Source organism: Schistocerca piceifrons, chromosome 8 (assembly GCF_021461385.2).
Source record: "Schistocerca piceifrons isolate TAMUIC-IGC-003096 chromosome 8, iqSchPice1.1, whole genome shotgun sequence".
Classification (NCBI taxonomy): domain Eukaryota; kingdom Metazoa; phylum Arthropoda; class Insecta; order Orthoptera; family Acrididae; genus Schistocerca; species Schistocerca piceifrons.
Window position 1 is genome coordinate 374854588 of NC_060145.1, and position 288358 is coordinate 375142945.

The following is a 288358-nucleotide window of genomic DNA, read 5'->3' on the forward strand; positions in this document are numbered from 1 at the left end:
GTAATAATAATAATAATAATAATAATAATAATAAACCGACAATATACAAAATATTAACTTCAGTCATTAAACAGAAATTAATGACACATACAACACAAAACAAAATTATAAATGAAGAACAAAAAGGCTGTTGCAAAGGAGCACGAGGATGTAAAGAGCAACTGATAATAGATGCAGAGGTGACATATCAAGCTAAAACTAAACAAAGGTCGCTACACTACGCATACATTGATTACCAAAAAGCTTTTGATAGTGTACCCCACTCATGGTTACTACAAATATTGGAAATATACAAAGTAGATCCTAAATTGATACAGTTCCTAAACATAGTAATGAAAAATTGGAAAACCACACTTAATATCCAAACAAATTCAAATAATATCACATCACAGCCAATACAGATTAAGCGTGGAATATACCAAGGAGACTCATTAAGTCCTTTCTGGTTCTGCCTTGCTCTGAACCCACTATCCAACATGCTAAACAATACAAATTATGGATACAATATTACTGGAACATACCCACACAAAATCACACATTTGCTATACATGGATGATCTAAAACTACTGGCAGCAACAAATCAACAACTCAACCAATTACTAAAGATAACAGAAGGATACAGCAATGATATAAGTATGGCTTTTGGAACAGACAAATGTAAGAAAAATAGCATAGTCAAGGGAAAACATACTAAACAAGAAGATTACATATTGGATAACCACAGCGACTGCATAGAAGCGATGGAAAAAACGGATGCCTATAAATATCTAGGATACAGACAAAAAATAGGAATAGATAATTCAAATATCAAAGAAGAACTAAAAGAAAAATATAGACAAAGACTAACAAAAATACTGAAAACAGAATTGACAGCAAGAAACAAGACAAAAGCTATAAATACCTATGCCATACCAATATTGACCTACTCATTTGGAGTAGTGAAATGGAGTAACACAGACCTAGAAGCACTCAATACACTTACACGATCACAATGCCACAAATATAGAATACATCACATACATTCAGCAACAGAAAGATTCACATTAAGCAGAAAGGAAGGAGGAAGGGGATTTATCGACATAAAAAACCTACATTATGGACAGGTAGACAATTTAAGAAAATTCTTTCTAGAACGAGCAGAAACTAGCAAAATACACAAGGCAATCACTCATATAAATACATCGGCTACACCACTGCAATTTCATAACCACTTCTACAACCCTTTAGATCACATAACATCAACAGACATGAAGAAAGTAAATTGGAAAAAGAAAACACTACATGGCAAGCACCCGTATCATCTAACACAGCCACACATCGATCAAGACGCATCCAACACATGGCTAAGAAAAGGCAATATATACAGTGAGACAGAAGGATTCATGATTGCAATACAGGATCAAACAATAAACACTAGGTATTACAGCAAGCATATTATTAAAGATCCCAATACCACAACGGATAAATGCAGACTTTGTAAACAACAAATAGAAACAGTAGATCACATCACAAGCGGATGTACAATACTAGCAAATACAGAATACCCCAGAAGACATGACAATGTCGCAAAAATAATACATCAACAGCTTGCCTTACAACATAAACTTTTAAAACAACACGTTCCTACATACAAGTATACACCACAAAATGTACTGGAGAATGATGAATACAAATTATACTGGAACAGAACCATTATAACAGATAAAACAACGCCACATAACAAACCTGACATCATACTCACCAATAAAAAGAAGAAATTAACACAACTAATCGAAATATCCATACCCAATACAACAAATATACAAAAGAAAACAGGAGAAAAAATTGAAAAATACATCCAACTGGCTGAGGAAGTCAAAGACATGTGGCATCAGGATAAAGTTGACATCATACCAATTATACTATCAACTACAGGAGTCATACCACACAATATCCACCAGTACATCAATGCAATACAGCTACATCCAAACATATATATACAGCTACAGAAATCCGTAATTATTGATACATGTTCAATTACCCGAAAGTTCCTAAATGCAATATAACATATACCATACAGTTAAAAGGAAGTCACGCTTGATCAAGGTCTGCGTCACTTTCCATTTTTGACCAGACATAACGTCTGAGAAAAGAAAGAAATAATAATAATAATAATAATAATAATAACAATCCAACCTCAGTTCATCTTTTATTAAATTAGAAAAACAGTTGTGATGCCACACTGATAGAAGGCAGTTGTTATGAAGTATTGTAGTCTTCATCCTGACACCTTTGCCACATTTTGCTATCTGTGAACACTCATGTGTGCACTGTGTTTTGTTGTTGTAAATGGCACATTTTCATTGCAACCTACATTTTACATTGTTTTTTTCTCTAATTTTTGTTTTATTGCTGCAGTATTATTCTACAGTAGTAGCTAAAGTAAAATCCTTGATTAGAGTATCAGTTCTTACCAGTTAAAATTACAAAAAATTAACTCAAAACTAAGACAATGAAAAATTCCCAGAATTCTAAAAAATTCCCCAGGTTTTTCCTGGTTGGCCAGGGGTTTATACAACCTGTGAATAGACATTATATTTCAGATGTACAAATAAGCCTACCAACTTCTGTTTATGTCACTGAACTCCTTCTTGGTGTTGCAATTTTTTTCTTTAAGTGTATATGTAAACAATCTTCCATCTAATACACAACAAGCAGAATTAGTTCTTTTTGCAGGTGATAGCAGTATTGTATTCAATACAAGTATACATACATCAACATTAGAAATGATAAACAATGTTCTTAACGGTGCAATTGACTGATTCTCTGCGAGTGTCTCACTCTTAATTTTAAAACTGCGCAACATATTCAGTTCTGCACATCTAAAGGTACTACAAAATAGTAATTGCAAGCCACAGTGAAGAAATAACAAATAGCATGGAAAATTCAAAATTTTTGGGTGTCCTTATTAGTTGGAATTTAAAGTGGAAAAAGCACAAAACAAATAAGTTCAGCCACATTTGCACTTAGGATCATTGCAAATCTCAAGGAGTGACAAATCAGTAAGTTAATGTATTTTGCACATTTTCATATAAAATTTAGCATACTTCAGAATGAATGCTCAATAGTAAACACCCATAGGTCAAGGCTCTTGTCAACATAAAATTATAACAGGAGCCACAGGATAAAATATTTTTATAAGTTACATGTATATAATACCAGAGACAAAGGCCAACTGTTACGAATATACAGGCTCAAGCAACCAGGAACAACTGGGTTGCAGAGGGCACTATACACATGTGCATAAGAACTGTATCTTGCTTGTTCTGAATAACAGAATTTTGCATTAAAGTACGCGTGAAATTTCCTCTACAAGACTACTAAAAATGTAATAGATTTACTAGTATACATTATGTATAAAATTACTAATACATTTGCTGACATGGTAATGCTCTACATAAATTCAGCATGCAGCAGGTAGAGTTATATTTACAAACGATCACTGTTACAAATGCATGAGGGAAGAAGAGCACACATTGGATAAAAAACATCACTAAAAAGAAAAAAACTTCCACTTAACACTATGGAAGCTTAAGCAATAAGGAAAATGAGAAAGCAGTAGGTGCTATATACCTGTGCGTAAGCATTACATCCTGCTGCTGTTAAGTGACATAATTGTACTTTAAAGCAATATGACAATTTCTTATAGAAGGCAACTAATAACTGCAATAATTTTGTAGGTATACATTAAATATAAAATTATCTGTAAGACATTTATGTAGCAAAGCGGTACTGCACATAGCTTTAGTGTGCAAAAGATAACTATTACAAAAAATTACTTCTGTTACCAAAAATGGTGGAGGACAGAATAAATGGATAAAGTTACATCACAACATAAAAATGAGAACCCTCTGCTTAACTGTACTAACATCATTTTTGGAATATCAGCTATGGGAACATGTGTTGATAAGGCCACGAAAAATGAAACCTAGTGATATGAGATGCCATTAGCTCAACAGTAGAGGAAAAATATTTTGAGGAAAATGCCACATTCACCTATATTAGTGGAGATCAGTGAACACGTATTATGTGACTATGAGCAGCGGTTTAAATCCATCAAGAAAGTGCTTACTCGCAAGTTGCAACTCATCATTCAAAATGTTACTATCTCTCTTAGCAAGATGATTATAAATTTCAAGTTCTAATAAATCCAATTTCCACCCTTTTATTTCCTTACATAAAATTACAGTTTCCTCTAAGTCCCTTGGAGCAAGGTCTAAAATAAGTATATGTTCAGCAAGTGAAAAATTATGCACATTTTCCATTTTGTTATTCAACAGATCCTCCTTATATCTGGCTTCAATAGTCCTAACGATCTGCCCTACATAATAGCTAGGGCAATCTTCACAAACAATTTTATAGACACCTGAGTTTGTGATAGAGTCTTGTTCAATGTATGTATTAAATTTTTCTTCAAACTATTGTTCCAAGAGAAGATCACTTTACAACTACTCTTTCTACTTAGAAGACGGCCAGTCCTGTAGGAAACATTACTCAAATTAAACAGAAGTCTATAATAAAATCATGGATTACACCAGGAATAAAGATTTCTTGTAAGACAAAAAGGAAAATGTATCTGTTGACCAAGAATAGCTCCAATGCTGACGCTTTAGCTAAATACAAGGATTACTGTAAAATATTAAAAAAAGTAATTCAGACATCTAAACAAATGCACTACAAGAAGAAGATAGCAATGTCAGGGAACAAAATAAACACAATATGGGATATGGTGAAAGAGGAGACTGGTAGAACCAGAAAGGAACAGGAGCATATAGCACTAAGGGTAGATGACACATTAGTAACTGATGGGCATAGTGTGGCAAATCTATTTAACAAGTACTTTACATCCGTTACTGATAGAATGGGACTGTCAGGATCAGTAAATAATGCCCTTGAATATCTGAAACTAGCCTTTACAAATAGCTTCAGGTACATGAATATGTCACTCACTTCACCAAAAGAAATAACTTCCATAATAAAATCTTTAAAAACAAAGCATTCTAGTGGTTACGATGAATTATCGACAAAGCTAATTAAGGCATGTTCTTGTGAGTTTAGTACAATTCTAAGTTCCTTGTGTAACCAGTCAATTATAACTGGGGCATTTCCTGACTAGCTAAAATATGCAGATGTTAAGCCTCTATTCAAGAAAGGGGATAAAGAGATACCATCAAACTACAGACCGATTTCATTTTTGCCAGCATTCTCAAAAATTTTAGAAAAAGTAATGTACAGGCAGCTTCTCAACCATCTGACCACAAATAACAATTATCAAGAACACAGTTTGGATATCTGAAGGGTTCTGATATCGAGAAGGCTATTTACACCTACAGTGAAAATGTACTTAATTCATTAGGCCGTATTACACTATTTCTTTGTCAAAGATTTGATCAAAGATGTGGTCCAATATTCCGTCCAATATATTTGACAAAGATCTTTGACGTAGCGCTAGAAGGGGCATTACACTGTCATCAAATTTTTCATCAAAGTTCAAGATGGCTGACAACAACTTGTTATTAACCGCAGCAGTTGTACGTACCCCAATTGCATTGTGTGCACATGCGGAAAAGAAGTGGGGGAAAAAATGGAACCATACATACGAGGTTGACAGTCTTAAAAGTCCTGGGATTACAACTTGATAATAAATTCAGTTGGGAGGAGCACGCCACAGAACTGCAGAAAGGCCTTAACAAATCTGTATTTGCAATTCGAATGTTAGCAGACATAGGCAACATAAAAATGAAAGAGCTTGCATACTTTGCCTACTTTCATTCCATAATGTCATATGGGATAATATTTTGGGGTAAATCTTGAAGTCAAACAAAAGTTTTCAGAGTCCAAAAGCGTGTAATGCGTATTATTTGTGGAGTAAATTCACGGACGTCCTGCAGAAACCTCTTCAAAGAACTGGGTATACTAACTACTGCCTCTCAGTATATTTACTTCTTAATGAAATTTGTCGTAAATAATATATCTCTTTTTCCAACAAACAACTCAGTTCATACATACAATACCAGGAACAAAAATGATCTGCACAAGGACTTAAAAGCACTTACTTTAGTTCAAAAAGGGGCCCACTACTCAGGAACACTCATCTTCAATAATTTGCCAGCAAACATAAAAAATTTAGTTAGAAATAAAGATCAGTTTAAAAGGAGCCTGAAAGACTTACTACTGGCCAACTCCTTCTACTCCATTGGCGAAATTTTTAATAGAAACAAATGATGTATTGTATTTATTCATACTACTAGTATTGTTATTTCAGCTTTAAAAATAATAATAATAATAATAATAATATAATAAAATAACATAAAATTGACATGTTCCACATCCACGAGGATCTCCTCAGCATGGATCTACGGAACGAAAAACTAATATAATCTAATCTAAAAACCTAAAAATGGTATCGAAATGAACTTGCCATTTCCCTCTTCATTACTCTTCAGTTTGTTGTCATCTAATGTTGAAAATTTTTTATTTACCATTTTGTTGTTAAGTATCTTGTCAACTACGTCTTGTTTACAACCTTTATTGCTAGCAATAGTCTTACTCAAATTAATTTCTTTCTGAAAATTGTATAGGGAATGAGGCATTGTTAAAGCACAGTGTATTGCTGAATGGAAAAACGCAACTTTATGAGCCTGTGGGTGGGAACAATCTGATAGAATAATATTATCAGAGTAGGTTGTCTTATGATGAATACCAAAAGTGACACTGCCATTCTGTATGCATAATTTCAGATCAAAGAAATTTAAGTCACTTTTCTTGTTTTGATTTTTTTCTTTTTTTTTTTGTTGTTTTATAAATTTAATTTTCTTGTTAAAGGTGTTAAGTAATAAATATAATTCTTGGTCAGCTCCATCAAATGCAAAAATTAAATCATCTACATAACACACATAAAACCATATTTTACTCATTAATTCTGACCTCATTTTGAAGAAGCTATATTCAAGGGAGTTAATGAAAATGTCAGCTAAGGAACTACACATCACGAGGCCAAAGGTTGGATAGTTGGTTTGAGGTATAAAGGGACCAAACAACAGAGTCATCAGTCCAAGTTTCCTGATGCAAGAAAGTACAAAAACACCCAAAGTATGTTTGAGAAAGTAAAAGGGGGAAAAGGAATGGGAAACCACACCTCAAAAGAAATGACTGGAACGAACTAAAAAAATGGGAAAACATACACCACAAGTAGGAGAAGGTATTAAAAACCATAGAGCAGATGGTTTGGGCTGGCTGATCACAATAATAAAAGTGGATGAGCCAGCCACTCTGTAACACATTAAAATGTCCACCCCCAAAAGACAAGGCGAGATGAACACATGTAGGGAAAAAATGACCATTAAGACAAACAAATGCAAAGAAAGTGTGACAGAGTTAAAATGGAGGGAGGGTGGCGGCCTCGGAGAGAAAGCTAAATGCCCACCCTTAGATGGTACGATAAAAACCCCCCCTCACGAATAAAATGTAAAACTAAATCTGCTGTTGAAGTATTGTCACCTAACACCGAAAGTAGGGTGCTGGGAAGATTAAAAGTCCGCCGCAGAGGGCTACAATTGGGCAGTCCTGCAAGATGTGGGTGACAGTCATATGTGACCACAGTGACACGGAGGTGGGTCCTCGTGACAAAGGATGTGTTAGCCACGTATGGCCAATGCGGAGCCAGCAGAAAACCACAGATTCCCTGGAGGAGGCTGGCATGGAGGACTTCCACACATTCATAGTCTCCTTAATGGCACGCAGTTTGCTGTGCGTACTGAGATTATGCCATTCCATCTCCCAAAGCTGAAAAACTTTGCAGCATAATAATGATCGCAGTTCAGTTACAGGGATGCCGATCTTCAGAAGCGGTTTCCGTGTAGCCTGTTTGGCCAGCCTGTCAGCAAGTTCATTTCCTGGGATTACGATGTGGCCTGGGGTCTGCACAAACACCATGGAACGACTGGTCCGTTCCGGGGCATTGATGGACTCCTGGGTGGTTGTTACCAAAGGATGGTGGGGGTAGCTCTTGGTCGATAGCTAGTAGGCTGCTCATGGTCAGCAGAGAAAAGAAATGACTTGCCAGAGCATGAGGGGATGCGCTCCAGAGCATGAGAAATGGCCACCAGCTCTGTAGAGAAATTACTGCAGCCATCTGGCAAGGAGTGGTGTTCAATACATCCTTCATGAACATATGCCAACCCAATGTGCCCATCAGCCATCGAGCTGTTGGTGTAAACCACTTCACTGTCCAGGTACGTGTCAAGAATCGAGAGGCAGTGACAGCGGAGAGCCGCGGGGTTAACTGACTCCTTAGGACCACGTGAAAGGATTCGAACCTGCGACCATAGCGGTCGCGCGGTTCCAGATTGAAGTGCCTAGAACCGCTTGGCCACCAGAAGAAACTGTTAAAAAGAACCAATTTTTCGATGTACTCGGTTAATTTAATGAGCTAAGTTTTAATTATAATTTCTGTAAATTAAACATTGAACAATGTGTAGTTTCAGGGCCTATTATTGTGATGATATATAAGGGCTCAAATTTTTGTCCCGAGACAGTCAGTCCACAGCCGAGTTTCAGACGAGAAACCTGTGTTGATTAGAACAACAACAATGCTTCAACCTAACTGTGAAATAAGTGTTACACAATTAGGCCATGTGTTAAAACAATGACCGCGTCTGTTCCATACATACCTTTCTATTCTTCAAGAACTGTGAATTTTGTGGTTAGGTTTTTACTGCTCGTAGGTATTCAATAGTAAACTATTGTAGCAGTATGTGGATGTTCGCCTGAAAATTATTAATGAGGCTTATCGAAAGTTAAAACAATAATGCATTGGCCATATTAAATGTGTACATGGGGAGTTGCAAAAAGTGGAAGTAAAAGACTGTGAAATGCAATGGTGCACCAATCGGCTGCATTATTTACAGTAGACAGTAGTCACACTTCCAACACCTATTTTTTCAGCCAGTAAGTTGACACTGAGGACAATAAACAAAGAAACAAAGCACGCGAGAGTCATCACAGATTGTGGGAACTATTGACTTGAAAGAGTGGAAACATTGCAAAAAGTCTTTATAATAATTATAATTTATTTGTTATTAACAATCTAACTTTAATTTCAACATAGTAAAATAACATATGTACAATTTATGTAGCACCATCAGTTTCAAGATGAGTTCATTAAAAATCAGAGTCCTAATTTAAAAATTTTACTTCACACATACTATATACAGATGTAAAGCAGAACTCATCCTAAGTGCATGGTTAAAATGCAAGCACTTGTTGTCTGATACAGGTTTACAGTTCTTCACTATAGCTCCGATTGTCATTGTCACTTTCAGCTGAACCATCGTTCTCATCTGGACATTCTTCCTCTTCTGGATCATCCTCATCCCCTTCTGCATCATCATCATCATCACCACCACCATCATCATCATCAGGGTTTGACTGTCCAGCTGCATCATATTCTGCTCCATCTACAGTGCTCTGCAACAATAAACAGAGATAACAATATAAATCAGTTATTGGAAAGTGGTGGAAGAAAAATGAAGTAAACAAAAAATATTGTTTTGGAAGACATTCCCAAAACAGTGAGAAAGTATATATTGCTTGTATGTGTGGTATCATGGCTAACAGTCAATCTATAGTCACGAGGTCCAGTTCTGATCCTCAGCCAGCCCTTGGAGTTTTTCTGTCACTTACCGCTTAGCTCACCTATTAGAATGAGTTTTCACTGTGAAAAGTACTAACATGTATGATGGGTGGGAGTCCACATTAAAGGGTATGTGTTGTAAAGTGTGGTTGGTTTTCTTTTTTTCCCTTGTAGTCATCAGTCTCCTGACTGTGGCTGACATGGCCCGACACAAATTCCTTTCCTGTGCTAATCTGTTTATTTCAGAGCAGTACTTGCAACCTAATTCGACAATTATTTGTTGTACACATTCCAGTCTCAGTCTCCCTATACAGGTTCTACCATCTACAGCTCCCATTAGTACCAAGGACGTCATTCTCTACTGTATTAACACATGTCCTATCATTTTGTCGCTTCTTCTTGTTTGCCGTTTCCCTTATATTCCTTCGTTTGATGGATATTTTAGTTCAAAGGATGGTGGGAGAGAAGAGTATCGAGCATCCAACTTCCAAAAGGATCATGTGTAATAAAGTACTACAGTGTTCAAAACAAGCTTTGGGTTTAGGCCACCTGTAACTTACGGGTCTTATATTCAACTGCAGGATGCAGATGTTTCACAGTGATCAGATGCACAAAAAGAAGAAGCATGAGCTTCCAGACTGATAAAAGTGATGATAAAATTATAATATTCTCAATTTTTCGTAATATTCACTTGAAAACTAGCATAAAACTAGATAATGGAAAGTAATTTAACAAGGATCTGTGGAACTCTCAGGATCACACAAACTGAACAAGGCTACAAAACCACCACAGAGAAATGGAGAATGGTGAAATGTAACTGTTTGGAAAATCTTGAGATTATGTGTGAAGGAACAAGGCTGCATTTTGTATCTGTTCTTAAAATTGGCTGAATTTTTTAATACAGTATTCCCTTTCTCATGTACATTCCCTTTTTGCATATTCATATCTACATGACCAGGTAGAACAGCTAAACTAAAAGAAAAGGATTTCTGTTGTTGATCAAACACATCATGCCTTCTCATCTTCATCTACCATATTCAAATATTTATATTTACAGCAAAATTAAAAATTAATTTTCTGTTAATGTAATAACAGTAAGATGTTTTGTTGATGAAATATGCCTCTGAAATATAACTTTCACAAGCAGCTTTCTGGGAATTAGAGATTGTTATAGACACAAACAGGAAAATAAAGTCACATCATAAATTTTACGATTTAGGCCAGATCGCAAATGAATGGGAAGTCTGAAAAGCAGATACGAACCACCAGTGGCTGACTACTTCTTAACAATATGTATTGAATAACCGAACATCACCATTTGGGAAATTTTGTGAACTCTCAAAGGCTTTTGATTGTGTGAATCATGAAATTCTTCTAGATAAGCTTAAGTATTTTGATATGAGTGGGACAGTGCACAAATGGTTTAATTCATATTTAACTGGAACATTGCAGAAGGTTGAAATTAACAGTACAGGTAGTCTGCAAAAAGCAACAGAGTCCTCTAACTGGGGAGTTATCAAGAATGATGTCCCACAGGGTTCAGTCTTTGGTCCCTTATTGTTCTTATATACACTCCTGGAAATTGAAATAAGAACACCGTGAATTCATTGTCCCAGGAAGGGGAAACTTTATTGACACATTCCTGGGGTCAGATACATCACATGATCACACTGACAGAACCACAGGCACATAGACACAGGCAACAGAGCATGCACAATGTCGGCACTAGTACAGTGAATATCCACCTTTCGCAGCAATGCAGGCTGCTATTCTCCCATGGAGACGATCGTAGAGATGCTGGATGTAGTCCTGTGGAACGGCTTGCCATGCCATTTCCACCTGGCGCCTCAGTTGGACCAGCGTTCGTGCTGGACGTGCAGACCGTGTGAGACGACGCTTCATCCAGTCCCAAACATGCTCAATGGGGGACAGATCCGGAGATCTTGCTGGCCAGGGTAGTTGACTTACACCTTCTAGAGCATGTTGGATGGCACGGGATACATGCGGACGTGCATTGTCCTGTTGGAACAGCAAGTTCCCTTGCCGGTCTAGGAATGGTAGAACGATGGGTTCGATGACAGTTTGGATGTACCGTGCACTATTCAGTGTCCCCTCGACGATCACCAGTGGTGTACGGCCAGTGTAGGAGATCGCTCCCCACACCATGATGCCGGGTGTTGGCCCTGTGTGCCTCGGTCGTATGCAGTCCTGATTGTGGCGCTCACCTGCACGGCGCCAAACACGCATACGACCATCATTGGCACCAAGGCAGAAGCGACTCTCATCGCTGAAGACGACACGTCTCCATTCGTCCCTCCATTCACGCCTGTCGCGACACCACTGGAGGCAGGCTGCACGATGTTGGGGCGTGAGCGGAAGACGGCCTAACGGTGTGCGGGACCGTAGCCCAGCTTCATGGAGACGGTTGCGAATGGTCCTCGCCGATACTCCAGGAGCAACAGTGTCCCTAATTTGCTGGGAAGTGGCGGTGCGGTCCCCTACGGCACTGCGTAGGATCCTACGGTCTTGGCGTGCATCCGTGCGTCACTGCGGTCCGGTCCCAGGTCGACGGGCACGTGCACCTTCCGCCGACCACTGGCGACAACATCGATGTACTGTGGAGACCTCACGCCCCACGTGTTGAGCAATTCGGCGGTACGTCCACCCGGCCTCCCGCATGCCCACTATACGCCCTCGCTCAAAGTCCGTCAACTGCACATACGGTTCACGTCCACGCTGTCGCGGCATGCTACCAGTGTTAAAGACTGCGATGGAGCTCCGTATGCCACGGCAAACTGGCTGACACTGACGGCGGCGGTGCACAAATGCTGCGCAGCTAGCGCCATTCGACGGCCAACACCGCGGTTCCTGGTGTGTCCGCTGTGCCGTGCGTGTGATCATTGCTTGTACAGCCCTCTCGCAGTGTCCGGAGCAAGTATGGTGGGTCTGACACACCGGTGTCAATGTGTTCTTTTTTCCATTTCCAGGAGTGTATATTAATGACTTGCCACTCTATATTCATGAAAATGCAAAGTTAGTTTTCTTTGCTGATGATACTAGTAATCACACCCAAGAAGAAAGAATCAGCTGGGGAAATTACAAATAATGTCTTTCAGAAAATTATTAAGTGGTTCTTTGCAAATGAACTCTCACTAAATTTTGAGAAAACACAGTTTATACAATGCTGTACAGTAAAGGGCATAACACCATTGATAAATATATACTATGAACAGAAGTCTGGAGCTAAGGCAGAATACTCAAAATTTCTGGGTGTGTGCACTGATAAGAAATTAAATTGGGAGAAACACAACGATGACCTGCTGAAACGGTTAGGTTCAGCTACTTATATGGCATCATATTTTGAGGCAATTCGTCATTAAGAGAGAAAGTATTCATAGCACAAAAGTGTGTAATCAAAATAATAGCTGGGGCCCCTATAAGATCATCTTGTAGACATTTATTTAAGGAACTCGGGATATTCACAGTACCTTCGCAATACATATATTCACTTATGAAATTTGTCATTAATAACCCATCCCAATTCAAAAATAATTCTAGCTACAACACTAGAAGAAAGGATGTTATTCACTATTCTGGACTAAATCTCACTTTGGCACAAAAGGGGTAAATGATGCTGCCACAAAAATCTTTGATCATTTGCCAAATAGAATTAAAAGTCTGACAGCCAGCCAACCAACTTCTAAAAGCAAATTAAAACAATTTCTGAATGACAACTCCTTCTACTCAATAGATGAATTTTTAGATATAATGTAGTACCTGTAAAAATAATTAATTAATTATTGTGTGTAAAGAAAACTTATGTTAACCTTATGTCGGGCGCGGTGTTTGTCGCAGCGAGATTGGGCGTGGTGTATCAAATTGATCACACCGTTTATTAAATTCTGTTCACAAAACATATTATAAGTGCCAAATATATTTAAATAAAGACAAAGATGACATATGAGCACAAGTGCAGTACAAATATTCATCATTCAGATTTCGTATCATCAATGTTGGGCTTTAGTAACAAATGATAAAAATGTCGCTCTTTCATTTGCTTCTTATTTCACTAATAAGACACATTACAAATGACAATTATCTTTACAGAAAGGCTATTATGACACTGGATCAGAACAACAATGATATTACAACTCATTCATTTGTTTCATCGTCACTTTTTGACTACTGTGGTAACAAATGCGGAATTTTTACGCATTCAGAGCAAAAGGGTTCAATGTGTATCAAACAGATATGCTTCTGACACATTTTGCAACAATATTTTGTCAGTCTTTTTTTTTCTGTGCAGGTATTACACCTTTTTCTCTTGATCCCAGTCCCTTGTTCTTCGTTTCTGCTTGTGTCTTCTGCTTCTTCTTCACACGTTTTCCTATATTGTTGTAGCCGCAGTTGAAGATCTCTGTGAATTCCTGAGGTGTCCAAGCATCTATGAACCAAGTGAGATAGAACTAACGCATGTGAGAGTTGCTTCAGGAATCCTTTTCTTCGTATAAAATTCTCGTTGTTGCCATAGTAAATTACTTGTGAACTGATTCCACTCATATTGATCATTACAAAAAATATGACCATGGGCCAACGGCACACATTTCTTGCTACATTGTATGAAGCGGTCAACTTATCTGTAGTGTCGACTCCACCTTTGGTGCTATTGTAAAATGTTACAATGGATGGCTTCTGTTTATCTCCATTGTCAGCATCTACTGAATTATCTTCATGCAAACTTGATGCCAAGATAACACACGTCCCCTTTTTAGGAACGTAGGAAACTAGAGTACAGCCTTTCTTGAAGCCAAAAAGTGATCTATGGACAGCCCCGCCTTTACTGGTAGCAAACTCCAGAGGAATCTCACGCTTGTTTTTCTTCACCGTCCCAACAAAAGAAAGATTTTTTCTTCTTAACTCTTCTATCAAACCAATACTAGTAAACCAATTGTCTGCTGTCACATTTCGACCTGACTGATAAATTGGTTCACATAGTCGCAGAACAACATCTGAAGGTTTATTGCTAACGTGGTACAATCCTTCTGGCTGCAGCCCAGCGTATATTTCCAGGTTATAGAGATAAAATACTTGGGAATCCACAAGAGCATATATATAATTCCATATTTGTTTGGTTTGCTAGGTATGTATTGGCGAAAACTGCACCTTCCACGGCATCCTTCAAGTTTCTCATCTCCTGTAACGTTTTCTCCGAGGGTGTAGAATTTCTGGCAATTCTGTACAAACAGAGAAAATATTTCCCGAATCGCTGTTATCTTGTCTTATTTTCTCCTTTCATCGCGAGTCACACGATTGTCAAATCTAAGGCACTGCATGATGAATTTGGAACGTTTTATGTTCATAACGAGATGAAATTTTTCAATTCCATCCCCACCACTTCCCCACAGATCTTCTAAGCTTTGTCTGTTACTTTTGTTAACAGCAGCCAAAAACAGAAGACCTATGATAGCTTTTAATTCAATAATATCTATAGGTTTTATGTCTCTCTCTCACTGAAAAGAAGCTTTGATGTTCTCAATATACTGATTGGTATACAGAATTATAATTGACAAAATGTCGTCATATATGAGGCAATTCCAACATTCCAAAGGCGTTCTAAATGCTTTCGCCGCACCTATAGGACCAGGTAACTTTCGAATAATATTGTGGGCCCTGAAACATACTCTGTGTGTTGGTGGAACTTCATTCCATTTTGTCTCCTTGTTCCTTCAAGTATAATAATGCTGGCTTTCTTCAAGTACTTCCTCGTCGTCTTCACTGTCGTTTTCCTCTGTTTCTGAATCTTCCAGCCGAACTTCAACTGCGTCATCACAATTTGTGTCTACTTCATCTTCAAAATCCTCTTGAACTTCATCATTATCCTCTTCGAACAACATTTTTTGTATTTCTGCAACATGATTTCGGTCAAGGAGGTTGTACGTCTTACTGTAGCCTGCCATGATCAAGTGTCTCACACCTAAAATGATAAAATTGCTATAAAATAACGCAGTCAGGTGCAGAGTATCAATTTGATACCTGATACTCAAACATTCTAAACTGACGATTAAACGGTCCAAAAAGAAAATAAGTGCATTACACATTGTATATTAACATTGTACTACTTACTACGTTATGTTGATAACCAAAGAAATAAATTGTTGAAACGCAACATGAACGGGCGCAGTGTATCAAACTGATCAATCAGCACATATATCGCAGTCATATGGACACTGAAGCACAAAACAATGACAAGCGTTCGGAAAAGGCTAGCTACTTGCGAGTAGGCATCAGTGCTGCCACTTGTTGACAAACAATTTACAGTAAACTTCGAGGTGTATCAAATTGAACAGCCGCGCCAGACGGAAGGTTAAAGTGACACATTCCACATCATTATGAAATGCCATATTCATGATCTATGGAACATGGATTAACATATGTATGTATGTAAGTATGTATGTATGTACATGAAGGTTAACAAGTCACATCAACACTCATCTAGTACCTTGTAACTTACCATCCTAGTACCTTGTAACATACCATCACTGAAAGACATCAGAGCTGTTACACCACAAGCATTCCAAGTAGATGATTTCCCACATCCAAGGAAAACAATGAGTCACAGTTCTTAACCATATTACAGTGACTCCTCATTTGAGTGGACTGAAAGGTACATTACACAAGTACATGGTTGATTCATCCAATTAAGACTTATTTTGTCTAAAGAGTTTTATTTACTGCATACACCAGACACAGTGTCTCCAGGTACTATAGTATACAACAGAAATGTTCCTTTTACTCATTCTCTTCATGTACACTGTCTTCAGAATCGCACTGAACTGTATGAGAAACAGAGTAAATTTATTGTTAGTTGAACAGTCATAAAGACCTCTTTCCTTAGATCCATCAGAGTAAATAAGAGTGATATTTTGATGCTCATATAAATAACGTGAAGCATTTTTATATTATGGAGTGCAACATTCATAAACTACATTAAATTTAAAAGCAACTGATGTCACTGTAACAGTTAGGATAGAAATATCTGCCACATTGAAGTTAATGAGATGTGTCTGCATCACAAGCTGTCCAATTTCTCTTTTGCAATTCAGGAACATGGTTGTGCACATGGATTACAGACTGAATACTGTAGGATTAACTGGACCGTCTATGCACATTACACCATTAGAAGCTACTGCTGGATGGCAATCAGATGCTCACCAGCTTTTGTGCCAATGTTTGGCTACAGACACATTCCAGAATCCATTCTCACCCACTTCAAACTCTTGTTGATGTTGGTACCTAACAGTTTTGAGTATGATGTTCATGATATTTCATAAATAATGATGACACATTTCAGTTGGGACTAGGAAGGTTTTGTACACATTTCTATTGAGGCACTTGACAAAGTCTGTCTGAAAGAAGCTGCATAAATATTCAGTCAGATCTTCATAAGATTTCAAAATGCTGCAAAAACTGGCAACTTGCTTTAAATTTTCAGAAACGTAAAATTGTGCACTTCACAACATGAAAAAAACATATTCTCCTATGTTCATAGTATCAATGAATCACAGCTCCTACAAATACCTGAGTGTAACACTTTGTAGGGATATGAAATTGAATAATTACATACACTCAGTCATAGATAAAGCAGGTGGCTGATTTCTGTTTATTGGTAGATTAATGGGAAAATGTAATCAGTCTACAAAGAAGACTGCTTACAAATCACTCGTGCAACCTGGTCTGGAATATTGCTCAAGTGTTTGGGACCTGCACCAAACAGAACTAAAAGTGAATATTGAACATATATGGTGTAGCACAGCATAAATGGTCACAATTTGTTTGCTTCAAGTGTCACAAAGATGGTGAAGAAGCTGAAAAGGCAGACTCTTGAAGGTGTATACATAAACTATCTCAAGAACCCCTGCTTATAAAGTTTCAAGAAGCGATTCTAAATAATGACTTTAGGAATATACTACAATACCTTGCTTGTCACTTACAGAGGGACCATGAGGACCAGATTAAATTAATTACAGCACATACAGAGGCATTTAAACACTCATTCTTCCCACTGTTGATTGTGCTCACTATAGCAGATGCAGTAACAGCAAGTAGCCAAAATTCACAAAACTGTTGTATATACTACTGCGGAAATTAGTTCTTTGCAAAGTTTATGTCTTTGTGTGAAAAGACGATGTGAGATTTGGAAGAAATACTATCAGTTACACCTCATGAACTAGACCATATTTACAACAGAATAGCCTGTGTTTCTTCAGCATTGCAGAAAACGAGGTGGAAGATACAGACAACCTGCTCTTAGAGATTGTATGTGGAAAAACTAGGGGCGAAAATAACCATGGAGGAATTAACATGAGCCAGTAATTATCATGTTCGCCTCATATCGAAAAAACAGTAGAGATTTTTAACCTCAGGAAGGGGGGGAGGGAGGGGGGTTGAATGAAAAGCTATTTTAGGTGTGGTGGGCAAAATGTCAAGACAGAATGGACCTCATTTTAAGGAATGATTTTTGGTAGTCACAGCCTCGCTGAAGCAGTTAATTAATATAGTCTAGACAAGAACAGCACTGAGTGACAAGAGATGTGCTCCTAAGTTGTGTTTTGAAGGGAGCAGCAGTATCAGGATTGGATGCAATGGCCAGGGAAATCTGCTTCTGAACTAGGCTGGTGTGGGAATTACATCCAATGAATGCTGAGGTGACAATGGTGGTGTATAGCTGTAAACAGTCTGCATCAGAAGAAATATATTTGTCTTGAATGACAAGGCTATATGGGCAGCCTGCAAGTACTTTACTTTCCGTATTTTAGAGGAGGTATTACAGATGAAAAAAAAAGAACTTTCAGGAAACATAGGCTCTAAAATACATACCTTAAAAGCTATGAGCACTTGTTCATCTTTGCTAGTGTGAAGCACACTTCTTCTATTGAACAAATGTTCATAGGTCTTTAAATATACATTTTAGAACCTACATTTACAAAACTTCTTTTTTGTTTTGATCCATACTACCTCCTCCAAAAATATGAAAAGCAAAGAGCTTACAGTTGAAGAGAGGTGTTTCAGAGTACTGAAGATGAAAAACTGCTCATAGCTCTTAAGCTACGCAATTTAGAGCCCATGTGTACTGGACTTTTTTCCTTGTTTTGGCACATTCTACTACTGCTCAAAACAACTGATGCATTTTCTAATACCTTGTATATTATCCAACCTCAAACACAAAGTCTTAAGCATGTTGAATGCTAATGAAGAAAGATGAGTAGAATCAGTTGTCATTGAAAAAAGTCTACAGATACCAAAGTACTTAATTAGTGTGGTCCATAAAACCTCAAAAATCATTGCACTGACATCCTTACAGTGGGAACCGCATTCACTTCATTATCAACCACAAGCACATAATCGTAACAAGATAAATTAACACAGACTTGCCAGCAGACACCCCCCTCCCCAATAATCCTAAGAAGATTCTTTATTTGCAACAACACAAGCACTCTTCCATTGTTGTTGTGGTCTTCAATCTGAGAACTGATTTGATGCACCTCTTTACACTGCTCTATCCTGCACAAGCCTTTTCATCTGAAAATAACTACTGCAACCTACATCAATTTTAATCTGATCTCTGTATTTAACCTTTGGTCTCCATCTGTAATTTTTAACCCCCAGACTGCCTTCCATTACCCAATTAACAGTTCCTTACTGCCTCTGGATGTATCTTATCAACTGATCCCTCCTTTTTGTCAAGATGTGCCATAAAACTCTTTTTCTCTCCAACTCAATTCAGTTCCTCCTCAGTAGTTACTTGATCTACTCATGAAATCTTCAGCATTCTTCTGCAACTCCACATTCCAAAATCTTCTGTTCCCTTCTTGTCTGAACTGCTTGTTGTTCACATTTCACTTCCATACAAGGCTACACTCCAGGCAAATACATTCAGAAAAATACTTCCTAACTCTTACACTTTAATTAACTGTCAACAAATTCCTCTTTCCAGAAATGCTTTTTGTGGTCTAACCAATTTTCCTTTTATATCGTCTCTACTTCAGTCAAATATTAAAACTTGTCTACTACTTTTGGTGGCTCATTCTCTAGTCTAATTCCCTCAGCTTCACTTGATTTAAATTGACTACACTCCATTACTCTTGTTTCACTTTTCTTGATGTCATCTTACAGCCTCTTTTCGAGACCCTCTCAATTTCATTCGACTGCTCTTCCAAGTCCTTTGCCGTCCCTGACAGAATTAGTATGTCACATTCTTAAATGCTATATGTCTAGGTTTGCCTTTCTTTAACCTGTCTTCTTAGTTGCAGGGTTAGTACGGCCTCATGTGCTCCTAAATCACTCCAGAACCCAAACTGATCTTCTCTGAGCTTCTACCAGTTTTTACTTCTTTTGTACGTAGTTCGAGTCAGTATTTTGCAACCAGCCCTTATTAAACTTATGGTTCAGTAATATTCACACGTAGCAACATCTGCCTTATTTGGAATAAAAATTATTACATTCTTCTCAAAGTCTGACGGCATTTCACCTTTCTCATATATCATATTCTTCATTGGAATCCACAAACCACATGGTGCTCAGTTACACTCTTAAAGCTGTAACAACAACAACAACAAATACTGTCTGGAATACAAGCACACTATGAAGTATGATGGCACAAAAATTTTGGCACAGACTGCCAGGTTCTGAGAAAGTATTATAAAAGAGGTAACTGAATGCAAGCTTTGGGTAAACTTAATCAAAAGGCAAGCTAGCTACCAACTCAGCAAGGCATGAGATGCCTCGAGGAAGCACACAGTGAAGAGTCTGTGACCATGAAAATGAAGGTAACACTTCCTTAGTGCATTCTCTGGTGAAGGAGGAGACATTATCACTGGTAATCTAGTGTGTGTCTTAATATAACTCTGAGGAGCTGATTATTTTTATGATGTGCCAATGTTTGTATTCCACCCAGGAGTTTCTAATACTGTACCAGTGGTAGGAAAGTTCATTTCCAGTAAAAGAAACCACAACAATTTACTCTAAATTGCATAGAGAATTAGTAAACAGAATGCATCTGCATATAGAATAAAAGAAATCTTCACTAAGGAGCATATGATTCTCAAACTTCCATAAAAATTGATTCTTTTGCAGCAGCAGTGAAATAGAAGAGAAGATTTCTGAGATAAGTGAGTAGCCAGCTAATGCTCATGAATTCCTGTCACAAGAAATTTACAATATTTAGAGAGGAAAAGAACTTTCTTCATTCTTGATATACTTCTTCATCTAGTTCATTAGTAGTTTAAATCACACAGTTTTTCCAGTATGCTGGTGTAACCCCCCACCCCAGGTCCTCCTTTTCTACACACACACTCCATTTGGATAAGGAACCACTTCTGATGAAATGAAATACTCATTTAAAAACCTCTGCTTGTTTCCTTAAGACTTCTGTAATATTGTCTGAAAAGTGTGACCACTATTTGTACAATTAATTCTGTGAATAACTTGCACACTGAAGAGGAAGCAATTGGCAGCAGTTAGTTTCTGTGTGTATGAAACAATGGTAGAAAAATGCTGCTAAAATATTTACTTGTAACATTTTAACTGGTTATATCCATGTTTTTTTAGTTTCTTTGGACTTTGGCCATCAATCTTTTATTTTTGGAGGATATGACACAGTTATTAACAGTAGTTTTCTATGTAAAAATGGGAAATAGTGTGTGAAACAAAACATAGGACAGTGAGTTTAAAATCAGATTGAACGAAAGAGCAAATTTTAAATAGGAGATGAAAACTGTAGAAATAAAAAGAAATGTTCAGTGATTACCTGTGACGAGATAACTTCTCCTTGCAAATTTCGATTGCGGAGGTTGCCTGCTGTGAAAGCCCCAATGCAACCATTGGCAGCTAGAACACTTTTCACCTGCACTCTCAGCTGTTCCAATGTTAGCCTCAAGCGTGGTACAAATTTTGTTACAGCTACATTCTTTTGTTCCTGGAGAAAAAAAAAACTGTCACTTTACTAATGGGTGTGAAAAGAATAAAGCAACACATACAAAGGAGCCATAAAAAATGTATTCTTAATAGAACACTTGAGCCTGAGCTGGTGAATTCTTTACATATGATACTCAGCATGATTAAACATGGAAACTGTTTGTTGTTGTATGTGCACAATACTGCATAGGTTAGAAATAGCAAAATATTATGTTGGACTGATATAAGCATATGTGAATTCTTGAGGACCTCACAACAAGTAGGTTCATCCTTTGGTCCGAATGACTTGTGCCTCTCCTTCCTAGCTTTCCCCAATATACCCCCCTTTCCTCCCCAGGGAAGGGATAATCATTCTGAAAACTATGTTAGTTTTAATATGTGTATATAGACAATATTGCAATTTTGTCTCCTGGAGGGAAGAATTTGTCTGCCATCCTGTCTCCTTAAATTTTATAGTTTTATCAAGAGAATTTCCTTGATGATATTTGTTTATACAGCTGTGTTTTAATATTAGAACAACCAATTTCGATTGATACATTGAAGCCTCTATCATTATTTGCATTAAAAAGGAGGTAAAATCCCACTTTATATGGCCAAAAGAAAACTGGAGCTGTCACATGTGGAAGCCTGACTTATCAAGCTCTCCCTGATTTATGAAGCTCTCCCAGAATTTATGCCTCCACATAGTATTCCACGCCATATGCAAAAGCAAACATCTGCTATGTGTTTTCTGCATGAAAAAGTTTGTCTTAATTATTATCTGAAACCACACAAGAAAACCAAGTTTTTTTTTGTTTATATATGACAAATTAGGTGGCAGGTCACCATCCACTTTAAGGATGAAAAACTGAGGTGTGCTGATTAATTGTGATAAGATTGGTACTGCTCCATCCATTATACTAAAGCATTGTTGCAGCCTCGGTCTAACGCGTCAGTAGCACGTTAGAAGTGAATATTAAACACGTGTTAACTTGTTAATCATGACTACATTCTTATGACTATCTCTTGTACACAGTTAAAGTAACTTCAAATTATTGAAGAAGCAGAAAATGTTGGAAACCACACAGAGGGAAGAAAGTACTATGTGAATGAGGATTGTATTTGCGACTAGTGAAAAAACAAAATGAGGCTTCAAGAAACAAACTGTAATTGCCCAGTATTTCGTGGTCAAAAAGTGAAGCATCTGGACCTACAAATACAGGCTCTGTGATTACCTAGATGAGAAGCAACAATATGGATATGCAGTGACTAGTGAATTGTGTGAACTCAAAGCACTGGCTTTAGCCAAGAACTAGGAATCACCAGTTTCAATGCTAGTTGGGGCTGGCTATCATGATATTTCAATTGATATGGATTAGGTTTCCAGAGGAAAACTACCATCGCTCAGTGACTCCCAGGTGAATTTTCATCGCTATGTGATAAATTTGCGCCACAAATATTCCTGTATATTATCACAAATTGGTAATACAGATCAAATGCCAGTCTATTTTGAGAATGAACAAAAAAGGGAAATTCAGAATCATGATATGAACTGGGAGGAATGAGAAGCAAAGGTGAACAGTGATGTTGCATGTAGCTGCAGGTGAATGAAAAACTATTCCAAAAATATCACTTAAAGTCATATTGGTCAGAGTGAATCCAAAAAAGAGGATGGTTGTAGTTGACTGGGTGATGCATGTTTGGCAACATCATCCTGGTGCATTACTAAATTTATGTAACATGTTGATCCTGGACACCTTCCCTGAGCATACAGCTGAGGAAGTGAGATACAAGTTACAAAAAGGGAAAACTGACTTGGTCATTATCCATGGAGGCCTAACATCTATCCTGCAGTCACTAGAATGTGCATGGGATTTCTGTCTGTTACCACTGGTGGGATAATCCTTCAAAAATGTGATATCACAAATTTGCTGGATGGAACAGAAGACAACACCCAGAGGGGAGAGGTTGATGACAACAGTGACTCTTCCGCTACTGAAGACAATAAAGGAATGATGAATAAAATCATTATGTCAGAATCATGTTTTTCTTGTAAATAAAACACAAATTACAGCCAATGGTTCATTTTTTCCCCCTACCTTACAATTAGGGTGCAAGGATTATTCAACAGTGAAGGTTATTCAGGTTTATATGGTAACCATGTTTTATATTATATATCCACAAGCTCTGCTCTATTTGTTCTAATGCCTTTTCCCCTTCAACAGCTTCATACTTCTCTGTGCCCCTTGCTTCTGTTAAGTTTACAGGCCTATGTACTCTCCTCCACATGTTTAATAAGTGGTAACATGCAACTACACCTGCCTACACTTGGGTGAGCTCTCACTGCCACTGTATTCCTATCATCTTTCCTCCTCCTGTCTTTGCCTCACAATAGCACTCGCCTCTACCTGTCTCTTACTTCTTCCATATTTACACCACAAGAAAAGGAGGAAATGATGAGATGCTGTCAAGAACAGACTGTATCTAATTTGTTTTACAATGACTGTAAGGTAGAAATGATTTAAAGATGTAATAGACTTACTTCTAAAATTAAACTGAAGCTTTAGCCATGGGAAGTGACCTCCAAGTTCTGTCTGCTACTGTGAGGCGATATGCAAATGAACTATGTGCTGAACTCAAAATTCTATTATAAATTCCCCCAATGAGATTCTTATGCGCTTAGTGCATCTGCCTATGGAATCCCGGCCTCTGTTGAAGAATTGGATTAGGTGAGGTTGCTTGCCTCATAGAAAGTAGTTATGCATGTAAATTATTAACATCAAGTTAACCCCACCAATATGTTTGACTTGGTTTTAGGAAAGGGTTGATTTCACAATATATGTGTAGTCTGAAATGTCAGGAAAGATAATCAGAATTATTCCATTTGAAAATTACATATACTAACAAATTGAATAATTGAGGTGATGCCTCTTGTGTGGACAGATAAAGAGAAAGGAGTATAGCACGAATCTATAATTATAAAGCCTAGCAATGTGGATTGGCACTTCTCCTTAACTAAATGAGATCCTTAACCGAATGAGAGCACAAGATTCTACTTCGCGTTCTTTCCATCAGTATCAAATCACAGAAATAACACGAGAATGTGCTGCCATGCTCAATGGATATCAAATAACTTGAAACTGCAGTGATAATTTTGTCTGGTTTTTTGTAGTGTTAAGAATACAAATTCTTTAAAATTGTTGAAGAAGGGCATGGGAGCTAAAAATGTTACATTACAGTCAATAAGGAAGACTTAGCTGAAGAGAAAGAGAATGCTTGAAGTTACATCAAGGACATGCAGAGACTCAGTCTAAATGTTCAGATATTAAGAAGGGAAACAAGAGAAGTGGGTGGGCATTTTACATGTGGGGGCTTAATATTAAAGATTTAATAATGTTCTTATTGAGATCAAGCAACATGTTAGTCAGTACGTTGGCCAAAAATGGACTTCCACATCCACATCATACTCCGCAAGCCATCTGACTGTGTGTGGCGGAGGGTACTTTTGATATCACTACCTGAGGCCCTCTTCCCCTGTTCCCCTCGCAAACGCCAGATGGGACTATGTGGTGACAGAGGCAGAGATCGCCTCACACTTTGGTTTGAATCTGCAATATCATTGCAGCTAACGAAGGCAAATCAATAAACATTTATCATGTTCTGCATTGGGGGGAAAAAAAGGAACATGTGCAATATTAATTTCCTTATAGTCACACTTATTATCTGGCTTACACAAATGGTATGCTTAACACTAAAGATCACAACACAAAGAATACTTAAAACTGAGGAAATTAAATGCCTCAATTTGTTACTGCTTGCTTCTGTGGATGTAAACTAGATATAATTCAAATTATTTGCTCTGTGCAATGAGTACTAAAATTTATCTCTCAGCATTCACAGGTTAGTTTTATTTACTTCAATGTGACTTCTGTTTACAGCCACTGAAAAAATGTTTGCTGTTTAATCCTATTATAACAATTTTTGAATGCGATATACATCAATTACCAATCTGAAAAACACTGTTTCTCCAAATTTTGCATGCTTTGCAATTATTTACTATGCTTACCTTTGTATAGAAACAGAGATTATGCAAAAACCGATTATATTTTTGCAAATCTTTCAGCAGCAATATGACTTCCTCTCGTTTGTCTCTGAGAAAAGCATCCATCAGTCTGATACCACTGTTAAGAAACAGTTTTAGCAGTTGCTGAGACATCTGCAGCGAAATTACTTGTAAGTTGCAAAATCATAATACAATTTGACTCTACAATACCATAATTATTATTAGTATAACCTAAATAATGAACTTAGATTGGAATAAATTACCCTAATTACAGCACTCAAAGTTCCTCCACTATGAATTTTAACAATGGCCTCAAATTCTGGCAAGAAGTCAACTATAAGCCTCCAAACTTTGAACTGCTTTTCACTGCTGGACATACTATTAAAAGCATCTTCAGCTCCCTCCAGCAGGCATTTGAATAGCTGAACAAAGAGAACACTGAAGTTTGATCTGGAAAAGAATAATAATAATAATAATAATAATAATAATAATAATAATGATAATAATAATAACCTATTTTACTACTTGAATAATAATGTCAATGAATATAATATGAAACTGAACTTATATCGAAACTTCTTAGGAGGTTAAAACTGTGTGTTGGACCACAACTTGACCCCAGAACATTGTCGTATGAGAGCAATTCTATCAGCTGAAGAACCGAGTCACTACTCATGACCCAACCTCACATCTTTGCTATTGCTAGTATCTCTCTCCTACTTTCCTAACTTCACACAAATTCTACTACATACCTTGTGGCTCTAGCACTCCTGGAAGAGAGGAACAGCAGAGTCAAACATTCGTTTTGTGAACAATGACTTAGGCTGTGGCTATGCCATTTCTCTGCAACTCCTTTCTTCCAAGAGAGCTAGTGCCACAAAGTATGCAGGAGAACTTCTGTGAAGTCTGAAAAAACAGGAGAGACGTAATATCAGAAATGAAGCTGTAAGGATGGATTATGAGCTGCACCTGGATTGCTCAGCCTGTAAGAGCACTGCTGGCAAAAGGCCAGTTTCCAGGCTCAAGCAACAGTCCAGCATACAGTTTTGATCTGCTTGGAAGTTTCAAAACAGTGCACACTCCCCTGCAAACTGAAAGATTTATTCTGTGAACTAAGATTTTTTATAAGTAAACAATTAATTGTTTGAGCATTGTGTCAACATAGTACATAAGTTAAGTATCAACACATCTAATTTGTAACTGGTTATAAATGCATGTTTAAGAAAACGTGAAATGTGAATGAGAATAAACTGATATTCATGAAACTGATATGGTGTTAAGCAGCAGACAGGCATATAAAAAGGTGGAGAACTGGTTATCTTTTAGACTACACCTCCGTAACAGCTAACAAACACACATACTGCAACTATCATCTCCCTAATTTGCTATTTGAGATCAGGTGTCAATGTCACGAGACAACAATGAATTGGCATAAGAATCATTTTAGCAACGATACAGGCTGCAAGCAGGAAAATTCAGTTACATAAGTGTTTTTGAAAATGCACAGCTAATTATGAGCCGGTAACAGAGAACAAGCATCTCAGATATGGTAAAGGTGATTGGCTGTTCATATGCTATGTTGTGAGTTGTAGAAAGTGGATGAAGGCTGGGAAAACCATGAGCAGACAACAAGGTGTCAGATGTCCACACCACATCACAAGACGCAGAGATCAGAGGCTTGCCTCCTCAGTAAAGCAGGATTAGGCAATTATATATGGCAGATCCGATGACAAACTACAATGCTGGTTCAGGCAAAAGTGTTTTGGAGAACACTGGTCAATGCACTTTGGGGTTCCACAGCAGATAACCACCATGTGTTTCCATGTTGACCCAGTGACGTCCATTACGATTGCAGTCAGCATCAGATCATAAAGGTTGGACAATTGATCAATGGAAATGCTGCCTCATCATATGCATCACATTTCTTGTCCAGATGTGCCATCATACAGGAAAAGATTGCTCAAAAGGAGAAGAGTTGCTCAAAAGAAGCACCATACCATGGACACAGGCAGCTCATGGTGGTATTTTGCTACGGGGTACGTTCACCTGGACACCCATGAGACCTATGGTAGTAATCACGGGCACCACGACACGTATGGAACACTACTGGGTGCCAGCTCTGTGCCCACAAGGATTGTATTTTATGGGAACTGGGCAATCTGTGCATACATATCTGGTGTTACTTATCTTGGAAAGCAACCAAGGATGTACCGAATCCCTACCACACATATCTGCTGCTGTACTGTGTTCCGAAAGCAGACCAACATGCTGTTAAGCAGGTGGTCATAATGTTGGGTAAATAACCTTCAGACTGAAAGATGCAACAGTTTGTTGGCCTACCCTGAGCATAACTCAGGCCACACCACTGTTTGCAAAAGACCGTGCCCAAGTACAGCTTGGGCTGCAGTTTTCTCAATGCATGAGCCAACCATCATTTGAAAACTAGACTCATTTAGTATGAGAACAATGTACGAACATCTTGCTATGGGGCCCTTGAGAGGCTCTGCCTCCTGTTGTCAATTTCTAAAATTTTTTCAAAAGAAACATTAGTTAACGTAACAGCTGCTGCCACAAATGGCTGAGCAGAAATTCTGTGTGTGTGTGTGTGTGTGTGTGTGTGTGTGTGTGTGTGTGCTTGTCAGGTTTTGCAGTTTGCAGTAATTCTGCTACAAATATGTCATGTTTGTTGAGGGAGCAAGAAACTTTGGAAGCTCAAGAGGACGAAATTGCTCAATAACTCACCTTACAGCATGATAAGTATAGTTTCTTTCTTTATTATTTTAAAATTTTTAATCTACCAAAGAAATAAAGCAAATATGCAAAATAAATCTGAACCTTGGTTCACTTTCATCTACATATTACTCTTCAAGATGGACTGCAGACGCATGTGCAAGTTGCGTTTGCGTGAGTATGCGTGAGTGTGTGTGTGTGTGTGTGTGTGTGTGTGTGTGTGTCTACTGCTGACAAAGGCCTTAATGGCCGAAACCTATAATTGTGTGAATCTTTTTGTTGTGCTTATCGCGACTCAGCATCTCCACTATATGGTGAGTAGCAACTTTCATTCTCTGGTATTGTTTAAGATACATTAATTACATTTGTCAGAACCGCTTTCAATAATAGGATTTTGGGCAGGTTTTCTCAGCCCGGAGGCCTCCTAAAGTGGCTGGCCTTCAAAAGGTTAAACCCTTCTGCTCAAAGAAAAGGGGGTGAGCAATTTGAACTGTAGAGATATTCCACACACTATTATGTAATTCCTTTTCATTTCCATAATTGTTTCTTTGAAGTATAGGTTGAACAGTAGAGGATGAAGTCTCACTGCCTTACACCATTTTTAATACAAGTGCTTTGTTATCGTTCCCTCTCAGTTCCTGTCAACACTGTAAATGACCTACCTTATGATATAAATGATTAATGGAAAATCTCATATGAGAAGTATTTGTTTCCTACCTTATGATATAGCTGATGCCTATTGTTCTGGGGATATCAAATATCTTGCACAATTTGATACTGTCAAACATTTTTCCAAGACCACAGAACCCTATGAAAGTGCTGTGACTTTTCTTAAGTCTTGCCTCTATTATTGAGTGCAATGCCAGAACTGTCTCGCTGCCATCTTATACTTTATTAAAGCCAAACAGATCATTATCTAACAGAATCTCAATTTCCTTTTCCATTCTTTTGTATATTATTCTTGTCAGCCATTTTGATCCATGAGTTGGAAATAGTGTGCAATAGTTACTGCATTCATCTGCTTTTGTGATCTTCAGGGTTGCGTGGTTCATATTTTGAGTAGGTACATGAAAAAGAAGCTTAACATTTATTCCCAGCTCCTGAACTTGAGTCCATTTTCAGCACACACAGATATTGTGTAGAGATACAATCTCTAAACACTGACACTCGACTAGAAGCACTACAAGAGATGTACTGATCATCTGTGTGGCATACCTGTATGTTCTGAAAGAAAGGACCCCAAGTTTGAAAGCTGAAGCTATAACGTGCAATTTCTCATTTACTTGTGTATCTACTGCTCAATGCATCCTTTGTTGGAGAGTGGCTGCCTTTACTCACACCACTGTTTGTATTCCATCCATGATTATCCTCACCACACAAGACAATCATATTAGCTAATTATTTATGGCTCTGACAAAATTCTGCCAGTTTTCTTACGAAATTTAACTGTAATGAAGGGTTGAGGGCTCACCCTTACTGCATGGGGTTCATCTATAATGCTAACATATATTTGACAATAACAATTGTAACTCTCAACAATTTTTTTCTGAAGTGTACCTACTTATTAACAGTGGGAAAAACTCGTAGGCTCCAGTTGTTATTTCCATTGTTAGTATGCTGCTCAATTTCTTCTCTTACTTCTGACAGGGTATCTCTGAGGAACTGAAGTTTATCTGAGGAACATGAAATGTAGCTACTGAGGAGGATGCGTAAGCCACGCCCACATGCTGCTCCTGTCTCAGGACTTCCTGTCTCTGTAAACCACGGCCTGTTCAGGAATGCACGGCATACCTCCGCTGTAAATGTAAAGCAAAATTAAAAAAATAGTTTTGTGCATCTGACTTTTCACAGTTTTGTTCATTTGGTTTCTTTATTCATTTCTTTACTGTAATTTGAGCAATGTCATCTATACTACTATATAAAGACAAGTCGTTGTTAATATATAAAGATAAAACGTCATTTAATGTTGTTTCCAAATATCTCAAAAAGTTATCGAACAGTTCACTTCAGATTTTTACACAACTCTAATCAACATTCAGATGGACACAGGCTGTATATCTTTTAAATTTATATAAATATCTCATACAAAGGGGAAACATTGTTGGTAAAATTCTTCAAAATTATTGACCGATTTACTTCAAATTTTTACACAATATGCTAATAAACATTTGGACTGCCATAGGCTACATATTTTTTTCAAACAACAATGTCCAAGCTTGCTGTTAAAACTGATTGTGAAAAAGAAAATTCTGTGCTGAGCTGTGCTGTGACAAGGTGTGGTTTCATGTTCTTTCTCGTAGCCAGTTTTAACTACTATAGCAGGGCATATAAACCATTAGACAAATTGTTTCTTGTAAATTTATTCTTTCTCCTTATTTGTAGTTTTAAACAAAAATTGTGTACACAACAATATGATTTTCTGTTTTCTTCCACACAGTCAGTTTTACAGAAAAGAGGAAGTTCTATATGTGATTTATCAACTGATGATTAGAATACTACTACAGAATCTGAACTGTCTGGAAGTTTATAATCCTATCCATATGAAGAAGTGATTTCAATTCCCAATCTAGTACTTATTGGCAATAACAATAAATAAGGCTCAAGGTCAGAGAGGAGAGAAGAGGAGATGGACAGAGAGAGGGGGGAGGAGGAGAAAATATTGGCATTAATACATCCACTACATAAAAAAGGAAAGAAAATTGATCCTAACAATTACAGAGGGAATTATCTCTTGCCAGTGACAAATAAGGAAGAGCCAATGTAACTGGTACACCTGCCTAATATCATGTAGACCCTCCGCGAACACGCAGAAGTGCTGCAACACAATGTGGCATAGACTCGACTAATGTCTGAAGTAGTGCCAGAGGGAACTGACACCATGACTCCTGCAGGGCGGTCCATAAATATGCAAGAGAATGAGGGGGTGGATATTTCTTCTGCAAGCACCATGCAAGGCATCCCAGATATGCTCAATAATGTTCATGTCTGGGGAGTTTGGTGGCCAGCGGAAGTGTTTACACTCAAAGTGTGTTCCTGGAGCCACTCTGTAGCAATTCTGGACATGTGGAGTGTCGTATTGTCCTGCTGGAATTGCCCAAGTCCGGCAGAATGCACAATGGATGTGAATGGATGCAGGTGGTACGACAAGACGCATACATGCAGGTCACCTGTCAAGAGTCATAGTTAGAAGTATCAGGTGCCCTGTATCACTCCAACTGCACACACCACACACCATTACAGAGCCTACACCATTACAGAGCCTCCACTAGCTTGACTAGCCCCCTGCTGACATGCAGAGTCCATGGATTCATGAGGTTGTCTCCATACCCATACACACACATCTACTCGATACAGTTTGAAACAAGACTCGTCCAACCAGACTACATGTTTCCGGTCATTAACAGTCCAACGTCAGTGTTGACAGGCCCAGGAAAGGCGTAGAGTTTTGTGTCATGAAGCCATCAAGGGTACAAGAATGGGCCTTCGGCTCTGAAAACCTACATCGATGATTGTTTGCACACTGCACTTATTGATGGCCCAGCATTGAAACCTGCAGTAATTTGTGGAAGGGCTGCACATGTGTCATGTTGAACAATTCTCTTCAGTCATCGTTGGTCCTGTTCTTGCAGGATCTTCTTCTGGCTGCAGCGATGTCAGAGATTTGATGTTTTACCTGATTCCTGATATTAACAGTACACTCGTGAGATGGTCATACAGGAAAATCCCCACTTCACTGCAACTTAGGAGATGCTGTGTCCCATCGTTCATTCAAACTCACTTAAAACTTGACAACTTGCCATTACCGCAGCAGTAACCGATCTACCGTATTTTGTAATCCAAAAAACCGCCTGCGGCTTAGAATCGAGTGCAAAGTAAGCGGAAGTTCTGAAAAATGTTGGTAGGTGCCGCCACAACTAACTTCTGCCATTGAATAAACGTAGCGCTACACAGGCATGCTTTGCAGGCACAAAGATAAATACTGGCGCCAAAACCTCTGCGTCAGTAAAGAAATTAAAAAAAAAAAAAAAGGGTGGAAGACGAGCTTTTTTCTCCACCCCGAGTTTTGACCACTTCATTTTCATACATTATCCAATTAAGTAAATACAAATTCCGTATTGTTAATCTTCGAATGTAGCAGCATTTCAATGTACTATGAAAATCCGACTGGCAAGACTGTTTGGGATGTTTGTCAATATGGCCAACTCTATGTTCTGAATTTTTTCCTACCTGTGAGAAGAGATGGTTGCTAATAGGAACTTTATGAATTGTGAATCACACGCAGTACTCTCTTCACCATAAGAATAATAAGAATATAAACATTTTGCCATGTATTCTTTTGTGTTTGCTGCTATCTCACTTAAATCCTGTCTGCCCAATAAACTACAAAACTAGAGTGAGACAACAGCAAACGCGGAAGAATATACATATCACGTCATGTTTATATTCGTATTATTCTTATGCCTAATAGTGATACAGTCAGAATTGAAGCACGGCAATCGACTAGATTTTTAAATCTAAGATGACTAATTTCTGTCCAGAATATAATGTACTAAAGAGGCGTCTGCAAAGATTTTCAAATAGAGAAAAGTTTTCGCTAAACTCTCGTTCAGAACATCTTCCATCATATGCAGCCTATTATTTGGTTCTGGTTGATCATTATCAAAGAAAGCAGCAGTGTAAGTAACAACAAATAGCAGTCTCTTGCCATTGTTTCGCTAATGAGACGATTCCTCTCTCTTCTTTTTTTAAAAACTGTAAGCGGCGGTAGCGTGCACAAAAGCAACCCATGCCGCGAGCGGCGACAGGCCGTAAACACTCATTATGAGAATGCGACGAACAGTGCTTGACCCAGTACAGTAATGCATTTTCAGCTTAGAGTGACGTAAACACCTATAACAAAGGGAATGGCACTTATCAGATCAAAGAAAAATAAGCAATCAATTCAAACCAGACGAAGCACGTGAAAAAGGAAGGGTACCCTTATAAATACGGACAGAGCACCTGACGCATAGCAATGACTACCTGGTAAAGCTTAACTGCTAAGCTTACGACTCGAACCAAACTACTGCAGCTGTATCGTCATTTATTCGACCTAAATTTTGTCTCATATTACTATGGACCAACTTTGTTTCGATTTGGAGGTGTGACCTAAAACTTTTCTCTCCGCTTGAATTTTGAGTCCCAAACTTCAGGTGCTACTTAGATTCGGAAAAATTTTTTCCCTTGATTTCGAGCCTCATTTTTCAGGTGCGGATTAGATTCGAGTGCGGCTTAGATTCGAGTAAATACGGTAACAAAAATCTCTGTATTTGAATATGTATGCCTATACCAGTTTTCTTGGCACCTCAATGGATAAGATCCTGTCCATGGCAATTTTAAAGAGGGCTGAAGGAATACTCAACCTGCAATTATGAGATTATCAAGCAGGATTTAGAAAAGGAAGGTCTTGTGCAGGGGAAATACAAAATCAAAAGAATCGGTCATAGAGACATGGAAAATCAGCAATTTGAAATATCCGATAACTTTTGTAGATTTAGAAATTCAGATGACTCAACTGATAGAAATGCACTAATAAACACTGAAAAGAAAATCAGACTCAACAATAATAATTAAAGAAACTTTAACAAACACAACGTCAAAAGTAAATTTTATGGGGAACTGTTAAAACCTTTTGAAATAAAAATCAGGAGTAAGACAGGGAGATGGTTTATGACCCCTACTTTCACCATAGATTGCCTAGCTTTTGCAGATCACATGGCATTAATTACTGACACACTGGATAGAGCCAAAGAACAAATCACAGAGCTACAGAAAAAATAAGACAAAATAGGACTAAATATATTTGAAAAAAACAGAAAGGGCATTCTAGATGACAAAAACATTTATAACAAAAGAACTTTGTCCTGGAACACAAAACTAAGACACTGTCAAACAGGGGTAAGGCCTGAAACAATGTAAGCAGCAGAAATAGTTAAACTAACAAGATTTGGGGATCTTGAAAAACTGAAACAAGTTGAAAGAAGAATTGCAAGGAAAATCCTAGAAGTAATAGTAATACTAAATTCAAATAATGATCAAACAAATAGCTCTATTTGTAAATGGAAAATCTAACTGATGTAATGAGGACAATAAGACTAGAGTTTTATGGACACACATATAGGATGGATAACAACAGACTAACCCAGCAGATCTTCTACTTACTAAATAGCTACAATCTTTTTAGAGAGACAACACAAAATGCAGGGTATAAAAACAAAAGGTGGGACTAGGAAGAAAACGAATGAAAGTCTGGAAGGATGGAGGAAGTCTGGGAGCAATGAAAATTACATTGTATTTTATACTCTGCAGATCTGAGAAATTTTTCAGTTAGAGATTTCTCATTATACATGAAGAGGAACTTGGTAGCATTATTAGTGGTAAAGGACACAGTGATGTATTTTTTGACACAAATTAGCTATACAACAGGAAATGTCATCTAGAAATGGAATCGTTATGCGTTTCTTACACAGTAAGACCAACTTCACTGAGTATACTGGAATTTTTATTCTTGTTGGTTTTATCATTATAAAGTTTTTGTACAAGATTTGCTTGATATCTGTTTCTGACTGCTATATACTTTTAAGTTATTAAGTTCTGTACCAATACCAAAAGGGGTTAGGGGCACCTCAATAATACAGTCAATCATAGTACGAAAGAATGCCAATTTTTGCTTAATTGGGTGATGAGAAGAGGCATGAATGAGGTTGAAACTTCCTGGCAGATTAAAAGTGTGTGCTGGACTGAGATTCGAAATCAGGTCCTGAGTTTGAATCTCAGTCCAGCACACAGTTTTAATCTGCCAGGAGGTTTCATATCAGTGCACACTCTGCTGCAGAGGGAAAATCTCATTCTATGAATGAGGTTATCTGTTAGTGGTGAGTTTCCTGTGACTACCAAAGTTAATTTTACCATCTAGTAAACACATGTTTCAGGTCCAGAAAACTCAGTTCATTATGTTGATTATGTATCTCACATGTAAATTTTTATTTTAGGAGGGAAGCAGTTCAGTGACTCACAAAGTTATTTGACATCCTCCACAATTTTTAAAACAATGATAGTATCATCAACATTTCATCTGTAGAAAGAAATGTTATTGGCTAATGTGGGGTAGGAATTAATGTAAGTATTTCAACATTATTAATGAAGATGTCAGATACAAATCCAGCAGGGCAATTCCTCATAGCAAGGCCTTCATCTTTTTGATATACACTATGTGATCAAAAGTATCCGGACACCCCCAGAAAACAAACGTTTTTCATGTTAGGTGCTTTGTGCTGCCACCTACTGCAGCGTACTCCATATCAGCAATCTCAGTCATCATTAGACATCATGAGAAAGGAGAATGGGGCACTCCACAGAATTCACGGACTTGGAATGTGGTCAGGTGATTGGCCGTCAATTGTGTGATACGTCTATACGCGAGATTTCCATACTACTAAACATCCCTAGGTCCACTGCTCCCGATGTGATAGTAGAGTGGAAACATGAAGGGACAAGTACAGGAAAAAAGCGTACAGGCCGACCTCGTCTGTTGACTGACAGAGACTGCTGACAGTTGAAGAGGGTCGTAACTTGTAATAGGCGAACATCTATTCATACCATCACACAGGAATTCGAAACTGCATCAGGATCCAATGCAAGTACTATGACAGTTGTGTGGGAGGCGAGAAAACTTGGATTCCATGGTCGAGCGGCTGTTCATAAGCCACACATCACGGCAGTAAATGCCAAATGATGTCTCGCTTGATGTAAGGAATGTAAACATTGGACAATTGAACAGTGGAAAAATGTTGTGTGGAGTGACGAATCACGGTACACAATGTGATCCAGTAGCAGGATGTGGGTGTTGGCGAATGCCTGGTGAACGTCACCTGCCAGGGTGTGTAGTGCCAACAGTAAAATTCGGAGGCGGTGGTGTTATAGTGTGGTCATGTTTTTCATGGAGGGGGCTTGCACCGCTTCTTGTTTTGTGTGGCACTATCACATAACAGGACTACATTGATGCACTGAGTCCTGACCTGAGAGTGTGGAAGCTGTCATGGCTAAGGGAGGGCGAACACCATATTGAATTCCAGTGTTACCGACTAAGTTGTTTTCAGCCAGGTGTTCGGATACTTCTGATCACATAGTTTAGCTGACCACTGACACTGTAGTAACCGTACTTTAGGATGATTCTCAAAAATTATAAATTCTTTAATTTCATTTGAATTCAATATCTCATACTTAGTGAAACTGTCTTCAGTAATATGGATTGTTCTGTCTAGAGGAATGTTAGTGCAGAGATTTGTAATATCGAAAGACACGAGTATATGGCTAGAAGAAAAAGTGACATTTTTTAAAGAGAGTTAATAATCTGTTTTCTGTTTTTCACATAGAATGATACTGTATATGTATAGTATTTCTTGAGAAGAACTTGTAACTTCTTAGAAAGGAAATATCCAGGGCTGCCAATTTAATAAATGACTGGATGAATAGGGCATTTATATTTATGAATCTTAACTTGCGAACGTCAAGTTGGAGTCTCAGGATTCACTCTTAATAATCTAGCAGGGTCTTTGGGAAAAAAAACAGGGAGTTACTGGCATCAAAGGTCTTTTTAAGCTCTTTAGTGAAGTTAGTAAATGTAAAACCTGTTTTATTTATCTCATAACGTACACAATTTCAGAACATATGTCTGATGTACAGGATACATGTCAGTTACAATTTGCCTATTTAAAATTTTGTCACACTTAAAATAATACTTTGTGGAGAATTTACTAACTTGAAATTTGACAAACTTACAGTATTTACATCTACTATAACTATCATAAATTTTTATTCCATTTTAAGGATCCAGCTCAAAGTATCACTCTGTCCTTCATGAAATCTTCCACAGAGTAGTAGCACCATTCAATTAGAAAATCAGGTAACTTTCTTTTTAAAATATTTATCTTCATATTCATTATGTCACACCCTTTTATTGTGTTGTGAATTTTCATGGCTATATACTGAGGGGCCTGAGCGCGCAGTTTTAAGCAATGAGAGGTGAGCATAAAGTTTTCTTTGGGTCTTGTGTCATATGAGTGTTCAAAATTTTTTTTTTTAATAGATCAGCTCTGCTGTACAGGAAAAGAACCACCTCAAAGATGTATAAAGAGGGGACAGTTGGCCCTTGCTAATGTTATGGATGTTGTTATCACAAAAGAATTCTAATGTTTTATTTACATAGTCATTTTTATACAAGATAACAGAAGAATTGCCTTTATCTGATTTCATGATGAGAGCATTGGTTCTTTGAGCTTCTTATTAAAGCGCTTCACTGTGAAAAGAGAAAATTTTTCTTTTTATTTCTATGTCTGCTGTTATTAGTTTCTTTTGTAATAAGCTCATTAACTTTGGAACATATTTTAGCTTGTTTGCATCTGTCGAGTTTGGAAATATCCATAGCAATTTTCACATCAACAATTAATTCCGTAACAGTAGTCTGATCTACAGAAGTTTCATTGTTATATTTAAGACCTTTATTTAAAGTGTTAAATTCTGATGTATCATAGGCTATGTTGGTGTTGTTAATAATCTTCTTGCAGAAAGAAAAGTGAAGATGATTATAAACTGGTTTCTATTAAACCAATAGGCTTTTTGAGCATATTAAAGGGCTAAGATTTTTTTGTGGTGTCGCTGAATGATCAATTCTCGCTCTACAATTAACCACTCATGAATGGATTTTGAAATGATGTCAAATTGTATGGCACATAATAATTTACTTAATTCTAAATGTAACAGATGAGCCTTACAGTTAAGAGAGTCTTTCTTGTGATATAGTCTGCATACCTCATTATTAATCAAGAAAGACATAAATTCCTTCATAACTACAGAACGAGTACAAGTATTCTAAATTTTCATAAATGGGGACACACATTTAGGAATAAGATTCTGTACAAGGCACTGTTTGTTAAAGAAAACATGTTGGCCGGTTTTCAGGATTCTTAGCTTTATGCTCCTACATATGACAACAGCTTTACTATTTTATTTAACATTGTGATTTTCAGTAACTGTATTACATATTTCTGAACAAAATTCCTGTGTCAGAAGTAAATATATTTTAGCAGTTTCAACAAATTAATTTGTCGTCTTCCGAAGCCTACAAAATTAGGGATATTATAAACCTTTGGATTTGAGCTATACATTTATGTGAAGTACAGAAAGCATATTACAGAAATGTACTTAGTATTAGTTTAACAGATGTCAGTATCTTTCTCACGGAAGCATAATGCCATGATATGTCCAGAAATGTACATATTGTATGTGATTATTGTACATGCAGATTGACAGTTTCCAGTAACTGATTCACATCTATGCATACGTCAAGCTGTTGTGCTAGGAACAAAGAACATATATAAAAGAATATAGAAAATAACCAAGATATATAAAGAAGTTACATATAACACACTTGAAACAACACGGCACATGGTTCCAATATATAAAAGGAATTAGCCAATTTTCAAATTTTGTAAAAGATTATATGCAATATTTTTTTAAAACAAGTTGATCATTCAACAAATCTTTTGAGTTCAGGCAGGGTTCCAGAATGAAATTTTTGCTCTACAGCAAATGTGCACTGATTTGACACATTCCGACAGATTAAACCTGTGTGCCTGACCAAGACTTGAACTCTGCCTTTCAGGGGAAAATGTTCCATCGAGTGATTGCCCATGAAAGGCAAATGTCCCGAGTTCGAGTTTTGGTCTGGCACAGACTTTTAATCTGCCAGGAAGTTCCATATAGGGTGGGAATGTTTATATATTTCAAGTTCTTCTAAAAAGTTCATTTTGTAGCTCTTGTCAACTCTAGACAAATTTCCACTTTAAGCAAGTATAAAGGAGGAAAAGCGTGTTTCACTACTTCAAAATGTTCTGCAAAAGTTGACTTATATGAATTTTCACTGTGTTTGTTGAGCAAGTGCTCATGTGTTGTTGTGGTCTTCAGTCCAGAAACTGGTCTAATGAAGCTCTCCATTCTGCTCTATCCTGTGCAAGCCTCTCCATGTTTGAGTAACTACTGCAACCTACACCTTTCTGAATCTGCTTAGTGTATTCATCTCTTGGTCTTCGTCTACGATTTTTATCCTCCACACTTCCCTGCAATACTAAATTGGTGATCCCTTGATGCCTCAGAACGTGTTCTACCAACCAATCACTTCTTCTAGTAAAGTTGTGCCATAAATTCCTCTTCTCCCCAATTGTATTCAATACTTCCTCATTAGTTACATGATCTACCCATCTAATCTCCATCATTTTTCTGTAGCACTACATTTCAAAAGCTTCTATTCTCTTCTTGTCTACACTGTTTATCATCCACGTTTCACTTGCATACATGGCTACACTCCATACAAATACTTTCAGAAACGATTTCCTGACACTTAAATCTATACTCGATGTTAACAAATTTCTCTTCTTCAGGAACGCTTTCCTTGTCATAGCCAGTCTATATTTTATACCCTCTCTACTTTGACCATCATCAGCTATTTTGCTCTCCAAATAGGAAATCTCATTTACTACTTTAAGTGTCTCATTGCCTAATCTAATGCCCTCAGCATCACCTGATTTAATTAGAGTGCATTCCATTACCCTCATTTTGCTTTTGTTGATGTACATCTTATATCCTTCTTTCAAGACACTGTTAATTCAAGTCAGTTGCTCTTCCGTGTCCTTTGCTGTCTCTAACAGAATTACAATGTCGTCAGCAAACCTCAAAGTTTTTATTTCTTCTCCATCGATTTTAATTCCTACTCAAATTTCTCTTTTGTTTCCTTTACTGCTTGCTCAGTATACAGATTAAATAACATCAGTGATAGGCTACAGCCCTGTCTCACTCCTTTCTCATTCACTGCTTCCATTTTATGTCACTTGCCTCTTATAACTGCCATCTGGTTTCTGTACAAGCTGTAAACAGTCTTTCGCTCCCTGTATTTTACCTCTGCCATCTTCAGAGTTTGAAAGGGAGTATTTCAGTCAACACTGTCAAAAGCTTTCTCTAAGTCTACAAATTCTAGGAACGTGAGTTTGCCTTTCCTTAACCTATCTTCTAAAACAAGTCGTAGGGTCAGTATTGTCTCACATGTTCCAGCATTTCTACAGAATCCAAACTGATCTTTCCCAATGTCAGCTTCTACCAGTTTTTCCATTCATCTGTAAAGAATTCATGTTAGTCTTTTGCACCTGTGACTTATTAAACTATTAGTTTGGTAGTTTTCACATATGTCAGCACCTGCTTTCTTTAGGATCGTTATTATGTTCTTCTTGAAGTCTGAGGGTATTTCGCATGTTTCATACATCTTGCTCACCAGATGGAAGAGTTTTGTCATGGACGGCTCTCCCAAGGCTATCACCAGTTCTACTAAAATGTTGTCTACTCCCGGGACCTTGTTTCGACTTAGGTCTTTCAGTGCTCTGTCAAATTCTTCACGCAGTATCATAACTCCCATTTCATCTTCATCTACACCCTCAAGTACATCACCTACATATAGACCCTCTAAATAGTCATTCCACCTTTCTGTTTTCCCTTCTTTGCTTAGGACTCGTTTTCCATCCGAGCTCTTGATATTCATACAGGTGGTTCTCTTTTCTCCGAAGGTCTCCTTAAATTTTCCTGTAGGCAGTATCTATCTTACTCCCTAGTGATACATGCTTCTACATCCTTACATTTGTCTTCAAGCCATCCCTGCTTAGCAATTTTGCACTACCTGTCGATCTCATTTTTAAGACATTTGTATTCCTTTTCGCCTGCTTCATTTACTGCCTTTTTATATTTTCTCCTTTCATCAATTAAATTCAACATCTCTTCTGTTACCCATGGATTTCTACTAGCCTTCATCTTTTTACCTACTTGATCCTCTGCTGCTTTCACTATTTCATCTCTCAAAGCTCCCCATTCTTCTTCTACTGTATCTCTTTCCCCTATTCTTGTAAATTGTCCCCTAACGCTCTCTCTGAAAGTCTCTATAGCCTCTGTTTCTTTCTTTCAGTTTATCCAGATCCAATCTCCTTAAATTCCTAGCTTTTTGCAGTTTCTTCAGTTTTAGTCTACAGTTCATAATCAATAAATTACGGTCAGAGTCGATATCTGCCCCTGAAAATGGCTTACAATTTAAAACCCGGTTCCTAAATCTCTGTCTTAGCATTATATATTCTACCTGGAACTTTCCAGTGTTTCCAGGCCTTTTCCAAGTGCTCTTGAAATACATAACGAGAAACCTCCAGCTGAGAAATTTCTCAAATCTGGAGTACATGAAATACAATGTGTAATACATAAGACAGACAGGGAGGGCATTTAAGACCAACTTTCATGAGGACCTGCTCAACAAAGATGGCGAGAATTCATGTAAGTCAATTTTTGCAGAACATCTGAAAACACAGAAACAAACTTTTCCTCCTCCATTCTTTCCTCGCATGGAAATTCTGCACAAATTTAGTTGATAAGGTGTACAAAATGAACATTTTAGAGGAATATGAAATATATAAACATTCCCAACTAAATTCAAAAGATTTGTGGAATTATAAACTTACATTAAAAATAAACACTATTTTGATTGCAAATCATTTCTTATAAAATGTGAAAATTAGCCCCTTCCTTTTCTACATTAGAGCCATGTGCCATGCTTCTTCAAATTTGTTATAATTTCTTCATATACCTTGTATATGTTTTATGTGTGTTCCTTGCTGTTGACACAACAGTTTGACACACATATAGATGTGATTCAGTTACTATAAATTGTCAAACTGTATTTACAATACTCATATACAATAAGTACATTTCTGGATATATCATGACATTATATTTCTATGAAGAAGTACTACGTAGTTTCTGTAATATATTTCCTATACTTCACGTAACTGCATAGCCAAGGCCCAAAGATTTTTTGTAGGCTCCTGAAGACGACAAATTAACTTGCTGAAACTGATAAAGCTCAATAAAAATATAGTTGCAACTGACAGCTGAATTTTAATCTGGAAAAAAGCCCTGTAGTTTATGCAGGATTAGATACTAAAAGGTACTGAAACTTGAAAAAGATTAAACAAAAACTACTCACCAAGGTTTTTACGTAGTGCTGGTTTACTCTCATGTGAAAATGTGGTAATTCGCTGAAGAAGAGTAACAAGACTGCAAGCAGCTGAGAGTTGCAGTGTACATTTAGCATAGCTGCGGAAATACTTGAAGTTCGCCCGTACCAGACTATCTACTGAGGCATCCGTGTTTTCAGTACCAGCATAGCGCCCACACACCTTAAGTGCAGCTGCAAGAAAATGTCAGTATTGAGTAATAAGGGTAGAGGTTTAATTAACTTTTTCAGATTGCATTTATTATAACAACAGTTTTTCATTTAGTACGAGATTAGTAGTTCATATTGCAGAATTTGTTTTTATTTTATTTTTTTATTTTTTTATATGAAATAGCGCACTAGCTGGAGTGAAAGAATTTTGCATTTTGTCTGTAAATGTAATTGAAAATGGACATTACCTTCACTCACCATACAAATCTTCGGGGCTGTTGTTCTCTGATACGTTGACAAAAAATAGCCATTATACCACTTTAACTTGCATTTTAACACCAGTAGCTGATATGTTGTTTTGATCCAGTTCCAAAGCTACAATAGTGTAGCACAGTACAAGATTCCTGTCAGACTGAATTTTCAACATAAACCTAAATTCCAGTTATAGCAACAGGACTGAAACTTTCAGTCTGCTTCACATAGTGTTGTATTTTTATTGTTTTATGAGAATCTGAACCTGACAAGGGATTTTGTGTGTTAAGTACATAGGAAAAACTTGTTGATGTTGCCTATAAACAAGTTGGCTCAAGGTGGTGCCATGAAGATACCACAGTACTTCCACAAATGATAAATAATTATGGATCAGAATGTGGTTAGCCAACAGTATAAGGAACAAAATCATGGGGTTGGTATCGTGAGGGTCATACATATCTACTCACCACCTATTATTACTCTCCGGTTGCAGTCACTCCAATCTTATAAAAGGTGAAGCAGCCACATAATTTACCAGTTGTGCTGCAATTATTCTGCAGCATTCTATTTGGGAATTATACAAGTTGTTTACCCACATGAATGACCACTGTCAAACTATGGCTGATCATAAACTTGACTACACATTCGGTGAAGATACTGCACATCACAACACCAATGAGTTCAGTGGCTGGTTCAGCACCTGTGTCATTTCGATTATTTTCCCAGCACCAGCTCCTCTAAAGCTGGACATGGGAACAATCCCTTTAGCACCTGCTCCTTTCATGTGATCCCCCTGGCCTTAATCTGAATTAGTCCCTTTCCCCTTCCATACCCATGACCTCACTTCACCTTCACTCTTCAAACCTTGTACTTACTTTTCCCTGACACCCACCCACAGTCTGTTTTGTGGATGTCAACTTATCAATCCTTGTTTTAATTAATGAAAAGATACTCCAGCTTCTTATAAGAACTTTATTAAGCCCATGACTGGTTTGGGTCCTTATATAACTTTTTATTAGCAACTGGAATGGATTTTCACTAAATGAAGATACAGTTGCAGAATCAGCACCCTCTCAACACGGAGAAACTAATAATCCTCATTTTATTGCTTCCTTTGAGAGGCTCCTATATCCTCCCCCTACCTATCCCACACATCTTACTTCCTCCTGGTTGTCATACACTTTTCCTTTGCTCCCACTCTTGTCAGCTTGAGGAACGACACACAAAAATTAAGAGTTGCTATAGCCAACATTGGATGCATTTGGTTGTCTATTTGATTGTGTGTGAGTGTACATCCAACAGACAAAGAGCAACAGGTGGACTGCTATTGTGGACGTGCCACACATGAATCAACTGTAAATGAGTTGAAATACATTTGTATTGTTCCCGTCATGAAATTTCGGTTATTGTGGAATGCTAATTTAGTTTTAAATGGACAATTGCAGTAAAAAATTGCCCCACTACATGACCATTAGCTTGGATGGCAACTGTAGATCCTTCTCCACTAGCAGTTTGGTGGATGGCGTTAAGGCGACGAATTCTTTCCCACAGCAATACACAGCTAGTATATTTGTTTACATCAGAAGTACTTTTCATCGCTTCATACCCAAAAGGATGATATTTAAATTGATACTCACTATGGCACTCTATGAACTTACAACAGGTTTTTACCATTTCTTGAAATTTTCTTTGTGGTTGCCCTGAGGAAGTCAAAGGATAAGTGTATGCCAAACTCATGAGGCACTGACAAAACTTCTGCACTGCAGAAAACCACGTAACTGGGAACATAACTGAACTGAATTTCATTTGATCATCTAGGATCACAGTGTGCACAGCAAAAAAATCTATTTTCCATCACACAGTCTTTGAGTTTCTTTGGAAAGTTAGTGTCACGTATATTATCTAATAGGTTTCTACAGAGACTTCTTAGTAACTAGAAACCGAAGTACTGAGGTTATTTTTCATTGATTGTCAGTGGGGTATGTTTCGTATCTCAATCTACCTCCACATGTTATGGATGTGTACACTAGCATTTCTAATGATTTTGAACTATCTTTAGTGATGTATATTATTGTTTTATATACCGGGTGATCAAAAAGTCAGTATAAATTTGAAAACTGAATAAACCACGGAATAATGTAGACAGAGAGGTAAAAATTGACACACATGCTTGGAATGACATGGGGTAGAGAGGGGGGAAGAGGTATTGCTAGACGCATGAAAGATCTGCGCGCGTCGTTTCGTGATGTTTGTGTGCTCAGCCGCCATTTTCGTCATGCTTGGCCTCCCAGGTCCCCAGACCTCAGTCCGTCCAATTATTGGCTTTGGGGTTACCTGAAGTCGCAAGTGTATCGTGATCGACCGACATTTCTAGGGGTGCTGAAACACAACATCCGACGCCAATGTCTCACCATAACTCCAGACATGCTTTACAGTGCTGTTCACAACACTATTCCTCGACTACAGCTATTGTCAAGGAATGATGGTGGACATACTGAGCATTTCCTGTAAAGAACATCATCTTTGCTTTGTCTTACTTTTTTATGCTAATTATTGCTATTCTGATCAGATGAAGCACCATCTGTCGAACATTTTGTGAACTTTTGTATTTTTTTGGTTCTAATAAAACCCCAGGACATTCCAAGCATGTGTGTCAATTTGTACCTCTCTATCTACATTATTCCGTGATTTATTCAGTTTTCAAATTTATACTGACTTTTTGATCACCCAGTATATACAAAGGAGTACGCTTTTCAAGCAGTTTCTCCATATTTCAAAAGTCCTTCTTAAAATGATTCTACTTGCTCTATTTCGTCATACAAATGCTCTCTTTCCCTACACGGTCACTCCATACTGTAAGCACTTCGGAGAGAGCCAGAAACATTGCAGATACAACTGTTTTTATCTAACAACTGTATAATGAATTTTAAAAATGGAAAGTATACACTGCTACTCATCACAAAGATGACATGAGTTGCAGACTGTCATGGTTACAAGACTGTTACATATGAGCTGATTCTGGTCAGCACAGCTGGAATAGTGGTCATGAGTTCATGGGTTGTGCCTGCTTGATCCTGTGTGTCTGTTTTCGTCTTTTATGAAGAAAGCTTTGGCCAATAGCTCATATGTAATAGTCATCTTGTCTGCAACTCATTGTGTCATTGTTACAGTGAGTAGCAATCTATACTCTTCATAATACTGTTTAACAAAATACGAGGGACATTTCATAAATAATTCATTTTTTTTTTTTTTACTTACACACTTTTTAATTTATTTTTCAATATCTCTATACAGTCCTTCAGTACAGTCTCCATGCTTCTCTATGATTGAGTCCCATCATCTTGGAAGCTCTATTATTCCATGCAGGACAGCATTTCTGTTCATGCGTCAAATGGCACAGGTAATGGTGGTGGAAAGCTCTTCCAGAGAAAGGTAATGACGTCCATGCATAGGTTTTTTCAACTTCAGCTACCCAAGCACGACTTGCAACCCATCCTCACAGCCTTACTTCCACAAGTACCTTGTCTCCTACATTTCAAGCTTCACAGAAGCTCTCCTGCAAACCTTGCAACACTAGCAGTTCTGGAAGAAAGGATATTGCAAAGACATGGTTTAGCCACAGCCAGGGGGATGTTTCCAGTTTGAAATTTTCACTCTGCAGCAGAATGTGTGCCGATATGAAACTTTCTGGCAGATATATCCTTTCTTCCAGAAGCGCTAGTCTTGCAAGGTTCACAGACCTTCAGTGAAGTTGAACATAGGAGATGAGGTACTGGTGGAAGTGAGGCTGTGTGGATGGGTCACGATTCATGTTTGGGTAGTGTAGTGATTTGAGAATTTCTGCGGCCTTACACTGTCTCGAACACATGATATTTTAGATGCGAGTGGGAAAAAGGAAGCCTCAAACACATAATATTTTCGATGTGAGTGGGGAAAAAGGAACCCTATCTACTGTGCATCATCTGTCTGTGTGTGCAGGTCTGAAGCTTGTTGTGAGAAGACTGTAGACATGGCGGTCGAATGGCACCGACAAGTACTTGTCGGTCGATTGATGGAAGCACTCGGAAGAACCAAGGAACTTCTGTGTTATTCTGTGCTGTTTTGTAATTGTGACAATTGTTAGTGACAAAAGAACAGTTGAGTTGAGAAAGACTTAAGTAACTCTTAACACAGACTTGCTAGAGGCAACATATGTTTATGATTTCTGTGGTTGTTAAACCAACTCTGTTGTGAATGTATCTTAATTGTGTCTAATCTGAGACGACATGGATGACTTACAAGAAGTCAAATATTTATGTGAGAAGTAATAATTCTGTTCTTTGTGGAAGTTGAAATATACCGAGAGAGAACTAAAAGTATTCTTTGAGTACCTACTTATTTCACGAGTAGAGAAAGTCTTATATGTTCCTTTAACTAGCATCATTCTTCGGAGAATGCCCTCTACAGACATCAGGTCTCAATGTTATTGTGGCTTCATGATCTACTTTCGATAGAAAGGTGCTTGATCGCTATCTAGCTCCAACATTGTTACCTGAACTTGTAACAGTTTTGCAGGAAGAATGGTATAAAATTTCCTTAAAAAACCACACAGGACCTGTATTTATCCATTCCGGGGTAACTGGAAGTTGTTTCGAATGCCAACAGTTTTCCTACATCATGGTTGGCATGGCTAAGTGTCGTGTTTCTGGTGTTTCCATACTTTTATCCACCCCCTGTATTTGTCACTCATTGACCTTCTTTTTGCGATTCCGCTAAGTATGAACTTGGAGCCCACACAAGACACTTATTGCTGAACAAATCATGTTTCACGTCTGTTGCTTATTTATGAATTTTTTCCACAGTGTACAAAGTGTTCCATAATTAGGTTTGTGTTCCACATCTGGTTCTGCAGTGGCTTGTTTTCATTTTCCCACATTATTAAAATCATTGTTGAGTTGTTGTATTCTAATTGCAAGTTGTGCATTGACATTCTAGTTTGGGACAGTGACATTTTTCAACAGAAAGTCATCTTCTATTAGACATACATTTTTGTTGCCTTGCGTAGCTGTGGTCTTGTCTTTTTCTTTTACTGCGTTATATCATTCTCATTGATTTTAACATAAAAAGTAGATTTTACCATGGACTTCAACCAAGGAAAAAAACAAACTGTTTAGTTTTTGTCTTTTTGATGAGACCACAGTGTCACTACACTTTTCTATCAGTGCCACCTTGCTGTAAAGTGAAGATGGTAAAAATCTTGCCTGTAAGTAATGTGTAACAAGATACACGTGATGATATATATATAAAAACAAAGATGATGTGACTTACCAAATGAAAGTGCTGGCAAGTCGACAGACACACAAACAAACACAAACATACACACAAGATTCAAGCTTTCGCAACAAACTGTTGCCTCATCAGGAAAGAGGGAAGGAGAGGAAAAGACGAAAGGATGTGGGTTTTAAGGGAGAGGGTAAGGAGTCATTCCAATCCCGGGAGCGGAAAGACTTACCTTAGGGGGGAAAGAAGGAAAAAAGGACGGGTATACACTCGCACACACACACATATCCATCCACACATATACAGACACAAGCAGACGTATTGGTCTTTAAATACGTCTGCTTGTGTCTGTATATGTGTGGATGGATATGTGTGTGTGTGCGAGTGTATACCCGTCCTTTTTTCCTTTTTCCCCCCTAAGGTAAGTCTTTCCGCTCCCGGGATTGGAATGACTCCTTACCCTCTCCCTTAAAACCCACATCCTTTCGTCTTTCCCTCTCCTTCCCTCTTTCCTGATGAGGCAACAGTTTGTTGCGAAAGCTTGAATTTTGTGTGTATGTTTGTGTTTGTTTGTGTGCCTGTCGACCTGCCAGCACTTTCATTTGGTAAGTCACTACATCTTTGTTTTTAGATATATTTTTCCTACGTGGAATGTTTCCCTCTAATATATATATATATATATATATATATATATATATATATATATATATATATATATATATATATATATATATATATATATATATATATATATATCTCTCTCCTACGTGGAATGTTTCCCTCTATTATAACTAATATATATATTTCGATTTCTGAATAAGTCCTTTGCCTCTAGTTTATTGTAGAATGGAAGGCAATCAATAAGGCATGTTTTGTGCAGGATGAAAATACTCCCCGCTCAAAGAATGACACTGTGCAACAAAAAAAAAAAAAAAATACATATTTCCATACAACTAGTTTTGGTGAGTGATCATTTTCAAATAATGTAGTAACAAAACTTCTAGACTAAGTATGGTTCACTGTCATAAAAATGTATAAGTGCATTTCAGCTGCAGCATTTGTTATAGGCACTTGTGCCTTTTATCTCATGTTTTCCAGCTGTCATCAAGTGTAAAAATTGGCAGTCTTTTAGAGTATTTAGTATACTGACTCACCAGTCAAACTATAAATTGACGATATAATTGTGGGCATTCAGCAGTGGGGTACTCAGCTCAGAGATGAAATGTCTTGGTGAAACATTAAGGTAGAATGGACTGGATATGACCACAAAAGATACTCCTCAAATACAACATTCCTCACAAACACACGACTGCTAATGGAACAGTTTCCAGTTAAGAACTGGTGATTAATATTTCCCCAGTATCACATTCACCAACCCCACTTTGCTATATTTTTGGCTGCCACATTAAAACCCACTCTCAATAACTTGCATAAGATCCACTGATATAGGAAACTTCAGTAGTCAAAGCTGAATGGAACACCACACAACTGTTTAAAAACCATTACTTTTCTGGCAGAAATTCATTGCAATAGCTTGGGACTTAACACAGGTAACAAGTATGTGATAAAAGTTTAGAGAAGGGTACCATGCAAAAGAATATAAACTGCATGGTGTTCATCTCCAAGGCATTTACCCACGACATTCACCTAATTTTTTAAATGGTTAATTTACCTTTTAGAAAATACAAAACAAATAATAGTATTCAGTTTTGCACAACAATTGGTGAAGACTTGTAATTCGAATATAAGAGACTTAATAGCAATTTTATCATTTTAGTAAGAACATACAACAGATTCGCATTGCTGCACCTAGAATTCACAATCTCAAAAGAAGGAGTACCAAATGCAATTTTTACCTTTCAATCTGTCAAGATTTTCTGGAGACTCAAAGCCATGCCAAGAGTAAAAAATTGCCAAAGACTGTAAGATAAGCCGAAAGCACTGTTTCCTTTCCACTGAACCTGCTTCAGACATGTTTGGGGCATCTGGGATGCCATCACTTGCTTCCAAAAGACCCTGAAATAGTGTACCAGTATTTGTATATATATGCAGATCAGCAGAAAACACGAAAGACAGTACATAAGAGTAGCAATAAAATATGCAAATATTAGAAATGTTCTTGTATGAGGCAACTTCTACACCCATCCACCAATGTGTCCCTCCACAACAATAAAAAAATTAAATCACATAAGAAAAACTATGCCTCAGCAGAATGGTGCTGATATGTGCCATAAGAATGGCTCAAAACTCACAGCAGTGTACAGTGTGGGTTATGCATAGAAAACTGATTGTTGATATATAACTGAATTCGTTTTAGGATGTACGCTCAGCACAGCTACATTATATCCAATATTTGGCAGTGTATGGCAGTGATGGCTATCACTGATTTAGGGAAGGACAGAATGTAGGTTCGGGTTTTTAACATCACAGCAATGGTGTAATTATTGGAGAGTGAGCACTCATTCTGTTGTAGAAGGGTTTTGATGAAAATCTATGATGGCCTCTTTAGGAGAACCATCCTGGCATTCACCTGAAGTGATTTTCAGAAAGCTCAAGTAAGCTAAATCTGGATAGCTGAACAGCTATTCCCCTTAAGTAGTAGCATGACGCACTGAAATACAAACACTCACATCAGTTCTATTTCATCCGAAACTAAAACACACAGAAGATCAAAGTACTCCATTACTGAATGAGATACTTTTTTTTTTAAATACATTTTTGTTTCCTTTTTCAATGACAGTAACAATTTCAGTGATATTTTGATCATGGAGTTTAAGCAAACTTCTAAAATTTTAAATGTTACATGGTATAAAATGTTCACTCTTTGTCATCTTCACAGGACGTACAGATAACCTCACTGTGCTTTTTTAATACATGTTTGTAACAAATCAAATACACTGTTTAAAGCTTGCTGTTATTTGTTCTTGGATATATATAGCAACTTCTCCTTGACTAGGCAGTGATAACCGGCTCTGTCCTTCACATCCTTGCAAACTGGCACCAATTCGTTCACTGCTAAATAAAGTTACACTCTTTGTTGTGGATTTCAATGTGTATAACAACTGATTATCCTTTGGACAACAGTAAGTCAGTTTGTAAATCCATAGCCATTTTCTTCAGAAATTCTAATCTTGCAACTTTATTACCAGAGCTTAATTTGTAAAGGATATACAAATACAGAGCAGACATACAAAAACACACTGCTAATGGCCATCTTTTCATTCTCCTTTTAGTGCTGTAATTACTACATAATTTACCACAATTGTCTACTCTAGTTTTTGTATGATTGTACAATATTATAACTTCTGGACTTCTCTGAGTGCCTGTATTTTCATCAATCTCTCCATCATAACATATCATGGAGAATAGTAAAAACGGACCATAATTTGGCTGGTAACTTTGAAACCATTGACATATTTTTTACAAAATTAAACGGGCTTGAAGCTACACTTCTACATTTATTAGGCAAAAATTGTGGCGGAGTATCTGGTTTGTTCTTTCTTTCGTAATGTTCCAACTAATGTCAAACTTTTTTGACAATAAGATTCCTGCAAGAGGCATGGTGGTTTGTCAGTAGTTAAATTTCTGTCAGTACCAACCAGAGGAACAATGAGGCATTGCATTATTTCTGAAGGCATGTTTACCATGTTGAAAGATCACCCTAACTGTGCACCTATGTATATTTCAAAGATCATAACACAAAATGTTCTGAGTCTACCAAAGCAAATATCTTTATGCTGTACTTCTTTGGAGTTTGGGAGATAGTGCTGCAAGGAAAATAGTCAGCAAAGTGGAATGAGTTGCTCATCAATTGGCACCTGGCTTCCACGATTATACAACTTCAAATACTTACTTTGCAATAGTGTGATAAATTCACACACATCAGCTAACTCGCCAATCTTTTCCTCTCATCTCCTGTGTTATCATCATCAATACGTATACAGTGAAGAAAAACATGAATATCCCATATAGCATGTTGTTCTTGCTGTAGTCTTCAGCTGGAAGACTGGTTTGATGCAGCTCTCATTGCTAGTCTATCCTGTGCAAGCCTCTTCACCTCTGCATTACTACTGCACCCTATATCCATTTTAATATGTTTTTCTGCATTCAAGCTCTAGTCTCCCTCTACAATTTTTAACCCCCCCCCCCCCCCCAATTTCCTTCCATTACGAAACTGACAGTCTTGATGTCTCAGAATGTGTCCTGTAAACCGAAGCCTTCTTTTAGTCAAGGTATGCCATAAATTTCTTTTCCCCCTGATTCAGTTCAGTACCTCCCCATTTGGTATTCGATCTAACAATCTAATCTTTAGCATCAGCACCACATTTCAATAGCTTCTATTCTCTTCTGGGCTGAATTGCCTATTGTCCACCTTTCACTTCCATATAAGGCTACACCCTAGACATATATCTCCAAAAAAACTTACTACCACTTAAATTTAAATTACATGTTAATAAATCCCTCTTTTCAACAAACGCTTCACTTGCTACTGCAGTTTATATTTTCCCATTTTAGCCACCATCAGTTATTTTGCTGCAGAACAGCAAAACTTACCTAATACTTTTAGTGTGTCATTTCCTAATTTAATTCCCTCAGCACTGCTTTATTTAACTCAACTACATTCTGTTACCCTTGTTTTACTTTTACTGGTGTTCATCTTATAATCTCTTTCCAAAACAGTATCTATTCCATCCTACTGCTCCTACAAGTCCATAGCAGTCTCTGGCAGAATTACGATGTCACTGTCAAACTGAAAATATTTTTGTTTCTTAGTCCTGACCTTTAATTCCCTTTCCAAAGTTCCCAATGGTTTCCTTAACAGCTTACTCAATGTACAAAGTGAAAAACATCAAGGACAGGCTACAACCTTTTCTCGCTTCCTTCTCAACCACTGCTTCCCTTTCATTTCCTTCCACTTTTACAACAGTTTGGTTTCTGAACAAGTTTTAAATTACTTTGTTCTCCCTGTATTTTATCCATGCTACCTTCAAAATTCCAAAGAGTAAAGGCCAGCCCACACTGTCAAAAGGTATCTCTAAATCTATAAATGCTACAATGTAGGTTTAACGTAACAGTTTGGTTTCTGAACAAGTTTTAAATTACTTTGATCTCCCTGTATTTTATCCACACTAACTTCAAAATTCCAAAGAGTATAGGTAAGCCCACACTGTCAAAAGGTTTCTCTAAATCTATCGATGCTACAATATAGGTTTGTCTTTCTTCAACCTATCTTGTAAGATAAGTTGTAGTAAGATCAGTATTGCCTCACATGTTCCTGTAGGTCTTTGAAACTCAGAATAATCTTCCCCAAGGTCAATCTCTGCCAATTTTTTCCATTCTTCTGTAAATAATTTGTGTCAATATTTTGCAACCACGACTTATTAAGCTGATGGTTTGGTAGTATTCGCTCCTGTCAACATCTGCCTTCTTTGAAAATGGAGTTACTACATTCCTCCTGAAGATTTAGTTTATTTTGGCTGTCTCATACATCTTGTAATAATTTTGTCACGCCTGACTCACCCAAGGATCTTAATAATTCTGAGAGAATGTCTACTCCTGAGGCCTTGTTCCCAATTAGGTCTTTCAGTGCTCTGTCAAATTCTTCTCACAGTATCATATCTCCCACTTATCATCACTTCCTTCCTCTTCAAGCTTATCCCCCTTATACATACCCTATATTTATTCCTTCCACCTTCTTTGCTCAGTACTGGTTTGCCATCTGAGCTCCTGATATTTACAAAGATGCTTCTCTTTTCTCCAAAGACTTCTTTAGTTTAGTATAGTTAGCATTTATCTTTCCCCACATTAGGCATGCTGCTACAGACTTTCAATTGTCCTCTATCCACTCCTGTTTAGCTATTTTGCATTTTCTATCACTCTCATTTTTTAGATGTCTGTATTGACTTTTGCTTTGTATATTTGCTGCTATTTTTATGCTTTCACCTTTTGTCAATCAAACTGAATATCTCCAAAGTTATCCCCCTTATGCCTTATCTCTTTACATATATTTGTCTCCTGCCACCTTTCTTAATTCATCTCTCAAAGCTATCTTGCTTGAGCATTAACTCTTGAAATGTTAAAAATGGCATACAATGACAACGCTATGGGGAAAACACAAGTGTTTGAGTGGTTTTCCCATTCCAAAACGGTGAAATGTCAACTACTGACAAACCTCATTCTGATCAGCCTTCCATGATCCAAACACATGAAAATGTTGAAAACATTCTTGCTATAATCACTATCATTAATGAGGATTGACAACAGACCACTGAGGAAATTGTAGAGCTGTTGGGAGTGACTTGGAGTTCAGTATACTGAATTGTGACAGAAGATTTGGGAATGAAAATGGTGGCTGCCAAACTTGTGCCACAGCTGCTCACTGCTCATCAAAAACAAGGTTGCATGGAAGAATGCTATGCTTTGAAATAAAAGTCCTGAAATGATCCAAACTTTTTTTCAAAAATTATCACACGCACCAAAACTTGGTGCTATGCTTACAATCCTGAATCCAAGCAACAATCAAGCCAGTGGAAGACTTTTAAGTTTGCCCCACCCCAAGAAAACTCGCCAGGTGAAATCAAACATTAAGACAATGCTGATTTGCTTCTTCAATGTGAGTCTAGTTGACAATTCAGAGTTTGTACTGCAGGGTCAGACAGTTAACCAGGCTTTCTACTTGAAAGATTTGAAAAGGCAGCGCAACAGTGTGCAGCAGAAGCGGCCTGATTTGTGGCAGCCGTTTTTCCATAGTGACAATACCACTGCTCATGCAGTATTGTCTGTATGACAATTCTTGACCAAAAATGGTATGACACCTGTCCCTCATCCTGCATACTCACCCAACCATGAAGAGACATATGAAAGGAAAGCATTTAGGTGAGTTGATGAGGTGAAAAAAAAAAAAAATAATAAATAAATAAATAAATAAAAATTAAAAAAAATAAAAAAATAAAATAAAATGGAGGTGCTGTCAAGCGTCACAAAAGATGAATTTAAACAATGTTTAAAAAGATTAGACGAGTGCATTAGTACAAGTGGAGAGAACTTTGAAAGGGATTGCAGGTTTGTGCTTAAACTGTGAATAAATACATTTAAAAAGTATTTTTTCTTTTGGGTACCCTGTTGTACATCAGGCCTACATATATCTCACAGATCATAATCCATCAGAGCATCATCAAAATAAAGAGAAATGATGTCCATTGGAGTCTTTGCTGCTGTAGCCAGGGCTAAGGTGTCTGGCCTATGAAATGATGTTATGGCTTTTAGGTCTTCCCATATGGCTAATTAGTTTTATGGGCCATTTAATTTGCCCATCTTTACACACATAGCAATCTCCAGTAACTAACGAATTTGAAGGCTGATCACTTCAAAAGGCAAAAACACCTGAATTATGTTCACTTATTTCAACATTTTCCTCACCAACTACTGTACTTTTATCAGACAGACTGTTCATCATCATTTCACAGCAGCTCTGACATAATTTCCTCATCTACCCAGATCTTTAACAAACTTGGAAATTTTCTGAAAAGATGAGAGGAAAAAAGGTTAACACTTCCTAAAATACATAACTGATCAGAAAAGTTATAATGACAAATTTACAATTTACATACAAGTTGACATATATTAAACACAATATCAAACAATGGAAAATCCAGGGGAATGTAACAATATTATGAAAAGGATAGTTGCTATTCACCATATAGCAAAAATGCTGAGTTGCAGATAGGCACAACAAAAAGATTGTCACAAAATAAGCTTTTCGCCAACAAGGCTTTTGTCAAAAACAACAAAACACACGCGCGCGCTCGCGCGCGTGTGTGAGTGTGAGTGTGTGTGTGTGTGTGTGTGTGTGTGTGTGTGTGTGTGTGAGTGAGTTGCAGTTGCCTGATAAAGGCCTTGTTGGCCAAAAACTTGTTTTGTGACAGTCTTTCTATTGTGCCTATCTGCGAATCAGCATCTTCAATATTTGGTGAGTAGCAAACACCCTTTTCATAATATTATTTAACATAATATGGTGATTGCATCAGGTCACTTCATTGAAATATGGAATTGCATTGGAGCAAAATACGCAGTACGAGGAAACAATGAGAGTGACAATGGTTTTAAATAGAGCTCAAGAGACAACACCACAATGGAGGAATTTACAAGGAAACCTTTGTTCCTTATCTTATCAGAAATAAGATAAAGAAGAAAAACCACTAAGGTCATTTTGACCTGATAAGAGTAAAGAGTTAATCTCACCCCTATTGAAAACAGATCCAGGGCCTAACCACTCCATCATATTGTTTATTGTGTCCTTTAAGTGGTTTGCTGCTATTCTTCAATTTTTACTCTTTATTCTTGACTGCTTGCTACACTATAGTTACATGCTTATTAGACTTCTTTTATAATTTTTGTGAGGTACACGGCAAATCAGTTGAGAAACGAATGACACACTTTTCCTGGAAATATTATGAGTGGAAATTTTGCAGCTAAACAACATGAAACAGTTTTAAAATTATATTACAGAACATAATTTCAATCAACAGTCTTGAAAATTTTTATACAGCCATAAACACCAAAAAGAGAGGAATTTCTTTAGTAGCAAGAAATTAAGCCTTTACACAGCATTTCCCTGTAGTCATTACACACTGTATGTCAGTAACAAATCTACAGGTTATTATGAAATTTTAGCCATTTAATAATAAGATCTTAAATATCTATAAGGGGCAGTCGAATGAAAATGAGACGGATAGGAAAAAAGTAAATAAACTGTTTATTGTTTGAAAAGTAATCCCCATAACTGTTAATATATTTATCCCACTGTGAGACAATATTTTCTGTTGCCTACAAAACTATGATTGTACCCAGGCATGCAACTCTTTGTCTGATGCAAATCAACAGCCACAAATTTCATTCAAAAATTGAAATTGCGTGGGAGGATGATAAAGACTGTATGGAGGATGGGTAAGATTTTCCCAGCCCACATGTTGCCAAGGTTGTTTCAATCATGTGGCACACTTTTTGTTGGGAAGCCCTTATGCACCCCCATGCAGCCCCAATCTGTCCTCATGTTATTTCTACATTTTCGATGCCCTCAAGAAAGACTTTCATCACCATCAGTTTACTTTGGATGAAGAGGCGCACACCTCAGTACAATCATGGTTCTGTAAGCAACCACAAACATTTTTCCATGAAGGCATTGACTATCTTGTGTTACAGTGATGTAAAGGTGTTAAAAGTTATGGCAATTACTTTTGAAAAAGAAAACAGACTACTTACTTTTTTTCCATCTCCCTCATTTTCATCTCACTGCTCCTTATACATGGATTTCTTCCTGATGAATTTCTCTGTCTTGCAAAAGCAGTAGTCAGTTATTCATGGCTTCACTTTCATATTGATTAACATGTGATTTACTGTTTTGGGGCAACCTTCCATTATACCCAAAAATTTTATTAGTATCCAGAAAAGCTATATCGCCCCAATACATAACACTGTAATTTAATACATGGCAGACAAAAGCAAATACTTTTCAGATGATGATGATTATGTGGTGGTGGTGCTGGTGGTGGTGGAGTGGACTGAGAGGAGGCGACGACAGAGGAAGTGGAAACTATTAAGTAGTGGTATGGTGGGTTTAGTGGAGATTTAGGCCAGGAGGATTATGGGACAGAAGAATATCTTGCAAGGGTAACTCCCGTCTTCATATTTAAGAAAAGCTCGTATTATGGTAACAATCCATGATGCAGGCATTGATCTCAAAGATGTTGGGCTCAGCAGCCTGTACTGTCACTGGGAGGTCAACTCTGCTCTTGCTCACAGTTTGGCAGCAGCCATTTGTTCTGATGGATAACTGGCTGGTGGTCATATCCACTTAAAATGCTCTGCAAAATTACAGCAGAGTAGTTATATGAGCTGGCTGCTTTCACAGTTGGCTCTACCTGTGATGGTATAGGGTAAGCCTGTGACAGGATTACAGTAGGTTGTGCTGGACAAGGAATCGGGCAAGTTTCATACCTGGGTCTTCTACAGAGATATGACCCACGTTGCAAGGCTTTGGGAGTGGGACTGGATAAGGGTGGATCAGGAAATTATGTACATAGGGTGGACAGTGGCATACCAGTTTAGAAGGGATTGGATAATGGGTAGGATGCCCTCATTTCCAGGTGTGATAGATAATCAATGCTCTAGCAAAGGAAACGGTCCATTTGCTCCAGTCTAGGATGATACTGGGTGATGAGGAGGTGCACCTTTGCAGCTGGTTCTTGGGGTGGTGAGAGGATTAGGAATGTATGAGGCTATAATAAGGAGAATATGTATATGGACTAGGTTTGAGGAATAGCTTCTGTCTGTGAAGGCCTCTCTTGAGACCCTCAGGAAACTACACATGGGAATTCTAATCACTGCAGACTTGCCATCTAGGGTTGGCCAAGCTAAATGGAAGTGATTCTTTGATGTGAATTGGGGGGGATGTCAAAATGCAGGTGCTGTTTGTGGTTAATGGGCCTCATATGGAGAGAGGTACAGATGGAGCCATCAGGGAATGGAGCCCAGCATCCAGGAGTTATCACACTGGGTTGAGGAGGAACAGGTGAAGATGTTGAGGCTGTGGAAGAGTGAGTATAGGGTGTCTTGAATCTGAATCCAGATCATGAAGATATCATCAACGAACCTGAACTAGACAAGCGGTTCGAGGTTTTGGAAGGCTAACAGTATTTCCTTTAGATGGCCCATAAAAAGACTGGCATAGGAAGGTGCCATGAAGATATCCATGACCATGCTGTGAATTTATTTGTACCTCTTCCCTTCAAAGGAGAAACAGTTGTGTGTGAGGACGTAATCGAGTGGCTGTAAAAGGAATGAGACAGTGGGTTTGTACTGAAGACATTAGTAGAGTTAATGTTCAATAACAGCAAGAATCATGTTAGAATCTTTTTCCGGACTGCATCTTCCTCCTCAACACTCCAACACATCCTATTCTAGTCCTGCCACAGGCTTATCCTATCCCAGCAAGAGACAGAACCACCCATGAAAGCCATCAGCTACCCTTCCAGAACCCTTCAATTCCTGCCACTTTCTCCCACTACTCATTGTACCCTGAACAACACTTCACCTCAGTCTATCTGCCAGGGTGTGTGTGTGTGTGTGTGTGCGCACGTGTGTGTGCGCACGTGTGTGCGCGCACGTGTGTGTGTGTGTGTGTGTGTGTGTGTGTGTGTGTGTCCACATACTAGCTCACTGAACATTTTGTCCAAAAGCTATTACACATTTTCATTCTTTTTTCTGTGCCTGCTGATGACTCAGTGTCCCTTAATATCTGGTGAGCTGTCTCCGTCAGTCAAAGCAGTCACGGGTGCTTGTGTGAAAGTGAGTGTTTGTTTTCTATTTCAGAAGATGAAGCTCATCCAAAGCTTAATATTTTAGCAGTCTCCCTTTCTTCTACACAATATCTTTTCTGAGTTAACTCCTGACAGAGTGCAAATTTCTCCCTAGGGTCAATTCATTCTCAGCATCATCATATGTACTTTTCAGCCAGATTATAATATGATGCTAATCTCTCTCGCTTGATACAAAAATTTGAAATGAAAACACACTTAAGGAAAATAATGACATATTCCTGGATCTCACAGAAAATCCACATAGCATTCTCTTGGATTAAGTGAGAGCAAGAAATGTATCATTCCAGTTGGCATCACATCCACACAAAAAACTGTATGCTGCAGCTAAGTGACACCAATAAATATGTTACTGTGGCTTGTATCATATGAACTACAAATAACTCTGTTCTCACACACATGACTGACTGCAAATAACTGCAATACATACTCTTTCCTCAAATATACATAAGGGATGGAAACCATTAACAAAAATAGGAAAGGCAATCATTCATTCTTAGCTGACTGGTGTTGTAACATAGCATTACTGAGCTTATCGAGATGAGGATTTGGAGGAAAAATTCAGAGTTTAATTGGAGTACATATGTTATTTCCTTTCGAGTCTGTCCTTATACATGGTTCTTTTGTGGATTCAAGAAATTGACTCATAGTAATCCAAGAGTTGACACCTGGCAACCACTACAATTATGCTTTGGCCTCAAGGAGCTTCTAATATAATTTCTTCTATTGCACAGTCATGTAAATGATTGTATTGGAGCCAAGGTTTAATTAAAATAAACATATTAAGCAGTTAATATTCCAACAAGTGGATTGTAAAGAATTGTCAATAAATATTGCAACTTATCTTTTGTATTATTGTTGTCTAGGGGTTTTGCCCAAGAGGTCAAGGTCATATTTTCAGAACTAGGAGAATGAAACAATGCCTCATAATGCTTTAAAACTGACTTACTTCTTTCTGGGTAATGCTGATGTATTTCCATCCTTGACCTTGAACTGGCTCTTATAAAACATTGAAACAATACATTCCTTTAAGATGGATAATTAGAAGACATGTGTTTACCAAATTATAATTAGAAATCATGTTTTCACAAAAGGTTGAGTGTGTCAATAAATTTTACAGATAAAAATTAAGGATTTAATATTCTTTGTTTATTCATGTTAATTTTTGCTATCTACAAAATTTCATAAAAATTTTTATAGCATACAATTTTTTAAAAGTATTTTGTTCTTTTCATTATGAACATTTTTGATTGAGCAAGTTACTGAGTACATTTTATTGTTGATTAGTAATTACTCATTGCATTTTCATGTTGACTTTCTGGATATTTATAAGGGATAAATTTCATAGAACAAGCAGCATGACCAAAATTTATTATTTAAATTTGGCAGCCTTGTTTTAACTGAATACAAACTTGTACCTACATTATTCTTACTTATTACCAATCACGATTTTGATGGATGACATGAAGTGTTTAGTGTCAATACACAGGCAATCTTCAAGTGTTCCAAATAATATTAAATTCTGAATGATACATGTGGAAAGAGTTAGTAAAAATGTAATAATATAATAACATACTTCATGATACAGTGTATCAGATAATACATGAAAGCTGTGCATCATATACTCCTAATTTAAAGTCTAGGGGTATTATATAGCAAGCTAATGGTGACCATATTTACCTGATTATAAGATGATATAATGTAATTAGATAGGTAAAAATTCTACTCACAAAGCAGCGGCATGAGAACACAGACATTAAAAAAAAGTTTTGCTTATGCAAGCTTTCAAAGTTAGTGGCTCCTTCTTCTGGCAGAAAGGTTGAAGGGGAAGTAAGATGGGTGAAGGGAAAGGAACTGGAAAGATTTAGGAAAAGGGACAGAGTTCAGAAAAATCACCCAGAACCATGGGTCAGGGGAGGCTTACCGGGCAGGATGAGAAGGAAAGACGGAAATACTGACTGTTGGTGACTTTTCTGATCTCTACTTCTTTTCCTAAACCTCTCCAGTTCCTTTCCCTTAACCCCTCTTCTTCCCCTTCAACCCTTCTGCCACACTTTTTAAATGTGTGTGTGTGTTATTCTACCGCCGCTTGGTGAGTAGATTTTTTATCTATACAATTACATTACACTGTCAGAAATTGATTATTTTTGATTATAGATGACACTTTCCCCCAAATTTGTCATTCGAAGAATGATGCAGGCTATCTCATATTGTCAGATTAAACAATTGCTGCTAAGGGTCAACCTTTTCAACATTGTTTAATAGATCAATATAGGGGTATGTTACATTTGAAGATGAAGATTTGACTTTTGAGGTTTCGTGCAAATTTATTTTGAATAATCCTGAAGGAAAGGGCATATCAACCAATACTTCCAACTGAATAGGGTTGATTTTTCCCAATACGCTGAAAGTGCTCGATGCAGTATCGACCTTGCTCAAAGAATCACGTGACATTTGACTCACGATGATAGTGCAAGGGATATGGGAGAAACTATGAACTAGCCACTACAAAATCTATTGCTCTGGTTAATAACTGACAACTTTAAGAAACACAGGAGGAAATAACATTAAATTCTATCATTTAACAAACTTTTGTTGCATTTGAACAAGTTAGTAATAAAAGTTCTCATACATCTATGTATACCATATATGTATATTTATGCAGCTTTTTATGTAAAGATAATATTAAAAGCGGAAATCTTGTCCTTCAAAAACCATTACTTGATTCTGAAATGAAGCCAACATTTTATTTGGTTGTGAGACACTAATGGTTTACTAAGTGGTTTGCAAATGAGAAATTTAGTTACTGTACACATATCAGAATACTGGAGAAAGTTATTACCAGCTTTTAATCAGCTTTAGAACAAGATGATGACATGCAGATGAAACAAGAAGGAAGATTAATCAAGAATGAAATGTCTAACAAACAAAATCAATCACATTAAATTGACTGTAATTGTTGTTGCAAGAGTAAATTACATCGGAAAGACTCCATGTGGAGATAGTACAAATACATGTCACTAGATCGCAGGATGATCAAAGTTCGACAATTGGACGGAATAGTGATTGTGATCTCTTATTTATTTGTCACTACTATTACATGTGACTGCAGCCTACAAAATATTGCCATGTTTCACTGTTGCTCAAGCACAGCACTACCAAAAGTTGGAGGGAGAACAGTGACCCAGCTTGGCTGAGAACTATGATGAGTGTGGGAGGGGAGTGTTCAGTAGGCACAGACTTCATTGCGCAGTCAACCATGGGAATGTATAGAGTGTACACTGGCTTTTTATGGACATTTACCTTGTTTTAACTGCAGTCTGCCTGACCTCAGAATTGAATTGACATTTAAAATTGGACAAATATGCAACAGTGGCATACATTTCCTCAGGAGACACTACAAGTCTAGATGGGGGCCACTGGCATACTTGCGTGTGTTGTGCAGCTATGTTGTCGATGCTCACCGTGACATGTGATGGGAACGATTGGGAGTGTGTCAGCTGCTAGTTCTACACAGTCAATGAGAGAGCGGTGGGCAGATGAGTGTAGAAGCAAAAGCTGCTACGTGTTTGGAAACAAACGCTATGTTCTCAGATCCCGTAGTAACCACAACCTCAGAAACTGAAACATATTCAGAAGAAACAGCCAAATGTTTGTGACAAAAGAGGTACAAGTTTCACAACTTTCGTGTTAGGATGATGATGATGATGATGGTTTAAAATAGTGGTATCACAAAAAATTTCTCTTTGTGTACTTTAACTCTCCTTGTACTATCAAAATATAGACAATCAGAAAATGGCATAAATTTGGGGAAGGTGTAATGTTAACTTTTTAGACAGATCCCTTACATCAACAAAAGTTTGTAATTTTGATTAGTCAGAATATGTTAAAAATAAATTTTGCTCAAAGAGCCTCTTAAAAAGGAAGAGCTCGTCTCACACTCTAGTACCACCCCCCCACCCCACCCCACCCCGTTAAAGTAAAGTGTGCTTTCACAGAAATGGACAGATGCTGAGAGTTTTTATCAATGCTTATTAGGATGGCTGGCCGGCTTAAGTGACCACTGTCTTTTCCTCTTCTTCGAAGATCCCCCCTCCTTCCACCATTTTTTTTTTTTTTTTAAATACATATTAGCACATTTAAAGTTGGAAATGAACTTGACTGGTAGGAAGCAACACTTTTCAGAGGAATACTATTAGCACAAGAAAGGGGTAACCAGTGGGAATGTTAAAATGATTTGGGAAGTTGCTGGGAGCTTGAAGAACCTAGGAATGGCTGGAAGTCCTCCCAAGTACAGGTGGAACTTACTGATCCATAGTGATCAAAGAACAATTTCTTGCAGCACAGAAGGCTTACAAGAATTTGCAAGTGGTGAGGGAATGGGAATATATGTGTGTGTGTGTGTGTGTGTGTGTGTGTGTGTGTGTGTGTGTGTGTGTGTGTGGGTGGGTCGGTGGGTGGGTGTGCGTGCGTGCGAGCGTTTGAAAATCTGAACAGTCCCTCTGGTGTCTGTAGGCACATGTTCCAGATTTGTGGTGCACATGATTGATCGACAGACCTCCCATTAGAATACTGAGCTTTCAGCTAGCTGGAGGTAGTGTTTGATGGAAGACTGACTTGGTGTCAAATAAATTAGATCTGGTTCTCTGAAAGCATGAAATATTTTGATTCTGGTGTAGCTCTCGATCTAAATAAGTTTTAATAGCTAGCCTGCTCAGCATTTTTTGAGATTTCTGTGGCAGTTTCATTAAAACAGTTGCAGGCAGTGTACTGCCTGTTAGCAGTGCATGCTGTCTAGTTCAGCAGTGGAGTCTAGAAATCTTTCAGAACGTGGTTGAACTGCTACAGGGTATTTATCTTCTTGATGTTGCACTATTGTTAATTTTAACCCTGCCTTGGGGGTCCAAGCAGGGCTGGCGATCCTTATTACTGAAGACAGTTTTATAAAGTGTACAGGTGCCGATAACTGACCAGTGTCCACTGATAAACATTTCCTGGCTAACCAGTGGTCCTAAATGTCACATATTTTTTCTAGAGTGCCATCCATCACAAGGAGATTTAGGATTCTGACCATGGCTGTGTGTACGAGTTTCCGCAGAGATATAAGTAGCTTCTGAGCTACCACTCTTTTTCTTGTGCAGGTAAACTCTTTCTCTCTCACTCACTCACTCTCTCTCTCTCTCTCTCTCTCTCTCTCTCTCTTTCTCTCACTCACACACACACACACACACACACACACACAACCACACACAAAACTGCAGAATCATTCAAACTAACAAAACTGCAGTCTCTGTGCCCTACATCAGAAACAGTTGACACTTTCCTTTCCTCATTTTTGTCTACTGTTCACATTCAGGAATGAACACTTTCATTGCAATGCTTCCAACAAAACACTAAAGATCTAATCATCACATGTCTAAGCAAGTCAGTATCCATGTTTGTTTGTCAAGTTCTAATCAACACTAAACTTACTTGCTGGTGTGGAAGTGATTAAGTTTATACAGGGTAACATAAAAATGGGAAATATTTTTTTGAAAACTAAGAAAATCAAAGAAATCGTACAAAAACTTTTATTTCAGAAACTATACCATTACAACTTTTCCTTTATGAAATGGTTATGTAAATTATCAATTTTCAGTAAATGTGTTCTACTGATGCAACATCTCAACTAAAAAACCATAAATTTAATCTTCAGTTGATGTTTTAATTCATTCAAAGTCCTCAACCAAAACGTAAAAATTTAATGTTTGAGACAGCCCAACAACAAGAAAGTCATAATTTGGCTGGAAGCCACAGAATGTCATTCAACCATATTATACTATGGTTACTGCACAATTTCTTGTCCAGCAAATGGATCAACTTGATTCAGGTTCCACATCTGTAGTATAGGTTTTGAATGAAATGTATGAAAAAAAATCATCACTGAATATGTAAAGTAAGGGAAAGGCAACATCACCTACGGAAGATTGATGAGTGGAGCACAGAAGCATGTAACACAGAACAGCATTCACACTAGCTTTCGAGCACTAACTAGTGCTAATGCTGTTTTCTGTTCAATGTTTATGTGCTCAGATGAGTGCATGCCTTTCTGTTTTTTACATCCTGCTCAATTCAAGGATTTCCATCATTGTTAAACACCAGTGGATAAATAACCCTGGAGGCTGAAACCAGCTGTTGTTTTTTAAATAAAAAGAAAAGAGCAGCTGGTGCTGGCATTTTATTCCAAATTATAGCACAGCTGCCATCAATTACTTTACAGTGTACAAAGTCAAACCATCCTGTTGAAACCATGCACTGAGCAGTTGAGGAATCACAAATAAGTCAGCTACAACAAAATACTGCAACATCTCAACATACCAATCTGGAACCTCACTCAATGTCAGTCTATGAGCCTTTTAAAAAAGGGGGGAGGGGTCATTCAGTGACATAATGTGATGTAACTGCATACCACGTCTTCACTTTGCAGCTGTCTAAAGAGTATTCATTAAAGGCAGTAATAATAGTTCTGCTGGTTCACATAATCTGAGAGATGAAAATGAGCCTTATCTGACAACCACACATTTTAAAGAAACTGATTTGAGAATCATAACTGGGGATTGTTCCATTTCAGTTCTGGCATTCTCAGCAACTTCTATTAATGGAAGAGGACATGGAAAATTAAGTGAATGTTCCCAAGACAGTTTGATCGCAGTACCTTGTTTATGAACTGAATGCCATGGGCTCTGTCCCAATGACAAGCCTAAAGACTTTATATTCTGGAGCATATACGTTCTTTTGGCACCCTATTGGTTTCCTTCTCAGAGTTGATCTAGTGACTTCCGAGTTTTGAATCAACATTTCACAGCATGTGTCAACACTAAAGGACACATCAAATTCCCCTTTTTTGCCTTCACACTATTGTTGTGAAAGTGTGCTTTTCACCATTCTGCTGCTCTGTGATTACTACATGGTTAGATTACCTGCAGACCATACTGCCTGTTGAGAGTGTTACCATCTGTTTTGGACTGCCAAGATAGATTCCAAATTTCTTACTTTTTTGTGATGTATTTCAATCACTAGTAACTGAAGGGATTCAACAGTGGAAAGATCAAGCGTTAAGCTCTGGATGTTAACTGCATTTTATTTGTTAGTGAAATGGATGCAAGATTCCGTGTCAAATGGTCTAGGTGTCCCTATTTGACCATTTCAGATTTCATACAAAATTTTTTTGTAGGTTAGCAAAAAGACCAAAGATATACAAATTTCTAGCAAGCAAACATCAAAATGCCCACAACAATGCAACTTTTATAACTGTCACAAATGTTTTGTAAATACAATGATCCCTTTTCAAACAATGTCTACACAATTCAAACACACTATTACTAAAGCACAATAGCCTGGAGCTGAAAACACATATGCCACAACACAGTCTTCATTAGTCAGGAGTATAACAGACAGTTGGTGAATGATGCCACCTGTTACATCATTAACAGCCGCAGAGTTCACAAGATTCAACATAGATAAAATAACATCACAGGTAGTATTTGGTTTGTTGAGTATTAATACCTTAAAAAATGTGTCTGAGAGACAACTCTGATAAAAAAAAGATTTGGAAAGTTGCACAACTTATGTAGGTAATGTCTGGTGGCATCATGCAGCTAGCACAGAAAGATTTAACAGAAAAATTTAATGTTTACGACAAGCAACTATTAAAATTTAAAAGAAAAACACAAAGATTGTACACTCTAATGCAACAGTTATTAACAGCCCAGCCGAACAGAATTTTTTGGCACACTAACCTGGAAGTACTCAGCAAATGTCTCCAGCTTTGTACAAAGCTTTTGCATGACTTTGATAGCACTTGGTAGAAACTCTTGGGAGGAATGTCGACATGCATTGGTAAAACCCACAGGGAGACTCATTGTTTCAGCTGGCTTCATTGGCCAAGTTTTTACTCCACCACCATATAAATGTTCCAATTTTCCCACATAGTCATGCAGGAGAAATAGCAGTGTCCTGACATCAAGATGGTCCTTCTGTGAATAGAAAATGCTGTTTTCACTTACCACAAATGAGACATATTTTAATATAAACAAAATCATATAATCATACGAAAAAGTGTGGATGTTTTTGATAACTTTGAAGTAATACAGACATATTAATATTTTTATTGAGAGTAAACAAGAGGTGCTAGTTATTTTTTATGGTTCTGTGCCTCAACCTATACAAACAGAACCCTTTAGGATCACTTTGTTGCCTGTCTGACTGTTAAGAACCCTTTACATCAGGAACGGAAACCTTTTTCTCGGGAATGGGTACACATTGTTGTTGTTGTGGTCTTCAGTCCTGAGACTGGTTTGATGCAGCTCTCCATGCTACTCTATCCTGTGCAAGCTTTTTCATCTCCCAATACCTACAGCAACCTACATCCTTCTGAATCTGCTTAGTGTATTCATCTCTTGGTCTCCCCCTACGATTTTTACCCTCCACGCTGCCCTCCAATACTAAATTGGTGATCCCTTGATGCCTCAGAACATGTCCTACCAACCGATCCCTTCTTCTGGTCAAGTTGTGCCACAAACTTCTCTTCTCCCCAATCCTATTCAATACTTCCTCATTAGTTATGTGATCTACCCATCTAATCTTCAGCATTCTTCTGTAGCACCACATTTCGAAAGCTTCTATTCTCTTCTTGTCCAAACTATTTATCGTCCATGTTTCACTTCCATACATGGCTACACTCCATACGAATACTTTCAGAAATGACTTCCTGACACTTAAATCAATACTGGATGTTAACAAATTTCTCTTCTTCAGAAACGCTTTCCTTGCCATTGCCAGCCTACATTTTATATCCTCTCTACTTCGACCATCATCAGTTATTTTGCTCCCCAAATAGCAAAACTCCTTTACTACTTTAAGTGCCTCATTTCCTAATCTAATTCCCCCAGCATCACCCGACTTAATTAGACTACATTCCATTATCCTTGTTTTGCTTTTGTTGATGTTCATCTTATATCCTCCTTTCAAGACACTGTCCATTCCATTCAACTGCTCTTCCAAGTCCTTTGCCGTCTCTGACAGAATTACAATGTCATCGGCGAACCTCAAAGTTTTTATTTCTTCTCCATGAATTTTAATACCTACTCCGAATTTTTCTTTTGTTTCCTTTACTGCTTGCTCAATATACAGATTGAACAACATCGGGGACAGGCTACAACCCTGTCTTACTCCCTTCCCAACCACTGCTTCCCTTTCATGTCCCTCGACTCTTATAACTGCCATCTGGTTTCTGTACAAATTGTAAATAGCCTTTCGCTCCCTGTATTTTACCCCTGCCACCTTTAGAATTTGAAAGAGAGTATTCCAGTCAACATTGTCAAAAGCTTTCTCTAAGTCTACAAATGCTAGAAACGTAGGTTTGCCTTTCCTTAATCTTTCTTCTAAGATAAGTCGTAAGGTCAGTATTGCCTCACGTGTTCCAGTGTTTCTACGGAATCCAAACTGATCTTCCCCGAGGTTGGCTTCTACTAGTTTTTCCATTCGTCTGTAAAGAATTCGTGTTAGTATTTTGCAGCTGTGACTTATTAAGCTGATAGTTCGGTAATTTTCACATCTGTCAACACCTGCTTTCTTTGGGATTGGAATTATTATATTCTTCTTGAAGTCTGAGGGTATTTCGCCTGTTTCATACATCTTGCTCACCAGATGGTAGAGTTTTGTCAGGACTGGCTCTCCCACGGCCGTCAGTAGTTCCAATGGAATATTGTCTACTCCGGAGGCCTTGTTTCGACTCAGGTCTTTCAGTGCTCTGTCAAACTCTTCACGCAGTATCGTATCTCCAATTTCATCTTCATCTACATCCTTTTCCATTTCCATAATATTGTCCTCAAGTACATCGCCCTTGTATAGACCCTCTATATACTCCTTCCACCTTTCTGCTTTCCCTTCTTTGCTTAGAACTGGGTTTCCATCTGAACTCTTGATATTCATACAAGTCGTTCTCTTATCTCCAAAGCTCTCTTTAATTTTCCTGTAGGCGGTATCTATCTTACCCCTAGTGAGATAGGCCTCTACATCCTTACATTTGTCCTCTAGCCATTCCTGCTTAGCCATTTTGCACTTCCTGTCGATCTCATTTTTGAGACGTTTGTATTCCTTTTTGCCTGTTTCACTTACTGCATTTTTATATTTTCTCCTTTCATCAATTAAATTCAATATTTCTTCTGTTACCCAAGGATTTCTACTAGCCCTCGTCTTTATACCTACTTGATCCTCTGCTGCCTTCACTACTTCATCCCTCAAAGCTACCCATTCTTCTTCTACTGTATTTATTTCCCCCATTCCTGTCAATTGCTCCCTTATGCTCTCCCTGAATCTCTGTACAACCTCTGGTTCTTTTAGTTTATCCAGGTCCCATCTCCTTAAATTCCCACCTTTTTGCAGTTTCTTCAGTTTTAATCTACAGGTCATAACCAATAGATTGTGGTCAGAGTCCATATCTGCCCCTGGAAATGTCTTACAATTTAAAACCTGGTTCCTAAATCTCTGTCTTACCATTATATAATCTATCTGATACCTTTTAGTATCTCCAGGGTTCTTCCATGTATACAACCTTCTTTCATGATTCTTAAACCAAGTGTTAATGGGTACACATATCAAGATTAAATTTATGTCACATATTAAGGTCTAGAGAAACTTTGTGTTAAAAAATTTTGAGATGCTACCTAAAATCAAGAATACAGTAACCAGAATTGTGGCATGGCCAGGAGATGCTGGCCAGCTTGCCAAGGGCGTCAATGGTGAGTCACCAAAAACCACAAAGGACAACTACAGCAACAGATGAACAACAGGAGAACATGACAGAATGACAAATCCAGAATGGAACCCAAATCAGGACCCTTAAAAGTAGCAATATTAAGAACCAAGCAACACTGCGTATAATGAACAAACAAGAGTGCAGACAGAACACAACTGAGATCTTGGGCCCTGCACTGTAAGCTTTATTTCTCGGCCACGTGTGCCGATAGGCTGTCATGTGGGGTGTGGCTCACACCCAACACTGAGGCAGTGACAGCAGTCCTCACAAATATTAGGAGTGCCAGCTAGTGGCTGTCATCTGTGTCCATGTGTTCAGGTGGCCTCTTGAAAGGTCCTTGTGTTCAGGCGGTCTTTTGAACTCATTGGGCTGGTATAGCAGAATGAACTTTGACAAGAAGCAAGGTTTCACATACATGTAAAGGAAAAAAAATCTGAAAATTGTTAATTTGTAATTATATCACATGAAAAAATATATTTTTTGTCATTTTTTATCTGTAGGTCTGTCTGTCTGTTTTTCTTTCTTTCTTTCAAGACCCCCTTTGTCTGGAACAGGTTGGCATATCCAGTTCAAATTTATGGCACATACTGAAGTCTACAGTCCCTCGGCAGTGTAAAAAATTTAGCTTCTGTTAATGCAATAAAAATATTCAGCCACTTGTCACGCAGTTTGTTACTCACAAACTCATTCGTCAAAACCTACACATTTACATCTACGTGATTACTCTGCTATTCACAATAAAGTGCCTGGCAGAGGGTTCAATGAACCAACTTCAAGCTATCTCTCTACCGTTCCACTCTTGAACGGTGTGTGGGAAAAACGAGCACTTAAATTTTTCTGTGTGAACCCTGATTTCTCTTATTTTATCATGAAGATTCTTTCTCCCTATGTGGGTGAGTGCCGACAGAATGTTTTCGCAATTGGAGGAGAAAATTGGTAATTGAAATTTCATGAGAAGATCCCGTCGCAACAAAAAATGCTTTTGTTTTCATGATTACCATTCCGATTCAAGTATCATGTCTGTGACACTATCTCCCCTATTTCGCAATAATACAAAATGAGCTGCCCTTCTTTGAACTTTTTCAGTGACATTTGTCAGTCCCACCTGATGTGGATCCCACAGCGCACAGCAATAGTCCAGAGTAGGGCGGACAAGCATGGTGTAAGAGTCTCTTTAGTACACCTGTTGCACCTTCTAAGTGTTCTTCAGGGACAGATGAACTTAATAAAACTGTTAGATCCTGGGGTTCTAAGCTAGGCCACAAAAGAGAGAAACTGGAAGAATACTGTAGTGGTAAGATTCAACGTGTGAAGGTTTATGATAGGATGGAGCTTCAAGTAGCTTGGATGGCCTACGATGACTATACTCCTAATACTGTGCTGCTGTTTGATAGATTTTTACTGGTTGCAAGTATAGTTGCTCCATGAGTTACTTCTTTTCAGGTATCCTTTGCACTTAAGACAACAATGAACTGACAATTCATGCTTAAATTACTATTAGTATAATGTTTCTGTCGTTGTCTTATAGGATAGGGATTGGTAGGTAATGGTTAGTTCAGTATGATCTTTGCACAGTAAAACCACACTGTGTGAAGGTGAAAGATGATAACGATGAGAATGTAAAATTGGATAAGAAGGAAAGCAGGGATATTATCTTCTTTTAATGATGCTAAGGAGGGAGTAAGTCAGCAATTTTGATACCCAGGAGGCCACCGAGAAGATTCCTGGAACAATATATTTAACTAGCACAGTCAGGGACCTTAGCTCTTGTTGCATTGATTCATGAGAGTACATATTGTGCATAGGTAGGATGTAATTCAGTGGCAATGGAATGAAGTGACAGACCAGAAAAGCAAAGCTAGGGCTGTAGCGTAAGTGATATTTGATGTGTAGGCTACTATGGAAGATTGGTAACAGATCATGAGCAGGGTAACGGAAACTTGGCCTAACAATTTGCCTTTCACCTATCGGGCAGCTCTGAAAAAAGCAGATCATGTTTTTCTTTCTTCTAGAAACTATATTTAATAGGCTTTGTCTTTCTACTGCTTTGGTGAACCTGAATTAATCACTACTACATTTTAGAACATTAATTATCTAACATACGATTGCTTCTGAATTTTGCATAGTAATCTAAATGAGAAGGGATATTTCAGGAGTCTTATTTATGTAACAGCAGTAGTTATGAAATAGTTATCATGTTGTCTATGTATGTACTGTAGTAAAAAGACATTAAATGTTGTGTGTTATGTTTTTCACTCAATTTGTTTGAGAAACATTTCTGAGGATCTGAGTAAAGTGAAGTGCTGATAAAAATGTCAAGTGTTAGCTTGTAGCTGAACTTGGATGTATGGCATATTTAAGCTCTAAAAGGAAAACTAACTCACATGGATTAAGACTAAACTGTATGTTGTAGGATTTGACTTGTTAAACATCACCTATGTGGAATTTGTAGCAAACAATTATGTAGTATGAGTTGATGTAGTGAAGAGTTGACTTGTACTGCCAAAGAACATGATTTCTGAAATGAAATCGTCTACTGAAGATGCAACCAGACAGTTACAGCAAACACTAAAGTTTTTTCAAGGATGTTCTTCACCAGAAAGGGATCATTTCCAGGCTTATTTTACAGTAAACGTTAAATGAATATTGTAGGGATAGCAACTGATGTGTGAATGAACTCAATGACTACGATTTCACTCCAAACAGAAAAATGTGGAAAAACTGTAAATAACAAAATTAAAAGATTACAGGACACACTGGTAAGGACATTTCTAAAATATGGTTATGTTTAAGACTGATTCTGTTGATATTTATTATTCTTTGTTTTCTTTTACTGTTTGCCAGTCAATTTTTGAGGAATCCATTGAGAGGAGATTGTCATCTGAATCCATTTGAGTGTAATTATTGTCATCTGTAGCCATCTGATTGTAATTACTTGTATGGATATGTATGTTTTTATGTATGTAAAAGTAGAGTGAGTCTGGTCATGAGGTTTTCTATGAGTCATTGGAATGGAATCATTGCAAATTCCTCCCTTAAACAATGGCATTAATTTTGTTTTCTCTTCTCTCTAACAGATTTTGGTTTATGAAAGTTTCATTATCAAGAGAGTCATTACTGCAGAGCCAAGGATTTGCAAAGGAACTAGCCTCATCTATTCAAATGCTAATTATAAGTTTCTCCAGAATGAAATTTTCGCTCTAAGTGGAGTTTGCACTGATATGAAATTTCCTGGCAGATTAAAAATGTGTGCCAGACTGAGACTTGAACCAAGACTTTCATCTTTCATGGGCAAGTGCTCTACCGACTTATCTGCCATGGATACGTTTTTATAGCAATGTTGGTAATCTTTAGGTGCTTCATCTGGAGATGCAGCAGACAATTTATTCTCACTTATTGTTAGAAAAGATCAGCTTCAGGAACTAATACAATTTGTGTTTTGTTTGGTTCTCAATCAATGTGCTCACACTGATGAAACTGAGAGTGGCTGGATGGATTTGGGGGGGGGGGGGGGGGGGGCCAAATGTAGTATATCACATTTTGTTCACTTCCAGTTAAGAAAAGAGACTAATAATGGCAAGGTCACCAGATTAAACAACAACTGAAAATACTTTCTATAACTCATGAACACAATTGTTATTTAAATGAGTTAAATTTGTATAATTTGCAATTCAATGATATAGTGTACAATGGAAATTTCTTATTTATTCAAAACCTCCAACTGTGAAGAGACAAATATCTGTCAATGGTGGTACCACCTGAGTAGTCAAAGCAGAGAGCTTTCATTTTGGCAGAAAACCAGAGCATCACAGATGTTCATAGGCACTTGCAGAATACCTAGGGAGACCTGGCAATGAACAAAAGCATGGTGAGTCATTGGGCAAGACATCTGTCATCACTGCAACAAGGTCCAAAAACATGTCCAATCTCCCGCGTGCAGACCGGCCACACACAGCTGTGACTTCCGCAATGTTGGAACATGCAGACAATCTCATTCGGGGTGACTGACAGATCACAATCAAACACCTCACTGCACAATTACATGTCTCTGATGGCAGTGCTGGTATACTCGTCCACTTGTTGGGGTTCTCAAAGGTGTGTGTGCACTGGCTTCCTCACTGCCTAAACAGAAGGTCATAAAGAGCAATGAATGACCACCTGTGCAAAACTACTTGTTTGTTGATAATCATCACAGGTGATGAAACATGGGCTCATCACTTCAAACCAGAAACAAAACAGCAATCCACACCACCTCTCCTCTGAAGAAAAACTTCAAAGCTGAACTCTCAGCTGGTAAAGTCAGGCAATGGTCTTCCTGGACTCTGAAAGGGTTATACTGTTTGGTGGCCTCCCTCATGGTACAATAATCAACACTGAAATATGTTGTGCCACCCTTAGAAACCTGAAGAAATGTCTTCAGCGTGTTCGTCACCACAAAAATGCAAACAAACTTCTCCTTCTTCTTGAAAACACAAGACATCATACAAGTCAGCGCATGCAGGAGAAGCTCAGAAAACTTCAATGGACTGTTCTTCCTTGTCCCCCGTACAGCCCGGATGTCCAGCCTTCCGACTTACATCTTTTTGGCACAATGAAGGATGCACTCCATAGGACGCAATGCATGGGTAATGGGGGAGGTTACTGATGTTGAGTAGATGAGGGGTACAATGGGGGAAAATTGACTCTTCCGGTCAGGTGGCATAAATTCGGCACTTTTAAAGGAGATTATGTTGAAAAATAAGATTCTGCAGCCAAAAGAGTGGGGAATAATATGGTTTATTAGAATCCTCAATAAAACTAACCTGATTTTAGAAAAAAAAAGTGTTTCGTTACGTATTGAGTGCCCCTCATAATATCAGCCTCTGTCTCACCGAGTCATCTAGTATGAACAGAAAAATGGCAGTTATATATGTATAATGAAGTGAGTAAGATATCCTTCAATACAATGAAGCAAACTATGGCTAAATGTAAAACTAATTTGGTACACAAGCAAAATGAAACCGAATGTAATATACAAACAAGTTACACCCAACTGACTTACTGATGTAGTCTCATCTGAATTTAGAGGTCGACACAGCAAAACAAGAACATCAACATCTAGTTCTCGCAGGAAGTGATGCCTCATATCGACTGACAGTGTACCCGAAGAAGTGATGTTTGATGCAGCAGCTGGGGCTACTTCTTCTTCCACTTCTGGTTCATCCTCCTCCTCTGCTGCCTCTTTGCTTTTCTTTGAGGCTTTACGCTTTCTGCCTCTCTTCCCAGGTGGTTTTTTCCTACATATGTACAAAAGATTAAAACGTTAATGTGTATTTGAAACACATAAGCCTGTACAGAAATCACAACACATAAATATGGAAAGCATAGATCGATACCCAGCAAACTCAGAAGGTGTTGAATCACAGACTGGCACAATGAAAACGAAAGCTAGAAATATTCAGCTATCTGAGTAAATCTTTCATCAAACCTAGAAAACTCACACACATTCACAATTCACAAACACATGCCTTAGCAACTGGAGATGACAGTGGCCATGTGCATGTGAGTTTTCCTTGCATGAATCTGCGCGAGTTTTCTATGTCTGAAGAAGAAATTAATCTAAACAAGCAATGTAAAATCCAGGATGGAATGTAACAATATTATGAAAAGGAAAGTTGCTACTCACCATACAGCAGAGATGCTGAGTTGCAGATAGGCACAACAAAAAAGACTGTCACAAATAAAGCTTTTGGCCAATAAGGCCTTCGTCTAAAATACACACACACACACACACACACACACACACACACACACAACTGCAGTCTCAGGCAACTGTAGCCATACTGCGAGCAGCAGCACCAATGCTCGCTGGGAGTGGCAACTGGGTGGAGGTAAGGAGTCTGGGGCAAGGAGGGGGAGGGATAGTAGGGTAGGGATGGCGGAGAGTGCAGTGCTGCTGGGGAGCATGCAGGGATGAGGTGGAGAGAGGGTAGGGCAGCTATGTGCAGTTGAGAGGTTAGACAGAGGGCAGGGGAGAGATATGAGGAAAAGGAGAGAAGTAAAAGATGAGGTGGGTGGTGGAATGACGGTTGTGTAGTGCTGGAATGGGAACAGGGAAGGGGCTGGATGGGTGAGGACAATGATTATTGAAGGTTGAGGCAAGGAGGGTTATGGGAACGTAGGATATACTGCAGGTAAAGTTCACACCTGCGCAGTTCGAAAATGCTGGTGTTGGTGGGAAGGATCCATATGGTACAGGCTGTGAAGCAGTCATTGAAATGAAGGATGTCATGTTTGGCAGCAAGCTCAGCAATAGAGTGGTCATCTTGTTGGTTGTCATGCCCACATAGAACGCAGCACTGTGGTTGCAGCATAGCTTGTAGATCACATGACTGCTTTCACAGCATGATGAGAGGTAGTCGACTACCTCTCATTGTGCCCTGAAATAAGAAATGTCCTGCCCACTATCCTTCCCAGCCTTCTCACTGTGGTATTCCACCATCCACTGAATGTACACAATACACTCATCCATCCCTACACAACCCCTGCTCCCAAACCCTTACCCCATGGCTCATACTCCTGTAACAGACCTAGATGCAACATCTGTCCTACCACCACCACCACCACCACCACCACCACCACCACCTACACCAGTCCGGTCACTAACATCACCTATCCCGTCAAAAGCAGGTCTACCAGTGAATCCAGTCATGTGACTACAAGTTAAGCTGCAACCACTATGCTGCATTCTGTGTGGGCGCGGCAACTAGTAAGCTGTCTGTTCACATGAACAGCCACTGACAAACTGTAACCAAGAAACAAATGGACCACCCTGTTGCTGAGCATGCTGCCAAACATGACATCCTTTGTTGCAGCTACTGCTTCACAGCTTGTGCCATATGGATCCTTCCCACCAACACCAGCTTTTCTGAATTGCACAGGTGGGAACTTTTCCTGCAATGTATCATACATTCTCATAACCCTCCTGGCCCCAACCTTCCCCCCCTCCTCACCTCTCCCCTTCCCTCCGTCTAACCTCCCGACTGCACACAGCTGCCCTACCCCCTCTCCACCCCATCCCTGCAGATCCCCAGCAGCATTGCACTCTCCGCCACCACTTCCCTACTATTTGTCCCCTTCCCCACCCCAGTCTCCTCCTTACAGCCAACACATCACCACTCCCATCATGCACTGGTGCTGCTGCTCCCAGTGTGGCTACAGTTGCCTGAGACTGCAGTCGTGTGTGTGTGTGTGTGTGTGTGTGTGTGTGTGTAGTCCATTTTAGACGAAGGCCTTACTGGCCAAAAGCTTTATTTGTGACAGTACTTTTGTTGCATCTATCTGTGACTCAGCATCTCCACTATATGAAGGAATTAATCTAGGATTTTCCACTGTTTGTCTGTATAAATATTTTATGATTAGAATATTACTATATTTACCTGATTATAAGACGAGGTTTTTTCCCAAATCCATAATTTGAAAAATACAGGTAATTTTATATTCACAGAGTAAACTATTGCTGCTGACATTAACACTTTAACATTGTTTGATGGAGTACATAGGCATTGTCTTTATGTTTATAGATGAAGCTTTGGCTATTAAGGTCACATGTAGATTTATTTTGAAGAATTCGGAAGGGCAAGGCTGGGTAAGTGATATTCGTTTACGAACAGGCTCAAGACTTCCCAGTATGCTGAAATGCTCATACAGTACTGATACTGAACAATCACATGACATTTGACTTGCATGGTGCTACTGCAAGGGACACAAGGAACTATACACTAGCCACTACAACAATCTATTGCTCTGCTTGAAATGTGACAGGTTTGTGAAGCACTTGATTCAATAATTTATTTGATTTTAAGAAACTGTAATGATTTACTAAGTAGGTTGAAAGCGAGGAATTTGGTTGCTGTTCAAGTACCAGAAAACTGGATAAAAATTTTACCAGTTTTTAATCAGCTTTACAACATGATCGTGAAATTCAAATGAAATAAGAAGAAAAATTAATCCACTATAAAATGTCTAACAAACAAAATAAATCATATTAAACTATAATTGTTATCATGAGAATAAATTACAGCAGCAAGAGCCATCGTGGAGATACTGCCAACAGACATCATTAGATGGTGGGACGAGCAAAGTTTGAGAATTAGAATGAATTGAGATTGCGATCTTTTATTACCATATTAGTTTCTTTTGTTACAAACGACTTGCACACTAGAAGATATTGCAATGCGTGTTTTACAGCTGCTGAAGCACAGCACTACAGAGGGGAAACAGTGACACCAAGCTGGTTGAGGACTATGTGAGTGCAAAGATTGGAGTAATGAACAAGCAGCAAATTATGTCATGTTGCCAACCAAGGGAATCTATATCACATACTTTGGCTTTTTAGGAACTTCTACCACATTTAAACTGTAGTTTGCCTGAATCCATTTGTAGCTGAAATTGAAATTACTAAAAATGGGCAAATATTCAACTATAATACTCAATTCTGCAGCAGACAGTAAAAGTCTACATAGGGGCCAGTGGTGTATTTATGTGTTTCATGCTGCAATGTTGTTGATGCTCACTGAGACATGATGGGAATGAAAGGAGGTGTGTCAGCTGCTAGTCCTATGCAGTCAATGATACAGTGGGTTACAGATGATATGTTTGAAAGCAAGAGACATTGTTACATTCTCATGTCAGCATAGAAATGCAATCCAATATGCATCCAGATAAAAACAGCTGTTTCTCCAGTCCCACGATAACCACAACCTCAGAAATTGCAACATACTCAGAAGAAACAGCCAAATATTTATGACAATGAAGATATAAATTTCACTTACCTGCTATTAGGATTATGATTAAAAATAGTGATACTTCAGACAAGACAACATTAGTAAGTGAACAACATACAAAAGAAAACTGTGCACAAATTAATGCAAACCATTTCTTTTCATATATTTTATTAATCCTTGTATTATCAAAATGTAGACAATCAATAAATGGCATAATTTAAAATAAGTATAATGTTAACTTTTTTGGCATATATTTCAACTCAGTAAAACAATTGGTAATTTTGCTTGGTCAGAATATGTTAAAAATAAATTTTTCTCAAGAAGCCTCTTGAAAAAAAAAAAAGGGGTGTTGTCTGATAATTAGGGTCATCTTATACTCGAGTAAATACGGTAATCTTTATGTAACACTAACTTATTTTTTCTGCAAACTTTTTGTCAAAGCACACTATCTAATGTTCCTAACAAGCAAATTCGTGCATTTGTCACTGAAGAGGGTGTTAAGAAAAGGATGCCACAAAACAATTCAGAATACAATTAAAATATTACCCATCACGAGCTGGCTTTTTGCTCATTTGAGCAACAGACTGTGTGGCATAGAACTGGCATGGCGGAGGTTCATAGCCCTCTGGAGCTCTTAACATCAGCACAGCCAAGCGATGTTCCAGATCAACCACCTGACGCAAGCGCACCATGACCTGTTGTAGACAAACTGATTTCAGAGCAATAATTATTCCTGCATTATTTCTAATGACACTATTTTTGTAATATAACATTGGGAAATCCAGGATGGAATAATGACAATATTATGATTTATGCTCACAGTCCTTCCTTGGCAGCCAGACGGTGCTCTGGTGTGTGTGTGTCTGTGTGTGTGTGTGTGTGTGTGTGTGTGTGTGTGTGTGTAAGAAGGCCTTTTTGGCCAGAAGCTGCTACTCACACCCAAACCTCCAGATGTCAGACACTCAGATCAGTACCAAACGTTGTATGTTGATGGAGTCTCAACCAAACCACCGATTTAATTCCTGTTGTGTGCTGAACATGCGTAAATGGTAATTAAAAGGAACACCAGAACTACGGAGAATACGAAAAGCGTATCTGTGAGCAACTGATTTGATCTCGCATAGGTGAGTTGATTCAACATCAGATCATCGTACCAAAGGTTCTGTGTTCAAACCCCACTGATTACAATTTTTATAAACTGTTTACACATGAAACTGTTACATGGGAGAAAATTTTCCTGACATGTAAAAGGATTTTTCAGAGTTTGTAGTAGTGTTATTATGGCAGTCTGCTTTCGCTTCATTACTTTAAAGTAGGAAACCTATGGAGTATATTTTTTATATATCTGTCCAACTGAACACCACACCTATCCATACAAATGTACCTACAAGTTTTCTATTTTTAACTAATGAAAGCACACTGCCAAAGGAACACTGCTGCAAACTACAAAAAGTTCTTTCACATGTCAGGAATATGTTCTCCCATATAACAGTTTCATGCATGAACAATTAAAAAAAAATTTAATCAGTGGCATTTGAACACGGGACCTTTGGTACAATGCTCTGATGCTCTACCAAGTCACCTACGCAAGATCTTCAAGTCAATTGCTCACAAATACGCTTTTCCTATGCTTCGTAGTTCTGATGTTACTTTAGATTACTGTTTAGGCATGTTCTACTGGATGACAGCAGACAACATGAATTAAATCTGTGTTTTGGTTGATACTATATCTACATACAACATCTGGTACCGATCTGTGTGTCTGACATCTGGAGGTTTGGGTGTCAGCATTTCTGCTATATGGTGAGTAGCAATCCTCCCTTTTCATAATATTGTCATTATTCTGCCCTGGATTTTCCATTATTTTGTTTTTGTGATGTATATTGACGCTGCAGGGTTCAATTTTAGCACTCCAGAGTAAAAGGCATCACAAAACCAGTTAAACGCAAAATCTGCAAAATTTACACATTTATTCATTCATATTTATGTATATAAACTGACTTCCAGTATTTCTTTTGTGTCAGAGTAAAATCACATGATCAGATGAATTCACATCAAAAACTTAGGCTCAAAACCTTATGTAAAATTTAAACATGCTTTACGTGTTGATTGTACATAAACTAGTGCACGAATCATGATGCATTTCTGAAGGCCAAGTGCTGCAGTTAAAAAAAAAAGTATTTTGTGCTGTTATGTTACACTTTTAGCAGCCATATCCCCATTCAAAGAATCATTCACCCTTAATTTCAGTGTATGTCAATGTGAATTAATGTACATTTCTGAGAATTTTCAGAAGTTAAGCTTTTGTTTCCCTTTCAGCAGGAGTGTATATGTCTGCATTTATCATAAATTAGAGTTATTTTTAAGTTTGTTATCAAATATTACATCAAAAAAGTTTCAGCACATTAATAAGTTTTAGCTTAAGTTTTTTTTGTTGTCTTAATAGAAATTTCATTTTGTGTATTAACTGCTTCAGCTCTTAAAGGTAATTAGTAATACTTTAAGCTTAACAGGTTCAGAAATGCAAAGAGATCAGCATGCTTATTTTATAGTTACTTGTTTGCCGTTCAGTAAATCACTGCACCATTCACAATGCAGCCCCATTAAATTCTGTTGTCAAATATGGGATGAGTTAGTTGACAATCATAAGCTGCTGGATATAACCCTGACTACTGTCAAATGATTAGAGGCTGCAGTGAATGCATGTCTCGGGAGATTTCCCTTGTGTGGTGTACCAGAGATACCAAAGGACATCAAATACTATCCGTTCTTGTGGATCCTGTCTCCCCCACAAGAAGTATGATACCTATCAATACTTCCACACTTGATTTTGAGTTATATGCTAGACGTAGAACTAGGTGTCCTGTACAAAGGCGACAGGCACCAGAGAAAACTTAGGGTATTATACCCATTCCTCTAACCGACAAGTTTGAGGTCCTGTCTTTCAGTAAAAACGAAACTGAGCCAGTTGGAAAACACGCTGTGTCCCATGTCAAGGGGAAGTAAACACAAAAGAGTCTGTGTCTGTATGGGTTAAAGGTGCACTGAATTGTGCCAAGATTAAAGTTGTTGGTGATGTGACACATTACCATAGAAACTGAAATAAAGAACCTATCCTTTCCTTGAGAAAATAAAAAAAAAATAATAATAATAATAAATATTACATGACAGCAAAAAAGAAACATATTTGGTCATGGTAAATGACCCATCCCAAGTCATCCAGATACTGATTCACCAACAGACACTGACATCTAACAGGAGGGAACCATGGCTATGGGGGGAGCTGTGCTCCAATCTTTGATGCCCCTTATAGAAATGGCAGCAAGGAATGGGAAGAAATGCCAGCAGCATTCAGTGTATAAGCCTGGGGACCTCATTCAAAATGTTGAAGAGGCTATTGTGACAACTGCCAAGGGAACAGGGTGTAACCAACTGTAGTTTGTGGCACAGATTGGAACAAATGATGCCTATGGTTTGGGCTCTGAGGTAATGCTTGGATCATTTCAGTGACTGGCAGAGAAGGTTGAGAAGACTAGCCTTGTTCATGAAGTCTCAACGGGGTTCACAATGTGCAGCGTTGTCCCCAGATCAATCATGGTCCTCTGGTTCTGTGTCAAGTGGAAGGCTTAAGGCAGAGACTTCAAAGATTATGTGACAAGCTAGGCCGTGACTTACTAGACTTGCACCATAGGGTTGAGCGCTATAGAGTCCCCCTAAATGGATCTACACATATCAATGGCTGCTACCCAGGTAGCTGACTGAGTGTGGGGTGCACACAAGGGTGCTTTAGAGTAGGCGACTCCCCATCCCGTCTAGATAACAATAGCTGTAGGGGACATGGAAGTGTCAAAGCATTCACGACAAAGTGCCGGAGTTCAAATTGCTCCTACAGAACTGGTTACAAGTGAGAATTTTGAGGAACATTTAAGCATATCAAAAAAAAAAAAAAAAAAAAAAAAAAAAAAAAAAAAAAAAAAAAACACAGGCTAATGGTAAATGGAGGTAGTGTGTAGAAGATAGTAATTCATACGCACTGAGATAGAAATTGAAACTGCATGCAGGACTATCTGAACAAGACTAGATATCAAGGGTGGGTGGGGGGTGGGGGGTGGCAGAGGGGTGTCATAAACTTATGATCATATACTTATATTCATCACCACATTTACCTCCAGATGTAACTGAAAACTTTAGACAAAACATAAGTTCACTAGCACATAGTCATCAGAGGAGATTTTAATCACCCAACAATCAATTGGGAAAATTACAGTTTTGTAAGTGGTAGGCATCACAAGATGTTCCGTGAAACATTACTAAATGCTTTCTCAGAAAATTACCTAGAACAGATTGTTTAGGAGCCCATCCATAATGGAAATCTGTTAGATCTGATAGCAACGAATAGACCTCACCTTTTTGATGATGTCCACATAAAATCTGGTATAAGCAGGGACCTGAAAAATTCCCATTCCGTGATAAATGCCACTATAGATGTGAATCCTGCCTCAAAATGTGAAAACCTGAAATTATCTAACAGACACTATTTCACAGCAAACTGTATCCAGATAAACTATTTTATCAGAATGTTTGTAACAGCTTTACTTTCAGCACATAACTCTTGAAAACATAACCAACTTTTGGTTACCAGTATTGCACAAATCATCTAAAGAAGCCAATTTGGAAAAATAATGTGTTAAGAACAGGTTTGCAAAATAAAAAGGGCAGCATGCAATGATGTATCAGTGTGCTCGATGTTCTGGTGCCACGCTAATTATGGGCGGTTGAATGGCCTGTGTAAAATACATGCAACACAGTACTTAGTCATGGGACCTAGCACCTTAGAACAAAGAAACACATATGTTCATCTGCTCTAAAGTTTAAAAAAAATTGGCATAATGCAGACACATTTAACATGGCAGTTGGGCCAGGATGACCTTGTTTACGACACTGCCAATCTCAACAAGTATTTGCATAGTAGCTGTTACCAAATGCTTTCTTCTGCGTGACACTCATTGTCTTCTTTTCTTATTTTGAAATGAACGAAGATATTAATCCTGCTGCATCACGGAGTTCAATTACAACCTTCACAACACCAGAAGGAATCAGTGATCATCCCTGTGGCCTTGTGCCAGTGCTGCTTTCAAAGAAAAACAGAACCAGTGTGAAGACCAGCTGCCCTACGAGATGGAGGCAGCACTTTGTTTCCCCACACCACTCCTCAACTACCTGATGAGCATAGTTTCAGTTTGTTTACAATTGGGACTGACTGCCAGTTTATAGTGTCTGCACTACAGCGACTTGAAAACAAAACCTTTCAATGTATTTTGACTGTGCCAAAATTCTTCCCCTAATGTGAAAATAGTTATTTTCAGTTCTATTTCTATATGAAATGCCTTGTCAGTGCTATCAGTGTCATTGTCAAAAAATTGGACCACACAGCTATGAATCTCCACAGAAAGGTTGAAATTAATATTCTGCGGATATTTTAATTGTCAAATTGGATGGGAAGAGAAAAATAATGTCACGAAACAGTGCCAGAGGAAGAAAACAGGCCAAGATCATTTTGGGAAAAACTACAGAAGTTTTTGAAAAAGAAAACATTCCAGTCAAAAAGCTCATCTATCACCAGAAAGTTATTTCAACATATTAAGTCTTTGCCTGAAGGCAAATAGTGTGAGAACCTTATAAATTTGTTCATGTAACCATTTACAAAGAAAAATATATCTAAAAACAAAGATGATGTGACTTACCAAATGAAAGTGCTGGCAGGTCGACAGACACACAAACAAACACAAACATACACACAAAATTCCAGCTTTCGCAACAAACTGTTGCCTCATCAGGAAAGAGGGAAGGAGAGGGAAAGACGAAAGGATGTGGGTTTTAAGGGAGAGGGTAAGGAGTCATTCCAATCCCGGGAGCGGAAAGACTTACCTTAGGGGGAAAAAAGGATGGGTATACACTCGCACACACACACATATCCATCCACACATATACAGACACAAGCAGACATATTTAAATATGTGTCTGTGTCTGTATATGTGTGGATGGATATGTGTGTGTGTGCGAGTGTATACCCGTCCTTTTTTCCCCCTAAGGTAAGTCTTTCCGCTCCCGGGATTGGAATGACTCCTTACCCTCTCCCTTGCAACCCACATCCTTTCGTCTTTCCCTCTCCTTCCCTCTTTCCTGATGAGGCAACAGTTTGTTGCAAAAGCTGGAATTTTGTGTGTATGTTTGTGTTTGTTTGTGTGTCTGTCGACCTGCCAGCACTTTCATTTGGTAAGTCACATCATCTTTGTTTTTAGATATATTTTTCCTACGTGGAATGTTTCCCTCTATTATAACCATTTACAAAGAAACATACAGATACGATTTTAGCCAACAATAGATGTGAATTTTGCAAAAATAAATGCTACATTTTCAGCTCTCTAGGTATCAGTGACCGTAAGATTTTTTCAGCACCAATTATTAGCAAAGCACAAGGGGTCACTAAAACAAGTAGAAGGATTTATACATTCAGCAAATTAGATAGAAGCAGTAGTGTTGAATTTCAATAAGGAACTCAAAACATTTAGCTCTTGGGAGGAGTATGTAGTACTATGGCTCAGTGCTAGAAGACTCATTCACCAAGCACTCAATAGAAAGGTACCTAATAAAACAGTTCATGACAGGAAGGACTCTTCACAGTATACAATCACTGTAATCAAACTTCTAAAAAAAATGTAGACTAATGCATAATAAGTGTAAAACAAAACATAGTACTGTAGCTAGGGAGATGCTTAATGAAACACATTTGGTTGTCATGAGGGCAATGCATGAGGCCATCAGTGACTATATTAACACAATATTGTCATAGGATCTATCACAAAACCCATAGGAAGTCTGGTCATATTTAATGGCTGTTAATGGTATCTAAGTTAGTGACCAGACACTCATGGCTGAGATACGAAATGAAACTGAAGAAAGCAAAGCAAAACCAGAAATGGTGAACTCCGTTTTCAAATGTCCCCCTACAAAAGAAAACCCTGGAGTATTTCCCCAATTTAGTCCTCGTACAACTGAGAAGATGAGGGAAATAAGTATTAGTGTCAGCAGTATTGAGAAGCACCTGAAATCACTGACATGAACGAAGGTCCAGGGCCTGTTGGAACCCCTATTATATTCTATACTCAATTTACGGATGAGTTAGCCTTCTTTTAACTGTAATTTACCCACAAAAAAAAAAAAAAAAGTGTCAAGTAGTTGGGAGGGAGCACAAGTCACACCCACCCAGGAAAAGGATAGCAGAATGATCCACAGAACTACCATCCAGTACCCTTGACATCCATTTGTTGTAGAACCTTAGAAAATATTCTAACCTCTTAGCAACAAATAATCCTGAGTTAATAACGAGCATCAAAATGGATAAAGGTATTAGTGAGCACAGGGTTGTCGTAGTGAGATTGAATATTGTAACCCCCCAAAACCTCCAAAAATAAATGAAAAATATACCTATTCAAAAAAGCAGGTAAAAATTCACTTGACGCCTTCCTGAGAGACAATTTCCATTTCTTCCAAATTAACAACATAAGCATAGACCAGATGTGGCTTGAATTCATAGAAATAGTATTGGCAGCAATCGAGAGATTTATACCAAATAAATTAGCAAATGACGGAGCTGATCCTCCTTGGTACACAAAACAGGTTAGAACATTGTTGCAGAAACAATGAAACAACCATGACAAATTAAAACAGATGCAAAATCCCAAAGATTGGCGATCTTTTACAGAAGCTCGAAATTTAGCATGGACTTCAATGTGAGATGCTTCAAACAGTTTCCACAACAAAACTTTGTCTCCAAACCTGGCAGCAAATCCAAAGAGATTCTGGGCGTATGTAAAGTATGCTAGCAGCAAGACACAATCAACACCCTCTCTGCGCGATTGTAGTGGAGATATTATCGAAGACAGTGCTGCCAAAGCAGAGTTACTAAACACAGCCTTTCGGAATGCCTTTACAAAAGAAAACTAAGTAAATATTCCAGAATTCGAATCAAGAACTGCTGCCAACATGAGTAACATAAAAGTAAATATCCTCGGAGTAGTGAAGCAACTTAAATCACTTAATAAAAACAAGTCTCCTAGTCCAGACTGTATACCAATTAGATTCCATTCAGAGTATGCTGATGCAATAACTCCATACTTAACAATCATATACAACCATTCGCTCAACGAAAGATCCATCCCAAAGACTGGAAAGTTGCACAGGTCACACCAATATTCAAGAAAGGTAGTAGGAGTAATCCACTAAATGACAGGCCCATATCATTACCACCGATATGCAGCAGGATTTTAGAACATATATTTTGTTCAAACATTATGAATTACCTCGAAGAAAATAGTCTACTGACACACAGTCAACATGAATATAGAAAACATCATTCTTGTGAAACTCAACTAGCTCTTTACTCGCATGAAGTGTTGAGTGCTATTGACAAGGGATTTAAAATTGATTCCATGTTTATGGATTTCGGAAGGCTTTTGACACTGTACCACACAAGCAGCTTGTAGTGAAATTGTGTGCTCATGGAATATTGTCTCAGTTATGCGACTGAATTTATGATTTTCTGTCAGAGAGGTCACAGTTCACAGTAACTGACGGAAAGTCATCAAGTAAAACAAAACTGATTTCTGGCATTCCCCAAGGTAGTGTTCCTTATATATATATGAACAATTTGGGGGACAACCTGAGCAGCCCTCTTAGGTTGTTTGCAGATGATCAAAACAAATTGCAAAATGATTTAGAAAAGTATCTATATAGTGCGAAACTGGAAACTCACCCTAAATAACGAAAAGTGTGAGGTAATCCACATGAGTGCTAAAAAGAATCCATTAAACTGCAGTTACACAATAAATCAGTCAAATCCTAAGGCCACAAATTCAACTAAATACCTAGGAATTACAGTTACGAACAACTTTAACTGAAAGGCATTCATAGAAAATTTTGTGGGGAAGGCTAACGAAAGACTGCATTTTATTGACAGGACACATGTAAAAGATCCACTAAGGAGACTGCCTACACTATGCCTGCCTGTCCTCTTTCAGAATACTGTTGCACAGTGTTGGAGCCTTACCTGACAGGATTGACGGAGTACATCAAAAAGTTCAAAGTAGTGCACAATGTTTTGTATTATTGCGAAATTGGGGAGAGAGAATCACTCAAATGATACAGGATTTGGAATGGACAGCATTAAAACAAAGGTGTTTTTAGCTGCGGCAGAACTTTCTCACGAAATTCCAATCACCAGCTTTCTCCTCCGAATGTGAAAATATTTTATTGACACAGATCGACATACGGAGAAATGACCATCGTGATAAAATAAGGGAAATCAGAGCTCATATGGAAAGATATAGGTGTTCAGTCTTTCCCTGCCCTATTTGAGACTGTAACAATAGAGAATTGTGAAGGTGGTTCGATGAACACACTGCCAGGCACTTAAAGGTGATTTGCACAGTACCAACATAGATGTAAAGTATCTCGTCAACCTGAATGTATTCTGAAGATATCGAATATGTGAAATGCAACCCTCATGTAACGTCTCCAAATGCTGCGTCTGGCAGTCTCTAGTCCCTGTACGCCCCACCAGTGCTCTTCTCCCCCCCCCCCCCTCCCCCACACATACCCTGCACTATCCCTTCCCCTCTCCTGCCCCACTCCATACTGCTATTCATGCAACAGTTGCATTCTATCAGAGTTGCCAGTGGTAGTAATTTTGTGTGTGTGTGTGTGTGTGTGTGTGTGTGTGAGCGCGTGCACATGAGCAAGTTTGCTTAAGAAGGCTTTGGCCAAAAAATTATAATGTTTAACAGACTACTCATTGTGTCTGCCTGCAACTCAATGGGTCATCTTTACAGTGAGCAGCACTCTGTCCTTTTCCTAATACTGTTGATATTCCAACTCAAGCTTCTCTCTCACAACATCCTAAAAAACATGGATCAAGGAAGTCAGATAGACGCAGCATTTCTTGATTTCCTAAACGCATTTGACTCAGTCCAATACCTTCACTTATTGTCAAAAGTGTGATGGAATGGGGTAACAAGGAAAATTTTTGACTGGATAGAGGATTTCTTGATAGGGAGGATGCAGCATGTTATCTTGGATGGAGAGTCCCTGACAGATCTAGTATTAATTTCAGGTGTGCCCCAAGGAAGCATGTTTGGACCCTGGCTTGCAGACAATATTAATAGCAATCTCAGACTTTTCATAGATGATGCATTTCACAAAATGAAAAACAAAAACAAATATGTATATCCTTTGACTAAATTATCAATGAGTCACATTTGGAATTGGTCAACTCATACAAATACAAATGGTTCAAATGCCTCTGAGCACTATGGGACTTAACATCTGTGGTCATCAGTCCCCTAGAACTTAGAACTACTTAAACCTAACTAACCTAAGGACATCACACACATCCGTGCCTGAGGCAGGATTCGAACCTGCGACCATAGTGGTCACGCGGTTCCAGACTGAAGCGCCTAGAACAGCATGGCCACACCGGCCAGCCATACGAATACATGAATGTAACAGTTTTTTTGGAATATGAAATGGAATAATTGCATTGGATCAGTTGTCAATAAAGCAGGTGACAGACTTTGGCTCATTGGTTGAATATAAGGAAATTCAATTAGTATACAAAGAAGATTGCTTACAGAATGCTAGTGCAACCCATCCTAGATACTGCTCAAGTATGTGGGACCAATACTAAATAGGACTAATGGGGGATACAGAGAAGGGCAGCATAAATGGTCACAGGTTAGGTGTGAGCAAATGTCACAGTGACACAGCAGAAATTGCACTGGCAGACATCTGAGGATGTGAAGCAAACTATCTGAAGAAAGCCTACTTACGAAGTTTCATGAACCAGCCTTAAATAATGAATGTAGCAATATACAACTAACCAAACAATGGAAAACACAGGATGGAATAATGAAAATACTATAAAAGGGTATATTGGTACTCACCACATAGTGGAGATGTGGAGTCGCAGACAGGCATGACAAACAGACTGCTAAACAAATAGGCTTTTGGCCACAAGGCCTTCTTAAGAAGTACACGAAACAAACATAAACACACACACACACACACACACACACACACACACACACACACACACACACATTGTCTCTGGCTGCTGAGGCCAGATGTTGGCAGCCAAGGACGAGTCTTGTGCGTATGAGCTGTGTTTGCGTGAATGCATGAGTGTGTGTTGTCTACTTCGGAAGAAGTCGTTTTGGCTGAAACCTTACTTGTTTAGCAGTCTTTCTGTTGTGCAGTGTCTGTGACTCAACATCTTCCCAGTACAGAAAACAACATGCCCTCACCCCCCTTTTGTAGCATGCACATTTCTCACAAATTTTACAATTAAATACAGATGTGATGTGATAACCTGGTGTGTGGCCTATAATATTGAAACTCATAAACCTTATGATGACTGACAGATAACAACCAAACGATTGCATAGTGCTAGCTTCTATGAAATTCCATTAAGCGTAAATGTGTAACAGACTCTACATCTGTCTGAAGAGGCTGAAGAAAGCTTGAATGTTAACTCTGAATTTACATTACAAACATGTTAATACGTAACAAAATTTCTCAATGACTTACCTTCTCTTTCAAAAGAGCACTCTTTTGAAGCACAAAAGCATTTATCAGCTCCCTAAACCAATTAATACAGTAGAAAAGAGAATCGAGTATCACTTGCTTCTGATCAGGTTCCATGTACCTGAAATCATCCTCATCTTCATATTCTGGCATGACGACACCACACACAAGCAAAGCATCAATTTCATCCAGTACACCTGAGCAAGTCAGCATCTTGATGAGCCGTAAGAGTCGTAGATATGAATTTAAGATTACCAGATTCCTTAAGACAAGAAAGTTATTATCACTTTTAATAAAGCTATGCCACAGACAGAATTAAAATATCATGAAATTTATCAACGAGAATGCTATCACACTATACAATGTGCATTACATCTAGTTACACATTCAGTGGTTCACATACACATGCATCTGTATGCGCAGATAATGAGACAGGTTGCCAGTCGTCTTCAATATTGTGTAATAAAGCCTGGTTGTAATAATTTCAATGAAAGCTGTAAAAATCATGTTTAATATACTTTAAAACTAGTCAGTTTTGTCTTGCAACAGATGTAATTACAAGCATTTGCCATTATGCAATATATTCAGAACAGGTTGGTGTGAGAATTAACAGGGTGACAACTTTACTTCATCAAAAGATTTCCCTGAGAGCACAAGTTTTTCCAGGTTGAAATTTTAAATCTCCCTGAACCAATTTTGTTGTATGTGAGAACAAATTACAGTTTACTAATTCTTATGGCCACAAATTGAGTTGCATGTCACTTATTAACGATAATTCCAAATTCAGCTGAGACCAAAGAAATTTATTTACATAACTGATGATTTTGTTGTTGTTTAAGCAATAATGTTAAACTGTAATACCTTGTAACATATAAGCTTCATTCACACACAGAAAACTCAGGCTACATCTACAGGCTGTTTGACTGCTACAGAAGAGTGGGGTGAGCAGAGGATAATGAAAGGAGCAGTTAATGGTAATGAAACATAGGCACACAAACTGATGTTTTCCCCAATTCGGTGTATTACAACCAGAGGATCCCAACTCCAAATAGGCACTTGAGAATAAACACTTTAAAACAAGTGTTCCACACACTCACAATTTATGTGAAGGTTTCTGTATGTCTCCTTATTGATACCTGTAAATGTTCAAAAACTCCAGATGTGTTCTGAAAGCACTGAAATCTATTCACAATGCATTCCCAGAGCTCATCAATACTATCAACAACATAGCAAAGGTTTTAAATAATCATACACAGGAAAATCCAATGGATTCAAATCAGGGGATGTGAGAGGCCACAGTATTGGCAAGACATAACAGATACACTTGTTGTGAAATACGAAACTTTCCCAGCATACAGACTGTTCTATGTATAAAATTTCAGAACTGCCGAATGTCTGTAACTGGCACTTGCATGCATTGCTTGAGCGCACGTCCTTTTGCGATAAGTCTATGCACTGCTCTGCATTCCCTCCATGGTGAAAGCTCACCTCTTTGATACCAAAATGAATATCTTCACATAGTAAGATTGCAGGATGACACTGGTTTCGCAAAGCATGAAGTTTTTCTGTAACTGGGTCTCATGCGGAATTTAACTGGAAACCACAATTTTGATTCATAAGGGATTCAGATAGTCATATTTCCAGTCATTCATTGATGACTGAGCTCAAAAAGTTTGACGTATGGGCTAGCATTTTTTTATTACATGTCCCTGAATGACCAACAAAACTACAGTGATCATCAACAGTGGACTTATTTGCTTAGAGAAGGTAAGTACGCAATCCTGCACAGTAAGCATTGTTTGCCCTATATAAGATTTGGCACATGCACATGGAATTCTGTAAACATTTGCTCTGAGCAATTCTAAGTCGTCTTTAACAGATCCCAAAAGCACTGACATTTTGGAAGGAAGCTGAAACATTACTTTAACTTTATGTCTTCTTAATTCTCTGCCTATTTTAGTGGAAACATACCTAATATATGGTAGACAAGCAATTGTTTTGTAGGCCTCATCCTCTTGTTATGTTGTTTGTACATCTGTAGCGGCCTCTGCACTTGTTGAGATGAATACCTGTTATTCAGGAAAATAGGCTGCAGGTGTCCCAGTTCCATTTGCTGGCTATCAGCATCTGAGATGGTATAGGCTTGGTGGATCAAGGTCTTCAGAACGCCAATCATTTGTACAGGATGATGGCAACAAGTAGATTGTAAATAAAGGTCAGTACAAGTAGCCTTTCAATACACTGAATACCCAATTGTGCCCTCGCAATTTACTACTGAGGTGGAGAAAGACGGCTGCTTGTGGTTTTCAGACATCTTGGCGAACAGGTCTCGCGCAGGTGCTGATGGGAACACTCTGCTTTTTTGTTTTCTTCTATAGGAAAACTTTCCATGATTCAATCGTGCTGCCTCCCATGTACTGTCATTGGTATGCCCAAACCTGAACTGTATATTGGCCATTTCTTCATCTGAAAATGTATGTGGAGCCATGCCAACCACCTCAAATGTTAATCATGCACACAGCATTTGCTGTTCACTGTGGGAACTGGTACTTAGAACATACGGCTGTTTATGCTGCTCAAATACTGATGGCTTCAAAGGTCACTCTTCCTATCAGACCAATGAACGTAACATACTCAACTAACTGACAGCAATGTGCCAAGAGTGAACTTGCAACATACACGTAGCCTTCGATATTAACAGTTTTGTAACGTGGGTGTGATTGCACTCATGCATATGTTTATTATGATTATTTGCTTGTTTCATTGTCCTCTGCTCACTTCTTTGATTTGTACCTACATTAGTCACACACCTAGTATAACGTACTCTATTTCTTCATTTGGGCTTGTTAAACTTTGTCTAGTGTCAATACAAAATCTGGTATTGACTCTTTGAGGTACCCACAAATAAGGGTGTCTGCAAAAATTTATCAAGGAGGAGGAAACATTCGTAATTGCAATTCATAAGAATGATACAGTTTCTGAAAACACATCTGTTCCGAGAACTAAATATGGCAAGAAGTACACAAAACCTTTCGTATTCTAAATGACTGGTAGTTAACCAAACAACACATTTTGAAAGTAGATTACATTGATACCTAAAAGATAGGCAAATTTCAATAGCATATTCAAAGTACGTCCTTTTATTTTAGTGACACGATTATTGACGGCGTTTCTTTTGAGTTAATGAAATGTCACACACTCATATGATTAACTCAAGCATATCCAAAAAGTTAGGAATTAAAGCTACTAAATATCCTGTTCACATGTCGATAATATTAGGTTGCCAATGAAAATTAAACATTGCATTAGCTGAAAGAGTCAGAGTGACAGACAAAATGTTACTGGATGAAGAAAAAGGTCATTAACACTCTTAAAAGTAGAAAAATAAGAAATAAACTTTAAAGAGATTATTTACGAAACTCTGATGCCACCTATAACACTTTGTTTACTTAGAAGACTTTACATTTGATTAAACAATGGAAACTCCAAGTTGGAATATCTACAATGCAGGAAAAGAATTATTGCTAGTTACTTTAAAGATGACACGTTAAGTTGCAAACGGGCACAATTAAAAGACACTTACACACGTGCTTTCATCCACTGCCCTCATCAGAAAAAGAGGAGCATATACCGCTCATTCACACAAGCAAGCAAACCTCACAAACACGACCGCCATCTCCAGCACCTCGGGCCAGAATGCAACTGGCACGTGGGATGGAAGCAGCAATCTGGAGGGGGTGAGGAAGGAGAAGGAATAGTAGTGTACAGGTGAAGGGAGAGAGGAGTGCTGTCGAAGTGTGCAGGGACTACAATGCCAACAGGCACAGTGTCAGGCGGTTGTGGGGCAGGAGGTGGGGAACACAAGAGCAAAATACAAGTGGAGCGGGGAAAGATAGACAGGTGCATTGGCAGAGGGAAGCAAACAAAGAGGGTGGGAGACGAGAATGAGGAGGAGGTGATATGATATATGGGGTGGAAACTGTTGGGTGGAAGATGTGGGGACAGAATGTTACTGTAGGTTGCGTAATTACAAGAGTGGAGTATGTGTTGTAAGGATAACTCCCACCTGCACATTTCAGAAAAGCTGGTGCTGGAGGGGAGGATGCAAATGGCCCGGGTAGTCAAGCAGCTGTTGAAATCGAGCACGTTATGTTCAGCAGCCACAGAGTGGTCTACTTTCCTCTTGCCCACAATTTCGCAGTGGCTGTTTGTCCTGATGGACAGCTTGTTGGTAGTCGTACCAATATAAAAAAGTGTGCACTGATTGCAGGAGAGCTGGTAAATGACATGACTGCTTTCACAGGTGGCACGGCCCCAATGTGGTGGCTGTGAGGCTGTAGGGCAGGGGATGTGGTAAATGGAGCAAAAAATGAGAGGAGTGGGAAAGGATTGGCGAGTGCATCGGCAGAGGGCACCAACAAATGTGATGGGAGACAAGAATGGGGAGGAGCTGATACAGCAGAGGGGGTGGAAACTGTTGGGTGGCACGTGTGGGGACAGTTTGTTACTGTAGGTTGAGACTGGGATAATTACGAGTGTGGAGAATGTGTTATAAGGGTAACTCCCATCTACGCATTTCAGCATGTTATGTTCAGCAGCATGTTTTGCAAAAGGGTGATCTACTTTCCTCTTAGCCACAGTTTGGCAGTGGCTGTTCATCCTCGTGGACAATGGTTGGTAGACATACCAATATAACAAGGTGTGCAATGACTGCAGCAAAGCTGGTAAATGACATGGCTGCTTTCACTGGTGGCCCAGTCCCTGATGAGGTAGGATAAACCTGTGATAGGACTGGAACAGGTTGGTGGATTGGGCAGGTCTTATACCTGGGTCTTCCACAGAGATATGATTCTTGTGGCATGGGGTTGGGATTGAGAGTGGTGTGGAAATGGACCAGGATGTTGTGGAGGTCGGGTGGGAGATGGAACACTATTTTAGGAGGGAGTAGGAAGGATCTCAGGTAAGAAGTCTCTCATTTCAGGGCATGATGATGGGTAATCAAAGCCCTGACAAATGATGGTGTTCAGTTGTTCCAGTCCAGGGTGGTATTTGGTGATGAATGGGGCACTCCTTTGTGGCTGGTTCTTGGAGCAGTAGGATGTCACTATCCAACACCCATCCAACCCACAGTGTTATTCCTTGTCCACCTCTCACAGCATCTGAACTCTGCTTCACTGACTTTTTCAATTTGCACATGTTCATACCAATACTCCACCACACCAGAGCAGAACCATATCTGTAACATTGTTGTTAACCATTCCACAAAAACCCTCAGCTCCACAGAAGTTTCAGGCCTTTCCAAGAACCTCACCTTTAGCACTACACTCAAATTTAACCATTCTGGACTTGTCAAAGATCTACTCTCCTTCTCTCAATCCTTGCAATGGAAACAATTCTTTGCCACCAATCACTCCAACCAAAGCCAACCTAATTCCAAGACTCAACCCTGTCTCTCCCCATTCAAACCACCATCCAACCTTGATCTCCCCCTCCCCCTCCCACATAACCACCTGCTGATCTTCCAGGAATTCATTACCTCCAACTTGACCGCACCATCCTTCCCCAGGTTCCTTCCTCACAATACCAACCTTTCAGCTGAAGAAAGAATAGCCATACACAACCTTAAAACAAATCCTGACCTAATCATCTTACCTGCAGACAAAGGTTCCACCACTTTAGTTATGATTGCAGTGACAACCTGGCAGAAGGCCTCCACCAATTATCTGACTCCTCCACCTATAAACTCTGCCACAGTGACCCCATCTGTGAAATCCAACACAACCACCAATCCCTGCTTAGAGTCTTAGGCCCTTCCCAGAACCTCTCCCCTGAATTCATGTCCCTCCTCACCCCTAAGACACCCTGCACACCCACCTTCTACATGGTCCCCAAAATCCACAAACCCAACAACCCTGGATGCCCCATTGCGGCAGATTATTGAGCCCACTGAAAGAATTTCGGCCCTATTGAGCAACACCTCCAACCAATTGCTCATAATCTAACCTCCCACACCAAAGATGCCAAGTACTTCACTGGTGAGGGAGAAGATAAGTGTTGTGAGATTTTGTTGCAGTCTCTTCACACCAGGATTTGGATAGGTCCAGAGAAAAGCCAAGGACTACTTTGTGAAGGTTCACAACAGCCCTCAGTGCAAGAGAGCACAAAAACTGCTGTTGGACCAAGTAAATAAGTAAACTTAAGTTACATAATAATTTGCTAATGCCACATTATTTCCTGAAAAAATTGGCAATGCTAAATTTAGGATACATTAAAATAGCTGACATTTACGTCTAGAAATGCTTGTGAATTCTGCACTGAATTAAGCCTGCAGCCCAAATTATAGGAGAGCACAGCCACTGACAATAAATTTATGGCTGAATAACTCTGCTAACTCTATAGCAGAAGAAACCAAAACAAATATTCTTGTCAAAGAAAAACTTCTGTCCCCTTTTCTCCAAAACAAGAGGTAAATAAAATACCAAATGAAATATTTAAAAAATTCTAGAGCAAATAATAATAATCACTTGGAAACTTGCAGCGACAATGGAAACAAAGCCGCACAAGATATGTTTGACAAAATAACTTTCCCAGTCTGACCAAGGAAACTAATGACATTACAGTACTAGGACAGAATGACTATGACACAGTAGGGAGAGCTTATTAGGTACATCAGCAGCTAGACATCAAAATGGTGAAAATGAAACAATAGTTTATTTACACTTCTATCAACAATTCTGCAAGTTATAAGCTCTTATCATTCCCTGAGATTGTGTGTCATTGTGCAATAACTTCTAGCATAAGAACATCATTGTAGAAGCATACTTTTGAACAGTTGTCACTGGAATGCAACATCAATAGACTCTGACAGTAGCAATGCACCATGTTTCAAACTGAATGCTCTTTACTCTGTGATCACTGTCATCTTGAAGCAAGACACTGTGAGAAAGTCAATAAAGTACTACTATGCACTGAAATAAGTAAAAAAGAACTGAAGCCTGAAATTTCAATGCTGACTGCAAAACAAGTTTGCTCAAGTATGGATCCATATTTATATTATAAATATTATTGTTATTTTTCTCTCCTTTCTCAGACGTTATGTCTGGTTAAAAATGGAAAGTGACGTGGACCTTGATCAAGCGTGACTTCCTTTTAACTATATGGTATATGTTACATTGCATTTAGGAACTTTCGGGTAATTGAACATGTATCAATAATTACAGATTTCTGTAGTTGTATATATACGTTTGGATGTAGCTGTATTGCGTTGAGGTACTGGTGGATATTGTGTGGTATGACTCCTGTAGTTGATAGTACAATTGGTATAATGTCAACTTTATCCTGATGCCACATGTCCTTGACTTCCTCAGCCAGTTGGATGTATTTTTCAATTTTTTCTCCTGTTTCCTTCTGTATATTTGTTGTATTGAGTATGGATATTTCGATTAGTTGTGTTAGTTTCTTCTTTTTATTGGAGTGTATGATTTCAGGTTTGTTATGTGATGTTGTTTTACCTGTTATAATGGTTCTGTTCCAGTATAATTTGTATTCATCATTCTCCAGTACATTTTGTGGTGCATACTTGTATGTGGAAATGTGCTGTTTTATTAGTTTATGTTGTATGGCAAGCTGTTGATGTATTATTTTTGCTACATAGTCATGTCTTCTGGTGTATTCTGTATTTGCTAGTGTTGTACATCCGCTTGTGATGTGATCTACTGTTTCTATTTGTTGTTTGCAAAGTCTGCATTTATCTGTTGTGGTATTCGGATCTTCAATAATATGCTTGCTGTAATATCTGGTGTTTATTGTTTGATCCTGTATTACAATCATAAACCCATCCGTCTCACTGTATATATTGCCTTTTCTTAGCCATGTGTTGGATGCATCTTGATCAATGTGTGGCTGTGTTAGATGATACGGGTGCTTGCCATGTAGTGTTTTCTTTTTCCAATTTACTTTCTTTGTATCTGTTGATGTTAAGTGATCTAAAGGGTTGTAGAAGTGGTTATGAAATTGCAATGGTGTAGCCGATGTATTTATATGAGTGATTGCTTTGTGTATTTTGCTAGTTTCTTCTCGTTCTATAAAGAACTTTCTTAAATTGTCTACCTGTCCATAATGTAGGTTTTTTATGTCGATAAATCCACTTCCTCCCTCCTTTCTGCTTAATGTGAATCTTTCTGTTGCTGAATGTATCTGATGTATTCTATATTTGTGGCATTGTGATCGTGTAAGTGTGTTGAGTGCTTCTAGGTCTGTGTTACTCCATTTCACTACTGCAAATGAGTAGGTCAATACTGGTATAGCATAAGTATTTATAGCTTTTGTCTTGTTTCTTGCTGTCAATTCTGTTTTCAGTATTTTTGTTAGTCTCTGTCTATATTTTTCTTTTAGTTCTTCTTTAATATCTGTATTATCTATTCCTATTTTTTGTCTGTATCCTAAATATTTATAAGTATCTGTTTTTTCCATTGCTTCTATGCAGTCGCTGTGGTTATCCAATATGTAATCTTCTTGTTTAGTGTGTTTTCCCTTGACTATGCTATTTTTCATACATTTGTCTGTTTCAAAAGCCATATTTATATCACTGCTGGATACTTCTGTTATCTTTAGTAATTGGTTGAGTTGTTCATTTGTTGCTGCCAGTAGTTTTAAATCATCCATGTATAGCAAATGTGTGATTTTGTGTTGGTATGTTCCAGTAATATTTATCCATAATTTGTATTGTTTAGCATGTTGGATAGTGGGTTCAGAGCAAGGCAGAACCAGAAAGGACTTAATGAGTCTCCTTGGTATATTCCACACTTAATCTGTATTGGCTATGATGTGATATTATTTGAATTTGTTAGGATATTAAGTGTGGTTTTCCAATTTTTCATTACTCTGTTTAGGAACTGTATCAATTTAGGATGTACTTTGTATATTTCCCCAATATTTGTAGTAACCATGAGTGGGGTACACTATCAAAAGCTTTTTGGTAATCAATGTATGCGTAGTGTAGCGAGCTTTGTTTAGTTTTAACTTGATATGTCACCTCTGTATCTATTATCAGTTGCTCTTTACATCCTCGTGCTCCTTTGCAACAGCCTTCTTGTTCTTCATTTATAATTTTGTTCTGTGTTGTGTGTCATTAATTTCTGTGTAATGACTGAAGTTAATATTTTGTATATTGTTGGTAGGCATGTTATGGGGCGATATTTTGCTGGGTTTGCTGTGTCTGCTTGGTCTTTAGGTTTCAGGTAAGTTATTCCATGTGCAAGTGTATCAGGGAATGTGTATGGGTCTGCAATGTAACTGTTAAATAATTTATAATAGAGGGAAACATTCCATGTGGGAAAAATATATCTAAAAACAAAGATGATGTAACTTACCAAACGAAAGCGTTGGTATGTTGATAGACACACAAAAATAAACACAAACACACACACAAAATTCAAGCTTTTGCAACCCACGGTTGCTTCATCAGGGAAGAGGGAAGGAGAGGGAAAGATGAAAGGATGTGGGTTTTAAGGGAGAGGGTAAGGAGTCATTCCAATCCTGGGAGCGGAAAGACTTACCTTAGAGGGGAAAAAAGGGACAGGTATACACTCGCACACACACACACACACACACACACATATCCATCCGCACATATGCAGACACAAGCAGACATTTGAACTGCAGCAACCGTGGGTTGCGAAAGCTTGAATTTTGTGTGTGTGTGTTAGTGTTTATTTTTGTGTGTCTATCAACATACCAACACTTTCGTTTGGTAAGTTACATCATCTTTGTTTTTAGATATGTTAAATAATTTAGTTAGATGTGAATGTGTTGAGGTGAACTTCTTTAGCCAGAAATTTGCTATTTTATCTTTTCCAGGGGCTTTCCAATTGTGCGTAGAATTAATTGCTCGGGTGACTTCATGTTGCAAAATTATCACTTCAGGCATTTGTGGTATCACCTTGTATGTGTCTGTTTCTGCTTGTATCCACCGTGCATGTCTGTCATGTTGTACTGGGTTTGACCATATGTTGCTCCAGAAGTGTTCCATGTCTGTTATGTTTGGTGGATTGTCTATTTTAATGTGTGTGTTATCTATTGTCTGGTAAAATCTCTTTTTGTTTGTGTTGAAAGTTTGGTTTTGTTTCCTTCTATTTTCACTTTTTTTGTATCTTCTTAGGCATTTGGCCAATGCTTGTTATTTCTGCTTCTTTTCATCTAATTGCTCTATCACTTCTTGTTGTGAGATTTTACCTAACCTTTTTTCGTTTTTTGTCTGATATTTCATTTCTTATAAATTGTGTTAGCTGTCTGATGTCTTTTCTCAGTTTTTCTATTCTGATCTGTAGCCTGTGTTGCCATGCTGGTTTTGTGGGTTTCTTCTGTGTGTTGGTTGGTTCTGATCTCTGCCTAGTGTGTATATTTAGTGTAGTGAGTGCTCCTATATAAACCAGTAGTTGTAACTCTTCCATAGTTGTATTTTCATTTATTTTGTTGTGTATGATTGTGTTGATAGTTGTTATTATTGTTTCGACTTGTGGGTTATTGGGTGGTCTATGCAAGAAAGGTCTAATGTCTGTATTTGTGTTTTTGTATTCTATGTATGTCAGCTGAAATTTTTCTTCTATATCTAACATGTGTGTCACCTCGTGTTCTATTTGTGCTTGTTCTGGTGGCTGTCTTAAGATTTCGTTTTCCTCTGATTCTTTAATTTATGCGTGTTGTTCTTGGTTTGTTTGCTCTGGGATGTTTGAGTCCATTACTGTATTTTCTTCTTCTTCTGATTGCGCATTATTTTGTTCCAGTATTTGTTGTACTTGTTGTTTGATGTTTTCTAATTCTGACTGGGGTGTCCTGTTATTTTTGATTATGACACGGATATGATACTAAAAGGTATCAGATAGATTATATAATGGTAAGACAGAGATTTAGGAACCAGGTTTTAAATTGTAAGACATTTCCAGGGGCAGATGCGGACTCTGACCGCAATCTATTGGTTATGACCTGTAGATTAAAACTGAAGAAACTGCAAAAAGGTGGGAATTTAAAGAGATGGGACCTGGATAAACTGAAAGAACCAGAGGTTGTACAGATTTTCAGGGAAAGCATAAGGGAACAATTGACAGGAATGGGGGAAAGAAATACAGTAGAAGAAGAATGGGTAGCTTTGAGGGATGAAGTAGTGAAGGCAGCAGAGGATCAAGTAGGTAAAAAGACAAGGGCTAGTAGAAATCCTTGGGTAACAGACGAAATATTGAATTTAATTGATGAAAGGAGAAAATATAAAAATGCAGTAAATGAAGCAGGCAAAAAGGAATACAAACGTCTCAAAAATGAGATCGACAGGAAGTGCAAAATGGCTAAGCAGGGATGGCTAGAGGACAAATGTAAGGATGTAGAGGCTTATCTCACTAAGGGTAAGATAGATACTGCCTACAGGAAAATTAAAGAGACCTTTGGAGATAAGAGAACCACTTGTATGAACATCAAGAGCTCAGATGGAAACCCAGTTCTAAGCAAAGAAGGGAAAGCAAAAAGGTGGAATGAGTATATAGAGGGTCTATACAAGGGCGATATACTTGAGGACAATATTATGGAAATGGAAGAGGATGTAGATGAAGATGAAATGGGAGATACGATACTGCGTGAAGAGTTTGACAGAGCACTGAAAGACCTGAGTCGAAACAAGGCCCCCGGAGTAGACAACATTCCATTGGAACTACTGACGGCCTTGGGAGAGCCAGTCCTGACAAAACTCTACCATCTGGTGAGCAAGATGTATGAAACAGGCGAAATACCCTCAGACTTCAAGAAGAATATAATAATTCCAATCCCAAAGAAAGCAGGTGTTGACAGATGTGAAAATTACCGAACAATCAGTTTAATAAGCCACAGCTGCAAAATATTAACACGAATTCTTTACAGACGAATGAAAAAACTAGTAGAAGCCGACCTCGGAGAAGATCAGTTTGGATTCCGTAGAAGTACTGGAACACGTGAGGCAATACTGACCTTACAACTTATCTTAGAAGAAAGATTAAGGAAAGGCAAACCTACGTTTCTAGCATTTGTAGACTTAGAGAAAGCTTTTGACAATGTTGACTGGAATACTCTCTTTCAAATTCTAAAGGTGGCAGGGGTAAAACACAGGGAGCGAAAGGCTATTTACAATTTGTACAGAAACCAGATGGTAGTTATAAGAGTCGAGGGACATGAAAGGGAAGCAGTGGTTGGGAAGGGAGTAAGACAGGGTTGTAGCCTGTCCCCGATGTTATTCAATCTGTATATTGAGCAAGCAGTGAAGGAAACAAAAGAAAAATTTGGAGTAGGTATTAAAATCCATGGAGAAGAAATAAAAACTTTGAGGTTCGCCGATGACATTGTAATTCTGTCAGAGACAGCAAAGGACTTGGAAGAGCAGTTGAACGGAATGGATGGTGTCTTGAAGGGAGAATATAAGATGAACATCAACAAAAGCAAATCGAGGATAATGGAATGTAGTCGAATTAAGTCAGGTGATGTTGAGGGTATTAGATTAGGAAATGAGACACTTAAAGTCATAAAGGAGTTTTGCTATTTGGGGAGCAAAATAACTGATGATGGTCGAAGTAGAGAGGATATAAAATGTAGTCTGGCAATGGCAAGGAAAGCGTTTCTGAAGAAGAGAAATTTGTTAACATCGAGTATTGATTTAAATGTCAGGAAGTCGTTTCTGAAAGTATTTGTATGGAGTGTAGCCATGTATGGAAGTGAAACATGGACGGTAAATAGTTTGGACAAGAAGAGAATAGAAGCTTTCGAAATGTGGTGCTACAGAAGAATGCTGAAGATTAGATGGGTAGATCACATAACTAATGAGGAGGTACTGAATAGGATTGGGGAGAAGAGGAGTTTGTGGCACAACTTGACCAGAAGAAGGGATCGGTTGGTAGGACATGTTCTGAGGCATCAAGGGATCACCAATTTAGTATTGGAGGGCAGCGTGGAGGGTAAAAATCGTAGGGGGAGACCAAGAGATGAATACACTAAGCAGATTCAGAAGGATGTAGGTTGCAGTAGGTACTGGGAGATGAAGAAGCTTGCACAGGATAGAGTAGCATGGAGAGCTGCATCAAACCAGTCTCAGGACTGAAGACCACAACAACAACAACAACAACACATGATCAGCTAGTCGTTGTTCTGTTAAAAATTTTAATTCTGGGTATCTGGTAATAAATGTTGTGTATACTTGTGATCTGTATCCAGTTGTGTTGATTCCTAAGTTTGTTGCTTGGTAATAACAGAACATGAGGTGTCGGTTAACTTCATCTGACCATCTCATCCTCTTTCTCTGTTTTCCTTCTAGGGTGATTGCAGGAAGCATATCCTGCAAAGCACCTGCATTTGGATTAAAATCATTTTCCGTGTGGCTAGCAGTGTCGTTACCATTGTGGACGGGCATAGGGTTCAAGCGTCGTCCCCAACCATGACAGCGCATGTCCGAGCCTTCATTAGTTCTGTCTTGAACCAACTAGTCACACTAAAAGGGGGGTTAGCCCTATTAGTGGTTTGTTCTTTTCGTCGCCTTTTACGACTGGCAGAACATACCGGAGGCCTATTCTTTTCCTGGGTCTCCATGGGGTTTATTATTATTATTATTATTATTATTATTATTATTTGCAAATGATGAATGATTTGCAAATGATGAATTGTTATTATTATTATTATTATTATTTGCAAATGATGAATTCACAGCTATGTAAGAAATTCTCATGGTCACATTACATCCCATCCCACTCACAATCATACAATGGGAAATTTACCTGAAGCTTGAGAACCTAAGGACAGAGATGAAGTCATATCCCTCAAGTCAAGCCCTGAAATGAGATCATCCCTTGACAATATTCTCTCCACACCACCCAGAGTTGCCTTTCGTCACCCCCCTAACCTCCGTAACATCCTTGTCAAACCCTACAATATTCCCAGACCACCGTCTCGACCCAGCAGTTCCTACCACTGTAACCAACCCCACTGCAAAACCTGCCCCATGCATCCCCCCAGAACCACCTACTTCAGCCCCGCTACTGGTAAAACATACACAATCCAAGGCAGGGCCACATGTGAAACGACACGTCATTAACCATCTGACATGCCTGCACTGCACAGCCTTAACATTGGTATGACGACAACTAAACTGGCTGAGCGCATGAACGGGCACAGACGAACTGTTTGCCTAGGAGATGTCCAATACCCAGTAGCAGAGCATGCCCTCCAGCATAATTCTAGGGACCTAGGAACCTGCTACACCGTACGTGTTATTTGGCTTCTCCCACCCAACACCAGTCCTCAGAACTGCGGATATGGGAACTTGCACTCCAACACATCCTTTCATCCCGCCATCCTCCTGGACTGAACCTACACTAACCAACCTCACTCCAATTTACTCTTCAGTCTTCTCCTCTTTCCCTTTCCTCTTTAGCCATTCATCCTACATAGTTGTGTTTATCTTTATACTATATACCTCTTTGCTTATGTATGCATCCTCTTTGGTTTGAAGCTGGCACAGTACTTACAGTAGAATATCTTTGGCTTCCCTCTGACACCCATGCCTTCATCTTCGCTACCCTCCCTGTTTACCTTTCCCCTGTTGCTTCGTAACCTGGGTTGTGAGTAACTGAATCCACTTTCCCTTCTTTCCCTTCTTCCCCCTCTCTCCTCCCTGATGAAGGAACAAAGTTCCTAAAGCTAGGATACGTAAATTTTCTATTCTGTTTTGTGTATCTATCAGCTGTACTGAGCTGAGGTAAGTACTGGCCAGCCCCTCTATCTCTTTGTTAATATTGTTTCACATCTTTATATGAGATTTTCCATTAGTCATTTAAATCTCTTATATGTGGCTCCCATGGGCATTAGTATGACAAGATTACTTAATTACAGCACATACAGAGGCATTTAAGCAATCATTCCTCCTGCATATCAATGGAACAGCAGAAAGCCCTAATAACTGGAACCATGGGAGGTACCTTCTGCCATGCACTTCAGATCTGTGTGCAGAGTATCGATATAGATAACACAACTGCTGCCCTTTATTTACAAGGTGTGTTGTAAATTACATAAATGTACATGGTAGTTATATAAAATAACAAATTTTTATACATAAATAGAACCTAGTATCAAACTAGTTTAATGTGATGCAATTACAAGAACACATTATTTTCTTATTATCTATCGTGGTGAAAGTTGTTTATTGCTGACTTAGCATTCAGCTGCTGGAAAACATGTCAGTGGTCACTAACGACCAAAGATGTTTTCTGTCAACTCCATATCCTGTTGCTTGGAAGCATGTCACTAGCTTTAGTTTACTACATGGTCTTATCTCTCTATGACATGGATATGTAAACTTTTAAGTCATTTAAAATACCAAATGATTATAACTCTAGTGCAGCTACTCACACAGGTCCAGTGTGGGCTGTAATTAACATATGGCCTGGTAGATATTCTAGTGCGTTAATATAGGACCGATTTACATAGTAAAAAAAAAGATTAGATCCAATTTCTGCCTCCAGGTGCAAATCTGGCGCTTTGAAAGCAAGGCAGACATATAAAAATGTTTACATATATAATGAATTGGGAATGGGACACGGCAGAAAAGTCAAGCAAGTGAGAAAGGCATAATGTTAATTTTATTATTAACTGCCATTTACACAATTTGTCCAATATGGGCACCAGAAATGTCGACGAGATGCTGCATCTGTAAAACAATATGATAAACAGTTGCTTGCAGCAGTTCCAGTGGAAATTGAGCAATGTTTTTCTGAATACGGGCCTTCAGATCAGGTAGAAACTGAAAGTGTCCCTGGCAAATGTGTTTTTTTAAATGTCCCCAGGGCCAAAAGCCACATGGATTCCAATCAGGTGATCTTGTAGGCCATGCATCTGGAAAATCTCTGGAGATAACACATTCGTGGAAGGTCGCATTACTCAGATCTTTCACTGGGTGAGTGACATGAGGTGCTGCCTCACCTTGCATGAAAACAGTGGTTTCCATACAGTTGTGCTCTTCCATGCTGTACAAGGAGGTCCCAATAATGTGCAAACATCATGGTACACCTAACTGGCATTATGGATATATTCTCATCAAAGAAGAATAGACCAAGAATAAAGATGCTTGTGAATCATATACAGTGACTGCAATTGCTCTTTGCGCACAACCCCAAATTCAACACTTCTGTGTATTCAGTCCGCTCTGTAGTGTGAAATGTGTCTTGTCACTCTACAGAATACTGCTCAGCCACATGTTGTCAACTTCAATCTATGCCAGATAGCGAAGAGCAAATTCAGAACATTGCTGCAGATCATGGGGTTTCATTTGCTGCATGACCTGGATCTTGTATGGGTTGCATCACCTGGATCTTGTATGGGTACCAGTGTAAGATAGACTGCAAAACTTTTGGTAATGTTGACCATGTGGTGGACAATTCTCATGACACTGCATGAGCACTGCACAAGCTACATGGTAGTCACAACAACAGCAATCACATCAACAACTTCCACCACGGCACGACGCCTTCCTCTTCCACGTGCCACACGAAGCTCACCAATGTTAGGACAGAATGCCTTCCTCTTACAGGTGCCACATGAAGCTCACCCATGTTTCTGAATTTCATTGTCATCTACTTTACATGATTTAATGACATAGGGCCTCTCCTCAGACCGTTGGGTCAGTGATATTCTCTCAATGCAACACTGCACTTCCTACTATTCACATGAAACAGTCTCAACAAAGGCTCACAGTCTCTCTCCTAAATAGCCATACTGTTCACTTACATTGTGGCTTTTTAAATGCCGGTGTGGAAGTCCTATTGTCATACAAGCAGTTTGTTGTTGTTGTGGTCTTCAGTTCTGAGACTGGTTTGATGCAGCTCTCCATGCTACTCTATCCTGTGCAAGCTTCTTTGTCTCCCAGTACTTACTGCAACCTACATCCTTCTGAATCTGCTTAGTGTATTCATCTCTTGGTCTCCCTCTACGTTTTTTACCCTCCACGCTGCCCTCCAATGCTAAATTGCTGATCCCTTGATGCCTCAGAACATGTCCTACCAACCGATCCCTTCTTCTAGTCAAGTTGTGCCACAAACTTCTCCTCAATCCTATTCAATACCTCCTCATTAGTTATGCGATCTACCCATCTAATCTTCAGCACTCTTCTGTAGCACCACACTTCAAAAGCTTCTATTCTCTTCTTGTCCAAACTATTTATCGTCCATGTTTCACTTCCATACATGGCTACACTCCATACAAATACTTTGAGAAACGACTTCCTGACACTTAAATCTATACTTGATGTTAACAAATTTCTCTTCTTCAGAAACGCTTTCCTTGCCATTGCCAGTCTACATTTTATATCCTCTCTACTTCGACCATCATCAGTTATTTTGCTCCCCAAATAGCAAAACTCCTTTATGACTTTAAGTGTCTCATTTCCTAATCTAATACCCTCAGCATCACCTGACTTAATTTGACTACATTCCATTATCCTCGTTTTGCTTTTGTTGATGTTCATCTTATATCCTCCTTTCAAGACACTATCCATTCCGTTCAACTGCTCTTCCAAGTCCTTTGCTGTCTCTGACAGAATTAGAATGTCGTCGGCGAACCTCAAAGTTTTTATTTCTTCTCCATGGATTTTAATACCTACTCCAAATTTTTCTTTTGTTTCCTTCACTGCTTGCTCAATATACAGATTGAATAACATCAGGGAGAGGCTACAACCCTGTCTCACTCCCTTCCCAACCACTGCTTCCCTTTCATGTCCCTCGACTTTTATAACTGCCATCTGGTTTCTGTACAAATTGTAAATAGCCTTTCGCTTCCTGTATTTTACCCCTGCCACCTTCAGAATTTGAAAGAGAGTATTCCAGTCAACATTGTCAAAAGGTTTCTCAAAGTCTACAAATGCTAGAAACGTAGATTTGCCTTTTCTTAATTTGGCTTCTAAGAGAAGTCATAGGGTCAGTATTTCCTCACGTGTTCCAATATTTCTACGGAATCCTAACTGATCTTCCCTGAGGTCGGATTCTACTACTTTTTCCAATCATCTGTAAAGAAATCGTGTTAGTATTTTGCAGCTGTGACTTATGAAACTGATAGTTCGGTAATTTTCACATCTGTCAACACCTGCTTTCTTTGGGATTGGAATTATTATATTCTTCTTGAAGCCTGAGGGTATTTCGCCTGTTCTATACATCTTGCTCACCAGATGGTAGAGTTTTGTCAGGACTGGCTCTCCCAAGGCCGTCAGTAGTTCCAATGGAATGTTGTCTACTCCGGGGGCCTTGTTTCGACTCAGGTCTTTCAGTGCTCTGTCAAACTCTTCACGCAGTATCGTATCTCCCATTTCATCTTCATCTACATCCTCTTCCATTTCCATAATATTGTCCTCAAGTACATCGCCCTTGTATAGACCCTCTATATACTCCTTCCACCTTTCTGCTTTCCCTTCTTTGCTTAGAACTGGGTTTCCATCTGAGCTCTTGATATTCATACAAGTCGTTCTCTTATCTCCAAAGGTCTCTTTAATTTTCCTGTAGGCAGTATCTATCTTACCCCTAGTGAGATAGGCCTCTACATCCTTACATTTGTCCTCTAGCCATCCCTGCTTAGCCATTTTGCACTTCCTGTCGATCTCATTTTTGAGACGTTTGTATTCCTTTTTGCCTGCTACATTTACCGCAATTTTGTATTTGCTCCTTTCATCAATTAAGTTCAATATTTCTTCTGTTACCCAAGGATTTCTACTAGCCCTCATCTTTTTACCTACTTTATCCTCTGCTGCCTTCACTACTTCATCCCTCAAAGCTACCCATTCTTCTTCTACTGTATTTCTTTCCCCCATTCATGTCAGTTGTTTCCTCATGCTCTCCCTGAAACTCTGTACAATCTCTGGTTTAGTCAGTTTATCCACGTCCCATCTCCTTAAATTCCCACCTTTTTTCAGTTTCTTCAGTTTTAATCTACAGTTCATAACCAATAGATTGTGGTCGGAGTCCACATCTGCCCCTGGAAATGTCTAACAATTTAACACCTCGTTCCTAAATCTCTGTCTCACCATTATATAATCTATATGAAACCTGTCAGTTTATAATGCCATATTTTCAACTAATTTGTTTTCCAGTGTAGATTGGTTCCACATTAACACATGTGAACAGCTGCACTTTAATTATGTCCACCCGGTATATATTGGAGAAAATAACATTGATTGCATTTTAAATGTTAACTTGTAAAAGATTACAATCAGCTGTTATTTTCTACAACTATTTTCTGTAAGTGGCAATTTTATGATTATGGATTAGACATTAATTTAGCACCTAATATATAAAAGATGTGAGACATATCTCCAATTTTCTACACTGATGGCACAAATTTAAGATAGACTGTTATACATTTGTAATTTAACTTGCAGTCTCCATGGTACGATTTTAGTTGTAATATCTGATTATGAAATATAAGGCTTCCTGAAGATGTTATGTGATTGAAACTGGTAACACCTCGTAATACAGACTGGGTGGTTACCGACTGAATATTTGATTACAACAACTGGCATGAGCCCTAATGCTACACAGTGCCTAATATGGTTAAAATAAACATCACACAGTGGATCAAAAAAAGGAGAAAGCAATATAAATGTATCTCAGTTATCTGTACTGTCTAGTTACACTTGCTAAGTAGAACATACCTTTTCCCTGGAATGGCCTGTTGCTTCTCAAAAACCATCTGAGCTAATGGTAAGCATATTTCACTTTCACCATTGTTTTCTTCAAATTTGATTGCAAAGCCTTTTCTGGAATGCAGTTAAAACCATGTGACTTTCTTATTATGAGACAAAACATACAGAGACAGTTTTTATGATTATATATACATTAGAAGACTTACTCTAATCGCAATTCGGACACATCCGCAATATACTGGTCTTCAAAATCGGTAAGCAATTTCTCGTTAATCCAAGCCTGAAGCAAACAAGTAATTTTCAAGACAGAATAAGGGCAGTTTGTAATTGTTCATTTGACAGAAACAATAAAAGGAAATGATTTTTAAAATTAATTTTTTTAAATTAATTTTGACAGAAGATGGGTGAAAAGTTGGAGAATAGAACAAGTGGGGCAATTTTGATGGAACCACAAATAAACAACAGCAATTGAAATTTTAACTTTAGGACCCTGAAGTATTCCTTCTTCAGCTGATGTGGATGCATAGAAAAATATGGGATGTGAAAAATGGAAAGAGAGGTAAAATAATACTTAAAATACAGACATTTTAATCATTTTACCTTTCTGCCTCCCTCTTGGGTCCCATTTCACTGTAGTTCTTTGTCATTTATCTGTCTTTGCGTTCTGCAACTTCTTTCAAGATTTATTTTTGAGGTATTGATTGCCATTGATTAATTTCACTGATACAATGACTGGCAAAAAGTTAAGCACTCAAAGGGCATAGTGAGATGTCAATGTAACTTCATTCATGTATACACGATTGGTACGCATGTAAATGATTAGAGTTGCGACTGTCTGTGTCTGGTGGAATAGGCACCAGAGCACATTAGTGCTGTTACCAGGCGTGTTAGTTTACATAAGGGGTGTGAACGTCAGATGCTGAGTGATCACTGCGACAGAAATGGAGATGTCTTGTGAAACAGTATTAACAATGCCTGACAGAATTTGAAATGAGTCTCATTGTAGGTCTGTATTTGGCCAGCGTGTCAAAGCATGCAACAAACAGATTTATGGGACATTCAGATGTGAAAGTGGCTTGACGTTACACTCCATGGGAACATGAGGCCAAGTATAGTTGGCATCAAGATTCCAGTCAATAACATGCGGCGATCACAAGGGAGGTTTCTTGTATTGTGCACTGAGCACATCGTAACCACTTCAAATCTGGGATTGCCATCCAAAAACAAGTAATGGTCTCCCTATAACATTCCGTGTCATCCTATATCATTGGTTGGAGACCACAAGCTTCCAGACAAGGGAATTACTGTCCCAGAGTAGGCTGCCATTAACACTGCAACACAAATGGCTGCGTTTGGCAAGTGGTCATGACCAGGAAGCATGGACTGCTAATGAATAGCACTTCACTGTGGTCAGCAATGAATCGCTGTTCTGGACTACCCCAGATGACCGTCATTGACAAGTAAGGCAATGACCTGAGGAGAGGTCCCAATGTTTTGTAGAGGCACAGTGATATTACTCCTTGCATCACTGTGTGTGAAGAGCCATCCGATATTAGTTCAGGTCACGACTGAAAATGATTGAGGGAATTCTGACAGCACAACAGCACACATCATGGAATCCTGCATCCTCATGTGTTACCTGTTGTGCGACCATCTCGTGATGCCAATTTTCAACAGGACAATGCTCATCCACAATGGCACATGACACAAATGTCTCTGTGATGTTGAGGTACAACCATCGCCAGCAAGATCTCCTGATTTGTCCCTGCTTAGGACATGTGTGGTAGAAGCTCAGATAGTAACTCCATCCCAGTACCAGTATCCAACACATCACGTACACCTACATCTACATGCATACTTCGCAAGCCAACACATGGAAATCGCAAAGGGTACCTAGTACCATTACATGTCATTTCCTTTCCCATACCATTTGCAAAAAGAGTGAGGGAAAAACAACTGCTCCTATGCCTTCACATCAGCCCTAATCTCTGTAATCATACCTTTGTGGTACTTATGCAAAATGTGCATTGATAGAAGCATAATTATCCTGCTGTAAGCTTCAAATGCAAGTTCTCTACATTTTCTCAATAGTGTTTCTCAAACAGAACATCACCTTCCCTCCAGGCATTTCCATTTGAGTACCATAAGCATTTCCGTAACTGTGTGTTGATCGAACCTACCAATAACAAACCTAGCAGCCTGCCTCTGAAATGCTTTAATGTCTTCCTTTAATCTGACTGAGTGGGGACCTCCAACACTCCAGCAGCATTGAAGAATGGTCACACTAGTGTCCTATACGCAGTCTCTTTTACAGATCAACCACATTTTCCTAAAATTCTGACCAAAAAAATAAAAACAACTTGAAGCCAAGCATTCGCCTTCCTAGTACAATTCTTACAAGCTCGATTCATTTCATACTGCTCTGAATTTGTTATGCCTAGATATTTAATTGACATGACTTGTGTCAAGCAGCACAGCAATAAAAGATTAATTCGAACATTAAGCGAATAACTAACTGCCATTTAATACACCAAATAGAAATTTTGTCTACATCTTCTTGTATCCTCCTACAGTCACTCAATGATGACACCTTCCTGTACAACACAGCATTATTATCAGCCAACAGCTTCAGATTGCTACTCACCCTCTCTGTCAGATCATTTATGCATACAGAGAATTGGTCAACCTATGCTTGGGAGTCCCTAGGGTACCCCTCAGGATACCCTTGTCTCTGATGAACACTCGCCACTGAGGATAATGCATTGGGTTGTTTGTATTACTTAAGAAGTCTTTGAGCCACTCAAAAGCCTGCGAACCTAAATCTGCATCTGCATCAGCCTCTTTTTACTCGAATCTAAGCCGCACTCAAATCTAAGCCACACCTGAAAAATGAGACTCGAAATCAAGGAAAAAAAAAAAAATTTCCCGAATCTAAGCCGCACCTGAAATTTGAGACTCGAAATTCAAGGGGAGAGAAAAGTTTTAGGCCGCATCTCCAAATCGATACAACGTTGGTCCATTGTAATATGAGACACAATTTAGGTTGAATGAATGACGATACAGCTATAGTTGTTTGGTTCGAGTCATAAGCTTAACAGTTAAGCTTTACCAGGTAGCCATTGCTATGCGTCAGGCGTGCTTCGTCTGGTTTGAATGGGTTGCTTATTTTTCTCTGATCTGATAAGTGCCGTTCTCTTTGTTATAGGTGTTTACGTCACTCTAGGCTGAAAATGCATTATTGTACTGTGTCATGCATTGAGTGTTTACGACCTGTCGCCGCTCGCGGCATGGCTTGCTTTTGTGCGCGCTACAGCTGCTTACAATTAAAAAACAAAGAAGAGAGGAATAATCTCATTAGCGAAACAATGGCAAGAGACCGCTATTTGTTGTTACTTACACTGCTGCTTTCTTTGATAATGATCAACAAGAACCAAATAATAGACTAAATATGATAGAAGATGTTCTGAACAAGAGTTTAGCGAAAATTTTTCTCCGTTTGAAAATCTTTGCAGGCGCCTCTTTAGTACATTACATTCTGCACAGAAATTAGAGTCATCTTAGATTTAAAAATCTAGTCAATTGCTGTGCTTCATTTCTGACTGTATCACTATTAGGCATAAGAATAATACGAATATAAACATGACATGACACGTATATTCTTCCACATTTGCTGTTGTCTCACTCTAGTTTCGTAGTTTATTAGGCAGACAGGATTTAAATGAGATAGCAGCAAACACGAAACAATACATGGCAAAATGTTTACATTCGTATTATTCTTATGGTGAAGAGAATACTGCATGTGATTCACAATTCATAAAAGTTCCTATTAGCAACCATCTCTTCTCACAGGCAGGAAAAAAATCAGAATGTAGAGTTGGCCATATTTACAAACATTCCAAACAGTCTTGCCAGTCGGATTTTCATAGTACATTGAAATGCTGCTACATTCGAAGATGAACAATACGGAATTTGTATTTACTTCGTTGGGTAATGTATGAAAATGAAGTGGTTGAAACTCGAGGCGGAGAAAAAAGCTCGTGTTCTACCTTTTCTTTTTTTTTTAAATTTATTTACTGATGCAGAGGTTTTGGTGCCAGTATTTATCTTTGAGCCTACACAGCATGCCTGTGTAGCGCTCTACATATATTCGACGGCAGAAGTTAATTGTGGCGGCACCCACCAGCATTTTTCAAAACTTCTGCTTGCTTTGCACTCAATTCTAAGCCGCAGGCAGATTTTTGGATTACAAAAACCGGAAATAAAAGTGCGGCTTAGATTCGAGTAAATACGGTAATTTCTCATATCTTATCTTTGTGGTCCTTAAGCACAATGTATTTTGGCAGCAGTAGAATTGTTTGTCAGTCAGCTTCAAATGCTGGTTCTCTAAATTTTCTCCATATTGTTTCCTGAAAAAAAGTTGCCTTCCCCGCAAGGAGTCCCACTGGAGTCCCCGAAGGATTTCCATAACACTTACATGTTGTTCAAACCTAAGGGTAACAAATCTAGCAGCCCAACTCTCAACTGCTTTGATGGCTTCCTTCAATCTGACCTGGTACGGATCCCAAACACTTGAGCAGCACTCAAGATTAGGCCACACCAGCATCTGCAATCTCCTTTACAGGTGAACCTATTCTGAATGCTCATTCCTTCGTCAACGGTCTGCAGTGGAGCACATTGTAAAATGATTTTCGGAAATTGAGCAATATGGAATATGCCTGTTGCCCTTCATCCACAGTTTGCAGGACATCATGTGAGAAAAAGGCAAGCTGAGTTTCGCACTATCAATGCATTCTAAAACCATGTCGACTGGTAGGCAGATGCTTTTCTGTCTCCAGGAAATTTATTGTAATCCAAAAGAGAATATGATAGAGATATCTGCAGCAAACTGCCATTAATGATATTGCTGTGTAATTTTGTGGGTCTTTTCTTTAACCCTTCTCATATATAGAAGGCACCTGCGCTTTTTCCAGTCACTTGGGTCTCTGCACTGAGTGACAGATTCACAAAATATGCAAGCTAAGTAAGGTGCCAATGCCACAGAGTACTCTTTGTAAAACCGAACTGGAATTTTGTTTGGATCTGGAGACTAATTTCTTTTCAACTCTTTCATTTGTTCCTGTACGCCAAGGATGCCTATTAGTATGTTCTCCACACTGGAGTTCGTACATTGGCCAAATGATGGTAAATTTGTACTTCTCGGCAAGATGTTCTGAAAAGATATGATAGTGGTAGTTATTATATACTTAGTACATTGATCTTTTTATGGATGCTTGAATCCCTACTAACTTTCGCCTGTTGACATTTGTGCGTTCTCTTTTGACCCAAGAGTGTAACTGTCTTTGCTTCCTCAGCATCTTCCAAATTTTGTTACTAAATCATGGCGGGTCTTCTGCATCCTTAATCCAGTTACTAGGCACACAAATCTTAAGTGTGTGATTAACAGTATGTTTAAATTCTGCCCGTAATTCCTCTATGCCCATAGTACTGGAACTAAATGATATCCATACAATATCTAAGTGGGATGTTAACAACTGCTTATCTGCTCTTTCTAGCAAAAATGCCCTCCTCGCCTTCTTGACTGAGTTATTAAATTTAGTAATACATCGCTATGATGACATCATGGTCACTAATCCCTGTATCTATAGCAGCACTGTTGGTGGTCATGCCATTTTGTAGCTACAAGTTCTAAAACATTTCCATTGTGTGAGGGCTGTCGAGCTAGCTGCTCAAGACACTTGTCGGAAAACTTGTTCAACAGTAATTTGCGAGACTGTCTGGCCGTACCCCTCTGCAATGGATCCATAGATGTCCCCGTCTATACTCGTAGGTTAAAGTTGCCTCCAACTAATACTGTATGATCTGGGTATTTCCACACTACTGACATGTAGACTTTCTTTGAATGACTCTAAAAACAGTCTCAGTGGAATTGCGTGGCCAGTAAAAACATCCAACAACTAACTTGATGTGACACAGAGCTCTTATATGTGTCCAGATAAATACTAAAATTAGACATAAATAGAGACAAAATTTTTGTTAACTGCAATGAACACTTCCCCTCATATAGCATCTAATCTGTCTTTCCAATATATGTTCCATGACTTACTAGATATCTCAGAGCTTTCCAATTTGGGTTTCATCCAACTCTTGGTTACAAAAAATGAGTACAGGAAGTTTCCTGGAGGGCAATAAATTTAGGAATTTTGTAATGAATACTTCGACAATGTACCAATGAAATTTTGACAGTCAAAGTGTCTTTGCCTTGATCGCTATCTGATTTCACTACATCAAGGACCAGCTGTGGGCCAGGTTGCCTCTGGAGAGGATACAATGCCTTTATGGCACCTTTCCAAACTGACCCAGTGATTTATCCAGCCCATAGGGTGTGCAACATCATACTGTAAGTAGTCTCCTACGGCCAAGTTCTTTGCAAACTTGACTTGATTTTGTAATCACTATAATAACATGACATCAGCTCTCAACCTATGAAGTTTCATTTCATTTCCTAATCCCGTTCTAGTTGCTACACTTTTTTGCCAGGCAGGGCATTATGGATTTTGCACCGCATTGTTGGTAACTTCTTTCTTGAATACTATTTTTCCCAAATCTAAGATTGGGAGAAACTTTTGCTTATGTGTGCAGTGGGGCAGGTTTGTGAGTTTAGTTGGCCAAGTGGGCAGTGATTGCCAGTAGTTTCACTATATTGACTGTCACTCTGATCTTCCTCTTAGTGGTAAGTGGCTAGCTAGTAATTCATTGCTACCTTTCTAGCTTCCAATAAAAAAAGAATTTTTTTCTTCCCATATCGTAGAACCCCTCTAATCCGTCACCTTCGGGACTGGGACCATGGTCGGAACGAAAAAAAGGTCGGATTATCCGAAAAATCTAATATTCATTGCAAAAAATATAAAAGGATATTTAGTACAAAAAAATTAAACGATTTAAGAACTAAGAGATGTCTACAGTAATATAAAAAGATGTTTTTACACAGTGTTAAACAACATATTAACTAAAAAAGTCTACACACACTGTAATATGTATTGGTTTTAAAAGGAAAAACGACAAACAAATTACAGTACTGTACTGTACTTAATAACATATAAACGATATATACTGTAAACTAAAAATGTTTATACCACTGTATATAAAAAAGAAATTTTTTACAAAGAAATAAACTACTGTATGTATAAATTAAGAAGTGATTATACTGTATGCATTGTTTTTTACAGTAAAAACGAAAACAAATTACTTGGAAAAAAAGTCAGTGATACATTTTTGTTTAGCAGATGTTATTCTAGATTTATCTTCAGTGTCCCTCCATTTTTTTATCCGCAAAACGTCCATTGGAGTTGGATTCTGCTCGATGTATTGAAGGGCGATGTCAAAAGCATTTATAGCATCGTTGTGTGAAAATCGGGTGGGGGGTTTGTCTTCGCCGTCTGATCCTCATTCACAGTTTCCTGGCTAACAGCGGCAACAATCTGCTCGTCATTGAGCTCTTCAAAAGTGTCACAGTCTTTGTCACATTCGTTGATCCACTCTTCAACTTCATTGGCAGGGACGTTCGGCTCCAGAGTTTGTAGATCTTTAACGGTTTCCAGTGCGTCATTGTTTTGCTCATCTTCGGTATGCTCATTTTCAGTCATAACTTGTGGCCAAAGCATACGCCACGATTTCCACAGTGTGTCATGTTTTAGTTCATCCCATGCTGCAGCGATTGTGTAGATAGTATCTTTGATGTTCAGGGATTTCATTGCCTCAAATAAGTTATGACCTCCTTCAGATTTTTCCAACATTGGGCTGATATACTTTCTGCAATATCGCCTTTTTAACCATTCGATAACGCCCTGATCCATTGGTTGGATGAGTTTGGCCACATTAGGAGGCAGAAAGAGAGCCTTTGTGTCCCCTTTCACCAAATATTCCTCAGATGTATGTAATGGTGGGTTATCCAACAGCAGTGGAGCACGAACAGGCAGATTTTTTTGCTTCAAGTCTTTTTCGACCGATGGCACAAACTTGTTGAAAAACCAAGATTTAAAAAGGTTGCAGTCCATCCAAGCAGATTTTTGATTGCGGAAATAAACCGGCAAGGAAGATAAGTTTATATTTTTGAATGCCCTTGGCTTCTTAGATTTGCCAATGACGAACAAGGGGAGCTTGTGGGTACCATCTGCATTGCTACAAGGAATGACTGTTATTCTATCTTTTATAAGTTTCATTCCTACTACGGATTCATTTGAAGCTGCGAGCGTTTTTGTTGGCAACATTTTAAAGTTCAGCCCCATCTCGTCGATGTTATACACTTGGCAGGGTAACAGTTCATTTTCTTCTACAATTTCTGGAAACTTAACAGAAAACTCCTTAGCAGCTGCGGCATTAGCAGTTAGTTTTTCACTGAAAATAGAAACAAATCGGACACCATGACGAGTTTTACAATGATCAACCCAGCCTTTACTGGCAGCAAATTTACTTTCGGCTTCCAGTTTTTTGTGCAAAACTATCACTTTTTCTTTGAGAATTGGCCTGGATATTGGAGTTCCTTTCCTTCTTTCTTGACAAAACCACATCCACAATGCGTTATCAGGCAGTTCAAGTTCAGGATTTTTTAATGTTTAGCGATTCTTCAGAGTGTTTTCACCATCAATCGTAACTTATTAGGATTCAATGTCTTTCCAATTCTTCCCCCAATCCTTAATTGTCAAAACACCTACATTCAGTTCCTTTGCAATTTTTTGGAGCGATTCTCCTTCGTCCAGTCTATGAAGCACTGCTAATTTTTCATTTAGTGAAAGAGTTATGTGTTTACGTTTGAATCCAGACATGTTGAAAAACACACAATGAATCTACAGTAACAAGTACTGTAGAGAACACAGAATAAAGCAAACAACGACGTTTTTTAAACCCAACAAAGGATAAAACTGCACAATAACGTACAGTATAACAATATGTACAGCGATAGGCACCGCAACAATGGCCCGACAGGCGTCCAGTCAGTGACAAGTCGGCACAGGCTCGCGAGCCTGAGCGTGGTCAAACTAACCAGAGTGACGGACCATCCAAGGTCAGATTAGAGGGATTCTACTGTATTATGAAAATTACAGTAATAACAAATTAATTTTCTAACATCGGTATACAGGGTGGAAAGTAAAATTATCAAAATGCATGTCCATTTTGTTGCATATCCTTTCCATTTTATCAGATGAAAACCTAATGCCAACTTCTGATACTGCATTTCCTTTGTCTAAACTCTTTTCACTCTAGCCAGGCAGCTCATTCATCCTGCACTCCACACTTCATATGACCACTCCCTCCACAATGGTTTTTCCCCTGCCTCCCTGCGCAAGACCCATCCCTTCTGGAGTTATACGACAGAAGTGCAGGAGTAAGTCTATTCGTTTATATTTAAACTGTGCATAATGTCGAATCTGAGTGGTATTAGGTGATAGTTTAAGCACACTGTGTAAAAGTGCATAATTTTCTCAAAATTGCCAAGAAAAGATTTGTGGTTTTTTCAGAGCTACACAAAAAATAACTGCAGGTCTCCATAAGAAGAGTGCAACACATATGTGAGGAAGCCAATAAAAGTGTAATCAAAATTGAAGATGAGCCTTGGCCAAGCTTTTCCTCTCCAACAAACAACACTACAGGCCAAAAACCTGTCACAGGATTAGATGGTTTCCAGAACGATGTAACCCACTGGTCAGTTCAGGAATTTTATGATAATGGTGAATACCTAACACTTAAGAAAATTTAAAGCTGTTTTAAAAGCTAAAATAAACTATGCAGGAGATATCATTTCATTGCATAGAATTTTTAAAAAAACTTGGCTTTAGATATCGAAAAGCTAATGATGGTAAGAGATTTTAGATGTAAAGAAAAGTCATTTTTTAAGAAGAATGCACAAGGTAAGGAATGAAGATGATGCTTGTCCTATTATTCACATCGATGAAACTTCAGTGAATCAAAACTACTCTGAAAGTTCCATCCGACATGTAGCATGGTGTAAAACAAAGTTCAGTAAAGCATAAGGAATTAGTTCTAAAAATCAACAATGCTTATTATTGTTGGTACCTTGTTTAAGCGGCAACAGCTTTTAACTGTGCAGTGTGCTTGCAAGAAAGTAGGGGGGGAGTGTGCACGATGAGAAAAAAGTGATGTGACCTTGAGCCACTTGGCCAGAGTGAAAAAGTATGGTACTTTTATCCACTAGTACATACTCACCCATTACCACTTACTCCAACCCCATCACTGGTAAATCAAGCAAAATCAAAGGCAGAGCAACAGGTATTACCTTCTTTTACATCTTTCTAACACTAGTTTGTTGTTTTAACTATAATGTCACAAAATTTCTACTGTATTCTCTAGTAGTAAGTGATTTTAATTTATTTTCTGCCACCCCTTACATTTTACTTTGAGTGTGCAATTTCTTTTTGGTGGTAGTTGGTACTGCAATGCAACTAAGTTACTTTGATATCACCCTGTGGTCCCTGGTTTTACCTATGTGCATTGTCATCTTGAGCGGTTCTGAAATACTGAATTTGTTATCACCAATTCTTTTGCTATGCAAAAGTCAAGACGCATTTGTCGTCTCCCATCATATGTCACTTCTGTCATGTCTTAAATGAAGCTGGCACAGTGCTCACCAATGTACTCTCTTTGACCTGCTGTTTCCGACTGTTTCTCCTTACCTTTTGTCTTCTCTCAACACCACTACAGGCTATCTTTCTCATCCCCCCTCCCAGGGTGTATACGTGGACAAGGAAAAAAAATTGCCGGATTTTTCCCAAATTTCCCGGTTAAAAATACACTTTCTCCCGGATGAAGACACTTTTTCCGTGTTATTAAGTGACAATATATTTTCCCTCGGAACTGTAAAACTTATCAATCCTTTGAATGGTTATGCTTTTATGCATGGGCGTAGAATTTCCCGGCACTTTAGAAAAGGAAAGTGAGGGAAGGAAACTCCATTTGGAAAGATTTTTGATGTGCAGTAACATGTACACTGCATATTTTCGTATTACGAAAGTATAAATTCGAATTCCATCAAATACCGCTTGTTACTTTCTGAACCACTGTAATCGAGATTGCGATGCGCTTTTGTAAGCCGCTCATGTCACGTGATCCCGCCAGCCGATGACAGCGGATATTAAAAAAAAAAATTGTTCAAATGACTCTGAGCACTATGGGACTTAACATCTGAGGTCATCAGTCCCCTAGAACTTAGAACTACTTAAACCTAACTAACCTAAGGACATCACACACATCCATGCCCGAGGCAGGATTCGAACCTGCAACCGCAGCGGTGTCGCGGTTCCAGACTGTAGCGCCTATAACCGCTCGGCCACAGCGGATATTCAGACCCCAGGACACGTGATGTAGTCAGCTAATAGAGACATCATTGTTAAGTAGCGCGGATACTCAAACAGGAAAAGTTAATGTTTCAAATTATATACATAGTGTTGCGACAAGAAAAGCAAAGCATTCACATATAATAATGGTCTCTAAGGTTCAAGAGAAGCTAAGCTTTCACATATAATGTTGATATTTTTTGCGCGTGCTACACTTTAGGATACATCACACAAATGTGCGAGTTAAATTTTTAGCAGAGTCCAGTGACTTGCCCTCAAAGTTTTCCACAAATAAATTAGCTACCGCAAAGGAGAGAGAGCTTCCCGTAGCATTACATCAATTTGCTCATAATAACGACATGAATGTCTGATCTTCTGGGCTCGAAATACTTCTAAATGGCTCGTCGTCAAAGAGTTGATTTTTAAATGAGAGTCGAACGCTCTGTGATTTACAAAATTCATCGTACATTCTCGCACATAGTTCAATTTGAGTAAAAGGAAATTTACTTTTAGAGTACCGCTTTTCAAACCACCATTCGCATTATTTTCCCTTGGCCTGTTAGAAATAGGTTAATTTCAGTAGTCGTTAGACAGCGCCAGGTAAAAGGCGCCACCGTGCTTTGGCAGCTGCTGTAACACAGGAAGCCCGTATGTTCGTACGTGTAAAACATTAAAAGATCTCACATTATGTCATAAAAGAAGAAAGATATCAGAGGATACACCAAAAGCGTCGGAATTTCGTGAGCCATACTAAAATGGCACATTTAAGGTGTATACTTAAAGGGCACATTCGTATGTCCGGATTGCCAACGGAGTAGGCGTAGACCTGATATTAAGCTTTTCGGTGTGGGTTTTGGGATGTAAATTTTCTTGGAGTACAAGTACTGTATTAACTCATTTTTTATTCTTTCTTATGACATAATGCCACACATGCTAGAAGATGAAAATGTGCAATAAGATGTTTAAAAACGTGCACCTGAAATGCAGCGAGCAATTGAAATTAGCCAATAGTGTGGAACTAAACACTTTGTTTCAAACACATTGACTGCCTCAGCTTAAAAGACCTAATTTCTTTAGCAAACCGACAAAAATAACTTCATTGTTCTACAAGCGATTAATGCATGGCTGTCAGAAAAGCGGAAATAAAATAAAATCTGAAACTAATAACGTATATTAGCTTTCTGTAATTATGTGAATGTATTTTAATTCACTTGATAGCTCCCGGCCACAGAAATCCATTTTGTTTTCATTTGACGTGAGAGCAGTAAACGAAGAGGAAACTGCAAAATCACTAAATGTAAACACAGGTCACGTGGAGACTACATACTTGGCCACTATAACTCAGACTGCTCTGCGCATCAGCCTCGGATCTATGATATTTCCGAACCGAGATAATACTAAGATAGCGCCGCCCCTCCTCCCCCTCCCACCCCCCTCCTTCGAGCGTTTGAGATACGACGCCAAAAATTTAAAAAAATTGAATTTTCGAAAATATGTTCATTTTGTAGAGCCCAGCTTTATGAAGAGTCTGATACATAAAACATATATGTTCGAGGAAATGTAAGACATGTTATTTGGTCTTAAGCGTGCAAGTGTGCGAGTGTGCAGTGCCACCCCTCTTCACACAGCATTCTTCGATCGCACGTCACTGTATTTCGCTCCGTGGAATTGAAACGTGTATATTTTGTATTGGGTGCCATCAAACTGTATTCAGGACAGTGGAAATTAAAATGTCCTGTGGTGCCTCTCCTGCTTACAGTCGGTCGGTTTGACATCCTGCCCCTCTTAATAAATCTCGCAATTAATATTGGATGGGACTATTTGTAATCTGGAGAACAAGAACTCTTCAGAAAATTTGCATTCTGTATTGCCTGTTAGCTAATACCTTTCTGTTTTGGGTGAAATAAAATTAAATATAGGATACATAAAACCAGTAAAGACAAGAGACAAGCAATACAGTACACATTTCTTCAATTCTTAGCGCCTAGCATTGTTTTCTCTCTAATCCTGCGACAGCTTTACATGGTGTGCTTTCCTTTCTGCAAAAGAATCAGTTACCTCATCAAAGTTCGTCAAATGTTTTGCTACATCAAAAATCGAAATATCGTTGTCTAACATTGTGTAAGCTGTTAACACAAATACTACCCAAGACTGGTGTGGTTTCTCGATCTGATTACGTCTATTTGTCACTGCCTGCTAGGTAAAACAAAATAGGCCTTTCTAACACTGCAGAAATTGTAACACACGCCAAATAAACGAGACTGTTTTGGCATAAATAGTCATTTTTACAACACGACAGTATGTAATTCACGAAGATCAATATAAAATGCCTATTAGGCCTACTACAAGCAAAAAGCTCTATGTTAGGAAACAGTTTCACATTTCATTCATACGCTCCAGTTTCTTGAGCACGAGATCAAAAAGTAATAGTACGAGATTTTTATATAAATTTGTGATCGTCATATTCTTTCCTAATTTGTGTGATGTCCCCGTTTCTTCTCCTTCTTCGTTCTAACAATCAATCTCATCATGACTAATTCTTCAACTATTCCTACCTTTGTCAAAACATACTCGCCGGTCAACTTCCCTAATCCAGCCAGAATCACTGGTTTAGTTATCACTGATTATTATCCAGTTAAGTGTTGTTATGTTCGCACAAACCATTTTCCGCGCTACTTCCAGAATAGAGCTTAAGCGGCTGCTAGACGGGGACCCTTACTAGTGAAGCGATCTGGCGAAAAATTTTCTGACAAAATTTCATTTTGCTGGATACACTGAGAAGATAATACGTAATCTTTCTTACCTGTTCTTGCTGTTAGTCGTTTATTTCCACTCTGGTAGTCTGATTCTATGGATTTCCCTAGTAATTATAACAACGCTGATCATTCGCAAACCCAAACAACAACATAATCAGACAGAAATTGGCGTTCACTCATTCAGTTTTACTCCGCTCAGATTGAATGGCCCGGTCCCCTTTTGCCAGCAGGAAACTTTATTTCTAGATGTGGCGAGGATTCCCCTGACAGAGACATCACACACACTATGCACGCATTCAAAAAACGACTTATAATTTTTTTTCACTATGGGACCAAACTGCTGATGTCATTGGAACCTAGGCTTACACACTACTTAATCTAACTTAAACTAACTTACGCTAAGAACAACACATACACCCATGCCCGAGGGAGGATTCGAACCTCCGACGGAGGGAGCCATGACAAGTCACCTCAGACTGCACGGCTACCCAGCGCGGCTTATGATTCATTCAGAAATCAACTTACAGAGTGTGTTCGAAAACCAACAGGGATGCGAATCAAATGGGTAATCAATAGACCAACGTGCGCTGGATGCTAGGCGCTTCGTGAAACAAGGTTTTTTCTCCTGAAGAATATGAATTTGGCACTTCCCCCCTCCTCCCTCATAGATCCGGGCGCGAAAGCGTGAATCTGGCAGCTTGGGCGCGGCAGTAAAATTTTCCCCCGTTTCATCTAGCTGCTTGCTGCAACTACTTACACAGCCAACAGCCACATTTATGTAGCCAGAAACGGGAGAAGGTACCACTCATACGCCACTCAACTCCGCATGCGCATGAGCCCGTTAGTAACTGCTAAAACGAATCTAATGTAAACAGTTGTGATGTCACGCTCATCGGAGGCAATTTGTTGTTATGAAGCATTGCATAGTCTTCCTAAAGCCTTTGACACATTTTGCTGTTGGCAAAAGCTTGTATGATCACTGTGTTTTGTTGTTGTATATGGCACATTTCCTTGGCAATTTATGTTTTATTTTCCTTTTTTTCTCGTTCATGTTTTATTGTTGCAGTATTATTCTGCAGTAGCAGGATAAATTAATATCCTTTGTTAGAGTATCGATTCTTACCAGTCAAAATTACAAAAATTTAACTGAAAACTAGAACAACGAAAAATTCCCAGAATCCTAAAAAACTCACGGGTTTTTCCCGGATGAAAAAATTCCCAAGTTTTTCCCGGATCTCCCAGGTCGTATACCACCCTGCCCCCCCCCCCCCCCCCAAAATCACCCCTCACCCTCTGGACTTTCCCAACCAATCTCTTTTTCCTCCCTAATGAAGGGACATACACATTCTGAAATCCAGAATTAGTATTTTCTATTTTAAGTTTTTCTACGCGCAACTTTAGGTTTAATTTGCTAAATGACGATTTCATGCAGGAAATATCCTCTTTTCAAATTTGTGATGAGTAGGATCGAATCTAAATATTTCGATATTATTCACATCTGTTGCCTTATACTTTACATAAAGATAGTTGGGTTTCATTATATTTGGAAGAATATCAAGATTGTATGAGCCACAAAATTAAAAGGTTTAGGTGTACTACCTTAGTGGCAATCTCAGATATTGCACATATGTTTAAACCAGTGACAGGTCATAATGACAGATGTTGTCAGTAAAGTTTTTTGTGTTACTCATACAAACATTCTCACTGGTCATGTATCTTGATAGTGGATACCTATCGGACCAATAGAATAATTATAACGGAACTGCCAGCCTTGGTGGAACAAGCAGCTTATGATTCAGCAACTACAGGATGCAGAGCTTAAATCCAGACAGATTTCAATTTGAATTTCCTGCCATATCGTAGTTCTGCCAGAGGTCATGACTGGCGTTCTTGAAAGCCATAGGTATCTAGTAAACAGTCAGAACCACAAAATGGCTGAGATGCTACAGACAAGTGCGGAGTGCAACCGAAGAGCCGCAATTATCGAAAGCCTTCACGCTGGGCCTTCTACCACTGAAATAGTTCGATTCTTCAGCTACCTGAGATCATGAAGTTTTAAACATATTTATTGGCTGAGATCCAGCAACTGTACGTTGTTTAGTTACAGGACATGTGTATAGCCACCTCAGTTGCACAAAAACCGAGGTGGCTGTACATACATCCCGTAACTACCCAAGATCAACTGTTTACAATATTGTGGCCAAGTATAATGCTTCAGAGACATCTGGGGAAGGTTATGCTAACCCCGTGACGGAACCTCATTCGAGGAAACGCACATCACAAACTGCGGCAATCATCAAAAAGGCTCAGGCACTGATGTCGGAGGGCATGGGGCAATTGCTGAGGAAATTGGCATCAGTATTGAACATCACTGAGTGAACAATTCGTCACATGGCAGAGGAGGACCTCATACAAGCCATTAGTCCAAAACTGGCTCTCAGATAATGTTGACAGGTTCTAGTCAAAGGAGTTCTTGACCCAGAATAGCCTGGATTTGAACCCCCTCAATTACTATGTTTGGAGTGCAGTCGAAAGAGTTACCAATAAGAAGAGGCATCCTAATGTCGCACCTCTATGCACTGTTACCAACGCAGAAGTTGCAAACATGGACAGCGCTATTTTAAAGAGTATATGCGATCGCTTCAGGACAAGATTGGAGGTGGTCATTGCGGCTGAAGAGAGGTTACATTGAGTAATGTTACTCTTTTGACAGATACAACTAGTTAAATGTAAAAGGATTTTCATTTACATTTGTATTTTGTTTGTATAAATTTGCTTAAAAAAAAAAAGTTTTATTTGTCTGGATTTAAGTGCTGCACCCTGTATGAAAATACTGGAGGCTACTGAGAAAATATGATGAGCCAAGTTAGATGGTAGACATTGAGAAAATTACCTGTAGCACTCCCAGCCACAAACATCACTAATCACCACTGGCGCTATCTCATCCAACTTACATTTGCCATGTAGTTGACTATCTGTTGATGAAAATTCAGAGACAGATGGGCTGCTCAGAACTTGTGTTCACAAAATGGATCTCCCATTGAAGCCGACAGAAATACACAAAAATAAATAACGGCACCACGCCTAGCTTTTGGAACCACAAACCTTCTTCAGATTCCATTTTCCTATAGCAAACTTTAAAAATTAAACAATGGAAAATACAGGATGGAATAATGACAATCTTATGAACAGAACAGTTGCTACTCACCATACAGTGGAGTTGTTGAGCTGCAGATGGGCATAATAAATATGTTTGAGTCTTTTTGTTGTGCCTATCTGCAACTCAGCAACTCTGCTACATGGCGAGTAGCAGCTACCCTTTTCATAATACTATCATGTATTAAAAATTCATGTTTTACAACTAGGACAACAAATTATTGTCCCAAGTTTGGTCACTGCAGAGTATGAAACATTAAAAGTCATTAAGGACATGTATGAAAAACTATCAGCGTCAACCAATACAAAATGTGTTTTTACAAGTCTGCTGATTAATTAAGATAACCTATCAGTTCAGTTCACCTTTTTCATGACTGGAGTTTAAACAGACATAATATGTAGTTAATTCTTACTACAGTTACCACATACATTTTTGAGGATATTTTTCACCAACTAAATGCTGCAAGTGTTATGCTGTCTTGTTCATATTCTGTAAGACATCCAACCATTTCTGTTGAACTGTGCATCCTGTACTCCAAGATTTAAAGGAAAGTCATTAAGTGCCTGCCACTGCATGAAGCCACTATGCGATTTAAACTACTTTTCTCTCTTCTACAATGACATATACTCACAATAAAACTCTCGCCCAAGTTAGGAGTTTTAGCAGCTATCAATGACATTTCATCAAAGAATAGCCCTTGAGCCTCTGGATAGGTCTTGGTGCCAGCCATTACAAGATCTAAAAAGAAAAGAACCCTATTAGATACCACACATAAAGAACAGAAAGCCATCAAAGGTAAAACATTGAAATTCTGTTACGAACAGGACTCAGATAGCAATAACACAAAAAAATTAGTATCTAGCAAAAGATAGTTTTTGCACAATGTAAATACAATAACAATGCACAATTTCTTTTGAAGTTAGAAAATACACACACACACACACACACACACACACACACACACACACACACACACACACACGTTATGTATATTCCATCAACATCATCAAAGTCAGAAAAATAACAGTAGCTCAATTGGAATGATGAGGGAGGCAAACAGCCATGAACTCATTGAAGAAACCATTCCACCATCAAACGTAAACAATTTCAAGAAACTCTGGAAAATCTGAATTGGGGTGGTTGGATGTAGATTTGAAATCTTAACCACTGTGCAATCTTGTTGTCTTTTGCACGTAAAGGTCAACAGTAAGAAAAAAATATGACATATTTTGGAGTACACTAAATGAGGCACAAAACTAAAATTGTAAGAAAATTACTGAAAGAAAGGAAAAAAAGGAATGAAAAAATATGAAGAATAGTAACATTCAGCTAACACTATGAATAGCAAATGATAAGATACGCCCATCAGTGGTGGTCAAGGACACATTGGACAGGATGGGTTTAGTTTCCATTATGTCAACTGATAAGGAATGAATTTAGATTTTAAAAAATGTATTCTTGTAACTCCTCTAGCATTATGAGACATTTTACTTCTTAATGTAAGTTCCAGCAGCACAGTAAAACTTAATGCAGGTAACTGATATGAGGGAGGACAAAGTAATTCAGACAAGTGCTCAATTGCCAAGCACGTGTGTTTATCAAGGGAATGCTGTGTTTGAAGAAAGATGTGTATGGTTGGGGTCACTAAGAAAATGGGAGAGCAGATGTCTGTAAATACCCAGAACAATTCTCCATAAGACGACTCAGTTTAATCAAGTGAGATGCCATTCTACAATTTTTAAACAACGGTTCACTATGCGGAGGGAGTGTTGAGCAGTTACTACATGAATATAAAAGGAATTATCATTGTATTGCAAGCAGGGCTCTCCATGTCACTGGTTCATGTAATATCTGAGCAATCAATACACTATCTGTTAGGTGGGAATCTATGACACAGCAAGTTGGAACTACTTCATCTGTTATGACTTCAAAGCCCTCAATAACTAACTTTTTACTGATTTTTGCAATGTTCTCAGTACAGTTATTTACATAATGATTTACATATACTTGAATATGTCAAAATTCAAATAATGGAAAATCCAGGATGCAATGTAACAATATTATGAAAAGGAAAGTTGCCAATCACCTTATAGCAGAGATACTTAGTCACAGATAGGCAAAAAAAACTGTCACAAATAAGCCTTTGTTGTGCCTAAATGCGACTCAGCATCTCCGCTATATGGTGAGTGGCAACTTTCCTTTTCATAATACTGAATATGTCAAAGTGTTATATAACCTGCATTCCACTCATATTTATTATTTAGTTGGTTATATTGAACATGCTGATTTAATGATGTAATTAGTTTTGCTGAAAGTTCTATTTGCATGAACCATGGACCTTGCCGTTGGTGGGGAGGCTTGAGTGCCTCAGCGATACAGATAGCCGTACCGTAGGTGCAACCACAACGGAGGGGTATCTGTTGAGAGGCCAGACAAACGTGTGGTTCCTGAAGAGGGGCAGCAGCCTTTTCAGTAGTTGCAATGGCAACAGTCTGGATGATTGACTGATCTGGCCTTGTAACAATAACCAAAACGGCCTTGCTGTGCTGGTACTGCGAACGGCTGAAAGCAAGGGGAAACTACAGCCGTAATTTTTCCTGAGGGCATGCAGCTTTACTGTATGATTAAATGATGATGGCGTCCTCTTGGGTAAAACATTCCGGAGGTAAAATAGTCCCCCATTCGGATCTCCGGGCGGGGACTACTCAAGAGGATGTCGTTATCAGGAGAAAGAAAACTGGCGTTCTACGGATCGGAGCGTGGAATGTCAGATCCCTTAATCGGGCAGGTAGGCTAGAAAATTTAAAAAGGGAAATGGATAGGTTGAAGTTAGATACAGTGGGAATTAGTGAAGTTCGGTGGCAGGAGGAACAAGACTTCTGGTCAGGTGACTACAGGGTTATAAACACAAAATCAAATAGGGGTAATGCAGGAGTAGGTTTAATAATGAATAGGAAAATAGGAATGCAGGTAAGCTACTACAAACAGCATAGTGAACGCATTATTGTGGCCAAGATAGATACGAAGCCCATACCTACTACAGTAGTACAAGTTTATATGCCAACTAGCTCTGCAGATGACGAAGAAATTGAAGAAATGTATGATGAAATAAAAGAAATTATTAAGATTGTGAAGGGAGAAGAAAATTTAATAGTCATGGGTGACTGGAATTCGAGTGTAGGAAAAGGGAGAGAAGGAAACATAGTAGGTGAATATGGATTGGGGCTAAGAAATGAAAGAGGAAGCCGCCTCGTAGAATTTTGCACAGAGCACAACATAATCATGACTAACACTTGGTTTACGAATCATGAAAGAAGGTTGTATACATGGAAGAATCCTGGAGATACTAAAAGGTATCAGATAGATTATATAATGGTAAGACAGAGATTTAGGAACCAGGTTTTAAATTGTAAGACATTTCCAGGGGCAGATGTGGATTCTGACCACAATCTATTGGTTATGACCTGTAGATTAAAATGGAATAAACTGCAAAAAGGTGGGAATTTAAGGAGATGGGACCTGGATAAACTGAAAGAACCAGAGGTTGTACAGATTTTCAGGGAGAGCATAAAGGAACAATTGACAGGAATGGGGGAAAGGAATACAGTAGAAGAAGAATGGGTAGCTTTGAGGGACGAAGTAGCGAAGGCAGCAGAGGATCGAGTAGGTAAAAAGACGAGGGCTAGTAGAAATCCTTGGGTAACAGAAGAAATATTGAATTTAATTGATGAAAGGAGAAAATATAAAAATGCAGTAAATGAAGCAGGCAAAAAGGAATACAAACGTCTCAAAAATGAGATCGACAGGAAGTGCAAAATGGCTAAGCAGGGATGGCTAGAGGACAAATGTAAGGATGTAGAGGCCTATCTCACTAGGGGTAAAATAGATACTGCCTACAGGAAAATTAAAGAGACCTTTGGAGATAAGAGAACGACTTGTATAAATATCAAGAGCTCAGATGGAAACCCAGTTCTAAGCAAAGAAGGGAAAGCAGAAAGGTGGAAGGAGTATATAGAGGGTCTATACAAGGGCGATGTACTTGAGGACAATATTATGGAAATGGAAGAGGATGTAGATGAAGATGAAATGGGAGATATGATACTGCGTGAAGAGTTTGACAGAGCACTGAAAGACCTGAGTCGAAACAAGGCCCCCGGAGTAGACAACATTCCATTGGAACTACTGACAGCCTTGGGAGAGCCAGTCCTGACAAAACTCTACCATCTGGTGAGCAAGATGTATAGAACAGGCGAAATACCCTCAGGCTTCAAGAAGAATATAATAATTCCAATCCCAAAGAAAGCAGGTGTTGACAGATGTGAAAATGACCGAACTATCAGTTTAATAAGTCACAGCTGCAAAATACTAACACGAATTCTTTACAGACGAATGGAAAAACTAGTAGAAGCCAACCTCGGGGAAGATCAGTTTGGATTCCGTAGAAACACTGGAACACGTGAGGCCAATCCACGCCGCCTCCTGTATGTTTCGGATAGCCCAAAGCAATCACACAATCATCGAAAAATTCATTCAGGAAATTAAAGACGTCGGCCGTGCGATGTGGCCGGGCAGCATCTTGCATAAACCACGAGATGTTCGCAGTGTCGTCTAAGGCAGTTTGTACCGCCACAAATTCACGAAGAATGTCCAGATAGCGTAATGCAGTAATCGTTTCGGATCTGAAAAATGGACCAATGATTCCTTTGGAAAAAATGGCGGCCCAGACCAGTACTTTTTGAGGATGCAGGGACGATGGGACTGCAACATGGAGCTTTTCGGTTCCCCATATGCGCCAGTTCTGTTTATTGACGAAGCCATCCAGATAAAAATAAGCTTCGTCAGTAAACCAAATGCTGCCCACATGCATATCGCCGTCATCAATCCTGTGCACTATATCGTTAGCGAATGTCTCTCGTGCAGCAATGGTAGCGGTGCTGAGGGGTTGCCGCGTTTGAATTTTGTATGGATAGAGGTGTAAACTCTGGCGCATGAGACGATACGTGGACGTTGGCGTCATTTGGACCGCAGCTGCAACACGGCGAACGGAAACCCGAGGCTGCTGTTGGAGCACCTGCTGCACTAGCTGCGCGTTGCCCTCTGTGGTTGCCGTACGCAGTCGCCGTACCTATCCAGCACATTCATCCGTCACGTTCCCAGTCCGTTGAAATTTTTCAAACAGATCCTTTATTGTATCGCTTTTCGGTCCTTTGGTTACATTAAACCTCCGTTGAAAACTTCGTCTTGTTGCAACAACACTGTGTTCTAGGTGGTGGAATTCCAACACCAGAAAAATCCTCTGTTCTAAGGAATAAACCATGTTGTCTACAGCACACTTGCACGTTGTGAACAGCACACGCTTACAGCAGAAAGACGACGTACAGAATGGCGCACCCACAGACTGCGTTGTCTTCTATATCTTTCACATCACTTGCAGCGCCATCTGTTGTTGAAAATTGTAACTACTGTAATTTCGAAAGTTTGTCTGCCTGAAAATGTACTGTTGTCCCAAGCATATTGCAACAAACGGTGTATTTCTATCGCTGCTCGTTTAGTTTTTATTGCCGTTTCAAATATACCGGTCATTTTTGAAACACCCTGTAAAAATAAAATTACAGCGTGCACTTCCCAACTAGTGGGAGCAAGATTTTCAGAGGTCTTGTTGTTTGCTTTCACCCACAGTCAAATTACTGAATCAAAACAATGACTTTGTGGTATCATAAACAATCAACAGTTGGAGCTCCATTAGGGCCACATTGATCTGAACTGTCAACATTTAAATATAAGCAAATAGTATTTACTTTTCAGATATACCTCTCAGATGATATAGCTTTCAGAGAAGAATATAGCTGTCTACATAGTGGAAAAATTAAAAACCTTTTCAAAATGTTATTGTTTACGAAAATTTACATCCTCAGGTCCAATCTTCTGACAAATTATAGGAGTAGCCAACAAGGTATTCTGTTACTTTGTTGAATAGCCACAGATTTTCAGTTTCCAGTCTGATGTTTTCTGATAACCCGTTATAGACTTTTCCATTAGAATACGCAGTAAAATCCCATTCTGAACTCCAAACAGGAATACACAATGTGTGAGGGTAAGTCAATTATTATCCACAATTTAGTTATATTTTTGTTTATTTTGGTAGTACTGTCATTTTATGTTGGTGACGCATGCTTTATTTATTTGTTGTCATATCTTCGCAGTTTTCAAGCTGCTAGGTTAGTTTCGTTATCGCTGCTGTGCTGTTAACCATGGCTGCTCTGCTGTCTATTTGCACCAAAGAAGAACAATGTCCAGTGATCCATTTTTTGTAGTCGGAAGGCGTATCAGAGGCTGAAATACACGGAAGACCTTCGATATAGTACGGGAACAGTATTTTGCCACAATGGAGTGTGTACGAATGGATTGAAAAATTCTGAAATGGGCGCACAAATGTTACGCACGATGAAGGAGCCGGTCAACCATTTACCACTACAAATTAAGAAACCATTGAGCGTTCACGTGAAATTATTCTTTTAGAAAGACTATTAACTACTGACAAAGTGACACATCGTCTACAAATTATGTCATGGTTCTGCCTACGAAATTATCCACAACAGACTTGGGTTTCACAAAGTTTGTGCAAGATGGGTTCCAGAACAACTCTAGACAGTTGCATGAACAAACGCTCTTGGACATCTGCAAAAAACATTTGGATCGCTATGGTAATGAAGGGGACAACTTGCAACTTCTTAGACAGGGTCATTACTGGTGACGACACATGGATCCATCATTACGAGCCGGAGAGTAAACAGTGGAATATGGAATGGAAACATCCAAATTAGCCGTGCAAGAAAAAGTTCAAGACCCAACCGTCCACAGGAAAACTGATGCTAACCGATTTTTGGGACACACAAGGTCCAGTACTGGAACATTATGGGGACGGGGGCACAACAATACACAGTGCACATTAGAGTGAGATGCTTACTGCCAGGCTAAAGCCTGCAATTTGAAGCAAACACCAAGGAATACTGTCAAAAGGTGTTGTGTTGTTGCACAACAATGCCCGTCTACATACTGCTGCCCACACTGCTGGAATGCTCCAGAAACTCAAATTTGAAGTATTGGGTAATCCTCCATGTCATCCCGATCTTGCCTCTTCTGACTATCACTTGTTTGATTCACTCAAACAGGCACTAAGGGGCCATCGATTTGCCTCAGACGAAGCAGCGAAAGAAGCGGTGCATTCCTGGCTTGCTGCTTAACAGAGAATCTTCTTTTATGAGGGCATCAGGAAGCTTGTACAACGATGGACCAAGTGCATTGAAACGCAAGGAGACTAAGTCAAAAAATGATGTTCTTGTAAGTTTCCTATTTGACAACAATAAAATTTTCTAACTACCTTGTAGATAACAATTAACTTTCCCTCGTATATTGTACTGTATCTCCTGGGGTGGTCATGAATTTGAAATTTATACGTTCCATGTAGTGATAATTATTGTATGAATAGCTGGCGATAATGCAAAGAATTAAACAAATGCATTGTGTTGCAATATATTCCACGGACATTCGAGCTTCTGTGACTGAACTATTTTTTTGGTGTTCTTCTGTTCTTGGACTTCGAGAGGAAAGAATGATTGTCTGAGGTTCATCTTGCTGTAACAGTCTATGTAAGTTGTAAACAAAACTGAAATATAGTTGTTCATGACTTGAAATTTGTGTACAGTATGCAATAATTTGTAAGCTTTGTAAATCTAAACTTTGCTTGTCCTGAGTAGATGTGGCCTTAACGGAACATTGGCCATTGTTAGGTGCCATATAAGAAAATAATTAGTAATTTTCTTTCAGCTCATCTTTGACATGTGCCACAGGTTAGGACACTAAACTTTCTTTCCGATTCCACGAGCTATGCGGCCGCTACGAATAATTTAATATATTTTACTTTCAGATTTTCTGAATGTTTTGTGATAACCTCCCAGGCAGGAAGGAAGGCTGGTCATATGATCCTAATTCTTGTATAATATTTCATCAGCAAAGGATTATGCTTGTTATACTGCTATTTGAGACAAAACCACAATCTGAAGTTACAGGTTTTATTACTTCACATTGAACTGACTTACAAAATACTGTCTGGTGCTTTAAGCACATCAGTTTTAACTATACTTTTGATATATATTGAGGAATATCTGTGATGATTCAAGAGAGAGACAATTAATTATTTATAATCCCGTAACCAACTTGAGTACTGAGTTAGTTTGCTGACTGCTGATCCGCATTGGGCTAAATTAAATTACATTACATTGTTCATAGTATTATTAAAGATATTTCTCTTTTTTTTGACATCACATTATTAAAAGCTATCAAAGCATATATAAATTTTTATTAAATTACATTACACTGGTGTCGAACATGGGGCCAGGCCAAATTAAATTACATTACAATATGTAAATTACGAACTTCACAATTTGCCCTAAATTCACTCTTATTATTAACCAAAAATACCATTAGGGAGTATATATAGTGGCATGTTAATGTAAGAATCCATGGTCTCTAAGAGGCCTCTGTAAAATGTTCAGTTATTAAATTTACTTAATGTTCTTACTGCACATTTCTGTAGAATACATTCTTTTTTATCTTAACTGTATCAGCATGTTAACTACTGAACTGGCAGTGATTAAATTAAATAATTGTCCTAGTTAGCATTGTCAGCTGAGAAATTCGTTGGTGTGTGTTTAAGCTGCCCAATCAAACAGGGTGTTCTTCCCCAGTGCACACTGGCTCCTTTCCTCGTGAATATGGTAGGTGTGTCATATGTGTACTTGCAGAGTGTAGGTGAGTGTAATGCATACATGTATAGTGTAGTATTATGTTCCAGCTGAATGACGTTTATGAGAGCACAGACAGGGTGAAACCTGATGCCAGCACATAGCCTACTCCTATCGAATAATCAAAACGGCCGCAGAGCTTAGTGTCCCCACCCAACTGATGGATTTCCCTCACTTCATGAGACAATGTGAAACACTTTAGAATTCAGTTCAGGACATTGGAACAAAGACCGTGATCAGAAACTTTACACCATCACTTCTCCTCCCCCTGTTACCCAAATAGTGACAGCAAAAATTTCATCCATCACCAGGATTAGAACCAACTTATCTCCGAGTCATGCACCACACAATACAGGCAACCTCAGTTGCAGAGGCAGGTACCATCAGTGATGATAAATGGAGGCAAGAGACTTTACTGGCACCAACCATGACTCTATTGCAGTGCATTCTCCATAACTAAATGCTTTAGTTTAGTGCTCAGCTGACTATTTTGATTCTTCCTTCCAGCACTAATATCTCAGAATACTGTTTATGCAAGTTTGTTTCACAATTCATAATTAGTCTTCACTACGCTGCAAGCTGTAATTACAACTTATCACAATTATCTCTGTCTTATCACTTCATTTATGTTTTTATTTCCTAATTTCAATTCATTTGCAAATTGTGGTTTTTGCGGACTTTTCTTTCATTTTTTGCTTCTTCTCTATCAAACTCTTCTTGTCCATTTTTGCCTCACCTGTGTTTCTAGTTCAATCAGTCCTACTCTTGGTTTTCACCAGTTTAATAACCTCTGTAACTTCTCAGGCTTTCAAATAACACCTTTTGCAAAGGTTTAAGGTTTAACTGTGGGTTTGCCTCTTGCCCTGACCTCAAGTTTTCTCTTGATCTGATGTTCTGGGTAACTTTCTTACTTAATTACTGAGTAATGTTCTCATTATCTTCCATTTCTTGCATTTTTTTGAGGCACTGCGTATCATAAAGTAGTGTTTGTCTTATCTTTGTTTGTACTTATGACTGCTGCAATCTTGAAAGTGCAAGGATTTTCACTATTACTATTCGGATGCAGTTTCATTCGTATCGTTGTGTAGTTTTTCTACTGAAGACACATTAAAAATTAAATATTACCCATCAATTCAATGGCGTTTCTCATTGTCCCTTGGCTTAAATCATCTGATGAAAGGGATGAAGAGTTCTGACTAATATTAGTAGTTCGACTTGCTATAGCCTTCGCTGCCATCACAGCACCAATAACACCTTTCTTCTTATCCCTTTTAACATAAAAAACATGAATCAACATACCAGCTACAGTCAACAAATAAGAATACAATACACATCACTCAATGATAACATTACAGGAACACTACATGGGTAAAAGTAACGTGTACCATTTTAAATAGTTCAATAAAAATTGTAATGGAACTTATAATGAGTGCATTAGACTGAAAATTACATTCAAATTCACCAAACTTCGCTGAAGCAGACTGATGACATACTAAAAAAACATAATTAACAGATTACAAGCGGGCAGTGGAAAATAATAATTTGTATCTGTTGAGTGAGTATGCCATGTCACTACATATAACTTACAATAACCACTGTTGGAAATGCAAAAGGTACTAAATTATTTTGCTAACGAGTCACCTACTTGGAGCAAATGATGGTCAGCTACATCAGATAATGGTGGAAATTCCATAACTTAGTTTTAAAATGTAATTAATCACTAAATTACAACTGACTACACATGATACAAAAGTAATTGTTCAAGATAGTTCATATTTTTACAGACATACGCAATCTGATCAAAAGTATTCAAACACCCCTTTGTAATGTGGAATTGGTCACTAGACATCATGAGTCGCAGACCTACCAGTATAAATGGAAGTGGGGGGTGTCTTGTTGTCAGTAGAGAAGCAGTCATGACATATGTGTCAGTCAGCAGTCATGACAGGTGTGTCAGGTGTGTCAGTCAGGAGAGCAACGTTTGAATGTGGGCTAGTTACTGGATGTCACCCGAGTAACAAGTCCATCTGGGACATACGAACCTCCTTAAGCTGCCAAAGTCAACTGTTAGTGAGGCGGATAGTGAAGCAGAAATTCGAAGAAACAATCAAAGCTAAAATAGGGCCCACAGGCTTCATATACTGACGGACATGGATACTCAAGAATTGTGGAGAATGGTTGTAAAAAATCACATTAAATTAACAATCACTCTTTAAGTTCCTAAGTGCTACCTGTGATCCAGCTTGCACAGCAGCTGTGTGTGCGGGGTTAAAAAGCATGCCGTAGAATGGTCAAGAAGCTCCTTACAAGCCATACATTTATGTAGTCAGCGGTAACAGATGGTTGAGATGGTGTAAAGACCAATGCCACTAGACAGTGGATGAATGGAAATAAGTAAGTTCGAGTTATGATTTATGCTACACTCTGTCACAATATGATGAAGGATATGATTTCGGCTTATGCCTGGAGAACAATACCTGTAGTGCCAACTGTGAAGCACGAAGGAGGGGGTGTTATGGTAACAAAGTGTTTTTGTGGTTAGAGCGTGACCCTCTGATTGTGCTTATGAAAATGCTAAATGCAAAAGGATAGGAACACATTTTACAGCAGTGTGTACTGCGTTCTGTAGAGGAACAGTTCAGAGATGATGAGTGGTTTTACCAGCTTGACAATGGACCCAGTCATAAAACAGCACCTGTGAGGCAATGATTTGTGTACAACATTCCTGAAATAGACTGACCTGCCCAGAGTCTGAAGCTGAACCCAGTGGAAGACTTTTGGAATGAGTTAGAACACTTACATAGCTCCAGATCGCAATGACCAACATTACTACCTTCGCTGGTTAAATGTCTATAGGAAGAACAGGTTGCCATTCCTTCATGAACATTCACATACCTAGCTAAAAGTGTCCCCATCATAGTTCAAGTTCTCATAAAGAAGAAGGGTCTGAGGAGAACATATTTACGTCCACTAACAGGCATCTGGATAATTTTGATCAGATAGCCTAAGTACTGCCAAAAGAAAGACATGTTACATTTCTGAAAAGATGACATGCAACCATGCAAATAAATATAACTGCTTACAATATTGTGGAGCTGGACACCTTCTTACAAATGACCATATGAATCTCATCTTGAAAGAGATCATTGCCATCTTGCTGTGGGTTATAGGCAAGCTGACATAAAACATCCATAACTTGTTCAACCTGTCCCAAGTCAAATTTCGTCAATTTGTGGAGAAGATTCTGTGGGAAAAAAGTTAATTACAACAGTGACATTTTACCTTCTTTTTGCTTAAAAATATATTGGCAACAGTTTCACAATGAAGACCTCTGGGAGATGAAAATTGTGATACAAAAATGTTTTTTCCTTATCACTAAAAATATATATATAAGAATACTGGCAACAAACTTACTGCAGCAGTGACAATCAGTATTTTGACTGTTGTATGTCTCTTAGAACACCACCAAAATGAAACAACCTGATTCACAGAGAAGTGAACTATATGATACTAAATAGATCATTTGAAACGCCACTTGTACAGCAGGCACTTCCTTATGCACCTCAAAAGTCTCTTCTCTACAGTCCTATCAAGGGTGAGTAGCATATCTATATTGATGAAAAAACCTTCCAGCACACTGAAACCATTGTGAGGGTCTTAACGAGCAGGCACTACATTCTGAATGTAGTCCACAATCAGACCTCTCTTGCTATCCCCTACTATGAAGCTTATAAAATACACCTGAAAACCAGCCAGAAAGTCTTGTTTTACACCACAATCCTGAACTGGGAAAAAACTGACCAAAACCCTTTGACAGGATTTCATTTACCTTTCTTTAAGGCCTGAAATAATAAATATTTTCCCCAGAAGCCTTTCTACCTTTCACAAAGGAGCACTATTTCACTTATCAATTGTACCAATCCACCTTTATCCCACATGGGTCTTCAGATTACGTCCAAGAAGTGTCCCACAAAACAACACATCACATTATATTGCAATGCTATTACAAACAGGGTGTAAGCAGAAATGTCATTTGTCAGCTCCCCTGGAACTCTTTATTTGCCTTGTCTAATGCTCAATACTTCCTCAGATCTGTGAGGTGTTGCCTTTCTTCATACTGTTACCACGGAACTTCGATTTTACAGTCTCCGGATTTTACATTTTTCGTGAGTCTATGCCACAGATTTGTAGCCCCTGTGAAAAACCCACAAGATCAAGCTAGAAATTCCCGAATTTTACGTTTCTTCCTAGTGAGGTTTACCTCGATACCACATTCATACTCGACATCCCACTTAACTTAATCCATTTTCTTGCTACTGACATCTGATGTGGCTAAACGAATTATAAGTGGCAGACGGTTTGCACTGCGGGCGGTGGCAGAGTTAAAGGGATATTTTACCTTTGCAGAGAGAGGAGATGTGAGAGTAGAAATGCTGACATAATCCACGCAATCAACAATTGGCACTGCCAACACAACTTGCAACGTTTAGCTTCATCACGCAATTATGATACAACTACTGTCAGGTTGTGGCAGCAATGGAGAAACAAGATAGTCAACACAAAGTGTTCTGGACCTTTACAATGTACAGTATTCAACAACAATATCGATCATCAGCCTTTTAAATTCAAACACCGAGTCTCGAAGAATATGCTTGGTCAGAATCAACGAAACATCAGCCATTTCCGGCTAGTGAGCTCTTATTGGCTGGTGACTTGTTATGTCACCCAACAGCCAGCACAGCCATCACACCGCACTAACACACATAAAATGAGCTCGCCACTTTGTTAAGCTCATGACGTAACAAGATTACTTACCTTGGCCTACGAGACATCCAAAATTCCTGAAGTACTGATTTATAAAGTATGAACAAGCACAGAAGCTATAAATCAAAGTCAGTGCAAAAATTTCATTCTTCTAGGTTGCAATTTTACAAACACTCAGAACATCAACTGATACAACCAAATTGCAAATCCGTAAACAAAACAAGAAAGAAATTTCAAAATTTTACATCATATAATAGACCTATTAGGAAAAGACTAATGATGTATGAGGTAATTGAGCCATTTACCAACACACTACAGCAAAAAATTATACTTTAAAGCAGTTTTGAGGGTTCTTTCATTATATGTTCACCTCAAAAACAGCAAAAATTCATCTCTGCTGTTTATAACATCTCAGATGTTTTTTACCACCTGCAGTCAATAGCTGTATAGCATGGTGACGTCACACTAATGGAGTGGCTTCTAGCATATAAAACAATAAACAGCAAGCTTACTTGGTGGCTTGTTCCGAAGTATGACTGACGTGATTGGTGTATAGAAAATGGAGTGATCACAACTTCTATTTAGGTTAAATTTATATAGTTATGCCTCGTATGCCCTTCACTACCATGCATTAATTTTACTTACAGTAGATCTCCTCGGAGCCTGTTGATAGAATCTGTTACATATTGTTACATATTGTGTCTCTACTGACTGCAGCCAACATAGGCTACTCCATTTGTTATGTGTGGCACCTTAGTTAATAGGACATGTTCAGTGGGCAGTTGTGCGTAACATCACGACTGCAAAAATAGTGTTCGTCTTTATTGCAGTCTTCAATGACGTTTAAATGCATTATGATGGCTGACACATTGTTATAAATGTAACAGATTGCTGGGAGAGAGAAATGCTGAAGACACAGCAAGCTTATCCCTATTTCATATTCAGTGGTATAAAGAAGTACCACATATGACGGAAAACGTACGTGTATATACATGCTTTCACAAAAACTGGTGTGTTTACACTACAGCATGTGGTGAATTTGAAGAGCAAATGGTGTGCGTTGGAAATACAGCAGAATGCTCCACTTCCACCACTCACAGTAGAGTCGAGTAGACTTCACACCATTTTTGCAGTCGTGATGTTACTAGTGGGCTTTCAAATATCGATTTTTGGAGCATGTGTGAACAACCCCAGTGTGGGCAGTTTGCATTTCAATTATTCATTTCTTCTGTAGTGTGCATGCCGCAGTATGCCATTTCAAAGCAGAGGCGCATTGAGAATATCTAACAAAAACATCACCCTTATCATTAAAATGCTTAATCTGTAGCATAGTGAATAACATCATGATTTACAGAGTTGGAGGTGTTATGTTCGAATCAAGCTACATGCTAAAAAAATTTCCATCTCTGAATTTTCAACAGATCCTGGGACTTTTTATGAATATAATACTAGTATGTTCTGCAATACTCGATCTTATTTAACAATTCTGTCTGGTTAGAGAACAAAGGACGAAATAAATATCTGCCTGTTCATTTCCGAATACATGGTGATTTCCGAGTGTGTGGTTAGGCAGGAAGCTCAGAGGACAGCTTATATTGCTTAGAGAATAACAAGTAGCAATCAAATTCATATTCTTCCTTTGTCACAAATACTTCACTGTTTGTTTCTGAATATGTGACTATTTCCAAGAGTGTGGCTAGGCAGGAATCTAAGACGACAGTTTTTAACTGCTCCAAGTGGAACACTGAGCAATTATGTTCATTTCTTCCTTCTCGGAAGTATTTTGCAAGTTGCACAATCACGAACACATTCTTGTAAAGTGTTTCTCACTACACTGAGATTCTACTGTCACTAACACATCCATAAACATATGAACTTGGTGCTATAGCAATTGATAAATAGATGGACTCATTCCTGGTCATCTTCACAGTGCCATTATGTCACGATTACGTCAATTCCTGCAAAAAGTAGTGTGAAATGTACTTGATCCTTCAGCACAATGAACAAGGAAAATCTTGCAAGCAATAGACTAGAAGTCACTGCACTCATGTCATCAGAGTATGCTGCACAGGCATTAACTACAGAACAAACATCCCCACATCTTAGATTCCAACCCTTTCACTGTACTTTGCAGTTTTTGGTTTAATTCACCATGTTAATCAATTTTGCTTTTATTCTGGGTGAGCATAAAGGAAAGATCTCTTACAAATGCTTGTTTTAATGTACAATGTGTTTTTGTAGTTCACAGCATTTCAGAAAATTGCTCTATTACCTTGTACCTTGATACCAATTTCGGTTTTTTGGCGAGTTTTTACCGGCTGTTACACATCTGTGATTTTTTAAGAACTGTTAAAATTCATTACCACGAATTATTGTACAAACATTGTATTGTACAATTAATTTCCTTCACTTGTACAGATTTTATAAAACATATTGTAGAGGATTATGATTTTTAATCGTATAAGCCAATTACACGTTTTTGCTCATGTTTAGGGGGTTTTAATGCTTTCCTTGATTCTGCATTTTCCTCAGTTTTGCGTTTTTTAAGTCTGGAGCACATGAAAATGTAAAATAGAGGTTTCTCTGTATTTGTATTCAACCCAGAAATTCACAATATAATATTTAATTCTATTTCAACTATAATTAATTCTTGAGTTATTGAGATGTCCACCACTGGCCCTGCTTTGTGTATATGAAATGTCTGTCTGTATTCTGTATCAAGCTGTGCATCCATCTACATCTACAACTAGCTGGTTAAACCTGTTCATAGGTCAGAGGAAGGAAAGAATACACCACCTACAAAATGAAGAAGAAGAAGAAGGAATCATAATGTTCCACTAAGGATGAAGCCATTAGGTATATCACAAGCTATGACTGGAAGAGGTAGGGTAGAAAATCAGCTGTATGCTTTTGAAAGGAAGCATTCTGGTATTTTCCTTAATGGTTTAGGGAAACCATAAGATACCTCAATTTAGATGATCAGAGAAGTGTATCTGCATGTCAATCCTTTCAAATAAGAATCAGTGAGGTAATCACTGAGCCATTTACTTCAGTATTTCCCACAGTATCATGCTTTGTACAGCACTGGAAGTTGAAATGAACCTTCATGCTGATGACCATTTTACATATTTAGAGTAAATATGCTTCATTACATCAGAATCAGCATTGTTTATTTGTTACATTGATTTTAACTGTTGTTAACTCACAACATGAATCAGCAGAACTATTGTGTAGAACAATTAATGGAAGTACAATTAGGCTGCCAATTAATGGAAGTACAGGGCTATTACAAATGATTGAAGCGATTTCATAAATTCACTGTAGCTCCATTCATTGACATATGGCCACGACACACAACAGATACATAGAAAAACTCATAAAGTTTTGTTCGGCTGAAGCTGCACTTCAGGTTTCTGTCGCCAGAGCGCTCGAGAGCGCAGTGAGACAAAATGGCGACAGGAGCCGAGAAAGCGTATGCCGTGCTTGAAATGCACTCACATCAGTCAGTCATAACAGTGCAACGACACTTCAGGACGAAGTTAAACAAAGATCCACCAACTGCTAACTCCATTCGGCGATGGTATGCGCAGTTTAAAGCTTCTGGATGCCTCTGTAAGGGGAAATCAACGGGTCAGCCTGCAGTGAGTGGAGAAACGGTTGAACGCGTGCGGGCAAGTTTCACGCGTAGCCCGCGGAAGTCGACGAATAAAGCAAGCAGGGAGCTAAACGTACCACAGCCGACGGTTTGGAAAATCTTACGGAAAAGGCTAAAGCAGAAGCCTTACCGTTTACAATTGCTACAAGCCCTGACACCCGATGACAAAGTCAAACGCTTTGAATATTCGGCGCGGTTGCAACATCTCATGGAAGGGGATGTGTTCAGTGCGAAACTTGCTTTCAGTGATGAAGCAACATTTTTTCTTAATGGTGAAGTGAACAGACACAATGTGCGAATCTGGGCGGTAGAGAATCCTCACGCATTCGTGCAGCAAATTCGCAATTCACCAAAAGTTAATGTGTTTTGTGCAATCTCACGGTTTAAAGTTTACGGCCCCTTTTTCTTCTGCGAAAAAAACGTTACAGGACACATGTATCTGGACATGCTGGAGAATTGGCTCATGCCACAACTGGAGACCGACAGCGCCGACTTCATCTTTCAACAGGATGGTGCTCCACCGCACTTCCATCATGATGTTCGGCATTTCTTAAACAGGAGATTGGAAAACCGATAGATCGATCGTGGTAGATCATGGTCAGCAATTCATGTCATGACCTCCATGCTCTCCCGACTTAACCCCATGCGATTTCTTTCTGTGGAGTTATGTGAAAGATTCAGTGTTTAAAGCTCCTCTACCAAGAAACGTGCCAGAACTGCGAGCTCGCATCAACGATGCATTCGAACTCATTGATGGGGACATGCTGCGCTGAGTGTGGGAGGAACTTGATTATCGGCTTGATGTCTGCCGAATCACTAAAGGGGCACATATCGAACATTTGTGAATGCCTAAAAAAACTTTTTGAGTTTTTGTATGTGTGTGCAAAGCATTGCGAAAATATCTCAAATAATAAAGTTATTGTAGAGCTGTGAAATCGCTTCAATCATTTGTAATAACCCTCTACAATTAGGCTGCCTTGGTTACTTGATGTCAGTCATTTCATTTTTAAGGAAATTTAGATAACTGCCATTTGAAGCCGACTGCAGAACGATCCTATGGCCACCAATGTATATTTTGCTTAAGGACCATGAACATAAGGTAACAGAAATTAAGTCTCCTACAGAGGCATGCAGACTGTCATTTTTGCTCTGTTTGCACATGGAACACAAAGGGAAGTGACTAGTAGTGGTAAAATGTACCCTCCACCACACACCATGAAGTGGCTTGCGGAGCATGTATGTAAATTCTTCTATAAATATAAATATAGATATTTAAATATTCTTATAATAGAGGGAAACATTCCACGTAGGAAAAATATATCTAAAAACAAAGATGATGTGACTTACCAAACGAAAGTGCTGGCAGGTCGACAGACACACAAACAAACACAAACATACACACAAAATTCAAGCTTTCGCAACAAACTGTTGCCTCATCAGGAAAGAGGGAAGGAGAGGGAAAGACGAAATGATGTGGGTTTTAAGGGAGAGGGTAGTAAGTCTTTCCGCTCCCGGGATTGGAATGACTGCTTACCTCCCCTTAAAACCCACATCCTTTCGTCTTTCCCTCTCCTTCCCTCTTTCCTGATGAGGCAACAGTTTGTTGCGAAAGCTTGAATTTTGTGTGTATGTTTGTGTTTGTTTGTGTGTCTGTCGACCTGCCAGAACTTTCATTTGGTAAGTCACATCATCTTTGTTTTTAGATATATTTAAATATTCTTTTATAAATATAATTTTCTATCAAAGAAACAAAGGAAATTTAGAAAAAAGGGAAAAATGATGGATACATACCAACAACAGCAATCGGTTTGGCAGAAGACATTCAGCACAGTCACGAACTAATGATGACAGCACATCAAGACCCAGGCGAGAACTTGTTCTGTTGTCTGCACAAGTGAGTATCATTAACTTTAGTACAGTTTCCTGAGCAAAGTGTCCACCGAAATGAAGCAAGAGAAGCCTGTCGGGCAGAATGGAATGCAATTACAGGTTTCACTATGTTAAACACAAACATTCAAGTCATTATATAATTAGTACAAAGGAAATACAGTTACAATTATTTAATAATGTAAGATTCTAGTACAGAGTATCTGCTTTCTCTCTCTCTCTCTCTCTCTCTCTCTCTCTCTCTCTCTCCCTCTCTCTCTCTCTCTCTCTCTCTCCCTCTCTCTCTCAAGTACAGTAGTTAATCTAACAGTTCCTTCAAAATCTCTGTATGAGTGATATGTACATGTCTATATGGCATTGCAGCATCTTCATTGAAAACTGTACACTGACATTTTCTAAATGTGTTTTCTTAAGAATATTTTATCCATCTGCAGTGTAGGCTGTTCTGCAATAAACTACCTTTAAGTTGTTGTTACTGTTGTGGTGGTGGTGGTGGCGGTCATTATTTCAGAGACTGGTTTCACACACCTCTCCATGCTAGTCTATCCTGCTCAAGTCCGTTCATCTCTGCATAGCTACCGAAACCTACATCCCTTTGAAGTTGCTTACTGTATTCATCCCTCGGTCTCCATTCATTACTAAATTGACAACTCCTTGATGCCTCAGAATGAGTCCTATCAACCAGTCCCTTCTTTTAGTAAAATTGTTGCATAAATTTCTTTCTTTCGAAATTCAATTCAGTATCTCCACATTTGTTATTCAAATTTCTTTCTTCCATAATTCAATTCAATACCTCCACATTTGTCATTCATCAATCAATTTAATTTTCAGTATTCTTTTATAGCTCCTCATTAAAAAGCTTCTATTCTCTTATTATCTGAACTGCTTATCATCCACATTTCACTTACCTACAAATACAAAACACTTCAGGCAAATACTTTCAAAAAAGGCTTTCCTGACAATTGAACAATGGGAAATCCAGGATGGAATAACAACAATATTATGAAAGGGATAGGTTGCTACTCACCATACAGACGAGACATGGAGTAGCCAACAGTCTCAACTAACATACTGCTATACATTTTAGCATTCGTCTGATGTAGAAAAGTACAATTCACTCACATATAGCCTCTGTCTCTAGCCACTGTGGCCAGACTAAGTCGTGAGTGCAGCTGATGGGAGCAGCAACCCAGTGGTGAGGATAAGGAGGGGCATGAAGCAGGGAGAGGAGGAGATAACAGGGAGGGGGGAGGTGTAGTGCTACTTGTGGGGGCATGGAGGGACGTCTTGGGGATAGAGTAGGGCTGCCTGGTGCAATCAGGAGTTATTGGGGGAGAGAGGGTGCGGAAAGAGAGGAGAAGAAAAGGGGAAAAGGATTAGCACATGTATCGGTAAAATTGAGCTGAATTCGGTGCAGAAAGGTGTGGAAAGGGATAGCTCAGTAGAGGGCAGGGACTGCTGAAAGTTGAGGCCAAGGGGTTATTGGAACATAGAATATATTGCAGGGAGAGTTCCCACATGCACAGTTCAGAAAAGCCCTTGTCAGTAGGAAGGATGCAGAGGGCACAGGCTGTGAAGTAGTCATTGAAGCGAAACACATTTTGTTGGGCAGCATGTTCAGCTACTGAATGGTCCAGCTAGCTCTTGGGCATAGTTTGTCATCAGCCATTCATGCGGACAGGAAACTTGTTAGTCAGCATGCCCATGTAGAAGTCAGCACAGAGGTTGCAGCCTAGTCTGTAGATCACACGACTGCTTTCACAGGTAACCCTGTCTTTGATAGGATAGGAGATGCCTGTAACAGTACAGGAGTAGGTTGTTGTGGGAGGATGAATGGGACAGGTCTTGCATGTAGGTCTATCACGGAGATGTGAGCCATGAGGTAAGGTATTGGGAACAGGGGTGAAATAGAGATGGACAAGGATAATATGTAGGTTTGGTGGATGGCAGAATACCACTGTAGGAAGGTTCGGCAGAATAGCTGGTAGGATATTTCTCGTTTCGGAGCATGTTGAGAGTTAGTCCAAACCCTCCTGGTGGAGAATGCGATTCAGTTGCTCCAATCCTGGGTGGTACCGAGTCATGAGTGGTATGCTCCTTTGTAGTCAGACAGTGGCTATGTGGGAGATGGTAGGTGACTGGTGAGACAAGGCGTAAGAGGAAGAGGAGGAGATTAGTGTTTAATGTCCCATCGACAACGAGGTCATTAGAGACAGAGCACAAGCTCAGATTAGGGAAGGAAATCGGCTGTGCCCTTCTGGCTGGAGATGGGTTTGAACTGTCATCCTCCTGAGTGTGAGTCCATTGTGCTAACCACTGAGCCATCTCGTTTGGTCAAGGCGTAAGAGATATCTTTCTGGACACAGCAGAAAAGGTAATTTTGGTCTGTGAAGGCCTCTGTGAGATCCTTAGTATATTTGGAAAAAGGCTGCTTATCAGAGGAGACACGATGACAATGGGCAACTGGGCTGTATGGAAGGAACTACTTGATTTGGAATGGGTGCCAGCTGTCAAAGTCAAGGTACTGGTATATCTGATATGGACGTAGGTACTGATGTAGACATCCTTGAGGTGGAAGTCAACATTAATGAAGGTGGCTTGTTCAGTTGAGGAGGACCAGGTGAAACAAATGGGGGAAAAGATGTTGAGCTTCTTAAGGAATGTTGACAGGGTATGGTCATCCTCAGTCCAGATCACGATGTCATCAATGAACATGCACCAGGTGAGTGGTTTGGGATTCTCAGTAGTTAGGAATAATACCTGTAGATGGCCCATGAATATGTTGGCATAGGATGGCACCGTGATGGTACTCGGTGTACCATGGATTTTTTTGTAGGTGATACTGTCAAAGGATAATTAACTGTGGGTGAGGATACAGCTGGTTATGGCGACCAGGAAGGAGGTTGTAGGTTTGGAGCCATTCACGTGCTGGGAAAGAGAGTGTTCAATAGCGGCATAGCCAAGAGCACTGGGGATGAAAGTGCAGAGGGAGGTGGAGTCAACAGTTACGAGAAGGGTGAAGTAACAGGAATTGCAACGAATGAGTGGAGGAAATAATCAGTATTTTTTTTATATAGGAGGGTAGGTTACAGGCAGTAGAATGAATGTGTTGGTCCACTAGTGCAGAGATTCTCTCAGTGGGGGCACAATAACCTGTCACAGGCATCTCCTATCACATGAAAGGCAGCACTACCTGTGAAAGTAGTCATGTGATACACAAACTAAGCTGCAACCACTGTGCTGATTTCTACAAGCTGCCTGTCTGCATGAAAAGCTGCTGACAAACTGTGGCCAAGAGTCAGCTGGACCACCCAGCAGTTAAACGTAGTGCCCAAGTGAATGTGCTTCACTTCAATGAATACTTCAGTGCCTGTGCATCTGGATCCTCCCATACCAACACCAGCTTTTCTGAACTGTGCAGGTGGGAACTCACTCTGTAATACATCCAACATTCCCAACCCCCCCCCCCCCCCCGGCCTCAATCTTCATTAGACCCCATCATCCACTTACCTATTCCCTTTCCTGCTCCCAACATACCCTTCTATTCCACCAATGCACTCACTCAGCCTGTTCTTTCCTACATCTATTCCGCTCCCCCTCCCCACTAAACCTCCCAACTACACATAGCAACCCTACCCTGTCCCCATCACGTCCCTGCACACTCTCACAAGCAGCACTACACCCTAATCCCCCCCCCCCTCCCCAATCCATACCTCCTCCTTACCTCCACAACCGGACTGCTGCTCCCATCAGGTCCAATGTCGACTCAGTCTGGCCACAGCGGCTGGACACAGTGATCTTGTGAGTTTGCTTATGTGAATGTGTGTGGGTTTTCTAGGACAGAAGATGGCTTTTCGGCTCAAAACTAAAATGTATAACAATTTTTTCACTGTGTCTCTCTATGAACCAACATCTCTCAACACTTAAATTTATACTTCTGTAACAAAGTTCCTCCTTTTCAGAAACAGTTTTTTTGCTACTGCCAGTCTGCATTTTACATCCCCTCTACTTAGGCCCCCACCAGTTATTTTGCTTCCCAAACAGAAAAACTCATCAACCACTTTTAGCATCACATCTCCTAATCCTAGTTCCTTCAGCGCTGCCTGATTTAATTTAGCAACATTCCATTACCCCTGTTCTACTTTTGTGCCAATTCATATTATAATCTCTTTCCAAGACAAAATGCATTCCATTCAATTGCTCTTGCAAGTGTTTGGCTGTCTCTGACAGAATTACAATGTCATCAACAAACATCCCTGAAACTTTAATTCGCTTTCTAAATTTTTCCATTGTCTTCTTCACAGTTTGCTCAATGTACACACTGAATAACATTAGGGATAGGTTACAACAATGTCTCATTCGTTTCTCAACCATGGCTTTCCTTTTATATCCTTCAAATCTTATAATTGCTGTCTGGTTTCTGTACAAGCTCAATGTAACCTTTCACTTCCTGTACTTTACGCCTTCTATCTTCAAACTTTCAATTAGTTTCGTCCACTCAACAATGTCCAAAGCTTTCTCTAAATTTACTAAAATTATTAACATAAGTTTACCTGTCTTCAACTTATCTTCTAGGCTGTCATAGGGTCAGTATTGCCAGGCACATTCCTACATTTCTATGGAACCCGAAATGATCCTCCTCAAGGTTGATTCTGCCAGTTTTTTATTTTATTTTTTTTATTAAATAATTTGTGTCAATATTTTATAACCATTACTTTTTAAACTGTTGGCTCAGTAGCATTCACTCTTGTTGGCACCTGTGTTCTATGGAATTATTATATTCTTCCTGAAATCTGATGACATTTCACCAGCCTCGTGTCTCTTGCACAACAGGTGGAATAATTTTGTCAGGGCACACTCATCCAAGGACCTTAATAATTCTGAGGGACTGTCTTACTCCAGGGACCTTGCTCTTACTTATGCCTTTCCGTGCTCTGACAAATTCTCCTTGCAATATCATATCTCCCATCTCCTCTTTACCTACTACCTCTTCTCTTTCAACAACATTGTTCTCTAGTTTGTTTTCCTTCCATCTTTCAGCCTTCCCGTCTTTGCTGAGTACTGGCTTGCAATCTAACCTCTTGATATTCATAAAGCTGCTTCTCTTTTTTCCAAACATATTTTTAATATTCCTAGTGCAGCATCTATCTTTCACCTAGTTATGTATGCTTCTACAGCACTGCATGGTGCCATTCCTGCTTTAGCATCTTGTACTATCTGTCAACCTTATTTTTTCTAGTCCGTATCCCCTTTTGCCTGCCTCATTTGTGGCATTTTTACATTTCTCCTTTCATCAGTTAAATTCGATACATCCTGTATTATCCACAGATTTATATTAGGAGATATCTTTTTACCTGTGTGAGCCTCTGTGCCCTTCACTGTTTCATCTCTCAAAGCTACCCATTTGGTTTTTATTTTGTATTCCTTTCCCCCATTTCAGTTAATCATTGTCTAATGCTCTCCTTGGAACTCTTCCACGTTATCCAACAAACCCTCAAAATGTGCATTGAGAATCTGTTCAGAAATAAAATGATCATGCAAACCCTGTCCAGATGAAAGCTGTTTGGACAGTGCTTCAGGAAATGTAAAGTGATGTAAGGAATGCTGTCTTGTTTAAAGAAAAAATATTTCTGAGAATTCTAACACAAATCACAATTTGCAAGTTGATTATCCAGTATGCCACTGTATACCCTCTGACAGGAACATCTCCAAGCATCTAAATAATTACTTCCACCCATGGGCCAACACTTCTCAAAATAAAAATACTGAAGGCATTATTAAATTGACTATAATACTTTTCATTCTCCTGTATATATGCCCAATTAATAAGTAATTATGTGCCACACATTTTTAAACCATATTTGTATAACAGCCTCCACAAATGGCAATTCACTACGCATGCTCCTTACAATCATAATTGGCTCCTCTTAAATATTACTTAAAGCTACATTACTTGGTATGCAGAGATGTGGGTTGTCATTTTCTAATTACAATATCTTGTGCTTTTAGAGCTGAAAGAAACAAAAATAGTGGATAAAATTATTAGTGAACCAGATACCGTGTTTAGTGGATAGCCAAAATCATCTCTTCTAATCTGTCACTTACTGAAAGGAGAGGCAACCTAGCTATGAACGAAAGCCAAAGGAGGAAAATATTACATAGTAAACTGTAGACAATGTGTTCATTACAGACTAAACACAAGCTTACAATGGACAAGAATGGGGAAGGAAGGTGGCCATGTTCCCTTAAAAGGAACCATCACAGCATCTGCCTCAAGAAATTTACAAAAAGGGAGCACAACCTAAATCATGATAGCGGGGAGGGATTTGAATGCTATTTCTCCAGAATGTAAGTTCTGTATGCTAACTGCCTTGATACCTCACACAGTTCACTGGAAGAGGAAAAAAAAGACTTGCGACACAGGAAAAAGGAAGACGTACAGTTTGAGGGAGAATGGAGTACTGACTCCAAAACATGAAAAAGGAGAGGCAAAATTTTAGATAAGGAAGCAGAAGAAATAACAATCTGCAACAGTTGGAATTCAAAGTGTAGAGCATTAACAGTCATTTGCAGGTTAGTGATATGCCAAAGCACATTATATACCTTTGGATACTCCCTGTGCAGATCTTTAGGAGTCCATGCTACAACGACATAAACCAGGTGTTGATGAAGAAATGTTAAGAAACTGAAAGTTTCCAATAAGACATACATAAAAATGGTTTCCTTCAAACAAACAAAAAAACACACACACACACACACACACACACACACAGAGAGAGAGAGAGAGAGAGAGAGAGAGAGAGAGAGAGAGAGAGAGCGAGAGAGAGAGAGAGAGAGTTCACATAGAAAGGCAAGAAAAGTCATAACAACCAAACTGGTTGAAATTTGCATATGCCGCTTTGGGATAACACAGTGAGACATCTAGGGATGTGAATGTAGTGTCCAGTGCGTTTGTGCACACGCGTGGGCATATGACACAGGAGAGCAGCGGGCAGTTGTGTGTTCTGTCCATCTGACATACCAATACATATGAGAACATCATGGCGTTCAGATTGCAAAATTCAACAATTAAGGAGCAGAACATGTTATCAGATTTCTGACTGTGGAAGGGATTAAACTGACCATCACTGAAATGGTGGCCTTATACAGGGGAGATTGTGTGTCCAATAAATCTGTGATAAAGTGGAGTGCCTGTTCTTGTGAAGGCTGGGAGTGTCGGTGATGACCCAAGACCAGGCCAGGCAAATATGGTAATCATAATCACAGTTAAACTCATCAACAAGGTGGATAAACTGATCATCTATCACAATGATGGGACAATTCTGCATGACAGGTTGGGTTACCAGAAGAGTGGGTTCTAAAGAAGCTCAGCAAGCCTCAAAATGAACTGTGTACACAGCTAGCACTGCAGCACCTGTTCCAGACTCATGAAGACTCCGCTTTCCTGGAGCAGATTGCCAATGGTGACGAGAGCCGGTGCCATCACTTTGAGTCAGAAATAAAGGGGACAGCAAACGATGGAACCATGCATTGTCACCTGCACCTAAAAAATTCAAAACTGTGCCCTCTGCAGCCAAGGTGATATTCACTGTCTTTTTCGACATCTGAGGTCTGATACTTATCAAATTCCATGAGCACAGAGAAACCATTAACACTGACTTGTATTGTAAGGCACTCCATAGCGCCTATTTGGTAAGCTGTTTTCAACATTAAAACAATTTCAGGGGCATTTTTACCAAGTAGAAAACAAAATTTCACAGGTTAAACTTGCCATGATAAAAAATGAAACAAAAACAAAAAAACACTACCAAAAACAATCACTGCAGATGAACAGACCAAGTCAGGTTAACACAGGTGACACTGAACTGGATATGAGTTGCACTATACACAGCTAGTGGCACAAACGCACACTAAACAAGCTCTGCTCATGACAATGTTATTCCAGTTTTTTTTTTTTTTGTTCCAAAACATCGTTTTTTTATATCTACTGCCACATAGTAAATGTACTTTTTCAAAAATGCATTTAAATATAGACAGTTAACCTCCAGACAATAAATCCATTAATATTCACAATGGTTTTTCTAAAGAAAGAAACACTGAGATAATGAACTGTATTGTGCAACCATCACCTGAACCAATAAGAAGCATGACTTGATGCAGCACTATCAGCTGTCTGGAGCAGTGTTGATGCAATGGTCAGTAGGGAGTCATGGAAGTTTCTCAAAACCTGCAAAATAAATAAATAAATAAATAAATAACACACACACACACACACACACACACACACACACACACACACACACACACACACACACACACACACACACACACACACACACACAGACACGGGATGTCCCAGATATGTGGAGACGAACTTCTAGGAGGGGTACGGCACATCATAAGGACAGAGACTTGCTTAGCAACCCATGGTCCCATGTATCAGGGGTAAGTGGTAGCAAAGGTTGAAGGTCGGAAAGAAATGCGGGAGAAATTTATTTCAAACATTTACTAAACATAATGAGTACACATGGTGTATGGCATGAATAGAGCTCTTATGTTAGAACAGACACTCGAAGTGTGCACCATCAGACACCACACATGCCAGACATCAACGAAGCGTTGACTGCCGGACACGCTCTAACACTTCAAGAGTTTCTTTGACTGTAGCAGCTGCGCAGATGATTCTTGCAAGGAGATCCATTTCAGACTGCGCAAGGTTGTGAGACCCGAAATATTTCATGGCTCCCCACAAAAGAAATCAAGGCTCGATAAATATGGTGTAAGTGGGGGCCAGTGAATTCATTAATGTGGGAATGACCTTTTCAAATGCCTACGAACATCCAGTCCAAAATAAACAGGCATAATGCTGGAACCACACCCTGTCCCTCACATTTGCTGGAACATCTTCACGTAAGCGGGGAAGAACCTGTTCCAGAAAAGCCTGATAATTCATGGCAATTACGCAGAGTGGCAACTATGCAGTCACCGACCAAATCTGCCCACACTTAAACCATAAACCAATGTTTTGCCATGTGATTCCGCACACTGTAGAGGTTTACTGATCCATGCAAATCTTCACTGTGGCAACTGAATACACCATCCCCACTGAATGTAGCCTCATCAGTGAACAGCACATGAGGGAGGACATGCACATCTTGCCCAGTTTGTTGCAGAAACCACTGTGCAAAACACACACATGCATAATGGTCATCAAGGTGCAGTAACTGCACCTTTTGAGATGAAAGGCATTAGGCGTTCAAAACACACTGACATTGCTACGAGACATTTTTTTAGTTCAAGATAACGGCAGGTATTGTGGTGCTTGGATTTGTCTTCAAGACATCCAACACACTTTCTTCCATAATGAATGAACATGCCAATCGTGATCTGCCCTCACTAGCCCTGTCGCTTCTTCATGACCCGTACTCACACAACTCTTGATGCATAGGCACTAACAAACTGTGGTGCTGTTGATGTCTGTCCGGGAAGTGTTCTTGACAAATGTCCAGCGGCTCATCACTGGCACTCAGCTATTCAATAAGTCAGATTCATGTTTGCAAGCTCACCGTTTGTATACAACTCCATGCTCCTCGTATGCTGGTTAGTGCTTCAATGAGTCACATACTTTTCATAAATAATGTAGCAAGAAGCTTCTGATAAAGTAAGTATTTACATTTATATTTACAGTGCACAAGGTGCTGGTCTATGTATGACAGAAAGAAAGGGTACAAAATGTCAGAATGGTTTATCTACGTTCATACATTATCCAGGACTTCTCGCTCACTCTTTCTGTGTATGTGTTGGAGGCGGAGCAGTAGATATCACTTTGCTTACTCCATTCCATAAAAGAATTCCTACAGTTAAGTCATCACGAGGAGTAAGATTTGTGTTACTTGATGGCTTCCAAGCCTGTGCTGTTGGCTGTTCGGCTATTCACCTGCAGCTTTGCTGTTGATAGCTCTAGTGCTATTTCCTGCAAGATTATTTGAATGGTATCTTCTCTGACTAACCAGGACATCTGCTGGTGCTGAAGTCACATGCTGCAAGCCAGGGCTATACCAGGGACGCTCAACCTCACAGTGTCTTGCAGTCATCGCGGCTGGCTTACAGTGGAGTAAAGAGAGCATTATTGCATTAATTGACGCATACAGGGAAATACTGTGCATATATAACGAGAAAAATCACTGTTATTAAAGTAAATATCTGCAACAGACATTTTGCTGCCAGACAACTTTCTGCAAACCTTACACTATCTGACAGATTCACCAGACAAGCCAGCTATCCCCCCACCCTGCCAGCCAACAGTCTCATGGTAAAACCTGCTCCATGTGGGAAGGGTTTTAGGGCTCCATACACCAGAAGTAGTGGCATTGTTGAAGATTAAACACCTTTTTTTGTAAGGTGTACCTTGACAGCTTACTTGATAATGCGTGTAGACATAAATTTTGTGGACTCAAATCAAATGGTACTGGCAGCTCTACAATTTTTCTGCATCTTATTGCACCTTTCAACCATTGATAGTGCATACAACAGTGCATTAGTAAGTTTGATAAAAGCACAGGAAATAATTTTTTTGTGAAAACAAACATTTATATCTTACAATGTTCATTAAGCTTGATAACAACTTCGTTTGCTAATCTGCATCATATTTGTTCACAGCATAGGTGAACTCTTCATTTGACTAACATTTCTTCCCCCCCAAGAAGGGATGGAAGGGAAAACATTTTGAGGCCCCAAATTGAGACCCTTTCACAACCTAACAGCAGATGAGTGAGCAGGTTTCACAGCATTTTTCTGTGCAATAATCTATTTGATGTGTCCTTCAATTCACTGTTCAAACAATCCAACAAAAGTTTGTAATAAGAGCCAATCACTGTTTTATAGTTTTCCAAATAACCAATCATGATGTCTTGTAAGTCTCAAGAAAACCAATTGTCTCACTAACAAAATAATTTGGTTTTCCCAACGCATTCTCATCTTTGCCATCTTTGCCATTGACTATAGTATCGTATCCAGGACACGATACTTAATTCATGTTTTATCAACAGGCATGTAATGGTACAGTAAGCGATTCAAATATAGTTTTAGAATCATTCTCATTAACATGATTTTCATCTATAGTTAACAAACACAGTATCTATTGTGTACGCAGCTTCTTCATATATAGGTACAAAAAAAGGCATTTTGTATGAGTTTCTTGCTCTTTTCTAAGTTTGGAAGGAATATAGCCTCTGGAAAGTTGGCACTTTTGGTTATTTTGAAACTCATGGCTGTGATACTTAATTGGTAGAGCACTGACAACAAAAGGCAGATATCTGAGTTTAAGTCCCAGTCCAGTACAAAGCCATACCTTGTCACAAATGATTAAAATATTTTATTTACGTGTCCGTAAGTGGACAGTATGGACTCATATAACATGTTGCTTAGCCTGTAAACTGACTCATTAAACATCATTATTATATGCTGGGGAAAAGCTCTGGAGAATGTAACGTTTGGGCCATCGTATCGTAAGTTGCTCCTACAGCCATTCCATGTCAACTCACTTATGTCTCCCTAATCAACCACCTCGGATTTCATTGACATTCACACATGTCCCCGATGAACACTGGTACAGTTTAATGTTCGTCGATGCAATACTGGCTGAGATACAGTCACTTGTTTGACTCCATGTGCGACTTTGTGCACAGTGAGTGTGAACTTCTGACATCTCTGAGCTGCTAAATCTGAGGCAATATTTTGTTGAACAAAGTGAAATTTGGTCATCTTGTACAACTTCATGCATTTTCTTAAAAACATTAATGAAAAGAATTTTACGACCCATCTTCAGTCCAAAAATTTTGGACAAAATCCCACAAAAGAAAATCAGCACCCAAAAAAGTTTCAAAGTTTGTATTCAGAGAAAAAAGGTAAGACGAATGTGAAACTCAGCACACAGTAACCTAACAACAAAGAGTTCTTAAAAGTAATCTTTCATTTATGCATCACTTTCCAAAACCAAATAAAATAACTACGAAGATAAACATCTTGTAAAAAGGTCAAAAATGCAGTACTATTTTTCAACAGTCTACATATTTGTTGATAAGATGACAATTTTTGTAAAAATAGGCTATATTCCACACTTATGTTACAAATACCATTTTATGTTAAAGCCTCAAAACCAGTTTAATTCAAAACAACATATTTTAAGCCTCCCCCCCCCCCCTCCACCCCAGGAAAAGTGGGTTTAATTTCCAACATGTGCTAGCAATGCTACATAAATTTTGGCAAAGTAGCGAGAAAAATCACACTGTGAATAAGGTTCTAGCTCTGGCTTCTTATATCTCATTGATAAAAAGCATGATCAACAGGAAACTTTGGACACAATTACATACCGACACAAGGTTTTCCAATATAAAATATCATTCACATACTGCTTTCTATTCAGTTTACTTTTAGAAAATGTTTTTCATAACTAATTGCAAACTAATCACAATTGAAAGTGCATGTTTTCAAGCATTCAGATAGTTATGTTTGATTTTCCATGTCCACCAACAACACCAGAAAATGATGGAAAAATTGGAGGGAATGTACCACAGCAACAAGCTACATGGCAGCAGTCTGTTGTCTTTAGTGTCATTGCATATGGTTGTTATTTTTAACTGATACATAATATCTCACTATATTGTGTAGATCCATGGTGATATTGTCACTACAAGTTCAAGAAGATGAACCAGCATCCCCATTGCAATAGAGGTCATGACCAATAGGTGTGCAGCGCCACCAGGATCCCAAGTCTGTAATCTGGTTTCTTAATTTAGTTAGATGCCCTGTGGTAATAACTGTCTGCTTACAAAGCTGAATTACACTATCTCCAATTCTCAAATCTGTAGGAATATCTCACATAGATGGCAAGCATGAAATACACACATCAAAAACTGTTTTGGATCATCCCGGTTCCCAGAACGCCTGAAGATAAACGTTGACTGGGGTATTGTATCACAGACACAGTCCCTTTGACTGTTCAGAGATGTCACTAAACCCGCCCAAAGATTTAAACAAACATGCATGAGTAGCACCTACTAGACAGAGGGGGTCCGATAGCTGACCAGTTCAAGTCATTCCACCAGGAAGGAGTTACACGGCTTGTGTTGTCTGTAGTTCAACCATGCCTAGACGGTCAATACCGCACTTCAATCACGTCTGCATTGTTACTTTGTACCAAGGAGGGCTCTCAACAAGGGAAGGCATCTCGTATTGAACCAAAGTGGTGTTGTTCGGAAATGGAGGAGATACCGAGAGACAGGAATTGTCGATCACATGCCTCGCTCAGGGCACCTAAGGTCTACTAGTGCAGTGTATGACCACTACCTACGGATTTTGGCTCAGAGGAAACCTAACAGCAATGCCACCATGTTGAATAATACTTTTCGTGCAGCCACAGGACATTGTGTTATGACTCAAAGCATGCACAATAGGCTGCGTGATGCACAACTTGACTCCCGACGTCCATGGCGAGGTCCATCTTTGCAACCACGACACGACGCAGCGCGGTACAGATGGGCCCATCAACATGCCGAATGGACCGCTCAGGATTGGCATCACTTTCTCTTCACTGATGAGTGTTGCATATGCTCTCATCCAGCCAACCGTTGGAGACATGTCTGAAGGCAACCCGGTCAGGATGAACACCTTAGACACACTGTCCAGCGAGTACAGCAAAATGGAGGTTCCCTGATGTTTTGGAGTGGCATTATGTGGGGCCAAAGTATGCCGCTGGTGGTCAGGGAAGGTGCCATAACAGCTGCATGATATGTGAATGCCATCCTCCGACCGATAGTGCGACCATATAGGCAGCATATTGGCAAGGCATTTGTCTTCATGGACGACAATTTGTGCCCCCATCGTGCACAGCTTGTGAATGACTTCCTTCAGGATAATGACATTGTTCAACTAGAGAGACCAGCCTGTTCTCCAGACATGAACCCTATCGAACATGCCTGGGTTAGATTGAAAACGGCTGTTTATGGACGACATGACCCACCAACCATTCTGAGGGATGTATGTCGAATCGCTGTTGAGGAGTGGGACCATCTGGCCCAACAGTGCCTTGATGAACTTGTGGATGGTATGCTACGATGATTACAGGCATGCATCAGTGCAAGAGGATGTGCTACTGCATATTAGAGGTACCGGTGTGAACATCAATCTGGACCACCACCTTTGAAGGTCTCGCTGTATGGTGGTACAACATGCAATGTGTGATTTTCATTAGGAATAAAAAGAGTGGAAATGTTGTTTATGTTGATCTCTACTCCAATTTTCTGTACAGGTTCTGGAACTCTCGGAACTGAGGTGATGCAAAACTGTTTTTGATGTGTGTAATTACAATTTTGATTTTAAACTTCTCGACATTCGGTTTGTATTTTTTAAAATTTTTCAGCCATTTTCTGCAGTTCATTTTATGCAAACTGATACTGTTGGCCAGATGATGACCTTGAGAAAACCGAAAGCATGGAAATGAGGTAGTGTTCTGGTACGTAACAAGCATCCTGTCTTTCAAGCCAATAAAGTGAATGAGCTGGGCTTTGAGGACATACAAATTTTATCAGAGCATCATTTTGTTCTGTTGATATGTCAATAACTTTCCCGATCCCTCCAACCGATTATCATACATACAGGCAATGTAACAGCCAGGTGAGAACTACGTGGTTGAGTCTGTGTTTGTTGCTGTGAGACTACTGATTATCTACATCAGCCATTTCTGCAGTAGGACGCGTGCAAGATACTATCATGGCGTAAACTGTAAACAATTTCACTACGGACCAATGCAAAATGATGAGCTATTAAATGCCAATATACAAACAAAAAAATTCAAGCGACAAAACACAGTCAACAGGTTGTTCAAATGTAACCTGTTGCCATGGTACATTACCTCAAATTTGTCCATCATTTTCAGGTATTATTAGTGCACAATGAAAAATCGAACACGATTTTCTGTGCTTGAAAACATGTTCTTCCCAACTGTGATTAATTTGAAATCAGCTACGGAAAACAGATTTTCTAAAAGCAGACTGAATGTGATCTATTTTACTAATTTTTATGAATATGAAGTTGAACTGATTTTGTAGAAATTTAGAAAACAGTACACTGGAAAACCTTATGTTGCTAAATAGTTGTGTCCAAAGTTTCACGCTGATCAAGCTTTTAATCGACAAGATGCAAGACGCTAAATTTAAAACTTTATTCTCAGTGCAATTTTTCCAGCCACTTTACCTCAATTTATGTAGCATTGGTAGCACATGTTGGAAAGTAAACTCACCCTTTAGGGCTGGGGAGGCTTAAAATGCACTGTTTTGAACGAGACTGGTTTTGAAACTTTAGTAGAAAATGGTATTTTTAAAAGGAGTGTAAAATATACCCTATTTTCACAAAAAGTTTTTATCATCTTATCGACAAATTTGTAGACTGTTGGAAAATGGTAGGAGAATGACATTTTGTATTCCACATCCTTGTGCTACCAAGCTATTGCATATTAAGTTTCATGTTCAGCATGCGTTTACTCTAAGAGATGTAAGAATTCATGGTTTACATTTTTTTGTGCTGTGATTTCTGCACGCAACCTTGCTTCATATTATCTAGCATCCTTAGCCCACATTGAATAATCAAATACACCTACTTTGTAATTAAAAAAATGGTCCTTCTAATGAGCCCAGCTTGGAAAGTGGCCTTATTACGGGTATACAATGAAAATGGGGATGGGGACATATACACAGATTTACCAAAGTCTTTATTTGCAAGTTCTCCTATATGATAGGTACGGTAGGCTATAATGTCTCTGTCTACAAAACTTTCAAGGCCAGGTACGTCGGGAACCCCTGTACCACCTCGTACAATGGCTACTGTAAGCCATCCATTACCATGTGTAAAAGAATCATTAATGTCAATGCTAAAGTTCAGTCTACATCCACAAAACACACATGGTCCGTCGACGAGTGCAATGGCAGCAGTGTTCTTCACAGTATTCTTCTTCTTGTCAGCAGCAGATGTTGTGAATTCTATGTTCTCTATCGTCTTGTAGACAGTATTCCTTGTGCGTCGACGGTACATCGGCATCATGGCGGCGTTCAATGCAGTTGCCTGTGCAGCAGCCGTAGCGCGACTGAGCGCCTGCGCATGCACAGTGCGTCAGCGCGGGGACTTAGATTATTTTCACAGTGCCAGCAGAGCATTATCCCGGACGGGAGCACTAGCCGTACTAGGTGCTCCCGTCCGCTGCTGGCGCGCCGCCAGGCAAGTGACCATATCTCAGCCAGTATTGCTTCAACAAATGTTGGGGACGTTTGCAAGTGTGCACACAAAATTTCATTGAAATCTGTGATGGCTGAGCAGGAAAGCGTTCTGAAATTAGCCGACTGCATTCTGAAATTAGCTGACTTGACATGGAATCAGCCACTGCATAAAATATCATATCCCTGTATGCTGCAATCATTTTACTACAGTTCAATGCAGTTGACAACAGTGAGCCAGCAGAATAAGTGTAAAGAGTGTCACAACTCAAAATAAATGTTTTTACGTGTACAGTCTGCATAATGAACTGTTTCGTGTTCTGCAGTAGAACTGCCTAATCCTTCAAGTCCAGAGCATAGTATGTACCTTAGTAATACAACAAAATAGCAGTAGTTGGTATTTTCTGTGACCTATCTAGGGTCTTTGTGTAAATCACAATGTTCTCCTAGATAAACTGAAGTTTTATGAGACTGATGTACAACCAACCAATGGATAATATCACATCTAACCAAAAGAATACAGGAAGATGCGCTTAGTATTCAACCAATATCATCCAGGGACATAATTTTGACTGACGAGAAATTTCATATGGGGTTCCCAAGGCCTCAATCGTATGTCCACCATTGTTCCTTGTACATGTAAATGATCTTCTATCTAATATACAACATGCAGAATCAGAACACTAGTATTTTAATCAGTCCAAGCACATATACAGAAGCACAAGGAACAGTAAACAATATTCTTAAACGTATCATTGACTGTTTTTTTGTGAATGGTCTCACCCAAAATTAAAAAAAAAAAAAAAAAAAAAAAAAAAAAGCACACACACAGCATATTAAGTTCTGCACATCTAAAGGTACTAGACCAATGATACATGTAACACAGGGTAAGGAAATAATGAAAGGGTGGGAACTTCAAAATTCTTAGGTGTCCATATTGATGAGCTTTTAAACTGGAAAAGGCACATATTAGAACTCCTAAAACAATTTTGTTCAGCCACATTTGCACTTTGAATCATAGCAAATCTTGGAGAGAGACAAATCAGTAAATTGACATATTTTGCATATTTTGATTCAATAATGTCATATGGAATAATGTTCTGGGGTAACTCATCTTTAAGAAAGAAAGTCTTCATTGCTCAAAAACATGCTGTAAGAATAATATGTGGTGCTCATCCATGATCATCTTGTAGACATCTCTTTTAAGGATATGGGCATTCTGACTACTGCTTCACAGTATATGTGTCATAAATAAACCACTACAGTTCAAAAGGAACAATAATGTACATATTTACTACACTAGAAGGAAAAGTAACATTCATTACTTCATACTGATATCGTATTTTAGCACAAAAAGGGATGCTGCAACTAAAATTTTTGGTCACTTGCCCAGTGCCATAAAACGTCTGACACATAGCAAAATAAAATTAGAAAACTAACCGAAAAAATTTCTCCTTAACGACACCTCCTGTTCCAGAGAACAGTTACCATCATTGCAATGTGTAAAAGGTGGTGGGTGGCAATTGTTAACTCACATCTGTATGTTAAAAATAAATACATAAAAAACAAAAACAAAATGTATAACTGTCCAACTTGTAGCCACATTTACAAATTAAATTGCAATGGGAATGTAAAATAATTTGTTCCACATAATTACGAAATCGCGCAGAATGATCCATGGAATATGTAACTTACTACTTGTTGCGATAGGTGATATTACTACTTTGAGTTGTAACAGAGAAGTCTATTGTCCCAAACAGGGGATATCTCTGCCAATAAAAAAGGAAATATTCATGTGGCACTGTTGGCTGGAAGACACCACATGGTATGTTCAGTTATTATTCCTCTGCACACAATGGTCCCTTTTCACGTGATGTATGACAGTTCTATGTTTCTCCTGAGCAGAAGTGACTGTTACGAATGTGGATCAAGTGGTCTCCGAGGAGTCCAGATCTGACATCACGCGACAATTCCTTCTAGGTAATAACTACGCAACATGTCACAAAACAATACCAGACACTGAAGTAAGCTGTTAGGAAGGCATTCACGGAAATCACACTGCCTATGCTTCGGAAAATTTCACCATTGCCTCATTTTGTGCCATGACAATAATGGTGCCAATACTGATGTTCTGTATCACTAAACAAGCCAGAACATAAAGTACCAATGTTTTGTCGCACATCTGCTATGACACGTTTGAAGTAAACAAACACTCATCATGACCAAAAAAAGGGCAGGTAACAGGGCTTTTGGAGCAGACTATACGATGATGAGTGAAGGGAGAGGGTGAAACCAGGAACCAGCATACTCCTCTCACAAGGAGACGGCACGACGGTGGGGTCGGGGATTTGTCCGAAATTTTGTATGGTGAAGGAGGACCCCTACCACCTCACTTGGTTAAAATATTAGGACGCACTACCCGGAAAATCCCGGGAAAAATCGATCCAAAGTTTCTTAGGTGCCGTATGAGTATAAAATGTTCGTGAATTGCCGAGGCACCGTCTGGCCTAGATGTTTAGGGCTCGGACTCTTATGCCGGAGGTCTCGGGTTCGATTCCTCCTCTGGCACTTTTTTTTCCCTTTTGTTTCGTTTTCTTTTGTTATTTCACCAATTATTCAGAAAGTTTCCCAAACCTACATTATCATTAACAAATTAGTTACATTATTGAATAAAAATTATTTTCTTTTCGTCCAACAACACAATTTGTGGTGGTGGGTTTTCCATTTTTCATTGTAAAGTATATGAGGAGAAACATTGGGTTTTTAATCAGAATAGCAAAGTCGATTGGGAAACATTCAATTTTTATACATATAATAATTATAAACAAGAACCGCAGTGGTAATTATCGTAAAAACAAACAAAGCAATAGTTTTTGCAATATCTTGCACAACATATGAAAGCGGATTTTTTACAATCACAGGGTGTTTGCAATAAATCTGTACAAAAACATGCCCCATTAACATTTATGGAAATGTTTTGAGTTTCTCATAATTTTGAGGCAAACCAGGAATATTTAATCATGTCTCGGAATATTGATGACGATAATTGATGGTGAATTATAGAATGAATTTTTATACAATCTTCCCGGGAATTAATTTGACAATTCTCCTGTAACCATGCGTTGCAATTTTGCAAGCAACTATAGAAAAAAAATGCACGGGAAGAGGAATCGAACCAGAGATCTCTGTCATAAAGGACAGAACGCTAATCATGTAGGCCAAACGGCGACTCGGCAAGGAACTAACATTTTATACTCATACGGTACCTAAGAAACTTTGGATTGGTTTTTCTCGGGATTTTCCGAGTAGTGCGTCCTAATATTTTAACCACGTGAGGTGTTAGGGGTCCTCTTTCACCACACAAAATTGCGGACAAATCCCCAACCCCACGGTCGTGCTGTCTCCTTGTCAGATAGCGCCAAGAGGGCTGCAAAGCTTAATAGCCGCACTTGATCAACAGGTCACCACTGACAGTATCACTTGACCTCACTCCATGTGACACGTAGTGAAGAAAACTGGAATTTAATGTGGGACGGTGCTAAGTCTGGGAACCAAGAATTTCATGTCACCATATCTTCTCTTCTTAACAGTCAAATACTGAAAATGAAAATTTATTCCATCACTACAGTTCAATCCCACTATCTCTGGGTTGAGCACAATAGTACAAATGTGTTTGTGACCTCAACTGCGAATATGGGTCTTTATCAGAAAGATACAGTGTCACAATAAAACAGCTGTTGTATCTTTCAGTATGAACAGTTCAAATGTTGTCAAAAGCGAAATTTTCATTGACATCATGTTAGAGAAAATGACACACTGGCCATGATGAAGAAACACTGGACACCAATGGTTATACTCAGCTGCAAGAGATTTTTATATGGTGATACAGCTGAACTTCACATATTTTTTGGGTTGAAAAGGCTAGTGGGTATCCCAAAAATTATATTTTGCTAAATATTCATTTTTAAACGTGCCATTTTGTCTCAGAAGACTGATGAATACCTCAGTTCACTAAGTATGTACTGATTTCCAGCAAGAGAGAAGGTAAGGGAAGAATCCTAAATCTCAAGTTTCTTCTGGTAATACAACTACTTAAAACACTGTTACGGGTAGGCTGTTGCTTCATCTCGATACAGGTGGGTCTTCAAAATTATCTATATGAAATAGATCATAAACAGGCAATTAACACAGGATTTCACACACAGAAAATAAGAATGAACCCACAAAATGTAAGGTAAAAGAGAAAAAAAGTTAGGCCTACATCATTCTGTTGTAAAAAAATTTAGTGTAGTAGCAAAACATCTTCAATGCAGGATATACCACACAGAAAGAACATTTTAAATGACCTTGCACTTGTCAAATGAATAAAAACTAATTAATAGCTATTATTAGAATACAATTTGGATATACGGCTCTTCTGCTGGAACAGTTCACCATTAAACCTTAGAGTTGTTTACTAACCAATATGTGAGACACAATGAAGAAATGTTCAGCTTGAGTGTTCATGTCAAATTTGGTATTTGCAAAAGCACAAAAATGATGCTATCCTCACTCCATGTTGTGCACCTGACAGAAAACAAGCACTCACATTCACAGTAACACAAGATGATTGTGATTATTACATTGTCATATGGCAAAACAAAGGTGCATATATATACAGGGTGTCGGAAAAGTCTTTCCCTGATTACGTAAATTGATAACTCAGGCTAGAAGTAAGATACAAATGTGAAACTTGTGTCGAATTGTTTACCACTATCAAAGTTTTTTTTTCTGTTTTAGGTTCACAGTACGTAAGTAGTGGATAAGGTGCAGTGCCCAAGAAGCCATGTTAACCAATCAGGAAAAGGCACAGTGTGTCCTCTGGTACCATGAGACACAATCACCAATCACAGTGCAGAGACTCACCAACCACAGTGCAGAGACACTTCCAGACAACATTTGGAAGGAATCCACCTGATGTCAAGAGCATTAAAGCCTGGTATGAGAGGTTCAAGAACACAGGATCGGTTGCTGACCTTCCGAGCTCTGGTCGACCAAGAAACTCAGCAGACAGGGTGGAAGCTGTAAGGCAGTCTTTTCTGCGAAGTCCGAAGAAATCGGTGCACAGTGCCTCACATGAATTACAGATGCCAAAAAGCTCTCTCCATGACATTTTACACAAACGTTTATTGTTTCATGCATACAATGTGAAAATCGTTCAGGCCTTGTTGCCCAATGACAGTACACATTGATATGACTTTGCGGTCAAAATGCTATCACGTATTGAGGATGATGATGGTTATCTCAGACGAATTGTCTTTTCCGATGGATCGACCTTTTTTGTCAGTGGAGTAGTGAATCACCATAATGTGTGCATTTGGGGTTCACAACCCACTGGCGAGGTCATGGAAAACACCAGAGGCAGTCCAAAGGTGAATGTTTGGTGCACGCAATTGCACTATCGATTTATCGGGCCATTCCTCTTCGCTGAGGCTACCATCACATCTGCAGTGTACCTGGACATGTTGCAACTGTATGCTGTTCCTCAGCAAGACGGTGCACCGCTTCATTGGGGTTTGGACATCCGTGTCTATCTCGATATGGATTGGTCGTGATGGGCCAACGGTTTGGCCTCCACGCTCTCCTGACATAACCCCATTAGACTTCTTTTTATGGGGTTATGCCAAGGACGAGGTCTACCGAACACGTGTACCAGATCTTGAAACCCTGCGGCAACGGATAACCACAGTCGTTGAATCGATCCCTCCAGTGATGTTGGCTAATGTGTGGACGGAAAATGAATATCTCCTAGATGTGCTACGTGCTACCAAGGGTGCTCATGTGGAAGTTACTGATGTGTGAAAAAAAAAAAAAAAAACTTTGATAGTTTGTAAACAATTAGACACCACTTTCAGTGGTTAGCACGCTGGACTCGCATTCTGGAGGACGTAGGTTCAATCCCGCGTCCGGCCATCCTGATTTAGGTTTTCCACGATTTCCCTAAATCGCTCCAGACAAATGCCGGGATAGTTCCTTTGAAAGGGCACGGCCGACTTCCTTCCCTAATCTGATGAGACCGATGACCTCGCAGTTTGGTCTCTTCCCCCAAACAACCCAACCCAACACCAGTTTCATATTTGTATCTTCCTTCTAGCCTGAGTTATCAATTTATGTAATCAGGGAAAGACTTTTCGGACACCCTGTATAACTATGCAATCACAATGAGTATCTGAAATACGTCCAGAGTTATACTTGTACGCAATATATTTCATCTAAACCAACAGAAACAAGAGAGACAATCCTTATGTTTCCAATGAGAGTAAACTCATACTGAAGCTGTATCATTGTAACACATTAGTGCTGTACATGTAATGAATATGCTTGTTTGTAATTATTTCTACTGATAATCTAAGCATTCATTAAAAAATGTTGCTTGTTTGTAATTATTTCTATCTGATAATCTAAGCACTCAGTAATAAAGGGTAATAGAATGTCTTTTGGGGAATATAAATAACTTAAGGAATAAAACTAACAATAAATTGAACGGTTGAGGTATATGTCAAAAGGCATACAAAGAAGACAGTGAACACTGTTATTTTTCGCAAGAATCTTTGTTCTAGCTGACAGCTCAGAGGAAGGCAGTGCAGTAGGAACAACAGAGGGACAGGCAACATATGCTTAGGATAGAGATTGTTCTGACTGCAGACAGGCGGAGTTGTGCACAGCACAGAATGGGTGGGGGAGACAGAACAGACAAAGGGATAGACTGTGGAATAGAGGGTGTGGGTGCAGCATGAGTTAAATTACAGTCATGAAGCTGCGGTGGAAGAGCATGTGGGGCAGGGTCTAAAGAAGATCACAGCTATGAGATTTATGGAATCAAAGCATGTGCTGCAAGGACAATTCCCACCTACATAATTCATAACTCAGAGAAGCTGTTGTTGTGTAGGAAGGATCCAGATGGCAGGTTGTGAAGCAGTCACTGAAATCACTGAAGTCAAGCATGTTCTGCTCTTAGTAGTTCTGGGGCTAGTGGAAAACTGGCCACAGTTTGGTGGTGGTTCCATGAGTAAGTAGCCTTAAACCGCGTGGGGTTTCTGTGGTGTGGACTATGTAGATCCCCAAATCTCGTTGGACCAAGATGTACACGACTGACAAAAATAATTAAAAACAAACTGAGGGGCGATCTGAGACCTCAGACACCCAAACATCGGAGTCAGAATTGATGGCACTTCCATTAATGAATTAGAGTCTAGACCTGAGCAAGAAGTGGGAATTGTAACTGAGAAGTTGGACCAGATCAAGATTAAAGCCTTGTGCCTGGGGCCCAGAGGAGGAAATGTCTCAGGGAACAGAAGCAAAAGGAAGGAAAAGAAAGGCTTCCCAAACAAAAGTGGAGGGAATTAAAAGGCATTGAGCCCAAGATCCTCAAGAAAAAACTGTCTCAGGTTGAAGGGGATACGCAGACCGCCACAACGCCGAAGACAGATAACAAGACGATAAGGGAGGAATCTAAGACTCCCTCCTCTCAGCTAAGCAAGCCCAGAAAAAGCTGAGGCAAGAAATAGGGAAACAGACCTATAGTACTGTAGTCACGGTTTTTAAGATGGCAATTATCCAAGAAGGCTATTCACTGGTAGGCATCACCTTGCTGCAGGAGCAGCTCGTACGCATGTCCCTCTTTGAAATGATTTGGGGGGTGGGGGTGGGGGTGGGGTGGGGGGGGGGGTGGAAGGGCGACGCTGGTCCAGGACCCACATTCAGGAGGGTGTATCTAGATCACGGTGCCTTCATTTTTGACTTGCGAAGGGGTGCATACAGTGTAATGGCTCAAGAACAAGGTGCCCATGATATCCCTGTGGGAAGATGTGAAGTTACTAGTCAAGATGGCAACTGAGCTTCTTAAGACCGCAAAGGTATCAATATGAGTGCCAAATGTCCTTAAGGATGTCTCTCGAAAGACTCTGTTCGAGAAAAGATGGGTTCAGAACCCAAAAGTCTTGACAGAGGATTGGAGAGTAATCAACCAGAAGCTGTACCAGAAGAACGAACCCTGGTGATGGAGGTTGGAGAGAAGTCCCTGAGGGCGATGCGAGAGCAAGACATGAAATTGTTTTTAGGGTTCTCGCAGGTTGCTGTCAGGGTAATCAAAGACTTCAAAGGCAATGATGGAAGCAAGACGGAGTACAGTAAAGGGACCACTGCTGCCCTAAGCCATCACCTGGGGAGACAGGAAGTGAATGTGGCCCTGATACAAGAACCCTACTTATATAAAGGGGGTGTTATCAGGCCTTGGTTGCACTGGAGGTAAGCTGATTTATGCTAGAAATCTAAGAAACTCCACAACATGCATCTACGTAAGAAATGGAATTTCTTTCATGCCAATGATGGATTTCTGTTCAGGGACCAGGTGACCATCAGGATGCAGCAACGTCAGGAAGGTATGACGGGGGAAATTGTTTTGGCGTCAGCATACCTTCCTTATGAAGACAGTTCTCCTCCTTCCAAATGTTGGTTGGATGTGATGCCAAAGTCCACAACCTAGTGTGGGGTAGCAAGGATACCAACAGTAGAAGTGAGTATCTTCTTGAATTTCTCTTGTCTAACAACCTGGAGGTCTTGAATAGGGGTGACGAACCTACATTCAGGAATAGCAGAAGGGAAGAAGTAACTGACATAACCTTCGGTTCCACGATGATGGGCAGCTATGTCAAACAATGGCATGTGGCTTTTGAACCATCCTCATCGGACCACACCTATATTAAATTCAAGGTTGAAATGGGAATCAGACGGACCAGGGTCTATAGGAATCCTAGGAAAACAGACTGGGAGACATATAGGAGGGACCTTGGCTTACGCTTATCAGAAATTAAAACCTCTATAAGGAATCCAGTACAATTTGAGGAAGTAGCAGAGGCTGTAACCTCAGACAGACATAGTGACCTCATTCCAGGACAACTGTTCAATCACCATGAAATGCACAAATAGGAGTGTGCCTTGGTGTAACAATAACTTGGAAATGCAAAGGAAACAGGTACGAAGACTGTTTAACTTTGCGAGACTTGTAGGACAATGGGCAAAATATCGCGAGGCCCTTGTCATCTACAACCTTGCAATTAGACAAGCAAGGGAGGCATCCTGGAAGGCATTCTGTGAGGAAATGGAGGGCACAGCTGCTCACGCCAGACTTCATAAAATCCTCACTAGAGTACCAACTAATCCAGAAGGTATGTTGAGGAAGGAGGATGGGAATTATACAAAGACAGCACGTGAGATGCTGGAACTGCTCCTCAAAACTCACTTTCCTCAATATGCTTTGGTGGATAACATAGACCAGAATGCGATCTCTGAGAGACACTGGTTCTCAGGCACATGAAGAGAAAACTGTGAATCGGCCAAGGGGTGTGTCGACTTCAGTAAAATCCAATGGGCGGTGGGAACATTCCAACTGTTCAAGTCACCTAGCCCAGATGGAATCTCTCCAGCTCTCCTGCAACAAGCAGGAGAGAATCTTATAAGAGTCCAATGCAGGTTATTCACAGTTAGTCTAGCAGCAGGAATCATTTCCACTCCCTGGAAAGCAGTGAAGGTTGTCTTTATTCCAAAGCCAGGGAGAATTGATACCAAGGCCAAGGATAGCTTCCTCGACATCGAGGGGCTTTTAATAACACAACCTACGATTCCTTGGTAAGAGCAGCAGAGGTGCATGACCTAGGGACCACTATATGTAGGTGGACTAGGGCCATGCTTAGTGGGAGGAAGGTAGAGGCCACCATGATGAATGAAAAGATGGTAATTAAAACCACTAGAGGTTGTCCACAAGGAGGAGTTTTGTCCCTTTTATTGTGGAATCTAGCGGTGAACAAACTCATTGAGGAACTAAATTCCAGACAATGCTTTTGCCAAGGATACGGAGATGACCTCGTCTTAGTAGTACTTGGCAAATTTACTGACACAGGAAGGTGGCACAAGGCATGCTGGACATTGTGCAAGACTGGTGCATTAAACAGGATCTGAGAGTTAATCCTAAGAAGACTGTTGTGGTACCTTTCACGAAGAAACATATCCAACACTTAAGTTGGAATCTAAAGCTTTTCAATGAAACTCTACCTGTGAAAGGGATAGTGAAATATCTAGGGGTAACCTTAGATGAGAAACTAACATGGGCCATCACATTAAGAGCATTTGCTCCAAGGCGAAAGGTATTCTAGTGAGCACCAGAAAGGCTTGTTGCAAAAACTGGGGCCTAAAACCCAAAGGTATGCACTGGATATACACCACGGTGGTTAGACCTAGGATCTCCTATGGGGTCCTAGCATGGTGGAAGAAGGTGTGTGGTGGAAGAAGGTAGAACAGCAGGTTGCAGCTAAGGAGCTTGCTAAGGTGCAGAGACTGGCCCGCTTAGCCATAACAGGTGGAACTAGCAGCACACCAACCACTGGGATGGAAGCCATGCTGGTCATGCCTCCACTTCACCTTTGGGTCAAGATGAAGGCAGCAGCTGGCACATACAGACTCAAAACTGGCAAAAACTGGATCACATTGGGATATCCACACACTAAAATAGTGAGTGAGGTAAATATAGGAATGGCTGGGGAATTGCCAGCTGACTATATAATTGTTGTGTACATAGTTCCGCGTAGTCAGCGCGTACACAACAACAGCAAAGGCGCAGCGCTCGTCTGTCTCCGCACTACAAGATGGCGCTGCCTTAGAGACGGACCAAATTCTGCTTCCGCTGATCCGCGTATTAATATGTAACGCAGCCAATGAGATTGCTGCTAACGTAGAACCTTTTCTCCTCACGGATCACACTCACGCAGTGATACCTGAACGCGCGAGGTATTATAACGAGTGTATAGACCTCCAATTAGTCAGTCTGCATTTGTCTGCACCAGTCTGCATTAGTCTGTACCAGTCTATAGTCAAGTTTCAGTCTGCACCTAAGAAGATTATCATATTCCTGTACATAGCCATGAAGATAAATGTATAGACACTTTGTCAAGTATCAGAGATATGTGAGAATAAGATTAATGTACCAAGACCAAAGGAACTTCAGATTGTCAATTGTAAATAGCATCCAGAATCAAGTTACGTAATATTTATGCTGTTATTATTTTAAAAAATGAGTGTGAAAATTAATCAAGTTCTGTTTAAAGATGGTCACCGTCAATCTGCTACTCTAAGCATGCAAGCAGCATTTCTATTGTCTGACCTAACGGCAGGAGATAAACGATAAGACCACGAGACATATTGCTGACACTCGCCTATTTCGTTAGAGCGACGAGTCAAATAATCTGATGGTATGTGTACCGAAGGTCTTACAGTACACACACCACAATAATAATTCCCAACTGCTTCAACAAGCCTTACAATATAATAATTGGAAGAAGGGAGCAGTGAGAAAAAGCAGTTCGACACCATACGGGGGACATTGTCTGACTCACTGATGGGTCAAAATCAGATCAAGGTGCTGGAGCCGGGGTGTAAGGGGTTCAGCCAAGACTAGATGGCATTATCTCTCTAGGAAAACTGGCCTCAGTATTCCAAGCTGAAATCACTGCAATTAGGGCTTGTGTGGGGAACAATGTGCGTAGGTGCTACGAAGACCATAGCATCTACATCTATTCAGACAGTCAGGCAGCCCTGAAATCATTGGCAGCTCCTGCAACAAGATCTAAGACTGTTGCAGAATGTCACAAGGCTCTGGTGGAGCTAGGGGGGAGCAATAGGGTAAACTTAGTGTGGGTCCCTGGCCACTCACAGATTGGTGGCAATGAACAAGCCGATAGATTGGCCACGATGGGGGCAAAGACTCCATTCATTGGACCAGAACCTGTCCTGACAATCACCAAGTCTATGATCAAACTAGAGCTACGGAACTGGCTTCAAAGACAGCACATAGAATACTGGACCAAGGTCTATAAACAAAATCATGGTAAGGTAATGATGCCAAAGCCATGTTTCAAAAGAAGTTGTGTAATCCTGGGCTTGAACAGGACAGAGATTAAACTCATGGTTCAACTGATGACCGACCATGGAAATTTCAAAAATCACCTACATACAATGGGTATAACGGAAGAAGATCCTAAATGTAAGGTCTGTGATGAGAGTGAAGAAACTGCATCACACCTAATCTTCGAATGCACGACATTGGAGAGCAAGAGACACAGAATTTTCGGGACAACTAAACCTGAAGGAATTGTGTCTAACAAAGAACTGGTAAAGGGACTCGCACTATTTAAGTGCATTGGTTGGCTTTACTAGATATACAGGGAGCAATACCGCACAGTAAACTCAGTTTCGGTGCAGGCAGTGGCAGGTTAGACCAAAGCTGTTTTAGCTTCCCTGCCAAAATCAAATCAAATCAGCGGTGTCGGAAGAGCGCACAACTCGAGTTAACAACTGGGTTGGTTGGATGGTTTTGGGGAAGGAGATCAGACAGCGTGGTCATCGGTCTCATCGGATTAGGGAAGGATGGGGAAGGAAGTCGGCCGTGCCCTTTCAGAGGAACCATCCCGGCATTTGCCTGGAGTGATTTAGGGAAATCACGGAAAACCTAAATCAGGATGGCCGGACGCGGGATTGAACCGTCGTCCTTCCGAATGCAAGCCCAGTGTGTAACCACTGCGCCACCTCACTCGGTAACAACTGGGGAGACTGTAGTGCCTGAGCAGCAGCTTCGGTGCAACAGCTCGACTGACTTGGTTAGCAGCACTCTTCAAGTAAATATCGCCGGTGACAATGGAAGTCATAAGAGGCTGCTCATCAGGCAGTGAGATGTTGACATCATTTGCTGTGCTGACGGCCGCTGAGAATTGTTCTCTTGGGGTCAGTACCAATTTGAGGGAGAAAGCATTACAGACAAGTGGATTTGCGAATCTTATGCTCCCAAACAATTTTGAGCATTGGTTCAAAGGTAAATGGTCATTAACATCCCCTGTTCTTTCATCCAATAGTTAATCATTTATGACCCCACTGGTTGTATAGTTTTGGTGTGCTGCTAGACCTATGGGCTGTGTCTGGGGTAGATACTATCGCAGCTAAGGAAAAGTGGAGAAAAATATTGTGGTCATGGCTGGTTAGACATGTAATTTAGGGCTTGTGTGCAGGCAAGCAGCCGCTGACGAGTTCAAGTCTATGTGTGGAGCTGCTGCTGTTCTGAGCTGAAGGGCAGTGAGAGCTGAACATATCTTGTTAATTTACAGCATGCCTTGCCTGCCCCCCCCCCCCCCACCCCCCTCATCCCCTTGTTCCTTGTTCCCTAATAGTAATTGACCAATTTTTTTGTTTATTGTGGGGCAGTTGTATCTCTACTTTGTTCCTTGTCACTGCACACTCTAGGCACATTCAATCATGTGCCATTTACTCTTGTAACACGGGGGTAATTGTTAGCCAAGTAAAGCGCCAACTGGTAGTGGTTTGAGACTGGGGTGTTGTTCAAATAATAACTGAAGCTGGAGTCCGAACAGTGCTTCTGCCTTTGAATTAAATCTGAACTTCTATTTGAGAATTTCAGTATGTACCTTAAAGCACCATTCAAGTAATAACTGAAGCCAGAGATTGACCAGCATCTGGCCCAGTGGGCAAGTGTTGTGAGTGTTGAGACTGCACATTGTGTGTGACTGGGGAGTTTCGAATTAATTTTTATTAATAGAGTTACTACCAAGTTACAAGGGTGGGAAGGGTTGGGAGCAGGTGTGGCATAAGGATGCACTAGAATATTTTGCTGATCCAGCGGGTGGCAGAATACTAGTTTCGGAGAGGTGGGTGGGATTGTGTGTAAGGTGGTTGGGATTGTTTGTAGAATGTTCCACATTTCTGGAATTAATAATAAGTAGTCGAAGCCATAGGAAAGGACATGGTTAAATCATTCCCGTCTTGGATAATATTACGTGATGAGAAAGGTACTTCTTTGCAGCTAACCCCTCAGGTTGGTCAGAGGATTATAGTCCGTGAGACGAGTGATTGGTGCTGACAGTTCCGGCGGGCAGATGGCGCTGTTGCCGAACGTGGCTCACAGCACGCGGCGCCCTGTCTGCTACACGCATTCTCTAGCAGCAGAAATAAAAGCGAGACAAAATACAAGTCGTATTGGTACGCGTGAATTTATTTAAAGTTGATGCTTGAAATATATTAACTCGAAAACTGATGAGAGCTATTTAGTACAAGTATCTAAGATGCTGAAACATAATAAAGTTATTTGTTAGACTTCACAACTGAAATGAAAACTATTTTCGCAAGTTGTTGAACATTAGCAGTTTTGGTTTCCATTGTTAAGTATTAGCATTATTAATTTGTTCTACTACAAGCTACAGAATAATTGGTCAGTGTATTAAGAGTTATAATCTGAAGAAAGTACTCACAATATGATGATCTGGTTGTAGATCGATAGCAAACTCCCTCCTTACATTCCTGAATACGTTGCAGTTACTGTAATGGAAAAACACCACTCACATCACTGTCAGAATCTGATTTGACATTGTCTTCCTCAGCACTACTCGAACTATCACTGCTCTCTCCCAGATGTATAATTAAATTTTTGATGCATTCTTCCACAACCCCTTCGGTTTTGGCCGCCTCTCTGATGGCACTTGCAGTGCTGTTTACAATTTTAGCCCACGTCTCGCTTGTCACTTTATTGATAGCTGCTGGAAGGAGAGTTTCCACTTCAGAGATCGTGAATTTTTTATTGTTTGCAGCAATGTAATTTTTTATCTGCGCCCACACTCCTTCAATTGCATTGAAGTGACAGTGGTATGGAGGAAGCCGAACGATTTCATGCCCGTGCCTTTTAGCAATCTCGTCAATTACATATGTTGGAAATTGGGGTTTCTTTTGTACCACAATTTCGAGCAGTTCCGCCTTCCTTAAATCTTCTCTGAAATCTACTTTTCGCCGTTTCAACCACTGAATGATATCGTCTTTTTTTCTTGCAAAGGTTGGTGCCTTATCGTGAACAACGGAATGATAAGGCGCATTGTCCATAACAATCACTGATGGACTTGTCAGATTCGTCATAAGCGATGTCTCGAACCATTCTTGAAATACTACACTGTTCATTTCTTCATGGTAATCTCCCGTCTTTTTTGACCGAAACATTTTCAAGCAGTTTGGCACAAAACCTTTCGATGTTCCTGCATGTAAGACAGTAATACGCCCCCCTTTTCCAACAGGCACTGCCATTGTCCCCTCAGGCGTTCCATCATTCCAGCCTCTACGTAAAGAATGGCTGGCATTGACCCAAGTTTCATCTAATCACACCAGACTTTCGAATTCCACACCCATGATCCTGCGCAGAAATCTGCACCACCATGCAACTACATCTGTCCTTTGCATCAATATTTTGCATCCGTTAAACAGTGAATAGCTGAAGCCTATGTCTTTCAACACTGTACGCAATGAAAATTTGTTCCCTTTAAAAAGATCGTCTTTCTGAAGCGACACCTGTAATTTAGATAGAGTGGGATGTTCCCTTCTCTTATAATAGCTGTATATATGACGACGAATAGCGTCTTTCTGAAAATCGTCCAAAGCTGTCACCCGCTTATTTCTCGGTCGCTTCTTTCCTGGTGTGTGCAGCTTTGTTGTGCCACTCTCGTCACACTCTACACTATACTGTTCTTTCCCTATCTTTACAACAGTGTTCTTACTTATTTTCAATGCTGCTGCAGTTCTCTTCACAACCTGAACAACAGGAATTAAGGGCCCACCTTTGTCCTTTTCTTTCTCAAAGTAATCCCTCACAGAGCACACGAATTCACGGGCCTGGGTGTGTAGCACACTTTTCTTCCTCCGTTTCACTTCTTGTGGTGGGCTGGTACTACCCGCCACACTAGACATTGTTTACAATGAAACATAAACAAAGAAACATTAAAAACAACAAAAACGAAATAAACTGCGAATTCAACTTCAGACAAACGACGAACGACCGCACCACCTGCACGCGAGACACTGGTAAGTTTCAATAAGCGCGCGCGACCGGGTTTCAGAGCGGCAACGTGGCCCTTGCTACCCGCTCAAAGTCAGGCCGTCATTGGCTGCCTGCCTGCGGTCGTTAGGCAACGGAAAGACGCTACCGAGCTGTCAATACCAAAGACTCGTCTCCCAGACTATAGAGAAGCGTGGATATGGCACAAGAAATCTGTCTAAAGACTAGGTTTGGAGGGTAATGCATGCCTGGAAACACCTTACTAAGACATCAACAGACAAACAAGGGATTGCTTGTAACTGCTGAGGCTCAATCCAACAGTGGCCAGACTATATGGGAAAGACTTTTTGGTGTAGAAGGGAAGGCAGCAACCAGTTTTAATGGAACCATCAGGGAGATAAAGCTGAACATCCAGGAATGTGGTGTGATGGGCTGAGAAGGACCAGTCAAAGTGGATGGTTGTGGTGTTGGGCTGTGGAGGAATGGGACAGAGTATCTGGGCCCTGTATCCAATTAATGAGGATATCATGATATCATCAATGAACCTGAACCAGGCAATGATTTTCAAACTTCCGGGGGCTAGGAATATTTCCCATATGCAGGGTGGCAGAGGAGAAGGCTGCCAAATAGGCGAGAATGATCATGCAGCCCTCAAAAGAGAAGTAATTACATGTGAGGATGTCGCTAGGTGAATAACGAATGGATTTGTGGGTTTGGAGTCAAAAGTATATTGTAGTGGTAGTGTTTAAAAGCGGCAAGGCCACGAATGTGGGTGGTGATGGTGAATACCGAGGTGGCATCAATAGTGATGAGTGAGGATTTAGGCAGTAATGGAGAAGAAATGGTTTACAATTGGTGTAGGAAGCGGGTCATGCTTCTGAAATGGGAAGCTAGGCTGCAGGAAATTGGTTGCAGGTGTTTTTCAATATCTGCCTAGATTATTGGTCAGAGCACAGCAAGCAGCTACAATGGAGCATGCACAAATGTCAGGTTTATTGACTTTGGGAAGCATTAGAAAATGTGTGTGTGTGGGGAGGGGTGGGGCGAGGGGGGGGAGGGGGGGGGCGGTTAGTTGCAGTGATGAGGGTGATGGATTAAGAGGAGAGATTCTGGGATGGGCCTAAAAAGTAAAATTTGGTTCAAAACACTAAAACAAAGGATTGCCTAAGGGAGCTCTCTCTTCTAAAACCTATCATAGAGAAGATAATGTTGAATAAGACAATGCTGACTATTATTAAAACATTACATACCGTATTCATGGTTGTGAATGTCTTTTTAAGCAGAGCCTCGCTGAAGACGCCCGATTTGATCTTAGATCGAACGCGCAGCTCCACAAGTCTCTGACGTGAAGGCAAGGCAGCATGAATGACTACCAACACAACGATGTCCAATGGAACAGGATCCAATGCTGACTCTATAACTTTTAACCATCCATCAGCCACAACTTTTGACAGGAGAAATGCATCTCGCAAAGCTGTCACTGTTAATACTTTAGCACTCTCAGCAGCTTCAGTGTCACCATGCAGAGGAGTAAAATCCAGTCCTTTACGAAGCCCTGAAACTATCTGCAATTTAAACAAAGGACAATAAATTCTTTTGCTATTGAGTGAATCCTGTAATCCATTAAAATTAATTGGTAAATCACAATACATCAGCCACAACAGAAATTTATGAAGTGGGAATGGATGGTGGTGAAGGGAAGGAGAGGGAGAGTTTTTTTCCTTTTTTTATTACACAAGGAAACTTCAAAAATGTAAAATTCATTGGCAAATTACAGTATGTCATCAATATGAGAAGCAGGGAGAAGAGATAGGAAAGGTGGAAGGGGTTATTAATCAGGAAGGAATGTTATTAAAATAATAATAATAATAATAATAATAATAATCACTTTATCTACAGTAACATTTTTCAATTTTTAACTGTTTTAAACCATGTGTCTTTCCTGTGTTTCATGCTCTGTCTTCATTTAGATTTGTGTTGAAATTTTATGCATTGTCAGAATGCAGAAGAGTTTCATGAGGTGAAATCTGTCCACTGAAATGCAGAATACTTATTTCAATGCAGATGCCAATGCGGTAATAGGGCTTCATGTATTAAGATAGAACAAAGGAACTATATATATATGCACTATTATGAGCATTTTGCAATACTGTAAAAGAACTGTCTGTTTAAACTACTTATTTTCATTGTACCTACAAAAGACTTAATCTGAAATTTCTTTTAGTCGGAGAAAAATCTTTTAGTTCCCTGAGACTAAACACAGTATATATGAAACAAGCAAGAGTACACAGAACAGTTTATTAAGATGTTAAATCAGGAAATATAAGCGAAAAAGTAACAGTTGAAAAACAGGCAAAAGATGTTATGCATACAGGGAAGACAAATGCATCAATCTTACTGTCCTATGTGTACACAATCGAAATAATATACCTAAGTTGTTATCAAAAGAATATCCTTAATCAAATAAAGCAAGATGAATATAATTTTATGATTTCAAGAATCGAATCATTCTGCAAAGGTACTTTATGCTGCAATAACCCATCAAGAGTGAAAATCTCAGTGTTGATAGAAAATTCAAAAGTTCTCTGCTCTTCACAATACATAATGTTTCACATTGGGGACAACGGAATGGCTCTAATCCTAAGCAACAAAGAGTTCTTGAGTATTGGTTTGGTGAGATGTTGTAAACAACTAGCCAATGGCCTTGCCGCAGTAGTAACACCGGTTCCTGTCAGATCATCGAAGTTAAGCGCTGTTGGGTTAGGCTAGCACTTGGTTAGGTGACCATCCAGTCTGCCGAGCGCTGTTGGTAAGCAAGATGCACTCAGCCCTTGTGAGGCTAACTGAGGAGCTGCTTGATTGAGAAGTAGTGGTTCCAGACTCGGAAACTGACATATGGCTGGGAGAGTGGTGTGCTGACCACATGCCCCTCCATATCCGCATCCAGCCTCCTATGACCTCAGGATGACATGGCGGCCAGTCAGGAGTAGTTTTAGCCAACATTTTATTAAACAGAAGGGTAGAATTTTGTAGGGAGGCCTTCCATAGCCAAAAGCTTTAACAGTGGCAACATTCGTCACATATCATGAGTTTATCTCAATTCAAATCATGGGAATAAGTACTGACAGTATTTTCAATGTCTCATCTTTGAAGAAAACATGGATTTTCTGAAAAGTTTACTTACTGAAATTGATGAAAAATTTGTTAACACCAATGGCTGCAATGTTGATGATAATAGGTTTGTTAGCAGTGTTGTGGAGCAGAGGACAGATTTGATAAATTAACTGAACTTTTATTCAAATGAAGTGGCAGATGGGAAGGCATATGAAGTTAGTTCCTAATTATCAAGAAAGCAAGAGATTATTCACTTAATGCATCACAAATCTTATGTTTGTTATGTCTTCACCTCAGCATCAAACATCTGCCATTACATTTTGCAATGAATCCCATTAGCTTGACGGAGACTGAGACCACAGCTTAAGGTTATATTCCAATCTTCTCCAACCTATCTCTCTCCATTCCCTCAGAAAGGAAGTAGCAGTACCAAAACTTTAGGTTTTCTTATGTGAGTATCAGCAGTATTTAGAACTTTAGCTCTTAGTGTAAACAATTGCCAAACATCCCGTCTCCTTGTAATTGAGGGAAAGATAAAGCACGTTACACTCCTATTCATGAATGATGATGGTTTGCACAGTCTGACACACAGATGGCGACTGCAGTGTTGCTGGTTTAAGCAACAGTTGTGGTTTGCGCATACATGTGCATTGCGCTTGAAGAAAGCCTGTATCTGGCAAATTCTCTCTCATGGTTGCGTATGTAGAATTTGTTGCTTCCCATCCTTATCAGTGATGAATCTCATAATAAAGGGAATAACTCGTTATTATGACTTTTAATGCATGCGTTGGCTCTGATATTCACAGCAGAGAACTGAGAACACTACTGAACGCTCACTGGCTGTCGTAGAATGCATGACGTAGGCGCAGAACAATCCTAAACCCTAACTTTATTGACATGACATAACAGAAATGATTGTTCCTTTATTTTTCAACAACAATAGGTTTACCAGTTCACAAACTTGTGGATATGTCTACAACAATATGTCCATCCATTCAAAAGTTTGTGGATGTCCAAAACTTCTTATCCTATAAACATTCTTTCATGGACATAAAAAGGTGCACATATGAAGGTGACAACACTGGGTTTATAGTGCGTCTTTCAAATACCTCAAATTTTGGACCCCATAGTGAATCCACAGTATGTAGATTTCTACGGTAGCATGCACTGCCGTGCAGCAAAAGTACTTCTGGTGAGAGAAATGCCTGGCATTTACAACTTCAACTGCCTTACAAACACATTGCTAACATAAATACTAGTCATAATACTTCAGATGCAGAACATTTCAAGTGTTTGTGAGATACTGTGATGTGTACTTATTGGACAGCCCACTTGGCAGCCACCAGTTCTACACTCCGTCGTCACACACACTCCCACAGTCGAATACATAATGAATGGAATTATACGACAACCCTCAACCCACATTGAATTTTGCAGTGATTGCATAAGTACAATGGGATGTCTGTTTTGCTAGATGATCTACCATATATAGTTTAATATGTCATGGTCATAAAATGCTGACTCGGATGATTTGCAAAAGAATGAAAAGACTGGTAGAAGCTGACCTCAGGGAAAATCTGTTTGGGTTCTGGAAAAACGTAGAAGTGTGAGGCATATACAATTTATCTCAGCAAACAGACTGACAACAGGCAATCTTATCTTTATAGATCTGGAGAAACGTTTTGACAGTACTGACTGTAACACACTCTTTGAAATTCTGAAAAAGCAGAGATGAAATGTTATCTACAAATTGTTCAGAAAAAAAGACTGCAATTATTTTACTCAAACATCATGAAAGGGAAGTAATAATTGAAAAAAAACAAAAAAACAAAAAACAAAAAAAAAACAGTGGGTCTTGTCCCTCATATTATTCAATCTGTACATTGAGCAAACAATAAAGGGGCCATAGAGAAATTATGAAAGAAAATTATGGTTCAGGGAGAAGAAATAGAAACTGTGCGGTTTGCCAGTGACTTTGTAATTCCATCAGACAGGCAAAGAATTTGGAAGATTTATTGAATCGAAAGGATCATCTCAGGAAAACAGTCAGTAAGATGAACAACAACAAAAATGAAACACAGGTAATACAGGGCACACAAATTAAAGCAGATTAACCTCGGGGAATTACATTAGAAAATAGGGTACTAAAAGTACTAGACAAGTTTGGCTGTTTCGACAGCAAAATAACTGACAAAGGTGAAATAACATGGGTATAAAATGCAATATGATGGTGGCAATAACAAAAAAGGCATATCTTAAGAGAGAAATATTCTAACATTAATATAAATTTAAATGTAAGGAAGTCTTTTCTGAAAGTGTATGAGTGATGCCATCGTGCCAAATAAAAACAAACTACATGTAGGACAAACTGCATGTAGGGGCAGACATGGTCCCCAAGGATAGATGCATACTTGTTTGATCCACTGCGCCTTCCAGAATGAAGGAGCACACACAAAATGCCACAAAAACATTCTGCAGACCATAACATTCCCTCCTCCAGCCAGGATATTTGTTTTCAGATGTTTCATGTCATACACTCCTGTCCAATGAAGTATAAATTGCAATTCATCTGAAATGGTCATCTATCACCACTAAAGGAGATCTAGTTGCAGTATTGGTGTGCAAATTCCAGCCTTCATCACTCATGAACAGCACCTGCTGCGGAGGCCCATATACAACAACTTTTGCTGAACCGTTGTTGGTAGCCCCTTGGTTCATCTGGGTGGTCAGTTGCCCAACTGTTGCATGTCTGTTCCCTCATACACATCTCCACAGGCATCGTCCACCCCCACCATCTATGGCCTACGGTGCACCACAGTTGCCTCAGCGCCAGTTTTGGATAGTGCCATTCCACTATGCACAGTATACTTTAACAATGGTGGCAAGCAGACAGTATACAAACTTTCAAAATGCTTTCACTCTTGGCATGAAAGCCAATGATCGTGCCCTTTGGGCATCAGATAAATCACTCTGTTACCGCATTATGACAATGACTTCATTGTTTCTTGTATCCCCCTACAAGCTTTATAGACCCTCCGCTGTTAGGGTCCTCTGTGAGTGGTTATTGCATATTGACATCACGTACAGGACAGGGGGTCACATTAAGGTGTCTCTTCTAGCCCCTCCTGCTTTACCACATTCGACTTTCTGTCAATCTCAATTTTCAGGCATCTGTATTCCTATTTGTCTAGTTTATTTGCTTCATTTTTATATTTCCTCCTTCAATCAATTAAGTGCAATATCTTATGTGCTGTCTGGGGATTTCTATTGAGTCTTGTCTTTCTGCATACTTAATTCTCTGCTGCCTTCATTATTTCATCTCTCATAGCAAACTTTTGTCTTCCATTATATTCCTCTCTCCTGTTTCAATCAATAGTTGCCCGATGCTCCCTTTTACACTCTCGTCCAAGGACCTCTTGTTCCTTGAACTTATCTTGTTCCACTTTCCTCATTTCCTATCTTTCTGCAATTTCTCCGGTTTCAATCTGCTGTTCGTAACTAATAAATTATGGACAGCCTCCACATCAGCCTGTGGATACGTTTTCCAGCTTTACATTTGATTCCTGCATCTCTGCCTTATCAGTGTATAATCTGTCAGATACCTTCCAGTGTTTCCATGTATAAAACCACCTTTCATTATTCTCAACCAAGTATTTATAATGATTAAATTGCTTTCAGCTTCTTCTTTCATGTAAATATATGTTCTTCTCATATTTTTGTTTCCTTTATTTTGCAACTGATGAATTCCTGTCACCCTTTGCAATTAAATTTTCATCTACATCTACATTTATACTCTGCAAGCCACCCAACGGTGTGTGGTGGAGGGCCCTTAACGTGCCACTGTCATTACCTCCCTTTCCTGTTTCAGTTGAGTATGGTTCGCAGGAAGAACAACTGCCGGAAAGCCTCCGTGCATGCTCGAATCTCTCTAATTTTACATTTGTGATCTCCTCGGGAGGTATAAGTAGGGGGAAGCAATATATTCGATACCTCATCGAGAAACGCACCCTCTCGAAAATTGGACAGCAAGCTACACCACGATGTAGAGTACCTCTCCTGCAGAGTCTGCCACTTGAGTTTGCTAAACATCTCCGTAATGCTATCACACTTACCAAATAACCCTGTGACGAAAAGTGCCGCTCTTCTTTGGATCTTCTCTATCTCCTCTGTCAATCCGACCTGGTACAGGTCCCACACTGATGAGCAATACTCAAGTATAGGTCAAACGAGTGTTATGTAAGCCACCTCCTTTGTTGATGGACTACATTTTCTAAGGACTCTCCCATTGAAACTCAACCTGGCACCTGCCTTATCAACAATATGAAACTGAATAATTTCTTTTTAATTCAACATACATTCTATCAATCTCCCCATCATCGTTGAGTTAGTAGGTATATATTCTTCTGCTACTATGGTGTGTCTTGGTTTTGTGTCTATCTTGGTTACAATAATGTGTTTACTATGTTATTCATAATACTTCACTGCATTCTTTTTTTTCTTATTCATCGTTAATCCTTCTCTTGTGTTATAACCACTTGATTGTTTTCCTTGAAAACTCTGTACTCATCAGACCACAGAAATCTGCATCTTCTTGTCACCACACTTCACCAATCACCACTGTTCCTAATCAGCAATGGTGTGGACATACTGCACACAATACTGTATAAGAGCATATAAATCAGTCATAACAGTAAATATATCTAAAAACAAAGATGATGAGACTTACCAAACAAAAGCGCTGGCAGGTCGATAGACACACAAACAAACACAAACATACAACAGTAACTTTGTTGTCTGTTGTTAAGACACCAATATTGGTATTATAACAGAATATTTTGTTGTCCATACACCTCTATGAAAGTTATAATAAAATTTCTGTTATTTAATTACTTAAACCATATTTAGAGCACAAAAGGCATGAACAATATTCATCAAAAGTGAAATAATTATACACCTCGCTTCACCACCGAAGTGACGGTTAGCATTATAGAAGCTTCTATAAACAACTGTTTCCTTCAAAGGATAAATGAAAGATATTACGCAGATGTACCACACCTATTTCAATTTAAATATGTTGCTGACAAAATTAATATGAAATCTTTATGTGCTATCTTCCATAATTCACTAGGCGCAGTTGTACATATTGCTAATGGCCACAAGTGTTATCAATCTACTGACCATTTCAAGACTTCTACAAATGTGTTAACTGCTGATGAAACAGATTCTTAAGAGTCTACCATTTTTCACTGTACTCTGATCAACAATATACCAGTCAATCAGATTTATCACTTCCTGCCAGAAATGTTTTAAAGTAATTAATATTCACCAGTATCAAAGGAAGACAAACTCACCTGTGGCAAATCAGTAGCTGAAGCATCTACATGGAGAAACTTAACTACATTGGGGAAGAATTCTGTAGGGGCGGTACGCAGAACTGTCAGAACTTGGTCAACCACCTCGGCTCTTATATCTGGAGCCACAGAGAGGCAGCTCAAAGCATCCAGTATAACAGGAGTGAGTTCTGATTTCTCCACTAGAAGTGCGCTATAACAGGATAATGTTAAATACAATACAAACTGCATTTATATACATTCACAATAAAGTGTATAATGAAATAGTAATATCTAAAACAAAACTGAGGCTGACGCTAAGCACGAATCACAGAGACTAATTGGACAATATGTTTGTATATCTGTAGTATTGAAGGACCTTTAAAATTTATGCACTGGAAGAAAAAGAATTATACTAAAGAGGAAAATAAGGATAGATAGGGGCTGGGTGAGTTGTTTCGGATCTTGGTTAAGAGAAACACAGTGTATTGAAAGTGAAAGTACTTTCTACAGCAGGGGTCAAACGCAGATTCTAATCTTTTGCCAGCAGCATTCCTTCAACTGAGTCATCCAGCCATGCCTCACATAGTTATTCAAATACATGTTACATTGTGTGATCAAGCTGTTCTCCAGGCAACATAATTTCTTAATGGATGTCCACTGCTGAAGTAGTGCACATTTCCTCATTCCTTAAAATGCACAAAGTAGCACAAACAAAGCAAACTGAAAATTTGACAGTTTTTTTAGGTGCAGCGCAAAACATACATCAGTACTACATGTGCAGGAGGCAAGCTTCCATGGCATCGAATATTAAAATGAAATGAGCAATTATTGCTTTCTCTGGGTGGGCCACTGCAATGTATGGCATAACAGCAAACTAAACAGAAAGAAGAAAACGGTCATCATGGGTGAAAAAAATGGATGAGCAAACATGGCATAAAGGGTAGCTTGACACTTCATTGAAAATAACTTCTTTTAGAGGACTGGTTTCAAAATTAATTGAAGATGGGCAAGTATAACTATTGATACATACCAGACACAAGCAACAGACATTAACAAAACAGGACACTGTGATGAGAAAAGCAATTACTTTTCCCAAGAAGTTATTGGCTACTCTAAGATTCCATACCAAATGGTGAATTGAAGTCAGTCAGAAAATTACACCTTCTTGGTACACAAACATCCTCCTTGCTAGTACCACTTCTCTTTGTGGTCTCAATGACATGTATTTCTTGGCAGTGCAGTGAATGCAGAGTTTTTATTTTCCTTTAATTTCCTCAACTGTTGTCTGTGGCCTACACTCTTTTAATGTACAGGCATATTTTGTTTAACACTGTTTCATGTTTGTTTGTTTCTGCTTTGATAATCTTGATATCAAAAAGACAAAACTTCAGTTCATATTGTCAATTAAAACACTCGTGTTCTTTGCACCAAATTACCATATTCTACATTTTCCCTTCTCGAAATCACTTTGTCAGTTTGCCACAGGAGATGTGAAATGCACTGTAGCAGAAGTATTCACTGCTTGAAGGCATATGCTTGATTACATGCTTTATCTTCTGTTGCCAGCAATCATATAACATTGTATGCACTTTCAAGCATGGATACAGATTCATCTTTAGTTCCATGCAGTATGCAGCAGCGTGGGGTATTGAGTTTAGGCATTCTGTGCAACTCCATAGACTCTTGTTGTAGGCTAAAAGGAACATGTAAACAGACACTAATAATGTCTGTGAAGACTGAAAGAAAAGAAATGAGGCTATCAGTTGCTGAGCTAGGTATGGCTGAACTGGAATGGTAGAGACTTGTTCAGTTGCTGGTATAGCAACTATCAGTCATCAATGTTCAATCCATTATATTAACAACCAGTTGTTACATGATGCACTGCCTACCACAGTACACCACTACACTATAGAATCACAAACAAAATTAAGTGAAAGTTAATTTTCCATACTGCCAGCTGCTGCAAAAAGCAAAGTCAATGCCTGTTGCTGACATCATGCTTTTCCACTACTGATTTTCAGGTGTATGGGATTTCTAGAGCAGGGGATATATAAGGGGATCATTACACTGTTTGTTAGTGAGAGACAATGACAGATGTTCCAGATGCTTTATTTCATCGCATGCAAAGATCCAACACAAAATAATACCTTCTATACCTGCTTGAACAGAATATGGTCACTCACAGGTCACAACCACAGCAGGAGATGAAGCACTACCTTAGACTTCTCAAACTAGGATCAACATCTGGTTTCCATGAGACAAAAAAATGCTGGGGAGCCATCTTGATTGATGACCAACCAACCATCACCCACATATCACAGAGGTGTATTAGAGCTGGATTCAAAAACAAACATTGTATTTGATAGCATCCAACATAGGATTAAGAGGTCAGATGATTTGAGATTCAACATCAGCACTCACATATCCATGAAGTGTTACTCAACATGTCCTGACACAATTCAGGAAAAATGGGGTGGTGCGCTGTCTTGCTGGAGGTACAGTTCTCAGCAGGGTGCTGCAGGTGAAAAAAAAAATTATGTTCATGATCAGAGAAGGAGAGACAATGACAGATGTACAAGTACTGTGTTTCATCCCACGTAAAGATCCAGCACAAAATAATACCTTCTCTATCTGCTTGAACAGATGCAAATAAGAGGCATTAGACCCACCTCAAGTGGTTTTCAATCTGCTCATACAATGTCATCAGCATGTGCCAATGTGTACCACAACTTATCCGCCACGGCGAACTTTCTTCACGCTCATGAGTGCCTAAACCCAGCGTTTCTGCAACTTGTTAATCGGTGAGGCATCTTATTCAGAGAAGGAATAGAGTTCAGTCACAGTGTAATATATGTAGTCACGACAAAATGATGTGAAAGTTTGTACCATTTAAGCTGAGAACATGCTAGTGCCCATAGTGGCAAGAAAACCATTCATTGCTTCACTTGTTTGTGCCACAAGATTAGGTTTGTTTTTAATTATTTTTCATTTATGAAAAAGTTATTATGTTTTTGTGACCCAAGCCTTCGTAAAATATCAAGTTGCCTGAATAATGATAAAATAAATGTGAATAGAGCCATAACCCATCAACAAAATGACATAAGCTACAATGTGCAATTTAAATTATGGACAACCACAAGGATCCATACTGGCTCCACTATTTTTCAATTTACATGTTGCCGATTTGTGAAATACGAAAGCAAGAACATTTATCTATGCTGACGCCTTAGCCTTGCTGACACAGTCTAATGATTTTACAATTTTAGAAATGGCTCTCACTCAGGATTTGTGAAGTCTAGATGAAATTTTTAATCTATGGCAACTCAAAGTAAACAAAACTAAATCTTCCACCTTACATCTGAATAACAGACATGCTAAGTATAAACAGCAAACTGCAATCAGAAATTAGTTGCTGTCATATAACTCATTATAAAAATATCTTGATGTGACCCTGGATCGCCCCCTAACAAACAAAAAATGACCTAACTGGTACAGCGACAAAAATGAGCTACAATACCTCCACGAAGAAATGTTCTCAAAATTTAATATAACTGCAATTTGTCCCACTGAAACCAAGAGAATATAAACAAAGTATTTCATCCATATGAAGCATATATTTCTATTTCTGACTGTTTTTGTGATTGGTGCTTTCTTTGACACATCAGTTCTGCATGAAGTCTAAGTATTTGCTCAATGTTGCACTTCACTGGACTTCCCAATTCACAAATTTAATTTAGTTATTCCTCCTTCAAAAGACGACTGCTTTGAAAAATTCTGATGTTTGTGGCACCATTGTAGAAACAATTGATGAATTGGTTTCTTTTGAGTTGGGAAACAGTTCTGTTGATTTTGTTGTTTTATTATCATGCCTGTGTGGTACTATTCTCTCCAGGTACAGTTATGGTGGCTTATCTGGTACATTAAATATGTAGATACTCCATTTCACACAAGTTCCCTGTTTTATGGCTTCATGAACTGGACAAAATGTCGTGTTATTATGTAGATATACAAGGTCTTCCTGCAAATCATCATGTCTTCTGCTCTTCTATCCATTTCTTGTTCTTAAAAAGAAATGTTATTCTTCTGCAAATGCCTGTAGCTTAAAAGAAAACTGTAATTAAACAGTCCTTTACAGCGCTGTTTTATACCTCTTACTATAAAATGACCAACTTGGTGTGTCTATTTTGTTACTGCAACATTTTAAAGCACTATTTTACGGCCATCCATTACGGTCCAAGCTGCCAGAGATAGCGCTCATTCATGCGTGAGTTGTGCTTGCTTGTGTGAATGAATGCATGTGTGTTTCCTTTTCTGATGGAGGTGTTATAACTTCAAGCTGAACAAATATATTTCAAGGAAGACGCAATACATGAAATTCATCAAGTAAACAGAGTAAGACGTGTGTACACTTTAACAGTCAAATCATAACTGAGTCCAAGTCTAGCGGCCGCTGGCTGGCTGGCCGCTTAGGTGGCGCTGCTGCTGCTGCATGGCTGGCAGACAGCACCGCATGCAGAGGATGCGCGTAACTGCGCGGCGGCACTTTGAAAGAACGGCGAGGCACAACAGGAGGCTTTGGTCGAAAACTAATGTGTAAGTGTCTTTTTGCTGTGCCTGCTTGCAACTCAGTGTGTCATCTTGATATTTCAATGTGGAGTTTTTCATTGTTAAACTGTGGTATAATTGAGTAAGATTGGAAAGATGAGGGTTCACTGAGACCATAAGTTGAAAGGAATCGATCTGTTGAGAGCAAGAAGGGAGGCAAAGACTAAGGAAAAGATGTCAGGGAAGAAAAAGAATGGTGGCCCTGCTGTGTGTTATTAGTGACAGCAGTGACAAGTTGCTGCGATTTATAACCAGAAAATCTTAAATCTCCAAATGATCTAAAAAAATAAAAATACTACTGTACACTTATGATTTTATTAGCAACATCTGGATGACTGCTGAAATTTCTATTAAGTTTCTTTAAGGTCTAGATGCCTAGATGGGTGCAGCAAGAGGAAAGATCATTCTTATTATAAACAGACAACCTGCGCAACCAAAGGAAGCACATTCCTCAGGAATGTTGATATGTCTTTCTTGCTAACTATACAAGTCTCCTTTAGACCTGAGCATAATTTATCCTGTGAAAGCTAAATACAAAGTGGCCATTGTGCAGAGGTCCATTTCATTCCTTGAAAGAAAGGATGTAGCAAGACTGAATATTTTAGAGCAGGGTCGGCCACAGTGTGCAAAGTTTCACACGTGCACACAATGCTCCACACGTGTAGTCCAGAGCTCAGCCTGTTTGGAACTACTTGGTACAGTGTGACACTTCATTTAGTAGTGCAATGTGATACTTTTTCTTCAGACATTTCATGTGGCATTTTTCGGTTGGCATGATTTTCTACAGTTTGGCAGAATCACAGTGGCAGTGCCATTTATTCTTTGCTATTTGTACATGATGTAAAAGACGCATAACAAGTCTTTAAAAATTATAGGAAATACAGTCTTTTTTTGATGACAAGGATGAAAATTCTCAACATCTATTTTGCAGTCGTACAATCAATAAGTGTCACAAATCAGTTACAGAATGGCATTGCAATACCATGCATAAATAATTTAATAATTATTTTATGATAAAAGAATACAAAATTACAATGATCAACAGGCAATTTGTATGGGATTCATAGCTTTTTACATGTAGAAGCACACTATGCTAAATATGAAGACATGGAACATGTGATGAAACTGGTCATACTAATAGTAAATTTTGTGAAGTCACATGCCTTATTACAGTCAGTTTCAACAGTTCTTGGTGCAACTGAACAAAGAGAATTCAAACATTTTATATTATTGGGAAGTAGGGTGCTTAAGTTGAGGGGTATGTTTCGAACGATATTTCAATTTAAGATCTACTATTGTTGGATTTCTGAAGGAAGAGGGAAAGCAGGAATCAAAATTAGAAGATCCTGAATGGCCTGCGGCCCTCACATTTTTGTGAAATTGACTGCATGAGTCTTTTAAAAAGAAAATAATGTTGTGGAAGGGACAATTTCTGATAAAGAACACCACCCATTTATCTAATCTCCCTGGCTTTATGGTAAACAAGAAATATGAAGAATATTTGTGGCATTGATAGAATTACAGGAACTGTTTTTTAAATATTTTTAAGTCACTAAGAATCTAACATCTGTTTTTGAGCTGTTTTCGAAGCCCTTTGTCGTGTCAGTTGAGGGCACCCCTGTACAAGTACAGATGGAACTAATCAATCTCCAATTTCATTCCTGAGTACAAGATACATTATTTTACATTAAAACTGTCCAGGACTTCAACAACCTTTTCCTCGGGAAGCATTTCCATATCTTTACAATGAGGCTGAAATCTATCGATCAAAATGTGTCGGTGTGAAACATTTCTTTATTTTTAAATTATGAAACTAAATACATCACAATTAATCTATGAAATTGTCTGCTACTGTCCATTTATCTAAAGTTTGTGCCACATATAAAAGCAAACCGCCAGTAACTAAATAATAGTGAAATTTTGTTTTGTTTGTGATCTATATTGTTGAAATACAAGAAATATGAAACAAGCCATAACAAAACATTTGACATCCTTGCATGACTGAACTGTTGCCTAATGTGATGTGCTGCAGTTCCCCCAACCAAGACAGCATAGTGTGGCAGTGGGAGAAGTATACATTCAAATGAGAGAGACCCATATGCACACAGAAATCTTGTTTTCCCTGTTTTATAGGTTATGTACATGTTTGTTGCTGGCAGGAATGCTGTAATTCAAAGGACTGTGTTAATCCCTGCAGGCTGTGTGTTAGTATCAGTTGCAGGAGAAGAGGATGGTGATTATTCCCCTCAATGCTGTCACAGGTATTCCAGTAAGTATGATATTTCAAAACTGTGTTGTGATGATAATATCCTGAGTTTGCATAGCAGATAGATGTAACTAACTGTGTGATGCTTTAATAAAGGACCAAGCACAGCAAGTAGAGGTAGGGAGGGGGAGTTGAATGATAATGATGATGACGATGATGATGATGATGATGGGGAGGAAGAAGAGAAGGATTCAACTGCACTAAGTTTCGCTGAAACTATTACAAACTATTTAACCTCATTTAGTGTAGGTGAGTCAGTTCCAGCCAGTATCCACAATCCTGAGTGACAACACTTCGCTTCACAGTATGCTCCGCCAGCAGATGAGGGGGGTGGGGAGGTAGGGGGGGGGGTGGAGAAAACTACACTTTTCGATTTCTTTAAATATTCAGGAAATAAAGGATAATATGTAAGGATTTCTCCTTGCGTGTAATCGTATTTATCAGTGCCTTAGATGAGTAAAATAACTGTTGAAGATAAACAAATTCTTCTTCATTCTGGGTGTTGCCTTCAAATTAAGACATCAGCTAACAATTTTAATGTGACATTAAAATAAATGACTACTGAATTAATGAAACATGTATGGCACTGATATAGATTTTATGATTTGTTAGGTTGTTTGTCACTACGTATGCAAGCTTTTGGAGCCAGAGGCTCCTTCTCCTGGCAGAAGGATTGAAGGCGAAGGAAGATGGGTGAAGCAAATGGACTGGAGAGGTTTAGGAAATGTGGAGGAATTCAAAAAATTCACCCAGAACCCCAGGTCACGGGAGGCTTACCCGACAGGAAGAGAAGAAAAGATTGAATCAGTCTTTCCTTCTCATCCTGTCCAGTATGTCTCCTCAGACCTGGGATTCTAATTGTCTTTCCTGAGCTCTAACCCTTTTCCTAAACCTCTCCAGTCCTTTTCCTTCACCTTTCTTCCTTCCTCTTCAACCCTTCTACCAGGGGAAAGAGCCTCTGATTCCAAAAGCTTGCATACGGAAAACTTTTTTATATGGGCATACTCCTGCCGCCGCTTGGTGAGAAGATTCCAATTACGTTATATTGTCAAAAATTGTTTATTTTCATTCTTGTGTCTAAGAAAAACCTATTTCGATCCACATAGACTCATTAAAAAGGGGTGTTACTGAATTTGCCATTATTTGGTGACTTGCATTGTAGTACCTACTTAAATAGTGCTGACAAACTGTACTTAAATGTGGTGTTCTATACTTCACAAGATCCTGCGTAATGGGCCAAGAAAGTCTTTGTGATTCATATCATTACTATTTGTTACCATGTCACATTACTGCTCATCAACACAAAAGCACCACAATTAATTTAGAACGGCACTATTCATACTACGAGTGAAGCAGTAAACTCAATTCAAGAGAAGAAAATAAAATGGAGGACAAAGTTACCAACCTCAGCTTCTGTGCAATTTCATCGTGCTGTTCATCACAGATGATGTCCGGAAGGCAGAATATAACTTCTCTTTGGACCTGAAAATTTAAAAACAGAGTTATAGAAAGTTTGTACAACAAAGTAATATAGCCAAAAACACTTTTCAAAATTGTGTGTTATGAAAACTCTAAAAGTGATTAGGTTTTTGGTGTTGCAATTTTCCACAGTTAAGTTTGTGAGCTGTGTTTGCGCACATGTGTGTGTGTGTGTGTGTGTGTGTGTGTGTGTGTGTGTGTGTGTGAGAGAGAGAGAGAGAGAGATTTAATACTGATGAAGGCGTGTTAGGCCAAAAGCTTTGTTTGACAGTATTTTGTTGTGCCTCTCTGAGACTCAGCATCTCTGCTGTATGGTGTGTAGCAACTATCCTTTTCATAAAATTACGTAATGGTTTCAGTATGGATAACACAAAAATAGGAATTAGATCATGTATATATTTCAGCTGAGGTGTCGCTTGATTCTCTTTCCTTCAAATATATTCAGTTATTCAAATGTGATACTGTAGTAGTCTACAAAACTGTCTCTTATGAAAAGGCAACACAGCTTGCTCTGCACTTAACTGCATTATGAGACACTAGAATGTATGTCTCTGTGACTATGACAGACTCAACCTGTTAAGTATTTGCACATATCAGATAACTTTTTGAGCAGTTGTGCGAAACATTCCAAAATTTTAACACACACTCTCTTTCCTGTCATGAGAACGGCAGAATGTTCTACCAGAACTAAAAATGTCACTGTTCGGCCCTTTTTTTGTTTTAGTTGCCAGATACGTGGAAAAACACCACTTACAACAAAATAAATGTTAAATAAACTGTTGTAGTCGTCAAAGTATTTTTACCATTCTTGCCCAACTGTTATGGTTAACTTTACATCGCATGGTATTGGATACAAATATCTGTTTGATGACTCTTTGGTTAGATCTAGGACATAGTTAAACTGGGCAACATTGAACCTGAAGAACTCACAGAGCTTTATCTTCATTTAATAAATGACTAGTGACAAATGTCATAAAAAACTTGTCAAGCTTTGTCCAAATTATGGGATGTGTTTCAGCTTTTTTGTCATGTTACTGTTGGTGCATAATGCCTTCTTTATCATCATTTTCTTGCAGTGGTAAGTACAACAATAACGAATGATCATTAATCTGAAAAACGTGTGTCTATTTCCAAGAACTGTTCATGACTAAGCTATGAGCTACTTGCACATGGCAAGCTCAGACAGCATGTTCAGTACTAGCACACTCAAATAAAGTACTTTAACTTTTCTTTTCTCTATACTATAGTTTCCCTCCAACTTTAAAATCGATTTTGATATGTTAGCAACCTTTAGTACGCAAAAATGAATCACCTAAAATGAACCAAACGTAAAATAGCCAGTGACCACAATTTTCACTACAGCTCATTCAAATTTTATGCTACAGACTAGGTGTATTTGGAAATTAAATGTTACAATAAATATGACCAATATCAAGAAAATAGACGCTTCAACACCAAGCTGTGGTATGAAACTATAAGGTATGAAACATGTCAGTTTTGTGTGCCAATGTCCTCAGAATAAGATAAGAACTATCATACAGTGAAGAAAACACGCAAATCTGAAACAAGTCATTTTAATTTTTTAAGGGGAAGGGAGATCCTTTTCCAAAAATAAAAAAAAAAATAAAAAAAAAATAAAAAAAAAAAAAAAAACACTCCAGGAATTGATGCAGGTTTGCTTCCTTTACATGCAGCATTTTTCTCACACATTTCCATCAACTTCGTAGGAACTAGACATTAATTCCCACTGTGGTGTCTCTTGCTTCTGAAAGTTGTAGCCATTGGCCATGGCATGAGCCTCGCCACCAGGCTGTGTTCTGCCTGGCCAGCTGTCAGGCCCAGGGAGTTTCATTTAACAAAATACACTAATATAAGTATCATAATAAGATGAAATGATGGAAAATCAGGGATGGAATACAAAAAAATGAAATAGGATGGATTGTTACTCACAACATACAGGTGCCTCTTCTCAATAAGAGTTATTTATCTTTCAATCTCTGCACAGTCTACTTGGTTTTATTTCACTATACATATGTTGACAAAAACGAGAGACAGATGACATTACAAAGAAACTATTATTCATTGTGTATAAGTGGCTAACTGTGAAGTATGCTTTCCCGGCGTATACAGCTGGCGAAGAGTTCTCGGGCTTCCAGCCGGGTGGCGGTACCTTCAAACTGCGACGTTTCGACGAGTGACATACTCGTCATCTTCTGGCTAACTGTTTCACAACCCTGTGATGAGTTACATCAAAACCAATGAACTCAGTGACAGTGAATGACCAGTTGACATCAGACAAGTTTTTGCACTCTGGTATGTGGAAAAAATGTGAAGACCCTACATGAGCTCACAGTCAATGACATGCACAACTCTGAGGAGTGCAAGGAACCAATTGAGACACATATGAATTCAAATGGGTCCGACAGTAATTGACGTAATTGGTAAGTTTATATGGCAACAGACATGTAAACAGCATTTTTCAGAGAAAAGCAAGAACAAATTTACGGCAAACAGCTTGTCACTGTCGTTAGGTTGATTTAAGTTGAAACTTGTGGCAGCTGAAGGACACAGTTCATTTACTAATACAGCATGACAAATGTAGCAATGTGAACAGTTTCTACTTTTTCATTCAATTTGTGTCATATCTCATATTTAAATGAAAATTCAGTTATCAAGAGCCCCTGTCATCAGCAGCCCCATCAGAGAAACCGGACAAAAGCATTGATTTCTCATTCAAGAAATATTTTGTCTTTTTATTCATATTTTGCACACTGAAATTAAATTGAGCTTTACACCAATGACTATAGAAATTAGACATTTCATTTTATATAAATACAATCAAGAGATTATTAGAAGTAATTTACCGCAGTCTGTGCAGCATCCAGAACCTCAGCAAGTTGTGTGCTAAGGAATTTTGGGTCCACTATGTTGTCTAAGAAACGCATCTGACGCAAAATAAGACGTGCCCAGGGAAACTCATCTTCATTGGAGGCACTGGGGAAAAAATATGATTATATAAAAATGGTACACATCAGTACCCCAAGAGGGAAGTTTACTAAATGCTCAAAAATAAGAAGAGAAAAAAAAGACAAGGTATAGCAACATAGCTCAAAAAAGAGAAATAAATTGTAATTTGTATTTCAATCCCATTTATCTGACACAGAGCATCTTCTACAGTAAATAAGCTAGATGTCAATTAACAAAATTAATTTACTAACAAACAATCCAGAAATTCAGATAGAAGCACATCTTAATACAGATGTGCATACTTTTACCACTAAATGACATATGGTGTAAATGAGATCAAGGATGGAATAATGACAATATTATGAAAAGGACAGATTGCTATTCATCATATATTTGAAATGCTGAGTCACAGATAGCCACAACAAAAATATTGTCAAAAAAATAAGCTTTTGGCAAAAATGGCCTTCACGGGAATTAGACAAAACACACACACCGTCATGTGGTCGTGTGTGTGTGTGTGTGTGTGTGTGTGTGTGTGTGTGTGTGTGTGTGTGTGCGTGTGAAATGTATTTGCATGAGTGTGTATGTGTATGTTGTCTTATTCTGAAGAATGCCTTTCTTGGCCAAAAGTTTACTTGTTTGACAGTCTTTTTGTTGTGCCTATCTGCAACTCAGCATCTTCACACTATGATGAGATGCCGTAAATGATAATCTACAGAAAGCATAACTTCTAACATTATACTTGCAAAAGATGTTAAGTATAATTTATTTATTTTTGGAGAGAGGGAAATAAGGAGGGAGGGGGGAGGGGGGGGAGAGGAAGAGAGGGGGGGAGGGCGGGAGGGAAATAACAGATCAAATGTGGTGATGAGAAAACAAATTAGTGAAAATCTTTATAAAATTAAATTGGGGGTGGCAGTAGCAATCAGAAATATGAGAAGGCAAAATGCTATATATTCAGATCAATTAATTAGTAAATAAACTAAATACTTCACTTAACCAAAATTGAAGGAAGGCTATTGTTCACCCACAGCTGACTATTGGACAGTTCATGAACACATACAGAATCACTGAAAATTTCACTATCTTCCAAGCAAGGTGTCAGTCTAAAACTTCCTGATAGATAAGACTGCCTGGTACACTCATAAGAACCAAGGCAACGCTGTTTAATGAATGGTTGCTCAAAAAGAGTTGTGTGGGAGGAAAGGAAATGTATCACACAATGGAAGAAGGAAAAGGTGGAAGCACGAAGATTGGAGTTCCCATACCGTGAGGTCTCCGCCCAACAGAGATAGCTTAGACACTGGAAACCAGAGTTAGGAGCTGGGTGCCATTACCACCACCATCATCCACCATGGCGGCTGCATGGATAGCAATAGAAGTTGAATGATCGAGGGGTAACGGCCAGCTTATAAAGGATAGTGACAGATGTCAAGCAGCAGTCATCAGGGACCACCTGAAGACGGCAACAAATATGTTTGCCAAAATAGTGTGGAGTAATTACAATGTTACCCAGCTGGACACCTGAGAATTCTACAAGATAGAAATATGCCAGGAAAACATCAGATCACATATAAGAGTTGGTAGTCTAATTTGACAATACAACCCTGTATGTTTCAGTGTTTCTTTCACTTCTCCCTGAGGTATTCATCCCTTCGTAATCCTCAAAAGATTACTAATTTAATCACCAAAAAGTTATTTTCCAGCAGTAATGTAGCAGCCTTCACTGTTAGCTTGGAATATAGGTAATGTTTTAACTGGCAATGTTAGATTTACTAGTATCTTTATGCAACGAAGTGTACCAAAAATGATGCAATTTGGAGAGAACTTTAACGTGGTGCATCATTTAAACTGAATATTTTTGTAGCACACAAGTATAAATGTGAAAAATCGTTGAGAGGTCATGTGGTGTTATTTCAGAGATTACAAACTCGAGTCAAATTTACAAAGACCTTCACAGTGTAAGTCCACTTATCAGTATAACATTGCACCATCCGATGCAGAGCAGCTGGAGATTTGTTGCCTTACTTCATTTTTGTTTATTGTTTCTAGGCTGTCTCATCCTTTACTTCCTTTCGATTAGAAATTTTTGTCTCCTTTAGATTCTGCAGTTACTTTGCTTTCTTCCATTTCTTTTGATTATTTGTACCTCATCACTTGTTTCTTTGCTTCTTACTTTATTTTCCTTTGTTTGTTGCTTGTTTTTGTCTCAACTATGCTTCCTGATTGTCTCTGCATACATCATGTCTAAACTATCAACTGCTCTCTCTCTCAAACAAATTTTCTAGTCTATACTGTTACTAGACTTCCATTATTGTTCTCTTCTCCTTCTGTCCTACTCTCACTCCAAAGAAATGAAGTCACTTTCCAATGTAATACACTACCTGACAAAAAAAGGGAAGCACCCAGAACGGGAGGAAGAAATGAAATGAAACTTCACAGGGTGAGAGTATATTTGATGTTTTGCAGTGATTACAAAACTGGGTCAAATTTACAAAGTACTCAGCAGTATGATCTAACTTATCACTATGATGATGCACCTCCTTTGGCCCAAGTGCAGGCACTGATTCGGTTGGGAATAGTGTCTTGAAACTGTTGTATCCTATCCTGGGGCATGCTAGCCCACAACTGGGTTACTATAAACCCATTGTATCCTCTTCTGAAGCAAGCTGACCCACAACTGTTGTTAACTAATCACACATCCTGGCAGTAGGATACAGTTGACATCCAAGCTGGTCCCACACATTATCAGGATAGGTATGGGGATCTCGCTGGCCATGGGAGTATTTCAGCAACATGTAGACAGTCCAGAGACATATGCCATGTGTTGATGAGCATTGTCCTGTTGAAAAATTGCACCCCTGTACAGTCATGCGGTAACACCTGAGGCTGCAGGATGTCCATCGCGTCCATCACATGTCCCTCAATCACTACTATCTATGACCTGGAGTCATACTCAATGGCAACCCACACCACGACACCAGGAGACTACTGCTGCGCCTCTCCAAAACATTGGAAGAATAAGACCTCTCCTGAGGTCGCCGTCATTCTCACCAATGATGGCTAAGATGACACAGAGTGTTATAGGGTGTCCATTACTTGTTCTTGGATGGAGAGGGCAGATGTGAAGGGGTTATGATGTGCACAATACAGACACGGTCGGCCAGAACCTTGATGGCGAGTATAGTTGCCCTCAGATTCCCACGCAGACAACAACATGCCACCATCACATCTTACTGTCCCACAAATCTGGATACTGAAGATTTAAGCAGTCGGCAAAATAGAGAACCACAATAAGGCCTCTTTCACACTCTGTCAGGTGCCAATAGCGACTATGTGGCACCTCTGTGTCCTTTACAGTGATTACACAACAGTAGACACTGTTCATGTCCCTTATATGTCCTTTTTGGCCTTGTAACAACACTAAACATGAACAACACTAATGTACTCTGGTGGCAACTCTACCTGTCACAGAAAATTGTAACTCCAATAATTTGCACACTCACTAATGGTGTGTGTGTGTGTGTGTGTGTGTGTGTGTGTGTGTGTGTGTGTGTATAAAATTACATTGACATCCAACCACATTTTCTGTAGTGCTTCATTTTTTTGTCAGGCGGTATACATTTCCAATTTTTTAAACACTGAGGAAAGTTCCATAAAATTATTTTCTCACTATTTTTTGTGCATATTTTCTATTATCTTAAATGCGCTTTTTTATCCTTATCAGATTGACTGTTGTATTTCTATCCCTAATTTTCGAATACAAACTCCTTTACACTGAGAATAGCACATATATTCTCCACAAGTCAACAAATTTCACTGATTAAGAAATAGGTGATGGTGGGAAGGGAAAGTAAATCGAAATTCACAACTGACTGAGTTTTATGACACACAAAATTATTCATTTATCCATAACATTTGTAGACGAGTTACAAGGCTGAGGAGTTAATCACTTGAGGAAATAATAGCAACCGATAAGTACAAAATGATTTTTTGTGATAGGGGACTGTTAAAAATTGCAAGGTTTTTAATAATGATTCGCTTGGATGTGCAGCACACACTTCTGACAACTTGTTTTCGGATCTTCAGTATGTGCAATGTATTGCAAGAACTTCCCCAGAAAACATTGTCATACCTAATAACTGACAAAAATATCTGCGGTATTTAATTTTCCTTGTATCCATACCAGTGGTTCCAGGTAAGGTTTCTACAGTAAATGAAAAGATATATTATTTACCTGTAAGATATTCAACACGCAAATTCCAACTTAAATTCCTATCTAGATTTAGTTGTAGAAATTTGATACATTTCACTTCTGCTAAGTCATTATCTTTATAACTTATTTTTAGTTTCCTGACATTTTGACTGATGTGTCTTGAACTGTGCCATAGATGACTTTGAGAAGTTCCGAGATTATGTGCATAGTTTGAACCATTTTTCTAAGCTACAAGTGTATTAATGACACAGTTAGGGATTTTTTTCTGCTTCACAATTTTCAGTTAATGCAGATGTATCATCTGCAAACAGAATAAGTGGAGTGTTGCCATCGATGGGCAAGTTATGCACATAGAACAAGACTGAGACTGCAGCCACCAGGGATACCTTATGTCACTGTTCATTTTGAAGAGTAATTTGCTGTGTTTGAGGAGATGATTACTCTCTGCCTTCTGTTACATGGGTATGGTGTAATCCACTGCCTCACACTTTCCCTAATTCAACACTTATCTAGTTTGCGGATCAGTGACACATTTTACATGGTTGAAGGCTTTTGTGAGGTAACAGCAGTTATTTCTTGCTGGAAGCCAAACTGGTTTTCAAAATAATCTGCTGCATTACAATAGAATTTCATATTTAGTTAGTGGTTACTTTGCCGAACTTATTTGATACGGCAGAAATAAGAGAGATACAGTGATAATTTACACATGTTCTTAAACACTTCCTTAATGAGTAGCTTCATTTCTGTATGCTTTAATACATGTGAGAGACAATCTCCTTCAAAAAATGTATTTATTAATGTAGCTAGCAAACGATTTACCATTTAGGGTATCCCTTCCCAGCCTGCAAATAACCTTTGTAATAACATCAAACCCAAAGGGATTTACTTTTTTCTGGCAAACGGCTATACTGACATCACCTGGTTTCAGAATATTTATGAAACATTCAGCAAAACACTCCGACATTTGTGCAGGGTTCACAGTGATATAATTTTCAAGTTTAATTTTAGAAATTTCGGAGTTTCAGACTATAATGACCAATTCAGGTTTAACAATGGACCACACTGCTTTTCATTTATTTATATGCCTTAAATTTAGCCTACTGTTTGATATCTGATTTGCTGCTTTCACAACATTCTTAAATGCAATTTTAAAATAGTTAACATATTCAGTGAATGCAATATCTTTGTTATACTTTATTTTATTACATAGCTGCTTTTGTCAAGCACTATATATTTTTATGCATTTAGTGATCCATTCTAATTTACTTGTCACTTTGCTACAGGAGGTTTTAGGTGAAAAGTTTTCATTGAACACCTCTAGAAAATTGCTTAGGAATGTACCAAAAGTTGCACTAATTGAAATATTATTGTCACAGAGCAATTCCATATTCTTTAACCTGTCATGAAACATGTTTAAATTTATTTTCCTGGAGGCTCAGCGATCATCACGTGTGTAAAGTATGTGTGAATTTGTATGAAAGCTACTGACACTTTACCTATTACATAAAAATAAAAATAGTTTGTAATTATCACAGTCAAGCTTTTACAAGTGCTTGGAAGACATCCCAGGAATTTTCCCTGTCAAATGTGGCTACAATATGAAGTGCCTGCCTACTGAACTTTACGCTAGAAATTGACATAATTGAAATCCGTCCATTAAGATTACTGGGATTCTGAAACAAGTCTAAAAACGGATCACATTCATTGGTAGCTAACCTTTCTCTTTATTCTTGGTTATGTCCCTCTGGACAGCGATACATACATGCATTTTCTTCCTTGTCAATACACTTGTTGACACTACACGACTACACAGCAAGTATACAAGAGTTGAATTTAGCCTTTTCTTTAAATTAATGTGGTTCAGGGTCTTGTGTCACCATTTCAGTTTTACCCCACTTCAGCAGCTTACATGCTGTGTGTCTTCAACTTAACTATTGAGTATGGACCACTGTAATCAACACATGTGGACTGTAGGGTAGTGGTTGTATTTTACAACACTGAAGAGAATGGCAAAAAGTAAAATCCAGCACTAACACACAATCTAACAGCACTATCTTGTCAACTCTGTGATAATTATGCACTGACTCCATAACAACTGCAGAGAGATTTGGAACCAAACCCGCAATACTGGTACACAAAGTCTGGTAATTAGGAATCATAGTCCATAACATCGTCGCCTCTTTTGGCCACATACTAGCAATGAAAATTTCTTCCACGGCTAGGATTCATGTGGGATATCTAATTCTGGGTGCCACAAATTGGGAATCACTGGTCCAATGGATGGAATTCTGAAGGCATTACCAATTTGAGATAACAATTTATCACTATTAATTCACAACAGATATTACTGAAAATTCCCAAAATGTTGTCACTGGTGATTGTTACACTTACCTTTCAGCAGCAAATGAAAATTCTAATAGTTTTTCAAACAGAAGTTTCATCACACGTGCCTGGATGCAATCAACTGTCAGCAACAGTTGTAGCAGACTAGCTTGAACATTTCCTCTTGTGGTTTCACAGTCCTCCGTAGTCTTAAAACAAAACAAAAAAGAGAAAGAAACATTTCACTATTAGAATTGTCAGTCTTTATAACAAACAGCAGCACCTAGTTACCAGAAACAAAAATTGGAACATCTGAGAGATGGTAGACTGACACAAATTTAAAAGTATAGCTGCAATAACACAAATTTAAAACTATTGCTTCATGAAACTTCCTGTCACCCACCAAGCAGTAATTTGAGTGCAGTTTTTAAACATCAATAATATGGAATAATGTTCATATAATTAACACACTCTCAAATAGTAAGTATTTTAATATTTGTGATTCATAAAACTCAATAAAATTAAATTTTAATGCAATGTTAAAACCACAGAATTCCCTGAGATTTTATGAAATTTCTGAAACTCTCTAAGAGTTCCCTGATTTTCAAGGTTCAGTGTAATTTCTGAGAATTCCATGTTTTCCAGAAGAATCGTCGCCTGGTGATGATGGAACTTCATATTCTACATAAAGTTCCAAAGCTTGTCACAAACTGTTTAAATCTCTGTGACATTCAATCAGCTCCAGCTGTTCTTGTTTGGGCATCTAGTGAATAGGCATTATTCTTTTGTCATCAATATAGTTAGCATTTTTTCATTTTACTTTGTTTTGTGTAACAACTGTAACAAATAAGTGACATAACATAAGAGAAAGTTACATAACAAAGGCAGTATTTCTCTAGAATTCTGAAACACAGAATGGATGTATACTTCACATTTCAGGATAAATCTCTCATACTTTGACATCAGTAATGAGAAAACTACAATAACAAAAATATTACTGTATTTTCATTTGCTCAGTTAATTATTTACGCCCAGCATATGTATAATTATAAAAATAGAAATGCCAATGTTTTGGAATGTAGTATCAATGTGACGGCATAATGCACATCAGTTGTTTTGAAACCGTCTTTTTTATTAATTTTTCTTCAGTTTTGTGGTACCTTACATAAAGAAACTACTCAGTCACAGAAAAAATCACTACATAATTCATAAAATGATGACAGTTAAATTTAGAAACTGAAACATTAAGAAAACACAAGATCTGCAGCAGCATATACAAACAAATAACACAGCAAAAGATGCCAAACTACTGTGAAGATCTTTTGCGCACAATAAAAGAGTGCCACAAGGAAGCATTTCAATTTAAATTTGAAAATCTTTGGAATCTCTCATATTTTTCAGAAGTGGAGATGAAACGATGAAAATGAAATCTGCAGAATAGTGCTCACTGTTTTGTACTATAGTTGATAAAATGTTACAGGACTGCAAATTGATTGATTTTCTGGCAAGTGTTCGCTCAGAGAATGTAGCAGTTGATGTTGAATGAGTCTGTATCATTAGCCACAAATACCATGATGGAGTATACATACAGGGACAGAAGAGCTAGTATTCTAGGTTACTTGAATAATGACCTGCACAAAGATAGTGAACTGACATCACCGACTGTTCTGGCCATCAGTTTTTGGGCTAAGAATATTTTTTGTGAATGCATGTAGTTGCCCCAACCACATAAGATAATAGAATAAAAATAGACAAGCGTTAGAGCTACAGCAGAGACACCAACATTCAGTGTCTACACAAAATCATAAATGTGATATGATCAAGAGAGTTTTTTGCCTATCTCATAGCCTATGAATTTAAAATGTTTTACTACACAGGTTATTTGAAAGTACTGACATTTATATAAGTATTAAGCGAAGAACTCAGATTGTTTTCAGTACACATATATTTAGTAGTGCCGTATCTACTCAGTAAATTAAACATTTTAAGTTATACCTATTTTTTTCAAAATGCATAAAGTCAATATCACGCATACACAATCTTATGCCTAATTTTTTGGGTACAGAAGTGCAACACACTAATATATTAATAGTATACATGTACATTTGTGTTCCACATGACTTTAGTGACTCTTGTGATGTATAGTTAACAGAATATTACTGCTATTGCCTAGATAAATTTAATTAAAATATTGAAAACAACTGTGAGCAAGAAGTGTTTGAACTACAGTAGGAAAGTTAGTTCTTGGGTTCTATGCAGCTATTGTGAGACGGTTGCATCGGGGGAATATAGTTACATGGGAATTGGGGAAGTAAATGGGTCTCTTCCATGGTATTGCAGAGTAAGTTTTAGGGATAGGAAAATAGCTGAACACAAAGGGAAGATTAGAGCCCTTAAGGCTAAACTGGTTAGTGCTACATAGATACTGATGAGATTAAGGGGAGAGAAGGATGAAGGCACGAGGGGAGCGGTAACAGGGAACAGGGGTCCACAGAAAGAGAACAGTATCTGACAGTTTCATCATTGGAAAGAACAACAAATTTGCCTTGCTACATCAGTTAACTAAGGAAGAAGTTCAAGGAGATGTAAGTGTAGTCAGTACTCAACAAACTTTCACCAGGAAACCAACTGTTTCATGAAAAGTAGAAAGTAGGAGGAAAGTTCAGTTGCTAGGTAGTAGCCATGGAAGAGGTGTGGGCCATATATTGTGCAAAAAATTTGGTGACAGGTAGCAGGTCAAGCCCAGTGCATGTATTAGCCAAATGATAGAGGATGAAGGATCATTGCGCACGGGTTTTACTAATCAAGACCATGTTCTGATAGTGAGTGGAATGGGAAACAGTACTGATAGGTATCAGGGCTACAATATTTGAGTGTGATCTTGTAAAAACAGCATCTGCAACAAACTATGCAAACGCTGGCTTGGTTCCTGTTTTCATGTGGTATGATTGATCCCAAATGAACAGCTCTGTCGGGAGGGTCAATATGGAGGTAGATCAGCTGCTTTGTAAGGCATAGGTTTGGTTCCTGTTGATGGTATTGGTATCTGGGACTTCGCAAGACATGACCTGCATCTCAATACGAAACGGAAGGGTAAATTGGCTAGGATCATAGTAAAATCTTTAAGGGGAGGCACTGAAACTCATGGGAGTAGCTCTTTTTTGGCTAAGATCAGTGTCCAATGATTCAATATTGAATGAATTTAAGCTTAATGAGAAGCTCAGGCAGACAGGTACTAGAGATGTTAAAATATCACAAGATTTTTTAAAAATTACAGTGAAAAATGATATTAGTACATCACAAGATTCTAATAAAAGCAGAGTGAAAAATAATGGTGGTATATTGCATCAGAATATCAGGGGATTAAAAAACAAAGTAGGTGAGCTTATTTTTTGTTTAGAAGGTTTAGAAACTGAGTGTGGAATAGATGTACTATGCCTTCTGAACATCATATAGTCAAGAGATTTGGAAAAGATAAATGTAGGTGGATATAAGATTTCAGCACATGTAAGTACAGGCAGTGTGGAGAGAGGAGTAGTTGTCATATATGTTAAAATTTATCATAGTGTGAAAAATTTACAAACTAAACAATTGCATGTGGAGCAACATACAGAAGCATGCATGTGTGAGCTTAAACCAAATAATAGTACTTTTACAATAGTAGCTGATTATAGGTCCCCACTGGTACATTTTCAGCTATTTTTGAAAAACTTCGATTCTTTGTTGTTCTATTCACCATACAGGGGGAAGAAATTATTGTTTGTGGGGATTTCAATGAAGATTTTCTGAAAAAGTCCAATAGAAAGCTTGGCCTTGAAGTATTACCTGGCTCTTTCAATCTGACGTCAGTCAATTATTTTCCTACTCGGATGGTACAGGAAAGCAGCACACTGATAGATGATGTATATTATAGATCAAGATAAATTTAAGCAAATATAAACTTTTCCTGTTAAGGATGGTCTGTCTGCTCATGATGCACAGCTAGTTAACAGTATATGACATAGTGCCATAGACAATGCAAAACAGTCCTCCAAAATAGTGCACTCAATTAATGACTGAACAAGTGTAGATTTAAGGAAAGTCTGCAACAGTTAGACTGGGATGAGATGTACACGAAACCTGATGCTGATTTAAAATTTAACCAATTTCATGATACCTTTGTGAGTTTATTTGAAAACAGTTTTCCTATGAAAGCAGTGAAATTTAATTACAAGAATCAATCTAAAAAGCCTTGGCGTACTAAAGGGATAAAAATGTCTTGTAAACAGAAAAGGGAAATGAATATCATAGCTAGAAAAAATAATGATCCAGAAACAGTGAAACATCTTAAAAACTACTGCACTGTATTAAGAAAAGTTATTAAAAATTCCAGAAGTACGTGCATTATGTTTGAAATTAACACCTCTGATGATAAAATTAAAACAATTTGGAATATTGTTAAAAGGGTATTTCCCTGCAACCAACAGCACAGGAAGATTATATTTTTATCAAACTCAATGAAAAGTGTGTAAACAAAAAGTCAGAGGTAGAAAATATTTTTTGATAGGCTAATCATTTTGTAAGTGTTGTAGAAATGCAAGGCAGTACATAGAAGAGGCAATACCTATGGAACTTCATAAAATTGAAATTCAAGCCACCTCTCCTACTGAAATTAGGAAAATAACAAATTCACACAAAAGTAATAGCTTGCACGGAATTGATGGCATCTACAACAGAGTGCTAAAAGCTTGTTCCTAACAGATAAGTATGATTCTCAGCCATACATGTAGCAGCTCACTGAAACAGGGCATTTTTCCAGATGGACTGAAATATGCTACTGTTAAACTATTGCATAGAAAAGGGGATATGTCTGATGCTAACAACTACTGCCCAATCTCACTTCTGACAGGTTTATTCAACATTCTTGAAAAAGTAATGTATTCAAGAGTAGCATCACATATTTGTAAAAATAAAGTACTAACAAAACGTCAATTTGAATTTCAGAAAGGTTTTTCAATATAAAACGCTATATATGCTTTCACTGACTACATGTTAATGCCCTGAATAACTGAACATCACCCATTGGGATATTTTGTAATCTGTCAAAGGCTTTTGACTGTGTGAATCATGAAATTGTTCTAGACAAGCTTAAGTATTGTGGTACGAGTGTAAAGGTGCACAAAAGGTTCAATTCATATTTAACTGGGAAAATGTAGAAAGTTGAATTTAACAGAACAGATAGTCTGCAAAAATCAACAGAGTCCTCTAACTGGGTAGGTACCAAGAATGGTGTCCCACAGGGTTCAGTACTGGGTCCCTCATTGTTCTTAATATATATTAATGACTTGCCACTCTATATTCATTAAGATGCAAAACAAGTTCTTTTTGATGATGTTACAAGTATAGTAATCATATCCAATAAACAAGAATCAGGTGAGGAAATTGCAAATAATGTCTTTCGGAAAATTATTATGTGGTTCTCTGAAAATGGACTCTCAATAAACTTTGAAAAAACACAGTACATACAATTCTGTATAGTAAATGCCAAAACACCACTGATAAATATAGACTTTGAATAGAAGTCTGTCACTAAGGCAGAATATTCAAAATGTCGGGGTATGTGCACTAATGAAAAATTGAATTAGAAGAAACACACTGATGATCTGCTGAAATGGTTATGTTCAGCTACTTATGCCTTTAGGGTTATTGCAAACTCGTTTCTTATGTCTTCCAATGGATTCTGTAGCTCATCCATATCTTCATTGATTTCTGTAATGCAATTAATGTTGCACTTACTATTCCACAATTGTTCTATTATTCTCCTGATGATCCTGTTCTCTGGTGTTCTGATTAGATGTCCAAAAAATGAAATGTGTTTCTTACTAATTGTACTCATTATCGGTTCTATTTCCTTGTAGACATTTTCATTTGTAGCTACTCTCCAGTGTCCATCTTTCTGGTACGATTTGTTGATGCACGTTCTGATGATTTTTCTCTCTGTTTTGAGTATTTTGTCTATTTGTGCAATGTTAGTTGTTTTGAAGATGGTTTCACTTGCATATGTTATTTCTGGTCGAGTGACTGTTTTGTAGTGTTTTAATTTTGTTGCTATTGATAGGCTCTTTTTGTTGTAGGTGTTCTTGGTGATATATTGTGCTCTACTCAATTTGTTTATTCTGTTATGCCATGTTGGCTTTTCATTGAGGTTATATGTTATGATTTCTCCCAGATGTATATTGTATCAAGAAATCTTATGTTGAACTGACACGTTCCACATCATTACAAAATGTTGTACTCATGATCTATGGAACAGGTATTAATGTGCTATAATGTCTATCTGGAAACTGACAAAGTGGAACACTTACATATGGTGCAGTGATCATCACAATGTTACTTGACTTATCATCACATTCACATAAAGCTTCACTCTATGATTTATAATAGTTGACTAAATTTCCTCCTTGCTTAATTCCTACTACAGATGGACAGTGTGGTTGTTGCGGTGGTGGTGGTGGCAAGTTTACAGCAATGAACATCAATGTTTTAGCAGCCTTGCTAAAAATACATGAAGATAAATATTGATGTATTTTGTGTATGTGGTGCTCTACAGCTTCTAAGGAAGATGTGGCTGAGAGGAAGCTTTACTCAATGATTAGTTTCAATAACACTAACATGATCTGAGAGGGCATTATTGAGTCATTTTGTCTATATATGGAGAGCATTTTGCCAACCAGTGGATACTAGCTAGTCGCCAATGTGGTGTCAAGTGATTAGTGTATGCTGGAACACCAGCACAACATGTATGTTTCAATTGAGTGGTATATTATTTGTAACATTCTTGTGTTCCTTGTCACTTTTTATAACAATTTAACGTAACATCACTATGTGACTTTCAGTGTTGTAAAGAGCATTTACATCTAATAATGTTACAATTTCTGACGTTGACAGCATAGTTCTGTCGAAACTGATAATAATATTGATATTATACACTGACGATGTCGTGACATGTAAATTGTTAAGCTTAACGCTGTTGGAAACCAACAAGTGCACTACAAGATAGGAAATCAAAGACACAGTGCCGAGAATAGGCAAAAGTTGTAGTGCTTAGGTTACTGGATGTCAAAAGTACCGCTAGAGCTCTGTGAATTGCTCACATTCTGGATAGCTGTCACAGGGGAGAAGTTTCACTTCAGAGAATTACCTGGTAACTCCATCCACTGTCTACACACTGTTGTAAGTTATCACAGTAGAAGATGGTCACAAAAAGGCACATCTTAGCAGATACAGCAATGTCAGTAGGTTTACACTGGTTAGAGAGCTATAACAGTGGTCCCCATTCACAAAAGGCCTCTGGCTGGAGCCAAATGAAGTAAAACACTTGTTACTGGCCATACGATAAAGGGAGTGATGTTTAGCTTTCAGCTGAATGCTGCTGCTACCAAATTCTGAGTTTGTTAATGTTAAGTCCAAATACATCCCTACCCTTCAAGTATTAGGAAGGGAGAAATCTGTATGTGGTTGGGCAGAGGCACCCTGGATGTGCAGAGCCACTCATCAGATTTACTGAAGCCTGCAAAGTGTTGGTGGATAGGTGGGTCAACTGTAGGAAGGGAGAAGTGGTGTGGCATTACAATACTTTTTTTTAATATTCAGACAGAGTTCTCAGTCAGATCGTTGGGATGCCAACTCTGTGTGATTCGCTGCCAGCCTCGGTAAGCAATTGGGGTGCTGTTCTCAAAATTTCTACTTAAAATGCTGCTAGTGTTCGCTGATACTGTCAATGCTCCGTCCAAGAGCACAGGTACTGACTTCTGGTGCGCAACTAGTTGCACCCTTAGCTTTTTCTAATGTTTAGAATTAGCTGTCAGTATAGTCATTGGTTTGATTGCAAATAAACATTTTTAATCAGACCCTTGAGTATGCTTCAGTCTCCTACTGCGAGCATCCTATCAAGTCTTAAATTCCGCGCCTCTCATAACAGGTACCTTGTGACAGTGCTTGGCACTACTCAATCAACCAATCTGCCTTCACTGGAAGTTTTGCCTTTCTACATTTGCTCTTGACCACTTGGAAATTGTAGACTGACCTGTAACCCTGTCTTCCCTTTATCATGTGTTAGGACACAATAATAAAAAGATTACTGACGCTATGACATCAGTGGTACATAGTGATGCTCAAAAAATCACGTTGCAGGTGGCACAATGCTGCCACATGCAAAAGGAGTGGAATGAGCTCCTCTATCCCAGCTCAAAGTCTCACCTAAGAGCAGCTACATATACAGGATAAAGCATATGTAGTATTGGGAGACAAGCAGTTTTCCACGAATAATTCAAGCAAATCACCAAAAACTCCTGGTAAGAAACGATTAGTGTCCACTCTAGATATTTTGTTAGAAAACACTTTGAATCAGTTGCCTATCTGGGCCAAATTACTTTATATCACTGTTCTATTACTGCTTCAGATCTTTGTATGGAAACACCAATGGTTACTGCATTATTTCAAAATACGTTCATACTACAGAACAGTACTATTTTCTAATAAACATATTAACTGTAGAACTCATTTTGTAATAGGCCTAAACCCTCTTTCCTCATTAACTTATGGCAGGAAATGGGAAAATGTGCATAATGATTAATAAAAGAGTAGGTGGTCTGTTGTAGGATCTATTGTCCTTTATTAAAATCATGCTATTAGCTAATTTTAACCATGAGCCATTATGAAGCACATTTGCTGTGTCATGTGTTACGACATATCGATATCTAATAATAACATGGCAAATATGCTCGATAATGGGTAACAGCTGAAATTACCTGATAGCACAAGTAAATATAGCCTAAAATGGGCAATTTATTCATTTATTAAACACTTAGAAGCTGTGGATCCCCACAGAAGCAAAATCTACATAATGATTGATGATTTCAACCAACATGTTAACTGAAGTCCAAAGGCCAATGTAAAAAAAAGATTATGCAGAGTATGCAAAGGCTTTTCTGTGCTGGATGGAGGAGTATTGTCTCTTGGAAGAATGTACTGATGGGCCTACTACGGGCTTCAAGAAGTGTAACTAACTAGGCCTAGCTACTTGCTAACTTTTTCTGGTTGAGAACTAGAGAGCCAGCAGGTTAAAAAGTTGTGATCAGTATAAAAAAATTTTAACAAGATATTTAAGGAGGAGACTCTTCCTTTCAGTTTTCGTTTGTTAAGGCATTAACAGTGACTATAAAATGACATGGCTTTTTATTGAAGTTGGAATCTTTAGGTAAACGCAGAACTGAAAGCAAAATTACCAAATTATAACTGATTATCAAACATTACGAAACAAAACATATGTTGCACTGTTAAGTGAAAGACAGTTCAATTATTAAAGTTTAAAAACTGCATTCTTATCTTTCAGACGAATGATGCTCTGTCGTCCTCTGCCTAATTTCACAGAGGAACTGCTAAAATTAAATCAGTTCTAACCTCAGTATCTGTTAAAGCTTTCTTCAAGTCTGCCTCATTGTTAATGAAGGTTTCCAAATTTTCCACGAATTCATCAATGTTGCTTGGGAATGAATGATGTTGTTGAAGTTTGTTCTTCAGTTTGTACGCAAAGACAGCTTGATCACATGCTGAAACAGACAATTACTGACTGTCACAAAAAAAGTATCAGCTTGGAGGCTATACAAGAACAATACTGTTAATTAAATGTCATTCTTGAACCACGGCTATTACAAACATCGCATACTTTGAGCTTGATAAAATATGCAACAAAATGATGTTAGGCGACGGGGCATTCAGTCTAAACTGTTGTCAGGGCATTAAACGTACCATTTTTTCTGAAAGTTTGGTTAAAACACAGGTATCAGTAACTGTTAACATGGTATCAAGGTCATTTCGTTGCAGCTGTTAACAACTGTTTAAAACAATAAATATTGCTTCTGTGATCGTCCACGATGTTAGGCATATTATGTCCACATTACGTACCTAAGCCGTTTGGTTTGTTTCCCACGCCAAATACGAAACCACACGATGACACTGTATCATCAAAATATGACTTAATTTGTTTTGACTTCTCCACAACAACTGAGGCTTGTTTGGGTAGAGGAGAACTCGAAGAATCTGACGACACGGTCCTTCGTTTTCTAGATTTGTACATTGTGATTACACAACAATCACACCATCAAATTCGATACTAGTCAACCAAACTTTACCGCCAAAAAGTCAAAACAATAACAAAACGAAACAGGCGCCACCAGAGATAGACTATCCCAAATCTCCAAAGTATAGTCACAGACTGTGGTATAGTCCTGGCGCGAAAGGTAATACAATGTGTAGCTGTGATCGTGGAGTGTGTTAGTAATGTTAAATACCATTTGCGAATTGTAAAATAGGAAAATAACTATTAATAAATTAGTTGAACAACAATGGTACAGTGACACTACGCTAATAATTTCCTCAGTTTGTTCGAACTACTTCATGTTTAGTGTCATGTAACAGTATTTGCACAGTATTTCAACGAGCTAATCTTTCTGTGGGTTTCACTTGTTGCATTTCGCCCTTTCTTTCAACGCATTGTCCCTCACTAATTTTGCAGGAACGTATTGGCTCGTATCACATGGCACAAGGGAGTTGCATGAAAATAAATTTAAAATGGTGGTGGAGAAATGGCTGAAAGAGAGAGCATTCTATAGTACAAGTAAATTCATACATAATAACAAAATTTTATGCTCTTTTATACAATGAGAAATATGATACTCTTTTATATGACAAAAAACGAACGTGATTGTGAACTAACAAAATTGTGATTGTGAACTAACAACATTTAAACTTATGACATACAACAAAATTTGTCTGTACTACCGGTGTAACTAATTGCGGATGACTACAAGATATGCAATATTCATGTAATAGTATCTATATATGTTAACCTTTTTTATAATCATTTGTATAACCATCTGTAGAATTATGTATCTACCTTTTGCATCATTTTTGTAACCAACTGTATAATTATGTAACAAATGACGATGCCTTATACAACAAAACAGTTGTCCACAGGAAAATAAATCCAATTCGATTTAATTCAACTTAAATTATCGGCAAGGAAACTTGACGTAAATCCTGCGATATCTTTGCCGAATGGTGAGCGAAAAAGGCTTGTAGAACCAAACAAAGTTTTTTGAGGAATTAGATGAGTGAAACCGTCAGTTCTATCAAGGTATGATCGGCGTACCTGATGTGAATGCCTCCAACGTATCACAGTATTACCAAAGTGGCCCAAATGTTTGCAGAGTACCAAGGGCATCGACTTATAAAAAATATATGTTGGGGCCCATACTCGGGTCTTGCCCCAGGAAATTTTCTAAATTTTAGATGAAAAATAGTGAGCTTTAAAGTTTTTTAAGCATTTTAGAGTCATATGATCAACATTACAACACTGAAAACTGGGATCTCGATAACCCAGCACTCCAGGATACTCGACAAGCCTGACACATTTTTTGGCTTTGAAAAAAGAAACGAAACATAAACAAGCACAGTACTTTCGTAAAAAGCTAATTTAATTTACAGTAATAATCATGCTTATAGACAATTACAGAGCAGTGAATATATTGCTCTGAAAGGACTGAAATTATATTTAAATAAATCGTAAACTTTCATTAAAAGAAAGTAATTTGATTTATAAGTGAAATAACTAATTGAAGCTTACTTTCAATAAGGCCCAGGGCTCATTAAATAGAAACAATATCTCAAAGTTAATGCTTTAATACAGTTAATAAAGTTAATACAGTATGCCTAATATTTTCAGTCAAAAAAATGTAAATAGCGGGTTTTAATTGGGTCTTACACGCTAAAAATGTTTAGGTATTTGAAAATAACTACTACAATACTATACTAATATAGTAATACAGTACTAAACTAGTATTAACAGTTCGAAATTGAAAATTTAACATTATGTATGTATTTAATTCTCTATTTTACAAAGATTTTTAATATTACTCTAAATGCCATTATTAGGGCTAGAGTGTCTTTAGAAAGGTGCAAAGTCGACCGTCTGACTAAATTACTGAATATGATGTCGTTGATGACTGGTCAGATATCCAATTCATTCAAAACATCTCATTGGGCAGGACAAAGGCCAAGTTGTTCAATCGTTTCTGTCCCATAGTTGATTGAAGATATGACTTCGGATGTCTAAGGGCGCTAAATGACTGTTCTGCTATTGCTCTCCTGATTGGAACTCCTCCAAGAAGCTTAATGCACTTCACTACTTCACATAACATTTCTCAAAACGCAGGCTCTTGTGTAATGTACTTTCTTACAACATGCATGTTTTTTAAGACCACTTGTTTTTTATTAGCGATCTCGGCTAATGTATTCAAGTGTAAGCCCAGTCTCTCGATGTCTAGGTCCTGTTTACTAAAAGCAAGCAGTCTTGTTCAACTGCAATGACCTATGTGAGTCCAGTGAAACAAACCGCTAAGTAATGCAAGATTACACTATTTCACAAACTTCAATGTAAATAGCTTTCTAGTATTCCTTTGGGGTTTTGAAAGTGTGTGGTGAGCTGGCTTCTTTGTTTTCATACTTTTTCGGTATACTTCGATTTCGAGGAAGTGTAGGATCAACTTGTGGAGGTTTTCCTTTTAAACACATTTCCCAAATGTATTCAACACTACCACACCTTCCATTCAATATACAAATCAAGCCTTTATATATTTTTTCCAGATCAGCAACAATTAGATGGGGCATTGAATTTTGTCATTGACATCCTCCACTGGGATCATTGCATGGCAATAAAGATATAAAAAGAAATAAGTCTTGAATTGTAACATTGACTTGAGGTAGCCTGCACATCTCTAACCCATCTCTGTTTTGTCCCATGCAGAAAACGTTTCAAAAAACTAAAAGTTCTTCAAAGTTTTTCAATATTCTCAAGATGCTAGAAGCTTGCATAGTCGATTGAGTTGGGCAAATGGGTTGTAGACCAGCTTGGTCGTTGGTGCTCTCACAGGGTATCTTACTGAAAAGTCCCATCCTTGTGCTGGATTCCCTTACAGTGTTTATTAAGTCCTTTGCTAAAGCAATAATATGTCTCAGATGTGAGATGGCAGAGACTGTATACAACTGCCAAGACTAAATTGTGAGCTGTGCAGTGCACATAGTGTGTTTTTGTCTGTATATCCAAAACTAACTCTTTTAGTCCTTTAAACTTACCTCTCACATTCAAGATACCATCATAGCACTGTCCTCTTAAGTTATCCATTGACGAATCAAGACGAGCAAAAAGGCTTTTAAAATACTAAATATAGTTTTTGATTCAGTATTGGAGTCTCGTATAAGCCAATAAAGTCTTTCTTGATGATTAAGGAATCATCCACAGTACGAATTCAAAATGACACTTGTTCGTAATTGAAGAATCACTTGTTTCATCAATCATAATAGAAAAATGTTCAGTCTTATTGTTTGAAACCAATACTTTCTCAACACAGATATTCCTAGTAGTTCAATGATCTCGTTTTTAATATTATGGGGCGTCCACTTATACCCCAAACGCCCTAATAAATCTTTAAATTCAGGTATTTCATTCTTTTGGAGTTCCAACAATTGAAAAAAATTTGAGTTTACATCTTTGCGCCCTCTAATTGCTAGTCCTTGTTCCCATAGAAATTGCACAGTAGTTAAAAATTGTTTCAAGAGTTAAATGGCCTTTCTTCATATCACAATCTAACTGTTCATTCAGTTGGGAGGCCACACTTCGGTTAGTGACAGAATTTAGTTTCAGAACACCTTCTTTATGAGTACACTTTTTAGGTAGATGCTTCATATTCTAGCCATGTATATCGATCAACCAAGATTTCTGAAATGATCTCCCCTTACTAGATTGTCCAGGTTTTGTCTGTGAACAGTTCTTGCCTGAATACAATGAAGCAATTGACGACACAATAGTTGTTGGAGGTTGACTTGCAGTATCATCAACTTCCAAGCACGCCTATTTGGCAACAAATTTAGCCATTGCAAACTTAATTCACAATACACTAAAAGGCTAAATCAAACGAATAAAATATAGTCACATAAAACAGTCCATTAGACACTAAAGTCAGAACACTCTACACGTCTGCAGCATGGGCTGAACGAGACTATACACACTGAATGACTTCGACAGCAGGGTGGGCTTTATATATCCGTGGCATCGTAATGTCTCGAAGCATCAAGGTGATGTGAGGCGGAGGGTTCCAGGCGCTACTGCTCCAATCCTTTTGAAATCACCTCTGCCGCAGCACTGGCCCACTAGCGACGGACCTTACCCGAAGGTTTGCACACTGGGAAAAATTCTAAGTTTTCCCACAACACCGTAACACTATCATGATTCACACGACTAGTTTTCAGTTAACCTGCTTACTTCTGTAATAATTATTTGTTTTAACTCATTACTGAATGTATTTTAAAAGGTAACTATCGTCAAACAAGGAAAATAAAAAAAATTCCAGCAAAATTTTGTGATTTTACAAAGCTTAATATAATTAATAATTTTCTTAAATTATTGGGAGGCTCCACCGCCCAAACGAATTTTTGATGGGGCTCGGGCCCCCTCAGGCCCCTATGCTTTCATCGATAGGATGTCTACTTATAACAGTAAAAAGCAGTAACACAATATATATTGCAGGATTGTTTTGCAGCCATTTGGCAAAACTGATTTGTGGTGAAATCAACATGTTCTGCATCACCACTTAAAGATTTCCAAGTAATATTTATTACTATGTAATTTATTTTCTAGAACAGTACCATTTTCATTCATCCCCACAACCCCAATATGATATTGCACATGAAATTATATAAATACAGGGTGCCCTCCTATGAGTTGCCAGGCACACTTTCTGTGGTGTTTCAGCTGATATTTACATTTCTTTTTTATAGTGAGTTGCTGCAGTTAGTCTAAACAGATAGGCTACTCACATCAAGTGTATCAGGCGACGCCCAGTGTTGACGGAAAGCGTAGATTTGTTTCCTGCCACAAACAAAAGTATTTTTAAAGCTGTACTTTGCGAGCCCATGTGATAGAGTGGTCCCTAGTTAGTCAACTGCAATAGCCATTTTATCTATATGGATTAACATATACAGTGAAAGGTGAAGGATAACAAGTACTGCAGCAGCAGCTGAGCAGCATTACTGCATGAGGTTAGCAGTCAATGTGGACTAGAGAGTACTGGTTATTCTTTGTGTCTTGCTGTCCCAGTTAAGATACATCGATAAAACGAATATTGCAGTAGACTAATTTGTGACCACTCTATCGAATGGAAACACAAAATTCCGCTTTATAAATAATTTTGTTTGTAATGGAAAACATAACTATACTTTCTGCTGACACTAAGTGTCGTGTGAAAGATGTGATGAGCTGTATTTGTTTGGGCTGACTCCAGCTAAACCTCACAAAAATGAAATTTCAAATATCTGCCAAAATATCAGAGAAAATACGCCTGACGACGCTTAGGAGGGATAGCTGTTATATAGGTGTAAAAGGTGAGGAAAAAAGTAAATTTCTGATGGTGTGCCACTGCCAAGTAACATAGGTATATGAAACTTGCACCAACACTGAAAAAATACATAATGAGTCGAACAGAAATTATGCTTTTATTCAAAGATAATAACTACCCTGACATCATTGTGAGTTATGATGGTCCACTGAACATTACAAAAAGTGGTACATGATTCTTAATACGGCAGGTTATCACCATGGACAGTAATACATATGTCCCACAATGTGCTTCCATGTCGGTTTTAAGATTGGTTAGGAGTTCTTGTGGTAGGGCATACCATTCCTCCTCCAGTGTGACTGACAACTGCTGGGTGATCGTTAGTGGATGTGGACATGCTCTGATATGTCTCCCCACTGCATCCCACACATGCTCAATGGGTATTAAGTCGGGAAGGAGGAGGGAGGGGGGAACTGCACTGTTCGATATGTTCGCACGTTCTCATCCATAAAAATGAAGTAAGAGCCGAACACCCACAAGAAACGTTGGACTTTGGGAAGGAGTACAGTGTCTCAGTGATGTAGATCAACAAGTGTACCATGTTCAAAGATTTGGAGGTCAGTATGCCCATGCAAAGGTATGCTTTTCATACCTTAATACCTAGACTACCAAAATGGTCTTGTCCAACAAGGTTACTGGTTCCATCACGAATTCCCACATCTCACCATATGAGGATATGTCCAGAATGATCACTCACACTGAATGTGGTGTCATCTGTGAAGAGCACATGATCTCACTCCTTACTGATTGAATCACTATGTTCTAGGCACCATTGCAAATGCTGCTGCTGATATGCATCTGTCAACAGAACACAACGCACTGGTCGCCAGGCAAAGAGACCATCCCCGTGCACTGTGAAGTGTGAGAGTGATAGTCTTGAAGTCCTGTTAATGTGGCTGCAATTACATCCACTGTTTGATACGGGTTCTTTCTTGTCTATTACACAACATAGCAGATGTTTCCTGCTGTAGTTGACCATGGTCGACCACCTCCTGTCCTTTGGACAGCAGTGCCTGTGGTTCGTAATGCTTCCCAGCCATCCGAAACAATGCTGTGATCAATACCCAACTGCTGGTCAACACTCATCCTGACGAGTGTTTCCCATGCGTTAAGGTGTCAGCCCCATTTGGCCCTATAATCACGCTCACCTCAAGCCGTGTGATGTCAAATTTCCTGTGAACGATTGGAAGACCTCTGGCAACATGCTGCCACACTTTCATTAATTTCCGCCAAGTATGAAATGCCTGGGCTAGCAGGACAGAGCGGATTAGGTTATGTAAAGGGGTCAAAATGAGTTCCTGTCAGTTGCACTCAACATACAAACTTTATTTATCAACACACAATATTACAGCAAGGACGCAAAACACTCAAAACCTTAATTGACCTCCTTTGAATAACTTTAGATCGCCTGAAGGCCACATTCAAAATCCAAGACACAAGACCTAAGCAAAATTGAAATACAAGATTCTTCTGGCGGTTTCATCCAAGGATATTTTCTAACTCTTCAATCTAATCTGCTGAAGACCTTAGCAATTTAATTTTTAACAGAACTAGGCTGGAGGTCACATAATAAGCAATAGGAGGAGCTTCAATCAAAAGGGAGAAGGCCTTATCTTAAAACATTTCATGTTAAATAAAGAATATAATCTCATGCCTTAAGGGCAAGATAAGGACATTAATTTAAGAGATATTAATACACAGCTTAAGGCCACATATCAACACAATAATTTAACGGCTTAAGGCCTTAAAAGATTTTATGTAAAATTCGGCTAAAAGCCCCATATAAGGAATGACACTCTTATGTCTAAAGGGCAAGACAGGAACATTAATTCAGGATATATAAAAACTCAGCTGAAGGCCACACATCAACCAAATAACTAAAACTGAAACAGGCAAGTTCCTATGTAACAGACACGGAACGGTGCTCAGAAGTTTCCAAGGGTCGGCCTGGAATTATAACATTAACGCCCTTTTAGGCGAGACAGGCAGTCTGACCAGCAATCTCTAAATCAGAAGGCAACCCAACCGACAGACAGCCAACCTACTACCTGATTTTGGTCACCAGACAAAAAACACTACGACCAAAATGCCAGTGAGACGAAGAGACCAGTAACACTAGTCTTCAAATATTAGTTTGTTAATAAGCCAAGGCACAATAACTACTGACATACATGAAAATCGCTATGGCTGTGGAATTACACGCCATGGCGGACAGGATCAACACAGTAAGGAAACACTCACTCGCTGCTCTGTCGCAGCCGACCAACTGGCTACTGCAGTACTTAGACAGCATTACAGCATTTAAAGCATTGCTCAGTCGAACTGTCACAGGGTACACATTGTTGCACGAAACACTGCCACAAGAAACTCGAACACTCGTAAAACTAATCACTGATGAACAACCAAAACAAATCACCAGTGGACACACACACAAACCCTAAGGACAGTCGGTGGCGAAAGGCACGTCGTCTGACCAGACGACTGACCAACAACCAACCAAGATCGTTGGCACTCAAACCATGTGCATACACTGCCCATCGGGAACTGGGAGACACAGTGATACGGGCACACTGGCTTGGATCCAATCATGCAGAGCTCTTGCCCATTGGCCACGACGTCTCCGCACAAGAAGGAACCGAGCCATGTCCATCAGGATGATCCAGTGATGAGGCCAAGAAATGGTCAAAAGACCAATCATACGTCGCCTAAAGGGGCGACCAACTGCACGACCGACCAACGGTCGATCCCACTGCCATCTCCATCCGTCAGACAGTTCATCCTGTGTCGCAAGCGGTCGTCGAGTAGTGGCTGTCGGCACCTCCCTAGTGTTTCCTACCCGACTGCTGCTACATCCTAACTGCACTTCTGCCGCGTTCCGACTCAACGACTCCAGGTCCGATGTCCAACTGACTGCCAGACACACGACGACCTGGAAATACTATCGGCCACTCCAGAGATGGTACGACAGCGCACTTATTGATACGTGCTGCTGCTGCCACTCACAGGCAAGTAAGGCAGTAAGTTAGTGATGCCAGTAAATGGAATAAGAAAACGAAGCAGCAGTACCGTAATAAAGATGACAAACCATAACTGTCATGAACACGATCCGTGCATGGCTCAAAGTAGTTAATGTGTTATGTTACTTAATGTGTTACGTTACATAACACAATCTCTGTAAAAGCTCTCACGCCAAGTAAACGAATCCATGACGGAACACGCTGCTCTTCTTTGGATCTTCTCTATCTCTTCTCTCAAGTGTATCTGGTATAGTACATTAGATCAAATCTCACACACTTTATGTAGCTGAAGTGCTCTTAGAAGCTTCTTCCAAATTCCACAGAAGAAAGTATATAGCTTCATTAGAAAAAAAACAAAGTCGGTACCGTAATTCCGCGACTATAAACGATAAAGACAACTTGTGAACGTCAGGACATTCGTCACATTGTTCAGTACAATGTGGCGAAACTGGACCTCGATATGTTTATTCATATCTTATATTTTAGGTGGGCTATCTTAGCAATCTCATCCTGAATATGTGGTGGATTGTGACACACATGCTCTTTATAGTCAATGATCAAGATTAATGAAGTGTCAAGACGGTTGTACTCATTTTGAGAAGTAGAGCGTTTCTACAGAAGTGATTCTTTATTGTTTCATTGTATTGCCTTAGACTTATAAAATACTTGACCAGCTTTGAACCAGTTGGCAATTATAGCTAACAATTATGATGAATTAGTATGCAGAAACAGAAAAGTCGCTCTTAAGACATTTTAGGAAGATTTCTGTGGAAAGCTACGAGTAGTTCAGAGTTACATTCCCTTGAAGTCAATGTACATGTTGTGGATTTCAACAATGGCACATCGTATAGTCGACACATAGAGCATTTCCTTGGAACAGAACCTAAACATTTTCATTTGATGCCTCTAAAATCAGTAGGTACCAAGCAATTTTGACATAGGTGCTAGGCATTGACTGCTATCGCAATGAATTATCATATGTCTCTGAAAGGCGCCACTCTTAGCTAGTTTTGCTATATAGAGCATTTCTACTGAAGCTGAGGAATATTGTTTGTTATATTATTTTAAAACTACAATGTATAAGTTTGGTTTAGACACAGAGCCTCTCCATAGTTGTAAGTTGCCTACGAGTAAACTATATGGATGCTCACACACGCACACACACACACACACACACACACACACACACACACACACACACACACAAATACAAACACACATGCACATTTTAAGATCAAAGCTGTTGACTAGTGCATGAAATATCTACATACCTGATCTTTTGCAGCACATTCAGCCACTTTTCACCAACAGCATACTTTTCTCTATTTAACTAATATCTGTGGGATTCAACAAAACGCACATCACAAAATTACTCACATGGAGATCTGATAAAAGTGTTTGTCTGTTGAGAACAGTAACTAAATTTATTACATGTTTTCTAGCTATGACATAACACAATCTGTTTAGTTTCATACTTTTAAAAATAACATTGTATATTTATTTGTTATTTGTTTTGTTTATATCTTTTACTAATCGGTTAACCACTCGCTTGAGCAAAACATTTTCTGATATTAAGTCATTTTAACTTGTCACCAACGAAAAATTAAAAATGTGATTCTTCACTCTCTTATCTAGTAGCTATCATATCAAGTGGATGCAGATTGAGAAGTGCGGTAATAACAGCAAAAGCTTTTGATTAAATGTGTGATAAGTTCTTAAATATTTTCGTTACATACATTGTCTTGAAGATAGAAACACATTGCTCATGTCACTGGATAGAGGAAGGTTCAAAGTTTTGATGCAGCTGCGCTTTGTTGGTTTGTAGGAACATGGCCACTACACTGCAGTAGAAATCATTTTGTGTGTTGGAATTTGCTCGAAGTCAATCCATTGTTCAAGTGCAGCATGCATTCCGCCCTCAAATCAACAAGAAGCCGCCTCTGCACAAGCTATGCAACAGGACACATGTTGAACCGATATGACTGAAATGCTAATCAACTCTGCAGAACATCATAGTTAAATCTACCTTCTTGTAAGTTTTCCATGTTGTAGCACTCACGAATGAATGTAAACTGTGCATTTTTTCCCTTTCTGTATTACAGGTGACAACGCATAATATGTAGAATGGTAATTTAGAATTAAGCTACAGCGTGGTAAAATTTGTGGCGTGAATTACAAGAGGAGCAGATCCAATGAAGACTGTATTCCCAATGAGTGTTGTGAGGGAGAGAAAGTGTGAGTAATTTGTTCGATTCGGGTATAGGAAGGATTTTGCGAGCTCTTTTGCCAATATATAAAACTAGACAGAAATATGAGATACTATAAATCACGGTAAATGAAACTGATGCTGTATTCTTATTCCCTTGTCTCGGTACGTATTTTAGATCATTTAAGTTTTGTAAGAAGCGCTGCGGTGCGGCGCAGTAAGCTGTCTCTAATCCCCTCGTATTGTCACGCAGCTGTACAACTCGGTGTTTTTCTTTCTCTGTCTACATTTTGGCACGCTTCTACCGTTATTCGTAGCTCCTCACGTCCGGAAAACAGCGAAATGTTGTGGTGACTGTGCGATGGCGAGTGTCATAAATGGCTAGCTAGCTCTGTGGTGTTCTTCTGAACGACCACGTAAGGGGAAAGGAATTTACCAGTTGTTCTACAACTCGACGTGGGTGAAAAAACGTATTCTCATACCTTCGTACTAGTGTATCTGTAACAACGAAACTGGCTGACAACCAATTCCGACAGTCAGCACTCCTTGGAATTCTAAAGCTACCAGGGATGAAATGCAGGGAGTGAAAGCTTATTTATAACTTGTATGAAAACGAGGCTGCAGTCATAAAAAGAGTCTATGGACAGGAAAAGAAGGCAGTCGTTGCGAATTGAGTAGATATGGTTGGCTCGTATTCTCCTTGTTATTCAATCAGTACACCGAGAAAGCAGTAAAGGAAACTAAGGGAATTTTGGAGAGGGAATTAAAGGCTAAGCAGAAAAAAAATGAAAGCCCTGAGGCTTTTAATGCCGACAGAGTCATCAAAAGACTTGGAAAAAGATTACAAAATGAACTTCAAAGAAAGTAAAACAAAGGCAAATGAACGTCATGAAATAAATAAGGCGATACTGAGGATATTTTATTAAGAAATTAGACATTAAAGATGGAATTTGTTTTGTTATTTGAGCAGCAAAATAGATAATTACAGCAGAATTAAAAAGCATATAAAATGGATACTTGCAGTGCGAAGAATAGCACTTTTGAAAAAGAGGTATTCGTTAACATTGAATATAGACAGTCCAGTCACGTTAATGTGACCACCGCCTACGTTCGATGTCAATGTACAATAACAACTCACAACGGCAGATGGCAGCATTAGCAGTGGAGGGTATATAAATGGTATTAGGCGACGCAGAAAACAGTGCGGTTATTGTCGTCATGCGGAAACCCAACGATTTCGAATGTTCGAATGTGTGTGAATTCCTAAGGGACCAAACTGCTGAGGTCACCGGTCCCTAGACTTGCACACCACTTAAACTAACGTCAACTAGCTTATACTAAGAACAACACACACAACCATGAGAGAGGGAGGACTCGAACCTCCGGCGGGAGGGTTGCGATATCCGTGACAACCGCGCGGTCACTCCGCGCGGCCGCACCGATTTACAAGATGTCCAAAGGGCATGATCATAGGCTTTCGGCGCAATGGTGGAAGCATTTCCGAAACGGCTAAGTTTGTAAACTGTTCGCGTGCCGCTGTGGTTAAATGCGCAAAATGGCGCTATCCAAAACCGACGTAGAGGCAACTGTAGTCTACCATGGGCCATCATACAGGGTGTTTCAAAAATGACCGGTATATTTGAAACGGCAATAAAAACTAAACGAGCAGCGATAGAAATACACCGTTTGTTGCAATATGCTTGGGACAATAGTACATTTTCAGGCAGACAAACTTTCGAAATTACAGTAGTTACAATTTTCAACAACAGATGGCGCTGCGGTCTGGAAAACTCTATAGTACGATATTTTCCACATATCCACCATGCGTAGCAATAATATGGCGTAGTCTCTGAATGAAATTACCCGAAACCTTTGACAACGTGTCTGGCGGAATGGCTTCACATGCAGATGAGATGTACTGCTTCAGCTGTTCAATTGTTTCTGGATTCTGGCGGTACACCTGGTCTTTCAAGTATCCCCACAGAAAGAAGTCACAGGGGTTCATGTCTGGCGAATAGGGAGGCCAATCCACGCCGCCTCCTGTATGTTTCGGATAGCCCAAAGCAATCACATGATCATCGAAATATTCATTCAGGAAATTAAAGACGTCGGCCGTGCAATGTGGCCGGGCACCATCTTGCATAAACCACGAGGTGTTCACAGTGTCGTCTAAGGCAGTTTGTACCGCCACAAATTCACGAAGAATGTCCAGATAGCGTGATGCAGTAATCGTTTTGGATCTGAAAAATGGGCCAATGATTCCTTTGGAAGAAATGGCGGCCCAGACCAGTACTTTTTGAGGATGCAGGGACGATGGGACTGCAACATGGGGCTTTTCGGTTCCCCATATGCGCCAGTTCTGTTTATTGACGAAGCCATCCAGGTGAAAATAAGCTTCGTCAGTAAACCAAATGCTGCCCACATGCATATCGCCGTCATCAATCCTGTGCACTATATCGTTAGCGAATGTCTCTCGTGCAGCAATGGTAGCGGCGCTGAGGGGTTGCCGTGTTTGAATTTTGTATGGATAGAGGTGTAAACTCTGGCGCATGAGACGATACGTGGACGTTGGCGTCATTTGGACCGCAGCTGCAACACGGCGAACGGAAACCCGAGGCCGCTGTTGGATCACCTGCTGCACTAGCTGCACGTTGCCCTCTGTGGTTGCCGTATGCGGTCGCCCTACCTTTCCAGCACGTTCATCCGTCACGTTCCCAGTCCATTGAAATTTTTCAAACAGATACTTTATTGTATCGCTTTTCGGTCCTTTGGTTACATTAAACCTCCATTGAAAACTTCGTCTTGTTGCAACAACACTGTGTTCTAGGCGGTGGAATTCCAACACCAGAAAAATCTCTGTTCTAAGGAATAAACCATGTTGTCTACAGCACACTTGCACGTTGTGAACAGCACACGCTTACAGCAGAAAGACGACGTACAGAATGGCGCACCCACAGACTGCGTTGTCTTCTATATCGTTCACATCACTTGCAGCGCCATCTGTTGTTGAAAATTGTAACTACTGTAATTTCGAAAGTTTGTCTGCCTGAAAATGTACTGTTGTCCCAAGCATATTGCAACAAACGGTGTATTTCTATCGCTGCTCGTTTAGTTTTTATTGCCGTTTCAAATATACCGGTCATTTTTGAAACACCCTGTAGATGACAGGGGTGAACGAGGGATGTGGAGATGTGTTCGGGCGAATAGATGAGCAACTGCTGAGCAAGTGACTGCCCAGATGAATCAAGGGACTACCAACAGTGACTCCTCGACGAGCGTTCAGCGAACGATATTGCAACGCCTATGTTGATAAGAATCACGATCCATATCCGAAGGAACACTGCAGCGTACTTCTTACTAACACAGGCGCTGCAATATCGCATTTATCGGCCAATACCAGGTCATTAACATTCAATTAAAATGTCTCCCCTCTACAGGAATTACATCATGCGTATGAGTGCAGGCTACAAACTCATGGACGACGACATATGTAAGTTTGAGTCTGGTCGTGCGTCCTGCTCTGACAGCGATTTAAGCGACCGCTGGCCTAGAGCGGGAAGTACGGATTCGAATCCCGGTCAGGCACAAATTTTCATTGTCTTCATTCCTTACACAGCTGAATGTTGTCCGTATTCGCAACTGCGAATACACTTCATGTACATTCAGTGAACGTTGCTCCATATGGGCCTACAGAACGGGCGCCTGGTTCGTGCACCCATGCTGACTGCTGTTCATCATTGACGAAGAACGCAATTTGCACGCCAATACCTCAGCTGAACGTCAACTAAGTATCCTATGAATACACCTTTCAAGGCATTCTGTTTTTTCTGAGCATGAGTGTATATGCCAACTTCAGCTTTATTGACTGTGTCTAACAGTCTGACGTCAACTTCGTCTCAGCGCCAGACTCCAGGATACCAAGGTCCATTTACAACAGCTGTGGATCATCTTGTCTCAGGAGACGATATAACGGCTTTACGACACCCTTCGAACAGAATTGGTGGATACATTCAGGCCCTAAGCGGTGCATGTTATACTGATATGTGGACTCATACTGCCACGATCTTTCTAAATTTGACGAGAGTTTGTAATCACTGAAATAACACCACATATCCTCTCAACCGTGAAGTATTATTAAGTTTCCTCCTCCCTATCTGTGCGCTTCTCTTTTTTGTCAGGCAATGTAGTATCAGTATTATCTGTTACTGTCTCTGCAGTAGTAATTCGTCAAAGTAAATTTTAAAAATCTATAAGAAGTTTTCTCAGAAAACATTATCTCTAAAACGCCACTAGGATGTATGTAAGGATGAGAACACTAATCTTATAGAGTGGTATCCAGTTACTGTTGTGAGTTTTGATGTTACTCAAATTGATCTACAGATGCCAGACAGTTTTTATACATCATTGTCTTACGTATTCCATAGTTGCATGTAAATAGTAGAACTGTATATATTTCATCTCTGTCAACCGTAGAGCAGACACGGATTGTAAACTCTCACAATTTATAAGAAATCATGCTCGTAGCTTGTCCCTTTCTTCTCGCATTTTATATGTAAGAAAATTAAGAGAGTCCTTTAGCATGTGTTGTTGGAAAAACATCATACATTGCGTTATGATTGGAAGCAATGGCACAGTACCAATGTTTAGATGAACCTGCAGGGAACATGTGTACGCTTATACAAACCTGGGACTACAAGTTCCGTCGTAGGACCACGGCACTTGAAGGTTCTGCAGGAAATCTGTTCTGTGCACTAAAAAAGGACCAAACAACGCGATAGAGAGGCTACTTACGTGGCACTAGGCGTACTCCAGTGATTCGCAAATGATTGTGAACTAATGTTCTGTACAATTAGTAAAAGGAATTATACTTCAAAATAAAATATCGTGTGGCTAGGGCCTACTGTCGGCTGGCTAGACCGTTCGGCTGGTGCAAGTCTTTCGATTTGACGCCACTTCGGCGACTTGCGCGTCGATGGGGATGAAATGATGATGATTAGGACAACACAGCACCCAGTCCATAAGCGGAGAAAATCTCCGACCCAGCTGGGAATCGAACCCGGGCCCTTAGGACTGACATTCTGTCGCGCTGATCACTAAGCTACCGGGGGCGGACGCTTCAAAACAAAAATTGGTTTTCTAACTGTGTTATTCAACTGCTGATCTTCCTTTTTTTTCTTTCACACCACTTCTGAGATCGTGCCGATAATTACTGACTAATAATAATTACACTGCCGTAAAAAAATTAGAACACCTGGAAAGACGACATCGATGTTTATCCGATGACGGCATATGCCATCTGGGGCATGTTAGATATATTGATAATGGTTACAACGTCGTCCAGATAGCGTAGTGACATAGCTACCAGAACGATATCTGTGTCTTCCCTTTAATAGGGAATGCTCACAAACAGATGGATCAGTGTGCTGCAAATGTGAAGCAAGCAGGCCATCATGCCACCTGGAGGATGGCAGATGTACTGATAATGGTTTCAACGTGGTATGACAACGGGTAGCGTAGTGGCATAGCTACCAGAGCGCCATCTGTGTCCTCCCTTTAATAGGGAACGCTCAGTGTGTTGTAAATGTGATGCAGCCGGGCAACCATGCCATGGGGATGTACTCGTGCTTCCTACAGCCAACTGAGTGAGTTTGAAAGGCATCAAATTGTCTCCTTCCGAGTGGCGCGATGCGTCCTTTCGAAGAATTGCCACAGAAGGTCGACGTACTGCGACAGTTGTCCGATGATGCTGGTATGAATGGTCACATGAACATTCTCACTCACGTAGATAGGGTTCTGGACGTCGATGCAGCACAGACGGCCGCCAAGATCGTCATATTGTAAGGGCAGCAGTGGCAGATCGCACACTACAACAGCACACCAGTACAGCTCCTACAGCACAGACGTGTCCGCCCCCGGTAGCTGAGTGGTCAGAGCGACAGGGTGTTGTCCTAATCATCATCATTTCATCCCCATCGACGCCCAAGTCGCCGAAGTGGAGTCAAATCGAAAGACTTGTAGCCGGCGAACGGTCTAACCGACGGGAGGCCCTAGTCACACGGCATTTACATTCACAGCACAGACGCGTCAACACGAACTATATCGACCCCGTTATTACCAGTGGGACTACGGGCACGTACACCGTTAGCCCGTCTTCCACTCGCGCCACAACATCGACGTGCACGGCTCAACTGGTGAATTCATCGAATCACTTGGAAGATGGAATGGCGCGCCATGGTCTTCAGCGATGAAAACAAATTCAAGTGTGTGTGAAATCTTATGGGACTTAACTGCTAAGGTCATCAGTCCCTAAGCTTAGATACTACTTAACCTAAATTATCCTAAGGACGAACACACACACCCATGCCCGAGGGAGGACTCGAACCTCCGCCGGGGCCAGCCGAACACTCCATGACTGCAGCGCCTTAGAGCGATGAAAACAGATTCTGCCTGCGTGCAAGTGATCGTCGTCTGCGGGTACGACGTAGACCTGGTGACAGCTATCTAGTAGAGTGTATTCGTCCAAGACACAGTGACCCCAATCCTGGCCTTATGAGCTGGGGTGCGATAAGCTATAACTCTCGTTCACCTTTGTTGTTTCTGGAGGTGACACTAAACAGAGGTCGGTACGTGTAGAATGTTGTTAGGCCCGTTCTTTTTGCCGTTCTTGCTACAGAGAGGTGGTGTGTTGTTCCGACAGGATAATGCTTGCTGACACACTGCTGTGAAACTCAAGGCGCTCTGCAAGACGAGCAGCGGTAACCCGGGCCAGTACGATGTCTGAGCTTGTCTCCGGTGGAGCACGTGGGGGATATGATGGGGCGAGAAGTTACTCGTATTACACGTCAACCAACAATCGTCACCAAACTACGTGAATAGATCGAGCAGGCACTGCATAATATATCCCAGGACAGCATTCGCCATCTATACGGTCGACTAGATGCCAGAGTCAGCGCATGTGTTGTCGTCCATATAGGCTACACCACGTACTAATGTGGATGTTTCAAAATGGGTCGGTAACTGGTGCCTCAGAACCACTTGTACTACTGATCTGTAAATGTAATCGTTTCATGCACTCCGTTTGCACTGTTGCAACAATAAATATCGAGTGAATTGGAAACCATTACAAGGATGTACCAATGTTTTTCCTGGCAGTGTATTTATCATGTGAAATTGACTTATTTAGGAAGAATATTGTTTCCCGTACAGCTACGGTGACTAAGCAAGCCTAACGTTGATTCATGAAAAAATAACGTCACAATGTCGTTGTATCCATTACATAAGGCTACTTAGTGTCATGAGCACCACGGCTGCTTGTAGCTGAAGTCTGGTTACTCTGTAAAGCAGGACAGACATTCTTTGGTCATTAGATCATAGAAAGTATTACCTGAAAATTCTACGAAAGATATACAGGGTGTAAAACAGGAGTAATGGTTCACCAAAGTGTTGAATCACGGTAACATGTAACTAAAGGTCATAGTACAAGGAAACAGAAATGGAAACATGTACATTTCAACCTTTTTATTATTCAGTATTTAATACACAATATTTGTTTTTGTGAAACTCCCTGGTGCAATTGACGGAGCAGAGGTCTCTGTCTTCTCCCACTTGAGATACGTAAGTGACCTCTTCAACCCCAGAAGGGATACCCCAGTCCATATCCTTGAAAGAGAAACAGAATAATCGAATAACTAATAAACAGAATGATAACAGTAGTTATTATAATGACGAAAACTACAAAGAAAATAAAGTACAATTCGGAGTATAATAATTCAGTGGTAATTTGAGCCAAAACTACGCAATTGCTGTTATCTCTGTTTTCTTCAAAATGATAGCAAAACTTAAAAAAAATTTTTTTGTGAGTGCTGTAATTATGACTGCTATTTATTAATTTTAATTTTAAAAATCAACAGCCTCAGTTTCACAGTTTACCTTGATTTACCTAGGTTTCAGTCGGGATAACCCAACCTTCTTCAGAATTAAAGCAACTACCGTTTGTCCATAGTGGACATCGTCAAGGTAAAACTACAAATCCATAAATTATCGTCAGACTGTAAAAACTTATCTGAAACTGCCTCGGCCCCACTTCGCAACCACGATGCGGCAGCCACAAGTGCTGTACTGGACGATGTCCAGTATGCACAAACGGTAGTTACTTTTAATCTGAAGAAGGTTGGGTTATCCCGACTGAAACCTAGGTAAATCTAGGTAAACTGTGCAACTGAGGCTGTTGGTTTTTAAAATTAAAATTAATATTTATACAGTTGCTGACAGGGCCGCGAAATGCTGAAATACTTAACTGCTATTTATTATGGTTACGTGGCACCAGTTAGTTGCTGTAAACGCTGCAACATTAATATACAAAAAAATTGAAAAAGAAGTTGAGAATCAGTTCGATGGCGATCGGTTTGGCTTTAGGAATAATAAAGGCACCAGAGAGACAGTTCTGGCGTTACGCTTTATGATGATAGCAAGACTTAAGAAAAATCGAGACACAGTCGTGGGCTTTGTCTACCTAGAAAAAGCGTCCATTATCAAACTAGGGGAAGAGTAAGAATGGAGAAATAAGCACTAGGTGCTCGGATTAGAAAAGGCATGAGGCTGGGATGTAGTCTCTTGCCGCTTGTGTTCAGTTTATCCATCGAAGAAGCAATGACGGAAATAAAAGAAAGGTTCAAGAGTGGGATTAAATTTCAGAATGGAAGGATAGCAGTGATAAGATTCGCTGATGACATCGCTATAGCCAGTGAAAATGAAGAATTGTTGGACCAGCTGAACGGAATGAAAAGTCTAATGAGCACTCAGTATAGATTGAGAGTAAACCGAGGAAAGACAAAAGTAATGAAAAGTATCACAAATGAGAATTAACACGAAGAAGACGAAATTAAGGACTTCTGCAACCTAGGCAGCGAAATAACCCATAATGGACGGAGCAAGGAGGATATAAAAAGCTGACTAGCACTGCAGAAAGGGTGTCCTGGTGAAAAAAATCTACTGGTATGAAGCAGGGGTTAACTTGAGGAAGCAATTCCTGAGAAAGTACCTTTTGAGTACAGCATTGTATTGCAGTGAAACATTCACTGTGGGAAAACCGAAACAGAAGAGAATCGAAGCATTTGAGATGTGCTGCTGCAGCATAGTGTTGAACATTAGTTGGAATTAAAAGATAAGAAATAAGAAGGTTCTCCGCAGAATAGGCGAGGAGAGCTTCATTTGGAAAACATTGAAAATAAGACGACATATGATAGTACACGTGTGTTAAGACAACAGGGAATAACTTCCATGTCACTTGGCAGAGTTCTAAAGGGTAAAAATTGGAGTGGAAAAATTTATGGCATTAGACATTTCGTCACTGACGTCACGAACACAGGCTTGTGGGGTGATACGCAATTCTCTCTCCGCGAAGCGCTGCTGGAAGGATTGGCGTTTTACACAGGACGTCTGGTGATCATAAGTCCCGTTCCACTCCCTCTCATGCCGATACTGTTCAAATTTATTTCAAGTCAACGGCCTTGTCAGAATGGTAACAACGATTCCCATCAGATCACCGACGTTAAGGGCTGTCGGGCTTTGCTAGCACTTGGATGGGTGACCGTCCGGTTTGGCGAGCGCTGTTGGGAAGCGGGCTGCACTCAGCCCTTGTGAGGCACGTTGAGGAGCTACTTGATTGAGAAGTAGTGGCTCCGGTCACGAAAACTGACAATGGACAGAGGTCTATTAACCACATCCTCAGCCTATAGCCGTCACTGGATGCGGCTATAGGCTGAGGGTCACGTGGTGGTTGGCCAGTACCGTTGGGTCTTCAGAGGGCTGTTCCGACGGAAAGAGAGAGGGAAATTTCTTTCAGCCTGAGGGTTAGAACCAGCTATCTCCTTGCTACACATCGCAGAGGTAGGGTCTATTGGGGACTTAAAGAGCTACGAACGCTGGAAGCGAAAAATTTTTCAAATTAAAAACAGCATCATGTTACTTTTACAAGTTCTATACGCTTCTCTGTAACAGTAAATAGTCTTTCGATAGGTCTGATGCCGTCCTGCAGACGATTTTGACTTTTATACCGTTCTTTATATCCAGTATCCTCGATAGTCAATTTTGGATATTCTTGTATTTTGACGGAAGAAAAGTGAATGTTTTTTATGCCTTCCTATTTCCCATCTTCAACTCACGTGTACTTACTAAAGTCAAATTTATATGCTATCGATCTCAGAGGTAAAAGTCTCCATAAACAGGTCCCTACATAGGAATACACAATCGGTTACACGTAATCAGCATAAAGATAACAGGACATAAAGAAGGGGATAAAAACCATGGACTTGTTTCTCCGTCAATTATTATTCAGCTGACATCCCCACCGTTCTCCATCATCCTGAAAACTCAAGATTATCCCTGGATGGGATGTCTCATCCCAGTTATAGTAGGCACCATCCCTAGATTCACTTACACATTTATCTCGTATTTTATGTATACAGTTGAATTTTTAGAATTTAGCTACCAAATTTTTAGTGGTTCCAGTTTATTTTTTTAACATTTGAGCTCATTTGAAGAATAAACGTTTCTTCGCCTGCGTCAGTGTACAGGGCATTTCAAAATCTGTTATATGCTTCTAGAGGTTTTAGAGGAGACTTAGTAGAGAAAGTTTTGCTAAGGAACTCATGTTCGTAGATGTAAAAGTGTCTGGAAATCAGATTACTTTCAGGTCTCCCGCTTCACAGTACGCACACAGTGAAAAGGGTACCGCCATCAGGCCCTGTAGCAGTTATGAAGTCACGTACCGCTTTCGTCCGACTACAGCAGCTGCTGGATACTCGTACATTTGTAACAAGTAGGGTTGACTGTGGTGCTCCATGGACACGCCGCTCTCTCGACTTTGAAGAGGACACCATTTGCCACGCAGAGGAGAACCTGACTACGAGTACTCGAAACAATGGTCCGCAGCTCGTGGTCTCGCGGTCGCGTTCTCGCTTCCCGAGCACGGGGTCCCGGGTTCGATTCTCGGCGGGGTCAGGGATTTTCACCTGGCTCGAGATGACTGGGGGTTTGTGTTGTCTTCATCGTGCATTAAATGCGCGAAATTGGACTAAGCAAAGGTTGGGAATTTGTACGGGCGCTGAAAACCACGCCGTTGAGCGCCCCACAAACCAAACATCATAATCGCAACAGTGCCCATGCTATCGTCTCCCACAAAGGACACAGGTCAGAGCTCACTGTCTCGGCTGCGTGAGTACCGTGAAGCAGGAGATTTAAGGTCTTCAAACTTATTTTGCTTCCAAACCGTGCATTTACGGACATTGGTTCTTTATCAAAACTTAGCATATTAAGCTTTTTCAAAACTGCATCAACTAAGTCCTCTCTGCAGCCCTCAGAACCCTTTAAGAGGAACTGGAAGCTTCATATATTTCGCTTATTTCCTCTGCTATTGTTCTTGTTTAAACCAGAGTATGTAATCTTGCTTACTAAACAAGAGAAGTTTTCGCTCGTTCAACTGTAGTCTCTTTCTTAATTCTGACTTTATATAGGTTGTCTCAAACAAACTTAGAGAGGTTGTAGAGGGTGTCTTGAGGAACATATCGAGGACAGGAACCCGTGTCCGGAAACGCTATCCAATGACGATACAGAGCATCGAAGTTACAGTAGCCGGCCCCTTTGACTAGGCCACCCCTTCGGCAGAAAACGTGACTTTGTACGCTAATTGCAGCATAGGCGGAACCTCTCGCAATATTGTTTGTTATTCAGAGATTGACTGTCACGATCGCCAGAGGAGAAGATGGAGCTAGCAGCTGCGTAGAAATGCCTTGTCACATATGAATGCGATGCTCTATTTCCTCGGTGGATGACGATTTTTGTCACGGGTTTTCATCTGCAGTTTATTTTTCTTTTTTTGAGTCGCCTGAATCTCCAGTATGTTTAGGTCTGCAGAAGAAAAGTAAACTTTAAATGGAAACCCGTTTCCAAAACAGATATCCACCAAGGCAACAGCGGGTCACTTCGAGATAAAGCCTTTCTACACAACATCTGGCTCCATTTTCTCCACTGGTGATCGTGGCAATCATTCGCGATCATTGAATAACAAACAACAGCCTGTCAGCGTACAAAGTCGCATTTGCTGCCGAATGGATGGCCCAGTAGCAGGAGCCAGCTCCTATAACTTGGACGCTCTGTACCGTCATTGAAGACGTTTACGGACACAGATTCTTATCGTCGATTTGTTCCTCAACGCTCCCTCTACACCCCTCGAAGTTTGTCACAGCATTTATGGAACACCCTGTACATTTCACTTTCATGTCTCTAATATTTCTTTCATTGAAGCTTTGTCTATACTAAAGTTATATTCTGTGTGGTCTGTGATATCAGTTCAGTTGAACTGGTCTTCTGTCATGCTAACTTTCGGCCAGAATGTTCATTTCATCTGTGAACTTCAGCTTTGGTTTCTGCCTGACGTGCTCTTCTACAGCTCTTCGACACCCTGCAAAATGTCTTCGATGTACAAGTTGACTTGTTTGTGCTACCAGTGCGATGTCTGGATTTTGTTGCTCCTCTAAGGTGCTCATTTCATTACTTACACTGGTTATTGATTCCCTCCCTCTCTCTCTCTTTCTCCCTCTCTGAGGAGTCAGAAAGTTATCACCACTGCCCATCGCGAGACACAATACCCCCTGATGGTGTTGCAGACACGTGAAACGGTAAAAAAAAAAAGTGTGTAATCGGAGCAGACAGATGGGGAATGACTCTAGCGACGATGTGGCCCTCAAACGGAGCTATTCACTAACATAAGCGACTCTGACAAAGGGAATATTGTTATGCCTAGCGCCTGGGAACGTGCATCTCGGAAATGGTGAAGCACGTCGGCTGTTCGCGTGCTGCTGTTACGAGAAGTGGCTTTGAAGGACCGCGAAACTATGAGAAGGTGCAAGGTGTGGGATGTCCACGCCTCATCACAGAATGTGGAGGATGGAAGTCTGGCTGTGATCTGTAGCAGCTGTGACTGCTGGAGCAGTCACAAGTGTTTCAGAGCATCCAGTCAGCACACATCGCTGAACATGAAGCTGGGCAGCAGACTATGCTTACGTATTCCCATGTTGACCCAACAATATCGTCAGTTGTTACTGCAGTGGACACTGTGTCATTGAGACGGGATCGTGGATCGCTATAAACATCACACCTGGTCGGATAAATCATGTTTCTTACTATACGAAGTCGATAGTCATGTCCGGACACACCATTATCCAGGTGAACAGTTGCTCGAAAAATGTTACGGCGGACATTCACAACAATTATCATGGGACCTGTGTTAGTAGCGAAGGTACCGTAACAGCTGTGGAATACATAAATATTGTGTCCCTTCCCGCTTGCTGTCTTTCCAGAAGGTGATGTACAGGGTGATTATAATTAAACTTCCAAACCGCTGTAGAAATAACACCACTGCTCAGAATTACGTCAAATAGCAACGGAATATTATCGGAGAAAGGGGAAAACGTATCGCAGAAGAAAAATAAATAGTTACAAAATGTAGCTATAGATAGCGCTGTAAGCATCGTAATTTATTAGTGGCCGATTACAAATGACAAATGGATCATACAACAATGCCTAAGGTGTACCTTTGACGTTAAACAAACTGTACTGCTTAGTGTGCAGGGGTGTACAGGTGTGATACTGTCAGCTACGTAAGCGCATCCACCACGGCATGGTCATACCACATCGGATGGGAAAAACCGGTTTTTAATTGTCCTGAGCCAAAAACCGCATAAAAAGCATCAATTACATCCGATTTAAATTGTCCTGAGGCTAAAAATCGCGTATGAGGCATCAGTCACAACGGGTTTTAATTGTCCTGAGTCGAAAAACAGTATAAATAGCATCACTCAAAATCAAATCGGCTTATTAATTTCCGTGTAACTGGCTCAAAACATGTTGAAAATGCTGTCCACCGTTTCCTGCAACGAGTTTAAATCGGGAAACAGCATGTTCCACAACTGATCGAAGTGTTTCCGGGGTAATGTTGAGAATGTGTTGCGCAATGCGTACCTTCAATGCAGCTAAGTTAGCAGTCGGAACACTGAACACAACATCTTTCAGATAGCCAGAAGTCACACGGATTAAGATCTGGTGATCGGGACGGACACGCCGTAGGAAAACAGCAGCTGATAATTCTACCATTTCCGAAATTGTGCTTCAGCAGCTGCTTAACTGGATTTACAATGTGGGGAGGTCTTCCCTCTCGCATAAAATTGATCCTATCCACACATCCACGATGTTGGAGAGCTGGAATGACGTGGTTGCGCAAAAGACACTCATAGCGTTTACCGGTGACGGCACAAGTAACAGGATCGGAAGCACCTGTCCCTTCGAAAAAATATAAACCCGCACCACACAGTGACCTTTTCAAGATTAAGTGGTACTGGTTGATTTGTGTGCGGATTTTCCGTTGCTCATATTCGACAACTCTGTGTATTGACTTATCCTGTCAGACTGAAGCGGGCTTCGTCTGTCCACAAAATCTTCCACGGCCAATCATTGTCCACGTCTATGCGAGCAAGAAATTCTAAACCAAAGGTCTCTCTTGCTGGCAGGCCAACAGGAAACAACTCGCGCACATCGGTAATTTTGAATGGATAGCAAAGAAAGATGTTTCGTAGGATTTTACGCACTATGCTCACGGGTATGTCCAATGTTCGGGCAATTCTCCGTGCACCATACGTTTGCACACCACCACTCGTCTCGTCCTGCATTGCTGTGGCCACTGCTTCCACTGACGTAGAATCAATTCTTTTCTTCCCTCTACCAGATTGCACAACAAAAGAACCCATCTTTTCGAATTTCCGAATCATTTTTTCCAGACCCACGGCAGTCATCGAACCAACGCCTTTTTTCAAACCCTTCAGTGTCCAGAACTTCTGCAGAGCGACGTGTGCACGGTCACCATTCTTGTAATACAGTTTTACAATCAGAGGGCGATACGGCATTGAGACAGTCATGGCGAACGTCGCAGACGCGAAAGGAGGAAAAGCCGTGTACCCGGCTTGTTTATACGAACTTCAATGAGTCGTGCGCATGACTAAAAAATGTTCAAATGTGTGTGAAATCTTATGGGACTTAACTGCTAAGGTCATCAGTCCCTAAGCTTACACACTACTTAACCTAAAGTATCCTAAGGACAAACACACACACTCATGCCCGTGGGAGGACTCGAACCTCCGCCGGGACCCGCCGCACAGTCCATGACTGCAGCGCCCTAGACCGCTCGGCTAATCCCGCGCGGCTGCGCATGTCAGGTGTTGTCGTTTACTACTATGACACATAGAGCGCCATCTATTGATCAATTTTAACACTATTTTTTTTCTTCTGCCATACGTGTTTCCCCTTCTACAATCATATTCCGTTGCAATTTGTCGTCGTTCTGACCAGTGGTGTCATTTGTACAGGGTTTTGAAAGTGTAATTATAATCACCCTGCAAATTCCAGCAGGATAATGGCCCACGTCACAATGCCAAAATCGTGCCACCGTTATTCGAGGAGCATGATAGTGACCTCACGTTGATGTTTTGACAGTCAAATTTTCTTGATTTGAACCCAATGGAATACATCTGGGTCGATGTCGGGCGCCAGCTCTGCGTTCAAAAACTACGAGCCCATAATTTTAAGGCCATTGCGTGACTTGTGCGCAAGTATCTAATGCCACACACTTCCAGCAACGTATCAATGACATGTCGAATCGCTGATGTTTCGCGTTTCAAAGGTTGACCAACTCGCTGTTAAGCAGGTGGTCATATTTTGGGTCATCGGCGTATAACACATATGAAACTTCTCTGACTGATTTACTGAACCTGTCGATCCTATCAGTCATGCTCCACACAGAGTCACTGACTATTCTCCTCTACATTTTGAGACAGAAAATATGTCCCTGATGTTGACCCATTCTGCCCGCACTCGAACATAAGTGTTTTTTGCAGAGCCATGAGTGGCGTGATCAGAACCGTGTGGTTGTAGAGTGTACTTTTGTGTGGAGTGTGGATTAGTTACCGGGCCAGCCCCAGGGTCCCCAGCCGAAGCCGAAGGCGAAGCTCTCTGCAGGGGTCAGCGACTCCCTACTGGCGCCAGGAGCTCCGACAGCGGTGGGCAAAGCGGACGCGCAGGACACCACCGCCACCACCAACAGCACCAGCGTCTGGAACACCACAGGAGTCTCTCACTGATGGAACACAGCACACTGTATTACATGCTGAGTTCTTAGCACAATCAAATGCAACAATGGATGTTTAAAGGAAATATGGCAGAAACACAAATTGGTGCAGTATTAGTATGTTAATTAAGTGCTGCTTACTTGCGAGAACTCGGCGAGGAAATGTCAAAATTATTTTGCTTTACTGTACTGTGTTTGCATTAATGCCTAGTTCTCCACGAGGAGTATCGTAATACCGCTGCCGGGTAGAAGTTCGAGTCATATGTAGTTATTGGCACGGATACCTCATTCTCCGTCTTCAGCGAAACAGTGTCCCCGTGTTTAAAAAGTCGAGGTGCAGTGCGGTTATAATTAAACGTTCGGTACTTGAGCCAGCGAAGACGGAAACTGTTTACTTTATGGTGTAACAAACTTTAAAGGAATAATGTTTAGACTGTGCGCTGGAGGATTTGCGTTGTTCGTAGTGTTTGCGTCATGACTTGAGATTAGGCTCCGGCACTGGTACGGCCCTTGGACTCCAAGGACCAAGGGCATGGGGTGTATTCGTTACTGTGGTGTGTTTCGTCAATACGTGATTCCTACTCTACGGGAGAGAGGTGCTTTGGTTCAAATGGATCTGAGCACTATGGGACAACTTCTAGAACTTAGAACTACTTAAACCTAACTAACCTAAGAACATCACACACATCCATGCCCGAGGCAGGATTCGAACCTGCGACCGTAGCGGTTTCAGACTCCGGCCGGCAGAGGTGCTTTGTACTCAACTGTTTTGATGCACAATGGAGCTCCAGCTCACATCGCTCGCTAGGTCAATCGGTTATTCTGAAACACATTTGGAGAAAACCCAATCACTGGCTCATCGTTTCAAACAGTGTGCCCATCAACATCACCAGATTTGAACACCTGCGATTTCTGGCTGTGGGATTACCTGAAGGACAGGATTTAACAACGGGACACTAACGCACGTTAGAGGTAGAAGCTGAGCATAGCGAGGGAGATAGCCAACATTTCAGTTGAAACGTTTCGGATAGCAGCAGAACAACCTCTAGTGCGGTTCCTTGCTGTCGTGGATGAAGATGATTGTCACAGTGAGCAACTTTTGTAACTTGGCACGTAAACATGGTATGCAATTCGCAAATGTTATCCTCTCACGTGCAAATTAAAATGTATTTCGTCCGACGGTTTATTCGCTATTTTTCTTCTGGATGTTCTCACAAATGTTTCGAAAAAGTATCTGTCCTCTCAAGTAGTTAAAATTTAATTAACACTACCCTCTACATGGGTATCAGCATAATTAGGAAAGTGTGTTTCTTTTACATAGAAAGGTACTTTACATCGCAAAACGTGATCGTTCCGATGAATGAGAGGAATAGTGTTCAGGTTCCCATCCGGTCAACCTTAAGTTTACCACTGCTTCTTTAAAACAGTTAAGGGAATTTGTAGGGTTGTTCTATTAGAAAAATGACAACCGATTGCCTCACTATCATTTTTTCTCTCTGACCTTGTCCATCGCCTTTAATGATGTAATTTGATGTAACTGCTGACGAGAAGTTAACTGCAGCTGTTTAATCAATGGTTGCGCTCTCTACCAACCACTGCTTAAGTGCCGGTCACACACTCAGTATATTGTGCGGAAGTGTGAGACCAAGAGTAGCACAATAATTCTGCATAATGTTTCTGATTGGGAAGTGTCAGTTAGAACTCTGCTTTCATGCAAACATATTGGCGCTCAACGATGTGGAACGCGCATGTGTTGCGATTGAGTTGCTTCCCTCGCAAAACACTAGCATAAATTCTGCAGAACAACGAAATAAATCTGAAAAGCGTCCAGTGAACATTTCGGTGGACCCGGGACTTGTCGACAGCTGCATAAATTCATACACCACAACAACAATTAACTACAAATTATACAACTGAAGTGTGAATTGTATCGTGTACATGTGTTGTTTTCTATGGTTGCAAAGAAAATAAAACAATTATTTAGCGGTTACTGACTGAAAGCTTACATGATCTTATGTCCATGCTGTCACAGCTGTTGTAAGAAAAATTAACATGTTCGCTCTCTAAAAGTTGACCTTATTTGCCAATTCTGAGAAGTGCTAGAATTAACATAACCGTTTCTGCTTACTGTCATGACACAGTGATCTTTAGCTTCCTTTGCTCTTGTGGACGACGCGATATCTGGCAATTCTGGATCTATCAGGAATTTCATTTAAGTATCGTATGGTACTTCATACACATCTTTCAACATGTTTCCTGATCTTTTGTCATTTACATTTTTCAGTTTCTTGCAGAAATTCCTTGGGAGTGTATTGTTCTCGGTCTCATCCGAAAGTACCGTGTACTGCGCAATACTGCTCTTACACGATATGAACATGGTGTTCAGGGTATAAATGCAGGACAGTGTACTGAACAAAGTTACATCAGTACTTACTTCATTTGCGGGCTAATCGTTGTAGCTATTACGAGTACTATGTGTCTATGTTTTTAGGTTGATTAGTACCTCCAAGTATGCATGCTACAAGCAAGCCATTAATGTTTATTTTCGCCTGGCAGCGCTCATGTGTTGAAGTGTGCACATGTGCATGCAAAACGGGTGATCTAAACTGATAGGCATAGTCCACTTCGCGGCGCAGCTACAATCATGCAGAAAACATCACCTAGTAAATTATGTAGAGCGTTTATGGGAAAAACATTGCGAACCACAGTATTATTTCAGTCTAGCAAGAACTTCAATAATATTGCACAATACTACTGCGCACTATTATTGACCGCCTAGGGATCGCTTAAAATTGATCTGGAACATGTTGAGACCTCCACCAGATACATTACGGCACCGTATAGAACGCATATGTAGAAAGTAGACACTATCAAACAGATCCTCCGATATTTGCAACACAGATGTGCAAGGGATGTCACGAAACTTGATCGTCAGTCACCGTGGAATAATTAAATCAAACTGAAACTTCACTGGAAGAAATAGGTCGAATTCCACATCTAGCAAAATTTCCATGAAGACACCATAGAACAGAATGTTGTAGAACAAAATATTGTAGAACTCGTAAAGCTAAAATTAAGGCAATGCATTTCCTACAGACAACAAATAAGTAACAAAATGAAACGCAAAACGTGCCAGCGAACCAAAGGAGTCCCGAAATGGACTAGTCAGTCAGTTGTAGTCTTGACTAAGCGCGAAGTACTGTTCTTGCTTACCTTAAGGACGGCTCCTCCCATGCTGAATTCCCCTGTGAGTGTGGCGATGCGACGCTGCCTCCTATTAGCAGCGCGCACCTTATATAGGGGAGGAGACACCCACTAATTAGCTAGCACAGCCATTGCTAACACCTGTCCTTCATAGCTTTCATATACGGCGTCATTCGTCTCGTGTCACCAAACATTGAGAAACTCCCAAGATTGCGTTAACTGTACGCGTATCGTTTAAACCCCAAGATTCTCGTTTCGAAAGGATAGCAGGTTAGTGTTGATCGAAGCAACTGCGACGTGCAATTCTCGATAGGTAACTATATGTGTCACGAATGACATGTGCTAATAACATCCATGACGGACTCACTGTACTTCACGCATACATAACACAGGTAAAAAAAAATCTCTATTTGCCTTAACAATAGAAAACACTTCATCGCAAAGTAAAATTCTCAATTACTTGAAGACTGTGGACGACTGAGATTGATTGAAATCGCTCGCCTGACCGATGCTATGAACACAGTGACCGCTCTTTTCTGTCAGTGTTCAAGCAACTGAGGCAACTAACGTGTCTCACGATTGACACCATGCTTTGTGACCTGCTGCTAACTCATTTTCACAATACCAGGTTCCATGTAGGTTTTTCCGCACTATTGGCACGTATTTTATGGAACAATCCGTCGTTTACTGGAAGACTTCATTCAGTAATCCAGTCACTGTAGTATTTCCTGTAGTGTATTCTTGTTGTGTCGTAGAAATGCTATTATAGGGAGGTAATGGAGGGCTGGAGCTTACGTGATTATGCCGTTAGTCTAAGTCTAGCGTCCTCGTTCGATTCCTATCAATACAGCGAATATTTCATCCAAAATCTCTGACTAAATGTTACTTATAAAGATATTCGGCGAGAAACTTTGCCTCGTATTCATTTCCTTACTTAGCTGAAATAATAATCCAACTTAAGGTCTGTGGCGATCAATCCATGCAGGTGCTTCCGTGTACAAAAAAGGGGTACTTCCGAAAATGTCGACGAGTTTAGAGAATAATTCCACGTACAAAGTTCAACATAAATAGATACATCCGGAGAAATGCTCCTGTCAGAGCACAAAAAGGGGAATTTCTTTCTCTTTAAATGACTCTGACAGAAAAGTAAGGAAACAGCTGCCTCAATCCAATTTCGCTTTCTCACCAAAAATTTTGTCGTACGATCAAATTGGCGCATGCCAAATGTTTTTGGTGAAGAAACTGGAATGAGGATTGAGGCAGCCGGTTCCATACTTTTCTGTCAGAGTCTTTTAAAGAGAAAGAAATTCCCCTTTTTTGTGCTCCGACAGCAACATTTCTCTGCTGGTCTCCTTCTTTTCGCTGCTACAGCAGGGTGTGCTGCTTATGTAAAACGAATTCTGTAGGTCAGTGAAGTTCTGACGGTTTATTTATATACTTCAACACATTTGTATACTTTGACGGATATAAACAACAAATAAGTACGCATAATATAAGGTTAAAACGAAATCGTTTGCTTTTAATTTTTTCTGGATACTTTGCTCATGGATAGTGTCTTGAAAGGAGGATATAAGATGAATATCAATAAAAGCAAAACGAGGATAATGGAATGTAGTCGAATTAAGTCGGGTGATGCTGAGGGAATCAGATTAGGAAATGAGACACTTAAAATAGTAAAGGATTTTTGCTATTTGGGGAGCAAAATAACTGATGATGGTCGAAGTGGAGCGGATATAAAATGTAGACTGGCAATGGCAAGGAAAGCGTTTCTGAACAAGAGAAATTTGTTAACATAGAGTATAGATTTAAGTGTCAGAAAGTCGTTTCTGAAAGTATTTGTATGGAGTGTAGCCATGTATGGAAGTGAAACATGGACGATAACTAGTTTGGACAAGAAGAGAGTAGAAGCATTCGAAATGTGGTGCTACAGAAGAATGCTGAAGATTAGATGGGTAGATCATATAACTAATGAGGAAGTATTGAATAGGATTGGGGAGAAGAGGAGTTTGTGGCACAACTTGACTAGAAGAAGGATCAGTTGGTAGGACATGTTCTGAGGCATCAAGGGATCACCAATTTAGTATTGGAGGGCAGCGTGGAGGGTAAAAATCGTAGAGGGAGACCAAGAGATGAATACACTAAGCAGATTCAGAAGGATGTAGGTTGCATTAGGTACTGGGAGATGAAGAAGCTTGCGCAGGATAGTGTGGCATGGAGAGCTGCATCAAAAGTGGCCCAGTACTGAAGACCACAACAACAACAACACTTTGCTCATCGATTGCAGTTCATCGAAAATGTCTTGCTCATGATTTTTATCTTAAGTGAATTATTTTACTGAATTTGAATTATATTCAGTTTTACACATTTTTTTGCAATCATTTGAAGCTGTTTCCATGCATATTAAGACCCTTTTTAGCCCATTTTTTTGTCACTACTGTACCACGTTCGACACATTTCTATAGGCGTTCAGTTATACAGATGCAGCACGTGATAAAGTTCTACTGATAAAAAAATGCTGACTAAAAGCAGTTTGGTGACCTCAAAATCTTTGCGATGGCCCTAGAACGCTTGCCAAGTGTTCACTATTTCAGTTAAAACCCCATTTACGCCCCAGAGCGGATATTACATGGCTATTTTTCGTGCATAAGTACGGTACGTTTGAACATAGGTCACTGATAACAACATCGAAAATGTTTCAAGGTTCCTCGGGAACTTTGTCTTATTGCTAAATGGTAAAAATTTTTGCTATCTGTTATGAGTAGAAAATATAACAGTGGCCGTCTCGCAGCTAGTACACAAAATTCATGGTTTCTCGGCTGTATCTCGATAATGGATTCAGATTTTCGAAAACGGAAAAGTAGCGTTTCTAGATGAATGTCTAAGTAATGTAAAATTAAAATTGAGCATTTACCACGGTTAGTTATTTAGATCATTGCGGCCCACGGTGCAGAAACGGCAAAAAGCCGATTTTTGCTGTTTTCTGCATAATACGGTAACTTTGAACATCTGGGCACCGCTAACGGATTATGATACCAAAGAACGTTTCGCTGTTCCCTAAAATGTTCAAATGTGTGTGAAATCTTATGGGGCTTAACTGCTAAGGTCATCAGTCCCTAAGCTTACACACTACTTAACCTAAATTATCCTAAGGACAAACATACACATCCATGCCCGAGGGAGGACTCGAAACTCCGCCGGGACCAGCCATACAGTCCATGACTGCAGCGCCTTAGACCGCTCGGCGATGTTCCCTAAGAATATCATTTTACGAACATATGGTAAAAACTTCTACGAATTGCCATGAATCGAAATTATACAAAAGAACCAAAAGAGTTGCTCTATTTATCTGGGTTGGAGGAAGTGTGTAACGTTTAACTTTCGACCCTTTACTGTAGGATAGCTACAGTGTGCCTCTTTACCGATACGTGTACAAACGGTCGTCCACAGCTCGTGGTCGTGCGGTAGCGTTCTCGCTTCCCACGCCCGGGTTCCCGGGTTCGATTCCCGGCGGGGTCAGGGATTTTCTCTGTCTCGTGATGACTGGGTGTTGTGTGCTGTCCTTAGGTTAGTAGGTTTAAGTAGTTCTAATTTCTAGGGGACTGATGACCATAGATGTTAAGTCCCATAGTGCTCAGAGCCATTTGAACCAGTTTTTTTGTGCAAACGGTCGCTAGGCCAATGACTATTCAAAGCACTTGGCCTGCTTATCTTTGTGATCAACAGAACCCCAGTTAAGATCCCTCCCCTCCCCCCCCCCACCCCTCCCATGCGCCCCCCGTGAAAGTTTCCGTTTCGTGAAAGGCTCTTGCAAAGTATTGGTACCGTGCACTGTAGGTGCGAAGATCATTCTCTCGAATTGCGGGAGTGACTCACTACTTTCATATTGTAAACGTAACATAGTCATAGATGAAACTACGCGTAAACGAAAGGTAACAGTTAAATAAGCTCACTGGAGAAAATATAAGTCTCAGCACTGTTGAACGATTTGGGGAACTGCAAACGGTGTAGGGCTACTAGCAGGCAGTCACTCTCACCCCTTACGTAATTTCTGGCAGTGAAGTGGTGTGCAGGTGACAGTCGGTTGTGTGGAATCAACGCAGTAAGGTGTGTCGATATGGGGACGTGGCATAATGACAGAAGGCAGGTACCATGTCTGGACGTACCCGTGACCAAGGCTTGAACGAAGCTGCCAGATTTGTTAGGTATGAATGCGGACTGTCCAGCGTATTACGAGGAACAATTTATCACTAGAATCATGTAACACATGTAGGTTTTGAGGACAGAACAACTGTGTAAGCAGTAAATGTTGCAATCTTATCACAGAATCACACGCATTTACATAGTTTACAGTGTGACGATGTTACGACAGTTGTCAAACGAACGCATCTCGTCCACAGAAAGTGAAATAATCCTAAAAACAACAATAGTAAATTTTAACTACAAGTTTCTTTACAAAATTATTCTTACGACTACGTCGAGATGCTGGCCAGTACTACGATAAATCATCCGATTCCGGTTCAAAGTTTGTTACTATTCAGCATGACAATCAAGTCTACAGAGGATGGTTAGTTTTGTGACAAGGTCGCTCGAGTTTACAGTGGACGCAAGCTGGTGAACCAACAAGTTTACGCCTCTGCTCGCGGTATTTACCTTAGTTGCGATGAGCTGTCGTCTACATGGCTGCTGTCATCCTCTGAAATTCCTATAAAAACTAATTAAGCCTTTGCTGATTTTTTCCAGCAGAAACCCTCCCTATGTTTCTCGTTATGCGAGAAAACATGTACTCATCTATAGTCTTGGAATATGGCGATATGCGCGCACGTGGCTGGAACAGCGTGCATATTAAAATGCCCTCTCAGTCCTCCCAAGAAGAATTAACTAACTGGCTGGTTCGTTTCTCCACAATTGGAGCTCAACGATGCTACAGCTAATATCTAGCTGAATGTCAGCAACAGTGAATGCAGTGTTCACACAATTTTCTCCTCTGCATCATACAGAGCATTATGCACCTCATTCTGCTCTTAACGCCAGTACAGAGAAGAGTCCCCGAAAATTTCGCTCTTGTCTTTCTCACAGCCGAACTGTCTCCCCACCTGGTTCTTTTTTTCTCCACGTCACAGCTTTTATTGACCAAAAGGTGCTTTCCTCTTATTTTGCGGAAACTCTCTCTGCCAATCTAAAGGGCCTTTAACTGCGTCGAAATCTTGGCACTTTACTCCTTCCTAGTTCGTTTCCGCAAATTGGACGTTTTCTGCCTGTTCCAGACACCTAAAAGTTACATGCATACATCACATGTGTATCACTCGCTGTTCACGTGATCAACTGCGTCACATGTGTCACGACTTGCTAATGACAATCCGCTTCAAACCCGATAGGAATTCTTGCTGTCATTGAATGCAGTTCCCTCTCAATTCCGAAACGCAGTTTTCTAAAGCTTCTTTCTGTCCTACTTCTGGTGGCCCATTACTTCCTCTCCAGTATGCGTCACCTGTCCGGTCGCTGACTCCTGCCGCAGGACGCCCCCTAAGAGGTTTCATGGAGCCTCCTGTGGTGCCGCCTCTGCTTCTGCCCATACCTGCTTCCACACAAAACGTTTCCTGTCGGTGCTTGTTTCCCCTTCTGCTCATTGACATGCATTATATAGGAGTGATGTGTTAATACCATCAATTGAGTGTCATTCCTTTGCGTTACATACCTATAGGCAAATCTGCTGATTGCCACCAAAGTAAGTTAAGCGTCATATTCACCTTCCCATTACGATGTATAAAACTCTTATGGAAGGTGCGAAATTGACCTTCATTTATTCTGCCACCTTACAATGGAGCAAGAACAGTGGTCGGAAAAATATCGTAACCGACAGAGACCAGAGACACGTGTCACGACTTGCTAATGACAATCCGCTTCAAACCCGATAGGAATTCTTGCTGTCATTGAATGCAGTTCCCTCTCAACCAGTTTCGGGCGTACATTGTGGAGAGAACAGAATGAAATATATGAGGGCGTGCTGAATAGTAATGCCTCCGAATTTTTTATGCGAAAGCTCTTAAAGCCTTCCAAACATAACAAAGTTTTTTAACGCTCTGCTTCTTCATGTCTACGTATTTATTTCTCGGCATAGGTACCCTTACGACGAACACATTTCTCCCCACGAGAGACCATTTTGTTGATACCACCACTGTAGAATGTTTGACTTTGTTGACGGATCCACAACCTTACCTCTGCTTGCACCGCTTCATCAATATCAAAGTGAAGTCCTCGAAGGTGTTCTTTTAAGTTCTGGAAATAGATGAGTATCGGATGTGGCCAAGTCGGGACTGTACGGAGGATGATCGATGACAATGAACCCAGGCCGTTGAATTGTTGCAGCTGCCGCAGCGTTCGTGTTTGTTCTGGCTCTGGCATGCTGAGAGTGCTTCATGTGTGGACGAACTCTTAGAATTCGTGGTTTGTTTTCTGAGGGTCTCGCAGCGCCTTGCAGAGTTTATGGTGGTGCCTTTAGGCATGAATTCCAAGTGCCCCTCGAACATCCCAGAACAATGTGAGCATGATGTTGCCCGCTGTTAGCACGGTCTTCAACTTTTTTGGTATCCTTTGTGCCAGAACTCAATTGACGCTCTCTGGTTTTCAAGGTCAAAATGGTGAACCCAGCTTTCATCACCTGCGACAATGCAGTTACGAAACCCATCACCCTCAGAATAAAAGGAGTAAGAAATTGTTGACAGCTGTCCAATACCTTGTGCTTCATGTCAGGAGTGAGAATTTGAGGCATCTACTGTGCACACAATTTTCTATACCGTAGTTCTGCAATGATGGCGTGCACCCACTCTCGTGATATGCTATACTCACCTGAGAGCTGTGTATGCGTCATCGAAGGATATTCCCTGAAGAGTTCATCAAGCCGATTCCGACATGTCTCGTCGGTGGCGTACGCATTCGTCCATTCCGAGCTCTGTCACACACGCTGATGTAAGCATCACCGTCTCTTTCATTACGAGCACTAAGAACACAACGTCGCTCATTACTGATGATTGCAGCACGCTGTTGGTCAAGCACCGACGTAGTAACGTTACACACCGCCTGTTAAACGCTGTAGTTCGGAGCCTTCTAGTGGCAGACGGTTGCAACTTGAGTCAGCGAATCGAAAAACTTGACCGACTGTTATGCATGACATCAACCGATATTGGAAAAAAAGAGGTTACCATTACTTTCCAGTGCGCCCTCGTATTTTCGGAGGAGGGTACCTCACAAAAGGGAATTGTTCACAGTGGCAAATAAAGCTGCTCGTCAGCACTGGGTTGACAACACAGAAGCTGGTCAACAGATGACTGGAGAGGTGTAGGTGTAGTGCGATGACACAGGACGTCGAGGGCACCAATGGTCCAATAAGGCGTTTTAACCTGCAGGGCGTGGAGTGGCTCAGGCTGGAAGTGGTTCTATGATGTTTCTGGGGCTGATTTTCGTATGATGATTTGGGCCCTATCTTTCACGTTACAGTTGACATGAACCAACATTCTCGGTGCTCAAGTGTTGTCCTCTCTTCTACATCTTTATGATAAGAATACTTTGATTGCTCTCGTCTTCCAAGATAACAACAACCGTGTTCACAGTGCTGCACACGAACACTATCTGATCAAAAGTAGCCGGACAGCTATTAATGGACAGTAATGTGGAATGGGTCCCTTCTCCGCCTTTATGGCAGCTTGTAGTCGACTGGGGACAATTTCAATGCGGTGTCTGAATGTGTATGGGGGGGAGGGGGGCGGGGTAGCAGAGATGATTCCTCAAGAATAGAAACCAGAGAAGGTAGTAACGTTGGACGCTAGGGTCTGGAGCAATGTCGACTTTCTAACTCATCCCAGCTGTCTTCCATTGTGTCGAGGCCGAGAATTTGGACAGACCACTACACTATCCACCAACTATTGCTTAACAGATGCTTACTGATACAAACAATGACCATCTCAGAACTGCTTCTCTACTGCCCCCAGTAAAAAGTGCTTTAAGGGGCGAATAAAAAGTTTCCATTCGAAGGCGGTACAACCCAGAATCGGTATGCCAATCAGTGAGCACTGAGGCAATCATCCCACTGACGCAGCCAGGCTGAAGATACCCGTTTTGTAAAACACCGTGTCCTGCTGCGTGAAGATGTCCGTAAGTGTCTGCTGCACATCCTTGTACGACAGGAATCGTCGAGCTTCCAGTGCCTTCTTTAAAGGACCGAAAGTGTAATTGAATGGGGAGAGATCACATGCTCGAGTGTCTCTCACTTACCCGTAACGGATGAGTCCGGCCTCCCAGATCGACTGACGTCTTCGATCGAACCGTGACCAGCACGGAATTTGGTGCACCGTTCTACAACGTTGGTTTTCGAGAGACGTACTGCCCCATACACATTCTTCATTCTGCGATTGATATCTACCGGTGTTTGTCCTTCGGCAGCCAAGAAAACATTTGGCAATAACGACGCCATAGTTCACGTCCCTGCATTTACCGCGTGCACGTCGGAAAGTCATGGATACCACATTAATACCTTGGCTACATTTCGATGGTTATACATCAGCATCGGCGCCACTCTACGTTGGATGTACGCTGCATCAAGGCCTTAGACGGAATCTTTTTCATTGTTCCTTACACAAAATGTGTTCACATCCTTCCATACGTGGCGTTTTCTTAAGAGCAAAAAGGCTACCACACCGTTCCTGGCGAGTAAGGCTTTCTGATGTGATTGTGGTCATTTGCCTTAAAATTCTAATTTGGTATTTGTATTTTAGCAGTAAGCCTTAAAACCTTGATTACTGTCATTCCTGGGGTCTGATGCCTTCTGCTGTGCTTGTAGCGACTTACCTTTAATATTTCAATACCTGTAAGTTGTAAGTTGCAGCGAGTTTTAAACAGTTCTTAATTTATTGCCATTCCTGGCGTGTAAGGCCTTCTGCCAGATCACAGCGGCTTGCTTTTAAAGCAATAGCTGTTTTATCTGTATTTAATGGTGATTTGCTAAACTGTAGCTCACTGAAAACACTATTATCTGCACAGTTATTTATTCCTCCATTTATAACGTGTGATACTTTATTTATTGTTGAGTCTGGAATTACTAGTTTAAAATAAATTGTGTGTAGCTGTAAAAGGCAACCAATAGTAACTGGTTAAGGTCCCGTCCACAATCGTAACTGAATCCTGCCTTCCTTTGACTACCAGGTTTCAAGTCCACCTCTGCAGCTTTAGAAGAGTCGAAAGTTCCTTATGTATATGCTACTCAGGTGATATCCAATGACTAGTGTACGTTCAAAAACACTGAGCTTTCATAACTGACCCCTTTTGCCGTTACTGCTTCTATTCTGGCGCCTTCTTTTATACTGGCGAGACCGCCTCTTGTGACATCTAGCGGTCAATTTCACATTACACAGAAGTGTCCTGATACTTTTACTCGGACAGTGTACCCTGTCACATCTCATGTGGCTCGTGAAATCATCAGATCTTAATCCTATAGAAAATGTCTTAGACCATAAGGAATGGTGGGAGAAATTTAGTAATCAGTATTCCCCCAATTTGGTGTCTCCGTTGTATCGATTCAGTAATAAATGGCTTGAGATAGAAACGGTATACCTGAAGAAACTCGTGGAGTTTCCTCCTCGCCGACATTAGGCCATTATCAATGTTAGAAATAATGATACACGGAGATGGCGTGACATTTTGAGAGGGGGGCGGAGACTAAATTTTTGTCTGATTATGAAATATATTTGACCGGAATTCTGTCAAGATAGCAAGCAGGCCTCAGTTCTGCTACCTCTTGTTCTTCATAGAAGCTTGTACAGTCTTGATTTCCATGTGTTCATGTACGAAGACACAACAAATATGAATCGGAATTTAAATCTGGATGATATGGTGGTGGACAGGACGTTGGTGGGGGCATACGGTATGGCACTGAGAAGTCGTCGTTAATGTGGCTCCACCGCTCGACTTAGGCCATCAGTGCGAGCAAGCCGTACACAAGTTAGTAGTGGGTTAGATAACCATAGAGTTCCTCCCGAAAAAAGGCACCAAACCTGCGGAAATTTTGAGGAGTCTCCGTGCACAGTTTTGGGAAGAAACTCTTTGGAAGACCCGATTGTTTGAATGGCATACAATTGCGGACGGGTAGCTGTGGGAGACATATCCCACCAAAGACGATCATGGACAAGCATTACACCGGACAATATTCGTGCCGTACAGAACCTTACTGCAGAAGATCTCGTACTGCTGGCTTTTGGTTCAGGCAGAAAACTAATACTACACCAAAAGCCGACGGCAACCGATCCAAAACGTGATTCTCCTGCACGACAATGCAAGGCCGCACTCTGCTACTGTAACGAGTGAAAAACTGGAGGAAATTCATCAGGCAACTCTGGAACGTACTCCTTACAGCCCAGATTGCTCACCCTGCGACTACCACATGTTTGGCACCTCTTCGTTCTTCGGAAACAGCAGTTGAAAGTTGCCAGTTCGCTGGTAAAAATATATAGCGATGTCAGGAGACTATGTAGAAAAGTGATGTCGGTGTATTTTTTTGATTGATTCAATAAATTTTACAAAAAAAAGGTCCAGTTCACATTCGATCTCCCATCTTATTGTTCTGCTGAAGTATGTCATGTGCAATTGTCTGAGGTGGCAACAGTACATAGAGCTCTTAAAGAAAGTGCAATAACAACTGTTATTCAGATTTCTCTCAATATGTAGAAATTGAAATTGTAACTGATTTATTCAAATCATTACAACCGGAATGAGTTCACAATACTGCGATGCCTAATACGGTAAGTAGTAAAAGAAATTTGGAAAGATAAATTTATCAATGCCACTGTTGCCAGTAGTAGCCCAAACATATATTAACAGTACCCTGGTATTAATACACGCTCTTATGCACACTATGTGATCAAAAGTAGCTACGAAGGGTTTCCCGGCGTAATAATTGATAATATTCTTCTCGGGTATGCAGCCGGATCATAACGTCTTCATGACTCGCCGGCGAGTTCGTGCACCAGCACTCTCACCTGAAGATGGCGGCCAGATGGACCGCGGAAATATTGTGTCATGAAGACGTTATGATCCGGCTGCATACCCGAGAAGAATATTATCTGATCAAAAGTATCCGGACAACCCCCCTCCCCAAAAAAAAGTATGCTTTTCATATTAGGTGCATTGTGCTGCCACCTATTGCCAGGTACGCAATATCAGCGACCTCAGTAGTTATTAGAAATCCCTAGGACCACTGTTTGCGATGAGATAGTGAAGTGGAAACGTGAAGGGACATGTACAGCACAAAAGCGTACAGGGCGACCTCGTCTGTTGACTGACAGAGACCGCCGACAGTTGAAGAGGGTCGTAATGTGTAATAGGTAGACATCTAACCAGACCATCACACGGGAAATCCAAACAGCGTCAGCATCCACTGCAAGGACTATGACAGTTAGGCGGGAGGTGATTTCATGGTCGAGCGGCTGCTCATAGGCCACACACCACGCCGGTAAATGCCAAACGACGTCTCGCTTGGTGTAAGGAGCGTAAACATTGGACGATTGAACAGTGGAGAAACGTTATGTGAAGTGACTTATCACGGTACACAATGTGGTGATCCGACGGCAGAGTGTGGGTATGGCGAATGCCCGATGAATGCCATCTGCCAGCGTGTGTAATGCCAACAGTAAAATTCGGAGGCGGTGGTGTTATGGTGTGGTCGTGTTTTTCATGGATGGGGCTTGCACCCCTTGTTGTTTTCCATGACACTATCACAGCACAGGCCTACATTGATATTTTAAGCACCTTCTTGTTTCCCACTGTTGAGAGCAACTTGGGGATGGCGATTGCATCTTTCAACACGATCGAGCACCAGTTCATAACGCACGACCTGTGGCAGAGTGGTTACACGACAATAACGTCACTGTAATGGACTGGCCTGCACAGAGTCCTGAACTGAATCTTACAGAACACCTTTGGGATGTCTTCGAACACCGACATCGTGCCAGGCCTCACGGACCCACATCGATACCTCTCCTCAATGCAGTACTCCGTGAAGAATGGGGTGCCATTTCCCAAGAAACCTTCCAGTACCTGATTGAACGTACGCTGAGGGTGGGCCAACATAATATTGAATTCCAGCATTACCTCGGAGGGCGCCTCGAACTTATAACTCATTTTCAGCCTCTTGTCCGGATACGTTTGATCACATAGTGTACTTACTAATGACTGAAGATAATACAGGATAGGAAATGGGAATATATGTCTCGAGATGATAGAGAGTTTCACGATGTATTTCTTATAAAGAATGTCCCATGTGATTCTCGGGAAAGTATACATGCTTCGACGTTCTGCTTCTGTGGTACGAAGGAATTCTTTGGGGAACAAGTTGCTGTTCGAAAGCGAGCGCCATACAGAGGACATCATTAATATTCGGGCACTCCCGTATTTCTAGTATCAACAGTTTATCCTCCTCATATGCGATTAACAAACAAATAAAATTTCAATAGGCCTAGACGAAAATGCACTCTTTCAGTAAATGTGGACTATGGCATACCATTTCTTACTTATCATACGAAGACAATAATTTCGTAATAATAGTCGCAACTTATTATAATTTCTATAATATTGTCACTATACCATTTTTCTTCAATACAGGTACAATATTGGAACTCAGTAATTCGTGGGATATTCCTTCTGTTTCGTACACCATTTCAAATAATTTTACATCTTACCAACAACGTTTGCAGTCAACTCTGACCCAATTAGTTCCCATTTTTTCTTTATCTCCTTTTCCAGATGTTCTTGCGACATTATTGTACTTCTCTTGTCCCTTCTATCGTGTTCGTGCCACAAATTATCCGCAGGGTTTACATCTCGCAACTGAGGTGACGTCTGTATAACTCTCGGACAGTAATGAAAAAGTCATTATTTTACAATACATGATATGGGCTTCGGCTAGTTATCTTGGGAAGATATATTTTTGTGCAAATTTTGCTTCAATATTTTGCGACATCCCTCGTTGTTTAACGGGCTGTCAACGAAAATAATCTCTCCCACTCCAGATGATGATGTATATCCCCATACGAAAAAATTCCAGTATGTTACAGAAGATTAGCCAGTAGCTACTTATTTGGGTTTTGTCATATCATAGTTCTTCCATCTGTTGAAAAAAAACGTCAAATCATCATGTTTTCCGCCTTCAGGAAATATAACACCTTTCCCCTTCACTGACTCTCTGTTAACGTACTACATCGCCAACTGGAGCCTTGTGCCTCGGTGCACGTATTGTTCAGATATGGCTTTTTCCTTGCATCTCTTCCGTTATAGTTCTCCCGTCGAATACCCCTCCGGTAATTTGATTCACTTATTTGCCTGCCACATTCTTGCAGCAACTGGATTGCAATTTTAGGTGCACTTAATCGAGGATAAAGCTTAATCTCCCTGATAATTAATCGCCTTCTTTGTTCGTTTAGCTTCTTCAGCTGCACTAATGGAGTTACAGACTCTGTCCAGTTATCCTTCCCAAACTGTCTTCTAATATCATCAAACGTAACCAAATGTAATCCTCGGTACAATCTAAAATACAGCAATATACCTGAGACTCTTCGCACTATAAAAGATGGCATGTTCTCAATGTTCGCTCGTCATGTAAGTACCCCTGAGCCCCACTGCGTTCGCCGGCCGGGGTGGCCGAGCGGTTCTAGGCGCTACAGTCTGGAACCGCGCGAACGCTACGGTCGCAGGTTCGAATCCTGCCTCGGGCATGGATGTGTGTGATGTCCTTAGGTTAGTTAGGTTTAAGTAGTTCTAAGTTCTATGGGACTAATGACCTCAGAAGTTGTCCCATAGTGCTCAGAGCCATTTGAACCATTTTGAACCCACTGCGTTCTCGTAGACACACTGGCAGCAGGCTATAATTACAATTGGGCGGACAGAGATAAACAGGCCGCATAATAGCACACACAACGTGCGTTTGTGCAGGGGAATTCAGGTCTTGCCCATATGATACCGAAAACTATAGAGTGATTACTTTATTACCCATGCAAATTATTTATTTTCATAATTATGTTTGTTTATATTTTGTTGTGGGTTGGCAGGAGAGCCAACACCGGGTTACAAGAGGAAGCCGAAAGGCACGCGTTTTAGCTCACGCAGGCTGGCGTGAGGTCTGGAACAGGACAAGGAAATTAGAATTTAGAAAAACGGACGTAGCTGGTGGAATACTTAACTTTAATCCATTAATGATGAGCGTCGCTCTTGACGGTACATGATTACAGTATCAATAGTAACTGGTACTGGCGCCTTGTTAGGTCGTAGCAAATGACGTAGCTGAAGGCTATGCTAACTATCGTCTCGGCAAATGAGAGCGTATTTTGTCAGTGAACCATCGCTAGCAAAGTCGGTTGTACAACTGGGGCGAGTGCTAGGAAGTCTCTCTAGACCTGCCGTGTGGCGGCGCTCGGTCTGCAATCACTGATAGTGGCGACACGCGGGTCCGACGTATACTAACGGACCGCGGCCGATTTAAAGGCTCCCACCTAGCAAGTGTGGTGTCTGGCGGTGACACCACATATTTTACGGTGATTCAGGGACAGTTCTTTATTTAAGAGCTATCGTTTTGATGATAAACTAGTAGGTTTCTGCTGCAGAGATGACCAGTAACGGACTGTATGCTATTCATAGTTTGGATCCTGAGTATTTATTGATTTGTTGTATGTACGATAGGGGCAAAATCTTTTGATTGTGCCACCAGAAGTATGGAGTGCCTTACATCGATTTCGTTTATAGTAGCCTAATGCAATTACTGGGAAAGAAACGTTAAGCGCCACAAAAAGTTGAAGAGAATCTGTTGATGTTTGAACGGTAAATCATGAGAAAGAGAACACTTGGACACGTGGAAAGAACTGTACGATCTGATGAAACAGCCGAACATCGTAAAGAAAATGAAAGCGGGGAGAACAGGCCTGGCAGGGCACATAAGCAGGAAGGCAGACACTTGCAGGGGAAAAGCTGAGATTAGGGGAAAATCTTATGGAACTCGTCCGATTGAAAGACCAAAGAAGCTATGGGAGGATGAACTGCACAAGGAGGAAGGAGGCGCATGATCATCAGGGTCCGCGATTGTTCGGTCGAATTCGGTGCTTCGCTGACTGAAGTTGCAACCGTCTGCCGCTAGAGGCCATTTGACCATCTTCTTCTGTGCAGTTGCACAAACAGTGCCCTAACTCTTACGGGAATCGGCAGTTAATCCGCGAGTAATGAGTATAATGGGCACGGGCACTATGAATATAGTGCGGGCAATAAGTTGCGAACGTGGGTCTCACGGGAGGCGTGCCAGAGATAAGTCCCTGCAGTCGCACTATCCTCTGTGTTCTCGGTGGCTCAGATAGATGGAGCGTCTGCCATGTAAGCAGGAGATCCCGGGTTCGAGTCCCAGTGGGGGCACAGATTTTCCACTGTCCCCGTTGACTTATATCAATGCCTGTATGCAGCCAGGGGTATTCACTTCATTGTAATACATCACTTGTAACGTAATTACGTCTGTGCGTGAGAAGCTGTGTGTTGTAATAAGTTACGAATTCGAAGAGATCGTCCACACTTGGAGTACCCTCTCCTATAGCATGAGAACGCATCTACAACAAGCCGACGCATTGGATTCTGGTTGCGCCCGACGAAAAAAAATTGCCTAAAGAAGGATTTTTTAACTGTGGAAGTATTTTAGATGTTACAGAGTGCTGAATGGAACTATGCACCGACCAAATGTAGGCAGCTGCAGGCGCTCGATGAAACAGTTCAGGAAAAGATTCGACTAGGATACGAATTTCTGTCAATGAAGATGTTCTTAAAATATGCATCGGTGCCAATACGCAAAATGACAACGAAGGCGTGCATTTTGAAACTGGTACCGAAACACCTTCATTGTAGGACAAGAACTGTTGAAATAGAAACATAGGCTTATTTGGGTAGCAGATATATCCAGCGAAACTTTCTATTCCGAAGACCATGAACCTATCAGGAGTCGTCATAGGGACGAACAGCAAAAGCTTCGCGGAGTTACCTGACAGTAAATGCGTACCCGCTGCGGAGCAATGAATGTCTCCGTTTATTAGAAGAGCACAGAGTGAAAAATTCAGCACCAAAATCAGAACCAGAGCGTGTTTGAGGCGCAGGAAGGATGCCTTTATCGTCCTGGGACCGCAGATCAAATGTACGTTGTGTAACAAGATTTTTTGTTGCTCCAAACTTTAAAAGCGTTTTTATCGAAACCCCATTTTTCAGCTCGTGAAGCGCTCTAGAGCCTCGGCAGATTACCGATTCATTTGATTGTTTTAAAATAAAAGACAATGAAAAGTCGGGAGCGTTAGCGAGAGATTGTTTTCTATATTTTTGAAGGGTTTGAGCTTAGAAAAACATGCCAAGAAATTGACATGTTTTTCAAATAGTTAACATTTTTTGTTTCAAGGTATTTTTCATAATCTTATCGTGAGGCCCCCTCCCCCAACCACCAAAATTCTTTCCAATTAACGACTTTTCTATTTTTTATGAGTTTCAGAACTAGCAACGAGTCTGCACAACGCTTCACGCAAACCGTGAGTCGTCGCGAGGCACATACTTTGACAATCACAGTGGCTACCATTTTTAATCTGTAATGAGGTAACAACATTTTTTCATACACGAATGTTTGTATAAGAAAGTGGAAAACCCTCATTTTAATAAAAACAATCCTGGCACGAAAAAAAAAATTTGGACACTAATTTTTCGTGCTGCTAGCGGTTAACTTTGTATTCACCAGCTGGAAGCATCGAACGTCTGTAACATAAACGTAGAAAATCCAGCGAGGTAAATACTATGGCTCAGGGTGGCGCCGTTTTGAACAACAATTGGGCACGAGTGATAGGTTTTGTGTTGTGTCGGCTGTTTCAGCTGATGGAATTTGTATCGAGAGTCTACCAATTAAAGGAGAATGAGAAGTGGGTGAAGCTGGAGTGGGAGAAGGGAAAAGAAAGGCGCCAGAGAGAGTCGGGAGAGAAGAACAGAAGAGAAGCAGAGGCACATTAAGGAACTCACGTTTCGCAGAAATGGTTCTACAGAAACGGATCCGACAGACGCTTTTTCACTCACATCGTGTTGCTTCCAGTCCAAAGGCCGCCGGTATGTCTGCACAGAACGTGCAAACCTGTGACGAGTGAGAACAGGGAAGTAGTGTGTCTGAATAAGAATTAATCCACAATCCAATACAAATCCACTGAGTTATGTTGTGTAAACAAAGTCGGAAAGATATGGGTGTTGATTCTTTCCGCACGCTATACGAGATTGGAATAATAGAGAATTGTGTAGGTGGTTCGATGAACCCTCTGCCAGGCACTTACGTGTGAGTATTTTAGCGGAAAATTCTAAGGTGAAGTAAACGAAAATATGTAAGAATTTTTCAAATACGAACGTTCTTTTATACAAACGCTATTGACCGTAATAATTAAACTACTTCCAAATGCAAACAACTCCAAAGACCTATCAACGTCGCTGTTGCAGCAATATGGTAGCACCTACACTCCTGGAAATTGAAATAAGAACACCGGGAATTCATTGTCCCAGGAAGGGGAAACTTTATTGACACATTCCTGGGGTCAGATACATCACATGATCACACTGACAGAACCACAGGCACATAGACACAGGCAACAGAGCATGCACAATGTCGGCACTAGTACAGTGTATATCCACCTTTCGCAGCAATGCAGTCTGCTATTCTCCCATGGAGACGATCGTAGAGATGCTGGATGTAGTCCTGTGGAACGGCTTGCCATGCCATTTCCACCTGGCGCCTCAGTTGGACCAGCGTTCGTGCTGGACGTGCAGACCGCGTGAGACGACGCTTCATCCAGTCCCAAACATGCTCAATGGGGGACAGATCCGGAGATCTTGCTGGCCAGGGTAGTTGACTTACACCTTCTAGAGCACGTTGGGTGGCACGGGATACATGCGGACGTACATTGTCCTGTTGGAACAGCAAGTTCCCTTGCCGGTCTAGGAATGGTAGAACGATGGGTTCGATGACGGTTTGGATGTACCGTGCACTATTCAGTGTCCCCTCGACGATCACCAGTGGTGTACGGCCAGTGTAGGAGATCGCTCCCCACACCATGATGCCGGGTGTTGGCCCTGTGTGCCTCGGTCGTATGCAGTCCTGATTGTGGCGCTCACCTGCACGGCGCCAAACACGCATACGACCATCATTGGCACCAAGGCAGAAGCGACTCTCATCGCTGAAGACGACACGTCTCCATTCGTCCCTCCATTCACGCCTGTCGCGACACCACTGGAGGCGGGCTGCACGATGTTGGGGCGTGAGCGGAAGACGGCCTAACGGTGTGCGGGACCGTAGCCCAGCTTCATGGAGACGGTTGCGAATGGTCCTCGCCGATACCCCAGGAGCAACAGTGTCCCTAATTTGCTGGGAAGTGGCGGTGCGGTCCCCTACGGCACTGCGTAGGATCCTACGGTCTTGGCGTGCATCCGTGCGTCGCTGCGGTCCGGTCCCAGGTCGACGGGCACGTGCACCTTCCGCCGACCACTGGCGACAACATCGATGTACTGTGGAGACCTCACGCCCCACGTGTTAAGCAATTCGGCGGTATGTCCACCCGGCCTCCCGCATGCCCACTATACGCCTTCGCTCAAAGTCCGTCAACTGCACATACGGTTCACGTCCACGCTGTCGCGGCATGCTACCAGTGTTAAAGACTGCGATGGAGCTCCGTCTGCCACGGCAAACTGGCTGACACTGACGGCGGCGGTGCACAAATGCTGCGCAGCTAGCGCCATTCGACGGCCAACACCGCGGTTCCTGGCGTGTCCGCTGTGCCGTGCGTGTGATCATTGCTTGTACAGCCCTCTCGCAGTGTCCGGAGCAAGTATGGTGGGTCTGACAGACCGGTGTCAATGTGTTCTTATTTCCATTTCCAGGAGTGTATTTAGACGGTATTGTTACTAGTATGAGATATAGGCGCAAATATGTTGGCCATAAAGGTTATTTTAAATTTTCATTTTAAAGTTCATTGTGTGGGAAAATATTTCATTTCAGTTAAATATAAATAAAATTTGCTTGGTTGTTACATTCCTTTTAATATCTTGTATCTGTCGAATAAACATATTTACCTATGGTTGCGATATGTGATTTCCTAAATTGAAGCCGGCCGGTGTGGCCGAGCGGTTCTAGGCGCTACAGTCTGGAACAGCGCGAACGCTACGGTCGCAGGTTCGAATCCTGCCTCGGGCATGGATGTGTGTGGTGTCCTTAGGTTAGTTAGGTTTAAGTAGTTCTAAGTTCTAGGGGACTGATGACCTCAGAAGTTAAGTCCCATAGTGCTCAGAGCCATTTGAACCATTTTTTTTTTTTTTCTAAATTGAAATACTAGTTTCTGTATAGACATGACTCTCACTGTTGTTATTTTTTAACGTATTTTCTCACAGCAGAGTTAATAAATCGTGTTGGATAGCTTATTTATTGCAGTTCTTCTCTCTTTTACATCTCACCAACTCACCGAATCAAAAATTTTATATGATAATAAAAATAAGATGCCACATAATGTGCATTTAGTTCGAAAGTTGCTCAGACGTACTATTTCTGTGCTTTAGCTAATTCCTTTTGGTAGTGTCCACACTACAGGATCAGCCTAGTGGTATACAGGTTTTTTGACAATTTGCAAACTGAGTTAATATGTGCATGCACAGACTAACAGAAACCAAAACATGATCTAACGGAACTGTAATTTATCTGCAGACGTTGTGTTCATTGTACATCAGAGGATTTAAAGAAAGAGGAAACGTGTTTTCAAAAACAATACAGTGTCTGTCAAGATGCAAAGTATGGAAGAAACTATTCAAAGTATTGAAACGACATTTCTTCGTGTAACTATAATTCAGGAGACGCTTTTCTAATGGGAAATGTTTGTGTTGGGATCGATAAAAGCTCAAGTCATTAAGATGAAATAGCTGCAGGAACGATAAGTGAAGTCGACCGCTTCAGGACCACATGGCGTCGTAGTTGTAAATCAATGGCGCTCACACTTTTATTTCTACCATTCTGCGAGTGAAGAACAGACGACCTAATGCAGTGCGTGAAGCGGACGATGGTCTGCCAAGCCGCGATTGGTTCTCGGGTTTTACTCGTTATATTATTTTTTTTAAACCATGTGTCATAATTATAACAGACGCGCTATACTGAATGTACGTGCATTGATACATGTTTCTACAGAATCATTTGTATTTCCTTATGTGAAGAAGCCTTACAATTTTACTCATATAGTAAAAGAGAACGCGAGGATTACAACCTTCCATTATCTTCGACACCCACAAAGTCTTGAATGACCTTTCATCTCCTATGCCAATTAGTCTTGATTTTAGCTGCTCCAAAATTCTGTTAATCCCTACAGAACTTTGAACGCCATGTTCTTGGTTTCCCTCCTGTGTTGTCGTAGTCTCCTCCACTCGAATCCCATATCAGTCTATGAATAAACCCCACACTCTTTTCACACAGAAATCTTCGAAATTTGTAGTAATGTCTTATCAGACCAAACTGCTGAGGTCATCGATCCCTAAGCTTACACACTACTTAATCTAACTTAAACTAACTTACACTAAGGACGACACACACACACACACACACACACACACACACACACACACACACACACACACACACACGTGCCCGAGGGAGGACACGAACCTCCGACGGGGGGAACCACGTGGACCATGACAAGACACCTCAGTCCGCGTGGCTACCCCATGCGGCGAAATCTTCGAATTTACGACACTTACCGCAGTCGAGTCACTTATCTGTCAAGAGTTTCATCCCTGATTTCCAACTCTCGAACTCAGTCGCACTTGTACCAGCATACCCCTAAACGTTATATGTAGTAGCGTCCCCTTATCAGTTAGAGGGCGTGCACAACAGATAAGCAAGATGGGCTGCCGACCTCCCTTCCAGGGTTCATATCAAAACATCGCCAATGAACGTAAATATCAACAGACTTTCCGCGTAAACACGGAACTACTTCGTGAAAGGCCATGTGACAGAAATCTACCAATCGGAACTAAAGTGACTCAGTGCAGCACTCCGCAGAATCGGTGTTATTATAAGCACGGCAACAGAGTCGGGCCAGCAGTGTGTACCTACAGCTAGGACAGCTCCGGCTCATACCTACGCTGGCTCTAGCCCAGTAGATACTCGCCGTAGTCTTGTGCAGAAATTTGTGTCTTGTTGGGCGTAATGCCACTTTGGAATTTTGTAGCGTAGTATTTTGATTGTTATTATTTCTTATCATTGTCTTACGACTTTATCTGGCTTTTGCCACCACAATAATTATTGTGTTTCTTGTTGTTCTTGAATTTGGAAATTAGTGCACGCCAAGAAGGCGTTTTAGTTGAATAAAATGTATTCAAATTTGACGTTAGTTCTTTCCTCCCGACCGCAGGACAATACATTATCCCTACCCCGCCGGCCGGGGTGGCCGAGCGGTTCTAGGCACTTCAGTTTGGAACCGCGCGACCGCTACGGTCGCAGGTTCGTATCCTGCCTCGGACATGGATGCGTGTGATGTCCTTAGGTTAGTTGGGTTTAAGTAGTCCTAAGTTCTAGGGGACTGATGACCTCAGATGATATGTCCCATAGTGCTCAGAGCCATTTGAACCATTCCTATGCCAATGAGACATCACCTTCTGCATATGATTATGGAATCTGCGCAGTGATGTACCCAGTTTTCGATTCCTTGCCTTCTCGCATGAGGCCTCATCTCCTCTTTATTCCCTCCTTTCCCAACAGCTTGATTTGGGATCTTCAGTCCCATCATTTCCAGCTGATGTCATTTCCTAAACAGTTTGCCACAAAACCTTCATCATCTATCGCTCATTTCTTCAACAAATCCCACTTTCCACCCATCCCTACATTCCGTTAGTCGCAAATAGCGCACCATCAGTATTACTATTTCCAAATGTCACTGAAATACGTCAGCTTTTGTGTATGCAATTATTAAGAAATTAAATATTTTATCACTAAATATAAACTCAAAAAGTTGCCATTGTTTTGAATTATAAGTTATATGTAGTTCTACACTATTTCAAAGTTTTTCAATCTCTCTAGTGTATTTCACATCTACCTGTAACCGTTACTGCTACCAGTTCACTCCTACCCATGTGGAACGATGGGTACGAAATAATAATAAAGGAAAAATGGTGTCCTTTTTCAGAAGATTATCTTTAAGCTATAAGCTATAAGCCACAGACCAGCAAGGAACAAGAACTGGGTAGTGAGAGGAAGATAAGATGTACGTGTTAGCGGTAATTAATTAAGGTGATGAGAGGAATTGTAATCGAAGAAGGCAATTTAGACTGGAGATTCTGTGATGTGGAACTGGCATTCGGGCATCGTAAGTTCAACCCTAGTGTAAAGAAACGCAAGCTCTGCTATTGGCAGTAGGCCCCTCTGCGCATCAAATGGTTCAAATGGCTCTGAGCACTATGGGACTTAACTTCTGAGGTCATCAGTCCCCTAGAACTTAGAACTACTTAAACCTAACTAACCCAAGGACATCACACACATCCATGCCAGAGGCAGGATTCGAACCTGCGACCGTAGCGGTCACGCGGTTCCAGACTGAAGCGCCTAGAACCGCACGGCCACACCGACCGGCTCTGCACATCAACAGCGTATTATGAGGCCACTGCAAATATTTAAGTGTTCCATATCTTGTACATTCTAACGAGTATGAAGGGTATCCAGGCGCCATAGGATTGAGCGTCTTCATTGTTTCGCTTAATCACAACGCCAAATGTTTGAACAGTGTGTGAAGTATCTTTGTGCAACATATGCACAAGAAAACTTTTAAAGCGGCGAGAAAACGGCAGTTGCTTAGTGTTTTCAGAAAAGTTTAGAACAAAATCAATCCGTTTCCATGCGGTAGATTACATAAATATAATATCTGAGTTTATCTAAGTTTCTGCGTTGAGTATATTGCATACGCACTAACGAATACAACTTGAGAAAACTGTCCACTCTTTTCAGGATGAGAATACGATAATCGGATGTTTTTAGGTACTGTGACGTTTTTGTGAAAACTGATGAGTGCTTCATGCATTTTTATTCAGCAATGGAGCGCTTGGAAAAAGTATTTCAAATGGTAAATGACGATTGTGACTGGCTTACTTTTAACAGCAACAGTTTAAAAAATTAATGAAAGTACGAAAAAAGCAGTCGTGAAAAGGAGACAGTGTTTAAATAAAAAGAATGCAGGCTTTCTCGGCGAATCTGTACGATAAAATCTTCTCGGGTTGACAGCCGAGTCAATGTGTTGTTCTCCAGCAACGTTTCAGCAAGTTTCTTACTTGCCATCTTCAGGCGAAGTGTCGGGTTCACGTCTCGTCCGGATCTTTATAGCCGCTGGACCACGGGCTTCTCTGCATCCTCGGGGCCGGTCGGGCCAGTGAGGCGCGAGCGGGATCGGCGCGGCGGCGCGTGGTTTGGAGATGCGTTGTGTTATGCAACGCTGTGTCAACTTGGGTCTAAGAACACCGGGTGTCTACAGTAGCCGGCCGAAGTGGCCGTGCGGTTAAAGGCGCTGCAGTCTGGAACCGCAAGACCGCTACGGTCGCAGGTTCGGATCCTGCCTCGGGCATGGATGTTTGTGTTGTCCTTAGGTTAGTTAGGTTTAACTAGTTCTAAGTTCTAGGGGACTAATGACCTCAGCAGTTGTGTCCCATAGTGCTCAGAACCATTTTTTGAACACCGGGTGTCTACAGTAGCCGGCCGGTGTGGCCGAGCGGTTCTAGGCGCTACAGTCTGGAACCGCGCGACCGCTACGGTCGCAGGTTCCAATCCTGCCTCGGGCATGGGTGTGCGTGATGTCCTTAGGTCAGTTAGGTTTAAGTAGTTCTAAGATCTAGGGAACCGATGACCTCAGAAGTTAAGTCCCATAGTGCTCAGAGCCATTTGAACCATATGTCTACAGTATTTCCTGTGAATGTGGGAAACAATATATTGAACAGACGCAGAGTTGCATAACACAACGCATCTCTGAACATGCGAGAAGCGTCCGCCTCGGACAAACAGAAAAAGCCGCGGTAGCGGAGCACAGCCTCAGTGAAGAACACACGTTTCAATTTGAAGAAACCAAGAGACTGTTTAGAGCGGAATGTTTCTGGGACTCCCGTGGCTTACCCCTCCCCCCACCCCACCCCCTCCCACCACCAACCCCGCGCCGATTCCGCTTGCACCTGATTGGCCCCACTGGCCCCGAGGATGCAGAGAAGCCCGTGGTCCAGCGGCTATAAAGATCCGGACGAGACGTGAACTCGACACTTCGCCTGAAGACGGCAAGTAAGAAACTTGCTGAAACGTTGCGGGAGAACAACACATTGACTCAGCAGTCAACCCAAGAAGATTTTATCATTGTTTAAATAAATCAGACACGAGAAATTTATACATTTTCCTTTCTGGTCTCGTAGAGATTACTAAAATTACGACCGGAAATTTGCTTTTAATTTTGCACCAATGATTTTGTCGAAGGTGCTCATTTGATTTTATAATCGAAACAATTGGAGATTATCATGGAAACATGAGTGGGAAAGTATTTAAAGTGACACGCAGTCATATAACGTCCTAGCGGAGCCTTGCAGAGTTATAAGTATGGATAATTCTAGAATATTGGCTATGGATGACGAACTGCAGGTGTAGTTTTAATTGCAGATTAATTTGGGTATCATTGAACCAGTCAGTGAAGCAGATGTCTGTAACGAAATGAACATACTTAAATCTGCAGCTCAAAATATTAGATGTAATCCCTCCCTCGTAAATACCCTAGTTGAACTAGTCCAAAGTAAACTAAAGGAACCATCATTTCCTGCTAAAAAGGAATGCTAAAATCTACGACTGTTCCATTCCTCGGCAAAGTGACATATAAAATAGCAAACATTTTCAGAGCACATAATACAAAAATATCCTTCCACAAAGACTATGCACTACAAAATTAAATTGTTCACAATAATAAATATAATGGAGAGTAGTAGCAAATGTCCAGCATATACTAAGGCATATGCTGCTGTTCCTGCTTGTACGTAGGCAAAACAAGGCGGAATTTTGCAACCAGCTGCAATGAACACACGGTTGAACTATCACTCAAAAACTTAGAAAGTCCTGCTTTACGTCACACATTGCTCATCACAAACACTTTGTTGGTGATATCAATGACATCCTATCTGTGCTACACGTTGTTCAAAAACGGTTCTAGATGGAGCTCCTCGAATAGTTAGAGATTTACGTTCATAAGCTAAAATCTTCTTAAAAATTCTTAACGAAGAAAGCTTTTTCTTCCAGGGATATTAAGACGTCCTGGCACCTACACAACAAAACAGACAATAATAATGTAAGTAGCTTTTGATGTTGCTAAGCAACCGTCATACAGTGTTTTGTAAAGGAACACATCGCCATTTGAATGCTTTATTGTTTATTTAAGTACAACCCAGGTTTCGGTCTTTTATGCCATTTTCAAGTATTTGATTTTATATCTTTAACATATATTGCAGGACACTTAGCATCTTGTCAACCTCAAATTGGCCATGAATTAAGACAAATATGGGATGCCCACAAAATGCTATATGTAAAATCAGTATCTTGCAACAGATCAGTAAATAATCGTGGCAGCACGTCGTATTTAGTGAAAAATGGGTTTACGCTGGTAAATAAAAGATGAACATACGTCCTTAAAACGTATGATAGTGAAATCCAAATTATTTCACGATCATTACGTTTTAAGGACGTGTTCATCTTTTATTTTAATTAAATATGACGTGCTCCCTCGATGATTTACTGATGTTGCAAAATGGTGTTTTACATCTGGCCTTTCGTGAGCAGTTAATATTTTTCGTAATTTATCACCAATTTTGAGCTTAGCAATATGTTAAATGTCCTGTAACATACGTTAAAGACATAAAATAAAATACTTGAAAATGGCATAAAAGGTCGAAACCTAGTTTGTACTTAAGTAAACAATAAAACAGTCGACCGGTGGTGTGTTCCTTTAAAGAAATAATAACATACATTCATCCTCCTCAATAAATTAATAGGCTCTTAGTCACATAGTAACTGTGGCACTGACTGCTTAGTCATAACAGTTTCGCGTTTTATTATTTATATTATAATGGCCACATGAAAAAAAAGCTCTGTCAGATTTGATATTAACTCATTCACTCTTTAATTAAAAAGTAAATATTTCATTCAATTTGTTTATCTTTTGTGTAACTCTTAAACCTATATTACATTTATATTGCCAACGTAAGAAAACACCTGCAGCCAGCGAGGTTCACTTACTTACATTATCGATGCTTGTAAATATTTATTCTATAATACAATGCAAAGATCATCTTGTTGCAAAGTGTGGTATCTATCATATCCATGTTCCTTGCACTTACGTTCCGTGTTTACTCACTATGAATAAGTATAAAATCAAGTCTAACTAAATACTGAGCATGTTTGTGTATACCTAAAAATATATATTATCAGACTGAAATTGCCACGAGGCAGTACCCAAAACCTAACAGCCTTGTCATATCATAAACTCTTCGTCACCCGTGATTAGATTGTTGTTTTTTCAGCAACATCACGACCACAATGTCTAGCCGCACATGGTTAACGTAATTTTGCTGTAACACCTCCATCTGACGATCAGCCTTCAGTGGCTCGGAAACTAGTTAACGGTACAGAAAATAAATACCATCAAACATCCAAAAAAGGAACTTGTTGCATATTTTTAGCCAAATTAGTCGCCAGTATGGATAATGCTTATTATCATAACAACAACGTTGAATTAAGTTAATCTTAAAGAAAGCTAGACGTTACCTGCTGTAAAGAAGAGAACGAAACTCGATGTCGCTGTACTCAAACTCTAAGTAGGTTTATGCTAAAGGCCAAGCCATTATTGATGAAGTAATAAAGCATGGTGGCATAATGTCCTTAGATTATTGGCGTGGCGTGCCATTGCAGCCTGAAACATGTAGAGCATATTTGGACGCAGATTAAAGTATTTATCGATAAAACAATAACACATTCAAGGCACTTGACGTACTGAAATTAAAATACTGCCCTGTGTCGGGCGACTTTGTTCTAATGCTGGTGGGATGAAACACAACATATCCTGAAAGAAGAAGAAGAAATATGACACTTGTATGGCATCATAGATGCTGTTGTTCCTCGGTGCTTCGTTAATACAGTATGTTGTAGCTCTAATTCCGAACCAAATTCTCATACTAAACTGACCTAAGTTGGCTGTAAGTATTACATTCAGTGGCTTCGGTATCTGATTACATGGTGAAATGCTTGCAATGCTATCTTACTTTATACATTTCGTCCAAATAAATTGTCCCATAATTTCAACAATTATTTTACTTTATTCGCTGTTTTAAAATACAATTTTGCGTTCTTGAAACTGCTTTTATTGAATTCCAAAGCAGACGCCGCCATCTTCTCAAACTCGAGGTATGCGGATGTGATCTTCAGCCCCAGAAAGGATACCCGAGTCCATAATAACCTTAAAAGAAAAAAAGACACCTTGATTCACAAAATAATAGCAATAATAATGACAGTAATTATTATGGTAATAAGTAGCACCTGAAGAAATAGAAAATTTGGAGACAAATAGTTGGGCCTACAAGTCTATTTGAAAGAACGCTAAATACTTGCTGCAATAAGTCGATTTTTAATGGTATTCATAATTTGTAACCTTTTTTTGCAATTATTATTTATTATTATTATTACTATTATTATTATAAGTAGAGAAAGAGTAATTTTAAAAGGATTTTCAGAATGTGTAGTATAAACATTAAAACAACGATCAATACAGGTTAATTTAAAGAGGTAACAGATGAGTGAAAGAAAGAAGCATCGGGATACTAGCTGTGTAAGAGACGAGATACAATGAGGCAGTCAGAAGACTTCATAGTGCTGAAAGGAAAACCAGGTATCATAACAGCATACTAAAAATGCTGGTATGAGGTTCAAATTGGACAAGACGTATGATGGTAGCGTAAATGATGCGAAGAGCAAGTCGGAAAAGATGCCAACATTGACGATACGATAAGAGAACGAAAAGTACACAACCGTAAATGGACAAGCACAGACTAATGACAAGGACAGAAATGACCGAAAATTGGAAGACTATCTGCGAGGAGCTAGTTGATGCACAGAAACCATACCACACAACAAATGGAAATGTTCGCAGGTGATTACAGCACAGAGATTGGAAGGGAGACAACACAGCAGAGGACAAACAAAAAGTTAATTTAACTGTGTCGAGAACACAAAATGAAACTGATGAAAACACACTTCAGGGCCAAACTGAGTAAGCAAAAAACATGGGAAAGCCCTTGCACCAGCATTGAGGAACTCAGATTGATCATATAGCAACCAGTCGGACAGTCATGAACACCAGATCATGAACACCAAGGTCGGGAAGAACACAAGAACAGAATAAGATCAATATTTTACGACAATCAGGTGTTACTGGATTCTAACGGGGATAGACTGACACAAACAGAGCAACCGGAAATATCAAGAGAAACAGGAAAAAAACCCGGCAAATACGATGAAGTAATTGACACGTACAGTGAATGTGAAGACACGATGCTCAAGGTGAAGTATCTGACGGAACTAGGAGAGAATCACTGTTGATGGGACAAGGACTGTGAGGAAGCAGTAGAGAACTACAGGGGAGCCTGGAGAGGATGGAGCAACAAGAAGAAAAAAGTGAGAAATTTTCCAAAGAGTCAGAAAGTAAGCGATTATGACAATGAGATGGGCGAAAAGGCAGATGATGAGGCAAGATCCGGGATGGTAGTGAAGATAGCTTTAGGAAAAACAACAGTAGAGAATTTTCCGCGGTGTTTAAAAAAAATCTGATTGAATACGACAGCAGACAACTGTTTATAAGAGATAAGAAAAGTGGAACTACGCAACAATCCGATGGAGAACTATAGGACATATGCAAAGTACTTTTACGACCCTGTGAACTGCGAACCAAGACAGACAGTCACGACTTCCAACCAGGAAAAAGGTTGCACAGGCAATTAGTCACCTAAATAATAATGAGACAACTGGAGAAGATGCGATAGCAGTTGAGATTATCCAATATGGAGGCGACAAGGAGGTAGACAACTTGTCCAAAGTTTGCTGCCAATTTTGACGGACAAAAAAGTTAGCAGAAAGTAGGAAGAAAGCGACCAGAATGACAATACATTAGAAGGGGACGACAAGAGGGATGTAAACAACTACGGAAGAACATCACCACTAGAGTCAGCTACACCAAGCCGTGAAAAATCTTCTTGTACAGATTCGAAGAACAAAGAGAAATTGCAGTAGTAGACTATCAACAGGGGTTTAGTAAGGGAAGTGCACAGAACACATCTTTGTCCCGAAACAACGGATAAAACACAGAGCCTTAAAGAACAAAACGATGGTATTAACATTCATGGACTTCACGAAGCCATGCGATTTCACTCTGAAAGAATCCAGGAGAGCAGAGAAGCAGACGGCGCTACACGAGAACTGATAACGGTAGTTCTGAAAGATACAAAGGCAATGATAAGACTCAGGATAGCACTAACAGAAGAATTTCAGATCAAGACTCGGAGGTGGATTGTCACCAAAATGCCACTGGACTATGTGATCGGGCACTGCAGAATGTTAAATGACGAACGCATGTTGGGGGGAAAAGCCACTGGGGACTGTATAACACCAGAAATCATCATGCAAAACGCAGACAAACTAAAATACACGAATTTAGATATCTAATAGGAATATACAGGAGCAATGAGGGAGTAATAGAATGAAGAAAATATCAGTCCTCTGTATGAGCAGAGATATCCTTGTATCCATACATTTTATAAAACTGGATGTCAATATATGAGTATGCATGCATGTATTATATTTCTTCCACGTATCCTCATAAACCACTGCACCGATTTAAACCAAACTTGGCACACATATCTCTTATTGGCTGGAAATCATCGCGATGGGTTTAAGAAACATGGGTGGGGAAACAATGTAGCCTGCGACTCGCGAATACCCATACTTTAGTCGTCCAGTATTTGAGAATGAGAGCATGAGAGCACTTACAGACTTGCAACAACTTATAATTTCAAACCTTTACGAAACTTTTTCTCAGTGACGAGCTTCACCAAATGATGAAAGGAAAAAAGTAAAACTGTCGCATGAAGCATGACGTTAAAATTTATTACTTCTTTCCTATTAATTACATTCACGATACATTTTTCAGAAAGTACTCGCATTCACCACGTAATATAACAGTAAAATCATATCATTGTACGACACGTAGTTCAGGAGATTTGGCGTCAAATACAGAGATGCGTGAAAAACTGCCCCATACTGCATGACGTTTTAGTTTATTTCTTCTTTACTGCTAACTCTATTCACAACACATTTCGCAGACAGTAACCACATATATGGCTGTATGTACCTACAAAATTATATCACAGTACAGGTCACAGTTCAGGAGACACGATGCCATAAACAATGACCTACATGAAATTTAAACTGCAGGGTGAAATTTGCTAGAGATACAGGTGAAACATGTGCACAAATCCGTGTGAAACATGTTAAATATATTTAACGTATATCTGACATGTGTAGACGCGGGCAAAGCCATGGGTAAAAAGCTCATCCTAAACCCCTGGAACGATTTCAAACAAATTTCGTACGTATATTAGTTACAAACCGAAAAGAAATACTGTGGAGTAAGAACCACGAACTTCCTATTGGAGTGAGCATGACAACGGGGAGAGAGAAAGGGGAAGAAGGAGATTCACAAACAGTGAGGGGAAAAGAAGAGATGTGCACGGATAGGAGAAGTAGCAGATGGCCGGGCGGAGTGGCCGCGGGGTTTGAGGCGTCATGTCACGGACTGCGTCGTTCATCTCGCCGGAGACTCGAGTCCTCCCTCGGGCACGTGTGTGTGTGTTGTTCTTAGCATAAGTTAGTTTAAGTTACGTTAAGTAGTGTGTAAGTCGAGGGATCGATTACCTCAGCAGTTTGGTCCCTTAGGAATTCACACGCATTTGAGGAGATGAAATAGACGGGGCAGACTGACAGAGAGAGAGGGAAGGAGTAGACTGACGGAGAGAGAGGGAAGAAGGACATTGAAATAGAAATGGGCAGGAATAGATGGACAGAGTGTTGGGTTGGAGATGGTCGAAGAGGCGGGGGGAAGGAGATGGACTGAGAGGAGTTGAAGGAGGAGGTGGAGAGCAAAAGGAGGAGATGGACTAATATAAGGTTGAAATAAGAATATAACCAAGCAACACTGGGTACTCAACAGGTATTATATAAAATATGATGTATCTACAAGTACATCCATGTACGAGTACATACGACAAGCCTGAAGCCTAGGCCGGCCGCGGTGGTCTCGCGGTTCTAGGCGCTACAGTCTGGAACCGCGCGACTGCTACGGTCGCAGGTTCGAATCCTGCCTCGGGCATGGATGTGTGTGATGTCCTTAGGTTAGTTAGGTTTAAGTAGTTCTAAGTTCTAGGGGACTGATGACCACAGCTGTTAAGTCCCATAGTGCTCAGAGCCATTTGAACCTGAAGCCTGGTGGAAGGTACACTGTGGAAGGTACCGTGTACCATTACCAGTCATTTCCTTTCCCGTTTGTTCTTCATTCAGATTCAAATACTCGTTCTCTGAATTTTCGCAATAGTGTACCTTAAAAAGAACGTCTCCTTTCTTCCATGGATTCCCATTTCAGTTTCCAAAGCATCCCCGTAATATATGTATGAGCATGTGCATGTATGCGCGTGTGCATGCATGTGCATGTGTGCAGTATCTCCTCACAAGCCAATGGATCGATTTCAACCAAATTTCGCATGGATATTGCTCTACGAGAATCATCACTGTGGCGGTTAGAACTTCCTGGCTCCCATAGGAGTGGAGATACGTGTAAAACACGGTTTTCCAGCCACTGCCATGTAAGCTGCCCTGCACGACAGGTATGTAGTGTGGGGATAGTAGCGGCCTGGGTGATGCCTAGTGGGAGAGGGGGAGTATGAGGTGAATGGAGAAAGGGGAATAGGGGGCAGAAGAAGACGATTGAGGGGGGACACAGTGAGGGGTGAGGTAATGGACAATGTGAGAGTAGGGAGTAGTAAATGGACAATGAGAGGGAGGGTGAGATGATCAGAAAGGGTGGGGGGATATGGACAGAGAGGGGCAGGGAGGACACAGTGAGGTGGGGAGGAGGACATAGGGAGACGAGGGGGAGGACGTAGGCAGAGTGATGTTGGAGAGGAATGGACAGCGAGAGGGGATAAAAGAAGGAGGGAGATAGTATACTTAAAGAGAATACGTCCACAGATGCAAAGGTCAAACACTACAAGTAAAGAAAGTGGTACTGTCTGTGCCTGAGAGGATAACACTAGAAGTACAGAACACCTACATAAACAAGAGAAAAATTCCGGGGAAAATTCTGAGCCCTAAAGGAGGTAAGAAAGCGATGTTAAGACGTAGGGGAGAATTGTACCGTAGCATGAGAAGAATATCAGGAGAAATCAGACGGAAATAGGCAAGATTTGTGGGGCATGTGATCAGCAAGAATATGGATAGACTTTCAAGAGCATGTATAACAACGGGAATGACAAGAGGAAAGACAGAAATAGTTGTTTACTGAACTCAGGTAGGAATGTGATCTACTTTTATTGTTTTGTTTAAAGGATTGGCAAGAATTGGGGATCGAGATGGAAGGAAAGGAAACTTGGAGAACTAAGTACACACTAAACAATACGGCAGAGATTAACCAAAGAGAAGGCTACAGGAAAAGGTCACAGAGTCAACAGTGGAACAGAGGACACCGAAAATCTTTGAAAAACTATGGTAGAGAAGGAGCAGAAGGAAAAACAGTCCACAAAGGGGCTGCCTTTGATCCCACAGAAGCCGTAAAGAAAAGAGAGATAAGGAAAGTGAATTAATTACCGGGCCAGCCCCACAGCCCCCAGCCGAAGCCGAAACTCTCTGCTGGGGTCAGTGACTCCCTGCTCACACCTGGAGCTCCAACAGCAGCCGGCAAAGCCGTCGCGCAGGACACGAGCGCCGCCACCAACAACACCAGCGTCTGCAACATCACAGGAGTCTCTCAGTGAGGAAATGATGTTTTATAGCATGCCAAAGGCTTAGCACAGTCAAAAGCAAAAATGGATGTGTAGGAAGGAAACACGACACACTCACTGACAGGTGGGGTACATTCGAACTTTAGTGGGTAAATGTTGTCTATGTTCCAGATATGGGTAACGAATTCCCCTCTTCACCATAATAAATGTCATCAGAGTAGTGTGAATGCATATGTTCTATAAATGAAGTCTGTCGCTGTTCAACAGGAAGATCGTAATAGTTGTCAGCCTACACAGAATGCTGTTCTTTCTTCACGAAGAATGGCACCTTTCCTCCTAGAACTGTGAGTGCTAGGATGAGTTGGAGAATTGTGTTTCTAATTTCTGTTCAGTCATCCTAGGTTTAACGTTGTTTACTTAAATAGATTAAAGTGAACAGTGACTTGGGTCCTTTAGAAGCAAAACGTCAGGTTTACTTCCACATCCATTTTCTCTCTGAACTTTTACTCTGTCTCTTTGCTGTACGGAACGTTTATCTTAGTCACACCGTGTAGCGCTGAGATACGGATTTCCCTGCGTTGCACATGCGCTCAAGGCGCCTCGCGATTAGTTGCCCCCTGCCAACCACTACAGTTGTCTCAGTCCGTGAACAGCTTCAGTGTGCAGGACCGTTCGTAAAGTCAACCTAACTCAAACCATTCAGAAGGAACGACTATGAACGCACAGTTTCTCTAAACACTTAATAGTTATAACACATTTGGAAAGCAAGGGTATCATACTATTCAGTGTTATGGGCACAAGAGGTTCAGAAAAGGAAAAATTAAGACGTGGTAGAGCCATCAGATTGCAGATGGAGAGTGATTTAGGAATTTAACAATCCTGAAGGAAATATGAACTAAAATTTGAAGACCAACATGAGTGCAATTTTAAGGGTTACTCTTCATTTGGCTCCTTCGAACATTTGAACTTGATACATCTTCTGGATATATTTTCTGAAAGACACACTACCAGGTTATCTTAGCAATGTACAACAGTTTCGCTTTACAGGTATTTTTCTACATTGAAGAGACAAGAATATTTCAGGTGTCTGCCAAGATACAGGAACGTCTGTCATGCCTGATGCTTTGGTCCACAGGAAAGGTCGGCCTTATGTATTGAAAGAATGCAACTGCACTTTGAAATTATCATAAGTAAAATACACACAAGAAGTAGGAACTTGCTTACAAATAATTGGCTGCGAAAAGTGGAAACAGTAAATGATACTTCAAAAACTGAAACACATTGACATTGGCAGGCATGTATAAATTTTTAAGAAGTAAGTTTCTGCCTAAATGAAATGCAGTGAGCGTATGGCATTGGTGGCCGGGAGGCCCCTTCCGGGGAAGTTCGGCCGCCGAAGGGAAAGTCTTATTTCAGTCGACGCCACATAGGGCGACTTGCGACCCGGTGATGAGGATGCAATGATTATGAGGACAACACAACACCCAGTCCACGAGCGGAGAAAATCTCTAACCTGGCTGGGAATCGAACCTGGGTGCTAGAAGTTTAATATATTTTCTTATTCCATTTTTAAATGATGGAATTCACTTTTTTGTGCTGCAGTCTTTTCCTGAAATTTCAAAAATTGCTCAGAAGAATTAAGGCTTTAGCAAATGTGAGAACGTATTCCATGATAAAACATGATTATGTATCTAGGAACAAATATTCTGTTGAAATTTGGAAGGGTTTCTATTGAGAAAATTTTGTCAATGTCTTTAATCACCTATTTATTACTCTGTTACATTATTACTCTATCATACACAGGTAACCAGTAAGTGAAATCAAGCAGAAATATTACCAAAAACCAGTTGCAAGCTAAATACACTTCGAAGTAGAAGCTATTGGAAACCAATACAAATTTCCATTTACAAGACAGACAAAATTGTTACGATAATTGAAGAAACTTAGTTCATTTGCAAGTGTCACATATTCCATGGTAGAATACCTTCATCTGTTTCAAGGAACATGGTGGTGAACAAAGTATAGCTTAACTGTCCGCATGTTGTATAAATGCTCTTAAAAAATATAGCATTTTACACAGCACAAAATTCTGTACCTGAGGAATTAACAATAAATTCCAAATGGCTTTAACATATTATACAGTGCCTAAATGTGTAGGACACAAAACATTTACAAGCACTGTATAAAATTCCAATCTTATGTCTAACAACAACAAAACCTGTAGAAAATGACGGAAACTTCTTTTGTCAGTCTCTAGCGCTCATTTCTTCATGTTATTCTAAAAACAGTCACTAAACTGATGTAGCCACCCAAAAGCAATATGTGTTCCTAGGTGCATTATGTGGTATCATACTTCGATACTGTAGTGTCCTGCAGTCGACAGTAAAGAACTAACAGTCAAGTTTGAACACAATTTATTATACTTAAAAGAACGCCTTCTTGACATGCACTAATTTTTAAACTCAAGAACAAAAAAAAAAAACAAACAAAAAAAAAACACAATTCTTGTGGTAGCAAAACCAGATAGCAATACAAGACATTGAAAGAAAATAATGACCAAAATCTACTCTACCAATTACAAGATGCAATGTGCTACTGAATGCTACGGCAAATGTATTCTATGCTAGAGCCGGCGTAAGTACTGGCTGCAGCTGTTCTAGCGATAGGTAAACACTGCCAGTCTGTCTGCGTATGCTTATAACGCCGAGTTGGCGGAGTGCTACATGAGTCACATGAGCTCCAATTGGTGGAAACACTACCACATGTCTTCTGGCGAAGTAGTTCCATGTTTATTTGGAACGCCTGTTATTGTTTACATCCATTAGCGATGTTTCAATCCGACTCTTGAAAGGAGGTCGGCAGGCCATCTTGCTTGTCTGTTATGCGGGCCCTCTAACTGATAAGGAATCTGGCACACCAATTCTCGAGTGTCTGCTGAGCCACACCTCTAGCAGCTCAGTACTGCGAGCGCCCTCTGCCGCCTCAGTATAGGATAGCCGGCGGCAGTGACCCAGCCCAGTCGCGCTCTGAGCCTCTTCACCACGGGACAGCGAGCAGACACTCCCTTGTCACGGCTCCAGTATCATCGTGGCTGTTATTTTGTCAGCGGGACTCCATTTCACACTGCATTATTTGTAACATGTTCCTTCGTCTGGCGAAATACAAGTTTGTCTATTGCGTCACTAGTTCACTAATCGTTCCTGCTCCTGTCGAGCTTTCCTACAACGACAGCTGCCACACCATTCTGTAGCCCACCTCTCCTTACCGTTGTGTACAAAGTCATACACAAGACGTTATCGCCTAGGTACAACATTTTCATCTACAGCGTCACATAATGACCATTACTCTACTACTCCTTGATCCCTTTTTCATTTTTATCAACACCAACATCATGCCTCATTAGAAAATTGTTGCGACTTCTACTAAGGCCACTGTATCACCTACAGTAGGGTGAAAGTAGGTCAACTATCCTAACGTAATCAAATCCAATGTAATGTACATAAAACATTGAAAATACTGGATACTGTTTAACTGCTGAAACGCTTATCAATTACCAGTATCAGTCACGCCCTTCAAATATCGAGAGGCAATATCTGAAGCACTTTAGACGACAGGATGGCACATTTAATTGCGGAGAAGCCTGATGATAAATGAGGTACCGATACATTGGAAAAACTTTGACGAATTTCAGTTCATACACAAACGTGATCGGTTATAACAGAATAGTGTGCTGAGTCTTAATTATTGTTTCTCTGTATGATGCGCTTAACAAGCTAAATGAGAGAATGAGATTCAATGAAGAGTTGAGCGATTCTTCATACAAATGCTTGTTACCGAAAATACTACCATGTGTAACATTTTAAATTGAATTTTCCTAGTTAGCTGCTGATTGTTTTATTATATTTCGTACAACAGGCCTATTTTCGCAGTATTTCCATTGTCAAGTACAGGTCTACTCGTGATTATAGATAGTCCATAAAGCATCATTGAGCCGAAATAGGATTATCGTAGGAAATATAATAATACTACTAGCAGATAGTCGGCCGCTGTGGCCGAGCGGTTCTAGGCGCTTCAGTCTGGAACCGCGCAACAGCTACGGTCGCAGGTTCGAATCCTGCTTCAGGCATGGATGTGTGTGATGGCCTTAGGTTAGTTAGGTTTAAGTAGTTCTAAGTTCTAAGGGACTGATGACCTCAGATGTTAAGTCCCTTAACACTAAGAGCCATTTGAACCATACTAGCAGATAATGTGGAAGATTCAAGTCAAAATGTCTTATTGTGACGCGTTTCTTGCTGCTGGCCCAACTATACAAAAAAATACTGTCATACAAGATATCAAGCGAAATTTGTGACTGGATTCACGGCTTCATGGTAAGAACGACGAAATACGTTGTCCTGGGTGGAGAGTTACCGACAAATGTGGAATAAACTTCAGGGTTGCCCCAGGGAAGGGTGTCGGGATACTTGCTGTTGTTTTGTATTAATGGTGTGGCAGAAAATATGAACAGTAACCTCAAACCATATGTAACTAAGTAAGATCTGAAATAATTCACACAAATATTCAGTTAGAGCCCTTATAAGATTTCAGAGTGGTGCAGAAGGTTGGTAACTTGCTTTAAATGCTTAGAAATGTAATATTGCGCACTTCAAAAAACGAAAGAAACTTGTATTCTATGACCACCATTTCAATGAGTGAGAGTTTCAATCAGCTAATTCATATAAACACGCGAGTATACCAGTTTGTTGAATAGGGATTTCAACGATCATCTAAGTAAAGCAGCTGGTAGACTTCGTTCATTGACGGGATACCAGTAATGGCAAAATGCAATCAGTACACGAAGGAGATTACTTACAAAACTCTCGCACTACTTGTTTCAGAATAATAATAATACTAATTTCTTTAGAACATTACAAAATACAACTAACAGTGGATACTGAACCTATAAAAAGAAGTGCAGTATGATCTGTCACAGGTTTGTTTGGCTCATGGCAAAGAGCCTTGGAGATGACGAAGACCCTGAGGTGGCACACGCTTGAAGATAGACGCCAACTATGCAGCGAAAGCTCACATACTCGTAGAAAGTTCCAAGAAACACTTTTAAGCGAGGAAGCGCGGAATCTATTACAACCCCCTACGTATAGCTGTCTATAGTTGTCAGAGACTAGTAAACAGTAATTGTAACACGCAAAGAATCGTCAAGCAATCATACGCACATCAAAAAAAGTTTTGCATCAACCCGGTTCCCAGAACTCCTGAACATAGGCGTTGACTGTGTATATTGTATCACAGACGCAGTCCTTTTGACTGTTCAAAGATGTCACTAAACCCGCCCAAAGATGTAAACAATCATGCATGAGCAGCGCCTATTAGACGGAGGGGGTCCGGCAGATGATCAGTTCCAGTCATTCCACCAGGAAGGAGGTACACGGCTCGTGTAGTCTGTAGTTCAAGCATGCCTAGACGGTCAATACCGCGGTTCCATCGCCTCCGCTTTGTTACTTTGTACCAGGAAGAGCCCTCAACAAGAAAAGTGTCCACGCGTCTCGGGGTGAACCAAAGCGACGTTGTTCGGACATGAAGGAGTTACAGACAGGAACTGCCTACAACATGCCTCGCTCAGGTCGCCCAAGGGCTACTACTGCAGTGGATGACCGCTACCTATGGATTATGGCTCAGAGGAACCCTGATAGCAATGCCACCATGTTGAATAATGTTTTTCGTGCAGCCACAGGACATCGTGTTACGACTTAAACTGTGCGCAATAGGCTGCATGATGCGCAACTTCACTCCCGACGTCCATGGCGAGGTCCATCTTTGCAACCACGACAGCATGCAGCGCGGTACGGATGGGCCCAACAACATACCGAATAGACCACTCAGGATTGGCATCACGTTCTCTTCACCGATGAGTCTCGCATATGCCTTCAACCAGACAATCGTCGGAGACGTGTTTGGAGGCAACCCAGTCAGGCTGAACGCCTTAGACACACTGTTCAGCGAGTGCAGCAAGGTGGAGGTTCCCTGCTGTTTTGGGGTGCCATTATGTAGGACCGACGTACGCCGCTGGTTGTCATGGAAGGTGCCGTAACGGCTGTATGATACGTGAATACCATCCTACGACCGATAATGCAACCATATCGGCAGCTTATTGGCGAGGCATTCGTCTTCATGGATGACAATTCGCGCCCCCATCGTGCACACCTTGTGAATGACTTCCTTCAGGGTAACGACATCGCTCGACTAGAGTGACCAGCCTGTTCTCCAGACATGAACCTAACGAACATGCCTGGGATAGATTGAAAAGGGCTGTTTATGGACGACACGACCCACCAACCACTCTGAGGGACTTACACCGAATCGCTGTTGAGGACAATCTGGACCAACAGTGCCTTGATGAACTTGTGGATGGTAAGCCATGACGAATACAGGCATGCATCAATGCAAGAGGACGTGCTACTGGGTATTAGAGGTACCGGTGTGTACAGCAATCTGAACCACCACCACCTCTGAAGGTCTCGCTGTATGTTGGTACAACATGCAATGTGTGGTTTTCATGAGCAATAAAAAGGGCGGAATGATGTTTGTGTTGATTTCTATTCCAATTTTCTGTACAGGTTCCGGAACTCTCGGAATCTAGGTGACGCAAAACTTTTTTTGATGTGTGTACTGCTACATACAGGGTGTCCATAATTGAAGTTCCAGTTTCGAAACTCTGAATGGAATGACATTAAATCTGAACAGCTTATCATTGACGCAGGGGGAAAAGTCATGGGACAAAAGAAAATTTAACGACAATTTAACGAATAGATGGCACTTTAAGCGTCAGAATATGAGCACCAAGAGACATGCGGCTCACGGCTGTTCCTCAGTTTTCGTCTGAGACGCCCAACATGAATGTCTCCAGGAAGGATTGGACGCTGCTGGTCAAGTTCTTTAACAAGAACGGTGACTGTGCGCCAGTAGCTCTGTAGAAGTTCTGGACACTCAAGGATATGAAAAAAGGCATTTCTTCATTGTTCTTAGGGGTCTGGAGAAAATGGTTACAAAATTCGAAAAGACACGTTCTTTTGAATTGCAACGTGGCAGAGAGCGGAAAGCAGTTGATCCGACGTCTGTCAAACAAGTGGCCACAGCATTGCAGGGAGAGCAGCAGTCCATGGAAAACTGTCCGAACGTTGGACATCCATGCAAGCACGGTGCATAAAATGCTACGAAACATACTGCACTGCTATCCATACAAAATCAGCCATGTTCAAGGGTGGATTCCTGCTGACCTTCCAACAAGACAGACGTTCGCTCTAGAATTTCTTTCTCGCTTCAAAGTGGACAATATATGGCCATGGAACATTCTGTGGACAGACGAAGCCAATAACGGCATAAAAAGCAAAATGACATCGGTTTTTAATTGTCGTGGGACTAGTAACAACGGCGGGGTCAGGGATTTTCTCTGCCTCGTGATGACTGGGTGTGGTGTGATGTCCTTAGGTTAGTTAGGTTTAAGTAGTTCTAAGTTCTAGGGGACTGATGACCATAGATGTTAAGTCCCATAGTGCTCAGAGCCATTTTTTTGACTGGTACAAAATAGGTTCAATACGCTGTCCATCGCTCTCCACCACAAGTTGAAATAGATAAACAGCATGTTCCCCAAAGATCGGATTATCTTGTGGGGGGGGGGGGGGGAGAGGGGGGGTCACGTTCATAATGCGTTGCGCTATTCAGCTACGTTCGTAACCCCATAGCCAGAACTGGGCTACAACTACTGACTGTCGAACTTATGTAGTCACGCACACTGAACATTACGGCTGGTACAATGCGCAACTCTAACCATAGCAGCTGTATTGCGATTCATCTGTCATTTGTAGCTGACCTCATTTACTTGTAATACGCTTACAGCGCCATTATTAGTACAACTTTCGTTAATTTTTTTGTTCTATGATGTTTCCCACAGCTTCGGTAATATACTGTTCAAGTTTGACGTCATTCTGAGCAGTGGTTCTCTTTCTGCAGCGTTTTGGAACTGGAACTGGAACTTTAACCATGGGCATCCTGTACATCTGGATAGGGAAGAGGCCGCATTAAGTGATTCAACGGGAACCACCCTCTGCAAAGCACTTCACAGTGGGTTATAGGGTATTGATGTATATAGTTCGTTTAGTAGTATCGTGGAAATGTTTATATAATCTCCTGTAGAAAACGCAAAAGAAGCACACTGTGCATCACAAAAGGCTCCCCATATTTTCAAGAGCGTGCGCAAGGGTTCCAGTTGAAGACCGTACTTCGCTCCACCAACTTCTATCTCGTGCAATGACCCTAACGATAAAAGAAACACGGGAAAATGCGAGGAGGACTCACACTATGTTCCGTATAAACTTAATTATTCATGCAGATAGTTCATATATAGGTTCTGATGAGTGGGCCTGCGAGTGTCAAAATATGTGAAAGACATGGCCTTTTCTTTTGAATGCATTGACATAGAAGCTTAAATTTTTACACCTCCAAGGGACTGTCGACTTTACTATTTGACATAAATTACATGATATCTCTGGCTGTTCCGAAAAAAAAGCGGGGGTTAACAGACGGTCAATGAAGTGATCGTACAAGGCAGTAGTCGTCAAACATTTTTGCTTAAGAGACGATATGGACACCGCAGGGAGACGTCTCGGGCCGCATTTGAAAGGGGCGTGCAGGGGTGGGGAGAGGTGGGCATAAGTGGAGTAAAGTGGCCACACATATTACAAAGTATCAACACCATACATTTTTAAATGGAAAAGAAAGTAATATATTGGAACCATATGCATTTTGTGAAGGCTAACCAATTTCCCCTACTGTACCTAGTGTCATCACAACACATTTGTTTTTCTGACTTAAGGGTACATTTTCTAGGCCTCTTGATGCCCTAGTATCTGAAGAAATACCGAGCGGCTGCAGCAGACCGTTTCCAATCTGGCTTTTATAATAGAGCAAATATTACACAGCAGGGACAGTTCTACATTACTTAATTCAAAATTGTCGTAAAGGAACAGAATAGTCTATAAAGGAGTGCATAAAATGCTTCAGGAGTCAATTTTGTCTGTTCTGTTACACTTTTTTGTGACGAACTCTTATTGAATTTATGTTACTTCTGTTTGACATTTATACCATAGAAGCTGACTGGTGCTAGTTGCGCACACTCGTGTGTTGTCAGCACTGGAAGACAAACAATACAATATTCGCCTTCTCACTTTACTACTATTAATAACGCAGTGGCCGCGCTACGTACCACTCTGCCCCTCCCGTAAACGGCAAATTTTATTTAATTCACATTCGAAATCACCAACGTCTATTAAAATCACTGCCTATGTAGTTATTTTTGTTCGTTATTATGCCAGAAAAATTTCTTAACGTTAGTTGACGTATTTGGATTCAGCTATTAGTTGCTAGAAGCATATTGTTCTCAAATACGGTTGAGAACCGCGGGCCGCACGAACACCGGATTGGAGCCGCAGTTTGATGACCACTTCGATAAGGCTTCCGTTTGTACCGATTAGGGCACGAAACGCTAAAAAAGACAAATTCGAACATGTGCAAGCGTGTGCTGTGAACTCGCCTATCTGCGAACTATTCGTGCATGCAGCAGCGCGTAAAGCTGTTCTGGAACACCATGTGCTCTCAGCTAGATAACGTATGAAGCGTGAATTTAGAAACTGTAAACTATCGCACAGCAGCTTCGCTACTGCAACGCAGACCTGCTGTCCTGGCTTCAAATTTTGGTCTATGCTAGCCCGTAGAATACACAGTTATGTCAACGGTG

At 39.8% G+C, this 288358-nt stretch overlaps 1 protein-coding gene across 3 annotated transcripts; it reads right to left on the reverse strand.

The window, feature by feature from the left end:
• Positions 1-9147: 9147 nt before the first annotated feature.
• On the reverse strand, positions 9148-215540 carry LOC124711891 (Fanconi anemia group D2 protein). 3 transcript variants are annotated; one of them, XM_047242137.1, is made up of 25 exons: positions 215033-215118; positions 214768-214916; positions 205396-205535; positions 198686-198815; positions 195748-195824; positions 187490-187682; positions 180275-180589; positions 154979-155076; positions 146754-146922; positions 139627-139787; positions 137669-137811; positions 128371-128477; positions 110685-110758; positions 110488-110592; positions 90798-91056; positions 79701-79849; positions 75431-75665; positions 67370-67606; positions 50073-50232; positions 42526-42729; positions 29980-30214; positions 25952-26138; positions 25692-25841; positions 21480-21647; positions 9148-9507 (listed from the first exon to the last, which is right to left on the reverse strand). In XM_047242137.1, exons 1-25 carry the CDS (start codon positions 215079-215081, stop codon positions 9319-9321), a joined length of 4083 nt encoding a protein of 1360 aa, XP_047098093.1. In that variant the 5' UTR covers positions 215082-215118; the 3' UTR covers positions 9148-9318. The 3 variants fall into 3 exon arrangements, with proteins under 3 accessions (XP_047098093.1, XP_047098092.1, XP_047098094.1); XM_047242136.1 differs by lacking the exon at positions 215033-215118 and adding an exon at positions 215272-215540 and having other exon boundaries at positions 9149-9507; XM_047242138.1 differs by having other exon boundaries at positions 9149-9507; positions 215116-215150.
• Positions 215541-288358: the final 72818 nt, after the last annotated feature.

What these genes read in the sequence shown, in the direction of transcription:
- LOC124711891 (XM_047242136.1), bottom strand. Translation starts at nt 215,443, where the DNA reads ATGTACAAATCTAGAAAACGAAGGACCGTGTCGTCAGATTCTTCGAGT. An exon ending in TGGATGCTGCACAGACTGCG is followed by an intron (nt 195,825 to 198,685) that starts GTAAATTACTTC and finishes TTAAATTTTCAG; the next exon opens with GTCCAAAGAGAAGTTATATT. An exon ending in ATTCAGATGAGACTACATCA is followed by an intron (nt 67,607 to 75,430) that starts GTAAGTCAGTTG and finishes TTCTATTCACAG; the next exon opens with AAGGACCATCTTGATGTCAG.